Raw genomic sequence first — 288,358 nt, forward strand, 5'->3', positions numbered from 1 at the left:
TTGAAGCTATGAACCAGCAGCAGTCCCTTTTGACGGAGCTGCGGCGAGGCTTCTCCATTGTCTCAGTCCCCATGGTCTGACCCACAACCAGCGCAGGAGGACATGTACACCCAGGAATTAATCTTCCCGCCCGAGGACGGGGAATCAAATATCTTGGCTCCCACAGTAAGTCCCTCCCTGTCGGAGGAGCTCACCTACCTTATCAGACGTGCTGCCACGGCCCTGTAGAAGATGAGCCCAAACACTTTGCAGCTTTGGGTCTGGCCCCTGAGCGTAGACACTTGAGCTCTCTCGGATTATCTGACAAAGTCATTGAGACTCTTCAGAATGCCAGAGCAGCGTGTACATGCTCCCAGTGTTGTTATAAGTAGGGTGTATTCCAGACGTGGTGTCAGGTGCGTGGATTGGACCCCACGACTTGGCCCATGTCAGATATACAGCAATTTTTGCAGGACCTTTCTGATGAAGGGAAATCTCCCTCCATGCTTAAGGTCTACATGGCAGCTATCTCAGCTTGCCAGATTAAAATTGACTCAGTCTCCCCAGGAGCACACTTCCTGGCGGGGCAGTTTTTGAAGGGTGCTTGGAGGTTAAGACTCCCTAGAAAGAATCTTGTCCCTCCCTGGTGGCTCAATGTAGTGCTGAATACACTTACAATACCACCATTCGAGAATCTGCATTCAGCAGAGCTGAAATTCCTATCCTTATTTGGTCCTGGCCAGAATGCTGAAGACTATCTTCCTTTTTAGCACATCTGCCGGTGCTGCAAGTCCTTCACTTGCGACAACTTGGGTAATGTTTAAATGCATGAATTCGCTTCATTGTTTTTTATGATTATGATGTTAGAATAATAAATATATAAGCTAACAGCAGATATTTGGTGAGTGCTTGACTTTTTACGACATTCTGTATATAGCACACCGTCAATATAAGAACATTGCTCTTTTAGCGTTATCCTATTTTTTTTCAAGTTATTATCATAACCCTGGTTTCCTGAAATAGAAACGTAACAATTACCCTTCAAGGTCGCTGCATTCACTCCAACAAACAGGCCTGAAAGAAAATGGCGCTGAGCCTCATGCGTCACTCGTATTTATCTCTTGGGGCTGTGTAGGTGTAGTTGTGTAGAAAAATGCACATCTTCTCTTGTTAATTGTGTTTCAACAGAGTAGTTTTTATTCAGTAGAAATCTTCATAGCAGCACAATACCACTGCATTCAACGGATTGGGTAGCCCTCTACAGAAAACTACAAGGCCCACCTTGTACAGTTTTGAGGAGGCACTGCCTCATCTAAGGAGCCTTCACTGCTACTGGTGAACCAAATTTTACAAACGCAATTCCAATCTGCCAAAGACATGAAAATAAGCAATTTCTTTAGAATACTAAATAAAATGTGAATATACTTCGGTATTACTAAAGTGGCCTCTCAGAAACCCCCAAAACTTATTTTAAAAAAGAGTCGACCAACCGTTTGAACCCACGACCCTGAGATTAAGAGTCTCAGTGTACCGGATGAGCTATCTAACGCAAGTTTCTTTATCGCTTGTGCAGCAGAAGCTCCATTGTTCAATTCCCATTGCTTCTATTTTACAGTTTAACAAAAATGCTTGTAATCAAGGTACTTGCCGTCACAACAGCTGAAATCTGTACGGTTTTGGTTAAAGAAATGCAACTAAAGATCTTATTGCCACTTACTGGTGGGATTTTAGTATCATTCAGGTTTTATCTCAAATTGTCTAGAATCATTAGACTCTGTAAGCACTTTGTACCAATCGTTACGTTAACCGACAACAAAACAGTGTTCAAGCCCCCCTATCACCTAGTGGTTGCTGTTGATCTTTCACACACACACACACACACACAATAGTACACCCACGCCTCGTTATATAGGCACATAGAATTACTATTCGTTTTATTTCGTACTGCACATCACAAACAATATACAAAACAATTCAAAACAAAGCATGAATATCGTACTGTTATCATACACACGTATTGCACAGTAACACAAAGCAAATTAAATATCTACTTGCTGAAGCGGTTTTTATTTTAGCCAAAGAGGTGTTCATGTGTGGCAGCAATGCACCAGCAAAAGCCACAAGGCAGTGACGTCAGCTCCCTAGCAACAAGCCTCCTATGTTGTTGTTGAGAATGGATTATTTCAATGCAGTGGGTTTGTGCATTTGAGAAAGGAGAGGAAGACTCATGAAATTGGAGACTGAAGTTGATGAGAAGCAATTACCCTCTGCAGTACAAATTAAAACGGTGTGCTGCTTTTTATACGAAAAAAGAGAAAAAGCAGGTTGCGTAGAGCAGGGGTTCCCAAACTTTTTTACCTGAGGCCCACCTGTTCAGCTGCATTAGCCACTGCGTCCCACTATTAGCACTCCTTGGGAAAATGGCAAATTAAAAACATTGTATATGTTTAAACCTGTAACATTATAAATAAACTTAATCTAAACTGTGCTTTATTCATTTGAATAAATATTGTGAAAGACGGAAATCACATAGAATATGCACAGAGTGAATAATATATATATATATATATATATATATATATATATATATATATATATATATATATATATATATAATATATATATATTAAACACTAATTGTAATAAATAAAATAAATTGCAAAAACTAAACAGACGTTTATCAAACCTTTAAATTAGGTACCTTTATATAATTGAAAATTTTAGAAATGCAGTTATTTTTCTTGGTTATCAAACAAGAAAGAAGTGCCTGTCTCTTATTATTCCCATTCATAAATACCTCAACAGGAATCACTTTGAGTAAAACCAGTAGAACGTGCACAAAAACATAGCTCTTGAATCCTAATTCCTGAACACTGTGTAACTAAAAAGTCCAGCCGTTACCTCATACGCTGAACTGTCATGCGCACAATACAGAAGGAAACGAGAGCCTTGCATTATTTACTTTTTCTGCCACTACCCTGTACAACCAAATACAACTTGCAAAATCACATTCAGTTGGCTTGCAACATCTACCACCACCAAAAAAAAAGGAAAAAAAAAAAAAAAAATCGGAGCATAGCTGCGCCACTTAACCAAAAACAAAAACTTACGAAAATAAATCCATCTGCAGCGAAATTTGAATCCGTCAAAAAAATGTTTTTTTTTATTTTTATTTTATTTATTACTTCCAACAAACATATTCTAGCGTTAAGACGAATGTGAATCAACAGCCAGTAATCAATAAAATAGCAGTATATCCAAACGTTTTAATAAATCAATTACCGGTATGTAACAAGATTTCTCAGTTTGATTAATAACTTGATTTAATTAAGATTGAAAACATACAACAAAGTACTCAACAATTTCAATGTTAATAGCTACTTTGTGACAATGTATTCATCATAGGCATCAATTGAATTTTTAAATGAATGTTACCAAGTACAAAAGTTAGTATGAAAACGTTTCTACAAAAGAAAAAAAACAAACATTCCAGCACCTCAAAACTGAGCCCACGGTACAAATGCATGCAAACTCCTGTAGCTGCCTTTTTTATTCTTTATACTTTGCAAAACGTATTCTTTGGTAGTGGATTCGTCATATTGTAATTTCATTAATACTGAACACTGTTTACATCTGACAGCAGAGCAATCACATGACCTTTACACTGCCCTATTGTTAGAGCTCTCGCTCTACATCCCGCCTACAGGTAGGCAATCTCTTAGCTCTGATTTGTGAATTTCTGCTTTGATTGACAGTCCACCAATACTTCCTTGCTACACTTTATTTTTCTACAGTTACAGCTGTTGCCGGCGCCTGCTTTTCACTATGAATAGAGAAAAATACATAGAATGTCATTTCTCCCGCAGCCCAAAGGATCACAGTTTGGGAACCCCTGGTGTATTTATATTGGATACCGACACACCCAATAAAAAGAGGGAGTTGTTCTACTCTATTTATTTGTTAGCCTATTTGTTTTTCTGTGGGTCTCTCGCTATATCGCGTCCCTTGATACATAGCAGATTTGTATTGGACCCCGACACCTATGCTATATCGAGTGGGTGGTGTATTTGTAATTATTTATTGTAACATGCACAATTGGTCAAATTATTTCGATGGAAGCATTTTATAGCTAATGAGAATGTATCTAACTTATGCCGCTACCTAATAATCACTTGCTATATTACTATGCTACAAATGTCAAATTTAATTTATTACAAGGTTAACGGCTGTCAGGCTCCCACAACTCTAAACAAACAGACTCAAAATTAAACAAATAAGCCCTACATTCAGAAAATAGAAAGCTGATTTGAGCATCTAAAACATTTATTTTCTTAAGAAAAAAAAAATAGAACCACAAATTTTAAAAAATAAACTAAAAATAAAACAGGTTCGCCAGCATTTCAAAAAACACATTTATCACAAACATTGTCAGGCAAAAATGTTTTAAAAACAAAGAGCTGTAACATTTTCTCTTATGGACTACCATTATACACTCCGAAGCTGCTTTTCTGCTCCAGTGTTAGAATAGACTTTAGAAAAGATGCATTCACCAAAGCGTTTCTATATTACCACATTAGTTTAAAAGGAGCGATAACTAATGCCTATACATTTATTTTCTATATTTCCAATAGCACGCTATTGATAACCTGTTGTATCCTGGTACCACTGATCACATGGCCTAATTGATATTAGACCTTTTGAGTGAGTTTAAACTACAATAAGGGATTAGCTATCTGGATGCATTTTCCAAATTCAAGTATAAAATACAAGCAAAGAACCAAGGGGTCTTCGAGAAGAAAAGGGTAAAGAAGCCATCAATTGTTAAGAATATTTTCAAATCTTGGGTAGCATCCCTAACATTCTCACATGTCCTTTTTATTTTGCAGTTAATTATATTTTTGGACTGTTTTAAAGCCTACAATTAAACTGGTAGAGAACACAAATGTGGCTCTAACTCAACTCATTAGACTTTCAAAGTTTATTTAAAAAAAAAAAAAAAAAATGCAAACGTTTTTATTTTACCAGGGGAATAGGCTCAGCTTCTAGTGGCAGAGAGACTTATTAAAAACAAAATGAACACTTTACATTAAATCAATAACTAGCAAACACACTTCTTACTTTTATAGCACTCTCAGTACTACCTGCTACTTAAACACACACATTTATACTAATGGCTTGGATTATTCCACTGCCCTGAATTCAAACAAACAATCTATTGAAAACAACTGTATATTACAGCAGTGAAAAATATAAAACCCACTCATTTTCAAATGAGGTGGAAGCGAGTGAAAAAGTGTGTAGACTCAGTACATGGCATACACACTATTTTTTTTATTTTTTTATTAAGTGTTTTGCAGGTTGTACACAGAAGGCAGCAACAACTTCCAAGGCATGAGAATATTTAAGAATTGTTTTTTTTCTCTCAATGCTTTCACTGCCTAAAGAAAATACACAGCAGCTATACAATTAATTAAATTAACAATGGGGGGCTGATTAACCTGCTTTGGCTTCCATTTCAATTGTGGTTGCAATATAATTCCAGTTGTGATGATGGCTGGGGATAATGGATCATTTGCGTCCTTTCGATTACTTGAGTTAATTTGAGGACGGGGGGGCACGGGGGAAATACATTAGCACTACTCATTTACGCAGAACAAAAAAAAGAAAAAAGAAGAAAGAAAACATCAGAAATGAGCAGATGGCATGTCCTGGACGCGTGAGAGCGCGGTGGCAAAATCTGCCTCTTCTAATCTTCACTAAAAAAATCACTGTGACACCCTCTGGGATAATTAGAAGGATTCGCCGTGGAGAGGGTTGGGGCTGGGACATGAGATTTGAACTGTCCTGGCTCCCGTCTCACCAGCAGCTGTGGGAGTGTCCAGTGGAGGGTGCTGACAAGGCTCTAGCGGGAGGAGTTGGAGCTGGAGCGGCTGCGGTGGCGTCGACGGCCCGGGGATCTGGAGCGAGAGCGCCGGCGTACAGGAGATCTGCGGCGCGGGGAGCGAGACCTGCAACACATAGGACAACGTCAGGGATTAGGGGGGACTTTTCAACATGGTTAAATCTTTAAAACGTTCAGGAAATTAAACTCCAACATTATAAGGGCAGACAAGGCTGACACTGACCTTCTCCTCATGCGTGGTGGAGTGCGGCGCCACATGGGCGGCGGGGGAGGCATCCTGCGCTGGGGGGTCAGTCTGCGAGGGGGTGGCCGAGGCCGGGGGGTCAACACTGCCGACGCTGTGATCTCCTGACCATCTATCTGACCTAAAACAAACAAATCAGGTCCAGATCACAGCAAGATTCAAAAGCCAGAGAAATGAAGAACACATGAGCACTTCACACAATAGCAGCCACAGTGTGTACATGGACGTACAGATGCCTGGACTGAAAGCAGCCTCCATTATACCTCCCAGATCCTGATGCTTTCAATAACTTGAAACTTGTACTGAAGACAAGTTTCATCACTACAGTGTAAGCGGTTACCTATATATAGAAGTGTATCAAATATAGGCACTCCCCAGTATATCTCTCCTCCAAGTCAACAGGCATATATGCCCTCTGGGAGATAATTACTGGTTATTGTACAAGACGGTGAATATCATGAATATCAAGGTATACAAGCATGTATTGCATTTAGCCCTGCTAAAACTATACTGTCTTTAAATGCTTCCTGGTGTAATCAAGTACTATCCAGCATGTGGGAAGAGGAAGGAGAAGGAGACATCAAGAACAGGAAGGTACCTCCATCCATGTGTTTGAGTGCTTTCTCTGCTTCATCTGCAGTCTCAAACTCAACGTAGGCATAACCCTTTGACAGGTTGGGATGGAGTCTATCAACAGGCATGTCGATCATCTTTATCTTCCCATAAGTGGCAAAAATCTCCATGATGTGCTCCTGCAATAATACAAGACAATATTTACCAAATGCTGATTATATTAATTCGCTCAGGACGTAATACACAACTGAGGCACAAGCTGAAGACAGTGTTATCGTATCATTAATACTCTTATTAAACAATCACACAAGACAAGCCCACGGTAATAACTGCACAAAAAGGTTGAGCGGGTTATGCTAAAAACTAGCACCTTTTACATAACTTTTAGTAGCAATCACAGAATTCTCTCTCAGACTCGTGGATGTTTTCAATAGCACCTCCCTTGCCTGACTCACCTTGGTGACGTTTCTTGTAAGCCGGCCGATGTGAACCTTGGAGGGCCTGGGGCTTGGACTCCTCCTCTTCCTCTCTTTCTCATCTCTCTTCAAGGATTTGGACCTGTAGAAACACAAGCGTTGTATTCAGGGAGTTGTACAGTGTGCACTTCTCCCTCAAAAAAGCTTTTACAGGTACCTTAGAGCAACTGAAATACATATTATCCATTTGTGCTTACTTGGAGCGGGAGCGGCGGCGGTTGTCGTGGCGCCGGCGGCTGGGGGAGGCCGAGGTGCTGCTGGAGCTGGAGCTGTGTGAACTGCTGGAGGAGCCGGAGCGGCTTGATGCAGACGAGGAGCTTGAACCACTGGAGGAGCCAGAGCTGGAACCTGAACTGGAGCTGGAGCTGGAGCTGGAGCGAGACCTGGGGAACAGAGAAACAGGCTGGGTTTAGACAGGTCTATAGGGGCACATACCTTTATGGAAATGCATGACATGCCCCAGATCTTACAATACAATTTTTGTCTATTAAAATATGTACACAAATAATACATACAAGGTCAGTGCAGTAATGTAAAAAAAACCTCAAAATGTTTATTATAAATTTGCTTTCAGACTAAATTGAAATCCTAAATGCAGGATTTTTAAAATATGGACATTATTTTCAGGTATTATCATTACTTAATTTTGTAGGTGACTTCAGCCAATTTTGTGTTGTATTAGCATATGTGGAAGCGTGTCATGACCGCTGCCTATGTGCACTCAGGCAAAGATATTCTATATACCAAGATACTCGACTCCGTCTTCACTTTCGTCACGCTGCGCTAAGGGTTATGGGATATAGTGAGCACTCGGGAGAAATGTTTCTGTGCCATATTTCGCTGTTAAAAATTCAAACGTTTTAAGTAAATTTCACTTTTGCCCAAGGTCTCTTAGAGACCACAATGTTGTTAAAATCACAGTACATAATTACGAACATTGCTATTTTGTGAGCACAGGTCCGTATTGTAGTGCATGTGCAGAAAGAGAGACAGCACAGCCAGCCAGCACATATTCTGCTTTTGCGAAAAATGACGGATTGGCAGGAACACGTTTCGGTGACTGACGGTGGTCAGTCACCGTTTCCCTGAGTGGCGAACCGGGATAAAAATAATAATTGGGCATTCCAAATTGGGGAGAAAACCAGGGTAAAAACAAAAATTAAACATTATCCGAATTAAACATTTTAACTAACAGACCTTGCACAGAAAAATAATTTAGTTACCATAATTTCTCATTAGTGGCAGCAACGGTAATGTATTATTTGTTTATTTAGCAGACACCTTTATCCAAGGCGACTCACAAAGACTAGGGTGTGTGAACTATGCATCAGCTGCAGAGTCACTTACAACAACATCTCAACTGAAAGATGGAGCACAAGGAGGTTAAGTGACTTGCTCAGGATCACACAATGAGTCAGTGGCTGAGGTGGGATTTGAACCGGGGGCCTCCTGGTTACAAGCCCTTTTCTTTAACCACTGGACAGTCCCCCACTTTTTAATCAACTGCCTATTTACAGTAAATACTGCCCATGCTGTATATAAAAATACAATAAATATATATTTACACTGCCCTACTATTGTGGGACTGTCATAATAATTAAACATACAGCAATTTACCCATTAAAAAAAATGTTAGGATTTGTATTTCAATCCCATTGCACTGAAGCAGTATACAACAAGCTTGGGGTTTCTCAGTATTTAAACACTAAGCAAAGCAGATTCATTCATTCGAAACCAAAACAGCATTTGCTCCAGTGCAAAGTTTGCACCACTAGAAATAAAACTAATAATTATCATACTAATACAAAATACAAGCAAACAAGCCCTATTTTTCACAGAAGCAATAAACAGCTAATGCTTAACGATGGTATCTTTCGACTCCCATTCCAGCCAACAGTTGCAAAATCTGCACATCATTATTTTGTCACCGTCAGCTGCATACATCCCCTCAAGCTCAAATTATTTACAGCGTTGTTTAATTGATATGCACGGTTTAGGCATTTTAGAAACAAACATCTCCTCTTCCATCACAATCTGAATTCCCAAATCGCTCCAAATTATACATCTGCGCAAGTGCTAGTCAGAGCTTCCGTTTTCCTTCAGACCGTGTCTATGGTAACGGCTGAGCCTTGACAACTACGATTGCAAGTATTTATTTAAAGTATTTTCTGTATAAACCTCACAATTTAAAAATGTCACTCTACGTTTGTTTTATAATGATTTTTTGTGTTATTTCTTTTTATATTTGCATATTGTTTTATATGTCACATTTCGTATGTGGCTCTAAATTTGTAATATATGCATAAAATAGCTTTTCCCTCCAGCATTTATTTCGGTGCTTGTGTTTAAAACTTACGAAACTGCAGCAAAACATAGTGTAACTGTAGTATGCAAGACATCATAGACTATTGTTGTTACAGCTGCAGTCACTTACAACAACATCTCACCTGAGAGCACAAGGAGGTCAAGTGTCTTGCTCAAGGTCACTCAGTGAGTGAGCCGGGATTTGAACCAGGGATTTCCTGGTTACAAGCTCTTTTATTTAACCACCGGACCACAGAGCCTCCACATTAACTCTACAGTTCAGGGATTGGTGCCAAATTATAGATAAAGGACTTTTTTTTTTTTTTTTTTTTTTTAAACAAATGATTTGCATAAAAGCGTACTGGGAAATTAAAGCCCATACATAATTTATTTACACTTATGCATTCTCTGAATTAATATTGGGAAAAAAACGTCCTTTTAATATCCTGTTATACGTATTCACAGGGATGCAAGGGCTAGCGTTCTGTTTATTAGGGATGTCTGGTTTTTACTGCCATCAGTAACTCCATCCACAGTAATTCTGTTTGTTTTCATTGAAGCATTGAACTTGCGTTTTTGCTGTACAGCAATTTTGTTTGGCATAATTATCATACCACGGTTCTCTCGTCCGGTTCCTCAAAATAATTCCAAACGTAGCTTTGCCTCGTTCCTTTGTTTAGAGATGCAATTTCATTAAACATATAACAACCGCCAGAAAAAATGCTGTCATTAACTTTACCACGTGGACTGGATACCGTACCACGCCTACTACAGCATGAACACAGAGTAAAACAATGAAACGCCAGATCGTCCGAGAATAAAACCTGCACCAGTGTCAATCTTTCTGCTGCACCAACTAGAAAAACTACTGGGAGGCAACTGCCAAACCCCTTCCTTTTTATAATATCCTCCCTTACTCTGGCTCCACATATTCAACATTTAACCACTTATTAAGTTTATACGTTTAAAACTCCCATCCCTAGTCACTACATTACCATTTCAGTGAGGACGAATATTCAAATAGTGTGTCTGTCCTGAGATTAATGCTTCAGTCAGAGGTGTGAATATGGGCACAACCAGTTATTAACTAGTCAAAATGAGAGTACACAATAAGAGTATTGTCTTTGTGTGCGGTCAGAGGAACATCTACCTGCTGCTGCTCCCAGTTGAAGCACTCCGCCGCTTGCGTCCTTTCTCTCTGCCACGGTCCTTCTCCCCTCCCTCCTTCACCCCCACCTTCTCCTTCCCCCGCTCCTTCACCTTGTCGTCAGAGCGATCCTTTCGTTTTGTGGGTGATGGTGCCCTGTGCAAAAAAGAGAAAAGGGCAAAGTTATGGTGATGGTATAGAGGCTTACCTGAACATACAAGTGTTGAGTCAAATAATAAAGACTACAAAAGGTTTGAGGGAATGCACTGGGGTTGTAAACTATTACAGAAAACTACTGCAAGCATTCTGTTACAGCTAGTTACTTGGGTAAACAAATGATTAAGGCAGCAGAGACAACTGAGACGTATAATTTTGCATCTGGTAATCAGAATATTCTGAATAGCTGGATAACTAAGTTAGCAGGCAGCTTACTAGTTGAGAAACTACTACAATTTGGGCTTGTGGAAATAATGCAGAATCCAAATTAAGGGTTACTGGGACAATTCATTAAAACCTGTGATATCTACTGGAAGTTATTTACTTTTTTTTTTTTTTAAATACTGTGAAGCTCAACTTCTTCCAAGTAACCCCTACAAAACACTACTTTTGTAATGAACTGTTAACCTATTACTCCGAGACTTAGTATTGGGCCCTGACTATAATGAAATGAGACGTATGTTTTATTTTTATGAAGTTGCTTTTTCCATGAAAACCGAGACATTGCAAAATAAATACGCAAGTCCAGATAATTCCGGGCGCATATCAATATTAACTTTACTATATAGCGCCTTTCATACAAAAAGTATATCAAAGCGCTGCACAGGACAAAAGAGAAGATAATCTAAATACAATTCGTGTGTATAGAAATGAAAGAAAAACGGAGTTTAGAATTCAGTTAAAAAAAAAGCTAATAAAACATACGAAAATACAAAGATCTGCAGGTTGCGATACTTCCTAAAAGAAAAATGCAATCCATAAAAACGTACGTAACAATTAGCCAAATAATCAAACTGTAGCCTACTACATCTGAGAAAAAACAAACGCACTAATCAAACAAACAAAAAAATACATTATTGGTATCAAAAAAAGAGTACTTAGCACCTCGGTTAATAATCGTAACACCAAGCCCTGTACTACTATTATTGTTTTCATTCATCAAAAGGGCTTCGACTAACCAAACAGAAACCAGACCCCCTGTAACTACCAGGTCCCTTTTTACTTGTACAGACCACCGGCGTTTTATTTTACCACTGTAACACAAAGGATGGACACAGATTGTATTTCACTTAGAATAAAAACAAACTTACATCTTCACTCAACTGATCAAACGTCTTTCCAACCTCAGCAGACGCTGACTGATGATGACATACAAGCTTCTGGCGACAGAATTAATGGATCGGAGGATAATTTCTTTAGCTATATCACAGCGACCTCTGGCGCCGCCGCCCAGATTAATATTTAGATTGTAATATATTAGTTTTATTCAAATTTTCTAGTAAAATATAACCAATTAATGCACAAATGTAGAGTAACGGATTATGATTAAGTATACCAAAAAATACTGATAATATACTAATTCTAACTAAAGCTAAATGATCACTTACATTAATTTCACTACATAAATATTTGGTATTTTGTTGAAACCATACTCCAAATTAAATGACCGTAAATTGTATTTTTACAAGAGAATTGACATACTGTTTACGCTGTACTGCATGGTAAATTCATTTTACATTTTATACATGTCATTTCAGTTTTAAATTGGTGCCACGGCTCTCTGCATACTATATGCACTATTGGCTTGCTCTTGAATACAGACAAGTCTGTCTCTGTCTCTCTGTCTGTCTGTCTGTCTGTCTCTCTCTCTCTCTCTCTGTCTGTCTGTCTGTCTGTCTGTCTCTCTCTCTCTTCAATTTCAAGTGCTTATTGGCATGACTGATTATTACAAGTGTTGCCAAAGCAATGATGGGTAAATTCCTTTAACATTAAAAACATATGTAAATGTTACATTAAGTAAATACAACAAAAAAAACTCTCTATCACACAGTATTTCCAACTAGGAGAACAAAAGGGTTAACGACAGCCTTCTTTCCGCATCCTTCGTGTTGTTGTCTTTCGTTCCCAGAAGCACTTGCTGCCACGATAACACAAGAAGACAAGGAAGGTACAGACAGTACTGAAATAGAAATGTTTATTTATGTGGGTTATTTTAAACTTATTACGTGTCATGTATGATGGCCAACATTTAACGTAGCCCCATCTGTCATCCTAACAACATGCCGTGTTCTGTAATAATGCGCCGTCGATGTGAAATGTTTATTATTATTTATTTCTTAGCAGACGCCCTTATCCAGGGCGACTTACAATCTATAGTTTATACTGTTAGTCGTTAGAAAGAGTCAATGCGCTGCCGGTGTACAAGTTATATTTTGCCCCTCACCCCCAAGGGAACATAAAGCAGGCCACCTGCGCATTTTACGTGGATTAAATAATTAGATATAATTTCAGTTTGCAATCGACAATTCACCAGTTTTACCAGTAATCCATGCTGTTGTGTATAGCATGTTCTTGTTTTAATATACCAAATTGTATGAAAATAGATTACAATTAAATCTACTGTTTATCTTGTTATTATTATTAAATGTTAGTCAGAGACAAGCAATGTATACTGTAGACAGAAAAATTCGATATTGTACCTACCCAGCAACGATTATTTTACGCAAGCTAGGTTACGTTACATTTTGTTGTTTAATTTAGCTTGGTTTGTTTTTCCTCCCTAGATAGTCTGGAGACAGTGCAGTCAACCTGGGGAATGTGAAGTAGCCTACAGCGTTAAATCAAGTTAATCTCTGGGACTGATGCCCCTTTGAGAGGAAGGTAGCAGCTGTAGTGTGCTTGGGCCTGACAACCCACAACTAAACTGCAGGGTCATGGGGCGCCTGGACGAGCCAGCCAAGAAGAGGATCGTGGAGCTGCGGCGAGCAGGGCTGAGTTTCCGCAGAATCAAGACCGTCCTGGAACTGGACAACATCAAGGTGTCTGCACAGACCATCTATCTGTTCCTCAAGAAGAATAAGAAGATCAAGCTAGAGCAGGAGGAGCGGGGTCTGGGGGCCGCCCCCGCTCAGAGTGGGGTGGCAGTGAGAGGCAGCGGCTGGGCAGACCAGCAGTTATGGAGCCTCATGCAGGACAGGTCCACTGCGGGGTACCCCAGGACCACTGGACAGCAGGGTCCAAGCCAGGCCCGGGGACAAGGCTCTGTGCTGGGGACCGGCCCCACTGGGACCCCCTGTGATTCTGGAAGCCCCAGGACAGCTGAAGACAGCGGTGGCAGCAGCAGGAAGGGGGTAGCACAGGAGAGGAAGGAGGAGGGAATCAAGATTGTGAGTGTGACCTCGCTGTCTGAGACCTCGGGGCGCCTCGGATTCCAGAAGAGAGAGGGAGTGTCTGGGGCCATGAACAAAGGGAGCTTTCCTCTCAATCCAGGTAGGGACGTGGTTCATTTTTGTAGTTAGTTTCCTTATACTTAAAACAATTTAAATAGGTAAATAACAAAAATTAAAGGATCAATCAGTCGAGCTGTATTATTTTCACAGTGAAAAAATGGCTTATTTCACGGTCTAAAAATAGGTATTTAATGATTAAACATAATATGCATTAAAGCAGAAAAAAATAGCATTGTCACATTTAAAATAATTTTGTCTACAGTTATTCAACAACAAATGTTTAAATACTTACCTGAAAAACAGTAAATGCTAAATTGCAGAATATTTCGTTTAAGCTGTGGAACACAAAGCCACTTTGTGGCTTGGAACTTGGTTTCAAGAGACTAGGTTCAGGTCACTGCATGGCACACCAAGGGTCACAGGGTTTGATACAGCAAAGTTGCCTCAAACTAGGTCTCCTGGATTCCTGGAACCACGTTTCAAGCCACTGTTCCTGAAAAAGTGGCTTTGTGTTCCATGAAAATAAAATCTTATCAACATACTCTGTGACGTACTCATCCTGCCCTCTCCTGTTTTTATCTGGCTATCTGAGTAAATTTAGGAAAACTTACATTTCACTGCTTTCTGACAACATCTCACCTGGTTTCTGACTGCATCTTAGTTTAAGATGCAGTCGCTACAATGACAAAAAAATGTTGCCTGTGAAAGTGTTAACTGTATAAAAAAGAAACCACACCACAATAACCGAACTGCGCCCCCTGCACAAACTTGTTTCTTGTTAGGTTTATACAGCTTTTTGCATTTTTCCCCCCTCTGAAAATGTACCTTTGCTCTTGCTTTTTTTGTAAAAAAATCACATTCCTAACGGCTACCTTCTTATAAAGAAGTCCTGTTTTGTTTGATAAGAGATAAGAGAACTATTTTTGGTGGATGTTATTCTTTTTGGAGGTTCTGTATCCATAGCCTGGATGAGTGCTGATTGTGCAGAGTTTGCTAAGGGCTACAGTAGAATCACCAAGGAGCAGCCGGATTTTACAGAAACCTGGGTTTATGCTTTTCTTTGTGTCTCCTATTTATTGGATTTTAAGTTATTACATTTTTAATGTGTTTTTCCCATTGTTTTCTAATTTTAAATGACTCATCCAACTGGCTCCTGAACATCTTCCAGGTTTGATATCTGAGTATACACCAACACCCAGTGGTCTATTCAGGTGATCTAATTGTTGGTGAATCTAAATGCCACCAACTTTTAAATGACTCAACAGGAACTTTCTGCCATGTTACATATTTGTACCTGTTTTACATTGCTTTTGCTTAAAACAGGTGTGTACTACACAACATATGCTCATTGTATTGTGTTGTGTTGTAGTGCATGACTCACTCTATGTATGTGTTCAGCTCCACAGAGAGGCCCTCAGGCTACTTGCAGTGTTCCACATCTCCAGGGATCCAACCCAGGGAGTGCCCTGCCTGCCAACTCCATTTCCAAAGCACTCCTGGCAGCCACCAACCGGAGACGAGTCCCCTTCACCCAGCCCAGGAACCCCACCCTCATTGCCCGCAAGAGGCTGGTCGAGAAGGCCATCCTTCACAAAATGAAGGTAGAATGACATATTTTGCACAACTACTGTGGGGGAAAAAAAATTACTATATTGATAAGCTACCCATTTAAGGATTTACTCCAAAAAGTTTACTCCGTACCAATCTGAAAAAGCTTTCTTTATGAACTCCAATAAATCAATTGTTGTCTTTCACCAGTCAAATTGTAGTGTGCCTAAGTGAAGTTTTGAGTCAACACAAATTTTCTTTTTTTGTCAGTTGTATCTCCTTTAGCAGCCACATCTATCCCAAATATAATGGATTCAGGTATTGTTTACCGTCAGGAGTGTGACAACGATTTAATTGCACAGCAGCTTTCCTAGTTAGATGATGAGCTGTAAATGTAGTGTGAGTTTTGTACTAAAGCAGGGCCAGCAGTTGCAGGGAAAAGGGAGTTTATTTTTCAAACTGACCATTTGAAGAACGGTGAAGAAAGCATCGAAATACTTGGGACTGTAATTAGGAAGTGTACGCCTAACCTGACACTGCAGTAGCCAGAGTAATGTGCTACATTTAGGGAATTCAAAATGAAATTGAGTGCAAGTTAGTTGATTGCAGTAGAAAACCTGCATGTCACTGCTAATGAAAAAGAATGGTTTGGAAATATCTAAAGTCTAGACAATGTGCTTGCAAAATATCTAAAAATGTAAACATACTGTTTTCATTGTAGTCATCAGCTGCATAATTAACCATTCAGCAGAATAAGGTAATAAAGAAGTGAGTACAAACTAAGTTGCTGTTTTAGTATCACTTTAGTGTCATAACAAGTTGTTGTTGACTCCTAAAGTAAAACGTTTGTCTGGATCCCTGCTGATATTAATGTTTCTTTTATGCAAAAAAATAAGATGGCTTAAATAACGCTATGTGAAAAGCCATTCAGATTAAATCTGCTGTTTGCGTTGTCCTGGTTCACCAGCCCTGCATGTCCACAGTCAGAACCCTGTGGTCTCGTGTTGCAGGTGAAGGAGACCGGCAGTCAGAACAGCCAGCAGATGGGTCAGCCTTCTAGGAGGGGGCAGTGTTACATTGAGAGTGCTCCCCCCAACACCATGACAGGATTCTCTGTCTCTTCAGGGAGCTTCAGCTCAGCGGTAGGTAACAGCCCCCAGGGCACGCACCCACAAGATCAACTAGAAGAAATAAATACAAAGCAGACATGTTTTGATTTGGTATTTTTCAAAATTATGATTTTATTTTTTTAAAGCCTGAAGAGAGTGTACTGGTGGCAATATTATCTCGTCTTGTTCCAAGATCAAACTGAGGTTACTGACCACGATTTCCACCTGCTGTTTACAATCCAGTCTGCAATCTGCAAAGTTAAAGATTGCCTCTACATATCATCTTTAAAATAATTGCTATTTTATTCATTTCTTCATCTATCTCCAGTATTTCCAGGCCCACGAGAGCCTTCCGTCTGGCCCGTTGGATGTCAGCTGCAGTGCTGCCAGTTTTTCGCAAAATTAGGCTGTTTTTAATTACGTTTAGCAGGAGAAAATGATGCTAAGTGGGTTGTCTATTTGTGGGCGGTTTTAGCAAAATGCTGTGAGTTTTGTTTTTTTTTAACATGAAATCTGCCATGATTGACACAACATGATTAATAACAAATCCAATCAGATTCAGAGTAACACACACACACAGCCCCCGGCCACACCCCCTGCCCTGTCAAGTGTCCACCAATAGGATTGTTGCTGTTTTTCCGGGGAAAAATAGACAGTTATTTTTAAGTGATGAACAGAAACCCCTCGGATCCCACAAAGTAAAGATGCCGAAGTCGTGAGCAAAATATATTCCAAAAAACAAATCCTTCCTGGGAACGAGAAGCAGTTTTTAAGGGTGAGTCTATTGTTGGAGCTTGACCACACACATTCAATAGCTCTGACAAGAGCAGTTGGCCATTTATCGGCTACTACCTTAATACTGTACTAACACATGCCAGTTGCATCCTGGCTTAATGTATCTCATTACAATACAACAACAAAAAACTATACTTCAAAAGAGATTTGTTTGAACCTTATTTAAAATGTTAGTATCAGAAGATACGGCCAGTTTATCATTTTGGTCCTTTTGACAACGCTGTCTATATATGTGAGACTGCAGTGTGCACTGTCTATAATATGCAAGACTTGCAGTGTGTTAATTTGCTGTTGTTACCTACATTTTGTATAGGCAAACCTAACTAGCAATATTGTATTTATTACATACCGTAAAAGTGCCTTTAACTTTGTTTCAATACATGTTAGCAGATATATTATGAGCACTGTTATAAGATGTTAGTGAGACCAGACCGTCATATAAAATGTATATTGTAATAATAATAGTAAAATCACTTTAATTTACAGGGTTTTCATGTGAAACAACCAAATATGCTTTTAAATCATCCATCTTTACTTTCTCGTTAAATGCAGAATGATGAACGGTAAAACGAGAGCTCAACATTTTAATAAGTGACTTGTCTTTATTAATGTTATACAATTACGAATAGCGATTGTAGTAAAGTGTATTCTGCATTTATTGTTTTTTAAATTATAGATTAAATTGCTTATTAAATTGTTGCACCCAAAAAAACAGCAACCCTAAATATAGGGTCTTTTTTTAGGGTGGCTAATTGCTGATCCACAAGACATAGCCAAAGGCTTCTGCAAATCTCAATAAGATGGAAAAACAACAAAACATATTAACAATGCTACTCCACATTCTGCCTTGAATAAAATAACAAACAGCTTCCAAGTAGCACCCATGTTGGAGGTTTGTGACAAAAAGAGAAGGGCAGAATTGAAACTAGCATTTCTAGTGGCAAAACACACTGCCATTTCCACTATGGATTGCTTGTGTGAGATCGTCAAAGACATTGTAAATGACACAAACCGATCTCAAAAGACATCCAGCTGCACAGAACTTTGTTCACAGCAGTGATACATTCAGTCGTGGGCCCATGTTTTTTCAGGAAAAAGTAGGCAGGTTTTTGTAACAGTAGTTGTCCTTCATTACAAATGCTAGTTACAGATACGCACGGTTGAAAGGTCATCGCTATCTACAGGGTATTTGCGTCCCCTAACAAGCGATATTTATTGATAACACACCATAATACAGGAACAAATGATCACTGCACTTTATCTGGCAATAACCCTTCTCCTACCTTGTTTACAACTCACTCTGTATGTAAGCTGCCCTCAATCAATAAACCTTAGTCACACACTCTGTATGCACATTTATTCCCATTTGCGTCAGTGCACTCCATAACCATAACAATTTTTTTACAATTTACTATTATTATTTAACTTATTCAAATAATTACTCCTCTCCTGTAAATGAAGGCTTGTTTAAATGTTTGCTGTTCACCCTGGTCCACTCTGTTATTGAAAATGATTTGAATATTGAAGGATGCCCACACAAAGTGGGGTGTAGCCCCCTACTGATTGATGTGCTTTCATTACTTGACTTGCATGCTTGTTGCACAGTCATTTTTAGAAAACAAAGACGGTGCGAGTGGGTGTCAAATTGAGACAAAAAGAAAGGGAATTAGATGCCCATTTTAATCCATTTTAATAGTTTTAATACAGTTATGATTATAAATATTTTTGCTTTGTATTTGTATTATTAAATGGCAATCATTAATCGTATCATTGTAAATGGTTTTTGTGTGCTGAGGGGATTTCCCCCCTATGCTGCAGCCAATTGGGGGAATGCCAAAAAGAAAAGGCACTTTTGCATATAAAAAACTATATATATATATTTTGCTGCATCATCATTCACACTGGTGTTGCTTTAAAATAAGCTGCTTTCAGGAGACCTAACAGCTGTTCATCACTGTGAGACAGAGCACTCTCCATTACTTTTGCCATTGCCTGACGTGAAGTTTTTGCAGCAGAAGAAAAAGGTGCTTTTCTTCTTAACCAGCGCGCCATTTCTTTTTTTAGCTCTTTACACTCAGCCCTATTTCTGCCTGTTTTTCACTGTTTTCATTTATGCATGTTTAACTACTGGATAGTTTGTACTGCAAAATGAAACCTAAGCTCTGAACTCTCACATGATCAGAGGCTTCAGGCGATCATAGTTCCAGCTAGCAGTACCGCATACACACACTGAATACGTCTTTGGAAAGCCCCGAGTATGTATTTTTAAACAAGCCAGGTAGGTGGCTTTTATGGTGCCTTAGTAATTTGTGCGGAACCTTTGGTGCGCTGGCGCCCCAAAATGAAAGGGGCTGAACTTTAAGAGTTAAAGCGAAAGTCACCGCTTGCAAAACAGCACCCAGATAGCCTTAATATCTTCTTTTTTTTTTTTTAAACTGTTTACTTACTGCAGTGTACTGAGTTTCTATAATGCTTAAAGGTAGCGGCCGAGAATCATGTACGAGAGAATAAAGTCTCACGGCACTTAAAATATCCAGCACTACTTTTATTTATTTATTTATTTTAAGCCGAACTACTCAGAATGCAGCTCATAGTGCTTTATTCACTGACACCCACTTCCTTAGAGATTGTTGTAGCGTGTCAGGCATTCTCAATTGGGTGGAAAATACAGTAGCTTGGTGTCTTAAAATACCCTTGCGTGATCCCACGCTGAAATTCAAGCCCTGATGATTAATAAATGAATTTTGAAAAGGTAAATGACATCAATATTATATATATGCACACACATTCATTTTCATATACAAGAACACCAGGCATTTTATTGTGACTTTTTTTATTAGTATTACTATTATTTTTATAATGCATTGTATGTTTTTTTTTCTTAACATCATTTTTGGCCTTCCCACCCTCCCAGGTAACCGTGACAGGAGTGCAAAACAGCCCTCTTGTTTACAGCACCCCCCGGCAGCGTCTCCAGGGGGCTGTTACTTCCAGTGTCAGCCGTGGCCCCACTGTGAGCACCACATCACCTGCCTCCATGATGAGAGGAGCCAGCGCCCAGAGCAGCACAGGTCCAGGCCAGGCCCAGAGCAGCAGTGCACTTCTCACTTCCAGTGGCAACCCCAGCACAGACTCCAGCCACCCTGCCAAACGGACTACTGCTCTCCCTGCCAGCACAAGAGTCAGCCTCACCCCCTGCATGGGCACCAGCCCAGGGCCTTGTGGTGGCAGTGCGGTCCTGGAGCAACTGGGGAATCTTAACACCCAGCTGAGGACACTAAGCAGCGTTGTCCTGCTACTGACTGAGCAACAGGGCCGGCTGGAGAGAGAACAAGCGCAACAAACCCAGGTGCAGAGGCAGATCCTGAGCACCCTGCAGGGACTGGCTACCAGCCTCAGACCAGCACCTCCCAGCCCTGCCCCCTGCACAGAGAGCCCTGCTCCTGGACAGGCACCGTATACGCCCACTACTCCAGACCCCTCTCACACCAAGCCAGTCAGTGCCCCTTCAGGGTACTACAACATCACCGACCCTGCCTCCAGACAATATGAGCCAATCAGCTGCAGCTCCACCCCACCTGGCCACCTTCAATACAAACCAATGAGCTTAAACTCCGCCCCTCACGAGCATAACCACTACCAGAGCTCCGACTCCACTTCTCTCAGCCAAATATGCTTCCCCCCAATCAGTATGGACTTGTCCCCTCCAGACCACACACACTTCTCTCCCACCAGCCCGGACCCCGCTCCCCCCACAGACCCCGACACTCAGTTTAACATCTTTAAAGTTGAGCTGTTTTGATGGAACCTGTGGGAATCAATGTATTTAGGTTTTGTATTGTTTAATTAAACACTAGAGCCATGATGTACCACTCGTCAGTGGCACTGAAGTCGTCCAATCTGTCAGTAAAGGATTCAGGCTTTTAGCTGGCTCTTTGATTGGAAGTGACCACAGTGTCTTAGAAACATTGGGCTGGAAATCCTTTTCGTGATATTTCAATATGCTGTACTAAAAAAAAAAAACAACAAAAAAAAAAAAACATCTCAGACTATAAAAAATGTAGCCTACCTTTCGTTGTCATTAAATCAGCATCCTCAGTGATGCCTTGTTTTCCGATTAGTCTTTGCCTCATTGAATCCTGTTGATTCTGCTGCAGCACTGCATGTGCTCTTCCTGTGTTTCAGGACCCTGACCTGCAAATTCACCTGTGCCAATAATGCGAAACACATTGACATAGTGGACTTGTCTTGGAAAAGTTTGGCTATTTTTAACACTGCAGTTTATTATGTAAAACATTGAGGAACTTGTGAGGAGATGTGAAAAGTATCGGTTATTACTATATACACATACAGTACTAGTTTAGTTTCTTGCTACTTTTGTATCATCAGTAGTTCATTTTTTTCCCCGTTAAAAAAGTTTGCACTGGAGAAAATGCCCAGACGAAATTGAGCACATGTTTTGTCAAGTCTGGGTAAAGCAGGCCTGGTGGTTCTCAATAAACCTCAGTCATCTGGGAAACCCAAGCAAGTTTTTATTTCAACCAGGACCTTAACGTTCATTATCCCCCTGTTGTTAGACTTCAAACAACAGTACAGTAGTATGTACTGTAATCATGTGCTGTAAAGCAAATGCTAGGATTCTTCCATGTCTGGACTGAAAAGGCTAACCGTGTTTGTGAGTCTGTCATTCACATTATCCAGGTGTTGAGTTTCTTTTTTTATTTTTTTAAATGTGTTTGTTAAATGAGAGTTGACTGTATCACAATATTTAGTTGCATCTTGAGAAGTGTTCATCCAGTTCTGATGTAAGGGCATTACCTAGAAAAGGTTCTTAAAGGCATCTAGGTTATGGTAAAGCACTCATGGAAGAGTTATATGATTGGATAGCCTGATGAACGTCAAAAAGGACTTTTACAACTGGAAAATCCTCAGCTAAAAGGCTTAGAAATAAAATTTAAAAAAAAACTAGCTCTAAAGTTGCAAGTAAGTTGGGCTCCCTAGTGGCGCATCCAGTAAAAGCACTCGCTAGAGTGCAGGATGCGCTCTATAGCCTGGACGTCGCGAGTTCGAGTCCAGGCTATTCCACAGCCGACCGTGGACGGGAGCTCCCAGGAGGCGGCGCTCAATTGGCCGAGCGTCGCCCGGGGGGAGGGAGGGTTAGGTCGGCCAGGGTGTCCTCGGCTCACCGCGCACCAGCGACCCCTGTAGTCTGGCCGGGCGCCTGCGGGCTTGCCTGTAAGCTGCCCAGAGCTGCGTTGTCCTCCAACACTGTAGCTCTGAGGCGGCTGCACGGTGAGTTCACAGTGTGTAAAGAAGCGGGCGGCTGACGTTGCAAGTAAGTCAGTTAGTTCCCTGTTTTGGTATATATTTTTTTTTGTTGTACCGTAATGACTGATGACTAATACAAAGAAACAAAATGCAATCATTTGTTTTGTTGGAGTGGAAAAAAAAGTGTTTGTTTTTTTTTTTTTTTTTTTTACTTATACAACCCATTTTTTAAAGTAACAATACAATTTTTTCCATACAATTACAATAAAAAAATTACTTTTACTCCAATGCACACAAACTCAAGCTGAATGGAAAAAATAGAAGCCTGTACTAATTACACTTTTGTGTTGTTCACTGGTCCTGCGGAGTACATGAGTTAATTTAAATCAACCTAATTACATTTTTTAAAACGGTAAAAACTGAATTCACAAAATTCTAACATAGTGCCCTAACTGTTATTTATGAACCTGTTTTTGCTTTAATTCACTGTCAATGTTGATTTGTGATGTTAAAGCTGAAAACCATGTTAGAAATCACGTTAGATATCCCTACTTCTGTAATGCTAATAATACTGAATACTAAAAAAAATACTTTGTTTAAATGTTCAATATTATTGCAAATGTCATCCCTTTACAAGAGATTAATGATGACCTTAGAATGCTATGGGTAAGACAAAAAAAAAAAAAGATACATTGCACATTCTTTGAAAAAAAGTTTTAAAATCTCCCCACCCCTCCACCCCTCCCGTACTTGTACCTCCCCTGACTCGGAGGTAACCAGCCACCATTGGCGCTCACATAACATCACCGTAGCCCACAGGTCCCCTTGGTGTACTGATGAACTGAGAGCGTTAAAACCTGAAGGGCGCTGGCTTGAGCGTCAGCATAGGGACTCTCATCTTAATATCCATTATGACATCTGGAAGCAGCATATTGCCCACTCCCATTGAGCTCTTCCTACAGAAAGGACTTACTACATCTCAAATATAATTAGAAGTGGGAAAAACCATCCAGCAACTTAGTAAGAACCCCGGTACTCACTCAATTCTTGTCCCCTCTCCCAAATTATGTCTGAATTTATGTCATTTTTTAGTAATAAAATAACTACAATTTGCACCGCACTACCCCCTGCTAGACCTTATCACATTAGTCCAATTGTTCCTGCATCTATTGGTTCTCCATTAACTGCCTTTTGTCTCCCTACTTTGTCTTTAGTAGTGGGGGAAATAAAGAAGATGCGCCCTACTACTTGCTGTTTGGACCCATGGCTCAAATGGCTTTTAAAAACTGCCTTGAATCCTTGGACCCAATGATACATAATATAGTATGTGTCTCGTTATTTACTGGATGCAGGCCAGTCCAATTAAAAAGTGCATTACTCACTCCACTACTAAAAAAGCCTTTGCTTCCTCAAGATGACCTAGCCAACTTTCGTCCTATATCCAATCTCCCATTTGTTTCCAAGGTTATCGAAAGGATAATTGCCGGCCAACTCCGTTGTCATCTTTATAACAATAACCTCTTCGAAGTCTTTCAATCTGGCTTCAGAAAGGGTCGCAGCACAGAAACTGCCCTTCTGAGAGTCACAAATGATCTCGGAATGAGCACTGATCGAGGTGCCTTGTCCATACTCATTCTGTTAAATCTGTCAGCAGCCTTCGATACCATCGATCATTGGAAAACTAAAATTCTCTCTCTTGCGGTGTTAGCGACTGCACCTTGAAGAAACTTCAACTGCTTCAAACCTCTGCAGCTAGAGTTCTTACAAGGACAAAATTAACTAAGCACATGACCCCTGCCCTTAAGTCTCTACACTGGCTCCCTGTGAAGTCCCGCATTGACTATAATATTATTCTACTGGTATATACAGTGCCGTGAAAAAGTATTTACACCGTCTGATTTTCTGAATTTTTGCATATTTTTGACACTGAATGTTATCAGATCTTCAACCAAAACCTAATATTAGATAAAAGGGACCCTGAGTGAACAAATAACACAAAAATTTGATAAATATTTCATTTATTTATTAAAGAAAGTTATGCAACACCCAATGCCCCAGTGTGAAAAAGTAATCGCCCCCTTAGACCCAATAACTGGTTACGCCACCTTTAGCAGCAATAACTGCAACCAAACTTTTCCTGTATTTATTGATTAGTCTCTCACAGCGCCGTGGTTGAATTTTGGCCCACTCCTCCTGGCAGAACTGCTTCAACTCAGTGACATTTGTGGGTATTTGAGCATGAACTGCTCGTTTCAGGTCCTGCCACAACATCTCAATGGAGTTTAGGTCTGGACTTTGACTAGGCTATTCCAAAACTTTAAATTTCTTGTTCTTCAGCCATTCTGATGTAGACTTGCTTGTGTGTTTCGGATCATTGTCTTGCTGCATGACCCAGCTGCGCTTCAGCTTCAGCTCACGGACAGATGGCCTGACATTTTCCTGTAGAATTCTCTGATACAGAGTAGAATTCATGGTTCCTTCAATGATGGCAAGGCGTCCAGGTCCTGATGCAGCAAAGCATCCCCAAACCATGACACTACCACCACCATGCTTGATCGTTGGTATGAGGTTCTTACTGTGGAATGCAGTGTTTGGTTTTCGCCAGACGTAACGGGGCACATGTCAGCCAAAAAGTTCCACTTTTGACTCATCTGTCCATAGAACATTGTTCCAGAACTCTTGAGGATCATCCAGGTGCTTTTTGGCAAACTTGAGACGAGCATTCATGTTCTTCTTAGTGAGCAATGGTTTCCGCCTTGCTACTCTGCCATGAATCCCATTTTTGCCCAGTGTCTTTCTGATGGTGGAGTCATGAACACTGACCTTAGCCGAGGTGAGAGAGGCCTGCAGATCCCTGGATGTTGTTCAAGGGTTCTTTGTGACTTCCTGGACGAGTTTACGCCTTGCTCTTGGAAAGATTTTGGCAGGACGGCCACTCCTGGCAAGATTCACTACTGTCCCAAACTTTCTCCATTTGGACAATATGGCTCTGACTGTGGTTCGGTGGAGCCCCAGAGCCTTAGGAATGGCTTTGTAACCCTTTCCAGACTGATAGGCATCAACAACTTTTTTCCGGAGGTCTTCAGGAATTTCTTTTGTTTGTGGCATGATGTGCCTCTAGAACCTGTGTTCTGACAACTTCACTCTGATGGTAAGGGCCAAAGTTAGTCATATTTATATTGGGCAAGGCTGGCCCAAAACAGGCCTGGTTGTTAACCAAAGTACTGAAACAGATGACCCTAATTATCCCATTAATTGGGTTGAGTTAACTAGGGGGGGGCAATAACTTTTTCACACCTGAAGATTGCATGTTTGATTACCTTGCACACCAAACAAATGAAAGAAGCACAAAACTTTGGTGTAATTTTTTCTCTCAGACCTCCTCTATATACTACTACAACCCACAAAAAAATCTGACCAAATAAAATGTGCAAAAATGCAGAAAATCAGACGGGGCAAATACTTTTTCAGGGCACTGTAAATCATTGCATGATCTGACCCCAACCTATCTGTCCGACCTAATTGTCCCTCCTACTCCAAAGCACACTTTGCAGTCGTCTAGTGCAGGAATGCTGCAGATCCCTTGAGCTAATCTCAAAACATCCGGCTCGAGAGCTTTCTGCTGTTGTGCCCCAAAATCCTGCAATGCCCTCCCAGTCGAAATCCGGCATGCAGACTTTCTTTTGGTCGGCTACTGAAAACCCATCTGTTCAGAGCTGCCTTTAACTGGTAGAACTGTCCCTTGTTCCTTTTATGTGAAGTGCTTTGTGATGTGAACACATGAAGGGCGCTATATAAATGTGCTATATAAAGGGCGCTATATAGATCTGATTCTAAAACCCAGCAGGCTAGAGTGTAACACCTACTGCTTCAAGACAGCACAATGAACTGCAGGGCAGTTGTGGGTCTTGGACTCTTCTTTTCTATATACATTTTGGACTGTGACCTGTGACGGATTTGTGTTATGTTTTCTTCTGGCATCCTTTCAGTTTTGTACAAATAAATTCCAGAAGCAATACATTTGCATTTCTCTGTTTCTATTTCTAAAGTCCAAAACATGTAGCTTATATTACACACAGACTATTTTATATAATTGTCAGTATTTCCATTTTAGGATGCTATCTCAGGGATCAGTGTCCTAAATATGCCAAATTTCCATTCTATATTATTTAAAAAGAACAAAGTTAAAAACAGCAATGTTTCGGCCAAACAGCTTTCATCAAGCTGTAGTGAATAGACACAGCACTCACCATTACATACATTAACACATGACCGAAATTTGTTAATTTGTGATTCAATTATTCAAAATTAACAATTCAAATAGTCATCATGATGTTTGCAAACAATACTATTAAGTTACAATAGATGTATATTTTACTTTATAATGATACATTTCAATATTTCATTATTCAACAGCATTACAAAACTATTTTTTATGTGTATATATATAAGTACATGTAGAAAGTAAAGTATTTAGTTTATCAAGGAATGTTCGTTTCTTTTGTTTAAAAAAAGTAATTGAATGCTTTGTAGCTAAATGGCGTTTCAATTTTGCAGGTTTAATTTGACAAAACCTCCTGACAAATAACGCACTGGGGTGGCTGTCCTCGGATCCAGTAAATGTACCAGTGCTGGTCCCCACAACTGTTATCTTGTGTAGTGTTATATATTGACCAGGCTTGAACACTGATGAGGTGAGTGGGAAGCAATTTGAAAAATAAAAACGTTATTGGAGTGTAGCATTTTGGTTAAATATGACGGCGTCAAGAACAGACTGTAACCAGGAGGTCCCTGGTTCAAATCCTGGGTCACTCACTGACCTGTGTGACCTTGAGGTAGTCACTTAACCTTGTTGTGCTCTGTCTTTCAGTGAGATGTTGTTGTAAGTGACTCTGCAGCTGATGCACAGTTCACACATTCTAGTCCAGTGGCAATCAACTCTGGCCCTCAAGAGCTATTCCAGTCCTGGTCTTTATCCAACCAGTTAATTAGTTAATTGCCACTTAAGAAAATTTCATTTTGGCATATTGTCTTGTGAGATATCAAACCTGGCTGAATAAACCACTATAATAACATGGAGCTGAAATCGATCATTCTTTTATAATTTTTTTTCCCTGAACAGTGAACACAAGCAGTAGAAAGAGCACAGGTGCATTTACATGAATACAGCAGTGTGGAGTAGTGGTTAGGGCTCTGCACAAGAGGGTCGTGGGTTCAGTCCCATGTGGGGGACACTGCTACTGTACCCTTGAGCAAGGTATTTTACCTAGATTGCTCCAGTGAAAACCCAACTGTATAAATGGGTAATTGTATGTAAAAATAATGTGTAAAAAAGTAATGTAATTGTATGTAAAAATAATGTGATTACGTGTAACAATTGTAAGTCGCCCTGGCTAAGGGTGTCTGCTAAGAAATAAATAATAATAATGCTAGATGTAGATTTTTGTTTTTTAAATAATGCAGGCTAAAATAATAAGTCTGTAATTTTGACAAGACAGATGTGCCTTCATAATGTGTAAGTTATTTAGTTTGTATTTGTTTCACATTAGAAAGCTGTTTCAGTTAATGGCAGCTTTGATGGCGATGCATGGTTTTGCATCAAAGGGAGCTGTAATATATATTAATTTATAAACACACCCGTAATAAAAGAAAACAGATAAAAAGGGAAAATGCAGACTACATACATATCATTATAATAATATATCACGTGGTTAAAGCTGTCTGTTGTGTTGCTTAGTTTTTGCAAAAACTAACCGAATATTGGGAGTTGTTTGCGGTGCACCTGGAGTTTACTCGCGGACCACGGGTTGGGAAGCACTGCTCTAAATGCTCTGAAAATATAGCTTTTGGTTTGTGAATGACCTTTGCGTCATATGTCACCATTGACTTGCAGTTTAGAACAATTAGGTGGAATTGTTTTTGACAGACCTGCACTTTTCAACTGAATTGTATATCAATTAAAAAATTGAAAGGTGTCATGGTTTTATCATGTGGTTCTTTTTATTGTACATTAAAACACAAGACAACAGCCCCTCCCTGTGGTTGAATCAAGGCAAGACTGTTAGTAACAATTTGATCTGTAATAAAGTAATATCATACTGTGGATCAGCCCTATTAAAGTAACAGATAAGTGCCACCTAGCTAGAAAACATATTCTTTCTGGTGACTCAACACACAGAAGTGGTGTATGACTGATGCCCTGTTAATTTCTGTAGCACAGTGATCCGTCTCATATAGGAATATTTGGTTATTTGAGGTCTCTATTACAACAACATGGTCAAAGACTATACAGGCCCATGTTGCCTCCGCAATGCCAATATTGGGACCAGAAGGAGACCATTGTTTCTTTCTTTCATTTTTATAATTTATTAGAAAGTCAAAACTGTAACAGTATTTTAAACGTAAAACATATTCTGAACATCAGATAAAAGAAAGGTAATGCATGCAATATTGGAATATACAATATTTTATTTTTAATAACACTTTTCATAAAGTATGCCTCATAAACGTGGCTTCTAATGAAATTCAATATATACAGGTGTAATTGTACGAGCTACTGTCATTTAGGATCCAGTCTCTGTTGAGTTCTGGCTGTTTTCATCCAGCAGGTCTTTAAACCCTAATTTTTGCAGCGGTTCCTTGGTCATCAACTGCCTAGGAAGAAAAAAAAAGTTAGATCTGTGTCTAAGGAAGTACTAGCTGATTGTAATATATTTCTATCTACAGAAGTACCAACAGATTTTCATCCTATACATAAAAAATGAAGAAACACAAACCTGTCCATTCTGCACTCCAGGTATTGTTTTGACTGCTCCCGACACAAACTATTTTCATAACTGTTTTCTCTGAGACATTTCATGTACTTGTCTTTGAAGTTCTTACATTCTCCTGCGATAAATACATAAATCAGATTTTATAAAATAAAATGTTCTTATGCAACATTACAAACACATGTTTATTTTGGTAGTTGTGAGTTTATTTTGGTAGTTTGCATTGTGACACAGCGTACAGGTACAGACTGTCACAATACAACCACCTGTACTTGTTGACACGGGCTGTGATAAGAATCACAAAGTTAATTAAAAATGTTGAATTAAACATAGCCTTTTAACCATTCTGCTACCATGTGTGTTCAGGTAGCAGTGAGATATGCAGCACTGGCTGGGTTTCCACGCATCGTCATGATTCATGGGACATAAACGCACATACCACGCACATTCCACACACTGAAGAAAGTGTCTCAAACATTCTACCACTTTAAATGGTTGGTAAACTGCCTTCTCATGATAGCATTTAGGCGCTCTGGTGCTAAACTTTCAAAACAGTTTAGCACCAATTTTCTAAATGATTTGCACCCCTGACGCTGTAGCTGCAGCTCATGTCAGCCCCTCGCAGGTATAAGTCCTGTGAAAATGCTGCAGCACATGCATGAAAACAGAGGAGCCGACAGATCATTCCAGTGACGGATGCTTCTGGTGAGCACAGCTTTGCCAGGCTAAAATTGATCAAGACATATTTGCGCTCAACGTGGACTCAAAAAAGATTGTCAAATTTGGCCATACTGTCAAATGACAGCGAAGTTGCCAAGAATTTAGAAAAGAACAGATTTGATAAAGGAATTTGCTGCCGCTAAAGTTAAGAAAATGTCTTTGTAATTTATGTTATTATGTAATTTAAAATGTAAAATGAAAAAAAAGGATTTGATAATGCCAAGGGGTTCATTTGTGAACATGTTTTTGTAAAAAGTGGCATTGCACACAGTGTCAAGTGTCAAAGAGGGATTTTTTTTTTTTGTTATTATTTATTTATTTATTGCTGCCTGGTTATTCTCGCCGCCGCCCTGTCAGGACTCACTTATGGTCGGGCATTACAATATTTTTCAATAGGCCTACTGGGGCATGGTCATTTTAGAAAAAGTTAATATGTGATATGTTTTAAGTAGACTGGAATTCTGAGTGCTTTGAAGTTGTGAATTATATTAAATGATAAAGTCTAACAAACGGAAACAAGTACTATTCATTAACATTTTAATATTGTTAATATTATTTACCGTATCTTAACGTTAGTATATGTAGGTGCACATGATTCCATGATTCCATACTTAATCATCGCTGCCTAGGGCCCTGCACAGCCTAAGGCTGGCCCTGTGTACATGTATAATAGTTTTATAATACAAAATAAATATATATATATATATATATATATATATATATATATATATATATATATATATATATAGTGTGTGTGTGTGTGTGTGTGTTTATATATATATATGCAGTCGAAAAATGTTAAGCAAATAACACAAGGATAGTGCAGAGCGCTTTGCGCTTTCTTATGGAATGCGTTTTTGTATTTGTGTAACACTTTCCTGTAGTTTTTTTATTAAACCTTTTTGGTGGGCAGATAGGGCAGGCTGCACTTGCAGTGCTGCAATACAACATAAAAAGTTAGTGGAAACCCAGTTTAAGAAAGCTGTACAAATATCAATTTTTGCACAAGAACACATTTGAACTCAGATAGAAATAATTAAATATACCCTCCTGTATTTTAAATTAATTAGGTTATTTGCATTTGGAAGGAGAATGTATCTGGCAAAAAGAAAACTACATGGAAACACACACAACCCGTACTACAAAAGTAGTGACAAAAACTTATTTGTCTTTTTCCATTGAAATTGCCCCATTGTGTACAGTGCCTTCTTCACGGTATTAACGATTTATAATACGCTGCTATTACACTCATTACGTTACAGCTCAATGCACTCTGTAATCAGCTCATTTCTCCAAAGGGGAAAAGAAAAACAGAAAATAATTATGGGAGAGAACTGCTATTTTATGTAATGTAAATTTAAAATCCCGACAAATACAGTTAATCACCATTTCTTGATAACGACAATCTATTTTATCTGGTTTTTAAAAATCCACGATCCCCGCTTCTGAATTTCATTTCCCGATTTCTAAGTCCTAACTTCCACGCGGTCAACGACTACGACAAGCATTGTGTGTCTCTAAACAAGCCCGCCTGTCCTGCCTGCAGTGTATTCTGGACAACCTTGTACGTTATATACCTAAACTGTAGCAATCGGCGGAAGCGGTGTGTGGTGATGCTGTTTGCTACCAAACTAAATCTCTTGCCACTGAACTCACCAAAGTGATCTAAAGGAAAAGATCCTTTGTCAGGAGCCCGTGGTTTAAATGCTTTGTTTCCAAAATTCATCGCAGTCGACATGGTTGCGAAATGATTATCGATAATAATGAAATGAAGAAAGAAGGATAGTGTGTTCCGGATATTTCTGTCCTGACCTCTACGCACCAGGCTTTGCAATAGATTACTGATAACACCGATTCGTGCGTTTTGCTCTACAATCGACTGGCTCTTAAAGGAACGGCACCACTAACAAAAACTCATACCCCCTTCGGTCAATACTCCTAGTACAATGTGACATTTCCTAGCTATGCTGTAATATTTTTTTTAAAAACATAAGTCTAGTTTAGACATTTCTAAAAACCTGGTATGGCTTAAAATCACAGGTTAATAAGAGTGGGCAACCTTGACTCTTAAATCTTAAATTGCAAACCATTGAAGGACCAAGTAATTATTTCCCTGTTTAATTGATCAAGCTGAAATTCAAATATGTAAATAAGGAACTATCTAAGACAAGTGTTGCAATGGCATGGACGGGGATCTACCCCTGTGAAACTAAACTGCAAAATAATGTATTCTAATCCATGTACATTTCACACAGCTATATACATATATTTCCAAGACCCAAAATATATTTTCTTATTACTTGATTATATATATATATATATATATATATATATATATATATATATATATATATATATATATATATATATATAATATAACATTTTATCAACCTGATTTTTATAAGGGTGCATTGTATATAATTTATTTTGCGAGAGAACAATCCTTATTTGAAAGCAAGAAACAACTTACAAATATATGAAAAACAAAAAGCTTGTTAAAAAATAACTTTCGAATATTCAGGAAAATCCATAAGCACCTTACTAACCTTGCATTGTAGTGTAATTCCAGTAAGAAAGGTGCATTATCACATTTAAAATCAGTGTAAAGTAGGAAGAACACTGTGGAAACCCCGTTTTTTATGGTTATTGTGCTTATGAAACATATCACCATTGTGAGGAATAACTTGTTTCCATGCAGAGTTACATCAAATGTATACGGCTTCCAAGATATAGCTTTCAATAGCGCTGTCATAAAGCATGAGTACATTACCAGTACTGTATATCCTAATTGTTAAAATCCGGCGCAGCACTACAATAATACAACCAGACATGGTCATTGGTGGAATTTCCGACAGCGTCGCTTGGAATGCACTACTTTATTTTTGTCAATTGAGACATTTTTGAGAAACAATGATACAGTGAAAAAGTATGTCCACTGGGTGTCTCGCTTTCGCCGGTGTGAAGCAACAGGGAAAAGGTACAGTCTTTCAGCATTGAGCGTGACAGAACGGACAGTGCAATTGCACCACTAACACGTTTCACAGATAACGCCGACTTCAGGATGACATTACATTGCAGATCTTAGTCACATTTACTGGCGGACGCGTTTCTTTTTCGCAAAGAGACCAACCGACACAAAGTGTGGAATTTATTTTAAAGAGCCCACTGGCACACCCGTATACTACCGTATATTATACTATTACCATGGCCTTGGACAAGGAAATAAACAAGCGGGCTTTGCAAGATCTGCTACGTAAACCTGGCAACAGTAATTGTGTGGACTGCGGGGCTTCAGGTAAGAAGTTTGTAAAACAATGGGATCACCGTTTTTAAAAATCTCGTCGCTTTACCGTGCTGGTTGATCAATGCAGGCACAGTGAAGCTGGGCGATGCTCTGTATTATGTGTGCACCTGCCACTATCGGGCTGCAGGTTTCTATGCTGTATAGTAAGTAGTCTGTATTGCTATGTTGTCAGACTTGCTTTCGTTATTGAAACAAGTTACCAATATTGCTTCCTAATTGTACCTAATAGATATCCTAATATATTTGTATTTAAACAAAATAGTGATTTTTATGACAATAATACGAGAAGTGCCATGACATATACGTGTAACTCGTAAAAAAAAGAAAAAAAAGAAAAAAAAATCCTCGGAGATCAACTTCGTTTCCTAGGGAGTATTGGATTAGTTTTTACAAACAACCACCTACCAACAACATTTATATACAGTACATACCCACAGAGTTTTTTTTTTTAGTTTTTTTTTTACTGCATTATTATGAAATATATTGTGAAATATGTATATTATACAAATAATTAATACTTTTCATGTGTGGATTGTTTTTTATATTTTAAATAGGCCTAACAACACCTTTGTTTGGTATTTATGTATTAATATTTTGCAATAATTGTGGTAATCTACAGTATACTGTATATATATAAGTACCCATATTACAATATATATTTCAATGTTGATATTTATGCAATTTAGCCACAGCTAATTCTCCTAAAAAAAATGTCATTTAAACCAAAAGAGTTTAAGTATTGCTGCTTGTATTTCGGTAAGTCCTTCGTTTCTTTGATTGATTCTCCTTGCGACTGTTTCTGCTTTGTGTTAATTCACTGTTGTGTGTAACGTCGTGGTTTGTAAGCAGAGCTGTGGTACAGTTAATAGTTTCTGTGCTGGTTAGACATGGACAGTCTTTGCTTAATATTTTTTTAATTTAATATATATATTTAAAATGTAATTTTCCATCTAGATTTCTGTAACCCTTGCTATCCCCACTGGGGTTGCATATTGCTGGGGGATATAGTGTAGATGGGCATCACTGCTTAAATAAGCACATATCTAAATGTGATGAGACTTGACGGACCCATAGGGTGGGACAATCTGTTCACTAGACAGCCTGTATGTTACATTATTATCTATATCATGTATATTTATTTTTATTTACCCTACTGAATAACAGAGGCTTCTATTAAAAGGGCTGCGCGCAAACACCCCTCATAACAAAATAATAGGTACAAAGAAAGCCAAATTTCTTGACTTTGACGTATACAGTAATTGATTTTTTAAAGAAGTTATAGATCAATATGATATGCTTGATGTTATAACAGGTTTTGTTTGTGATGCGTCTGCCAAAATAAAAATAATAACAAATAACTTGTGATTGGCTGATTGATCCATAACAATTAGTTAATATATCCCTGTGATTTACAACTTCGGAGAGGTTATTGACAGCATGAGTAAATAATATGCAACATTAAACTGTAAGGTTCTTCTAGTACCAGTAGAATTGTTTGGGCCCCACGCTGCTCCACTGGTAAAGGCATAGAGGGAGTTGTACAGTGGCTGTGTGAAGGCGCTTGTCTTCCCTGGGATTACAGAGGGGGTGTTGCATTGGGTAGGCAGGCAGACCCATCACGGACTGTTTCTCCTCATTAGCCACAGTGACTCCTACTAGCCAGCAGCCAGTAGTAAACCTGCAACCATGGGTAATTCTGTTTTAGTTGATTTATTGTTTAATGTATCAATGTATCATTTTTTATGTCAAAAAATGATTTAAAGGAATTGGCTTAATTATTCTCACTCACATTCTCCTGGAAGGGTTATAAACATCTCTAAGCATTTTGTACTATAGTGGAGAGTATCATGGAAGCATGACATGAAATTCCCATTTTCATTGGCATAGAGAACGACAGGATAGTATAGCAGGGGTGAGCAATCTAAGGGTCACACTTGCAGCATAAGTCACATTTTTTTAATATCACTTCAAAGGGACAAAGTGGAAATTACTTTATCTGGAATCAAAATAAGCATTACAACTGATATGCCTGTTTTGCGGTGGAGCACTAAAACAAGCTACATTTAGTGTTCAAGAATAGTATTTCTTTCACTCAGTCCAGTCTACTAGATGTACATTGTATTCATTTCAAACAATAGAAGGCATTATGCATTCAGTGTTCTTTATGCTACATTGTGCAACATCAGTATTGTTTGAATAGGGTGTGTTTGGTGTAAATCAGTTGCATGCCTGATAAACTACTGAGTGTCGTGTGATAATAACCAAAGCATAATGTCCCCATTGACTCCTATTATTTATTTTGGTGATAATTAGCATATGGTGACATTAACAGGAGTGATAAAATGAGGGTTTGACTGTATCCTTCCCCCAAGTTTTACAGTGATGTCAGTCTGTGTCTGTTTCAGTGTCAGGCACAGCCTGGTGAGACAGAATGGAGTCATTCTCTGCCAGGAAACAACAAGGTTTCTTTAGGACACTGGAGAAAGACTCTTACTGTTCCTGAGAACACAATACTGCATCTACTGTTTAAAACAAGGGGTAAGACTTTTGCAAATACAATCAGGCACGGAAGCACATAGATAAAGCCTTAATAATAGAACCAGGTGTGCAGGCTTTGTATTTCACTGCTGTAGAGGCTATATCTACTCAAGGACGGGGCTGCCCAACTGATAGCTCATAGACAATGTTTTGATTCAGGGGTGAAGGGTCATCCTATTTAATAGTTGGAGCAACAAAACCAGCATGCGAGTGACATAAATCCATACAGCTGGTATTCCCAATAACTTATGTTAAGTAATGTTAATAATAGGGCCAAATCAGGGTTGACCATGTTAATAGTTCATGACTACTCCAAGATTTTTTTTTTTAACATGATATAAATAGAGGACAAAACACTGCACATGCAAGACACTGCCCATGACAGTACCACTGTAGGCCATGGTTTTTCATGGCGTATCTTGTATATGCCACAAATGTTCACATTTGCAATAAATAAGATACCAATATAAATATACTTGTAATTACCATAACTCATTTGAAGGTACTGTATGGTAATGTATTACTTTTTACCAGGGGTGAAATTCTCAACAAAAAAGTAGAGGTACTCACATGCACAGCCGGGTGTAAACATTTAAAAATGGAGGCAATTTGAGTGCCAATGAATAAATACTTTTAAAATGTATGCATATTGGTACACGATACATTTACAAATACAAAATAAGCCTTAAAAAATAACTGATCAATTATAACCAATTCACCATAAACAAAGAAGCTGAAAATACTGAAAGCTTTGTAGCCTCTGCATGTATCACTCAGTCATGTACTGTAATATCACACAAGTTAAAATGACAAGCATTAAGAAATATTACACTATGCAGTAACTGCTGTAGAGGGGGTTTTGTTTCAAGATATCTTATAAAAGGGAGGAGGTTATAAAAAATGGTATAAAAAAACAACTGTGCTATGAAAAAATGATACAAAAAGGTCTAAGTCAAACAATGCACAATAGGAGCTAAAATACCCCTCAAATTTATTGTGTAACAGGCACTATTACTATTAATGATGTACTTGGCCATTTTAATCTCCATAGTATTCTCTGAAATCATCCCCATTCTTTCCAGACCCTGGGTACTCACCTACAACAGGACCTGGCCATGCTACAATAATAGCCTTGGATTAGAACATATATCCCTGTTTCTTTTATTTATTTTGTACTTATTATTTATCTTACAATAATATGTTATGTGTGCTTCTCTGTTGTGTTTCTGTGTAGATCAATTACCATGATCTATTCCAGAAAAAGATTTTTCAGGCAGAAACAGTATAAAAGTAGACCTTTTTTATCCTTGGTATTGTAGTTTCTGCACAAGAAACAAAGTGGCAAAAGACACATTTTCATAAAGTAATATCATTACTGTGGTTTACTCCTGCCTTTTTATTTTAGATGTACACGTAAGTGAAAACTCCCATTTAACTTAAACTATTCAAAATGTTTTAGAAAAGGGGACATTGTATAAAGAAAAAAACACCTCACCGTTTTGGTTTTCGTTTATTACCGTCCTCATAACAGAACATACTAGGATCACAACGAAACATAACGTTGATCACTGTGCTTAACATGTGCCTTGCAAGGGCCAGTGTTTGAAAGCGTGAAGCACACCTGCATCTGTATCCCGATTCTGACTCGCTCGCTAAATCTGAAGCGGGACTTTGTTGATCCTGTCTTTTTAATGTTAATCCCTACTGTCCCACACATCACTTGCCATTTTAGAAACTTTCACGCAAATTCTGGCAATGTGGTAAATCAGTGCGAGGCAAAACACATTATGATAATTATTTCTAATATTTATCAACTATATTATTTATGGCGAACAGTGACGTGGATTTTTGCCTTCAAATTCATGTGCAGCAATGGTCGTTCGAATATTCAGATAGTTTCTCTGCTGCACTAAAGAAAATAACAATTACTTCATAATAATGATAATTACTCCACACCTCTGTTTTCACGTTGCACTGCTAAGGTCTTCTCTCGCTGATCAACGAATGAGCACTGACACAAAGCGAAAGGGGCGGAGATTTGTGACGCATGCCAAAATTAAATTTGATCAGAATGAAAGTTTGGCCAATCAAAATGCAGTGATTATAGTGACGTTAATGGTGGCTAACAGAAACAGAAGCAGTATGAGGAAACAGAATATAAGCATCATGAACTGGGCTGAATGAAAGCACATTTGAGAAACGTAGTTTTCTGACAGAAAAGAATATGTTTTGTCTTATTATATTTTGATATTGAGATTATGTTTTATGTTTTTGTAAAGTAAATGCCCAGTATTCTCAGGAGGGGATTGTGTTGTCACATATTTCCATGTGAAAGTCCCAAAGTTATTACTTAATTATGGGAGCTGACATGAGCAGCAGATCTAAATGTGAGAGACTGGCTTTGTCACAAAGTGGTCCTGGTGGACTGGTGAAATTTACCAAGCTGCTCCAGTGCAATGTTTGAATCAGTTTTGAATGGCAACACAAACTGTTATTGTTTATCAAATAAAGGCCCCAACTACTAAATTCATGCTGACATTTATACATGAATGGAAAATCAAACTGATAATGTAAACACAGAACACAGAACTTACAAACAACTTTGAGTTCTTAAAATAACCTTGTAAGTGTCTGGTTGCTGCTTTTGTAAAATGAACAGTTTCTTTCCGTACACCACAGTACCAGGCTTGTTTTATAGTCCCTCATTAACAATGACTGGTTGTGGTTTACGACCACGTTCTGTAGCTCCATGGTCTGATAATGCAAATGTCTATAAGTTCAGGGTTTAACCATGGGCAAAAGCATTGTGTGACATGATTTAAATATGTTTTACAACAACAACCAAAAAGCTCCACAACTGAATCAATGCACTCACAATTATGTTAATTTGGATCATTGGATAACAAAAAAACAGGTGGTTTTATCTCTCTACTGCGGCACCGCCTGTGAGTTGTTTAAAAAAGCAAGTAGCTGTTTTGTTAGTTCTATTCCGTGGAATAATTTTGGAGTTGTATATACAGAAAAGTGAAAAGTACTTGAAAAAAAACGATCGTCAGTTCAACCTCAGATGAATATATAGTTATAGGCGTTCCTGCATAAATTCACAAAAAGGGGGTGGAGAAAATCAGGGTTCTCAGATATTCTAATGAGATGTACGAAAGCTGCAGACAATTGCGACACTTACAACAAGCTGCAGACAATTGCGACACTTGCATCTATTTGTTCAGGACTTTTGAAAGCATGTTTTAAACAGTCACAGCTGTTGCTGGCATTTGCCAGTCCTCCTTTTCTCGTGCATTGCCAGTTGTGCTCAACAGCGAAATACCTATTTGTCCCTAAAACCAGGGAGCAATAGACTGCACACATGTGCCGCTAACCCCTCCAGCTCATTCTGAACATCTGTATAGGAATAGGAAACACACCTATTCTAGTAAAAATGGACAGTATACATTTGGCTTATAGGCTACTCATGATAAAATTTGTTGCTAGTACCTTGAAATTCGTATTAACGAAAATTGACTGTTCTCCTGTAAGTATCAGAATTTGTCAATGCGACACCATGATCTATTTTGTGTTAATTTTCTAGGCTGCCAAGTTAATAATAATGATAATAATTATTAAAAAAAAAACACTAAAATCATTTAGTTTCAATTTTATTTGCATTACACCAATGTGTGCAATGTAGCAGCATGATTTATTTTGTTTTACCATATCGGTAGCCTACAGACGAAAGTAAAAAAAAAAAAGTGTGCTAGGTGTTCATTTGATTTTACTAATGTACTGTATACTGTATAGGCATACTGTACAGATTTATATATTTTTCATACTAGAGCCCTATGCGTTCATTTTACAATTTTATAGCGTTAGGTATAGTTCTGACAGTTCAAGATATCTTGATTTAATCAGATTAGTTTTACAGGAGATTAGCATAAAAAAAAATAATAATCTGTTAAAAATACAGAATTAGGATGCACAATAATGTGGTCATACTTTCCCCACTTATATTCACCATTAAAAGTCCACGGTTTCTGCTTTGTTTTTGTCTTTCTATTTTAGTGAATTTGATTCCTTGATCTATTTATAAGCACATTTTGCCACTGTATAAAGACCCATTTCTCTGTGCTCAGTTGTGCTGGATGTTTAGTAATGAATGATACCACAAAACAAAGAACATATCTAAATATTTTCTCACTTCTCAACACTGACACTGCCTTATAGTTTTGTTTCAGATACATTAACCAAATGAAAGGAAATTTGGTGGCATTTAATTTCATGTTGGGGTATTACTTTAAGGTTTTAACACATAGGAGACTGTCACAAAGACGGCCGGAGTGGGTGGCGTCAGACCAGAAACAGGAACACAAACGACAGAGAGATGGGGTTTTGGTGAGGCTGAACGCGTGATCGCGTTCAGCATTTAATAAACAGACAGAAAATAAAAGGTTTGAAACAACAAAAACACAGGACACGGCACTTGTAGCCAAAATAAAAGGACAAACAAAAACGGACTAGACAGACAAAACACGGTAACTATTACTATTACTATTATTATTATTATCTTTACCTCCGTCTCCAATCCCGTTCTCCACTCACCGAACACCTAACCCTGAGTGCAAGAAATGTGCGTCTATATATACTATTGTGCTGGGATTCAATTACTAATTAATTATTCACTTGAATCCCAGCACGTGAATTAATTCTGTGCAACCCCGTGCTCACATATTACATTTTAAATGCACGTGCGTGATGTGCAATCCCGTGCCTAAATACAAATATACACTTTTTAAATATACGTGAAACACAGACCCGTTTATATCCCGTGTACCAATCTATACACCAACATTAACATACGCACGCATACATACACAAAACACACAAATGCACACAGGGTAGGGGCACTTTGCCACATATACCCCCCCTTGTGCGCAGCACACATGGCCTCAACGGCCACCTCCCCCCTTAAATACCCAGCAGTCCAGGCCAAAGTCTCGGGCTGGGAAGGGAGGCTTCAGTGGGCCCATGGCTGGAAATGCTGTCAGCACCCCTGCCGGTAGTGGCACGGCTGACAGCCTGTTGGTCACGTCCTGCAGCGAAAAAGCTGCGGGGGCAGGTGGTCCCCCGACCTCCCCCTTCTTCGTAGCCGGCAGCTCCCTCCTGTGGGGCTCCGGCCACAAGAACTCCTGCAGCGAAACTGCTGCTGGGGAAAGTGGTCTCCAGACCTCCTCCCCCTTCTTCGTGGCCGGCAGCTCCCCTTTCTGGGGCTCCGGCCACCGTACTCCCTGCGGAGGTACGGGCAGCAGAGGCAGCTCCTGCTCCTCTGCTCCGGGCGGAGGCAGAGGCAGCTCCAGCTCCTCTGCTCCTGGCGGTGGTGGAGGCAGAGGTAGCTCCAGCTCCTCTGCTCCTGGCGGTGGTGGAGGCAGAGGCAGCTCCAGCTCCTCTGCTCCTGGCGGTGGTGGAGGCAGAGGCAGCTCCAGCTCCTCTGCTCCTGGTGGTGGTGGAGGCAGAGGTAGCTCCAGCTCCTCTGCTCCTGGCGGTGGTGGAGGCAGAGGCAGCTCCAGCTCCTCTGCTCCTGGCGGTGGTGGAGGCAGAGGCAGCTCCTGCTCCTCTGCTCCTGGCGGTGGTGGAGGCAGAGGCAGCTCCAGCTCCTCTGCTCCTGGTGGTGGTGGAGGCAGAGGCAGCTCCAGCTCCTCTGCTCCTGGTGGTGGTGGAGGCAGAGGCAGCTCCTGCTCCTCTGCTCCTGGAGGTGGTGGAGGCAGAGGCAGCTCCTGCTCCTCTGCTCCTGGAGGTGGTGGAGGCAGAGGCAGCTCCTGCTCCTCTGCTCCTGGAGGTGGTGGTGGCGGAGGCAGAGGCAGCTCCTGCTCCTCTGCTCCTGGAGGTGGTGGAGGCAGAGGCAGCTCCTGCTCCTCTGCTCCTGGAGGTGGTGGAGGCAGAGGCAGCTCCAGCTCCTCTGCTCCTGGCGGTGCTGGCTCCCTCTGCTGTGGCGGCTGGGCATGTGCGCACCGTGCTGCCTTCAGCAGCATAGCGAGAGGCTGCTGGGGGACACCAGCATCCTGCCCTTCTCCCCCCCAAAAATTTTCAGGGGGTTGAGCCTGTAACCCCTCCCCTTCCGGCTCTTGGGGCTGAACCAGCAGGCATTTTCCCTCTGCTGGTGGCTTGGGTCCCAGGGCTGTGGAAGCCCCGACTTGCCTCCCTTTGGGCTGTGGACGCACCGACTCCTCCCTTTTGGGCTGTGGACGCACCGACTCCTCCCTTTTGGGCTGTGGACGCACCGACTCCCCCCTCTTGGGCTGTGGACGTTCGGGCTCCTCCCACTCAGGCGTAGGACGTTCGGGCTCCTCCCACTCAGGCGTAGGACGTTCGGGCTCCTCCCACTCAGGCGTAGGACGTTCGGGCTCCTCCCACTCAGGCGTAGGACGTTCGGGCTCCTCCCACTCAGGCGTAGGACGTTCGGGCTCCTCCCACTCAGGCGTAGGACGTTCGGGCTCCTCCCACTCAGGCGTAGGACGTTCGGGCTCCTCCCACTCAGGCGTAGGACGTTCGGGCTCCTCCCATTTGGGCTGTGAAGGCAAAACCAGCAGGCATTCACCCTCTGCTGGTGGAGATGGGGACAGCAGGTACTCACCCTCTGCTGGTGGAGATGGGGACAGCAGGTACTCACCCTCTGCTGGTGGAGATGGGGACAGCAGGTACTCCTCTGCTGGTGGTCCTGCTACCTGGGCTGCTGTTCCATTTATGGTTGCCTCCAGGTAGCTGAGGACAAACTCCACACCTTCCTCCAAGGTGTTTGGGGTGTGTTCCTCCTGATAGGCCTCCCATCTCTCACTGTCCATCATCCACAGGGCCTGGACGACTATGGGCAGAGACTGGGCCTCCAGCCCAGCATTCTCCAGCATCCAGTCCCGCACTTTGATGGCGTCTTCTGCCATTTTTTTTTTTTTTTTTTTTTTTTTTTTTAAACAAAACCCCTCCTGGTCTGACGCTTGGAGGCGCGGCTATCCCACGATGACACCACGTGTCACAAAGACGGCCGGAGTGGGTGGCGTCAGACCAGAAACAGGAACACAAACGACAGAGAGATGGGGTTTTGGTGAGGCTGAACGCGTGATCGCGTTCAGCATTTAATAAACAGACAGAAAATAAAAGGTTTGAAACAACAAAAACACAGGACACGGCACTTGTAGCCAAAATAAAAGGACAAACAAAAACGGACTAGACAGACAAAACACGGTAACTATTACTATTACTATTATTATTATTATCTTTACCTCCGTCTCCAATCCCGTTCTCCACTCACCGAACACCTAACCCTGAGTGCAAGAAATGTGCGTCTATATATACTATTGTGCTGGGATTCAATTACTAATTAATTATTCACTTGAATCCCAGCACGTGAATTAATTCTGTGCAACCCCGTGCTCACATATTACATTTTAAATGCACGTGCGTGATGTGCAATCCCGTGCCTAAATACAAATATACACTTTTTAAATATACGTGAAACACAGACCCGTTTATATCCCGTGTACCAATCTATACACCAACATTAACATACGCACGCATACATACACAAAACACACAAATGCACACAGGGGCGGGGCACTTTGCCACAGAGACAAATAGAAAAATAAAGAAACTGAGGCAAAATTGTATATAATAATTCAGTTTTATATAATTCACAACATAGAATCTGTACTACATATCTCTCCTCTTAGTTTAAGCTGAGCTATGGAGTGTCTTTTTCCATTAAATGTCAAGTAGACATTTTTAAGTAACTGATACTGTTTCACAAAAGCACAAAACATAAATAAAAAGGTGTCTGTTAGAGTCCTAATGGCATAACAAAACATAATACTGTACTGAAAAAAGTACAAAAACAATATAGTGTATGTTAAAATATAAGAATTGACTGGAAAGAAAGAAAAAAAATGTTTTAAGCCTTAGTTAAAGTCTTTAACTAAGACTTTAAACATAAACCTGTAGTTTCACAGACCCTGATGAACACTGACTTTGGACTACCTAATATTAGTTTAGGTAAACTTCCAAATGTTTGTAGTTTTTATTAGTTTGCATTAGCTTAAGAAATGTGTACTGTAAACAATGTTTTATTCAGGGAAATTTAAAAATAGCTACAAAGCACCAACTCCCTTGAGAGATATTGTACAGCATTACTAAGATAACTCCATATGACTGGTAGGGTAATGAGGATGCCAGGACATTTACTGTGTCCACATCATACATACATATATACATATATACATACATTAAATAAAGAGAATAGTGAGCCCCAAATACTTCCCAAATTATTTACTTTTCAAGCTTTCACTAGGCAACATTTTACTTATTAGAAACGTTTTCTATACATTCATTACCTTTATTTGTGTGCTAACCTAACCTGAAATATAACTCCTAATCAGTGCTTTTCCTGTCGTGTTGTTTAATTTGCCCTGACATTATTTATTATAGTGTGTGAACTATGCATCAGCTTCAGAGTCACTTACAACTACGTCTCACCCGAAAGACGGAGCACAAGGAGGTTAAGTGACTTGCTCAGGGTCACACAATGAGTCAGTGGCTGAGGGGGGATTTGAACCGGGGACCTCCTGGTTACAAGCCCTTTTCTTTAACCACTGGACCACACAGCCTCATAAAGATGACTGCGTGTGTTAGAGAGGGGCTGCATGTATTGAAAATGAAATGTTTGTTATTGATTTTATCATAAAGACAATAACTCAAGACTTTTTTGCGCAGGGAGTCGAGTCGAGTCACGTCTTTGAGCAGGGAGTCGAGTCGAGTCACGTCTTTTGAGCAGGGAGTCGAGTTGAGTCATTTGAGCAGGGAGTCGAGTCGAGTCTTTTGAGCAGGGAGTCGAGTCGAGTCTTTTGAGCAGGGAGTCGAGTCGAGTCATTTGAGCAAGGAGTCGAGTCGAGTCGAGTCATTGACTCGAGTCATTACAACTCTGGGTTCGGGTTTTTCAGTATAATATTACAATTAATAACCGAGTTATGTGTAAATGCGTAAACATACAAACATGCATAACTATGGTTTAATTATGATCATTTTTATATAGATAGATTTTAATTGTAAATAAGCGCTGCCTCTCGTGCAACTTCACTTGCTAGCTACCGTTATCGCTTGGGGGAAAACGACTACCTATAAGTAATGACTACTGCAGAATGTAGGGTCTAGTTGCTGCATTTTGTCTCGAAAGTTCTCAGGAAGATAATACCAAGTGCCTTTTTATTAATTATTAATGAAAACATTACATCTATTTTTATATAGTTCAGCTTGTGTTGAAAAGAAAAACTTCTAAAAAAGCCTACATTTTGATTTTTTTTTTTTTAATTTACAATGTTCCCCAATTTGTTTCTATTACATTGTGCCAATTTGTACCCTTTTTTTCTGAGAGCACTTTGATTAAAACCGTTTAGAAAGGGTTTTTATGGTCATATTTTTTCATGCATTTCTAGCTTCATCATTGCTGTCAATGTATCAAACACTTGTGCTTATAAAAAACAAACTAACTAACAAAATTACAGATTTTTAAAACTGAAAAATCCGAAATCAGGAAAAAATAAATCAGAAAATTCAAAATAATAAAATGGATTTCATAGGGCCCTACATTTTAAATTGGGAATCCAAGGCCGTTACAAAAGCCATTTTAAAAAGGTAATTGTTGTAACCTGCCACTAACTCGGGGTATTTACGGTTGCCGTACGCCAGGGGGTGCTCTCCTGGTTTCTGCTTAATGGAAGTAAATCACATCATAATGTCATCTCCCTGCATCCCTAGCAACCCAGCTACCTCCTGCATTAATTGGTGACGTGTGGATCCCCCCGGATGTGTGTACGGTGTGAGATTAATGGCATTCTTGTGGTCTGTGCTCAGACAGGCGGTTATTGTAGCACACCAGTTGTTCTTATTTAAATCTGGCCTGCTATGGCGTACTGCCTCCACGCGCTCTGCCCAGCTCCACCAATCAGTGGTGTAATCCGCTGGCCGTACTTCCTTTACCAGGTGTAGACTTTTCTTTTAAGGTCAGCGGCACATGCTGTGCAGTACCTCCTGTCCTATTACCCATTGCATTCATGGTAACTGTTTGGTGCATGGATGCATGGGGGGTGGCCTGGTATGGATCAAACTCATTAACTCCCTTTGAGAGTCTTTTTTTGTTTAAATATTTTATTTATGTTGGTTTGTTAATAAAAACGGCAAACGCCACCTTTAACTGCAGTGCTCCTTGGTGTCAGTTTCCCTTCCTGCTTCTGCCTGGCTGGGCTGTAGCCTTCACTGTTCCTGTAATCTTTTTCCAACTCGTTTTAAACTCTCTCGTTCCTCTCCACTCTCGCTCTCCGCTCCTAAAACCCCCACCCCGAGCTGCAGAGCTGCAGGCTTTTTATAACAGGTGACCATCTCCCGATTAGTAACAAATTAAATCACCTAATTAATTCGGGAGATGGCCACCTTCTGCACGAGTTTACTAATTACCGTGTGGATGGGGCTTCCCATCCACGCTACTAAATAATAAACAAACGGCTACGCCGTCATTTAAAATACAAAACAACCGGCGCTTCGCCGTCATAAATATAATACAATAAAAATAAATTAACAATACAAAATAAACACAGGGGCGGAGGGGGACCCCGCTCTAAAATAAAATAAACAAAACAATGTACAGGGCACCTCGCCCTGTTACACTCCCAAATATATCCTTCCTCACAACCCCCCTCCTCCTCCTCCTCAAATGAGCCCCAGTCTATTTAGTTCCCTCCCCCAGTTGCACTCACTATCACATTGCACATGCCTAGTTTACATTTACAACTCTGTTGCCTTTTTACACTCAAATGTGGTCAGCCTTGGGATTGTTCCCCTGCTGGTGCAACACTCTAATGGCCCCCTGGCTGTCTGCCAACTTCTGTTCTGTTTGAAAAAGGCGTCGGCACAGATCCTGTGTCTCTGCTTCCAGCATATTAATGACCCCTGCTCGGGCAGCTGCAGTAATTGCACTAATTCTTAATACATTTACTGTATCAGACTGCCTGGCTTTCTTTCTAGTTGCTTCCTCATTTCTATTTGTCCAGCAACTTTTTTCTTGCACGATGCTATAACCTCATTATATATATATATATATGCAAGTATTAATAGTACCAAAAAGAGATTACATTCAAATACACTCCTTCAAACAATTACAAGGTATTCTGAGCCATGTATATGAAGCATTATACATCTGAAAATCCAGTGTTGAAATAATGCCTAACACACTCAATGGTAAATAGGTATCAGTTAAGGTGTCAGATAATGATAATATTCAAATATCCAACATTACCACTCTCTGCTGGGAAATGGGGTCATGGTGCCATCATCCTGGAATGATGAGGAAAATTCTCTGTGATCTTGCTCTGTATTTGGTGACTGGTTGATTTCTCATATGGGATTTGAAATAGGCAATCTGTGTACTGGAAATGGAAATAATTACATTTTGTGTAATCTGGCTGAATACAGGAAGGCTGCGTTTAAATATGGATGACTGAGGCAATGTAAGGTTTACTGCTTCTGTGTTTATCCACAGTATAATCATATCTGGAGAATAACATAAATCATTGCAGAACTTCCATGTAAGCTAATTCTTTAATCCTGACCTGCGTTTGTGTTTTGGAAAAAAGCTGTAGTAGATCTGGTTTTATTCAAGGTGACAGGCACACAGCCATGAGCGCAATGTGAGGTGGGACAGAGGAGCAGGTAGCTTGCATTACTCCAAGCAATTCTAACAGAAGAACAGAAGAATTTGGCCAGACATCTTTAAGCCTTAGAACAACCCTTAGAACCTTTAATCATTTCAGCGCCTGTGAGGAGGTGTCTCAACATTTTACAGTCTCTACTAATGCGCCTGTGACAGGAGGTCACACATTGCCTCAATCTGATCACGTTGGAAATTTGAAATCTCATGAGATGTCGTAGGAAACCGGTTTTAATGGTGGTTTAAAATACAGATGTGCAGCCAGGGCAGTATCATCTGGATTACTTTACAGTGAGCCTCTTCCAAAATACCTAAAATAGTTATACTGTACTGCAGAACATCTTGACACTGTTCTCTCGTTGTTTTCTATTGAAGTCAGACATTCTGTTGTGTTAGTAATAACACGCGACAGACTCTAAATTTGTACGGTAATATACAGACTCCTCAAGTGGGGTGTGTCCCGAGGTGACGCCAAGTTCCTTCAAACACCCGAGAAGTCTATATTACAGTACAAATGTACAGACTGAAGTTTATTATTACGCTTATAAAATGGCTTTGCTTTCGAAATTGTAAAACAAATTGAGAAACACTTTACATTTTCTTATAGATATGCAAATGTATAGATTATTGTCTTCAGATTGATGTGTACATTTGATGTTTGAAATGTACATTTGATGTTTGAGAGAGAGAGAGAGCGAGAGAGAGAGAGAGAGAGAGAGAGAGAGACTTTTTGGATTTTTAAAAGCTCTTTATTATATCAATACAAGAATTAACCAAACATCTAATGCTTACAGAAAAAAAAAATTAAAAAAAAAAAAACATCCAGTTTTTCCCCCTATTTTGTTGACATCACATTCCTTTTTTTGTTATTTAAAATAACAACCTTCACCCACCTCACATAACGCACTATTAAAGCACCACTTTGTTTTGAACCCCCCAAATCACCAGTCACTTTTTAAAAAGAAAATTCAAATTTAAGTCTGGTGACAACCAGTACTCTAAAAACACCAACTACATTATCCCCTCTCAGTCCCCCACTCTTTGCCTTATGGGATTTTAAAATGGCCAGTTTAGCTTGACCAACAATAAAATTAGCCATAGAGCACACTTCTCTTTTTTTGGCATAATAGTGAACACCTAAAATAAAGACTTCCTTTGTGAAAGCAATCCCCAGTGCAGCCATTACATCCCTCAACAGGTGGAACAGTGGGGTCAGCCTTGAGCAGTCACAAAAAGAGTGGAACATTGTATCTGCCTCAGTACAGAATGGACACTGCTCCACAACATCAGGGTTAAATCTGCTAACACATTTATTTCCATTCAGTATCCTCCACTGCAAGTCCCCTGAGCATTTGGGAATGGGGTGGGGGGGGTGGGGGGGGTTTGTACAGTGCGCCCTAGCATGGGGAAACAGACTCAGACAGAGACAGATGTGTTCTCCATTTGGTGTCAGCCAAACTCCTTAGCTGTTTAAAATTGAGGACTTTCACACACATATTATACAGCAGTTTTTTCTCCAGAGTCTTAAAGGGAATGTTGCTGCAGCACTTAAAAGGTGAGCAGCTGCCAGAGCTGGGGACACAGGCTGCTCCTCAAGCACCTGCTGCCGTTCCAAGGACAGGTTCAAGGAGAATAAAACCCCTGGTGGCAAACAGGCTCTAAACTGGGACAGAACACGCTCCATGAACCGAACCGAGTGGACCCCCACCTGTGTGACTTTATCCTGGCCATATCTCCACTGAAAATGTTGTAAATCTAACAGGTGAGAGAGTTTGGTCACCCCTGTCTGTGTGAAAGCAACATACAGGGGATTAGAAAGAAAAACCTGGCAGGGAAAAGCAGGGTTAAAAAACAACGGTTCTTCCAAGAGAAAAGTCCAAGGTTCTTCCGGCTGCGCCACTCTAAAAATGTTCCAGGTGTTAAAGAGATTCTCATAAAAAGATGGCAAGTTAAAACCGCTCAGTATGTTCTTGTCTATCATGAATAGATTCCAGTCCAGCCCAAGTCTCCCTGCTATTCAGAGGATGGAGAAAGCAAAGTGTCTCCAATTCCCACAATCTGGAGAATAAAGCAGTTTCTGTACTGCCTGCAGCCGGAAATCCGCCACCCTGCTGACCAAGTGAATCAGTCCCTGTCCCCCTTCACTGAGGGGCAAGTACAAAACAGCAGGCCTTAACCAGTGAAAACCATCCCAAAAAAAGTCAATTTAACACTTTTGGATAGTGTCCAACAGCCCTTTAGGAGGAACCGGCACTGCCACCCTGTGCCACAGAATGGAGGCTATCAAGCTGATAATGACCAAAGCCCTCCCCCTGAAGGACAGCTATGTCAGTAACCATTGCCACTTTAGCAGTCTACTTTTTAACTTTTCCACAATCCCCTCCCAATTCCTCTGCATGAAATCTTCCCCCCCAAAGTAGACCCCCAGAGCCCTGATCCCCTCCCTGTTCCACTGCAGCTGTTGTGGTAACAACGCAGACCCAGCACCCTGCCAAGCCCCCACCTGCAAGGTGTCACATTTTTCCCCAGTTGATTCAGGCAGAAGATGCTTTCTCAAGCTTGAGCAGATATGTAGATAGGGCCAGTGCATCATTGCTATCTCTTATGAACACTATGATGTCATCAGCATACACCGTGAGTTTTACTGGTGGAGAGTCAGGAATCCCAGGCACCCTGAGCCCACTCAGGTGTTTCCTCAACTGATGTAGGAATGGCACTATAGCCAGTGAGTACAATGATCCAGACAGAGCACATCCTTGGCGAATGCCTCTATGCACTGGGAAAGGTCTGCTAAGCACATTATTAATTTTTAAACACTGCACATTGTTATATAAAAGTTTTACAGAAGAAATAAAAACAGGCCTCATTCCAAAAGACTGCAATGTGTTAAACAGGTACTCACGATCAACTCTATCAAAAGCTTTCTCTTGATCAAGAGAAAGAAAACCCACATCCACACTGAAAAGCTTTGTAGCAGTCAACACATCCCTGATTAAAAACAAATTATCAAAAATAGATCTGTCAGGGATGCAGTAGGTTTGATCTGGATGAATTAAAGTGTCCATGTGCCTCTTTAAACGATTTGTTAGTGCTTTAGAAAAGATCTTATAGTCTGAACAGAGCAATGCTACCGGGCGCCAGTTCTTCAATAGGCACAGGTCTCCTTTTTTAGGTAGCAGGGTTATCACAGCCCTGCGACAGCTCAAAGGGATTTCTTTCTCTACGGTGAATTCTACCATCACAGAAAAAAAAATCCTCCCCAATCAAAGTCCAGAAACACTTATAAAATTCGGCTGGTAGCCCATCAAAGCCGGGGCTCTTTACCATTATTCCGTTGCTGTACAGCAGCTGTGAGTTCTTGCAGAGTCAGAGGAGAGTCCAGGCTGAGCCTACCGCTGTCAGGCAGGCTGGGCAGGTCCTGGTGCAGCTCCTCCACTGCGCCCCTTTCACAGAGCTCAGCCTGGAACAGTTCACTGTAGAAAGACACTGCAGCTGTGCAGATCTCCTCCTCTAACTTCTCTTCCACACGGCCGCTTTAGACACTGAAAACGCTTATACTCAGCAGTTTTCTTCTCCAGAATAAAGAAGCAGCTGTTGGATGTGTCCGTGTCCTTAATCTGTGTGAACCTGGCCCTGACCAGCGCACCCTGCTCCCTGTCCTCCAGCAGGCTGCCCAGGCAGTGTTTCTTCTTCCTCAGGGTTTTCCCCAGTGCAGCCCCGCTCTCCCCATCCACACTGCTGGAGCTGTAAAATCTCCTCTTCCAACTCTCTCATGGCCTCTTTTAATCCCCTGGTGCTGTTTTCTGTATATTGTTGGTACAAAATCTTGATCTGAACTTTTCCAGTGTCCCAACATTGTCTTAGGGACTCATACATTTTTTTCTCTCTCTTCTCCAACTCTCCCAGAAATAAATAAAGCTCTGTTTAAAATTATTATCTTGAAGCAATTTACAGGCAAACTGCCAAAAGGAATTGTGTGGGTCGCGACAGGGAAACATTAACAGAAATATAGTGGTGATCAGATAAATTGTTAGGATGAATATTACTCTTAACAACCGTGAGATATAAAAACGGTCTAATCTTGCACCGATTTTCAGAATAACTTTTCTGTGGGATATAATACTCTCGACACATCAACTAAGTTAAACAAATTAAACACAGTTTTTAACTCTTTCCCTGACTGAGGGTGTGGTTCCTCATGGTTTCTGTTTGCCACGTGATGCAAGGTGCTTTTAAAATCCCCAGCCAGTAAAATCACATTTTCAGGATCACATTTAGAAAGGACTTCAGAGAGTGTTTTAAAAAAAAAAACAAGCATTCACGTCCCAAATTTTTTTTTTATGAATGTAAAAAGGACATTTCCTATTTTAACATCACCCCCTCAAAAGCCAACCCTGAATTACTTGTACAGCAACTTCCTGAGCCCCAAGCCCTGGAGAAAACAAAACAGCAACCCCAGCACTCACATTTGAGCTATGGCTTAAAAAAAACCTCACCCTTCCAAATCCCTACACCAGTAAACTTGGGTTTCTACATCTGAATGAGTTTCTTGTAAGAACATCACACTAGCACCCTTCTGCTCTATAAATTAAAAAAGTAAAGATTTTTTTTTTCATCTCTACAACCATTAACATTAGGGGATCCTACCGGAAAAGATTGCATTTAGACTAAAAATAGATTTAAAACACAGCAATCTAACAACAGCTGAATTTAAAAAAGCACTAAAATAAAACTTAGCCAATATTAAAATGTTAGCTTTTTTCCACCCTTGCAACACATTTCTAACATTTCTAACTTCTTTAAATGAAAACGCTTTCTCTGATCAAACTTGTCTAGCGTTGATTCTTCCCCTTAGTTTTATCCAAAAAATCACTGATTTGCTTTAGAGTATAACGTTTTTTCCTAACCTGTTGACTGGCCGAGATGTCAGAGAACAGCAAAATGTTGGAAAGAGCCCCGTCCTCTTCATCGATTTCTTCTGAAAATTCATATTCATCCAATGTCTTCCACTGCTGCCGTCTCTCCCTGTAGCTGTGAGCCAGCCAAGGAGGCAGCATCAGCGGTTGACTGAGAGCTGGTCTTGCCTGTCTCTCCACTCTCCGCACAGAGAGTCTCATCAGAGTCAGGGCGAGGTCCTGTTCCATCAACACTCCCCTCCGCTGATTCCTGGTCCCTCACAGCTTGCAGCGGAGCCGTCGTACTCTGGTTCTCAGTGCTCCGACTCACCGCAGTACCTAGCTGAGATTCCACACTGCCACGAGGCAGTGTTTAAGCGAGTCTTTATAACCTGTCTCTTTCTTTTAACAACTGTTGTGAACAGGTCACATTCTCTGTGTCAACAACAGGTTGTACTGAATCAGGTGACTCGGCCTGCAGCGGCTGTGTCTCAGTCAGACTGCCCAGCCTTTTCCCCTGTGGCGCTGGCTCAGGTCTCTGCTGCCTCACCTCCCCCACTTGCGTTCTCTGAACACTCTCGACCCCGCTATCTTTGTCCGTAGCGTCAGCAGGTCCATTACTCTTTGGACAAGCCATTTTTTGGTGCCCATACTCTCCACAATGAAAACACTTCATATTTTCAGAGCTTATGTAAATCATATCTTTGTTATCCACATGATCTTTTTAGAAGGGGTCGATAAAGGGAGCACAGAAACAAAGGATTCCCTAACCCATAGCCCACTTTGCATTATTCTGTTAACAAATCGCTCCTCACTCAGAAAAACACTTGGCCCTGTCTCCTTTCCAACTGCAAGCAAGCAGTCCTCCACAGACACAGTACTTTCAGCTATACATTTGAAGTAGGGTTGCCAACTGTCCGGTTTTGGACTGGAAATACAGTTTTAAGGGAAATTTGTATAGTGTCCGGTCAGAATCAGTGAGCGGACAGCAAAAGTCTGGTTCTTGCAAATCTTGCTTACTCACTGTTCATTGCCATTTGCCTTTTTTTTCCGATGACACTATTTGGCATAACACCGGTAGCCTGTAGGCCAAAGTAAAAAGAAAGTGCGCTAGATATTAATTTGATTTGATGCTCCGGCCAAAGCTTCCGCTGTGTTGTATCCTGCAAGGGTTGGATCCTTATGGGATCGACCGCCCCCCAAGACCTGCCCCCAACTAATCAAAGAGGTCGACGTGACACACCCTCGCTCCACTATTTTGTGTCATCGCTATGATTGGCGGGCGGGTCAAAAAGATTCCACCCCCCCCTTGCAGGATCACGAATGCTCCCGATAGCCAGCACAGATCTCCCCTGTCACACCACACAAATACAAATGTTATCACTGCAGTGGTTTCTCTTAAATTATATTAACAATTTGATGTTCAGTGTTTGTAAAAGGCTTGAACAAAGGCTCTGGAGCATTCTGCCTATTGAACGCACCCTAGATTTGCAGTCTGAAACTTCATATAGCTTTACATTTTACCAGTAGCACAGTACAAACACAAGCATTCTGTTTGTGCAACACTATTATTTGTTTATTTAGCAGATGCCTTTATCCAAGGCGACTTACAGAGACTAGGGTGTGTGAACTATGCATCAGCTGCAGAGTCTCACCCGAAAGACGGAGCACAAGGAGATTAAGTGACTTGCTCAGAATCAAACAATGAGTCAGTGGTTGAGGTGGGATTTGAACCGGGGACCTCCTGGTTACAAGCCCTTTTCTTTAAGCACTGGACCACAAAGCCTCCTAAAAAGGTTTAAATAATTATGTATGAAGAATATAAGTATGAAGAATGTCCAATTGAAGTTTAATGATTATCTATAAAGAGAACAGCCACGCAAATAACATTTGTGAGCTTTTTTTTTTTTTTTTGAGGATAATCATCCAAACTAAATTTAAGTTAGAAACATTTTCAAATCGAAATTACATCCATTTCGACTACATATATGATCAATCCAGTATTTAATGTTTTTATTCTACTGTATATACAAATCAGCATGATGGAAGGCTACCACAGACCACATCAACAGATACGAAAACACTCATTCTTTACGTAGCTATATGCCAAACACAGTAAAAAAAAAAAGCCATAGAGTTAGTTTAAGAATACAGATGACTCAGTGTTAGATGAGTCAGCCCAGTACAGCAGGAGTAGTCCTGTAATTCGAAACCAAGCACAGCACTTAAATGTGACTATACTTGAATGGTGTCTTCCATTATTTTATCACAAAAGAACCACACCCTACTTGCAAGAAAATACAAACTGTACAGAAAGACTTTGCAGACATTTAAACAATTAAACAATCAACAAATCGACAGGACCCGGGAAAATCCATCACATTTCTTAGACACATTTTGCTCTTACTTGTCCGGCATTTTCCCTAGAATTGGGTGAGAATGTTTTTGCAGAACACAGGATGGACTGTCCAGCAGCAAACATATACTGCATCTGTAGCTATACTGTTTAATGGACTGACCTCTCGTTGATTTTCCTCTTTCTCCAGTGCATTGCATAGTCATGTAATGCGCTGCTGTAATCTGATTACATTTTTCAGTAACTTGTAACTGTAAGGATTCAGTTTTCAGACAGGTAACTACATTTTATGTGAAAAAAAACCAAAAAGGACTAAGACTAATGAATGTGGAAATTAGAAAGTGCTTCAACAGTGCAATTGAAACTTTGCTTGTCACATGAGCGCGCTTTTTATACCATCCTGCTAGAAAAGGGCTTCAGAGGAGGAATGGGTTGGTTCGGTGGCTGGGTCTTCAAAGGAGATCTGGAGCTGCAGCCTGAGCAAACCAAACAAAAAAAAATATGTAAACTGTACCTGGAAGTAACTATTTGTTACAGTAATTTGTTACAATTTTGTTAACGCATGGAGCAGTAAATTGGGTTAACAAAGTTTGTACATGTAGTTATTAAAAAACACACCAACTATCTGAACCTGGAGACAGTTCTGCCTATTTGAACAAGTAAACCAGTTGCGTCATGTATATGACTGCTGTGGAACCAGAGTAAGGGTGGATGTTATAAAAAGGAAGGGGTTTGGCAATTGCCTCCCAGTAGCTTTTCTATTTGGTGCAATAGAAAGATTGACTGGGGCGGGTTTTATTGTTGGTCGATCTGTTTTTCATGCTGTAGTGGGCGTGGTATGGTATCAACTCCATGGTGTAGTAAAGTTAATGACAAGCGTTTTTTTCTGAAGTTTGTTACATATTTTGAGTAAAATGGCATCTCTAAACAAAGGAACGAAGCGAAGCCACGTTTCAAACTATTTTGAGGAACCAGATGAGAAAACCATGGTATGTAAATAATTATGCCAAACAAAATTGCTGTACCACAAAATCACATTCAATGCTTCACCATTTGAAATGAAAACATTCAGAAATTACTGTGGATGGAGTTACTGATGGCATTAAAAAGCAAACCTCCATAATAAACAGAACGCTCCACATGGCGACTGACATTTATTTAGCCCTTACATCCCTGTGAATACATATAACACGATTCTAATTCAATATTAATTCAGAAATTATGTATAGGCTTTAATTTTCCAGTGCACTTTTATGCAAACCGTTTGTTTAAAAAAAAAAAACCTGTCACCCATTAGAAGCCATGCTATCCATGTAGTGGTCAAACTATTGTTCACCCTGCATTATTTTGCCTCTGGGTCCTTTCAGGTGACTGTGACAGCTGTTGCTGGCATTTCCCAGTCCGCTTTATCTCGTGCGTTGCCAGTTGTGCTCAATGTCTTTTTGAGGCGAACACCCAAATACCTATTTTTCCATAAAAGCAGGGTGTACTTACAAGCCCTTGAAAATTTCTATGACATCTCAGGTTTCCCCAACGTGTTGGGAGCAACAACAGACTGCACACATGTGCCACTAACCCCTCCAGCTCATTCTGAGCATCTGTATAGGAATAGGAAACACACCTATTCTATTAATGTGTAGGTGGTTTGTGATTCACAGTTACTAATCACAAATGTAGTAGCCAAGTATCCAAAACACTTGCTGGAAAAAACACCAAAGGTTGAGATCCGCAGGATTACCATTAAGACACGAAATGAAAAAGGTGGACATTGCTAAGCATCAACGAGAGGACACTACACTAACAAGTCTGTACAAGGGTCTGTATGATGGTGATGTTGAAAATGTTAAATTCCCTTTTTACACGGTACAACATGAGATATTGTATAGAAATTGTGAACATCCCGAAACTGGGAAAAGGGTAAAACAGCTGTTGGTCCCAAAGCCTTTTAGAAAGGACATTTTGAAGGTTGCCCACCAAATTCCCCTAGCTGGTCACATGCGGAGAGACAAAACACTGGCAAAAATTTTACAAAGATTCTTTTGGCCAAACGTCCATCAGGATGTGGCAGAGTATTGTCAGTCCTGTCCAGAATGTCAATTGGTTGCACCTGATCTGCTCAGAAACAGACACAAATTGATCTCCATTCCAGTGGTAGACACCCCTTTTGAGAGGATTGCTATGGATAGTGTGGGTCCATTAACCCTTTGCGGTCCATTTATTAATTGCGTGTCAGGCACGCCAGGTCTAATTAATTTTCACACGCGCAGTTAATTTTAGACGCGCTGTTTAAAAGTATTTTTTTTCACAGTCAAACGGGTTTAAATGGCCCTGCATATCAACAAAGCACTCACTAGGCCCCGCCCCACCCTTTCGTTTGCTATAGCGTTCACCTATGTAAGAAATAAATAATAATAATAATAATAATAATAGTCGTACATACCGATCGATCATCTCCGGATCACTCGTTTTATCACCAAACTCCTCAATAATGCGATCCAAGTCATTATTTTATTACTATAACATCTCAAAAAAGCTCTGCAAATGTCCGTGTTTTCTGTGCGCTGATTCAGTCAGCCAACTTGTTTACTTCAGACCGCCCCCATTATCTGATACCTGATACCATGTATGACTATTCATGAGATACACCTTTTTTTTTTTTTTCGACTTGTCTCGGCTCTTGTCGCTCCCACATGGCAATTGAATGGTTTTCTCGGCTTTTTCCGGAGAAAAAACGACTAGATACCCGTTTATTGTGTTGCTATAATGATGTCGGACCCAGTCCGACAAAGGACCTGTGAGGAATAATTGCAATGTCGGACCCAGCCCGACAATGGACCGCAAAGGGTTAATATGCAGCTCCAAGGGTAACAAGTATATTTTGGTAATAAGCGATTACATGACCAGGTATCCAGAAGCAGTACCTCTAAGAAGTGCTACAGCTAAAAGAATTGCAGACAAGTTAGTCAAATTGTTTAGTCGTGTGGGAATACCCAAAGAAATACTGACTGATCAGGGCACTAATTTTAAATCTTCTTTGTTAAAGAAGTATGGCAATGTGCCCCGCCCCTGTGTGCATTTGTGTGTTATATGTTGTATGTTGCGTGTGTTAATGTTGGTGTATAGAGATGGCTGCATGGGATATAAATGGGTGTGTGCAGCACGAGTTATTTAAGATGTAGAATTGTATTTAGGCGCGAGGATGGCACTTCACTTCACGTGCATTTAAAGTATTTAATATGTGAGCACGAGGTTGCACAATTAATTCGCGTGCTGGGATTCAAGTGAATAATTAATTGGTAATTGAATCCAGGCACAACAGTATATATAGATGCACGTTTTACTCACTCGGGGTTGTGTGTTCGGTGAGTGGAGAACGAGTGTGGAGAAGGAAGTAAAATAAACGATAACAAAAAGAATAATAATAATAACTATTTGACTCACCGTGACCATCAATCCTCAAAAGTGTGTTTTGGGCAGCTCTGAGACAAAGTATCTGGGATACATAGTGGGGAATGGACAAGTGAAGCCAGAGGTGTCAAAGGTGGAAGCAGTAGCAGAGGCAGCCATACCGACCACAAAGAAAGAAGTCAGATCTTTCCTTGGGTTAGCTGGCTACTACCATAGATTTATCCCAAAGTTTTCACAAATTGCAGCACCTTTGACTGAGTTAATCAAGAAGTCCAAAAAGAACCAGGTAAATTGGACAGATGAATGTCAAGTAAGGTTTGAGACACTGAAAAAGGCATTATGTTCTGAACCTGTGTTAACTAGCCCTAATTTTACCAAACCCTTCATTGTGCAAACAGATGCATTGGAGGTGGGTTTAGGAGCAGTACTATGTCAAGGAACTGGAGGGGAAACGCGATACAGTACAATTGAGAAGGAGTGCCTGGCAATCAAATGGGCCTTGGAGACTTTAAGGTACTACCTCTTAGGCAGTACATTCACATTGGTTACTAATCACCATCCAGTCACTTGGATCAATAGGATGAAAGACAAAAATGCCCGCATAGTTAGGTGGTATCTAGCATTACAACCATATCACTTCCAGGTGAACCACAGAGCGGGAAGTAAGCATCAGAATGCAGACCACCTCTCAAGGTATGGATTTGAGGTGGGTCAGGAAAAAAGAAATGTCGGAAACTAATTTAATTTATTTTTGTACCTCAAGAACCTTTCCTACTTCCCTTCATGTATGAATGTGTGTGTGCTTGTGATAGGCATGATTAATGAATTCTGACATACCATTTCCCCCATTTCCCCCAAATCACTGCAGTGTATCCCGTTCTTGGAGAACAACACAAGCAAAGAGAAAATATAATTAAAAAACCAAAGTTTGTATTATTCATACCTGTGTATAAAAATCCTTGTTGCCGGTAGTAGCTGATCAACAGTGTATAAAAGATGGCTGCCAGTGACACCTCAGCATATAAAGATGGCTGATAGTGCCACATCAGCAGAAACAAAATGGTTGCTGACTTTAGAGGTTAAAGGTCATAGCTAATATTTAAAAGTGCACTTTTCTTTATGTTGTTGTCTTATATATGTGTATGGTTAACCTTATGTGTGTGAATCTGGCCAAAATATTTTTTGATGATTCTAATGAAGCATTTTTGCATCTGTATTTATTTATTTATTTTTTTTGAGAGCTGTATCTTTTAATGAGAGTTGCCTTATGGGAAATTCATTCTATATATAAGGGCCTTGGAATGCTCAGGGGGGAGCTCTAACCTTGAAGGTGGATGCTGGAGAGACTCATGGCATATTACTTTCTCTTGTTTTTTGTTTTGTATAAATAAATTGGGTTTTTTTGCAATTTAATTCTGGTGTTTTTATCATCCTTTTTGGCAAGCCAAACCCAGTCACTCACACAAACAGGCTTGCCTCGTCTGAGGAAAGAAACCTCTCTGGGTTCCAGAATTGCTGTTAATATAGAAATGCTGACTGTAGGGTTTAGGTTATTTATTTATTTTAAATTCTTTATTTAGGAAGACCATATGAGCGTCAGGTAGCTAATTTACAAAAGCGTCCTAGGAAGAACAGCAGCAGGTTACAGGTTTAAAAAAATAAAAATAATAAAAACACAATGACAATACACAAAGTACACATTAAATTTACACAGCACATACACAAGGCCTATTTAAGTAGTGGAACATTTTTTTTTTTTGTAATTACTACAGGAGATGTCAGATCTAAGTCCTGCGGGTAACAGGTTCCAGTCTGTAGCAGCAGAAAAAACAAAAGATTTTCTTCCTGCAGCACTTTTTACAGATGGTATATTAACGTATTTTGTGCCACAGGCATTACATAGACTGTATTTACAGGTAAACTCATGAAACAAGCTGTTTAAATAAGCTGGTAATGTGTTATGTGCCCCTTTAAAAAGAATCAGGTGATAGCAGGTGATAGCAGATTTAATCTAGGATACAAACTGCAGTGAGGCTCTAGTGGAGTACACTGAAGTACAAATGTTGATGCGGCACTGCCTCCGTTGCCTCTGCTAAAGAGCTTCCACTTCTTCTTAGGTAACCCTGATAAGCATTAACCTTGTGTAATATTTGCGTGGAGTTTCCATTTGTATAGTTAGCATCTTCTGTGGTAAAGCAATAAGAACTTCTTCAGCCAGCAAGACTGGGTTCCTCCTCCGAATTTGAAGGACATGGTACCACTCTAATAGCTTGGAAGCCAATTTTGAAGACCAGGATCAGTGGTCCAACAACTCAGTAACTTTGCAGTCATTTTGAAGGAAAAAAAATTAATTGCTAAGGGATTTTGAAACAAAGGAGGCCAGAGAGAGTTTCTGGTAGGCTGGGAATATCACAGTTCACACTTCCTTTGAAACAAAGGTGTTAGGCACTGTCTCCTGTGTCAGATAGATTCTGAGTAAATTACCTTGATTAACAGCTGGAAAAGTAAATTAGTGTCTCTGAATTCACAGTCTTAAACTACTTGCTCAGAATACTCATCTCTCTGTATTGTTAAAATAAGCCAATATGACCTACAGTTCTGTAGCAACTCCAGCTCCTTAACAAAGAAGACTAAGCAAAGGCCTTGTCGATTTTAAGAAAGCCTTTAGCATTAGATATAATCATTTAAACAGTCTCACAAATACAGGCAGGCCACAAAGACCATTATGGTCAGAGTTTGTGAAACACATCAGCAGTTTGTCTGCTTATGTAAATACAGTTGAACATATTCAGTCAGTCAAGGTAAGTTTCAATATTTTGTAATTTAATTGTGTAATAATCCCTGTGTGTACTAGTCACTGGGAAGGAATGATACCTTTACTGGTTGATAAAGCTGTTTTATAATGTATTTGTTTTTATTATACACTGGTATGAAAATTAATAAAATATATCATTAGATATTTTATAGTGTTTATATTTTCTTAGAACACCTCAAGATTTGCCATTTATATCCTTTATATACCTGCATGCATGAAAACCTGGGTTTGAGAATTTCAATTTACGGTCAGTAAATCAGTGATATAGAAACAACAGGCACTTGTGTGAAAATGTTAGACCACTTTGTGGTTTAATTTGGCCTCTTAAACAACTTCTAAAAAGTCTCGTGCATTTTTACATTTGTGGCTATGTGTACATTTTTTAAAACCCTGTGAGGTTGGCTGAATGATGACATTGCCAGACCAGGAAGCCGACACAGAGGTAGACAGGTACTTGCGGGTGAAAGCGCTGGTGCACACGCATTTATTTGTACAGGTTGTACAAACACAACGCTCACGGAGCAAAATAAAAAGGTGTAACAAAATGAAATCTCGCAACACAAAACAAACATACCTCCACCAAACAACTACCATGCTGGTCCTTCCAGCACGCACAGCATTTGTTTCCATTTACTTTTGTTTTAGTTTCTTTCTCCTGTCTCTCACACACACATTCCTGCTATTGAACTATACGACAATATTCCCTCCGTAAATAATCCCAAACAATACATACAATAATAATAACAAACTACCACCTTCAAATCACACAATACATCTTTACAAACCATTAATTAAATACACCCATAAATACACCCGTTCTAAAACCAAAACAATACATTTATTTACAAGCAGGGCCTTGCCCTGCCCCCTATTTACGTGCAGGGCTCTGCTCTACCCTACCACAAGCCCTTTGTTATTACCCTTTTAAAACCCTGTGACAGCACAACGAGATAAGCGCTGCTGAGCTAGTCCAACATTTACTCAGATACTTGACTGGGAAAGACACATTTTTTAAAGAGTTTTTAATTCGGTTATCTGAATAATTTAGTTATCCTAACACCCCGTTAAACTGCTGCATCTGTCTCTGGGTCTGCTTCCTGATATTTACCAGCCTTGGCTGTGACGTTATCCTTTCACACACCAATGGAATAAAATGACAGATAAACATGCCAATAAAATGATTACATTATTTGAATTTGGCCCATGGCCTTGCCCATTGGATTACGTTAGCTGCCCCTATGCTGGCAAAACTATGATAAATGAAGTATATGAATAATATGAATCTCTAATGCCAGTGGGCAGGACAAGTGGCACTTGAGGCCACCTTCCCCCTAGACAAGGCACGCAACAAGGTGGAGGCAGGGGAGGAGGGTGGCCAAACAAACGAATGATAAAAGGCGTAGATGAAAGGGGGTATATATATGGTTTTATAATTATGTATTTGATTAAAGGGCGGATTCTCCTTTAAGAAATACAACCAAGTTTTCAAAGATTCAGGGTTTTCTTTTTTAAATACAGCGGTATTTACATTTTAGATGTTAATGCTTCCTAAACTACCTAACAAGAAACCAAACATTATTCTACTGTTTTATTATCATTGGAGACTGATATAGTGGAGGCGCACCTATTTAGGTGCAGTGCATCACACTTTACATTTTGCCATATATCTGGAAAACTGCTTATCTAATTGTGATGGAAATTTATATTACATTTTCCATTCTGGGAATATATGGTGGCGTCTGCCTGTACATTGTCTGTTTGCTACACTTGCATTTGTACATTTTATTCCACATATATTTGACCCTGATACTAACCCCTCATTTGCTTACCTAATGACATCTACATCTTTGGCCAAAAATTTTGCACCACCTAGAATTTTAGGATTGAGACAATTATATTAAAAAAAAAACAAAAAACAAAAAAAAAAAAACACACACACACAACACAACTATATGAACATAATTTAGATATTTTGATATTGCAAAAGTGCACCAGAAGCCATAATAGTAGTACAGTATTTCATGATAGTTTTTGAAATGTTACATTTTCCAATTTGTCAGTTTAAGTATATGGAAAACTGTATGTAATTCAATCTGTTAACGTAACATTATTCAGCAGGATTCATTGAACTATATGAAGCAAAATTAGTTAATTCTATAGGGTGATGCAAAACTTTTGGCCATAGCTGTATAGGATGGGGTTGGGGTCCTGTACATTAGATTTTATGTATAGATTTGAAGGTTAATTATTCTCCATCATTTATTAGACTTATTAGAGCAGGGATTCTCAAACTGTGGAGCGTAACACTTTAACAGGGGGGTGCGAGGGACAAATCCTCTCAAAGCGGTATTAAAAATCAATCAATAGGACAAATTTACAGATTGCTGGCGCAGCTTACTCACCCTGTTCTACTGGTCAGTTAATACATTTGTCTTATGAAGAAGGGCGCTTATTGGTCAACTAATCTACCCATAATCCCCACTCCAGTTTTATTGGTCAATTTAGAGAAAGACCTCCCATCCCCCAGGAAAAAGCATTGTGCGCCACCTGATTTTAATTTTAATGCAATGAGAAAGGTTGTTAGGCGCCTGGCACTTAGGATTCTCCAGACAAACTCAAAGCCTGGTACAGGCAGAATTAGAGAAAAATCATAATAACTTGATATGAGAGCAACAGAACCACTGAGAATGATTGAAGCAAACACCTTCGCATAGTAAAGTGACATGTTAGATAACAATTAAAAGCTGTAGGTCTATAATACCACGAGTCCAATTTTCATTAAACTATGCATTGCTATTTCTTATTGTTTACTAGTCTGTAATTGGTTTGTTGGTTGTCTTGTTCCAGATCCGGACTGGGCCTCCTTCACGCTGGGAGTTTTCATCTGTCTAAACTGCTCTGCGATTCACAGAAACATCCCCCAGATTAGCAAGGTCAAGTCTGTCTCTATCGATGCCTGGGAAACTGCTGAAGTGGAGGTAACAGCAGGATAAATGCTTGTTTTTCATTCCTCAAAGTTGTGCAGCCCTGCACTTCATCTTGGCCTCATTAACTGTAAGAGATCTGTGGGTGCAGTCTGAAAGGAGAACCCATCAATCAGTACGTTTACATGACAGCAGTGTCTGGAATATGCAAGGATTCAGAATATTAATTCCTTGATTTCATATCAGTGGAACTAGAGGATACACAACAGGCCTAAAGGGGTGTCGTAAAAAATAATCCCTGATTGAAATTCCAAAATAGATCCACCCTGGTGTATTCTGGTCAGGGCTGGTGGTTTGCTGTTCTTCAGATGATCTTTTTGGTTCAGGAGACTTGGTGCTGGTTGAGGAGCTGGTTAAGCTAGTAAATTGGTTAAATATTTTTCAAATCTGTTGGGGGCCCAGTAAGAGACCAGTAAATATTTGTTCCAGTTCCCCACGTAGCTGCTCACCAGCAGTTGCTGGAAGTTTCAACAGGGATGAAGTCAGACCCTCAGAAGCATGGCCACTTGTGTACTCGCTGGATATCTATATCTGTTGCACACAGTTCAACCATGAACTTTTAACATGGTCTCCCATGATCTGGCCACTCTATACCTTGGTTAACCCTTGTCAGACTGCTTGGTATATGGCACCACAGCCTCGTACATATTATAAAATAAGAAGTCGAATTAAATGCTATCCAGTGCCGTGAGAAAAAAAAGGTAATTGCAGTCCGGTAGTTGTATTATTATTATTATTATTATTATTATTATTATTATTATTATTTCTTCTGTCAAAAACCCAAAGCAAATTTAAAAACTTCATCTTGCGAGGCTCCCGAGCGGCACATCCGCCCTATATCCTGGACGTTGCTGGTTCGAGTCCAGGCTATTCCATTGCCGACCGTGGACGGGAGTTCCCAGGGGGCGGGGCACAATTGGCCGAGCGTCGCCCGGGGGGAGGGAGGGTTTAGGTCGGCCTCGGCTCACCGCACACCAGCGACCCCTGTAGTCTGGCCTGGCGCCTGCGGGCTTGCCTGTAAGCTGCCCAGAGCTGTGTTGTCCTCCGACACTAGCTCTTGGGTGGCTGCATGGTGGGCCTGCAGTGTGTAAACGTAGTCGGCTGACAGCACACGCTTCGGAGGACAGCGTGTGTTTGTCTTTGCCCTCCCGAGTGCAGGGGTGGTAGCGGTGAGCTGAGCTTTAATAATAATTGGATATTCTAAAATTGGGAGAAAATAATAAAAAATAATTGGCGACTACTAAATAAATAAAAATAAAAAAATCATCTTGATGCTTCTGAGATGACAGTTAGGCTGCCATTATAGGTATTACATAATTTTGTTATCTACACAGATTTATACATTTCGAGGGGACAGCTTGGCATGCTGACACGGTATAGCCAAAATAAAATTTGTGCTCCCTTGTACTGGAACGATGGGCTTGTTCTTACATGCCGAGAATTTGGGCTTCATGTAATGTTTCTGTGTAGGCCTACATGTTGAAGTACTTTACGAGAGGAACCAAATGTTAAAAACTAAAAGCTTTTTATAATGCACATATAATGAAACAAAAATGTAACATTCCATGAATTAACCAGGCATAAAGCTATATTTTTTACAAAAAACATACCAAAAAAAAAGGTAACATTCCCACTAGTGGATCATTTAATTAGCAGTTTTTAAACTATAAATAGCCTGGCTAAATGGCAGTCGGGAGTTCAGTTCGAAGCGACAGACAAGCAAACCAAGAGTGAGAAGGACAGCGGGTCGGATGGGAAGAGGGAATGGGCTCTCCTCAGGTTCGGCTGACGGAGCAGGGCTGAAGTGAAAGTGAAGCGTCTCGTCTCCCGGAGAAAGCCGCAGCTCCTCTCTCAGCAAAAAAGTAAATGCATTAGGAAAGATAACCACGTAATAGGCCTAATATTTATTTAGTTATACCTCAATAGCTCCTGTTCCTCATATTGCCGTTATTCGGACACCAGTAAGTTCTTCTCAATATCATCGTGCACTCATTCCATCTCTTTTTTATTTGACAGTTCATGGACTCTACAGGAAACAATGCTGCTAAAGCTGAATATGAACAGAAGGTGCCACCGTTTTACTACACACCAACATTTGCTGACTGCCAGTAAGTGAAAAGCTGTTAAGTTACATTTCCATGGAGTTATTCTTGAACATCTTTTGATATTGGGGTCTATTTTAATGATCTTTTCTGTGGGGGAAACCCTAAATGTTATGAACTTGCTTTTTCTAACTTCTTTTTACTTTTTATTGTATGTTGTTGGGGTAGAATAACAAGGAATTGGAGTTGAAAAGTGGTGTTAAAAATAGTTGACTAGTCGCCACTAATGTCTGGTCCTGTATTTGTGAACGTACTGTTTTGTAACACTTTGCTGTTTGTGCACTATATATTGAAATTGCGGTTTTGTTCTACCCCTGGTATGTAATAATGTTAACAATTTGTAGTTATTAAGGGAATTTAAACTACAACTAAGTACAGAAATTTAGATTTAGAAACTGAAAATATTTTTCAGGACGCATAGATATGGGAAGACAAAATCGAGCAAATTGTATACACTATAATCCACAGTCTATATTGTGACCTAATTTACGTCAGCAATGAGGTAGGAGTCTATTGTAGTAAACGACAGTTTATATGGCAGTGCAGTGGTTACTTTAGGGTTACAGAGCAGCAGTATTTAGATCTGACACTGTTCAGATCATTACAACAGACTCCTTTGTGTTGAATTCCTGCATTTTCCTGCTAAACCCTGGACTAAAAACACCAGTTCCACCACCTCAGATACTAGCAAAATAACACTTGCTAATCCCTGCCATCCTCCGGAGTCTTGGTAGTCAGTGGCCAGCCGGTCGCTGGTTAGGGGTTACATTTTATAGGTCTCACGCTTTCCTGTATAAAAGACTATGGAAGTTATTTATTTGCAGAAATTAACATGTCTATTCCCACATTGTTATTGTTTCCATTTGTATTGAATCCTACAGCAGTGTGCACATTTATTAGAACACCCCATTATTTCTGTAGTTTTCATATTAAATTGTCAAAATAGGCATTTAAGTTTTGCTTTTGTGAAACAAATCTTGCGCTATGAATTAGATTTAAGAGATCTGTACTCTGTACACAGGCACTCAAGCCTGGTGCTGGGGTCGGTAGTCCACATCAATAATACAGGAGGCCACTGGAACCAATTCACAGCTATGCTTATTTTATACATTTTGGGGTACAAACTTAACTTTTTTTTGTTCTTAGTAGGCTAGTGTAACATGAATTGCACCTTACCTTACTGCTAAGGGACTGAAAAGTCTAAGCTTAAAGCAATCAGATATCCGATCACCAACCATGAAAGTAGCAAACGTGTAAAAGATAATTATGTTTCTATGCTTTGCAAAGGTCTTCGTTAAAACAGGTAGGATTTATGAAATTATTTTGTTTCAGACAATCCTTGGTAGTATCAAAAGGATATTCTTAATGTTAAAACAATGATGACTTTGTGAGGACTGTGGATGCAGGTCATAGTGATCTACCTTCATGTGTATATGTTTTTATGTTACTGATATATTTAATCTACAGCAAGATGCATTACAAACACACTTGTTGGTATTAGTGGAGAGCATCTAGAACTATATCTCTTTAGATGTAATGGACAAATGATTGATTGCATCAGTTTATTCACAAACTTATTCACAAAGATAAAATGTGCCAAGTCTGAATTGAACAGTGATAATGCTAATATACTGTAGTCTCGATGAGGAGAGTGAACACTTTGTGCATCAATGGTGCAGTTTCATATAGACATTTAAGGCTCTTTAGTCATTGAGGTCAAGGCATCTTAGAAGTCCTTATGAGTCGATGGGTGTAACTTGTATATCTGCTCAACAGCTAATGGGTGCTAAGACTCAATTGTGTGATGCTGAGATATTGCAGGTTGAAGTTGGGCAAAGCTGTAACAGCTTATGGAGTCTGGTTGCTCTTTGTTGGTCTCTCTCCAGGGTCATAATGTCCCTTTGAGGCTGTGATGACCAGAATTGGTCTCACCAGTGCATTTTACATAACCATAATTGAAAAAGCTCCATCCCTTATTGTTACTGGTGACCACATTTAGAGTACCGGTACTGTATCCAATTCTGGTCACCACAGTACCAAAAGGACATGGTGGCCGGGGAGTCCAAAGAAGAGGCATAATACCAAGGCATAAATGACTGAGCTACGAGGAAAGGCTTAAAGAACTTCATCTATTTAGCCTGGAACAAAGACAACTTGAAATCTTTACAATCTTTAAAAAGGAGTTGACATAGTTAACCCTAACCAATACCATAAACACAGTACAAAAACAAGGACCAGAGGACACAGCTGGAAATTAAGTGGAGAGTTAAGAATGAGGGAAGGAGACACCTCTTTACACAGAGAGTGGTGAGGGTATATAATGGGTTACCTAGTCAGGCAGGATCCTTTAAGATCAATCATAAAAAAGTAGTATACTAATAATATTATGTTATTAGCATGGTATTAGTACACTATTTTAACCCTAGTACACGTTCAATATAGTCGTTTTTTATAGGAACAGGGTGAGCTTACAGTAGATGGGCTGAATGGCCTCCTCTCGTTCATACATTTTCTTATATCCTATGTTCTTATACACTTGACGGTTAAGTGCTTATCTGCAAAAATATTAACCATATTATCTTGCCTTTGATCTTCAATTCAGTCAGAGGAAACGACTTGCCTTTTGAGCTGTGCTAATTTACTTCAGAGGACATTTTAGAAGAAAAGCAAATCGAACTGCTAGACCATAGACTGCTGTAATTGAAATAGTTTATGTTTGAAGTTCGTAAAAACGAAAACAAATGATAACATAACAGCAGAACAGGCCTCGTATAAATGAAACAGTAACTCGAGCCCTGCTTAAAGCCTGGCGATGAAAAAAGCCAGCTTGAGGTTTGATTTATCATTGGTGACAGTGGTTAATAATTGAAACAGACTGTACAAGTGGCATAAATAGGGCATTCGGATGCCTAGAATAGTTGAAACCCTTGTTAGTACCAGTGGGGACTCTTAACATGCAGTTGCCCTCCACTTTTACAGTACTGGTTACACAACTTTTAATAGGGACACTGGGAGTTACAGTACAGCATTGCAGCCTCTGTTAACTGCAGTAGAGGCTGGAGCCTATGAGCTTTCTCAAGCCCTGGCCCATGTTTGTGAAGTATTTCATGAACACAGTGCTGACCGTTGATATACCGTACAGTTTCAGTTTCAGTTCTCAGCCATTCTTGAGAATGATTGAAGTGTAACATGGTAACCCTGTACAGGAGACTACAGTAGCAAACGTTGCTAGTCTGAATTGACCTATAACCCAAACCTCCCTATCATAATGAAATGCATGCAGGTAGCAGCTGTAGAAATGTCATTTCCGAGGTGAATTTAAATAAGCAGTCAACTGAACAAGAAATTAACATTAAATAATTTTAAATTAACATTAAAAAGAAGCATATTAAAAGTTCCAGAACATGTCAGCTCTGTCTGTTCTGTATACTTACTGATTTTGTATAAAATGCACACTGGCTGGCCACTTTTTTAAGACCTGTTTACCCAATTGGATTTTGCATTGCTACAATAGTTCTCTACGTATGTCATGGCTCCTTTTAATGTAATACAGAATACTGTAGTTTACATAAGCATTGTGGATCAAACTGCCTAACAATGCTGCACTTGTAGCCTGATCACCATCACAGTCTTCTGCCTACCTCTCTGCTAGGTAGGCAGTGTATGTTTCCCATAGTAAAAGCAAAGTGTAATGAATGATGGTAAAGCATATGTGTGTATTAAGTCCAGATAGTAAAGCATATAAAAAAAAATGTTAATGCAAAATATAGCCAGTGGAAGACAATTAGCCTGAACATTTGCAGTGGTAAACGTTTATAAGGGTCTACAGCATTCGTAAAGTGCAGCACTTGGAGTAATTTGTCATATTACACAAAAATAAAATTACAGTTAATAGGTGTTTAAATGAACTTAATACCAGCACTGTCTAGAAACTGCAGTGCATGAGAATTACATTGCGATTGTTCAGAATAGAAATAAACACATAATAATTTGAGGTTTTTGCTTTTAAATGACCACAGTGATTCTGTTTTCATCTGTGAATATATTTCTTATTGTTTTTTTTTGTGCTGAATCCACCTGCTGTACAATGCAATGCCTGGAAGCAAATGTCCTCACTCCCCCACTATATCGTATGCACATTCCTCATATTTGATAGCCTGCCAACTATTCTTGAATCATTTATAAGTTAAAGCACCAGAGGGAAAAAGTGAATAACGCAATAGCAGTAAGTAAGGATTGCTATTCACATGAGAGTGTAATATATCTGTATTAATTAGGAATGATCTATAAATACATGCATTTCTTGGTGTAGCTGCTCTGCCTCCCTGCGATTGTTATGTGTGCTGAAACTGGTTTGGTGTCTTTCTAGAACCCCCTATTTTCATTTTGATGGTTTCTATTTGTATTGTAAGGGTCTCGATCAGACTTAAAATGTTTGAAGTGAATTATATATTGAATTACATATTTATAAATAGTGAATTACATATTTATAAACTTTTCAGTTTTGAATATGTATTACCTGTTTCTTTTTAATACATACAGCACTTCTTAAACTGAAATGAAGTCAAATTAGATCTGCTTAAGCAGCAAAATGTACTTTTATTGTGCCGAACCCTGTGACGGGCCCAATTGAGGCTATATTTTGCTACGATGGGCCCCACGGGTTATATTGAGCTATGACAGGCCCCACGGGTTATACTGAGCTATGACAGGCCCCACGGGTTATACTGAGCTATGACAGGCCCCACGGGTTATACTGAGCTATGACAGGCACCACGGGTTATAGTGAGCTATGACAGGCCCCACGGGTTATATTGAGCTATGACAGGCACCACGGGTTATAGTGAGCTATGACAGGCCCCACGGTTTATATTGAGCTATGACAGGCCCCACGGTTTATATTGAGCTATGACAGGCCCCAAGGGTTATACTGAGCTGTGACAGGCCCCACGGGTTATATTGAGCTATGACAGGCCCCACGGGTTATACTGAGCTATGACAGGCCCCACGGGTTATACTGAGCTATGACAGGCCCCACGGGTTATACTGAGCTATGACAGGCACCACGGGTTATAGTGAGCTATGACAGGCCCCACGGGTTATATTGAGCTATGACAGGCACCACGGGTTATAGTGAGCTATGACAGGCCCCACGGTTTATATTGAGCTATGACAGGCCCCACGGTTTATATTGAGCTATGACAGGCCCCAAGGGTTATACTGAGCTGTGACAGGCCCCACGGGTTATATTGAGCTATGACAGGCCCCACGGGTTATATTGAACTATGACAGGCCCCACGGGTTATATTGAGCTATGACAGGCCCTACGGGTTATATTGAGCTATGACAGGCACCACGGGTTATAGTGAGCTATGACAGGCCCCAAGGGTTATATTGAACTATGACAGGCCCCACGGGTTATATTGAGCTATGACAGGCCCCACGGGTTATATTGAGCTATGACAGGCCCCACGGGTTATATTGAGCTATGACAGGCACCACGGGTTATATTGAGCTATGACAGGCCCCACGGGTTATATTGAACTATGACAGGCCCCACGGGTTATACTGAGCTATGACAGGCCCCACGGGTTATATTGAGCTTGTAGTTGTGGAGGTTGTAGTGAGCTATGACAAGCCCAACTTCAAGATAACCGGTTATATTGAAGTTGGGCACATCATAAGCACAATTAATATGATTTATCTATGAAAACGTATTCTTACATGGGTTGTATACTGAGCTGTGACAGGCCCGACGGGTTATATTGAGCTATGACGGGCACCTAACTTTGTTTAAAAGTGGGGAGTCGAAAGGTAAAAGAACTGCAGAGTGAAATTGGTGAAATTTATTTATTTATTTATTTTTGCTAAGAAGCTCTGGTAACCTTATTTTTACTGTTCAAGCTTTTTCAAGTTACTGTTTTTGTAATAGTAAACCCACAAATTTGGGCCGGTGTTTCGGCATTCACAGGACAGGAGCATGGACTGCGTGGGTGAAGAACCTCGAGAATTGAGAATAGAAGTACTTTGTGAGTACATAGTTTTCCATTTGGCTAGCGGAGAGCCGCCCCCCTGAATCACGGATATGGCTGCAATTCACGGGATATGAGGGCAAGGGCTTTGTGATTAGTACATGGCTTTCCCCTTGGCTCACGGAGAGCTGCCCTCATGATGTGAGACCAAACCAATTGGCCCCCAAGGCTGGGAAGCAACCGATACTTCGCTCCCAAGGTGAACCTAGAGGTGAGAGAATGAGAAAATGAAAGAAAAGAATGATAGATTTTGCCCAGAGTCCCCTGGTGGAGGATGAGGCCAGCACGACTGGGCGTCTAAAGTTGGAAAGTGAGCTTCACTTAACCCCAAAAGAGGACCCCTGGCTCCCAGCAACTGCACCACCAATGCAAGGAAATAGAGGCTAATTATTATATACAGTGCCTTGCATAAGTATTCACCCCCCTTGGACTTTTCCACATTTTGTAGTGTTACAACCTGGAATTAAAATGGATTTAATTAGGATTTTTTGTCACTGATCTACACAAAATAGTCCATAATGTCGAAGTGGGGAAGAAAATCTACATACTTTTCAAAATTATTTACAAATAAAAAACGGAAAAGTCTTGATTGCATAAGTATTCACCCCCTTTGCTGTTACACCCCTAAATAAGCTCTGGTGCAACCAATTGCCTTCAGAAGTCACATAATTAGTTGAATGGAGTCCACCTGTGTGCAATTAAAGTGTCACAAGATCTCAGATTAAATACACCTGTTTCTGGAAGGCCCCAGAGTTTGTTAGAGAGCATATCTAAAGAAACAGCATCATGAAGACCAAGGAGCTATCAAAACAAGTCCTGAATAAAGTTCTGGAGAAGCACCAATCAGGGTTGGGTTATAAAAAAATATCCCAAACTTTGAACATCCCCCGGATCACCGTTAAATCCATTATTAAAAAATGGAAAGAATATGGCACAACCGCGACTCTGCCTAGAGAAGGCCGTCCACCAAAACTCAGTGACCAGGTAAGGAGGGCATTAGTCAGAGAAGCAACCAAGAGGCCAATGGTAATTCTGAAGGAGTTGGAGAGATCCACAGCTGAGTTGGGAGAAACCGTCCATGGGACAACTATAACCCGGACGCTCCACAAAGCTGGGCTTTATGGAAGAGTGGCGAGAAGAAGGCCATTGCTGAAAAAAACCCATATCAAATCCCGTTTGGATTTTGCCAAAAGGCATGTGGGAGACACAGCAAACATGTGGAAAAAGGTTCTCTGGTCTGATGAGACCAAAACTGAACTTTTTGGCCTTAGCGCAAAACGCTATGTGTGGCGCAAAGCCAACACTGCTCATCACCCTGAGAACACCATCCCCATGGTGAAGCATGGTGGTGGCAACATCATGTTATGGGGATGCTTTTCATCGGCAGGGACTGGGAAACTGGTCAGGATTGAGGGCAAGATGGATGGAGCCAAATACAGGGAATTTCTAGAGGAAAACCTGTTTCAGTCTGCAAGAGACCTGGTGGGGCGGAGGTTCACCTTCCAGCAGGACAATGACCCTAAACACACAGCCAAAGCTACACTGGAGTGGTTTAAAAACCTGAATGTCTTAGAATGGCCCAGTCAAAGCCCAGACCTCAATCTGATTGAGAATCTGTGGCAAGACTTGAAAATTGCTGTTCACCAACGGTCCCCATCCAACTTGACAGAGCTTGAGCAATTTTGCCAAGAAGAATGGGCAAAAATTGCAGGATCCAGATGTGCAAAGCTGGTAGAGACTTACCCAAAAAGACTCACATCTATAATTGCTGCCAAAGGTGCTTCTACCAAGTATTGACTCAGGGGGGTGAATACTTATGCAACCAACAAATGTCTTTTTTTTTGTTTAATTAACTTTTGTGTCACAATAAAAAATATTTTGCACCTTCAAAGTGTTAAGTATGTTGTGTAAATCAAATGGTAAAAATCCCAATTAAATCCATTTTAATTCCAGGTTGTAACACTACAAAATGTGGAAAAGTCCAAGGGAGGTGAATACTTATGCAAGGCACTGTATATATATTGGCACTGCTTTTTCCATCCAGCTGAAGGACTTAGTCCGAAACGTCCTGATATCGATTTTTTATCAATTATTCACATTTGTGTACCAACATAACCTTTTTTTTTTTACATTTTGCACCTTATGGTACACAGCAGTTTTCCTTTTTAAAATGTAATTATTTTATATACACACACTCATATTAGGGGTTTTAATCTTGGCATTTTCTTTTAATCGATTAATCACCTCATCTGGATGATTAATTAATCAATTAATCACATCCGTCTGCTATAATAAACAAAAAAAAGTAACACTTGGTATAATGCTATTATCTGCAAACATTATGGGTAGACTAGATTAATCGATCAATGATTTTTTAAAAACCCTAATGTGTGTGTGTATATATGTCCCAAACCTTTAGTTAAGAAAAGCTGTGTTTAGTCTAGGCCAAGTGGAGATAGGCGTTTGTCTGTTTGTTTTGTTTCTTTCTGTATATAATAAAAAGTGCATGAAAATGTTATAGAAAGTACTGTTCTGTGTCTGCTAATTTAAAGAGCACAAAAGAACCTGAGCTGTAAGGCTGTGTTACATTATATACCCATTTTTTATTTATTTTTTGGATGGGGGAATTAAAGACTAATCTCATTGCTCGAGAGGAAAACACCCCGTCATTGGGAGGAAACCTCTGGTAGTCCCTCCGGAGAGATGGGCATAGTAGCAATACTCTGTTGGACAAAGATATATCATGGAGAAGAATGAACACAAGATTCCACTGCAGTGGAAGACCTGTTGACATTGGCTTTGGCTGCTGCATCTATACGGAAGGAATACATATTATGTTTTGTCGTGAAAATCTTGAAATACCTGCTTTAAACCGTGAAACAATACACAGCCATAACTATGTCACTTTTGATTAAGTGCTAGTTAACATTACTTTTGGCTGCAGAGGTTGCTGCCTTAATACGGAATGAATATGGGGGTATAAGATATGAAGTCAGTTTTGAACAGATTAAGGCCGTTTAAGTACAGCAGGGGGAAGACCAAATCCTGATGTCTTTCCGGGCTTCTAAACTGTGGTAGAGGGAGCGAGGAGACGAGAGATGAAAGTCTGCCTTGAAGAATAATATGAATGGCGAAATTGAAATGTCCCAGGAACAAAAGAAGGTTCCATTTTGAACTGATGCAGCTAGTCTGGAAAAATTGAATGAGGGAGCAAACGCATTCCAGTTTATCAGCGTGTTTCGAAGCGGACAGCGTCCAAAGATATTCTGAGAAATTCGTGAGAGTGGACAAGACCTAGGGGAACGCTGACTCTATTTTTGGGTTTCGGGAGTATTCACCCAGACACAGTGAAAAGAATGAAAAGTTTTAGACATTAACAAGAAACAAGAGGAATTAACCCTTTGCGGTCCATTTATTCAGCACGTCTCAGGCGCATCAGGTCCAATTTATTTTCACACCTGCAGTTTATTTTAGACACACTGTTTAAAAGTATTTTTTTGCAGTAAAACAGGTTTAAAAGGCACTGCATATCAACAGGACACTCAGTACTGCATCTCCAGCCCTGCCCCACCCCTTGTTCGCTGTATTTTTCACATACCTCTTCATAGTTGTGCATACTGATAAATCATCTCCTGATCACTCATTTTATCACAACTCCTCAATAATGCGATCCAAGTCATTATGTCATTACTATAACATCTCAAAAAGCTCTGCATATGTCTGTGATATTCTTTGAGCGTTGGATGCGGAAGCAGCTATCTTGTTTGTTTATGGCCGTGTTATCTCTGTGGTGCCGGGGCTATGGGTATTGCTCAGATCCGCCCCTTTTTTTATTCCGGCTTCTCTCGGCTCCTATCGGTCTCACTCGGCCATTGAATGGTTTTCTTGGCTTTTTCCGGAGGAAAAACGACTAGAGACCTGTGTTTTACGTCTTTTTGACTGGAAAGGGAAAATTGAAAAGGCGGACCTGGTCCGACGTTGGACCACAACGGGTTAAGGGAGGAGAAAGTCATCCAGCAAGTGCTTGTGTTGAAAAGTGAAGGGGAGATCTGATTTTTTTGGTGGTGAAGGCAGACCAGCCTGTTGCATAGGAGGAGCGGGTGGATGGAGCGAGGGAAGCAGCCATGTAATCTTCAGCGGACGTGGGGAGATTGCAAAGGGATGAGTTGTCGATTTATCAAATCGCTAAATTGTGTAAATTATCTTTTGCGTGTACAAGGAAAGACAGAATGAAATCCTGGTTCAAGGGTGCAGGGAAGATGCAATCTTGCTTGCAGAAGGTTGTGAAGGCACACCAGCCAAATGTGTAGGAATAGCGAGAATGCAGGAAGAGAGCTGAGAATTGAATAAACATGGATCCTGGAGCTTCAGTTATGTTACAGCGGAGGAAAGCGGCAGAGTGTAGACCGGTTCTTGAAGCTGAACCAAAATGGAGGAGACTGTTCTACAGGAGGGGGGGGGGGGGAGGAGAGAAGAAAAGCAGGTTCCAACAATAAGTGCATAGAGAATCCAAGAAGCCATTTGCGGTGGAGAAGCAAATGCAGAGGGGATGAATATCAGCTAAACCCCCCCCCCGCCTCAAGGTGAAGAGGGGCTGACTTGATGAACTGATTTAGCCAATAATAATATGAATGAGTAGTTAGTAAAGACACAACATTTTGTGTTCAATTTATCCTGTACAGTTTGTTATATCCTGGGCAGCTACAAGACAGCTTGCATAGAGAAATGTCGGACGGAAAGTGCTTGTACAGCGAGAGGGTGGGACTTCGGGTGGCTGGTTTCTGCATTGTGTGGAGGAGGAGAGACAGTGGCGCCGATGAAGTGGATTGAGATGGTGAAGGAATTGAAACGGCAGAGTTGAGAGGCTGAATGAGTTGCCACAATACCTTAAAAATATGAAGACATATACAGTATCTAGACTGCATATATCCGTGTCCTGAAACAATGGAAACAGTTTATCAAATATTATGTCTGTTTACGGATCAGCAAGCAGCAGCTTGCTGTTTAAAGAGCGCAGAGCTGGAAAAGTGCCCCTGGGGCAAAGGTGTTTAGAGTGCAGAGAGAAGAACAGCTTCAGAAGCCTGGATGACCGGACAGCGGGGGCGGGCTGCAGGATCGGTGGAGATTGAGGCAGCAGGATTTCTTTGAAAATGTTTTGCTTGGATTGTCCAGGAAGAGAAATGCAGTCACCTTTTGAGAATTCGATTCTGAAGAGAAAGAAAAGTGCACCGGGTGAGTAGCCATTTTATATCTAAATTGATACTCTTATATTTAAATGATTAAGACGGATTATGCAGGGCTGTGTAGTGATACACGAAAGAAAACAGACAGTGGCATATCAGCACAATGCTATACAGTAACTATAATTCCAACATGCGGCTTATTAAAAGGATGTGCTAAATAAACTCAAAGAATAAAACGTACAAAATGTTATAATATGGCTTGTTTATTGATGTATATATTGACATATGTATGTCAACAGTTAAAATTTTGCATGCTCGGTTTTGTTTTAAATGTAGTGCTGGATGCTACAGCTGCTACGAGACTTTCGGAAAGTAAATCCTCTATCGCAGGGCAATGCTTGGTGCTGATAGGCTGAAACAGTAAGCACCCGCCCTCGCGTGGCCATGCTTAGTGCTAATTGGTTGAAACACTAAATGGCAGCACCAACATGGCAATGCTAATTGGTTGAAACAGATGATTCATGACAATAGTATAGGCAGTGCAGATCAACCATGCTCACTGCTCATAAGTTAGCAAGAGAACAGTTGTTTGGCCGCACTACCAACACTCCCACTTCCTGCATCTTTGGGCACCAAAATAAATAGATAAAAACGAATGTCCCACTGGGATGGGTTAGTGTGTGAAATGTACACACCCCAAACCCATTGGTAATTAAAGACAAAGTATATATTATATATATAAATGGGCGTAAAAAGTGGAGGGGCAAAATAAAAAGGGCACATATCCCTTCTGCCCCATGGGTTAGGCGCCAATGGTTGTATAAATATATATTCTCACTAAAAGCCAGGCTAAAATTATACATTTTAGATTTCATAAATGGTGGACGGAATTTATTTTAAGTATATATGTTTCTTTTTAGCTGGGGATGAATATCGATAGCAACAAGGATATGATGGAGGTGCCTGCCTGTACATCTGATTATATATCACAATTATATTTATTTTACATCTAGAGAACCACGTATCCAATAGTGTTACTTGGTCAGCAAAGTATTTAGCACAAGTATCCGAATCTGGAAATTTAAGAAGATACAAATCTGTCTGTCTTTACGTGCATCCATCTGTATGTTCAAATTTTTTATCCATTATTATTGGTAATACCCATTAATAATTTCAATAATATTCATCCAATGATTTTTATTAAATATTTAAGACTGGGGTGAAAACATCAAAGTTCTTGGTCTATAGCTTTATCTGGTGAAAAAAAGACAACGGAAACAGTTAAACTGATCTGTTTTGTGGTGTGATCCGTTAGCACTCAGCAGAGGAAAATGTTGTTTCTGAAGTGGTCTATAAAAGCATTAAAGTAATTGTAGCTAACAAAATAGTTCCATACATTTTTCCACTATGCACATCTATTAATTTTATAGGTCTCAAATGTGCAGTTTTGAAAGAAACACACACTATAGCACACATGTATTTTCATTTCCAAACATCTGGTACTACACTAGGTTAAAGAAAACTCTGTTTGGAAGCCATGCTTTAAGACTGTCTTGTACTTCCTGGGTCATTTCACCTGGAGAGTGAAATTGTCCTCACCATGCTCCCTTTTGACTGACAGTCAGCCAGTAACATGCTCTGACCCAGAAGACACTGCTGAGGTGAAATACCCAGGAGGTACAAGTGCAAACAGAGAACCCAAGAATAAGGCATAGAAACAGAGTTTCCTTTAACCCAAAGTAGTACCAGGTATAGTGTTTTACAATGAAAACGCGTTGAATGCGTTGTGGTGGGGTACACCCTGCCCCTGTGTGTATTTTGTGTTATTTTGTATTGTATTTGTTGTATTATGATTTAAATTTATAAACTTGTGCACAATGTGGCCACATTTGTAAAAGTGAAGCAGCCACTCCTGGGTGGTTGATGAGAGTTTGTAGAAAAGAGACACAGAGACAGTAGGAGTTTTTAAACTAAAAACAATTGCTACTCATGCTAGCTTTACACCAGCATGATACTTGTTTTAATTATTGTCTTTTGTTTTATTATTTGTTTATTTAGCAGACGCCTTTATCCAAGGCGACTTACAGAGACTAGGGTGTGTGAACTATGCATCAGCTGCAGAGTCACCTACAACTACGTCTCACCCGAAAGACGGAGCACAAGGAGGTTAAGTGACTTGCTCAGGGTCACACAATGAGTCAGTGGCTGAGGTGGGATTTGAACCAGGGACCTTCTGGTTACAAGCCCTTTTCTTTAACCACTGGACCACACAGCCTCCTTGTTCCACTAAAATATAATCCTTCAACAGGTTTAGCCATCTGCATGCACTGTACTATAGCAAACCTTAAAATAAATGGGTTTTCTCAGGCAACTGCATGCAGCAGTAGGTGGTTATAGTGAATAAGCACTATAATTCCAACATGCAGCTTATTAAAAGGATGTGCTTTTGGCCAACTTGCCGCTTTCTTTGTGCATCAGTGTTTTGTGTTTTAAACCTTTTATTTAATAAATAAACGTGCATCAGCACTTCAACCCACAGTATCAGTGTTTCTCTTCCTGGTCTGACATCACTACCAAGCTTATCCATGACACTTGTTTGTCTTAAAACTGCACGTTTAAGACATCTAATAAAAGTGCAAAACATGTAACATTTATTAAATTAATTTGTTAACAACAATTACTTATTAAATTAATTCATAATTCCATAGATTCTAGGGTAAAACTTATAAGATACAAAGTAGGCAAACATTTTGGCCATGCAACAGTGATGAAGGCACCAAAACACTTGTCGACTGGACCTTTAAGTTCATAGGTTTTACCTTAAAACTCATTCATTGCTGGAACTAAATGTTTTACTATTGACATCCAGTTCTATAAAAAAAAAAAAGTTTTTTTATTTGATTTACTCAAATGTCACTTCTCTGTTGTTGTACAAACCTTATTTGACTTGCAAGTGACTCCAAGCTTTCAACTTGCATGCAAGATTCTTGTCTTGTAGTATTGCAGAGTATTCTTCATGTATAAGGTGACCATATGGATCCGTGGGACAGTTCAGGCTTTTCAACTCACAGCTCAATGCATTCTGTTAAGCGTAGTCCTGCTTCTCTATGCATTGGGTTGTGAGTTGAAAAGCCTCAACTGTCCCAAACTGTCCCGCTGAACACAGAGCCATATGGTCACATTATTTATATGCAGTAAAACCTGTGACAATTTCAGTTTTACACTGAAATAGATTCCTGGGTGAATGTTTATCAGAAACCAGACAATGTTGGCTTGCCAGTTAGTTTACATTACCTACAGTTGTTTTAGCTGGTTGCTGACCATTAGCTTGACACAATTAAAGTGATAGCTAACAAAAGAATTCTGTAAATCTTACCCATTTTGTATTTCCATTTGCCAACACAAGTCTCAAATGTGCAGTTTTGAAAGAATCATGGATGTTTATTTTAAAACATGATATCTGTTACTATTTTCACTTACTTTCCTGTGTCTTTTTAACAGGAAATATGTCATACTTCACTTCCTGGGTCATTTCACTTCAGCAGTGTCTTCTGGGTCATAGCATGTTACTGGTTGAAAGCCTATCAGTCAATTGAGGAAGCCGCTTATTGATTATGGACAGGAAGGAAGCCAGTGAAGGGGTGGGGACAATTTCACCCTCCAGATGAAATGACCCAGGAACTGCAACCTCATCTCAAAGCATTGCTGTCAAACAGAGGTTTCTTGAAGAAAGAGTAACACCAGATAACATGTCTGAAGAGAAAAACCTAGTTTTTACAAAAACAAGTCTTTCTTTCAAAACTGGACTTTAAAGACATAAGCGAATGGAAGTAAACAACAGGTAAGATTTCTGAATATATTTGGTTAGCTACAGTCTCAGGTGTTTTTGCCAGAGTATTGAGGTGCAGCCTTGTGTTGTGTGGTGTCTTTAGGTCACGTTGTATACTAACATGCCTTGTTTGTGTTTGCAGACTACTGCGAGAACAGTGGATCCGCGCCAGATATGAGAGAAAGGAGTTTGTTCACATTGATAAACAAGAGCCCTATTCTGCAGGTAGGATGCACGCAATTTATTTGGAGTTTCTGCAGAGCTGACATTTGCACATATTTAATAACAATAGTTTTGAATAATGTTATTAAATACAATGTTGTTTCATTAGTATATCGCCAAGGTAACAGGGCGGAGACTGGGCGACGTGACAACCACGAAGAGCCGGGCTCGTCTGCATTCGTGTTTATAGAGCTTTTAACCTCCTCTCACAGACGGGGGACAGAATCTGTGATGGCAAATAGAATTCATAATATTTTGGCCTATTTCTGTATATGTTTCAGAGATACCATTTACATTTTTCATCTTCCCTGCTTAAGTGTTATTTTAAAGGTAAAACAGTTTTAAACGCCATAGTATTTTGTATTCTGAGAATTCATTTTTATTTATTTTTGCAAAGTGCTAAATCATTTATAGTAGACTTAAACATTGCAAACCACTGCCATTTAATACAGTATGTGGAAATTAATATAAAATATAAAAGTAAAAGATAAATATGACCATCAGTATAAGCAAGCCTATTTTTTGAGGAAATGTATGTGACATATAAACATCAGTTTACATAAATGGTTTAAACGTTTAGCACTGGATTGACAGAACCTGGTTTGTACTAGTACCTTAACAAAGGCAACACTAAGTGCCCTTATAAAATATTGAAAGCATGGTAAAGCATAGGTAAGCATTGCAGCTTATGGTAAAGCATATTAAAAAAAACAGGGCAAACCATGTGTAACAGGGGTGTTCTGTTACTGTGTGGTCATATGCAGATAGACACAGAGGTTGACGTTGAATTGCCGTCCAGCTTTTATTAACAATTACACAGGCAGGTGGCCACCACTAGAGTACCAGCAATGATAGCCCTGGTGCGGGAGGGCATACACCCAAGTGTACATGACGATTATGAATACAAAAAGGCAAACAAAACACAGTGGGATAAAACACAGCTAAAAATAAAAGTTTGCCAAACAATGGCTCAGCGCTGCTCCCCCTGTAAGGGAGGTCCCGCTCCGGAACCTTCTCCCTGACACACACTGAACAATCCCCTAAACTAATCCCTTTTCTAAATACCAATTAACCCCGGTGAAACACACAGTGGTCATGTATTTGATTCACTCACCCTGGATCTACACGCAGTCATCAGGTGGTCAGCTGGTAAACAAAGCACAGAACAAAGCCCCTTTTGGCATGTGGTTAGGGTTAACTGATAATCAATTAGTTAATCAACACCTAGCCACGTGCTGCACATGGATTTCAATTAGGCAGGGAGGGAATTCCAACCTCCTAGCCCTACCATATCTAGCACATACTTTATTTTCAAATTTTACAAATTTTGTTTACGAACAAAACAAAAAACACACTATTTATACGTGCAGAGCCTCAGCCCTGCCACATCATGATAAATGAATATTATAAAACTGCAACTTTTATAAAAGTAGTCCAGGAATAGATCTTATCAGTTTCTGTGAAACCATTTATATATCTATTAAACATAGATTTACAGCCTTACATGTAAAATCTAATCCTGTGCACTCTGGGTTTGAGATTAAATGATCTATTCGGGGATACAGATATTTAATGAGACATGGGCCGTTTCATTGTCTACTTGACTTAGGGGTTGATTTAACAAACCAAACACTGATGTGTCACAGATGGATTATTTAGTGTAATTTACAGTACTGAGGAATGTTCCTTAATTGCATCAAACACTTTTTTAGGGGTAGATATGCCTAGAACATAAAAACGTAAGAGCATAAGAAATTCAAGAAAGAGAAAAGGCCATTCGGCCCACATATGCTCATCGCTTTGATCCCGGCATTATCCGTTAGCACTCAGGAGAGGAAAAACAAAACACCCTAACCAGGTTAGTAGGGGAAATAAAACCTGAGAGAATCTGTGGCTAGACGGACCACCTTTCCTCCAGGTAACTATCTGAAGCTGTTATTGTGGTCATAGAGAGGATTATACAATAATGTTTATGACAGCATCCAGGCTATTCTTGAAGGATCCGAGAGTCTCTGCTTTAACCACTCTGTCCGGCAGCCTGTTCCAATGGTTCACCACCCTTTCTGTGAAAAAGCTCCTTCTCCCCTCGGTTCTGAATATGCCCTTTTTCAGCTTCCACCCGTGGCCCCTGGTTCTGTTATCTGTGACCTGTGAAAAATATATTTGATGTGACGAAGTTGTTAAGTGTAATTTACAGCCTATTTGAACGCAAGTGGTGGCTATCTTTGGCTTGTACTGTGAAACCTCCCGAATGAATTTAAAACAATCTGTGTGTAACTTTCGTTTTCTTTTCGATGAGGATTGATAATAGAAAAGGTTTACCTTTGATTAGTAGCTGTTTTATCGAGCTTTGAAGTAACATCTGACTATTTGTCTACGTCTTGTTTTGTTGATGGTAGAGGAAGATGCTTCCTGCTCCTGACTCTGATCACGACACCATTGTAGTGTATCGAATGTGTGAGAGGTACTGTAGTTGCAACCTTTTTTTTGTGCAGTGGCCTAAACTCAGCGATCAGAAGGAAAAAATAAAGATTGAACCACATGTTTTTTGTATGTAGTTACTGTGTGTGAAACCTTGTATCTCAGACTTGTGTCTGGTTTAGTTGGTTGGAGAGAAATTGTTAGGCTAGTCAGTTTGAGCATAGGATTGATCTATTTTACATACTGTATCTTATTTTTGTAATCCCTGTATTCATCTTTCTTACTTTATAATTTTAGATTAGATCTAATTTAAACTTTCTACCATCCCCCAAAAAACTTTTATTCATCATTGTATATTTCATCTGATTTTTTTTCCTGTTCATTTGATTTCTGAAATAACAATATTGATTGTAATTTATTACATTATATTTTATTTTTTTAGGATAATAAATGTAATAAATTACAATCAATATCGTTATTTAAAAAGAAAAGAAAAGAGATGAAAAGAAAGAAATCAAATGAACAGGAAAAAAAATCAGATGAAATATACAATGATGAATAAACATCGATTTGTTTTTTTGGGGGGTGGTTTTTCAATTTATACTATAAATGCTTTTTTCCCCTCTCCTTTCCCCATGTCCTAAAAACAATTTGATTGGAGTTGTTGGTTTGAATTTATTTTCCTTTTGCTCCATTTAAAGAAAAATTAAATATATTGTTTTGCAATTGTGAAAACAACTTGGCTTTGACATTTCTTTTGTTTTTTTTGTTTTGTTTTTATTAAATTATCTCCTTTCCCCTCACAATACATATAATTGTATTGGATATGTTTTTTCACCTCTCCCCATTTCTCTCTAGGATTTCACAGTCATTATTAGGGGTTTATCGGGGGTGGTTTTTCAGTTTATTCTGTATAGCTCTAAAAATAAAAAATAAAATTTCCTGACATCCCAAAAACAATTTGTTACAGTTATTGGAACCTACCAGCCCTGCTACTGCCTTCCCCCGTGCACGCTGCAATATATATTGAAATTGTGATAAATGACTTGGCTTTAAAATGTATTTGTGTTTTTTATTGAATTATCCTCTCACAACACGCATTGCATTTGTATAAGGTATAATTTTATTATTGCATTTTTTTTATTTATAATTTTATTTGTACTGGGCAGTGGAGGTTTTATTTTGGTTAGTAAAATGGCAAGGCGGTGGCTCAGTGCAGAGGCTGTTGCTGACCTCCTAATGGAGTCTGACTCAGAGGGTGATTTTGTGCCAGATGACTCTGGTAGTGTCCTCCAGTGAGGCATCGAGCAGTGGTGAGGAAGAGGAGCCGATAGACATTGAGTCTGAGCCCCTAGCAGAACAGGGTACAGCAGGTGGGCCTGAACCAACGGGTGGTAGATTTCAGCCTCTCTACTACTGGACTCCCCCTAACAACATCCAGCCTCAAATCCTCCTTTTTCTGGCACAACAGGTACCAGGGTGAACACAACTGGATTTACCCCAATTAACTTAACAGTTGTTCATCACTGATGACCTTTTTGAGTATTTGGTTACCCAAACCAATTTGTATTCCCAACAATACATTCTACATTCTAGGATGCACAAGTGGGTCCCCACTAATGCAATAGAAATTAAAAAGTTCTGGGGTTTATCCCTTCAGATGGGACTGGGGGATAAACCTAGATTAGATTTATATTGGTCCACCAACCCAATCCATGCTTGCCCAATTTTCCCCTCTACCATGAGCCGGGACAGATTCCAATTAATTTTAAAATTTCTACCTTACAATGATAATTCTAAGGCTCTCCCGAGGGACCATACCCAATGTGACAGGCTTTTCAAATTACGGCCACTTATCGATCTACAGAATAAATTTGAAGAAACGTATACACCTGGCCAAAGTCCCTCCTTCTGTTCAAGGGGAAGCTAATTTTTAAACAGTATATGCCCATGAAACATGGCTGTTAAGGAATTAAACTATATAGACTCTGTGAGAGCTCCACTGGATACACTCATCGGTTCAGAGTGTACACAGGGAAGGACTGTCAGATTGAGCCACCTGGCTGCCCCCCATGGTTCCAGACCACTGAGAGAATTGTGTGGGGGTTTTTCCCCCTCCTAAACCTGGGCTACTATTTGTACGTAGATAATTTCTGCACAGGAATCCCTCTGTTTATGGCCTTGTACACATCCCAAACAATGGCTTGTGGCACAATAAGACCAAACAGGAAGGGATTTCCTCGTCAATTGCTAGCCAAGAACAGAGGCGTGGCGAAACTGCTGGCAATGAAATATACAGATAAAAAAGATGTGTACCTCCTCACCACCATCCACGATGAGGCATATACAATACAATAACAATAACAATAGCAGTTCCTGTGTGAGGTACGGGCACGCACGTAAACAAGCCCAAGTGTGTTGTGGACTACAATAAAAACACAGGAGGCGTGGATAAGTCGGACCAGATTCTGGAGACGTACAATGCTACTAGGAAAACCGTGGCATGGTACAAAAAACTTGGCATGTACACGTTCCAGATTTCTTCGTACAACAGCCACGTAGTGTACAGTACTGTCCTTTTAACAGTGGAACAAACGCTGCCAGATTCACAGGTCCAAATATAAGGAAAAACAAACAACTTTTGCTATGTACAGTGGCATTACCTCAAATTGCAGAAGGATTATGGGTAACACACCATTGACATGCAAGGTCATGTTAATCCTTATTTTGTGCAGTTTTAAAAAATGTATACTTATGTCAGGGTATCTCATTCTTTAGCGGAGTACTGGGCACATGAAATTGGGGTGAGTGCTATGGGCCGTGGGCTGCATTTTTCGAAGTGGAAAAGTTTAAGTTGCCCGGTCTCTGTCTAGAGCAAGTAAACCCCCCAAAACCAACGAAAAGATGTACACATAGGCACAGGCACAACCAGCATCTTAAAAGATGTACACATAGGCACAGGCACATCCAGCAGCTTAAAAGATGTACACATAGGCACAGGCACATCCAGCAGCTTAAAAGATGTACACATAGGCACAGGCACATCCAGCATCTTAAAAGATGTACACATAGGCACAGGCACATCCAGCAGCTTAAAAGATGTACACATAGGCACAGGCACATCCAGCAGCTTAAAAGTTTCTACATTCTTACACCAAACATTAGCATTTTAGGGACTAAATGTGATGCAGGTATAATACATTTTATGAAAAGTAGCGTTTTGTTTACAATAATGTAATTTTGTGGTCACATGACCAAGTAAACCACACGTAAACTTGGCACCAATAGAAACTTCAGAGTCTGGCAAAAAAAAACAATATATAGTTTGCCAGGGGTATCTAAAAAGGAACATATAGTGATTTTGATGTAAAACAGGCAAGTCCGAAAATCACAAAATGCCTGTAGCACAGTGCGTCACCAGGGCCTCACAAGGGAAGGGGTTAAGTTGCCTCTGGCTCTCCTTCTTTCTAGGCTCTTTCAGTCTATCTTCATATGACATAGCCTTCAATCCTGGAATTAATCATGTTGCTTTCCTCTGTACTTTTTCCAAGGCCTCTATGTCTTTTTTATGATATGGGGACCAAAACTGTACAAAGTATTCTAGCTGTGGTCCCAGTGCATTATATCATTTTAATATATCTTCTCTTGATTTGAATTCATCTGTCTTGGCTATATAACCTAACATTCTATTTGCCTTTTGTATAGCTTCTCCGCACTGTCTAGTTGACTTTAGAGATGCATCTACTACTACCCCCAAGTCCTTTTCATACATGGCTTTGTCTATTTTGTTACTGTTCATGTTGTACTTGCCTCTAATGTTTTTGCGCCCTATCTGCAAGACTTTGGTAATCATATGCAATCCAGGGTGATTTCTTATTGTGTTTATGCCTTTAAAATCCAGCTTTGACTTATTCTAGCAGGGTTTAGGTTGATCAAATCAACTACTAGAAGCTTTTACCTCATCTTTTTTGATCGAGTGCTATAGTAAACATCAACAACGTTTGTCTGAGAATCCTATGACTACGAGTGTTACAAAATATATAGCTGTGAACCCGAAAGCTCTTTTGAAATCCCCTATCTAGATAAAATGACAGTGGATGACTGAAGCATGAAAGTGAAGATTAGACTTTAAAGATAGAAAGTCCCTGAATCCATAGTGACATCATTGCCAGTTTCTTTATCAGCAGAGGAAGTGAAACACAAAGCTGACATCTGCAGGGGCCCCTCCAGGCTTCCTAGGGATGAATAGGCCTTGCTGTAATTCACTTAGGATTCCAGGCCAACCTCTTGATTAAGACGCTTTGCTCCTGTCTATTAAAGTAATGCCAGTTCCCCTTTTTTTCTTACTGTGGTACACATATAAAATAATACCAATTGGCATGTTTTGTACAGTTTTATTGATGGTCATCCTAAGGAACAAAAGTTGGACTTCAAACACCTTTGTAATGCCTTTAATAAAGGGTCCTGTCATTGTCTGTCCATATGTGCAAATGCCTAGAGGTCTCGTCATAAATATAGTGTTATGAAAATATATTGTAAGACTGTAGCTGTAAAAATGTAAAATTGCGTATTACTGATCGTCTCAGCCTCTCTGAAATCTAACATTACCTTAAAATCAGGTGTGATTAGTGTGACATTAATTCTCAATGCACCATGCGAGAGGCACCAGTGTTCTATTTGAGTCAGGTTAAACTGTAAGTATTTTTGTCATTTGTGTGTAGAAGGTGCCAGCTACAGCAGAACGTCTTCCCATCCCACACTTCACTTCTCCAGCCACTGCAAGTTTTCTACAAAAAGCTTTTTCAGTAAACCAGGAGAGGAGAACCGCAGGGAGTGTAGCCTTCTGTTATTTAAAAACAGATAAAAAAAATAAATAAAAAACAGTGCAGCGGCTGTTATTAATGTAATATGGCTGCAGAATCCAAAAATAAAACTGCCATCAATGTCTGAAACCACAGTAAAAGTAACCATAGTAACCAGCAGCAGAAAAACCCACATGCAATTAACCTAGTATTGTTTCTGCAAAATAATTCATATGTATAACTGACAGGCTCATGTTTCATCTGCATTGAACAATGCAGTGTTTATTTGTTGTAATTTTAGTTACTCATTTAGCAGATGCTTTTATCTAAAGCAACTTACAGAGACTAGGGGGTGAATTATGCATCACAACTACTGTTTCAGAGTCACTTACAATAGGATCTCGGTTTTACATCTCATCTGAAGAACAGAGCACAAGGAGGTGAAGTGACTTACTTGTATGTCAGTGGCTGAGCTGGGATTGAACCCAGCAACCTCCTGGCAACAAGCTCCTTTCTTAACCACTGGACCACAAAGCCTCCTGTAAGCATTGTTTTCATTGTTTACAGTAAATGCGTTATAATGCAAAGCGTTAATATTGATTTTTTAAATACTACTATGTTGCTTAAAACACTGTAACAAAGACTACAGAACACTGTATAACTGTGCAGAATCATTCAGAATCACTTTGAAAACGACATGCATGTAAATATTTGTAACATGGCTCCATCATTCAGAATCATTTTGAAAACAATATGCATGTAAGTAACTGTAACATGGTTTCATCGTTCAGAATCACTTTGAAAACAATCGATGGTCTGGCTATATTAACCAGGAAAAAAGCTGCATGTTTAAATGAAAATGCGCAATTGAATTAACTACAAAAATAATAAACAAAACATAGGAGAAAATTAACAGGCACGGTGGCCAAAATAAACATTCCAACAAAACACTATATATATATATATATGTTTAGGTCGGCCAGGGTGTCCTCTGCTCACCGTGCACCAGCAACCCCTGTAGACTGGCCGGGCGTCTGCGGGCTTGCCTTTAAGCTGCCCAGAGCTGCGTTGTCCTCTGACGCTGTAGCTCTGGGCTGGCTGCATGGCGGGCCTGCAGAGTGAAAAGAAGCGGTCGGCCGACAGCACGCGCTTCGGAGGACAGCGTGTGTTCATTTTCGCCACTCCCGAGTCAGCGCAGGTGTGGTAGTGGTGAGCTGAGCCTAAATACAATTGGACAATTCAAATTGGAAGAAAACGGTGTAAAATTAATTGCCGACTAAAAAAAAAAAAAATAAGATTCAGTGTTTCAAGTGCATTTATGTGACTGTTAGCATTGATGAAGGTGTAATGAAATGAAAGCTACACAGCGTTTTTTTTCTTATTCGTGTTTTCGTTCTTGTGAAACAAATCTTGCCCTATGAATTACCGGTAGTTTTAAGAGATTTTACTTCAACTCTATACATGGTTGCTCAAACCTGGTGCTGGGGTCGGTAGCCTGCATCAATAATTCAGTAGACCACTGGAACAAATTCCCAGCTATGCTAATTGAATACATTCTGGGGTACAAACGTGATGTTTTATTTTGTTTCTTACTAGGTACCCATGACAGATGCTGCTTTGGCTAGTGTAACATGAATTGCATCTTATCTTACTGCTAAAGGACAGAAAAGGCTAAGCTTAAAAATCAGATATCTGATCACCAACCATGAAAGTAGTAAAAGTGTAAAGGATAAAAAAAAAAAAAACTTTCCATGCTTTGCAAAGGGCTCTATTATTATTATTATTATTATTATTATTATTATTATTATTATTATTATTATTATTATTATTATTATTAGTAGTAGTAGTATTATTATTTCAATTTGGTCAAAGAAGCCTGCCAGGGCTACTTTCAGCCGATCTCAGTTGGCAATAAAGAATTGCTTGGTACGGTCTTTAGTTTTAGTAGAAAGTTGCGTGAGGTAACGTCACAAACGGGATCTTCACTGCTGAAGTCTTGTGAACATATGGTACAGCATTTGGACTTCCTTAGTCTTAAGTCAATCTGCGCTGCTTTTTAGTGTGACAAGGTGATTTCCCGCCCTTTTTAGCCGTACCATTTTCTGACTGCTAACACTTCCTAAAGCGTGAGGAATGTGCGTGATGTCTGTGTGCTACGTGTCATGTGTAAAGGGAAGTGATGTAAGGAGACTTATTAATTTATGGAATTCTCTGTGTGAAGGAGCACACACAACAAGGATTTTAAGCAGAATTTAACGGGTTCCCTTTATTGATCCCAATAATTAGTCACACTTATGCTGAATCATTATCATTAGACACAGTAACAAGGCCACTAGTTATTAACAGAAACTAAGCAATGATATCAGTTATCAATTTCTGGAAGAAGCATCGGACACAGCGCTGGAGGATCTTTATGCTTCTCGAATGCATCTCCAAGTGCTGCTGTTTTGTACAGTTTTTACACCCCTTTGCGTGCAAAACTTAGTTGCTGCCTTATCTCTTAGTGTCAACAACATACCTTATCTCTTAGTGTCAACAACATTTTGATAAGAAAACTCCTGCTTGCACCAGGCCGCTTGAGGTCAGTTTTATTGATACTTTCTCAGTGTTCCGTCTTTCCCTGATAGCAGCCTGGCTGTTTTGCATAGTGGTTAAGACCACTCCCTGGCAGTGTGCTTGGTCAGCAGTTCACACCCATATTACTTAAAGAACAACTTGACATGGGCCTGTTATAGCACAATTATCTTTACTATTATATTCTTCTTGTTATTTAGAATCACTTTGTATTTCATTTTGTTTCAGCCAACACATCACAGTGACTTTTTAACATGTCTTCTCTCTACAGCTGGTATACATGAGTGTTACCATTAACCTGCCCCCTGTGCCTTGCAGGAATATATCAGTAAGAATCAACTGTACTTTAGGAGAAGACATGTTTGAGAGCAGTTTTGAGGTCATCGGGGTGTTTTGAGCTTTTAAAAAGTCGCCAGGGTCTAATGTCTGAAGCAGAAAAGGGTGCATTCGTAAAGAGGACTTTGATCATTTAGACCCATATCAAGTTAAAAATAGTACAGTAAGATAGCTTTACCACAGAAATAATTTATTCATGATTCTGTCATTATGGCTAAACAGCTGGGTTCACATACCACATGTACTATGCAGTGATGATGTCCTAATATTTATAAGGCCTATTGTACAGTGGATGGAGTAGTTACTATGGAAACCGGGCCTATTGCTACCTTACATTCTGGAGCCCCACTGTCTCTGTACTCTCCATGCCGTGTTCTTAAGATCCTCAGATGAAAAATATGCATGCAATAAAAATCTTCTGAATTTACAACAGTGTAAAGAACAAGGAACAGCATTCAGGGGTGTAGGCTACAGACTGAAATAGTGACAGTTTATACAACAATTTAGTAGAAGCACAACTTCACTTAAACTCATTTAGATGGAAACCAAGTTGTAGATTGCCGCTTACGTCATTTAAATAGGCTCCATAAAGCAGCGGTGCTCCTTACAACATCAGCCTATGGATTAAGGCAAAGTGGGCTGTGAGGCTAAAGTTCAAGTCAGCACAAGAATCAGATCTGATTCTTACTGAACATAGCTCACGTACCGGACAGCCTCCACAATGCAAAGGAATTTTGACAGGGCTTTGTGTCACAGGAATAAATGCAGTCCTTCTGTGTTTCCATTTTATTCTTTTTTTTTTTTTTCTCCTGGTTTTTAAATGTTCATGTGGGGACTGAGGATTTTAACAGGCCTCGGGCTGTCATCAGTCTGTTGGTAAATTTGACATTTCTTAGCTGTGCCGTGTCCTTTGGAGCCACTGGTATCATAATGTCAATTTCTGAAGGTTCCTTTCACTTTCTTTAAAGTGAGTGCTTATATGCTCAGACTACCCAAGTGACCTGCATTTCGCGGGTCAGACCCACAAATGGACATTAAAACATGCAGACCCATGAAAGCCATTGTACAACCCGCAAAATAAAACTGTATGTAAGATCACTGTTTGGGTTCTGTAAAAAAACTGAAGTTTGTCATTATCAAGATATGCTTCAGGTGTGTGCAATTTTTGAAAAAAAAAAAAATAAAATAATTCTTGTCCAAGGGACGAAATGCTAGAAAAATCTACTTGTCCTTAAAACTCTACTTGCCCCCTCACCATCCCACAAAACACACACAAATAGAATATAACTTTTAGGATTTTGCTTTTATTAAACAATGAACACAATCAATTAGTGATTTAATAATATTTTTTTTCTTCATGAAATTAAATAAAGAAAACATAATTCAGTCCAAACATACTTGCCAAAACTGAGCCCATCAAATTTTTATGCATGACACATGGCAAAACAATAATAAATAATTAAAATAAAAAGATTCTAAGTACATCTGACTTCACGCACCAGGGCTTTTATTATGAGGTGCAGCATTTCATTATCTTAGATTTCGGTTTCAATTAATGTATATACCATGATTTTAAAGCGCAGCATTACCGGAGAGCATACTAAATTGCTTTAGATAACCAAGAATGCTTACTGACCCGAAAGAACCTAATACACTACACAAACCCTATCTATACTGTTTGAGATCAACTTACCCTAAAATGACTTACTTCTGGGCTACTGGAGTCCCGTTGTCGTAGGGAATTAGTAGACCAGGGAAAAAGTGGACCTTGTAAGTGCTGTCTGGCAAAAGGAAGGCGCAGCAGCAGTTTGATTAAAGGGGAGGTTAACTACATGAATCAACATTTTCTATCTGGTCATTTTATTTGCCAGATCGTATGGTAATGTATTCACACACCACTTTATTTATTTATTTTTGGTCTGTAAAATACGTGTGTGATGCAAAGTATTCAGTTACTGTAACTTACTTCTCTCTTTATATACATACAGTGGTTTGCAGAAGTATTCACCCCCCTGCAAAGTTTTCATCCCCCTGCAAAGTACAGGCGAATCCTTGAGGAAAACCTGTTTGAGTCAGCCAAGACTGAAACTGGGGAGGAAATTCACATTTCAGCAGGACAATGATCCAAAACACAAAGCCAAAACCACACTGGAGTGGTTGAACAAGAAGAGAATTAATGTTCTTGAGTGGCCCAGTCAAAGTCCTGACTTGAATCCAATCGAAAATTTATGGTGAGACTTGAAGATTGCAGTCCATCGACGATCCCCAACAAACTTATCAGAACTGGAGCAATTTTCCCGTGAAGAATGGGCACAAATTTCACCATCCTACTGTGCAAAGCTAGTAGAGACCTATCCAAAAAGACTCATAACAGTAATTGCTGCAAAAGGTGCTTCTACCAAGTACTGACTTAAGGGGTTGAATACTTATGCAACCAGTTCACGGGGCGGAGCTATGCCACCTGATAGTGTTAATTGACAGAGTTAGTAAACATATACACATGGAGAGAGGGGTTCCGCCTCTTCAAGGCCCAACATTTACTTCATCGATAGACACGATAAACAGGAGGGGGGCCACCGTCTCTGAGGTTACCCGACATACGAAGAGGCTCGCGAACCGAAAAGAAAAACATGAATTAGTATTGTTAACGCAAAAGAGGTTCCGGCTCTTCCTGACCCAACATATACAGTAGGGGGGTTCCGTCGCTGAGGAGACCCGACAAACAGGAGGGGGGCCACCGTCTTTGAGGTGACCCGACATACCAAGAGGGGCACCGTCTCTGAGGTTACCCGACATACGAAGAGGCTCGCAAACCGGAAAGAAAACATAAAGTTAGTATTTGTTAAAACATATAATGCGTGGTGTTCCGCCTCTTCAAAGCCCAAACATAATAGAAGGGGGGTTCCTTCGCTGAGGAGACCCGACAAACAGGAGAGGGGCCACCGTCTTTGAGGAGACCCGACAAATACGAGGGATGCCACCGCTTGGGGACCCTCACATAGAGGCATCAGACCTGAAAGAAGAATCCCAAAAGAAACATACATGCAGATGGAAGGGTTTGGCCGAGGGTCCCCTCTGACTCATGGAGAACCCTCCTCTATGAGGTAAATGAAGCGGAGCTTAACAAAGGGTTGGAGAAAGTGGAATCACTAACCCCCCAGAGGAGACCGATGCAAAGGCGGTTAAGATGCTAGAGGAGGAGGAGGAGGAGGAGGGAGGAGGAGGAAACAAAAAACACAAGACAGCTAGGTAGAGGTGACTAATGTTTAAATAAGGTAGATTTAATTGATGACAGCAGATGATAGGTTGTTGGTGCCTAGCTCCGCCCCCTGAACCTCACATATAGGTTAACATTAAATTTCATTTTGTACATTTTCTTTGCAAGTTTTACTGACATTTAACCTCCTCCTCATAGAACAGTGTTCAGTTTAACCACTACAGCTTTGAATACAAAAAAGTTTGTATTAAAAACTGCATACATTATTTGTAATTCAACAAAATGTGAAAACTTTGCAGGGGGTGAATACTTTTGCAAACCACTGTATATGTAAGTCAGGATTTGAACCCTAACTAAAGTGATATCTGAAACAAAAACACATTTGAAATGTGAAAAAACGCCAAGTTATCAAAAGTGCCCAGACATTTAAAGTGGAGAAATCAAAAACACAAGCCAAGTTTCAAGAAACCACTGGGGCAGCCTTGCCCAGCACAAAGCAAATAGGCACAACTGTAAAACCGATGGGGGCCAAGGCTGCCCCAATTGTTTCTACTAACATGGCTTGTGTTTTTCAGGCACAATGAAGCGGATCAAAATTGCATAAAAAACACAAGCCAAGTTTGTAGAAACAATTGGGGCAACCTTGACTTTTTTTTTTTTGGTGTGCTTTGAACTGTTTTGAGAGTTGCCAGATCTTCAAATTTCTTGTGTACCTTCTCTCTTCCGGTTAGTGAATGTCCCTTTAGTTTGAACCAGCCTTTCGAAAGTTTATTCAGTAATACTCATATCACTATGTTTATTCTTCCTAATTTACTGTCCAGTCTGTGGTTTTATTAGATCAGATATGATAGTAGCCAAAAGAATGGTTTGGCTTTTCAGAGAGATGTCACTGAGGCCATGGAAATCCACTAAAGGGATATCAGCCTACATTTCATTATACCGTGGTTCGGCTAATAGGGCACTTTGGGGTAACAGTAAGTCTCAAATTACTGTGTATTTACATAGTAGTTCCTTAGTAAGTACATGTGTACTTAAACATAATTACAAGGTTATTATGCATAGTTACAATGTACTTATGTGTACATCTGTTTGCACAACATATGCAAGTACACAATTCTATAAGAAAAGGCTAGAGTTAAGGCCAGGGAGGTTTGGTTACATGAACCAAATGAACCAAACTGAAAAAATGCAGTCAAATGAAGCCGTGACGAAATTGGATTGTCCATATACTGTAAACACTTAATCATAAATTCTGCTAATACTTTTAGGAAGTAAACCAAGGATTATATTTAGCATAGCGGCTTTTTAAAAAATACAAAATAATACAAACTATATTAATTATTTAATCCTAACGAATAAAATCACAGTTGCTGTTTATTGTGTTATTAGGTTCATTTAAAAGCTACAGATGGAATATCTGGCTAATGAAACTTTCAGCCGATGCCTTCAACACAGATGAGTGTCAGCAAATCATAGACCCCCTGTTTAAAAGCCCCCTGCCCACTTCTGCCTCCCTAATTCTGCAGTACTGTCTGTCAGCAGTATCTCCCCCAGCATTCTTCGATGAGCTGAATCTGCCTTTGCGTGTAATACTGGTCCCATTTATAGAACAGTAAGGAAGATTGCTGTGTCATGATATTCCTCCCAGACTGCGTTTCTAGAGAACCAGCATAGGGAAGTCTGCATGGCTTCTCCTTTCTTACAGTTCAAATCCCGGCTCAATCGCTGACTCACTGTGTGTCCCTGAGCAAGTCACTTAACCTCTTTCTGTCTTTTGGGTGAGACGTTGTTGTAAGTGACTCTGAAGCTGATGCATAGTTCATACAGTACATATTTTGACAGAAAAAAATGCCCAAAGTAACCAAAAACAGTAATTTCATACAGAAAAGCAAAAGCCCCGAAAAAAACGATTTACATAAAACTTGAAAATAGCTAAAAATAAGCACTGAAAAATGAAATTAATAAAAAAACAAAAAAAACAGAAGCTAAACATTACTTATTTTTAAACTAATATCAATGACATGATCGAAATTCACACCAGGAAATATCTCTAATAATAATAATAATAATAATAATAATAATAATAATAATAATAATAATAATATTACATTTGCAAAACAAAGGTGTACTTAAAGTTACCTTTTTTATCTTTTGGTTTTCTATAAATAAATTTGTTTGTTAACACCAGCTGTGTATTTAATATAAAACTAATTATTACATGTGGCGTAAAATGTAACTTTACAAAACACGTACTTTCTCATCCAAACAAATAGGTAGCAGTTTTTAATGAGCGTCCTCGGGCTTAAGAAAACAAAATCTGGGCATGCGCAGTGCTGGGTGAAAACAGACTGGGCATGCACAGTACGCAAAGTAGGAACATTTGATAGGGAGCATAAATTGACGTGACACTGGAACCATTTTTTTGGTGGATTACACCATTAAATGCTCATTATTTATTCATTTAAAGCGCCTAAGAACCCAAGAAAATGATGCCTGAAATGCGGTCTGCCGGCGGGTGAAACAGAGGATCACTTCAGAAAATAGGAGGATATTATTTAACTGAGTAGCAGGTGAAAAAATTCAGCGGATTTTGCAGTTTCCACTGAAAATGAAACCCCTTTAAAAAATCAGGCGCATGATGTTTATTCAAATATGGCACATACTCTGACGTTATCTTTTACACTTCTTTACATAAAGTGACCCAGTTGTAATTTCGTATGTACAGCCGTAGTGGGGAATGTATCTTACTAATAAGAGCTGATAAAGCTCCTATTAACACGACTGTATTCCTGGATAGTGACAGGAAGTGTTGCTTATATGGGCAGGAAATGGGCTCCCTCCATATCTGAAGACTGACTGTCTGGGAATGGGTGTTTAATATTCATAAAGCTATGAAGTAATTGATAGTCCTGTTTTCTTCTCTACAGCAACATGTTAACATGAGATCACTGTTTCACTAATGGAGCATGGGATGGCACTTTAATTAGCTCATTTAAGCCTGGAGAACTAAACATCATAAATCATATACCATGGAACCAGTTCTTGTTCTTGTTTTTTTTTTTTTATCGGTATATAAGTCACCATGTTCTTTACGGAGGTGATACATTAATCTGTCAACAGCTTAAAAAGATTTTTTTAGGGCATGTGGCATAATTATGCAGTCTGTAGCAAGTCTAGGTAAAGAGCAGCTTCAAATGTCATTATAGTTCTCTTACCGTTTCATGGTGTTTGCAATTATTCTGAGTGAATCGGGTTCTGGTTGCTCTAATATTTAATTATTACTACTGACAGCTTTCTTCATTCCATTGAAATCATATGACCAAGTAACGTTTGAAGTCAGCTGCACCTACTCGCTCTGTATATACGGGGCTAGTTGATTTGAATAGAATGAGGAAGGCTGTTCAGTCCTGGCTGTTAGGATTCCCCAGACAAGCTCAAAGCCAGATAAAGGCAGATTTAGATAAAAAGTGATAATAACCTAATGCGGGAGCAAGAGAACCCAGAACCACTCAGAATGATTTCAGACACCACAGTAAAGGACACTGGAATGACATTTGAGCTTCTTTAAGTATTATTCATTTGTTACTGGCAGTGCTACTTTTACATGCCCGTGTCCTCTAACAACTGTAGCGCAAATGAAAACTCTACAGCACATCCCCAGCCAAACCGGCCACTCCTTGCATTCACATTCAAAGACCTTGCAGGTTTTTTATGAATGTATTATGGGCTTGGCTGCCAGCCATCATGTTGTCAAAGGCAATGCGCATACAGGGCCCTCTTTCTATATAATCCTGCAGAACAAACAGCACAGTGGAGGGCGAGGTGGTGCAGCGGATCCTTTACTAGCCTGTCCTCTGGGAGCCTGGGTTCAGTTCCAGTTCAGGTCTGCTGTAAAGAGTTTGTTGCTGTCAAGAAACATTCATTCATTCTCAGTCTCTTCTGGAGATAGCTCCAATAATAAATGAATTGAGGCTGGCACCTGCCAGTATAGTATATTGTTCTTCTACCACTCTAGAGTGCATACAAGCCTTAGACAGCAGCCCCATTCAATTAGAGGGATGGTTCCCTTATGTTTAGCATTTCTAGTTTTTCTCTGTACCAAAATATGACTCTATTGGGTTAGAGAAATGCTTGAACAAAGAATAATACAATGAAATAGTTCTCCTGCCACGTCTTTAGGTTATTAAGATGTGCAGTGGGAGTGTTTGGGGAGTGCAGGAAACAGGATTGATTTCAGAATTGATTTCCCATCTAGGAGGATATTGATCGGTGAGGTAATCCTGAGTGAATTATTCATTCTTACAGAAGTGGTCTTTCTCTGCCAAGTGCACAGTAGGGCACTCATTTTAAAAGGGTGCTCTAATGAATTGCCTAATATGCTGTACAGCTCTTTAATTTCCTGAATTGCATTGTTGATACTGAACTCATGGCGGTGATTGACAATAATAATAACAATAGAAGTTAAGGGTAGAGCGACTACTAGTCAAGGTAAAAATTGTTGACTAGGCCAACTTTATATTAATATATGATGTATTTGATAATGTCTGGTGCTGTATTTGTGAATGTATAGTTTTGTAACACGTACATATGTTCATGAATTACAACTAGGCCTGCAGCGAAGGGTACATTTTGACCTTTGAAGGTTCGGAACACATTTGTTTATATTTGATTGAAAATCCAATTATTTTACAGATAATCCATATAAATGGAATAAAACATTCACATGTAGTTTAAAAATACATTGTATAGAACAGTAATCATGTTTTTATAATTTAAATAAAAATGCATGTTGTTTATTTTTGACATATACAGTAAGCTTGCACTGCAGCAGCACCAACTGCAGCTGACTTAGGCAAAACAAAGCTTTATTTAAATCACTATTCCAAGCAGGTTATCAGTCACAGTCACATTTTACTACTACTAAAAATCTTAATAATAATACTAATAGTAATATAAACTTACGCTTGTCAAGTGACTCCGGAGCGTGTCTCCATGATACATCAACAGACGCTTGCACAGTTTGCATGCAACTTTTTTTTTTGGTCATTTGGGCATTTAACAAAAGAAAAATATCCCAAACAGCAGCGGGGTTTCGAGACATTTCTTTCAGTACAGCTTATGTTATACAATGCTTTGCTGCCGAGGTGGCGAATGAAGAAATTAAAGGTTTGGCTCTGCATAACACGAGCTGGAGGGGGGAGGGGCGGACGGTGCTCAGTTTTCAAAATTATTACTGTTGGAGTATATTTAGTATGTTTCAAACATATTCATAGCACTTATCTTACACTGTCTTGTACACTAGGTATTCAGTACAAATTTTACTGAAGCAGTACAACCGCTATAGGTACCCTCCAGTGCTTTGGCATATACCCTGCTCCATACACGCAGCAGCGGCGCCTTATAGAGTTGCTATGTATAATGATTTGGTAGTGGTCTAGATCATCGCTGCAAATACGCCTGTCTTAAAAGTTGTGAATAGAGAATAAGGCAAGCAGCTGAATATATATATTTTTTGTAATTAGTTTACTCGCTTGATATTGATGAATCCTGAGTGATGTCATTTGTAGAACAACTCTGCCTGTCTGTCTTTCCAGCCAAATGGTCGATAACAGCATCACGTCAGCAAGGATTTATTTCAATCCCCTTTTCCATCGTGATAAATGCAAGCAAGGGAAATAGTGTATGAAGTAAAAAATCTACAACGTTTTTGCCGTCACTGAATAAAATATGTAACAACTAGCATGCTGCAGTGCACATGTGACCCATACAGAGCCTAGGAACAGACACATCAAGATGAAGTAATTATGAGTGGTGGAGGCAAGCCTCAAAATGGGTTATACTTATATCATGTTAGCCAATAGAAATACAGTAAAACTTGAAAAAGGGTGATTGAAGGTTATAGAAGTGCGTGGAATAACTACAGAATCACAGCCCATTTTGAGGCTACAAAAAACTAGACTCAAAATAGGTGGGATTCTGACATGTTAGCCAATAGCAGCACAGTAGAACTTTCTTTCAGTTTCTTTTAGTATTTCTCAAATCTGTACTGTTGAGTGTTCATTTCTAATGGATGCACCCTAAATTAGCTGTGTGAAAGTACAAGGGCATAAACAAGGGGGTGGGGCTGGAGGATCTCTCATATACTAGACCACAATGTATTAATATCACAAATTATTTTTTTTATTTATGTATACTTAGCAATTGATTTATGTGAGTTTATGTATGTGTGTGTCAGTGTGAGTGTGTGTGTGTGTATGTCTCAGTGTGAGTATCTGTGTGTGTATGTCTCAGTATGTGTGTGTATGTCTCAGTGTGTGTGTGTGTATGTGTATGTCTCAGTGTGTGTGTGTATGTCTCAGTGTGTGTGTGTGTCTGTATGTCTCAGTATGTGTGTGTATGTCTCAGTGTGTGTGTGTGTATGTGTATGGCTCAGTGTGTGTGTGTGTGGGTGTGTGTGTAGAATATGGTATAGCGTGCTGTACAATAGAAGCTGAAATCGTCCTCCGCTGTGACTTCAGTGAAAATCATCTTGTCTTACACAGCGTCCTGTACTATATTTTTAAATATATAGTTGAAGAATAGTTGAACAGTAAGCTTATTTTAACGTGACGGCATTCACATCTGATACAAAGAAATTTCAGATGGCTGTATCACTAATAACAGTCTACTGTATTTTGTATATATAGAATATTGTTTTAATCGAACAGTATTGTGAAATATACTGTATGGCTCAATATAAAGATGCTGTAGTTCTCACTTTTCATTTATGGGGAATGCTAGCATTAAGTCGCTTGGTATGTATATCTACACTGTATGGTGATACAGTGTGTGTGTGTGAGAACGCAGCATTAATAAAAGCTTTTAACCACCATGTTTGCGGACCAATAATTTGGTTCATCAGCTGAAAACGGATTTGATTATTTGCTGATTGACCCAAATCCAGGGACTAAGGCACTTAGTCACTGGCTATTACTGCACACATTTTTCATAGGGTTGTCATGGTTCTCTGGCTACAAATTATTTTAGACCAATAGGGATAATCAGCAGTTTGGGGGAAGATATGAATGTTTTTTACTTATTGAATTGTGACTAATACTGTGGGTCAAATTCCCTTTATTAGCCTATAGCAGGTCCGTCTAGTCACGGTCCTGGAGGTCATTCCATTCCGGGTTTGACACGTAAAATGTATAGAATTAACTGCTTTAGATCTGGATGGAGGTTTAATTGGTTCAACCAGTTGTGCAAAGGCTAACTTTGGCCACCCTGGCCCTGGCTTATAGCAATGGATTCCTTTTCCAATGTCTAGAGGGATCTGCTATTATTTCTTGTATATTGTTTACAGTAATGGTGCGGTCATGTTGTTTTTCAATTGCAGGCTACAGAGAAGGGTTACTATGGAAACGAGGCCGGGACAACGGGCAGTTCTTAAGCAGGAAGTTCATTCTATCCGAACGAGAGGGGGCCCTGAAGTACTTTAACAAGCATGATGTAAGTACAGTACGGTACAGCACTACAATGATACCTTTTAGACACACTGATTGGGGTCACAGCAAGCTGACAATTGCAATGAAAATGATACGAACATTCAGTAACACAAGAGGATGTTTGATTATGGTGGCGCCATCTGCCTCTGGAACTGACTTGAAAGCATCAAAGTTCGGAAATACAGGCTAACTTCACTATAACGAACCCCCCTGGGACCTGGAGAAATGTTTGTTATATCAGGGTGTTCACTATAATAGGGTTTGGCATTTTTCTGTATCAGAATAATGACAAAATGGCAAATTTGAATTGAACATCAATATATAGTACTTTTAATACATTTTTCTGCTTTAATAAATATTATGTTTAATCGTGCGGTATCTTGAAATATCTGATTTTAGGCCATGAAATGCCCTAGAACAGCCCTAACTATAGGCCGTCACAATAAGCTTCATGATGAACACTCCAGTGTAGCTTCATGATAAACACTCCAGTGAGCTTCATGATGAACACTCCAGTGTAGCTTCATGATAAACACTCCAGTGAGCTTCATGATGAACACTCCAGTGTAGCTTCATGATAAACACTCCAGTGTGCTTCATGATGAACACTCCAGTGTAGCTTCATGATGAACACTCCAGTGTAGCTTCATGATGAACACTCCAGTGAGCTTCATGATGAACACTCCAGTGAGCTTCATGATGAACACTCCAGTGTAGCTTCATGATGAACACTCCAGTGTAGCTTCATGATGAACACTAGAGGTGTAGCTTCATGATGAACACCCCAGTGAGCTTCATGATGAACACTCCAGTGTAGCTTCATGATGAACACTCCAGTGTAGCTTCGTGATGAACATTCCAGTGTAGCTTCATGATGAACACTCCAGTGAGCTTCAGGATGAACACTCCAGTGAGCTTCATGATGAACATTCCAGTGTAGCTTCATGATGAACACTCCAGGTTCACCCCCTCAATCTATCACAACTCTTCCCTGATGTAGTCACCCAGCTCAAGTCGGCTTTGCTTTGCCTCCCCTATTCGACATGTAGGCGAGAGAACCCAAAGCCATCATGAAGATAGAAAGTCTGAACGCCACGTTCCAGCCGTCAAAAATAGGGAATCCTAACGGACTGCAGATCACTTACCTGAAGGATAACAGCACAAGGAATATATTTGTGCATCATGAAGATGGGAAGGTAAGGCCAGGTTGCAGCACCTCATTTCAGCTTAGGTGGACGACATGATTGTAGCTAACGAAATAATTACAGGTTGTGCACTTCCATTCATTACATAGGTCTCAAATGACACATGTTAGATTAAACTTGTATTTCTATTTTAAAACATGATATCTGGTCCTACTTTAGGCTTAACAAAAACCTCTGTTTGCAAGCCCTGCTCTCAGTTGCTTCAGTATTGTACTTGCTTAGTCTTTCACCTGGAGGGTGAAATTGTCTCCACCCCTTCAAAGGCTTCTTTCATGTCATAATTCAGCCATTGGCTTCCCCTATTGACTGACATGCTTTCAGCCAATAACATGACCCAGAATACACTGCTGACATGACCCAGGAAGTATAAGTTCAAACTGATAACCCCAAAATAAGGCATAGAAACTGAGCGCCTGTTTTAAAGTTGTACCAGATATCACGTTTTAAAATTCATTTCCACGTGTGCTATAATGTGTTTCTTTCAAAACTGCACAATTGAGACATATTTAGCTAGTACAGGTGAACATTTGGTGAGATGTATGAAATTATTTTGTTAGCTACAATTTATTTGTTTTTTTTGTTGGAAAGCCTTGAAAGCATGTTTTTAAAATGAAATACCTCACAGTGTTGGTCCACTTCAGGTTTCACAGAAATATAAAGCTGTGTGTCATCATCATGCCTGTGAAAATGTACACTATGTTTACGAAATATCTCCCCCAGCGGTAACATGTATAAAGAAAATAATATGGGACCAAGAATGGAACCCTGGGAAACGCCACAGGTAATTAGATAATCCTGATGCTAAATCTCCCAAGGAAACAAAATTCTGTCTATCAGTAAGATATTATTTAAACCAGTTTAGTACAGTTCTAGACAACCCTATCCAGTTTTAAGGCGATCCATTAAAATGGTATGATCAACAGTATGCTGCACTTAGGTCTAATAAAACCAGAAATGAAATATACCCCGAGCCTGCATTTACTAATACGTCATTTACAACTCTAACCAGTGCACCCTCTGTACTTTGAGCAGGTCGAGGAGGGCATTAGTTACAGAGAGGAGAGAGTTAGTTACAGAGAGGAGAGAGTTAGTTACAGAGAGGAGAGAGTTAGTTACAGAGAGGAGAGAGTTAGTTACAGAGAGGAGAGGGTTAGTTACAGAAAGGAGAGAGTTAGTTACAGAGAGGAGAGGGTTAGTTACAGAGAGGAGGGCATTAGTTACAGAGAGGAGAGAGTTAGTTACAGAACGGAACCCGGATTGAATTGAGGAATCCAGCTTGTCATAATGCAGTCTTGGGAACTTGGGCACTTCTGCTGTCTTGTCCATTGTAACTGAAAGTTGGCATGCAGCAGTGAGTTGCAGGGCTATGCAGCAGGGATTTACAGGGCTCTATTGAACTGATCTAAATACTGCCTGTCTTCCATGAGAGGGCCAATCCATGTTTCCAATTTTTAGTCCACACCCAGTACTGTATATAACCTAACACATGGTTTCACAACAGGTTCCTTTGATGGAAGCGCCAATAAATGACACTCTACACCTGTTAATAATAATCATGTTCTGTCTTGAATAAAATGTATTTCAAAGTGTTACAATAGTCTGCCCACAGTTAAACGCATATGTACTGTAGTTTGACTTTCATGTCTTATGTTGGGCTTTTTATGTTCAGCCACTGAAAACAAGCTTTAAGGAAAGATATATGAGGCTATTCAAGGACAGTGCAAACCAGATACAGTACAGGCCACCACTCCGTAAGGAAATGGATGAAGAATATTAACCTTTAACTTCAGTAGAGCGCTCATCAAACTAAGAGTAAAAGGTGTAGCTATTTAGTTGATTTAGTAAGCAGATGGCATCATCTGCTGGGCATCTGGTGTATTAGCACATTGGTAACCACACGCTAGATTTTCTCTGCTTATGTATTACATAAATATATTTCAGGATGTTTGGTTTTGAGCATATAAAGTAGATTTAGAAACGGTAATAATAAAGACTAATAAGGCACACACCATCAGGAGCTGAGGAACATAAGAAAATGTACGAACAGGACAAGCCTATTGAGCCCATCAGTGCTTGGCCAGTTCCCAGTAGCTTACTGAACCCAAAGTTTTGTCAAGCCAGGTCTTAAAGGATCACAATGTTTCAGCATCAACAACATGGCTTAGTAACCCATTCCATACCCTCACCACTGTGTCAACTTCTCTTAAGATTGTAAAGACTTGAATCAAGACTTCTTAGTTCTGGACTGAAATAGATTCAGTTTTCACAGTTTTATATAACTCATTCCTTTATGCCCTGTAAATAAGAACAATATATATTTAACCCATCATTTGTAAAACAAATGAATTTCTAATCTTACAAAACCAGTAAGAACTATTTTATGTAGGTGACCTTAAATTGGCATTCTGAGTTGTTAATTTTCTAATTTACAGTTCAGCTCCCTTCCAAATGACTTGTTTTAAAATAAACAGGCTCCTCTTTGACATATCTCATAGTTTTCAAAGCTTTGGTTGTGGGGCCTTTATGGAAGCGTTATGAATGCTACATAGCGCCCAATACACATTAAATGTTACCGTGATATATTAAGCACCAGTATACTGTTTGTATGTATTCTGCAATTTATGAAATCTGCAAACTGTGTCGATTTCCTTTTTCCAGCTTTTAAAATCATTCACAATCCAGTAATACTGCAATACCTTTGAAATGCCAGCAGAGTGTGCTAATGCACTATTTTTTATAACCACTGATTTAGTTTTTTACCCTTTGAGCAAACAGATGATTATAATTGCCAAACGTGTGGAATACAAGTCTACAGGAGTTCTGCTAGGACTATATAAGGCTCTAGTTAGACCACACCTAGAATACTGTGCGCTAAAGGTATAGAGAAGGACAAATGGGCTGATCTCTGGAAGCTGGGCAGGTTTAGAGCATTCTGTTAGAGTGTGCCTAAGGTTCTGTAGGAAGCCTAAAACACAAGCAACATAAAAATATTTAAAAAAATTATATTCTTAAAAGGGACGAAGCATGATAGACTTATATTTGTTCTGATAATGTTTTATAACATAACATTCTTGTGATATGTGAGTAAATGCTTCAGTTTTAGTTTGATACATGTTGATTCGTAACTATCTTGGTTTGTGTCAGCCTTTTTCAATTACAGTGGTCACAGCTAACTAGGTTCCAGTAATTACATCATTTATCTAGCAGGTGCATTGTGCATTGTAGTTTATATGTTTCTTGTTTAATAGGAAATAGTTGACTGGTTCAACGCTATCAGAGCAGCAAGGTTTCACTACCTACAAGTAGCATTTCCAGGAGCCAGCGATGCAGATGTAAGTACTTTGATCATTTACATTCCTAATTTCACTTTTTAGCATTGTATACAGAGTATTATCACAAACCTGTATTGTACTGCAACAACTAAGATTTAAACTTTTATCCAAAATGAAAGTTTGTAGCTTACAAAATAACATCAAAATCTTACCTGCCCTTTCATTCACTAGGTTTCAGATATTATAGTGAACATGTGCTTTTAATTTCAAACATGATACCTGGTACTCTGTGGTAAGATCCATTTGCAGGCCATGCTTTCATATAGTCACGTCCTTAGTCATTTCACCTGGACAGTGAAATTGTCCCCACAGCTTCTTTCCTGTCACTACCAACCAAACCAGCTGCTTCCCATATTGACTGACATGCTTTCAGCCAGTAACATGATTTGACCTTGAAGACACTGCTGAGGTGAAATGACCAGGGAAGTGCAGGTGTGAAAGATTTCCTGAGAGTAAGGCGTGGAATCTGAACAATTTCCATAATTTTCTTTGAAGAGAGTACCTTCTAAAGTCTATGTGTGATCCTTCTTTTTCTAGTTGGTTCCAAAACTTACCAGGAATTACCTTAAAGAAGGTTACATGGAGAAGACAGGTCCAAAGGTTTGTTAATAGTTCCATTTTGGTTGTGTATACCTTGGTGTGTACTATGTGTGTGCTACACTATATAATGCATGTATGTTTTTTTCAAAGTCTTGGCAGGGCAACTTCTTGTACCCCATATATTATGTGACAACATCTTTTGTTTTCTTATACTAGAATAACAACAAACACTAATACAGGTGCACTCCACTTATAATGGATCCTGTTAGAATGGGGTTCCGTTTACAACGTATTGAGGAGGTGTGTCCCTGACAAACAACATGAAAGTTTGCCTGTTCCACAGGCAGGTCTTTTGTGTTTAATACGTACAGTACCATTTAATACGTCCATTTTTCCTGTTCCACAAGTAGATATGTTACGTAAATAAGTTACGTCCGGGACAGTACGGGACAGTACGGGACAGTCCGGGACAGTACAGGACAGTCATGGTGGCATTTGCTACATCAAGCAGGAAAAGCAGTTGCTGTTTATTCGTCTATGTTTTTGTTGGCCCAGCCGTTGTACAGTTTAAACGTATGTATACAATTTTAATTACATTTAACTAAAATATAAATTTGTAAAATGGTACTACTTATTTCATTGTACGGCCCACAGGCCTGTTTTATTTAAATAATAAACTCTCATTCTTTGGCAGCTAAGCTTTCTTGTATTGTTTATATTTAAGGTACTTATGTTTGCAGTTACATACAGCATTTCAAATTGTGTTTACTACCACTTCGTACTGATTTTCATTACCCCTTTGAGTCCGTTATAAGTGGATTGCACTTGTGTAATAACCATGAAAAACATGGTACTCTAATATCATTTCTTATTTTAAAATCAATTCTCACAAGATTATTCTGTAAAGCAGTACTAGCAATAATATGAAATGAATTCCTTTTTTATTTCTGCTTTTAAGAACCAACACACCAAACCTGCACAATATTTACTGTTCATTTATTTTTCATAGTAAAATGATCAGCTGAGGTAATGAGACATTTTCTAGATAGCGAGCAGTGGAATAGATTAGTTACAGAATAATGGCTTTAGGAAGAAATGATTTTATAATTTTTTAAACAATATATCTTATACATATGTTAAACACAATATACTAGGTCATATTTACATTATTGTCATTAAAGACCGTAAGAAAAATGTGACTGGGCTGCCATTTTCTTAGAATGTGTGCTCATAATAGTATGCCTGTATTAATGCAGTCCAGATGAACTAATAATAGTTCATCTTTTGCAGCATACAGAAGGTTTTAAGAAGAGATGGTTCACCATGGATGACAGGAGACTGATGTATTTTAAAGATCCTCTGGTAAGATATTTTGCAGTTGCCTTGCACCTTGCTACGATATAGAGCTAAGCCGCAAAATTCACCCTCAAAAAAAAGATTATGCTAACTAATAATGGTGTTTCATAATCCGTATGGATATAGAATTGCTTATGCCAGCCACTGTTTCATGACTTCATTGACCTTGCAGAAGCTTGCTTCAATCAATCAATCAATCAATCAATCATTTTAATGTTATATCGAGCCTTTCAAGGTAACGCCATCCCAAAGCAGAGCAGTGCCCATTACTGCAGGCTGAGTGCTTTATTGTCACTGAACCGTTTTTCTCTGCAGTCATTATCTGTTTTTTTAAACTCTTACTCAATTATTCATCCAGAGAAATCTGTGATGCTGTTGCTGGTCCACGTGTTTGTTTATTGTGGGGTGGCATTGACTATTGACTGTCTTTTGGGCAACTGTGACCCTGTGACCCTGCATATGACAGGTGGGATGCCAGTTTCAACCTAAGGGTTTAATAAAATATTTTATGAACTTACTCTGGAGGGAAGGGGGAAGTTATTAGCTGTTAATTGATTGCGTCTCATTTTTGATTTAGTACAACAGAATTGTATTTTTTAAAATATTAAATTCATTTAAAAAAATAGTTCTATTTGGCACAGTTTTGCATAATACCAATGTACTAATCTATAGTAAATTACAAACTGCAGGTCAGCTGGTTGGTAATTGTAATTTGTGTTGTAGGATGCCTATGCCCGTGGCGAAGTGTTTATTGGAAGTGAAAAAAACAGTTATGTTGTAAAGCCAGGTCTTCCACCAAGTACCCAGGGCTACCACTGGCAGCATGGAATCACCATCGTCACCCCAGACAGGAAGTTCCTGTTTGCCTGCGAGACTGAGCAGGATCAAGTTGCCTGGATTGCTGCGTTTCAGAAGGTTATAAACAGGCCAATGCTGCCACAGGAGTATGCAGGTAGGTGCACTGCTGAAATTATCGGGCACACTTTTTGAAATGATTCCCTTTTTTGTCAAGATTTTTACTCATCGTTGCAATTGGTATAAACTGATTGCTACTTATTACTCGGTATAAACTACATGCTATCTAAGAAAACATTATTCTCTTAGTAATCTTCAGACTGCTGTTTAGAAAGGTATAATATGGTATTCTTTCGTGGGTATTTGCCCTGATACAAAAAGCCGAAAGTCAAGCTATGTCAGTCAGACTTCAAACAGGTTTTCACCGTAGCAGAAGGGTTAAAAGAGAATTTTTTGACCCAGGATGTGCCATAAAAAAATTCTAAAGAGTCTGCAATATGGTTAAAAGGTAACATAATGTGTTTCTTGTTGTTCTGTGACACTTCAATGCCTAAAGTAATAACCTCTGTGTTGTCATTCCAGTGGAGGCTCACTTTAAGCACAAGCCATGATGTCAAACTGCAAGGAAACAGCTGGATTAGAACACCTGTACTTTGATTCAAAAGGAGAGGTCAGTCCACCATTTGAACCTGGAGGTGTCATTGAATACCTCTGTGGAGGGCTCCATTCATTCAGATATTCTTAAGAGACAATACATGAGCTGCAAGCAGTCAACCTGCACAAAGCCAAGCTGATTTCCCACCCCCTCCATGCAGCCAAACCATACTAGTGTGTGTCAACATGTGAACATCAAATGTACCTCCATTGTCAATGTTGTTAAATGTAGATTTTAATGTATGTTGTCTAATGAAGTTTAATATTAGTAAAAAGCTATTCAATTTAAATCTATCAAAAAGGGAAGTTTAACACTGGAGAGCTTGCAGCACACAGGGTTTCACTGGGTTATGTTTCTACATTGGTTTTGATTCCCAACAATACAGTACTTTACAGTGGAGGGTTCTAACCTGCCTTCTCTTCTGCCCTCTCGTCTGTGTATTTCACAGTTAAAATGAATAATACAACAGGCGTTTTCCCTGAGCTGAGGTGGTCATTTTTTTAATTGTTGGGGGATGCAGTAAAACTAAATGCTTCAGTATCAGATTTGGGCCCATTTTCACTACAGAGATTAAGAAGCAGGGAGGTCAAGTTAAAATGTGCCAGGCTTCCTAAACATTTGAACTAAACTCAGAGATAAGCAGTCACTAAATGTATTCAAAGTGTTATTTATATGCTTTGTTTGTCCTTAAACAGTGTACAAATATTGACTGGAGTTTATAATAGAAAACTGTTTCTCAACGATTGTGGGCAGCTTTATTTGTCACTGCTCCGCCATCTTGTTTATTTTGGGGAGGCATCAGAGAGCACCGTTGACTAAACAGTAGACACGTTTTTGGGCAACAACACACAATATTTTTGGTCCTTTGATTCTACATTAGCCAATTGGAATGTGGTTTTCAAACTAAGGGTTTAGTCATGTATTTGAGTACATGAGCATTGTTTAAGCAATGTTAAGTTACACAATTCTGAAGCTGGTTCCAAGATTGTGCTTCATCTTTGTAGATTTGCCACAATCAGAACATGCCTAACTATAGTTAATAACATCTGTTAATATTATAAAATATTGTGGAAACAAGAAATCTAATTGTTATTGAATGCAATTTAAATATGTACACAGTGTATGGTCACAGTTTATACAATAAATAGAGGAATACCTTTACAAAAAAACCAAAAAAAACAGTTATTTTCTTCCTGGGGCCAGACCCTGCTTGGTATATGGCACCACAGCCCATTCCATCCTGTCACCTCTCAACAACAGGACTAGGCAGCCCATTCCATCCTGTCACCTCTCAACAGGACTAGGCAGCCCATTCCATCCCCTCACCTCTCAACAACAGGACTAGGCAGCCCATTCCATACCCTCACCTCTCAACAACAGGACTAGGCAGCCCATTCCATACCCTCACTTCTCAACAGGACTAGGCAGCCCATTCCATACCCTCATTTCTCAACAACAGGACTAGGCAGCCCATTCCATACCCTCACCTCTCATTGGTATACTGTGGTACTGAATGTCTAGATTCATGTACATTTTCTATATATGTAATGTTTGTCAACATGTTTTAGCTTCAATTTCAGTTTGTTAATTATTTTGTCTTAACATAAATGTTTAATCTTTCATTATTAACAAACATAACAAGTAAAACAAATTCCCTTTTCAAGAATGAAATGTAACCATTACCTAATGGGTGTTTACCTCCCGAAACCTGAAGATATATCATAGCTGCTCCACTGAGCAGTCATGCCGAGCAGTCCATCTTTGATGAGCCTGCTGCCTCTCCTGGGGCCCCCCAATGCACCAGGATTTTCTTTTGAAATCCAGTCGTACTGGAGTCACCCGGCTACAGTGCCGGCTGTTTCCCGGTCAACAGATCCGTTATACAGCGTGCACGACGCGGAGAAGCAGGGTTTGGCACAATTCCCACCTGTAGAGTATTGGCGTCAGTGCACCATGGGCATCTGGGTGCTTACTACCGTTCACACTGGCTACTCTCTGCAGCTCAAGCACAGTCCCCCTACCTTTCAGGGCATGACTCCAATGTTAGTCACGGACCCGCAAGACGCTGTGGTAGTGTCTCAAGAGGTGGCAGCTGCTGCAAAAATTGGTTATTTGCACGATACACCCTCTCCACTTGAAGGAAGGGTTCTACTCCAGGTACTTCCTGGTGCCCAAGGGGGATGGTGGCCTCAGACCAATCTTCGACCTCAGACAGGTCCATCTGTATCTGAGTTTTTGCAGGAGGTTCAAGGGAGACATGTGCTTGTCCGTATGGACACACTACAGTGGTGGCTTACATAAACAACCAGGGCAGCCCCAGACCTCCCAGTCTCAATCGTGCAATTTTTAGAAGGATATTGTTCCTAGCTGGGGGCTTAACATGGCACTTGAAGCACTCATAAAGCCTCCATTTGAGCCCTTGCATTCAGCTGAGCAGAAATTCTTATTGCTCAAAGCGGCTTTCTTGCTTGCAATCACCTCCGCAAAGCAGGTGTTTGAGATGCAGGCATTCTTAATTGCGAAAGCTTTCTTAATTTTTGTAGAAGCCAGGACTGAAGGTTACGCTTCATACCAATCCTGCTTTTTTGCCGAAGATTATCTCGGCATTTCATGTCAGCAGTCCTGTGGAACTGGAGGCTTTCCATCCACCTCCTTTCCAGTCTGATAGAGTGGCAGCTCCATATGTTTTGTCCTGTGCGGGCATTAGCTTATTATGTTGACAGGATGAGAAGTTTGAGGCAGTCCAAACAGTTTTTTGTCTGCTGTGGGGCGAAGTCCCATGGTCAAGCCCTGTCTAAGAGAGGCTGTCCGAATGGATAACAGACACAATCAGTACTGCCTATGAGCAAGCCAACTTGCAATGCAGCAGTGTGGGATACTCCCCATACCTTTACTAGGTTCTACAGACTAAATGTCGTGGATCCACAAAACCCTGGCTTTGGAGCTAGAGTATTAAGGTTGGCTACCGGGTGGACCCTTACAACATAGACATAGAGATGAGTTTCTACCTCAATTTTTTAGCCCTAACTTCTTGTTACTAAGGTTCCTAATGGTGATGCACAAGGTAGCCTCTTGGCTTATAGCATTCCAGTTGTTCTGCAGTATTGCCCTTGCGACGGCTTGGGTATACTCACCCATTAGGTAATGGTTACATTACCAGTCACAGATTTCTTTACCTACTCTACCTCTATTACTTCCCAGTTAATTAAATGAATTGGCCATCTTGCATGAGGTGCTTTTGGGTAGCTTCCTCCATGGAAGTTGGGAGAGAGTAATTTCCACCTCCCAGGGAGTGCCATTGCAATCTGGTTTGATCTCACTCTTGTCAATGGAAAGAAACGGGACATTTCAAATCGCTTTCAACTTCAGTGGTAGATGAAAACAGGGCTTAAGTTGAACCAATGTAATTTTGTCATTAAAGTGATTGTAGCTAGCAAAATAATTCCATAAGTCATATCTATTGTGCACTTCCATTCGTTATAAAGGATAAGGATTTGTTGGCAGTTTTGAAAGACACGCATTCAGAAGCACGGCAGACTGGTTTGCAAAGTAGGTTTATAAAGCTTATAGATTGTTAGATGATAAGAACTTGTTAGCAATTCGGTTGTAACTTGACCAATGAACCAATGCTACGTACTAGCGGTCATATCACAGAATGAGTTCAATGAGTAATGTCGATTTACTGCCTGAAACCTCGCTACACTATACATTCCTGTTATTGACCAATCAGCTGCTTCCCCTATTGACTGACATGCTTTCAGTCAGTAACAGGACCCAGAAGACACTGCTGTGGTAAAATGACCCAAGAAGTGTAACTGTAACAGATGACCTGAACTAAGGCTGGCGTGGGGAGCTTCTTTTAACCTAAAGTGATACCAGATATCATGTTTTAAACAGAAAATACATGTGTGCTATACTTGAGATGAAAGTAACAAATGAATGTGCAAACACAATTACGGAATTATTAGCTCAAATAAGTGTGTCAACCCTAACCAGTGTGCTGCTAATACTCAACGTATGTATATAAACGAATGCCTAATGCTAGTAGTGGCATGTAAGATTGAAACAGTATGACAAAACAAACTTAAAATACCATGTTGACTTATTTAAATGGATTCTTGTATGTGTCCTGGGGGGCTGTTCACAGCAATACACTGTTAAGTGGCATGTACATAAAGTTTCCTGTGTATTATTTTGAATGGATGCTGTTTTTGAAGCTGTATTTATATCCAAATGTGTTCATAATTATTGAATTTAGGAAATTAAACTTCATTTAACAAATGTTGCTAATGTTTTGTGTGTTGATATTTCTGAACAGACTTGAAAGGGACCTATATGCACACACAAGGGGGCACACATTAAAAGTGAACCACTGTTATATATAATTAAGTCTCACCTACAAAAATTTCTCAAACTTTTACTCACTTTATCATTTTCCCTGTTTCATCACTGTTTTTCTCACTAATATTGCCTCGGGGGGGGGGGGGGGGGGCTACGAATTACTGTAGGTATTTAGCAGGATCCAGGACAGGTTCTAGTGAGGAAATATGCTCCAAATAATGATACATTACCACTGTCAATCCACACAGCTTAACAACTGCCACCAGAAGTCGGCACAAGAATCTGACTTCTGAACCTACAGTACTCTGCTTCATGATCACTTACAAAATGTATTAGTTGACAAAAATTAAAAAACATTCATGTCCAAGAACTGATACAGGAATGTATTAACTCAAGTGGTTATAGCTAGAAGTGATAAACAAAGTGGCAGTTTACAAAAAAATAACAAAAATTGTAGCCAAAAATAAATATTTGGGTTTAAAATGCAAAAAAAAGGCCTGAGACAGAAAGATGGTTTAACAGGTGTTGATATATCAATGTAAATGTAATCGGCTACTTGATACATTTTATAATACAGGATTATCACAAAGTGAAGGAGGCTGAGCGTGTGCTGGCGTAAGGTTCAGTTAATGGCTACTTTTTATGCTGTCATATACATATTATATTCAGTGTGTGCTGCAATCGGGTAAGGACATCAGGAAAGGACACTGGCAGTTTTGGGGCTGTTCTGGGATGTTGCTGAGTTGTGCTGTTAGTTAGTTAGTTAGTTGTGTATTTTTTAAATGTTTATAATCCTTCATTTGCTTTTATATGTCTGCAATGTCTTTTCATCTGCTGTGTCTCTCCTTATCCTTATTTTTCATTTTCTATTTTATTTTTCCTTCTTATTCAATAAAGATGGCCGTCGTAGTAGCAGTGTGTGCATGTGAATGTTAGTTTAATTTAAGTTAATATATGTTTTAATTTGAATATTTTTAAATATACATGGGAGAAGATGTATTTAATTTGATCTAAATATATATTTTTTGTATAGTATATAGTCATTATAGAATTGTGGAGGTGTGGATGTTTCTGATACGGGATTGGGTGTGTGATGAGATTGTCTTTTGGAGTGATGTTGTTTTTGAGGATGTGAGGTTGCTGCTGTCTTGGGTTGTTTATCTGATGCTCGATCATATTCCCTTCTGTAAATGTTACTTTATTTGTATGGTTTTTGTTTTTCCTTTTTTGTGTTTGTCCAGGGACTGCCAATGAAAATGAGCTCATAGCTAAATCTGGGTGCAATGCATGTCATAACTGTTCAAAATGGTACATTGTCCCTGTCAAATAAATACATAAATAAATAAAAATAAAAAAAATTCTGTATTTGTGTTGGTTTTTTATATGAAAGTTCTATGTTTTTGTTATGTATTCCTCTGCACCCCTTTCTGCCTTCAGTGTACAACATTTTTTTTCAGCTGGCGAAGGGTTAAACTTTAAATGGTTTCGGACAATCACAATTTTGTTACATACCTTTCCCAACCATTTAAAATATTCTAGTACATTCCAATGGTTCTTACTGCCTGGGCGACTGAAGAGGAATCTTCTCTATCTTCAGGAAGGCTTTCACACAATTGTATACTTCGTTTAAACGTTAACACATCATCTATATATAATTTAACATATCTGAAATGCACTGGTTGCAAATCTTTTAGAAATATTTTTTGAAAATAATTTACATTCAGAATAGTGTTTAGATGAACTAATAATCCACTAAATATAAATAGCTGAATATTCTATATAAAAATAAGAATATTTTTTCTAATATTCAGAATACTCATTCATAAGGTGTCCATTTAAGGACATCCTCAGTCGTCACCCCTCCTCGAGTCAATCGTCAAACATCAGTCCTCAAGTTTTTTTTTCAGGGAGAGTGAGGTGTTGGATGGAGTCGTCTGAATCACCCAATCCAACAAGAGCAAAAAAACTTTTGGTGCTTCCATTGGATGAAACAGATGTAGCTGCTGATTGGTGCATGCGATTTTGATCTTTCTGCAGCATTTAATATGTCAGACTGACACAGCGCTCTCGTTCTATCCACATAACCTCTCAATGCCCAAACCAGGCAAAGGGAATTCAATCTCTTATCTGTCTCCTCCGCAAAGGAAGGGGGATGGAAAGCCTCTAGTTCCACTGACTGATTGAACTGAAAAGCTGTAATCACCTTAAGGAGGAAAGCAGGGTTTTAGTGCAACGATACCCTGTTTCCATTGTCCCAAATACGCATATTTCCCCGAAGCGTTCCCAAATGCGCTGCACCATCTTTTTTTTCTTTTTTTTTTAATGCATATTTTATTGATTTTTCAGTAGTTTTTTTTTTTTTTAACAATCACAAGCAGGATCCAGAAATAATATACACGATACACAAAGACACATAAAAACTGAAACTAAAAGACACATTAGAAACTAAATAAATATATTACATTATACATAATAGTGAAATTAAATTAACAACAAAAAAAAAAAAAAACTGTAAAAATAATTAATGTAAAAAAAAAGGGGTAAGTGTAATACGCCATTAAAGCTGAGGGAGGAAAACTCTGCCACAAGAGAACCCGGCCCATGATAGAGATCCACCCCACCCCTGATATCATAAGAAAGGAACCTTAGTATGCTTAATGTGTTTTGGATGCCCACTGAAGAAAGGGGCCCCACACATAATCAAATATGGGTATTTTATTTAACAGAGAATAGGTTATTTTTTCGAAACTGGAAAGTTGGGACATATTAAGAACCCACTCCTCAAGTGTAGGTGCTGAATCACTCTTCCAACGTCTCAGAAGTATACGTTTTGCTGTGGTAATTGCCAAAGTGATCCACCTCACCTGGAAATGTGTAAGCTCAAATAAGTCAACTGTTGACCCCAACATTATTGGGGAAAGAAGGAACTGTTTTCCTGCAACTTCAAACATGATCTGCGAGATACGTTGCCACCAATTAGTCAAAATAGGACAGGACCATATTATATGTGTTATTGAACCTACCTCCCCATTACATCTCCAGCATTTATCATCTGGTGAAATATTAAGCCTATACATTTTTTGGGGGGTCCAGTGCCATCTGTGTAGTATCTTAGCCAGTATGAACCTATTCCCCATTTCTCGGTAGGCTGTATTCAGATTTTCTATACATGAGTTCCATTCTTCCTGTGAGATCTCTGTTTCTAATTCTAATTCCCATTGATGTTTCACTTTGCTCAGGGGGTCTGAGGTTTGATCTAATAAAATATGGTAGATTTTGGGAGCCAATCCTTTCCTACCAAGCTGTCTACTTAGAAGTTGTTCCACAGGGTTAGCAGTTGGGCATATAAGGGGTCGCCCCAGCCACTTTGTAAGAGCACTCTCTATTTGAAGGTGTGTAAAAAATTGCGATTTCGGTAGACCATATTTCTCTGATACCTGCGCAAAACTCAAAAAACATTTTGTGTGCTCATCAAAAAGATGAGTTACATGTTTAATACCCGCCATACTCCATTGTTCCCAAAAAATAGTTTTGCCACCAATTTGAATATCCCTATTATCCCAGATTGGGGCCTGTGGCAATTTACGAAGTTCCCAGTGGCTTGCTCCAAGTAGTTTAAACCAAGCCTCTCGGGTGACAGTAATTGTTGGGTGGTCCTGTACATTGGGTCGCAGGGCCTGGAAATTCCAAGACCAAGGGGGAACCCCACCTCCCACCTCTACCTCCATATCATACCAATCAGGCCTCGGCCCACCCCTCCATCCAGGTCTCCATATGTTAATCTGTTTCACATGAAATGCCCAGTAATACCATTTAAAGTTGGGTAAGCCAAATCCCCCTCTAGAGCGAGAAGCTTGTAGTTTTTTAAGTCCCAAGCGAGGCCTTGAATTGCCCCACAAAAAGTCCAAAATACACTTATCAATTTCTTTAAAATAGGGGTCAGGAATCTTCAATGGAAGATGCGCTAATGTATAAAACAAAATAGGTGCTATCATCATTTTGATCAAATTTATCTTACCCCTAATTAAAGATACATTTTTGACCATCTTGAAAAATCATTTTTTATCTTAGTCAAAAGAGGCCTAAAATTTTCTGAAACAGCATCTTTGTAGTTAGGAGTAATCAAAATACCCAAATATCGAATGCCCTTAGGAGACCATCTAAAATTCCATTTAGAAAACAAGGAGGAGGGACAGTAACCAGACAACGGAAGGGCCTCAGACTTCCCCCAGTTTATCCGATAACCTGAAAAAGCAGAGAATATGTCAATAATCTGCAACAATTTAGGGATAGTAACCTCAGGTTGCGATAGGAATAAAAGCATGTCATCAGCATACAGCATCAGTTTATGCTGTTTGTCCCCTATCTGAATGCCATGAATTTGTGGATCCTCCCTAAGTTTTTGGGCAAGGGGTTCTAATGCCAGGGTAAACAGTAATATCGATAAGGGACACCCCTGCCTCGTACCTCTCTGTAGCTCAAAGGGTTCAGATAAAAGACCATTTGTGAGGACAGAGGCGGAGGGAGAGTTGTATTATGTAGTGATCCATTTAATGAAGCCCTCACCGAAGCCAAAATTAGTTAAGGCAACCTGTAAGTATCTCCATTCAACACAGTCAAATGCTTTCTCCGCATCAAGTGACAAAGCAATAACTGGAAAAGTTGAATCATGCACCACCCACTGTAGATTTATTAAACGCCTAAGATTATCGGTGCTAAAGCGATGAGGGATGAAACCAGTTTGGTCTGAATGAATAATGCTCCTGATTACCTGTGCCAAGCGGTTACCAAGAATTTTTGCCAGAATTTTTTCGTCCACATTGAGAAGCGAAATTGGCCTATAGCTGCCAGGGTTAAGAGGGTCTTTGCCTTTTTTATGAATCAAAGAAATAATTGCTGCACGCATGGAAGAGGGTAATATACCCAAACTATATGCATCGTTGTATATATCAAGCAGTATAGGATTAAGCCTGGCTGAAAACGTTTTATAAAATTCAGCAGACAGGCCATCGGCTCTGGGTGCTTTATGAGTAGGCATTGCAAGGACAGCCCCTCCAATCTCCTCCAGTTTAAGAGGCTCCTCTAGCAGTGCCCTGTCACTATCTGAAAGCCTAGGGAGGTTCAAACCATCAAAAAAGCTATTTATATTTTGTGTATTTAGCTTGCCTTGAGAAGTATATAATTTTTTATAAAAGTGTCTGAACTCTTTGTTAATTTGTGCAGTTAAGTTTGTGATTCCTCCCTTTTGTGTATTGATAGCGGATATAAAGTTCCCACAGTTTTGTTGTTTTAATCTGTAGGCTAATAAGCGACCTGGTTTTTCGCCCGATTCCCAGTATGATTGTTTGATACGGAATAAAGCATACTCAGCCTTTCCATGATAAATCCTATTCAGTTCATATTTAACAGTAACTATTTTATTCAATACAACTCGGTCCCTCTGCTGGGCATATTGCAATTCCAAAAACTTTAATTCCTTCTCCAGCTCAGCTGTTTTCTTATTGGCCATTTTTTTCTTAAATGTGGCGTGAGAGATAATTCTACCTCTAAGATATGCCTTGAGTGCATCCCACCAGACAGCAAGAGAGGTGTCCTCCCTGTTATTTGTTTCCACAAAGAACGCAATCTCTCTCTCTATTAGTTTAATGCATTCCGGGTCTTTCAATAAGGAGATATTTAAACGCCATCGGCGGCTTTTTGGGACAGCCGATAGAGGAGCGAGGCACAAAAATACTGGAGCATGGTCAGAAACAACTATATTGCAAATTTGGGAGGCGAGGGCCAAATCAATCAGAGATTGTGAAATTAGAAAGTAATCAATCCTTGTATAAATATTGTGTGGAGGGGAGAAGAAAGAATAATCTCTACTGTCTGGATGCATCAGTCTCCAAATATCCTTTAAACCTAAGTCCATGGCCAACTGGTAAACTGCAGCTGCTGACCTACTCTCCGCACCTGCACGTGGCCTAGACCTATCCAGATCCCGATCCATAATCTGGTTAAAATCTCCCCCCAAAATAATTGGAGCATCACCCAAATCTAATAAAGTTTGCGACAGCCCATGAAAGAAATCAGGGCAATCTGCATTAGGAGCATAAATGTTGCAAAATATAATAGGAACTCCCATAAGCAATCCCATTACTATATTATAGCGACCTTCAAAATCAGTTAAAACCTTGGTATCAAAAAAACTTAAGGTTTTATTTATTAAAATGGACACACCCCTACTCTTGGAGGTACCTGGGCTTGAATATGCTCTGCCTACCCAAGATTTTTTAAGTTTTTCAGATTCTTTTTTATTTAAATGTGTTTCCTGCAGAAAAGCTATATCTGCCTTGGATGACTTTAAATAAGTAAGTACTTTTTTTCTCTTTATAGGGTGATTAAGGCCATTTACATTCCATGTAATTGTCTTCCATGGACCAGGCCCACTATTCCCGTCAGTCATACAGTAATTTGCAGAATTTTAAATGGCAGAGTCCTCCCCCAATAGTACAGTAACAGAAATATCTAGAATACAAATAAAAAACAAAGTAGACAAGACAAATAAAGATAAAGCAAGCCATTTTTCCATGCATTATCTTCAAGGAGAATAGAAACATAGGCATGCCTTCAATTCCCAGCAAACCCGTAACAGCTGGGATCAGAACAGCAACAAAAAACACTAACATTGTGCTGAGTAAACTTCCTACTCAGAGTCACCTGGGCTCGTTCCACAATAGCTGGCACCAGCAAACCCGGCACAATAGATATTATATAAACTAACCTCAACATACAACCCGCAAGTCCGTGTAAGCAGCAGCACCGCAAAAATAATAATTAGGAAATAGGGGTGAAAAATCTTAAAACAGAAATATACAACGCTATGAAATACCTAGTCAAAATGTATCCTTATAAAACATTAATTATCTATCCTATTGTTGGCTCCGTAAGGAGAGGTGAGCTGTATAATCAAGCTGATTTAACACTACAACCTGTAGCACATTTTGATTAATAAAGGTCATAAATAAATAATTTGAAATAATAATTACACTACGAAACCCTATTTACGTGTGCCACTGCCTACAGTTCCATAATGTGGTAGAAGCAACAGTAATTATTCACTTTAATATTTCTCAAAACAACAATAAAGGAAGAGAAGGCAGATGGCAAAGAGAAAATAAATAAATAAATAAATAAATAACAATTACTCTGTACATCACAATCAGATAACAACATCCAACTATAACCAGTCTGCCAATGTCCACTTTAGTAACATCCAAAAAAATAAAGAAAGAAAAACTGCCATGATGTTTATGTTGTTGGAGGACATTTTAGGGTGTCAGCCCGATATAGTTTTACTTATCTGAAATTCTTCAGCTAAACTCAGTTCGCTCCGGGGTTGATATCAGTCATTAGGATTGCTCTGAGTCCCTGCCTTCCGTGTTCTCCGTTTAACAAAATCTGAAGCTTCTTCAGGAGTGGCGAAGGAGTGTGAGGCTCCATTGAGATATATCACCAAAACAGCTGGGTAGCGCAAACTGAATTTAATCCCTTGCGTATGCAGATCCTTCTTGACTGAAGCAAAAGCTCTTCTTTTATCCACTAGAATTTTCGAGTAATCCGGGAATATCATGATGCTTGATTCATGCCATGCCAGGTACCGCATCTCCCTTGCTCTGCGTAGAATTTCCTCTTTTATCTGAAACCTCAACAGCTTCAGTATGATCGCTCTCGGTCGCTAGCCCTCTCTTGGTTTGGGTGCTAATGCTCTATGAGCCCTCTCAATTTCTAATGGCACCTCAAAAGCATGTTTAAGCATTTTAGGGATCTCATTTTGCAGGAATTGGATCATATTATTCCCTTCTGCGTCTTCAGGAATACCCAAGATTCTCAAGTTGTTACGCCGGCCTCTGTTATCTAGGTCCTCCACCCGCTCCTTCACCGCCTCCAACTGCCTCAGCGTGGTCTGTAAGGTCTCGGCAAACGAGTCTGTCCGTTCCTCCATTTTAACAATCCTTCCCTTTGCTTCTCCAACTCGGTCTGTAAGAACGGTGATTGCAGATTGCACTTCGCCAACCGATTTTTTAATCGCGCTTGTATCACCGGCGATGTTTTGCATAAACACTCTCATAGACCGCATTTCTTTAGCAAGAAAGTTCAGGGACGGCTCCGGCTCAATGTCAGGGCCCTCAGCGTCTTCAGCTATAGTCGTAGATATGAAATTTGGTTTGTCCGAGCGCCCTCTGCGACCCTCTCTCTGAGACATTGTTTTGTATAAAATTGTACTTGACCCAGATTTAGATATGTCGAGAACAGTTTTAGGATTTAAAATAAATAAATAGTGCCACGGTTTGCGGAGCGGTGCAACTATGCAGCCATTACAGTCGGACACCCACGTGGTCCCTTCGCGCTGCACCATCTGAGGGTGCAGTCGCCATTCTGACGGGTGAGGACCCTCCCTGGAGAGAAGATCCGCTGCCCAGTTCACCACTCCCAGGAGATGTACAGCCCGGAGGGACAGGAAGTATCTCTGTGCCCAGATCAGCAGCCGAAAGGCTGTGCGTTGTAACCCCAGGGACCGAAGCCCTCCCTGGCGACTCACGTACACAACTACTGAGTCTCCCAGTGGTACTGATGGATCCAGCCACCTGCTGTACTTCCGGGGCCAGGCAGACACAATCCAGGAGGATCTCCCTGTGGATGCTCTCTAGGTACTTCTCCACTCTGTCTCGGCCACTGGGGGGTTCTGCGGTCCAACAGCCATGCCTCAGATATCTCCATCTCAGCTATCAGATAAGAGTATCTGCTGACAGATAGAGGTCTCCACCCAGTCATAACCAATTTCTCACCCTGCTTCCCACAGCACCCGTGAGGGTTCTCCAGACATTCTTCCACTGGTTGCGAATACAAAAATAACAAAGCAACTAGCTTCTCAGCTCCTCTTTTATAGCATATGGCCTGAGTCAATTAACACCTGGCCACCTTCCACACCGGTCTCATTGTACAGGGTTTCTACCTCCCACATGCCTTATCTAGCACGAACTTGCATGTAAATAAAAATACCCAATTTCTATGTGCAGGGTTATTGTGAACAACTGGCACTAGCTGCCTGTACTTAATGAAATGCAGAGCAGAGAAAAAGAACACACTAGCACAGTCAGACGCTCCAGCATTTTATACCCCTTCTCCACTGGCACATCCGACCGTGAGGGCTCGGTTTGTTACGGGTACGGGTGGTTCTCCACTGGCTATTTGTTGAGCCGAGCGAGAACCAAACGGTGAAACTCCGGCCTCATAAGACATCTGACTCCGGCGTCTATCCATTTTTGAATACCATTTGTTTGTGCATCTTTTGGTAAACTGAGTTAATTAATAACAACTGTCTTTCATCAGTAGCACGGCTTGGCTCTGCATTGGAAAAACAACCCAGACTCTCCTTAACCGCACCGTGAGGGCTCGGTACATGCCCGGTGCAGCTCAGTTGTACAGTGGAAAAGAGGCATTATTCTACTATTGTGTGTGTGTGGTTTTTTTAAGCAATGGCTTTGGTATTCATGTCACAGTGACTGTGTGCAGCCTTTCTCCAACTTCAGTGCTTATTTTAATGGAACCCAGAAGCACTATTATAATTAATTTCCTATTGAGTCAAATCTTATTAAATAAACTAGCTAATGTACTGTAGCGTTTCACAGGAGGCAGAAAACAAGAGAACACATGCTTTGTTCTCAGTTCCAGTAATCTTTTATTTTGGACGCTATCTCACACTCACCAGAGACAACTGCTCTGTCCACTTCACAGCATACACCTTTTGGTTATACAGGAACACAACAAACCATAGCAACCAGAACAGCAACAACAATAATGCCGACGCAGAGCCTTTTTATATGCCTTTATGCTAATAGGGTACCGGAGCTTACACACATCCCATTGGTCCTCAGTCACACACTAGGACCAATGGGCATAGACAAACAACAGCCAATAAGGACAGACAAACAACCAATCACAGGGGAGATACAAAAGGAACCACGCGCAGGCTTGGAATTACACAGACACAGGCAAAGGCAAAGGCAAACACACCAGCGGCAGGAAATACAGAGCGGGAAGGGAACACAATTACAGCGGGAATTACAGTACACAAACACAGTGGAAGTACAGCACAAAAAACGCATGGAATGTTGGATTTCAAACCCATATGGTATCTCTGCTGAAGTAAGAAGGCCATTGCACACTGCATAGCATGTTCTCTGGGGGGAGATCCATCATTACTCATCCCCGATTTCCCCCCTGGATGCATGGATTTGATAAGATAATCAGTCTTTTTAATTATTCCAATCCAAATTGTATCTGCAGAAGGGCCAGAAAAAAAAAAAAAAACTCCCTGTCCTATATGAAATAATGTCTTCTTCCTCAGCTTTGGGTTCATCCGAGCCATCCTAGGAGATTCTCACAGTTTTTCATGCATTAGAGAGAGACAGGAGACTTGAACCTGGGTGTGGGAATTTTGGATGAATCTGTGCAAAGTGATTGTAGTTAACAAAATGTTGACATAATTCATATGTGTTTTGATTTTTCATTAGTTACCTAGGTCTCAAATGTTCAATTCTGAAAAAAAAAAAAAAAAAAACTGCTGCCATTGCAAATATGTATGTGTTTCTTTCAAAATTGCACATTTGAGATCTACAGTATATAAGAAATGGAAGATAAATGTCAAACAAGGGTAAAGCACTGAAAGGTTGTCATTTTGTATTTGACCACAAGAGTGCGCCCAAGCAGCACTGTGTTTCCATAGAGATGCTTCAGTGCTTTAGGTTACACATTTAGTTATTGGTTTGGGTGTGTGTGTGTCATTTATTCCAACACCAGTGGGTTGGAAACCATCTTTGATAATTTGAAGGTTGCCAGTTATGTGCAAATACTCTTTTTCTTGTTTGTCTTTATTAAAAGTTACATGCCGTTTCTCAAATTATCTAAGAAGTACACAATAAATTTCTGTCTAAACCAATCACTATACTTTCAGTCTTAAACTGAAATGGCAAATGGGTTGTTTTAAATATAATACTTATAGTGCAGAAATAATGAGTACCCTAAAACAGTTGTTCATATCCAAACATACTCCAAAAAGAATAAAAACAAGATGTTCATCCCATAAGCACGCCACTTAGTATTGCCCCACTTGAAACAATGCAGAACTAGGACTGGAACAATTTTCAATTTTCCTATCTCAGATCAAGGCTGTGCTGCTTTAAGCCCTTAAGCCCTGAATGTATGCTGGAGGTTTTTGTGTTTCCAGGGTTCTACTTTGAGAAACATTTTGTCTTTAACCAATCAGGAGAGACTCTGTGAGCAGGAGTCATCAACCATGTGACTATGCAAGATGGCGACTTTAACAGAAGATGACATGGTTTGGAATCCTGCTACAATCCATTGTTTTATTGATATGTACGCAGACACATTGTAATCATTTCAGTGCAGCACCACTAAGTGCAATATGGCTTTCCTCCATTTTGGGACGTGCAGCAGGAATGATCACGTGCTGCTTAAAAAAGTTTCCCTTACAATTTTTGAAGAAACATGTTTCCTCGTGTATTTTGGTCTTAACAATACAGCAGCAGAAAACAACCATTTTGTTATCTGATTGAGCTAGCAGGCGGTGACAACCAGGAGTGGGGTCAATGGTGTTGACTGAGCTTATGCACGGTTTCAATTGAAACAAGTGAAGAAACAACTGCCTAGATTGGTTCAAATTACTGCTCTCTACAAAGGCTAAGAGAAGCTGTCAGCTTTGTGAAGACCAGCAGGCTGCACAAATTGAAGATGCTGTTTCTTCAGTTTCAATTGGAATGGCGATAGCCCAATCAACACCAAGGACCCTCACCCAGGTTTCATCAGCTGCTTGATATTGGGAGCTCACTACGAACAATCTGTTTGTGCAGCGATATCATTGTCAACGAAACAAAAAGCAATTGACCAAGATAATTGGTGGATCCCTTTATTCAGAACTTAAAGATACATTATTAAGCAGATTTACAACAAACAAATTGACTCCATTTACAATCTTTCTAAGAAATACATTTAAAAAAGTACCCTCCATTACTACAAAGATTTCATATGTAGAATAAAATAATGTAAGCAGCAAAACAATTTTTTTTTTTAATCAAGGACTAAAAACCGCATGGCTAAGCCAAAGCAAAATATCAAATCATTTTGTTTGTTTTTTTGTATTACGTTTCTGTGCAACACTGTTACAATGTACGAAGGACGAAGGAATCATAGTTTTGAAGGTATAAGCACTTCTCTGACGTGGTTATCCAGCTCATGTTAACTGTTGAGCAACAGAACAGACCAAAAGCAAAATATAGTGTTGCAATTTACTGTATATTAGTAATGTATTCAGGTTGAAAAAATGTGTTGCAAATAACACCTCCAGAAAGGCTACATATGTTCAAAATCGTTCAGAATTCTTCAGAACCGACCCATAATGATCAATAACATTTATCAAATGTGTTGTCTTTACATTTTTTTTAACTATAATAATACTACAAAATACATAACAGAGCTCAATTACAATACAAGTGTTCATTGCTAAGAGACAATTCAGTATTTTCAATTGCAATACATTTGACATGGAACAATTTTACTTGTAAGCATCATGTGCAGGTTTTCAAAGGGATCCAGAATGTTTATACAGTGTTATGTAACATTTATGAGGGCAGAGATGCCAGGGTCAGACCATCCAATGAGAATAATTGGAGCGAGATCTGGGAATACGTTTCCCAGATTAAAACGCATTACTGTTTCCTCTCTTTACGGAGTGAGAATGCTGAAATTGACTTCAAAAAAGTTCCTCCAATGATGAAGGACTTCACTTGTCTGTGAAGGTGCTATGAATGCTACATTGCACCCAATTCAAAGTCAATTTTTCCTACTTTAAAATAAATTGCTCAGAAGGAGATGATTCTGTAAAACATGCAATGCGTGTGAGAACATTTCTACATCCCTGTTTAAAAGCACAATGTCACTATTGGCACAGAATGAGCTAGTTGTCTAATATAAATGCAAAGAGTGTAGGTTGGTGATCACTAAAGCTGGCTCTCTGGCTTGTGATGCCTCAAGGTTAACCATGTGTGGTGGGGGGTGGGAGGTAGTATTCAAGGAAAATGTAATTAGGGTGGTTGGCAGCCTCTTAGCTTTAAAACTATAGTTTTGACGTCCTTAAAGACATATCTTAAATATTGTCCACGGTACAGACACACGGTACGGACATGCACAGACATTCCACTGAGAGAACATCTTTATAACATTGAAAGAATCTAAACGGTTCCGCCCGGGCGTGTTTCCCCTCTCTCAGTGTCTGGCTGGGCTTGCAAACACATCAGCAGTGAGAGCTAAAGGATTAAGACTTGCAGCAGCCAGAACTCTTCATCTCCTTATTCACATACTCATGCAGTTTGAATCCGGCCTCGTTTGGCATCTTCATTGATCTGTGTTTCAGCTCCCTGCAACAGCCAGTTAAAACACACTGTATTAATATATATGTGCATCATATTATATTGTATATCATGTCTATTAAGATATTAAATCAACTTACAGATTTTATATCAACAATGTTCCACTTATGCTCAAACCTTTCTTTAAGATTTTTCTGATGACTTAATCATACTTACATTTATTGTACACTGTAACTGCAGTAAACTACACTGTCTTTTTGCCCAATGAATTCTCTGAGTAAAAATAAGTTGTGCTTGAAAGTGGAAAGTGCTGGCTTTCACGGTGATGCTGCTAGATTTGCAAAGGTAAGCAGTAGGAGGTGACCGTACACATGAAGACAGGGAGATTAGAAAGCCAGTTCAGGGCTTAAAGTTTAACACAGAAATAACTGCTTGCACCAAATGTAGGGTTTAATCCATTGTACAAAACAACTAAAGTGCACTTACTTTGCGATGGCCATGAACGCCAACTCAACGTTCATGCCAGTCTTGGCACTTGTCTCCATAAACGGCACTCCAAACTCCTATGGGAAGAATTCAGATTTGGTCATACATGTGCATCTGCTATCAGTTAAAGAACTTCCAAACTAATTCATATTATAATGTCCACCATCTACCACTTCTGAATACAGCATCACATCCTCAAGTTTCTTATTTCAATTAAACAAGATTGCCTGGGCTAACACAACTTAATGGATACACATCCATAGGATGATAACATTGAGATCCAACAGTAATTTCTGTTCCTTATTTTACCATTACAACAAATGTATTCATTAGCTAGTTGAATGTTTCTATGTTCTTCTTTTAATGGTTATGTGAATCTGAGGATGTTGCTAAACAGTTTACAAAGATTGGACATCTGGTGTACGTTATATTAAATAATAAAACAAAATCAACCCAATAGCTTTTGTTTAAGTCGAGGATCCAATACATTTATATTGTGATGTGTTTATTCTGAGTTTTGAAATCGCTTTCCTTGTATTGGAAAGGACTTTAAATGGCAGGCACTAGTACTGCTGTTCTTTTCAGGCATACAGAGCTAATTACCTACCTACCTAATTACCTAATTACCTACCGCTTTCTGGCAAACTGTACTGCTGAGCACCGTAACTAGTAAAAAATAAATAAATAAATAAATAAATAAATAATAACAAAAAAAGCATTCCAGTTAAACTGTTAAGAAAAGTAGCGAACGCAAAAATATACAGGAGTGTGCAAATGTCATTTATATCCTTTATATACCTACCTGCATGAAAACCTCTGGTTGTGAGAATTTCAATTTCGGTCAGTAATCAGTTATCAGAAACAATAGGCACTCGTGTGAAAATGTTAGACCACTTTGTGCTTTAATTAGGCATCTTAAACAACTTCTAAAAAGTCTCCTGCATTTTTTACCATTTGTGGATATATGTTGCTTTTCTCTTACTATTTTCAATTAATTGCATGCGTGGCCTATTAAAGTCATTAATTAAATTAGATAATCACTAATTTGCATATTTTGACAATTTTACAATAATTTCAGTTACAGTGGTTTGATTTCATATGCATAACAAATCAAAACTACAGAAGCAATGGGGTGTTCTAATACATGTGCACACTACTGTATCCTGCAATGCAATTTAGCAAACGCTGTCTGCAACGGACGGTACTGGAAGAATGACAATTACAGACATCTCCTGACAAGCATCTGATTTGCTTTAACCTACTTGTGGTAATTGTCTCAGTATAAAAGGCACATGAAACATCAGTTTGGTATACCTCTTGAAGGCAGTGAGCACAAACCTACCTTGGCTAGCTTTTCTCCTTCCTCTCTCTTCACAACCCTCTCGTGGGTGGCATCGGCCTGGAAATGATAAGAAACAGCAATTCAGTCAGCCTGTGGCATAACGTCTGTCAGTGTGTGGAGGACTGAGAAACGCAGAACAATACAGTGAAACGTCATGAAAAGCTGATTTACTTGACATGCTGTGTGACTCATCCTGCTCTCCCAGCGGCAGCGCTTTAACTGGATGAGCCACTCGGGGAGCCCTTGTTTTAGTTTTTAGCCTACAGGCTTGACTTAAAGCGCATCTGTAGCAGGGCTGGGGGCATGCACATAAGGAAGGGGCTTCTGTGATTGTTTATTGTAAATAAGAGTGTAGTATTTGTATAAATAAGAATCGATTGGTTTTAATGAGGAACCTTACACTCTGTGTGTAGCAGCCTGCCCGCTCGGTTTAGTTGTGGGAACGAGCAGTGTGCCTAATCAGCAGGTGGGCATGGTGCAGCAAGCGCCAGGAATAAAAGGGTCCCAATTACACAGATCGAGGCTGCTGTAAAGCCATAGGGGTCAGAGCGCTGCTGATGCTTCAGCATCGGTCGGTCTGTGCTGCTGAACGACTGGAAACGAAGCAAATACCTCTAACGGCAATCGTGTGTACTGTGGTCCAGATAAGCTGCGTACCTTCCATTTTTACGCATTAAATAATCCGAAATACACACTACATTTCAATTTAATGTGTAAAAATACCCATAGAAATTTTGCTCCCACCTCCACGGTCGGCAGTGGAATAGCCTAGACTCGAACCGGAGATCTCCAGGCTATAGGGCGCATCCTGCACTCCACACGGAGCGGCTTTACTGGATGTGCCATTCGGGAGCCCCGTATATTGAAGTTTTAAGATGTTTAAGAATTTAATGATAAAATATAAATAACGTAATCAATTTGCAATCAGTGTGATACCTCAAAAAAAAAAAATGTCAGTATTAAAATTAGAGGGTAAGTTACTCTCAGACCCAGAACCTTATCTGGAGCACTGTTTATGTATATTCAGAGGTCGGGGGTTTGTTCTGGGAGAAGGAAGATGCAACGCACCAACGAGTTAACTGCCCGATGGACAGGTAGTTAGTTTTGGGTAGTCGATCCGACCCAGTATAGCAGACATATGTGGAAGCGGGACCTCAATTTGATAGCGGAGTACCGCGAGCCGTTTTCACAGCACCTTTTATTTGATAGTTTTTAGTACAGTGTTTATTTTGCCTTTTGTATGGCAGGCCGTATGTCCCACGTGAGCTGCCATTGCTTGTAGTGTCACGTGGGGTTCCTGTATGTAAATAAACCTGCGCTCCTGCGGGATGTGTCAATCCCAACCTTCTATCTCCGTCTCCTGTCAATCAAGCAGCGAACACGCATCTACGTCCTCCAGAGAACTAACCCTTTGTGGTCCTATGTCGGACCAGGTCCGACGCTACAATTTTCCCTTTCCGGTCCAATGTCGGACTCTGTCCGATATCATCAAAAATACACAAAAAAACAGGTCTCTAGTTGTTTTTTCTCCGGAAAAAGCAGAGAAAACCATTCAATGGCCAAGTGAGAGCAATAGGAGCCGAAAAAAAAGGGCCGGATCTGAGCAATACACATAGCCCCGGTACCAAAGAGATAACACGGACATAAACAAACAATATAGCTGCTTCTGCATCCAGCGCTCAATATCACAGACATTTGCAGAGCTTTTTGAGATGTAATAATAGTATAGTAATAAAAGAATGACTTGGATCGCATTATTGAGGAGTTTGGTGATAAAATGAGTGATCAGGAGATGATTTATCGGTATGCACGACTATGAAGAGTATGTGAAAAATACAGCGAACAAGGGGTGGGGCGGGGCTGGAGATGCAGTACTGAGTGTCCTGTTGATATGCAGTGCCTTTTAAACCTGTTTTACTGTGAAAAAAATATGCTTTTAAACAGTGCATCTAAAATAAACTGCGCATGTGAAAATAAACTGGACCTGACGCACCTGAGATGCGCTGAATAAATGGACCGCAAAGGGTTAACTCATACAAATCACATCTGCTATTATAACCTGTAGTGAGACCCCTGTTACAGCATCACAATCATTTTCAAAACTTTAATGCCAGATCTTACAGAAATGAAGGTGTTTCCACCTTCATTTCATAGCAAAGGTATCTGATAACTAAATTATGTTATAGAACTATTGTCATACAATGCTGTTATTATTGAATTGTAATTGTGTTGGAAAATATTGAATTCAATTTTAAATGGAAAGAGTGTACAATTTTTCTATCAGACCATCCAAGTGACCTGCATTTTGGAGGTCAGACCTGCAAATTTAGATTATAACCTGCAGACCCACGACAGTCATTGTACAACCTGCAGAATAAAACTTAAGATTACTGTTCGGGTGATGTAAAAAACTGAAGTTTGTCATTATCAACATATGATTGTATGTACACTCATCTGCAGCAGATAGTCTGGACCAGCATTCCTGTCAATGAAACTTGGGACCTAAGTCTATATAACTGCAATCTATAAATTAATGAAAGTTAATGACTCCAGGGTAATATGTAGAAGGCCTGTGTCTATGGATAACCATATCACAGAGTTCCAGAAATGTAACTTCCCAGGCTCCTCTTTGATAGGTGTTTTGTAGTGTCTTTTTAAGTAGGGTGATAATAAAGCTACCTAAACCTAGTGTGTTTTGTTATTTCATATACAATTTGCAACTGATGCAATTAAAAGGCGTCACCAAAAAAATCTTTGTTCCTATAACTTCAAACCTTCAATCGAGAGATAAAGCTTGATTAATGGCTCTGTATTATAAAGGTTATTTGCCACCTGAAAGTGACATATGGGGCAAGTCTTCCAAGATGCCTTTCTTGCTTGGTCCTGCCTTGAGCAATACTGACTAATTAAGAAAAGTTTGGGAATGAGAAAAGGCCATTCGACCCATCTAGGCTTGTCCCTTGTTAGCACACCATTCTCCCGTACCCGGGAGAACTAACTTAAAAGCACAGAATTTAGTCTTTTTTTAAATGTTCTCAGTGTTTTAGATGCCACTACTTCACCATTGATAACTCTTTGTAAAAAAGTGCTTTTGACCTTTTATGCCCTCTTGTGCTTCTCTCTGTGCTAAATTTGTAGTGTTGGGTTAACTTGATCTATACCATTAAAGATTTAAAGACTTCAATGAAGTCCCCCACTCTTTCCCTTCTTTTTTCTAGGCTGAGGATACTTAATTATTTCAACCTGTCTTCATAGCTCATGTCCTGGGATCAGCCTAGTTGCCCTTCTCTGTACCTTCTCGAGTGCAATGATGTCTTTTGTTTTTGTACTGAGGTGACCAAAACGGCACACCAGGTGGTGTTTAACTGGGCCATTGCATCATCTTAGCATAACCTCTCTAGACTTGTATTCCACATGTTTTGTAATATAGCCTTACATTCTATTTGCCTTTTTAATGGCCTCATCACATTGGCGAGATACTTTTAATGATGACTCCACTATAACTCCGAGATCCTTTTCAATGCTCTCATCCCCTATTTCCATCCCGTTCACTTTATACTTATAACCTGGATTATTGTGCCCAATATGCACCACTTGAATTGCTCAACTAGGAGTTATCTGGAAGTGCTATGGAACAAAACATCCCAGTGCACTTTACAAAAAAAAAAAAAAGGCTCCAAACTGCTCACAAGTAAAAGACCAAATCAAATTTGGAAATTAGTTCCATAGTGAAGAAGCTCAATCTAAAAGCCCTTGAACCATAGGGTTTGAATCAAGTTCTTGGAATAACCAAGAGGCCATAATTTGCCAATCTTAAAGTATGAGCCAGTTTATAAGGAAAAAGTAACTCACGGCAAGGCCAGAACCACAAATAGCCTTGTAAGTGAGCAGCAGTGTTTTGAAATCAATGTGCTGCTTCACGAGAAGCCAATGTAGTGACCTTAAAACTGGGTAAATATAGCACATAGTGTGTGTAATTATTATTGCTGCTGCATTTTGAATCAGCTGCAACTGTTCAACGAGGCATCAGGGACACCAGCGAACAAGGAATTACATTCCATCAAACATAGAGCTTACAAAAGGGTGAATCAGCGTCTCAGCATCAGCCTGGGACAGCAGCACAGGCCTCAACCCAGCTATACTTCTCAAGTGCCAAAAACAAATCTTAGTAACTGAATTGAAATGTTCCTCAAAAGTCACTGCAGGGTCCAAAATATTCCCAGATTCCTGGCATTTAAAACAGGAACCAAAAGCCTACCAAGGAAAGGAATAGCAAGGAAGGAGTCATGCCAAGGGTACGGTGTGGACCGGAAAGTAAAACCTCAGGTCTGCTTGAATTTAATACAAGATAATTCTGAGATCCAGGTCTGCACCTCAGAAAGACAACAGGACAGCACTGAGAAGCTGCTTCAGTGTCGGGTAAGACTGAGAGATAAATCAGAGTGTCATCTGCATAAAAATGAAAATTCAGATTATAATTACAAAAAATAGAGCCTAGCGGCAGTATAGAGAGACGGAAGAGCATGGGACCCAGACTGGAGCTCTGGGACAGCCCTAGGGCCACCACAGCACCCCTCCGTACAACTGGGGCAGCCCTGGGGCACACCACAATAAAACAGGGTGTGTTTCAAATTACCATCATTTTCCTGGAACATTATTAAGACGTAGAGAAAAAACTAGATTATCAACAAGCCTTATCTGAAAGCTGTATTTGGTTGGCAATAACAAGCAATGCTAGCTTATCTAAAGAAAATTAAATTATGGGTTTTCCAGGAAAACTACCCCTTCTGTTATTTATGCAGTCCTGGAGATGAAACCTGGAGAGCCAATCAGCACCTCCATGGAAGTGACTGATCTGCACTCATGTCGATTGCATGGAATCTGATGCCCTTTTATTTATTGCATTATAATTAACCTCTTTTTTCGCTAAGAGTGTCACGCAGTATTTATATTGAAACACATTCTAGATAAAACATGTTCCTCCATTCCCATGTGTGTTTAAAGTTATAATGATGCATTTAACCTTAAGTGATTGTGACTTATAATATCTTGAGAGGTGCAGTAGGACAACCTCTTATAAGACTGTCAACTCTTTCACGTTGTTTGTGATCAAACCATCTCTGCTCCCCACCGTCTCGCAGGTTGTGTCACGAGCAGAACAACCGCACATATAAACCTATAGAATACCTCTTGAGGAGGTCAGTCCCATCTGTAAAGTGTGTGCTACATTGTGCAGGGTTTTTTGTAAGTACAAGCGCCTCTTGCTATATTCGTCACACACAGAGGATAGTAACTCTTCTGAGCACAACACGCTTTACCAGACTCCTTTTGTTTAAGTGAAACAGATTAAGGTTGGGAATACTCATTACTGTTACAAATAGACTCATGACACTGTTACCACTTACCTTATTACCCAGTAGCATGAGCACCACATCCTGCTGTGCATATTCATAGATTTCTGTCAGCCATGCCTTAGGGGGACACAGAACAGAACAGAACTGAATGAGTTGTCAATGGCACTTCAGAGATTGAAGACTACATCAGGAGGAGCACAGACTATTTAGATGTTATAGTCCTTCCTTCTCTTACTCTCAAAAGTCACTAAGGGAATGATAGTCACAGCTTTAAAGCCATTTTCTAGTATTTGTTGTTTGTTTCTTATTATAACAGAAATCATTTTGCACATAAAAAAACGCCTACACACAACATATTAACTTTTCCACTGGAAGTTCTGAATTGGCATAATGGGTTTTAGGCTTTTTTTTTTTTTATAAAAATGAAATCTCAATGCTTCTTTATTAATAAGGAATATATTGAGACACCCATATGTACGTAAGTCAAAGTTGTAAATGTGTAGTACACACTGGGTGTACCTCTGCTTACTTTTCCATGATACACATGGAGCTATTTTGTATTGCAGCAGTGGCAGGGGCTGTTTGTTACTTGTTGGGCGAAGTGGGTTTTTAGTAACACAGGTTGTGTGATTTTGCGGGTCTATAGACAACATGAACAAAACCAATAAGTCACCTTGAGTATGACAGATGAATCATCATGTAGGGGCTGATAAAATGTCAAGTAAGCATACAGTCATACATAGTGTAGACTTGATACAAGCAGTTGGGACTAGACCCTGTTCAGAGTGATCTATCGTTACAAAAAAATGCATTGTCTAGTTTTTGATCCTTAAATTTAATCCAAAACAATTATTATTATTTTATTTAGCAGACACCTATATCCAAGTCAACTTACAGAGACTAGGGTGTGTGAACTATGCATCAACTGCAGAGTCAGATACAACAACATCTCACCCGAAAGATAGAGCACAAGGAGGGTAAGAGACTTGCTCAGGGTCACACAATGAGTCAGTGGCTGAGGTGGGATTTGAACCGGGTACCTCCTGGTTACAAGCCTGGTTCTTTAACTACTGGACCACACAGCCTCCTATGTGTTTTGGTCCCAATCTGACAGTTGGAAATATTTTTAACACCAACGTTAAGGTGGGCAAACCAGTGGTCTGGCGATTCTGCCTATGGAGAGTTCTGCTGTGCTGCTCATGAACTTTGCAGTTTTCAACTCGTCGTATAATTGAATACTAATCACTGAAGCACAATCTTTCTTCATTTTTTTTAGAAGTATAAACACTCCAGTAAACAGAAATAATAATCAGAATACTCATACTTTCAGAGTTTTTTGTTTTATTTCCCTTTAAAAAACGCCATTTTAGAAAATAACATAATCCTGTCAACAAACACAAAAAACTATGTTTTATCTGACATTAAGCGCTGACAATTCCAAAAAAAGACATGAAATTATCAGCTAAGGCCGCCACTGCTCCATTACCTGACCCATGTTCTGACAAGGCTTTCCAGCACACACTGCTTAACTGGTACAGTAGGTGGGTTCACTTCAGACAACATGTGCAGTCACCACTGGTCAGGTCAGGTGATGTCTAAAACTAGAACAACCATGGTTGTTTTCATGTTGCCATAGAATTATATGTGAGTTGGAAAAGCTAATTAGAATAATTGTTTGTGACAATTTATTATGTGATTTCTGTATTCGTAAACAAACCCTCAAACATTTGGTAATATTAATTATCATGCACATTATATTGGTATTACGAATACATATCTTTTATGCTTATGTTTTAACATGTACAGTACTGTGCAAAGGTTTTAGGCAGGTGTGAAAAAATGCTGTAAAGTAAGAATGCTTTAAAAAATAGACATGATAATAGATTATATTTATCAATTAACTAAATGCAAAGTGAGTGAACAGAAGAAAAATCTAAATGAAATCCATATTTGGTGTGACCACCCTTTGCCTTCAAAACAGCATCAATTCTTCTAGGTACACTTGCACAAAGTCAGGGATTTTGTAGGCATATAGTCAGGTGTATGATTAAACAATTATACCAAACAGGTGCTAATGATCATCAGTTCAATATGTAGGTTGAAACACAATCATTAACTGAAACAGAAACAGCTGTGTAGGAGGAATAAAACTGGGTGGGGAACAGCCAAACTCAGCTAACAAGGTGAGGTTGCTGAAGACAGTTTACTGTCAGAAGTCATACACCATGGCAAGACTGAGCACAGCAACAAGACACAAGGTATTTATACTGCATCAGCAAGGTCTCTCCCAGGCAGAAATTTCAAGGCAGACAGGGGTTTCCAGATGTGCTGTCCAAGCTCTTTTGAAGAAGCACAAAGAAAGGGGCAACGTTGAGGACCGTAGACGCAGTGGTCGGCCAAGGAAACTTACTGCAGCAGATGAAAGATACATCATGCTTACTTCCCTTCGCAATCGGAAGGTGTCCAGCAGTGCCATCAGCTCAGAATTGGCAGAAAACAGTGGGACCCTGGTACACCCATCTACTGTCCGGAGAAGTCTGGTCAGAAGTGGCCTTCATGGAAGACTTGCGGCCAAAAAGCCATACCTCCGACGTGGAAACAAGGCCAAGCGACTCAACTATGCACGAAAACACAGGAACTGGGGTGCAGAAAAATGGCAGCAGGTGCTCTGGACTGATGAGTCCAAATTTGAAATATTTGGCTGTAGCAGAAGGCAGTTTGTTCGCCAAAGGGCTGGAGAGCGGTACACGAATGAGTGTCTGCAGGCAACAGTGAAGCATGGTGGAGGTTCCTTGCAAGTTTGGGGCTGCATTTCTGCAAATGGAGTTGGGGATTTGGTCAGAATTAATGGTCTCCTCAATGCTGAGAAGTACAGGCAGATACTTATCCATCATGCAATACCATCAAGGAGGCATCTGATTGGCCCCAAATTTATTCTGCAGCATGACAACGACCCCAAACATACAGTGAACGTCATTAAGAACTATCGTCAGCGTAAAGAAGAACAAGGGGTCCTGGAAGTGATGGTATGGCCCCCACAGAGCCCTGATCTCAACATCATCGAGTCTGTCTGGGATTACATGAAGAGAGAGAAGCAACTGAGGCTGCCTAAATCCACAGAAGAACTGTGGTTAGTTCTCCAAGATGTTTGGGCCAACCTACCTGCCGAGTTCCTTCAAAAACTGTGTGCAAGTGTACCTAGAAGAATTGATGCTGTTTTGAAGGCAAAGGGTGGTCACACCAAATATTGATTTGATGTAGATTTTTCTTCTGTTCACTCACGTTGCATTTTGTTAATTGATAAATATAAACTATTAACATGTCTATTTTTGAAAGCATTCTTACTTTACAGCATTTTTTCACACCTGCCTAAAACTTTTGCACAGTACTGTATATAATGCATAAAAACTAAATATATACTGACTAATATCTTATATTTAAAAGAGGTACAATTTCATTCGTTGCTACATCAACTTGTTGAGTCCCCATTGGAGATAGCACTGTCAATCACGGTACTGCATCCTAGTCAATGAGTACTATGCACCTCCAGATATGGTGTTTAAACATACAACCGTTTTGAGTTATTTTAGCGCAAAATAAGAACCTCCGACTAATTAGTCAAAACAAATTTTTTCACGATTCTGTAACTTAAATATAAAACAGTGAGTAAATATAGTTTTTTTTTTTTCATTGTACAATGCCCCCCTTTTCACATTTATTTTATCTGAAGTGTTTATTCAAGTTAAAAACTAATGTTATTACTTTATGAAAACACTTCGTTTATTGCAAAGACACAACAATGGCTGGGATTATTTAAAAAAATGCCTTGTCTACTTTGTTTTAGATTTAACTACTGTATTGCTTCTGTTTTGTAGTTAATTCCACTTTAATACAGTGTTACATATAGTGGCTTTGATGACATTTTGAAAATGAACAAATATCTGAACATGAAAATTCCACGTTCGTCCCATCACTACCTTAAATGGTTGGATATTTCCCTATAGTGTTGTGTTCTTCTGTAGAATAGTTGTTAAGCAAGACAAAGCTAATTTGCAATATCAAAGGAACATTAATGCTTTGCCAAAACATTAATTTTCAACCATTACATTTCGTTTTATATTACAGTTTAAAATGAGGATGCTATATCAAAACAGAAAGCGTGTTATATACGAGCACACAGAGTGATTGCACAATAGAAGCTGAATCGAAAACCTGTTGATTTTAAAAACTAACAAAATTATCATTATCTGACTGATATAAGGGTGCTATACTAGGCTTGCCTAGAGTGGCAAGTTGCCTAGCACCAGCCCTAATTATCAAAATAGTGTATCACAGTTTGTGTTATAAACTCACCCATTGTGATATATATATTGCATTTATTTTGTATTTGTTGCAGACTGAGCAAACTTTAAATTTCATACTGGAGCACTTTAGTTTCAAAACATCCCTTATTATAGCTCTACTCAATACCAATGAAATTTATGATTGCACTACTCTGTCCTTATGAGTAAAACAAACAAACAAAAATAAATCACCTTGATTTTCACCTACTTGAAGAAGGCAGGATAACAAGAAGTTTTAAATGAAACTACTGGTGCTATTTTAATCAAATCTAGGAGACAAAGTTTCCTCTGGAATACAATTTTATATCAGGAAAAGTCTTAATGTAAGGTAACCCTGGTTCCCTGAAATAGAAATGTAACCATTACTGTGTGGGTGTTTACCTCCTAAAGACACCAAACCTGAATATTAATATACCAAAGCTGCACGTCAGTGCCTGTGATGCAGTCATGCCCGCCCCCCGAGGGCATATGAAGACAGCACACCCAGATACCAGCATCATTTTTCCTTCCAACATGCTGCAATCATAGACACAGCAACTCATCTCTGTGTCTATGTTGTAAGGGTTGACCCGGAAGCCACCTTTAATACTCCAGTTCCAAAGCCAGGGTTTTGTGGATCCACGACCTGTAGAACCTAGTAAAGGAATGGGGAGTAGCCCACACTGCTGAATTGCAAATGTCCTTGACAGATGCACCCTGGAATGAAGCCCACAAATTCCATGCCCCTGACGGAATGGGCAGTGAGCTTTCTGGAGGGGGCAAGTTGGCCAGCTCCTAGGCAGTGGTGCATGTGTCTGCTATCCATTTGGACCTCCTTTGCTTAGACAGGCCTTGACCATGGGACTTTGTCCCAGATCAGACAACACATTGTCCGGACTGCCTCCAACTTTTTGTCCTGTCAACATAGCACGCCAGGGCCCGTACTGGGCAGAGCGTATGGAGCTGTAGCTCCCTGTCAGACTGGAAGGAGGTAGAAGGAAGCCTCCAATTCCACAGACTGGTTGAATGCCGAGATAGTGTTCGGCAAAAGGCAGGATTGGTACAGAGCGTAAACCTTGTCCTGGCCTCTGTAAAAATTAAGCAGGCTCTCACTAAGGAGAAACCCTGATGAAAAACAGGTGGCTATTCTCTAGACTCTGTCGTCTGAGAGAGTGGACAGCATGTACCTGGAGTCCCATTGCACTCCCAGACAGGAGGCTGTCTGCAACAGTGTGAGCTAGCTCTTTGCACAATTCACCTGTGCTGGAGACTGGGCACAAATGAGCTAGTCGTCCAGGTATTTGAGCACTCTGATGTCTCAGAGTCTCAATGGGGCCAGAATAGCTTCCATGCAATTCAAAAATGCACGGTGAGCTAGAGAGAGGCCAAATGGCAGGACATGGAACTCGTATGCTGTTCCTTGAAAAGCGAACCGCAGGTACCTCCTCTGCCTTGGTCTTAGGGGATGTGGAAATACGCGTCCTTGAGGTCCACTGTGGTGAATCAGTCACCTGGCCTAATTTACTGCAACAGCTGCTGCATGGTCAACATTTTGAACCTCCGTCGACTCAGATACAGGTTGACCTGTCTGAGGTTGAGGATTAGTCTGAGGCCACCATCCTGCTTGGGCACCAGGAAGTATGGAGAGGGTGTATTGTGCAAATAGCCCGCTTTTGCAGCAGAGCTGTCACCTCCTGAGACAGTACCGCAGCATCTCGTGGGTCCGTGACTAACGTTGTACTGCATTAGAATAAGCCCAGCAGATGTACTTTCTCACAGAAAACAGTAATCGCACAATTACAGTTCAAATAATAATAAAATAGTTTACAAAAACAAAACTTTTGTTTTTAATTCCTGATGGAGCTAAGCAGCCTGTGAGGAGAGCACAAAGTCAGCCGACTCAAGTTGCTTGGTCCTTGAGAAGGGGCAACAAGATCTGCCGGCTTCACATGGGGCACAAGGCCGCTGTGGGATGGAACAAACAGCAGGCTATGTGCAAAAAATTACGTGTAATTAGTAAAACTACAACAACGTAAATAATGATTGCATTAATCAATGTAAGGTTCAGTCCTGCGAAAGGAAAAATGATGCTGGTGTCTGTGCGTGCAGTCTTCTTATGCCCTCGGGGGCGGGCATGACTGCATCACAGGCACTGGTGAGCAGCTTTGATATACCTATTCAGGTTCGGGGTCTTTAGGAAGTAAACACCCATACGATAATGGTTACATTTCGTAATTGATAGAGAAGTCTTAGAAATATATAGTGCTACATTTTGAACACATATTGTAAGCAAAACCTATTTTGGTGTACAAAACACAGTATCTTCCGGTGTTTTATACGAGGTAATAATAATTTGAATTCAGTTACATAGCAATGTGACCGTAGTCACAAGTTTGACACAATCTTTAAATTATTCTAATGTACATTTTTAAAATAAAGCTAACCTCCAGTTTAAAACATGCATTCAGTAAAGATGAAGTGCTAAAAAGATGAAGTGCAAAAAAACAAAACACAATTACAGGCTTAACAATACTGAACCTTACCCCAGGGGTAAAGATCATTATATACCAGACATATTGTCTTTTCTGTCATTGTGCAACATTAGTGCACATTTAAACCAGCATTGGATAATAGGAATATCGCTCTTACTTGGATGTTGTCGAAAGAAGTTTTGTTGGTTACATCGTAGAACAGCAGCAGTGCTGTGAAGAAACAAATAGAAGGGAAACATTATAACACTGTCAAATTTAAATTTCATTTGCAGGTTTATGTTTATACAGTAACGTCACTGCCATTAATGGCCAATGAATGACAGATCTTATGAAAAACAGGTAATAGTACAAAATACCGGAGACATTCAAGTGAAACATGCCCTTGGTGGTATATTGGTACGGTGGTCAAACAAAATCTTAGATTCAACAAACAAAATCCAAAATAGATTTGAAATCAAAATGCCCAGAAAATGTGTTTTAAATTATGTAAAATGTAGTTTTAGCGCACCAAAATTTAGCTATTTTGTTCTTGGATTTGAGTTATGCTCTCTACTTACTTTGAGCCTTCATAATTTAAAAAAATAAAATATGTATACAAAAATAATTCTCAGCTAGATGGCGGTTTTAAATTAAAAGGCCAAAGCTTTAAGCGTAAAAGTAAGCCTCCCAAAAACACACCTCTCACTGTGGGCAGACTGGCAAGGGTGGCAAGGCATAGGCACAGTCCGTACTGCTGATAAATGTGTATGTGTCACTTTTAAAGGCATGGGTTTTGTGTACTATATACTATAAAAAGAAAGAAACGACAAGTACATGTTAGTAAAGAGATGTGTTGAGACTAGGAGAGGGAAGGATCCAAAATAACACCTGGGTTTCTTGTAGAAGGAGAAGGAGAAAGATTGATAGCATCAAGGGAGACAGATGAGTTGAAAACTGCAAAGTTCATGAGCAACACAGCAGAACTCTCAATAGGCAGAATCGCCAGACCACTGGTTTGCCCACCCTAATATTGGTGTTAAAAATATTCACAACTGCCAGAATGGACCAAAACACAGACTGCACTTCCAAACTTTCTATTTAGAACAATACATTAGTGTACTTGCAGTCACACGTTATTTTTTTATTTATTAATTTTTTTAAAAATAACTTAGTCGTTGCCAATTAGTTTTTATTATTTTCTCCCCAATTTGAAATGCCCAATTATTTTTTAGGCTCAGCTCACCGCTACCACCCCTGCGCTGACTCGGGAGGGGCGAAGATGAACACACGCTGTCCTCCGAAGCGTGTGCCGTCAGCCACCTGCTTCTTTACACACTGCGAACTCACCATGCAGCCGCCTCAGAGCTACAGCGTCGGAGGACAACGCAGCTCTGGGCAGCTTACAGGCAAGCCCGCAGGCGCCCGGCCAGACTACAGGGGTCGCTGGTGCGCGGTTAGCCGAGGACACCCTGGCCGACCTAACCCTCCCTCCCCCCGGACGACGCTCGGCCAATTGAGCGCCGCCTCCTGGAAGCTCCCGTCCACGGTCGGCTGTGGAATAGCCTGGACTCAAACTCGCGACGTCCAGGTTATAGAGCGCATCCTGCACTCTAGTGAGTGCTTTTACTGGATGCGCCACTCGGGAGCCCAGTTACACGTTATTTTAACACATTCTATCGATCATGTTTTCAATACACCAGGGCAGGGGTGAAATTCTGCCAGTACTCCATACAGGGACTTATTTTAATGCCTGTACTGGGTACTGGGACTTATTTCATCTGCCTTTCAACCAACACGCATGCATTCCGTCCACTCACACAGTCCACTAATGCAGCGTTTCTCAAATGTGCTTTCAATCAGCACAGTGTATGCTGCTTGCATTTTGTTTCCTCATTCTGCTTCTCTGTCTATTAGCTGCTATTGGCCACCATTAACATTAGTAAAATCACTGCATGTTGACTGGCCAAGCTTTCATTCTGATCAGATTTCATTTTGGCGTGCGTCACAAATCTCTGTCCATTTTGCTGTATCACTGCTCATTGGTTGATCAACGAGAAAGAACTTTAGCAGTGCGATGTGAAAACTTCAGCATGGAGTAATATTTTTTTAAGTGCAGAGAAACTATCTGCTGCACATGAATTTGAACGCAAAAATCCAAGTAATATTATAAATAATTATCACAGAGGGTTTTGCCTTGCCCCGATTTCCTTGCCAGAATTTGCGTGAAAGTTTCTAAAATGGCAAGTGATGTGTGGGACAGTAGGGATTAACATTAAAAAGACAGGCTCAACAAAGTCCTGCTTCAGATTTAGCGAGCGAGTCAGAATCGGCATACAGATGCAGGTGTGCTTCATGCTTTCCAAACACTGGCCCAACTTGCAAGGTCAATGTTAAGTATAGTGATCAAAGTTTTGTTTTTGATCCTAGTATTTTCTGTTTTGAGCACTGTAAACAAATAGGGAAACACACAGAATATATTACTGTAGGATAAGTAATAAGTACAAAACAATAACAGGGATGTATGTTCTTATCCAAGGCTATTATTGTAGCATGACCAGGTCCTGTTGTAGATGAGTACCCAGGGTCTGAAAAGTAAGGCCTGGTACATAAAAAATTTGAGGGGTATTTTAGCCTCTATTGTATCATTTTTTTTTTTTTTTTTTTTTATAAAAATGTTTTATAACATCATCATTTAAGGTTTAACTTAAGTGTTATATTTCAGTACATGACAGTGATACATGCAGAGGGTACAAAGCTTTCAATATTTTCAGCTTCTTTGTTTATGGTGTTAATTGTTAAGGCGTATTTTGTATCATAAATGTATTGTGTGTACACCAATACATTTAAAAAATACTTATTCATTATTTACACCCAGCTGCGCATATGAGTACCTGTACTTTTGTGTTGAGAACTTCACCCCTGCACCAGGGCATACAGCATAAAATGTAGTATGTGAGTGAAACCCCCAGTTTCCACACAGATGCAAATTCTCATTTATGTTAGAAGAGTGTAAATATACATATTTTTTGTCACTTAAAAATAAATACAGCAAACTCTTTATCTTATTGACGCACTACCTGTTACACTGCATTAGGAACCTGGCAGCCAGCTTAGTTTGCTTCCGGCAAATTATTGAACACACTGCATAGAGCTGCATGATTTCTTTCAAATGTCTTCAACAAAAAAGACACCAGCTGCATTGAAGATTGGAAATATTTCTGCTAAAGATCGCTCTGTCCAGTACAAGAAGGGGACATTTCATGTCTGTTGCTTTTACATTTATTTATGTTTTTTTTTTTTTTTTTATAATTCACAGATGGTGAAAATAGAATGTCTTTAAAAGGTGGACATAAAAATCGAAATATTCTACAATTTGTATAACTTCTGCATGTCGTCTTTTTGTTGCTAAACGTGCAAAATCTGGAATTCATGTCCAAGAAATATTACAAATGCTGAAACCTCCTTTAAGTCTCTGGGAAATATCTATTTCTTATCAAAACCATTCTCTGCCAAGTTAGTGTCTGTGGTTATTGTTCGTGATTCAAATCCATATTGCTTTTACTAGGCCTACTGTTATCAACTAAAAATAGATAGCAATTTAAATTTAACTTACACATTTTAATTTTTCCATTTTTGTAACTGCATTATATTGCTGCTCTACCAGGGCTGGCTGTACAGCAGCGAGAATGCAAGAACAGTAATGCATTATCTCTGTTTCAACATATAGTACAACATGCATTTCCTGTTCTAACGGAAAAGATGACTACATAAACACAGACAAATCATGAAACTCATCTGCCTCTGGCTTGTTGGTCATTACAAAGCAGTGGCTAGTTTGCCCCAGTGTTTTAATTTGATTTAAAACAGATATTGAAAACACTGTGCTTGTGTTGCCTGTAGCACTATTGTTATTCTTGACGTTGATTCATGGCTCCTGCAGCGTGCTGTACACAGTAAAGATTGCTCCAGCATTTGGTGGCTTATGGCTTGCTGTGTAAGAAATCAGCATTCAAACAAAAAGCATCTGTCATGTAGAAGAACTGTTGCGTGTATATTAGTCTGTGTTAGTTTAGAAATGCCTACGGCTTCACTTACAAGCTAACATTTAAACAAGCCATCAGTCACTAAAGTACAGTTATGTTATGGCATTTTTTTGTTTCTGTAGTAGCCTATTTTCTATTACAGATGTCTAAACACATTAAAACCAGTGTACACAACTGCAACACTCTTTAAACCCATTTAACAAGATTTATTTTCAGACTATAATGCACACCGATTTACAGAAGCACTGCTGAGCGCTGTACACAGGATGTGCATTATATATGAGCCACACGGTATACTTGAGAATCAGATGTCATTTAAATGAAACCATTTGCTCTCCCATCATCAAACTGAGTTTCCCCAACTAATGTAATATTCTTTAAACAGCTGTCGTAATTGAGCACAGTGAATGCTGCTCTATTATTGAAATTCCCAGACTAGGAGCTAAAGAATCACTGATCACGTAAATTAAAGAAGCTTGTGCATTGTTTCCAAACAGTTTGCATTCAAAACCTTGTGATTGAAGTTCTGTCAGCCCCCTAAGTGCATACTCAATGACTTTTAAAACAAACTGGTGCTTGAATACACAATGGGGTTTCATCAATATTGCAACAACCTGATTTTTCATGCCAGTCATAAAGAGTTTTGTTCAATGTATTTGTAAATTTAAAATTAAGTCACCCTATGCAAAGTTCCAAGAAGACTACCTTTTCAAGTAACTGTTTTTATATGACGGCTGCTTTAGTGAGACTTGGTGGGTCCTTGTGACAGAAATACAATGATTCTTGGTTGTAAATCTCCCTTCTGACCTGTGAGGGTGCTAAGCAGTGAGAACAGAGTTCCCTGGACGGGGTGGCCTGACAGTTCCTTCCCAGGGTTCAAGGGAAGTCGGCCAGCTAAAAAGGGGGTGGGACTCCGTTGCATTAACGCATTGACCCGGAAGGGAAACGACGTGGCAGCCGCAGATTGGAGAGACGGTTGCACTCGTTTACCAAGGGGTCATGTGTGACAGCATAAAAGGGGGCGGAGAATCACAATCTGTTCCTTCGCTTGGTTTATGCACTGATCCTAGAAGGAATGCACGAGACCCCAGCTGTACAACTATAAACGTACCGTGAGTGTTTTTTTGTTTGTCTGTAATTGTCTTGTCTTGTGAATTAATAGACGGCTAACACGATTCCAGAGCTGTCCTTGAGGGCCAGAACAAAGCCAGAACAGCACTTCACCATTGTCACAAATAAACTTGTGTCACCCACCACGAGCACTACTGCACACACCCAGGACTGGTGACCATGTATGTATTATTGTGGGGCGGATATTGTTTATTATTTGGGACTGCATTCCCCTTGTTATTTACCCAGTGCAGTACATTTTGGTGTGTATTGCTGGGGGATTATTGTTTGGTCACCAGACCTGGAATATAAAATAAAGCCCTTTTCCAAACGGATTACAAATCTCTCTGTCTGTTTCATTTACGCACTCGTGCAGGTGCAGGAGTGATGAAGTGCGAATTAAACAGACAGAGCCTTGTAATCCAGTTTGGAACAGAGAACTTTATTTTATATTCCAGGTCTGGTGACCTAAACAATAATCCCCCAGCAATACACAACAATGTGTACTGCACGGGGTAAACAATAACGGGATTGCAGTCCCAACTAAGAAACACAATAGCTGACAGTAGTGCTCGTGGTGGGGAGATACAGTTTATTTAGTGAACGGCAGTGTCTAGGTAGTTCAATTCCCTGATCCCTTTCAGCCCCATGCACTGAAAAGCGAAGCGAAGATATTTCCTGTACACAGGATGAATAGGGACGTGAAAATACGCATCCTTTAAGTCCACAGTGGTAAACCAGTCGCCCGGCCGGACAGACTGGAGGATGTGATGATATGTTACCATCTGGAACCTCTCCCTCAAGAACCCGTTGACGTGTCTTATGTCTAGGATGGGGCGAAGGCTGGTGTCCTTTTTTGTCACTAGAAAATACCTCGAGTAGAACTCTTCTTTTTGGGTTCTATGAGACAAATAGCTTTTTTCAGAAGTAATATATTTAATTGTTGCCTGAGGGCCAAGACCTGGAGAGGGTCGTTCACGGATGTGACCATGATCCCTCGAAAAGGAGGAGGTCCAGAGCAGAACTGTAGTGTGTAGCTGGTGTGTACTTTGGCGAGTACCCAGGTGTTTGAGGTACAGGTGCACCAATATTGTAGCTGGTGTTGTGTGAAAGGGTGGTTCTGAAGCCGCAAACCTTCAGGGGCCCTGCTGGGGCTGCTGAGTCTGGGGTGGAGCCTGCTTTGGAGGCTGTTTAGGGCGGCGTTGGAACTGCCTCCCATAGTGCTACTGCGCTAGGGCCCCACGTCCGGCGATGCCTTAGGTCCCCACATGGCGCAGTGGGGACTGGAACCGTCCTTCCAAGGCGGCCAGCGGGGCTGTGTGTTTCAAGATGCTTGGGGCCAACACTGATCAATCCCAAGAGGATCGTACCTCCTCCAGAAAGTCCGGGAATACCGGAAAAAGCTGGGGTTAGCAGTCTGCGCCTTTCTGAAAACAGAATGGCACTGTTCAGGTGCTGCTGTACAGGGAACCTGGAGGAAGTTGGAGGCTCGCTCCATAAGCGCCCGAACTGAACTGGACGGAAAGGTGACATCAGTCTCCGAGATAACCTTGAAATTGGAGACCCTCCGTCTCCTCTTGTAGAGAGGACTCGCCATCCCAGGAAGCCGCAATTGAGAGCGCATTCTGATCCTCTCCGTTCATCACCAGCTCTGAGACGTCTGGAACAACCACTGGTGGGGCAGGGGTCGGCTCCGGGGCAGGTGCCAGAGATGGGGCTGGGGCCTGAGCAGGGGAAGAAGCCTGCTGTTTGGCCAGATATTCTAAAACCTGGGCCATCTGGCTCTTCAGTTCAGAGATATCTCTTGTTTGCCTCGAATGTCTCGCTCGCTTACTGCTCCTCGAAGGAAATCGTGAACGGCTGCGAGACCGTTGTCATTCCTTATTCATCTTTTTTTTTTCATTGTATTGAATGGGCATTCCTTTCTCTATTGTAGTCAATGTGCATTCCATTTTGTCATTCATTTTAGTCTGTCCTGTTTCTGGGACACTGTACAGGTGCATGCCTGTACAGTGTCACCTGACCTGTGACAGGCATACCCCAAAAGTATGGTTGTTGGTCGTCTTCTTTCAGGGAACCGGGGTTACATCCGTAACCTTTCATTTATGTTCTGGCAACTTCTCAGCTGTGGACTGTATGGTTATTTGTTGCCAATGTACGAAGTGGTACCACAGGGCTTGCATTTCAACACACACCACAAAACTTCCCAAAGACTTCATTTGTAAGACATGCTTGTAAATCAATATATTTGCGTTCGGGATAATAAAATATGAGCTGTTATTTCTTAGTTATCTGTAGTTTTACTAGTTTTTTTTTGCTATTCCAAGCCTCATTCCGAGGATTCCACATTTCATTCCACTTTTATTTTGTACATTACTTTATTTGTGAGAAACCGTATTACAGGTTTTAAAGTTTATGTTAGGGATTTTAAGATCCAAGCTGTCATTCCTTATTTATCTATAATTTTACTGTTTTTCCGGTATTCCCGGCCTATCATTCCATGGAAAACCGTTGTCATTAGAGTAATTAGTACCATGCAGAACGGGAGATAGAGATTAGAGATTACTAAACATAGAGAATAATTAAAGTATGTTCTTGCTGATCTTGGTGATTGATTGCTTAGAATCAATTGCTTCCCCCAGCAGGAAGACACAGACTGGTAATTTATTAAAACCATGTGTTTGTGCTGATAATTGGAAATGACATGTGCTCATGGGTCAGTGTTAATTTGATTTCTTTAAGTCAGACCCTTGCAAATTAATGATGACATTGTACACAAGCACCAGGGTGATACATTAATATGATTAATATGTCTTCGACTCCCAGCACGAATTATATCCTTTCCTGTTTCAGCCATGCCATCGCTCACCCAGCCTGCCATGTAAACCTATATATTGGACATGCAGTCAATGTACAAGAACAAAAAGAACTTCTGTCAATCTACGTACTGTCCCTAATTTCTGGATCCAAATTGTTTTGCACAATAAAATGTTGTCTGGCTTTATAAGCTTGTTGCATGTTAAAAGATGACTGTGTGTAATTTTGGGATGTGCTAAATAAACATGCATCCATTAAAGGGGGCAGGTTGAGATTTTTTTTTTTTTTCAATCAATATTTTGGCAGAATGTTCAACAGAAGATGTAAATAACTGATTTTATGCTGTTTCCCCTAGACAGGATTATCTCTGTTCAACTCCCAAATCTGTGAGATCAGCACTTTGTAGATATTGTACGATATGAAAGATACACACATATTGGTTTGAACAATCGCTCCGCCCCAACTTTTAGCTGAAAGTCAGATTGTCACCATTAATTTCCGGTTTTTAATAACCATGTGCAAATAATGCCTGAGAGGAAATATCACGGCTCACTATCAGAAGTAGTTGCTCTGTGCATTGAATGATTCAGGGTTAGGATTATCTTCGGTTCGGAAAACGAAGACGCAGAGTTCAGCGGTTTCGGATCCGATGATACAGACTCCGCAGTCTGATTGATTACGCTTTCCTGTTACGCTACAATCCATATTTTGTATTTATTATTATTGTGTCTCAGGAACCATTTTTTTGTTTTTAACATTTTAATGCTATAGTGCTACTTTGGATGTTAATTTATTATTTCGTGTTGTTTTCACACTGCAGTTTCTTACTTGCAGAGATTATGTAAACCCCTTTATTTTAGCAGACCAAATATTTCACACGTTTATATATTTTTTAAATGTAGCGACTTTTATTTTAGCATTTTTCACGTACAAGTGGTTTTTCATGATGTGGTTTTGCACTGGACACTGCAGCTTTAAAGTTTAATGTTTGTTTTCTGAATAGATTTGAAATGACAAAACAGTGGACATACTGCAGCAGCTTTGAATTGTATTTCACCAGTCAATAAATATGTTAACTGCACTTCTTGATTCTTTATCATGACTGTGCTCTACCTTTGAATTTTAAGCATGCCTAATTGTAAACGTAATCTAATGTTAAATACTCCCTCGGCAATAATGCCTGTAGTTTTGCCCCTGCCTGAGTCAAAGTCCCCCGTCCCCCTCCCCCATCCCACCACCACACACTTTTTCCTTAATGACAACTTTACATCTTGGCAGAATCCGGTATACACTTTTTAGTGATTAGTAAAAAATGGAGAACACCTTTTTGCGTTTGTCAGTGCTGCACTTCCATGGAACGCAGATAGATATGAGTTGCTTCTGGAAGCTGGGGGTCTTTCAAAGTATGTTTTTGACGGCGTTCCTTTACGTGATATGGTACTGCACAGAAGAATCTGCACCTCACAATCAATCATTTTTCTTCACTAGTGGTTTTGAAAAGATACCATTAAACAATCTAGTTCAGCCATAACGTCTGTGTTTTTCATGCAGGACAATTTGAGATATAGGAAATGGTACTACTGCAATTATTTTAGCATCTCAATAAACTGTAGGTTAACTATTCTGGTTTGAGACCTGCAACTTGAAAATGAATTCAATTTTAAGAGAAAAAAGGAAAATATGAAATGGGTTTAACAGACAAGGATAGCATAATGTGTTGACCTTTCTAAATTAAGTCTTAAGTTTTACCATTACAGCACAGAGGGGAAATCGGCATTCCTCTGCAAAACCTACTTTTCCTACAACAAATCTCTTTGCACTTTGTAGTATAACCAAAGAGCAAACATCACAGATCACTGCACCGGTACATGTTTCTCTACAGATCAAAGGGAAGTTAAGAAGGAGCACAATCGGCATGCTCTACTTAGCAAAATTGAATCAAAGTGGAACCCCAAAAGATTTCAGAACTGCAAAACAAGGTTACAGTAATTTACTATGCAATGCAAATGGGATACATTGCATTGTGTATCAAACAAGCTTATGGAATACTGTGCCAATGGGCAGCTTTCTGATAACGTCTCAACTACTGCTGCTCATTTAATCTAAATTCCTGAAGATTAACCTTTTCCGTCTGTGGGGTCTCGTTATTTTACTGTTGTTCCTGATGTGCAAGATGACAAAATGTCTTGATGTAAATATATTGTTTCAAACTGTGGTCTTTTCAAATTGTTGTGTAATGTGTCACCAAATCAATTAAAGTGTTGACATAACCCTACAAATGCATGAAACATCTTTCTTACAATACAATTTGTCATTTACTTCTTTGTAAGTATTTTGAGATTTTAAGAGCTGTTTCTAAAACTGAAGATACATCACAGACAGAAGTAATGAAAAATTCTCTGGCTGCTGCTGAAATCCTGTGAACGGGAGAGAAGGAATCTGAGCTGCAAATCTACCTTCTGACTAGGAAGGGCGCTAGGTAATGTTGATGGTACGCCTTCACAGGGATGGGCCGACTCGATGGTAGGATGGAACAGGAAGTCATCCATCTTGGTGAAAGGGCGTAGCTGTAAGACTGCTAAACAACTCTATTATGATCAGCTGGGTGGTGCATGGTGATTGGACAGAGTGTGGCTCCTTGCTGATCATAGGGAGGAGGAGACGCAGCTACCGGAGTAAGCTGAAATCTAACTATCCGGAGTTGTTTTGTTTTGTTGTTGTGTTTTGGCAGATGGAGACTTGGACAGGAGCCGAAGCCGCGGAGCCAGCACGAATACCTGGAGCACCTGCAGTGCCATACTACCAAGCACTTACCCATCACCAGCACTGGATTACAACCGGTTTATTTCTAAAACTTGTTTTGTTTGGGGACTGTAAACCTGCCGTGGCAACCCCTACCGTTATTGGTATAGGGAGTAATTTTTGTTTATTAAAAACGGACTTGTTTGCAACCTACCTGTTTGTTTGGAGATTCCCTCACTTCTACACCACTCACATCCTGACAAATCCCATCTGCAATCTATATTTTATCACTCAAGTGTTTTTCTCTTAGATGATAAAAAAATGTAGTGTTTGTTTGCATTTGAAATTCTTGGACAAAGATTAACAGAACAATGTCAAATGGCCATTTTTTACACACAGCAAGAACACTGTAGGAACAATTTAATAATTGATAATCTAATGTTTATCTGGGTTGATTAGTTCTCTTACTAACAATATTTAACGTGTTACAAAGATCGAGGATTTACTATGAACACACATTCACGCGCAAACACAAGGAATGTTCAATCAATAGTATTATTTTATTAAGCACACAAATAATAAACAGAAATCAGAAAAGTCAGAAAGTAAATATCTTAGTTTAAGCAAAAAACACAATTCAAAAAGTGTGCAAACTAAATAATTAACAATCCAATTCTATGAGAATGTGTTACAATTAATTAATTTTGTTCCATGAAAGGCAAAAGCAACTGGAATTATACTAAACAGTTCCTTGAAGCTTACACTTTTGGTCCGCTGGTTTGGAAACTCAATCTGTTGAAGTGTCCAGTACAAAAAGCTCTCCTCTCACAACAAAGTCTTCAATCCCACTTCGGATCAAATTCGGACACAAAGCTTTCAATTCTCGATAGAATCAACAAACAGCTGCAACAAAGTCTTCAGTCTTCAGTATAGGATCCACAACAGCGCCCGTCCACTCTGTCCTCTTCACTGAATCTTTTAGCTATGCAGGTAGCAGGGCACAGTTTATTTTGGATACTGTGGTTTTAGGTGTACAACAGACCCAGACTGGTTTGTCTGATAAGTCGCTGTAAGTTTTACGGCAGTCCTCCGGCCGGGCCTTAGTCTTGTTGCTTGTGGTCGTTGACTCGCTAGCAGCTGGCTTCCTCATCTTGGGCCCGTTTTTAGACTGTCCGCTCAGCCTAATCCACTTCAGGCACCGGTCCTCTAATCAGTAGGTCACATAGTTCAGTATGTCTGCCAGGAACCAAGGGAGCAGTTTGCTCTTTTTCCTAAGACACAGCAGTTTGCTTGTTTCCTGAGACACAGCAGTTTCATTAATTAGTCCAGTTATATCACTAATACACGTTCATGTATTATCATATTCAGGGAATATGTCCCAGAGCACTAACATTGTATTTGTGTGCCTGTCAAACTTTATATGGATTTATCAACAAAAAACATGAAATAGAAAACAAATCATAATACAAAAGAAAACCAACTATCAACAAAGTTCTATCTAAAACTAACAATGATGCTGAAACAACTGAGAATGAAAATGAATCTTCCAGCAAAGAAGAACATCATACACTATATGCAATGTAAACTACCCTAAACAACCATTAACCATAATCAACACACAAGAAATACCAGTGAAGACTATGATAGCTTCCGGATCCAGTGTGAACCTACTTGATGAAACTGCATACTGAAACTTGAAACATATGATGAAGCTAAGGAAAGCAATCATCAAAATAACACCATATGGATCCACAACAGCGTTAGAGCTGAAAGGCAAGCTAAACACAATTGCAGAAAACTCACATCTGCAACATTCTCTGTAGTGAAAGGAAACAATGGATCACTACTCAGCTACCACACAGCATCAGAACTAGGACTGATTAACATAATCAATTATATACCAACGACAACACTGAAGAAATGTATGTCAATGGAGCATCCTCTAATTGCAGCACACTCAGACTTATTCAACGGAATAGGTAAACTAAAAGACTTTCAAGTCAAACTACACATAGACACATCTGCACAACCAGTAGTACAGCCACACAGAAGAATCCCTTTCCACATCAGAAAGAAAGTGGAACAAGAACTGGATCACAACAACTGGGAATCAAGGAAAGAGTCACTGGCCCAACACCATGGGTTTCACCAATCGTGGCAGCACCAAAACCCAAGAAGCCTGAAGAGGTAAGGGTATATGTTGACATGTGTCTTCCCAATGCAGCAATATTAAGGGAACGTCATATCTCTCCCACAGTGGATGACATAATACATGATTTGAATGGAGTTACTGTTTTCTCCAAGCTGGATCTCAACGCAAGACACCATCAACTGGAACTTGCACCAGAATCCAGATATATATACTTTCTCCACACATGTAGGACTCAGACGCTACAAACGTCTACATTTTGGCACGTCATCAGCTGCAGAAGTGTTTCAAAACACAATACAGGTTGTCTTACAAGGCATGTGAATTTAACAAAAGCTCATTGGAACTGTATGGTTCCGTTGTTTTTTTTAAAAAATGGAGAAACTCCAGATCCGAAGAAAATAGATTCCATCAACAACCTCAGCGCACCAAGCAATCCTAGTGAAATGCAAAGTCTCTTGGGCATGGCAAACTACTGCACCGGGTTTGTTCCAAACTTTGCAACCATCACTGACCCTCTTCAAGGGCTCACAAAGAAAGACACAACATGGACCTCATCTCGTTTCTTATTTTACAATAATCGCATTTCACCCTCTGATGACTTGGAGGTGGCATTCTAATAACAGAAATGGAAATTTGACCAAAATAAAAAGAAATGTAACAAAATAGCAAAAAGCTTGTATTACCACCGATGCAGTACGTGTATTATTGCGTTCACGTGTTGTTTGCAGGTACTCAGCATGCAGGGTAAAAAAATACATCCTGCACGATAATTAAAGTGAAAAACCAAATCCTTCATCGCACATTGTGCAGCCCTGGTTTATACGTTTACAAAAAAATGACCTTTCTACAGATTATTTAAACATCCTGCAAAACCTAAAAAGACACAGTACTCTGAATTCACTATTCCCATACCATTTTGCAGACACAAGTCAAGTTACTAATCGCTTAAATCACTTAAAGATGAAGTCACCTATGGAATGGCCGTTTCTCCTTTAAATATTGATGCCATTTTGTAAACAAACTGCATTAATGCGTTCCTTCCATCTTACAATGGTCTGGGAATGCTGCCATGGAATCAAAGTTTTTGTATATAGTAAAACTTTGAGAGAGGCCTCAAATAATGTCTTAATCAGCAACACAGTTCACAGGTTCAGGTCTCACTGCTGCAGTTTTTTAATTATTATTATTTGCAATAAGAATGTGATAGAAAAATAATTGGTAGCACTAGTGAAATTTTAATGAAAGAAATCCAGAAAACAATGAGCTGTGAAACAAACCCTACAAACTGTCATTTAACACAAAGCCACGACCTCACACTTGCACAAAGTAAAAAAAAAAAAAAACACCTGTGTAATTGTAATTGTACAATGTAAGTGATTAATTACAGTTCAGTTATGCATTTATTTGTCATAGAATCATTATTCTTGTATTTTCACTTTGTGACCCCATTTGTTTGGAAAAATAAGTGATATTGTATGTTTCTGTATTTCTGTATACTGCAGCATAATTGTAACACAATAACATTGTAATTGTAATTTGCAATTTCAGCAAATAATTCTGCTGTAGTTTTAATTATAATTGACCTCAGGTCTGTCTGACTTACTGACAAAACATACCCATATATTTCTTAAGACAAAAATCAATCCCTTTGCCTGTATGTGAGACTCTTCGATTATGGCGAATGGCTGCTAGCCAGTCTGTGCTTAAGACAGAGGTGTGTTTTGTGGCTGGCAGCCATCTTGGGCTCATGTTAAAATGTTTAATTGTTTAACCCCTTCTTGCTGAGGCCTTTCTGATACTCTGTGCTTCAGGAATGTTGTGATTTTGGAGTCCGCTGTTTTACATCAAAATTACCATATGTTCCGTTTCAGATACCCCAGGCAAACTATATATTGTTATTTTTGTCAGACTCTGAAGTGTTCATTGGTACCAAGTTGGGTGTGGTTTTTGTGGTCATGTGACCACAAAATACAGCTATTATTGGAAGAAATGCTACTTTTTCAGAAAATCTATTATACCTACATCACATTTAGTCCCTAAAATCCTAATGTTTGATGTAAGGCTGTAGACCCTTTTAAGCTGCTGGATGCTCCTACCTCTATGTGTAAATCTTTTCATTGGTTTTGGGGGTTTTATATGCTTTAACATTAGAACCGCCGAGATTTCTGACTACATACAACCGCCGCACCATTTTAAAACGGCTTCGATATGAAAATGAAAAACAAACAACCAGATACAACTTTAACATCATACATAACATTTTCAGAGCAAAAACACCGTATTTACATTGAAAACAAAACTTTTTTTCTTATTTTTTTCAAAAACAGCACATATACATAAACATGAAAAACTGTAATAAACTTCTGTGTAAACAGGTATAGAAAGCTGTATGCACATATAAATTTATAAAACATAAATAACAAGTTTTAAAAATAGCATCAAACTAAAATATAACATAACTTATGCAACGTGAAAGCACTTTGTCTATCTGTCTGTCTGTCTGTTCAGAGTTCTACTACAGCTTTCTAAGTACAATCTATGCAGAAAACACGCTTTTCAACTGTACCAGTGCATTTGCCACAGACTTCCTTTTCACAACGGGCGCAGACATCAAAAGTTCTGTTTTTATTGCATTTAGCAACCTGGCATTGTCTTTTATCCCATGTGCCAGTGGGCACAGTGCTGGCTGAAGGTTGAGGGGCATTTGCCAGCTGGCTTTCGTGTCTCTTATCAAAATGTTTCTGCCGTAGCTCCAGGGCGAGCTGCAAAATGAAGTCCCTCCGAGTGACTGTGTTGCCGGTGCACTCCTTGTACAAAACCAAAGCGTTGATGTCTGCCAGGTCCAAAACATTATAAAAAACAGCCACACCTGTAAGTAGCATAGCTATATCACACTGTATTGTGCGTCAATGTGTATATTTTGTGACAACTGCTAATAAAATAAATAATAGTAATAATAATAATAATATATTATGTGTAGAATGACTTTCATTAGTGTTTCAGCACTTGACAGGCGCATATAATACATTCTTTCACAATGACTTTGATTTTATTACAAAGCCCAGACTAACTTGTCGGCTATATTGTATTGATTTCAATATGCCGCATAAACTGCGGGTCTGACGGTTGAAGAAGCAAGTGCTTATAACTTATTCATTTTTACGATTCTGCAGCTGAAACACCGTATGGGTAATTACTTCAAATATTTAGTAACACTTAAGAACGGACATGCACAAGATATTCACATATGCAGAGATATTTAAACCAGACTGGGAGGAAGTTTGCTTTCACAAAAACAGTGGTAAACCTGTCTCATCTGCAACAAATTGTTTACACACTGTAGCCTGTAGCCTACTACAAGGCGAGCAACCTCAAACGTCATTACGAAACAAATCACAACACATTTTCATCTGAATATCCTCCTGGATCAGACTTAAGGCAGATGCTGCTTTCAGCGTTCAGTAAAGAAGCTGATTTAACAACTCAAGCAAGTTTTGTATGACAAGCATGGAATGTGGCAAATGTCCTTATTCAGATGAATTAATCTTTTTATACAATTGGAGTGTTGGTGCTAGACTAAAAAAAAAGCATGTTTAAATGTTATATTGTAGGTCTAAAATTATTATATTTATATCTTACGTCTTGTCATGAGCAGGCACAGCATCCCTTTCAAAATAAATACAGTGCATTTGGCATCCACAAAGTTCAACAGTTTAATACACGCAGCAGTCATAAAAAAAAATACAAAGAAACTTGTCAAAAAGAATCCTTACAAAAATGTTATGTGGTGTTTTTGCTGAAATCCGGTCAGTTATTGTATTTTGCTTTATAATAATTGAATATATTTTATTTAAAAGTGCGTAATACATACAGTATAAACAGAAATAATGGAAAAACACCAGAGTTACATTTAAAGTTTAGGCTAATACACTGTAGATCTACAGTACAATACAAATGACACAAACTGTAGGCAATGTTCTATCCCTTGTTCTTGTGTAGGTTGCTGTAATCAAGAGCTAGCATAATAGCTACTGTACTGCACAACAATACTAGTATTTAAAATGTTTTGCTCGCAAACATTTCATGTTTTACAGTGTGTGTCTTGCGGCTCTCGACCATATGGAAATGTTGGTATGTGGCTCGTAGGGTCAGGAAATTTGGCCACCCCTGCTCTAGACTGACACCAGGCCACTTTGACTTTTCCACTACGAAATATACAGCCCATGGTTTATATCACCCCAATTTCATGTGCCCAGTACACCACCAAAGAATGAGATACCCTTCGCATAAGTATACCAGAAAGTATGGTTTGTTACCCATAATCCTGCTGAAATCTGAGGCAATGTCACTGTATGTAGTAAAAGTCACTTTTTTTCACAGTATTTGGAACTGTGAATCTGACAGCTTTAGATCCATTATTAAAAAGACAGGGGTTTTTAATTGCTCAGAGTGTCCTGAGTTCACAAAATACCAAATATGTGCACTTTTATATAACTTTTCAGGCGTTTACATGCCATAGACTGACACCAGTCCATTTTGACTTTTCTACTTTGTATTTTGTAGCCCATGGCCTATAGCACCCACCCCAATTATGCCAATTATGTGCCCAGTATGCCACCAAAAGAATGAGATACCCTGGCATAAATATACTTTAATATACTGCACAAAATAAGGATTTTAGAAATGTGTAACATAACATCGCCCTTCAACCGTTTGTTACCCACAATTCCTCTGGAGCCCAAGGTAATGTTGAAAACAGAAACAGAAACCTGACAGAGAGGGACAGCGTGGACAGTAGTACCTTTTTTTTGTAGCTTGGCTTTTCTCCCAGACTGTGGCAGTGTTCGAATAAAATGATGTTCACTAAGCCATGCTACTGTATCCAGTATTTCAGTCTCTGGTATTTCTTGAGTATCAAACACAAGGCTGGAGATCACAGAGGTCTGAAAGTCCAGAAATACGAGCCAATTCTCTGGTGTCATACTTAGGTACACTACATAGACATAGTACAAAGAAATCTGGACCATGTACATGGCAAGCTTCTTATACCATGCCATGGTCTTCCTTGCAGTATTGTATGGCTCCACTATCTGGTCTGACCTATCCACGCCTCCCATGTATTTATTGTACTCCATGACACACTTGGGCTTATTTGCGCGTTTGTCCTGACCTCGCACAGGAACTGCTACAGTAGCCTCATTGTGGATGGTGGTGAGAAGGTACACATCTTTATCAGTGTATTTAACTGACAGCGGTGTTGTGGAAATCCCTTCCTGTTGGGTCTTATTGTACACAAGGCCATATTGTGCACAAGGCCATAAACAGAGGAATCCCTGTGTAAAAGTTATCTACATACAAATGGTAGCCAAGATTTAGGAGAACAAAAACAATATCCAGTGGTCTGGAAGCATGGGGGGCAGCCAGGCGGCTCAATCTGAGAGTCCTTCCCTGTGTTCACTCTGAACCCATGAGCGTACCCAGTGGAGCTCTCACTGTGTTTGTGCAGTTTAGTCTCATCTGCAGCACAACATTGTGTAAATGTACTATTATTTATTTTAGTAGACGCTTTTATCCAAGGCAACTTACAGAGACTAGGGTGTGTGAACTATGCATCAGCTGCAGAGTCACTTACAACAACGTCTCACCCGACATACGGAGCACAAGGAGGCTAAGTGACTAGCTTAAGGTCACACAGTGAGGCACTGAGTGAGTCGGGATTTGAACTGGGGACCTCCTGATTACAAGCCCTTTTCTTTAACCACCGGACCACACAGCCTCTCCCTTGCATGGCTGAATAATGTGTCATGCAAATAGCATCCCTGGGATAATGCTGCACAAACTGATTATTCAAAATCAGGTGCTGTCAATCAGGAGAGGATTATTGGTGCTGATCTGGCTAATTTACCATTCAAAGTGAAATAAGTGAAGTAACAGCTGCTTGGATTTGTGAGGACTGCTGCTTTTCTTAGATGCTGTGGAGAACAGCAATCCACACAAATCCAAGCAGCTGTATCTTCACTTGTTCACTTTGAATGGTAAATTAGCCCAATCAACACCAAAGCTCCTCGTCTGTGTAGAGCTCAATCCAAATAATTGGTTCATGCAGCTGTACCCAGGGATTACTTTTTATGTATTTATTTTAACCCCCAATGTTCTCCCTAAGTTCAGAATGTCTAATTTTGCTCCCTCACAGCAATTCAAAACAGCTCAGGAGAACTGAAGGTCAGTGAACATCTTCCAATCCCACCACCATTCCAATCACCACTATGTTCCTTCCTGGTGCAGGTGTTTTGTCCAAACTCACTTCAGTGAGGAGTCTTCAGACCATGTGACCACAGTTAAGGGGCAGTAGTTTATATCTATAGCGTTGTGCCTAAAAGGGGATCAGTAAGAATGTTATAAAGCAAAGAGGTGAGAAATGGATGTCCAAGCACTGGTTAGTACTCTTAAATACAAAGCCACAGACCACACTACGATTTGAAGTGTGTGTTACTATTAAAAAAATGTAAAGCTGCCTTTTTAAATTTTTTGTTTTTGAATAGCCCAGATAATTCTAATTAGAAAGACACACACACATCATTCACACAACTAGTTTAATTAAAATACAGCTGTTGGGAATAAGCATTCATAGAAACAATCCTTGAAAACAAAAAGACTAGAAAAGGTCATGTAACAGTGTGAGACAACAGCGTTATTCCAGCTCTATTAAGGACCTAAACCTACCCTTTCAAAAGCTTTCAAAAGCTAGCCAGATTGGCAGGCTGAATTAATTGGCAGGAACTTAGAGTACTTAGCTAATACAAATTACTCAGTTACAGTCATTTTAACAAGAACCTCTCATCTACTGTCACTCAAAATCTAGAACAGCTGGGGGTCTGATCACTGGCAATTACTGTAGTGCCATGTTTTCCCCCATTCTGGTATAACTCTCCATTGGTTGAAACTTACTGAACTACACAAGAAGCCAACCACTCCATTCCTACTGGTGCCATGGTGCTCATGGTATTTAAATGACTTGTTGTGGTTTATGACCATGTTCTGAATCTCAGATGAAACCAGAGGAATAAGGTTTTGGTCTGGTTGACCATGGTAAAATCAGGGCTGACCAATTTATTTTTTTACTGGTAATTCATGATTGACATGCCTCAACACCTGCATCAGTGTACATTTATTAGTCAGAAAAAGAACCGCTTAAAAAAAAAAAACATGCTCAGCTTTATTTATTTATTTTTTATTTAAGTGAAATGTTCTGCCCTATGATGAAAAACACTTTGAAAAAATGTCATTTGCATAGTTTTCATAGATCCTTTTAGTTCCTAATGTACCAAACCAGGCAGCCACAGGAGAATGCCTTTCATTAAATCTACAATAACTTTAAAACTCAAGTAGGGCTATATTTGATGATGGCATTACCCAAACCTTTCCTACTGTATATGTGTTTAAAATATGAAACAGCTGCTCCTGTAAAACTAGTGAAGTTTTGGCTAATGCCTGGTATAGTTTTACCTCTTTCAACACTGCAGAATTGTGTAGAAGTCCAGGACATAACTACTCATTTAAGCGTACCCTGTTTGCAGTCTAAAAGACTTCCAGTAAAGAGTTGATTTTAAAACTTTACTCCTCACTTACAAATCTGTGGTTTTGGAGAAGTTGGAAATTAAGTGGATAGACTTAAGGAAGGGCAGACAGACTTAGGGAATTAAGAGGGGAAGCAGATACTTCACACGGAGAGTGGTGAGGGTATGGAATGGGTTACCTAGCCCTGTTGTTGAATCACTGGGATCCTTTAAGACCAAACTTGACAAAAGTTTTGAGATCAATCAGCTACAAGGTACCGGATGAGCTTAGATTGACCCTGTTTGAACGATCGCCCCACCTCAACTTTTAGCTGAAAGTCAAATTTTCACCATTAATTTCCGGTTTTTAATAACCATGCGCAAATAATGCCTAAGGGGAAATAGAATAGAAAAACGTGCCTAGAAGTAGTTGCTCTGTACATTGAATGATTCAAGTGATTTGCTTGCATCATTGATGATGAAGCTTCAGATAACGAAGACGTGGAGTTTGGCGATTCTGGCTCGGATGATACCGAGTGCAGTTTGATTGATTACGCTTTCCTGTTAAGCTACAATCCATATTTTGTATATTATATATATATTTTTTAGACACTGCAACAGCTTGTAACCCAGGCATTTTTTGTATTGAACATTTTAATGCGATAGTGCTACTTTGAATGCTATATTAATTTATTATTTCATGTTGTGTTTTCACACTGAACACTCCAATTTCTTACTTACAGAGATTATGTAAAGCCATTTATTTTAGTGGACCGAAACATTTCACGTGTTGTGACAGGCTGACTGAGTGGTCTGACGTCAGGCAGATGCAGGAAGGAAACTGACACCAAGGAGTACTGCAGGTAAGGTGGCGTTTGCCGTTTTTATTAAGCAAATCACAAAAATAAATCAAAAGTTTAAACAAAAAGAACACATGCTCACAGAGCAAAATAAATAGTTTAAACAAAAACAAATCTTGAACACAGAAATAAATAATAATACAGCACAGGTCAGGCTGGGCAGATTGCCTTCACTGTTCCTATGTTATTTAAGTTTCGATTCTCTTTTCAATCGCCGTCTCTCTGCTCTCGTTCCTCCTCTGAACTCCCACCCCGAGCTGGAGAGCTGCAGGCTTTTTATATTCAGGTGACCATCTCCCGATTATTCACTTCCAAAATTAATCACTTAATTAATTCGGGAGATGGCCACCTTCTGCACGAGTTTTTAAATACTGTGTGGATGGGGCTTCCCATCCACGCTACTAAATAATAAACAAACATTCGGCTACGCCGTCATCTAACATAATAATAAATACAAAAACAAAACCTGCGGAGCCTCGCCGTCATATAAAATACAATACTAAATCATAATACAAAATAAATACAACATCCACTGAACACGGGCGGAGGGGGACTCCGTTCTAAAAATAAATAAACAAATCAAATGTACAGGGCACCTCGCCCTGTTACACGTGTTTATATATTTTTGTTACAAATTTGTGCTTTTGCACTGGACACTGCAGCTTTAAAGTGTAATGTTTATTTTTACCAAATTTGTATTTTCTAGAATGTAGGCAGTTTTTCCCAGTAGAGTTTCTAATAACCTACTCAACTATAAACCAAGTTCATGTTTCAATAATGAAGTTCTCCATTTCTCATTAACCCCAACACTTGTGGCCCACGTGGCATGAAAAGACTGGAGGAATGGTGGCTTTGTATTTCTCCCAGTTCAGAGACCGTCATCTGCTGGCGAGAGTTCATTACACTAGGTGTCCAGACACAATGAGAGGTGCAAGTCCTGAAATTGACACAGACCTGAAGTATCCAACCTCTCCTTTTATTATTACAATCACAGAATGTGTCAAGCACTTTATTTTTCAAAGAAGTGTGACTCATAAAGTACTTGTACTTCTGGCTTAATTTGCAATTATGTTACACATTTATGTTACATGATTCAAAAGAGCCACAGTATAGCTCTAGAATTCCTGCACTGGTCTCCTATTGGAATCTGAACTTTTATACCAGAATAGAGAACAACAATGTGACAGATTGTATTGCTAGTTTTTTTTTTGTTGTTGATTTCTATCCTCTTCTAACTAGATTAAAAAATATACAGAGTGCATAAATTCATAATCTTTATAACATAGGCCTTCAGGCCCTCTACATATTCTGTATCACAGAATTCAAGTGTGTTCAAAGGTTTTATAGCTATTTACTGCTGTTTTTATATTGGAGTTTTTCTTTGAAGTAATCCTTGAAGATGTACTGTAATATTCTGCTGTGGGGAATTTGAAAATGAATCAATACAAATAAACAAGATCCCGAACAGAGCCATTGTGGCAGGGTAGAAGCCCTGCTGCTGTAAATAGTGTGTGTGTGGGAATGTAAGGTTGGCAGAGATGGGGTTAAATCTGTCCCTGCCAGTAAGCACAGATGTGGCCATTCCCCAGTTAGGTAACTGATGCTAATTGGGGAGGGGCCATGTGTATAAAAGGAAGCAAAATCCTTTGTTTGCTGGAAGAGTGTTGTGCTGAGTGTAGGGAGATGTTGTAGTGAAGGCTAATGCCCAGCTTACAAGTGTTTTGTTATTTTGTTTGAACCTTTTATTTTGCCCCTCGTGTCATGTTTATTTTGTTCTTGCTTTTGTCTTTGTTTTGTTAAATAACTATGCACATACACACTTAAACTGCAGCTTTCTGTCTCTGGGTCTATTTACAGACAGTAACCATCCTGAGCCGTGACGAGCTACAGACGTTCCCACCTACTGGCCAGCTAATGAGTTCTGAAGCACAAGGATTACTGCAGTAGATTATTTAATGCTCAATGGGAATATGTCTATAATTACCTTGGTACCCAACCCAATCCCTTTCATTATAACTGGGATCTACAATATCCCCAGTTGTTCAGGAATATTATTCACAGTCATGCTTCTACACTGGTTGAACTGTCTTTTAAAAAGATGCATGCTCAAGACAGAAAACATGTTAAATATTTAACCAAACACCATAACATTTCACTACAAATAAAAACAAGTTGGCCAATTTCACTAGACAGACATTCCCGACCACAGCCTTAAATAAAAACTGGACATGAAAAAGTCACTGTTAACTACACCCACCTTATGCCTTGTGACAGTCTGGCTCGCAGTGGTGTGGTGGATGACGTCACGGACCAGGAAGTAACTGACTCCAAAACAGTGGATGGGCGGGTGAAACCGAGTGCCAAAGCACTCAGCGTATTTAATAATAAATAAACAAAAGATTTAAACAAAATACAAACAAAAGGGCACGAGGGCCAAACGAATAAATAAACAAACAAGTAAGTGCCGTGCTGGATAATCCAGCACGTATTAGCAATTGTTTTTTAAATGTTATTCCTTCTCTCCGCTCCCCGTACTCTCTACTCCAACACCCCAACCTCAAGTGCAGAGAGCTGCAGGTTTATATACTCTGGCCGAGGGATTAACTAGTTGTTAATTATCTTATTATCCCTCGGCCAGAGTCTGCACGCGTTTGGTAAGGATGCATGACTGTCAGCTAGTTAAATAATCAGTAGCTGATCAGCCATGCATCCTCACGGGGTTTTTAAATAATAATAAAAAGACGCGGCGCTTTTACCCGCGCCGCAAGCAAAAATACAAATAATAATAAATAGGGGCGGGACACTCCGCCACACATGCCCCCCCTTGTGCGCAGCACACATGGCCCCAACGGCCACCTCCCCCCTCAGTCTTAAAGTCCCGGAAGAGGGGGAAGCAAGTTACTTCTGGGGGGTGGCCATGGTGGAATCTCTGGCACCCCCCCATTCTTCGTGGCCGGCAGCTCCCTCTTCCGGGGCTCCCGCCACACTCTATCCTGCCGCGAAAGTGCGGCTGGGGGAGCTGGTCTCCTGACCTCTCCCCCCTTCTTCATGGCCGGCAGTTCCCCTCCGTGGGGCTCCGACCACATGATCTCCAGCCGCGAAAGTGCGGCTGGGGGAGCTGGTCTCCTGACCTCCCCCCCTTTCTTCATTTCTGGCAGCTCCCTTTCATGGAGCTCCGGCCATCGTGTAGTGACCCCAGGCGAAGCAGGATCCCTGGCGACCCCAGGTGAAACCGGACCCTCGACGACCCCAGGCGAAGCAGGATCCCTGGCGACCCCAGGCAAAGCAGGATCCCCGGCGACCCTAGGCGAAGCCGGACCCTCGACGACCCCAGGCGACGGCAGCAGCAGCGGACCCTCGGAAGGCGACGGCAGCAGCAGCGGACCCTCGGAAGGCGACGGCAGCAGCAGCGGACCCTCGGAAGGCGACGGCAGCAGCAGCGGACCCTCGGGAGGCGACGGCAGCCGCAGCGGACCCTCGGGAGGCGACGGCAGCCGCAGCGGACCCTCGGGAGGCGACGGCAGCCGCATCGGACCCCCGGGAGGCGAACTCGGGAGGGGAGCCCCTGGCCATGGAGGCGGCAGCGGGAGCTCCACTTCTCCCTCGTACCCTGTGTCCTGTGGAGAACAAAAGGCAGCCCCTGGCGATGCAGAACAGCCATCCCCAGGCAATGGCGATGGTGGGAGGGGAGCCCCTAGCCATGAAGGCAACAGCAGGAGCTCCACTTCTCCCAATGGTGGTGGTGGTGGAGGCAGCTCCTGCTCCTCTCCTCTTGCTGGTAAAGGCGGCAGGGGCTCCTCCTCTTCTGGCAGCCAAGGCGGCAGGGACTCCTCCGCTTCTGGCGGCCAAGGCGGCAGGGCTTCCTCCCCTTCAGGCTGCCAAGGCCGCAGGGCTTCCTCCCCTTCAGGCTGCCAAGGCCGCAGGGCTTCCTCCCCTTCAGGCTGCCAAGGCCGCAGGGCTTCCTCCCCTTCAGGCTGCAGTGGGGAAACCAGCAGGCATGCTCCCTCTGCTGGTGGTGGCGAGGGAGGCGGAACCAGCAGGCATATTCCCTCTGCTGGCGGAGGCGGGAGCAACACATAGTCCTCCCACGGGGGTGGAAGTGGCACCAGCAGGAACTCACCCTCTGCTGGCGGAGGCGGGAGCAACACGTCGTCCTCCCACGGCGGTGGAGGCAGAACCAGCAGGAATTCGCCCTCTGCTGGCGGAGATGGGGACAGCAGGCATTCTCCCTCTGCTGGCAGCTTGGGTCCTAAGGCTGTGGAAGCGCAGACTTCCCCCTCTTGGGCTATGGACGCACCGACTCCCCCCTCTTTGGGCTGTGGACGCACCGACTCCTCCCTCTTGGGCTGTGGACGCACCGACTCCTCCCTCTTGGGCTGTGGACGCACCGACTCCCCCCTCTTGGGCTGTGGACGTTCGGGCTCCCCCCACTCGGGCGTAGGACGTTCGGGCTCCTCCCACTCGGGCGTAGGACGTTCGGGCTCCTCCCACTCGGGCGTAGGACGTTCGGGCTCCTCCCACTCGGGCGTAGGAGGCGAAACCAGCAGGCATTCTCCCTCTGCTGGTGGAGACGGTAGCGATGGCTCCTCTCCCTCTGATGCTGGAGACGGCAGCGATGGCTCCTCTCCCTCTGATGCTGGAGACGGCAGCGATGGCTCCTCTCCCTCTGATGCTGGAGACGGTAGCGATGGCTCCTCTCCCTCTGATGCTGGAGACGGTAGCGATGGCTCCTCTCCCTCTGGCGCTGGAGACGGCAGCGATGGCTCCTCTCCCTCTGGCGCTGGAGACGGCAGCGATGGCTCCTCTCCCTCTGATGCTGGAGACGGCAGCGATGGCTCCTCTCCCTCTGGCGCTGGAGACGGTAGCGATGGCTCCTCTCCCTCTGATGCTGGAGACGGCAGCGATGGCTCCTCTCCCTCTGATGCTGGAGACGGCAGCGATGGCTCCTCTCCCTCTGCTGGTGGAGACGGTAGCGATGGCTCCTCTCCCTCTGATGCTGGAGACGGTAGCGATGGCTCCTCTCCCTCTGATGCTGGAGACGGCAGCGATGGCTCCTCTCCCTCTGATGCTGGAGACGGTAGCGATGGCTCCTCTCCCTCTGGCGCTGGAGACGGCAGCGATGGCTCCTCTCCCTCTGGCGCTGGAGACGGCAGCGATGGCTCCTCTCCCTCTGGCGCTGGAGACGGCAGCGATGGCTCCTCTCCCTCTGGCGCTGGAGACGGCAGCGATGGCTCCTCTCCCTCTGGCGCTGGAGACGGCAGCGATGGCTCCTCTCCCTCTGGCGCTGGAGACGGTAGCAGCAGGGTCTCTCCCATATCCGCAGCCAGGTAGTTGAGCACCATGGCTGCGATGTCTGGGAGGGATGCTGGGTGGTGTTGCTGTTCCCAGGCCTCCCAGCGCTCCCCATCTCTTGCCCACAGGAGGTTGATCACTGCAGGGAGGGCTTCCTCATAATCCCTCCCCGGCTCCACCAGCCAGTCCCAGACTCCCTCAGAGGAGAGTGCATTCGTCCTCTTTGGAGGATGCAGGTCCTCCCTCACTGGACGCTCTGGCTCCTCTTTCTCCTGCCATGGAGGGGGTTGGTCGGGTGCTATGTGACCCACCTCCCCAACAGCGAAGCACCACTCCTCACCTTTCAAGCAGGTGGGGCAGACGTCCAGCATGGTTGAGCTACAGTGGGACCTGCGACCGGCCCCACGCTGCTGTAGCTGCTGCTTCCTCCGTCCGCTTCTTCCCATATTTTTTTTTTTTTTTTCCCCCCAAAAAACACACAAAAAACACTTTGAAAAAAAAACGAACAAAAAAACGAGCTTTTCTTTCCTGGTCCGGCTATTGGAGGCGTTTGTTTTGTCCCACGCAGGACACCATATGTGACAGTCTGGCTCGCAGTGGTGTGGTGGATGACGTCACGGACCAGGAAGTAACTGACTCCAAAACAGTGGATGGGCGGGTGAAACCGAGTGCCAAAGCACTCAGCGTATTTAATAATAAATAAACAAAAGATTTAAACAAAATACAAACAAAAGGGCACGAGGGCCAAACGAATAAATAAACAAACAAGTAAGTGCCGTGCTGGATAATCCAGCACGTATTAGCAATTGTTTTTTAAATGTTATTCCTTCTCTCCGCTCCCCGTACTCTCTACTCCAACACCCCAACCTCAAGTGCAGAGAGCTGCAGGTTTATATACTCTGGCCGAGGGATTAACTAGTTGTTAATTATCTTATTATCCCTCGGCCAGAGTCTGCACGCGTTTGGTAAGGATGCATGACTGTCAGCTAGTTAAATAATCAGTAGCTGATCAGCCATGCATCCTCACGGGGTTTTTAAATAATAATAAAAAGACGCGGCGCTTTTACCCGCGCCGCAAGCAAAAATACAAATAATGATAAATAGGGGCGGGACACTCCGCCACATGCCTCCATTTACCCATTGTTTATACTCTAAATAAGTATGTCCTTAGAACGTTTCATCACAATTGGACAAGAGATCGTTAGGTTATTATAACCCAGGTTCCCTGAAATAGAAATGCAACCATTAACTAATAATTTCCTAATGGGTATTTATCCTAAAGACCCTGATAACCCAAAAAAGATATATCAAAGCTGCACATCAGAGCCTGTGATGCAGTCGTGCCCGCCCCCGAGGGTATAAGTGTGTAGCAGTGGTTAGGGCTCTGGACTCTTGACCGGAGGGTTGTGGGTTCATTCCCAGGTGGGGGACACTGCTTCTCTACCCTTGAGCAAAGTACTTTACCTAGATTGCTCCAGTAAAAAAAAAACTGTATAAATGGGTAATTGTATGTAAAAATAATGTGATATCTTGTAACAATTGTACGTCGCCCTGGATAAGGGCGTCTGCTAAGAAATAAATAATAATAATAATAATAATAATAATAATAAATAATAAGTGCACTGCAGACATAGACATTGTCATCAATTTTCCTTCAAGACTGCTGCAATCATGAATGCAGTGACCTTGAAGGTTAATGGTTACATTTCTATTTCAGGGAACCTATCAAGTTCCCTCTCAAGTACGAAATGTAATCATTACCTAATGGGTATGAATACCAAAGCTGTCACAAGGCAATATTGCAGACCAACTGGAATGCTATAAGGCTAAACCAAAGGCCACCTTGCGCGTTACCATTAGGATTCCCAGTAACAAGTAGCTGGAGCTAAAAAACTCACCTTTATGTCTGTTTGTAAGGGTTGAACCGGAAGCCTGGAATAAAGCAAACAAAGTTGCCATGCCCCTGAAGGAATGGGCAGTGAGCTTTCTGGAGGGGGCAAGTTGGTCCAGCTCATAGGCAGTCCTGCATGTGTCTGCTATCCATTTGGACAGCCTCTGCCTAGACAGGGCCTGACCATGGGACTTAGTCCCAGAGCAGACAACACATCATCCCGACTGGTTCACATGAAATGCCGAGATAGTGTTTGGTAAAATGCAGGATCGGTATGGAGTGTAACCCTAGTTCTGGCCTCTGTAAAAATTAAGCAGGATCTCACTAAGGAGAAACCCTGCATCTCGCTCACCCACTTTGCAAAGGTGATAGCAAGCAAACAGTCACTTGAGTGATAACATTTCATGGGCTCAAATGGAGGCTTCAAGAGTGCATTGAGCATCACGTTTAACCTCCAGCGAGGAACAAAGTCCTTCATAGGCAGCCGAAGCTGCCGAACCACTTTCAAAATGCCCCCCTCCCCCCCAGGAAGCTGAGCTCCTGGGGAGATCGAGTCAATTTTAGATGACAAGCTGAATAGCTGCCAGATAGACCTTTAATGTAGAGAAGAATTTCTTTCACAAACAGGTCTTGCAAAACTGCCATGGGACAAGTCGTGGGGTCAAACCCATGAGGCAGACACCGCGTTTGTAAGATGCTCCACTTGTACTCGTATTGGAAATGTGTGGACATTGCTGTGACATTTTGCAAGGTGTCAATAACCCTATTTGACAGACCCAGATGGCTCAATGCTGGTGTTCAGGGGCCAGACCCAGAGCTACAGGCTCAATGGGTTGGAATGCCATAAGGTCCCCCATGCCTGACTGAGCATGCTTGGGCAGTCTCCATGGCTGGCTGCTCAGGAGCTTCATCATGGTTTAGTCCAGAGTCTCCTTGGCAATAAGGGGCTACTAGGTGCCTGATTTTCTCCACACACACAGATGAGCAAGATGAATGGTGGGAAGGCATATAACAGTTGTTCTGGCCACAGGTGTGCCAATGCATCTACCACCAGTGGGTCCCCGTCTCCTATTATGGAGAGCCAGAGGGGACAGTGGGTTGATTCCTGGGAGGCAAGAGATATATCTCTGCTCTCCCAAACCTCTCCCAAATGAGGCTATCCCCTCGGGGTTCGCCTCCACTCTGAGGCGCTGGGACCCTCCTTGAGAGGTCAGTCAGCCAGTTGTTGTCACCCTGGGCAGATGTACTGCGAGTCTGTGACTGATGCTGCAGTCACGCCTCAGAAGGGGACCATGCTTGAACTGCAGTGGAGTAGCCGGTCTGAACGGTAGTAAGCACCCAGATGTCTGTGGTACACTGGCGCCAATAATCCAGATGGCTCCCTGAGAAGGGGCCCTGGGCCTGTGGCAGCAAATCCCTAGGGCCCCTGCTCACCTTGTGGCTTGGCCTTGCCTCTGCGCCAGGCGGTCCCTGAGGCTGCTGGCACAGGGATAAAGACAGTAACTGGACTGTCAACAAGGTCTGCTTGGTATTAGACAGGCAGGCTGGCCTTCACAGGGATAAACCCCAGGCATCATGCAAATAGCAAGCAATGTACAGTAAGAATGTTAAAGACAGCAACTGGACTGTCAACAAGACCTGCTTGCTACTGCGTATGTAACACCGGTTGGTAGCAGGTAGGAACCTGGAAGGTACCGCAATGGTACCGGTTCGGTGCGTTTAGCACTGGGTAGGTACGTTAGTGTGCAATGGGGGTTACACATCCCCTGCGCCCCCCCCCCGCCATTCTACGCAATGTTGTCTCAGACAGCGCAAGCAGCAACTCCACTGTACAGTATGTTACAGGCAGAAGTACTGTAAAAAAGATTAAAACAGACTTGAACCATGTCCACTGGTACTGGAACAGAGGTGGTACCACTGCTTAAACCAAGCAGATGCCTTTAGAACCGAGTCTGAACGGTGATGAACCGACGTTGAACAGAGCAGACGAACCGATTGGCACGGTACACATGGTACAGTACACTCTGTACAGTGCCCACGGCACGGTACACTTGTACTGGTCCGGTAACCTTGCTTGCTTTAAGAGAGTATCTATAAAATAATTTTTACTGTGACAGACAGCGCCCCCATTACCGCAGATTGTATAAGCAGTTCTCTAGATATATGTGTGTTGTAGAGATGACAGGTAGAAACTCAATAGTGTAGGAATGTTTTAGTAGTTTATATATTACATTGAATTATTCTTTAAATGTTATTGTCTACAACGGAGAATCTGAGTGGGTTACTTTAGTTCAGGAATGCAAGAGAGCCTCTCGTGAAGAAGGTGGGTTTATGGGTGCATGCACTGATAAGGAATGTCTACTCCTTAAAAGCTGTTGCTGTGCAGAGAATATTAAAACGTACACTCCAAATGCGCCACTACTAGGGTGTGTGCGGAGGCATTTATAAAAACTGAAAGGAGTGTTGTGCTGCTTGCTCAGTCTGATCTTGCTGCAGCCCGCAGCCTACAACTCAGTCAATTTAAAAGTGATTATTTTCAGAGCTATATTAATAAACATATATTTCAACTGAATAATATTGTTTCTCAGTTTTATTTGCCTACAATAGGTACGGTTGATTGTCATGAATGGAAAACTGGAACTGATTAGCTGAAATCTCCTCCCCAGTCTATAAAAAGAGAATAATTGCAGACGACACAAAAATAGGAGGAGTGGCAAACACTGTTGCAGCAGCAAAGGTCATTCAAAATGATCTAGACAGCATTGAGAACTGGGCAGACACATGGCAAATGACATTTAATAGAGAAAAGTGTAAAGTATTGCATGTAGGCAATAAAAATGTGCATTATAAATATCATATAGGAGATACTGGAATTGAAGAAGCGAACTATGAAAAAGACCTAGGAGTTTATGTTGACTCAGAAATGTCTTCATCTAGACAATGTGGGGAAGCTATAAAAAAGGCCAACAAGCTGCTCGGATATATTGTGAGAAGTGTTGAATTTAAATCAAGGGAAGTAATGTTAAAACTTTACAATGCATTAGTAAGACCTCACCTAGAATATTGTGTTCAGTTCTGGTCACCTCGTTACAAAAATGATGCTCTAGAAAGAGTGCAAAGAAGAGCAACCAGAATTAAAAGGCATGTCGTATGCAGACAGGCTAAAAGAAATGAATCTATTCAGTCTTGGACAAAAGAAGACTATGCGGGGATCTGATTCAAACATTAAAAATCTTAAAAGGTATAGACAATGTCGACCCAGGAGACTTTTTTGACCTGAAAAAAGAAACAAGGACCAGGGGTCACAAATGGAGATTAGATAAAGGGGCATTCAGAACAGAAAATAGGAGGCACTTTTTTACACAAAGAATTGTGAGGGTCTGGAACCAACTCCCCAGTAATGTTGTTGAAGCTGACACCCTGGGATCCTTCAAGAAGCTGCTTGATGAGATTCTGGGATCAATAAGCTACTAACAACCAAACAAGCAAGATGGGCTGAATGGCCTCCTCTCGTTTGTAAACTTTCTTATGTTTTTATGTTCTTAATAATGTAAGGGTTAGTGTGTGATATGAAAATGTAATGCCCACCCGAGCGATTTTTATTCAAGCATCTCCACACTTCCCCAATGCAGTATTTTTATAATCTCTGGTCATGGGTGAAAGTGTTCCGTTTGTAGACGGAATGCCATCAAAATGGCCTCTCCCAGGTCCATTCCAAAATGGATACTACTAATTGAAAAACAAAAGTCCCATATACTGTAGACATTTTGTTAACTGCCTGTCCATTTTTTACATGAAGATTATCTTCAGAGAGGCACTAACAAAGAACAGGAACCAGCCAGTATACAGGGTAAAGTGCACACATAAGATGTGTCTGACAGACTAGATGTAGTGCCATTAATGGGCAAATCAAAAGCCATTGTGAGACTGCTAACATGTTTCAATGGAAAGTGTAGTCAATTTATAATAGTTCTGAGTCAGTGATGACTCAAACTCAGACAGTGTCAGCTGCTGAAGATAAAAGGCACAGCACACTGTATCTCAATTTCACCAAGTGCTTTGTGCAAAAGTGATGGATTGATTACAGTAATGTCAATGAACACAGAACAGAATACTAAGCATAAAGGACTGCTAGCCAATGTTTTAAATCAGTTTTCTTACTAATCCCTTTGTTATAGATTCTGACCTCTGACGGTGTGATGAGTATTAAAAGCTCTATACCCATAAATGCAGATGTGCCTCGCTCTTTTGCATAGTGGTTAAAACGCTCACTTTGCATCCTGCCTCCGTCCTTAAAACGATATAGATAAAAAGCAGTAAATAAATAAGAATATACACTGGTACATAAGAATGGTGCTGTAGGTCATAAGATCTGAATGCAGCTGGACTATCCGGAGGAGCTTGACCTACAGCACAGGAAGTGACGCATGCCTTATAAGATAATGTTGTAGTTGATTATTAAGACAGTAAACAGGTAAGTAGTTAATTACTATGAAAATTATATAATGCATCCTTTTAACCAGGACACAGCTTTCTGCTGAAAAGAAATTAATAAATGGAGACTCATCTAGAACTGCAATCCTCTACTGCCCCAGAAAAAACAGTAGTGGTTAGGGCTCTGGACTCTTGACTGGAGGGTTGTGGGTTCAATCCCAGGTGGGGGACACTGCTGCTGTACCCTTGAGCAAGGTACTTTACCTAGATTGCTCCAGTAAAAACCCAAGTAAAAACCCAACTGCATAAATGGGTAATTTTATGTAAAAATAATGAGATATCTTGTAACAATTGTAAGTCGCCTGGCTAAGGGCACCTGCTAAGAAATAAATAATAATAATAATAAAATATTACTACTACAAATAATAATAAATTTAAAAAATCAACAACTGGCCTCTTTTGAGCAGAAAGAAATGTGGCACAGTGCACAGCACCTTTAAACAGATGAGTTCTCCATGGCATTCATTTTCTATCCATTACCTGTCAGAAGGGACTGTATATCATTCATGGCACAGGCTGTCTAAAAAACAAATGCTACTCCAGCTCTTATAAATGCTGTCCAGTTTAGAGGTGCACATGTTGTGGGAGGCACTTGTTTTCTCTCTTGTATTGTTCTTGATATTTATCTGGATTGTAATGCCCATGTTTCCTAGGGGCTACTTTATCTCTGCTTGCTGCTGTGCCATGAGTTGCGTTAGCGCAGCCCGACATGAACGATAACAAAGGCTGAGTGGCAGCTGCCTGTTTACAATAATAGCAAACAAAAGCTGCAGAGCTATTAACATAAAATGTTATGCCGCCTTCATTTTGTATTCAAAGGTACAAAGATTATAAATTCCAAATGACAATTCTATTTTTTGTTTATTTATTTAATGCCTGATTCAAACAAGGGCTTCTGTCTGAAAATTATTTTTAAACACACATTCACTGCATTTGCATGGCTTAAATTGAAGCAATTATGCATTAATGTACAATGTAAAAATAATGTGATATCTTGTAACAATTGTAAGTCGCCCTGGATAAGGGCGTCTGCTAAGAAATAAATAATAATAATAATAATAATAATAATAATAATAATAATAATAATAATACAATTACTGCGTTATCAAGTCCATATACACAAAACTGTGGCTACATTATTTATTGTAAAATCTGCACAGCTCATTATATTGGTGAAATAAAAAAGCAGCCAGTAGAGTTGCACTACATAGATGCAGTATTATTGCTAGAACTGGGAGACACAACCACGGTTTCAGCCTGCATATATATGGCTTAGATATGACAGAGAAAAATAAATCCTGGTTATAAATCTCCCTCCCGACCTGTGAGGGTTGTGTAAAGGGAACAGTGTACCCCAGACTGGATGGTCTGACAGTTCATTCCAAGGAAAGGTGGAGGTTGGCCATTTAGAAAGGTGGCGGGGCCACAGTACGCCAAGTCATCAAGGTTTCACTGTGCAGTACACATTGCTGTGCACATTGCTGTGCACATTGCTGTGTATTGCCAGGGATTATTATTTACAGTTACCAAACAACCCAGATTATAAAACAAAGGATTGTTTGGACCGTGAACTTTGTTGTTTGTCATCTGTTTAAGCATTGCATCACATCTACACCTGCACACTGCAAACCACTTTGCCACAGGCCTATATACTGTACTATCAAAATCCTGCAAGGAAGAAAGACAAGGGAGCAAAACTAATAACAGTGCATTCAGAATTAACAAAAAACACCATTACAGCAGAAAATATTCCCCACTTAAGGAACCACCAAATATATAATTCTCTCCTGTTTTATCTTATATAATCTAAAATGTCCATAATGACTTTTTCCTTGCCTACATGACCTGCTTTACCTACAGTAGTTATTCACACCTCTGTACTTTTTCCTCCTAACAGGACCATTAAGAGATCCTCCATACTAACACTTTGTGGTGGAGTTCACAACACCCAATGATAGAAGTACTGTATATGAATCAGAACACTTAGTCTAAATGTTTGTCACTGAATTCATTAAAAAAAAAAAAAAAAGTGTAATTTAAATTTAGCCTATTGAGAGTTTTATAGTTATGGATGGATTACATGAACAGAAAACTTTGATGTAACATTTTCATTTTCAAAATAATACCTCCGACAGTAAAGCAATTGGGAGCAGCTTGAAATAGTTTAACATATACAGACGTGCTCAAATTTGTTGGTACCCTTACAGCTCATTGAAATACTGCTTCATTCCTCCTGAAAAGTGATAAAATTAAAAGCTATTTTATCATGTATATTCTAAAATGGCCTGGACACATTTGTTGGTACCCCTTAGAAAAGATAATAAATAATTGGATTATAGTGATATTTCAAACTAATTAGTTTCTTTAATTAGTATCACCCATGTCTCCAATCTTGTAATCAGTCATTCAGCCTATTTAAATGGAGAAAAGTAGTCACTGTGCTGTTTGGTATCATTGTGTGCACCACACTGAACATGGACCAGAGAAAGCAAAGGAGAGAGTTGTCTGAGGAGATCAGAAAGAAAATAATAGACAGGCATGGTAAAGGTAAAGGCTACAAGACCATCTCCAAGCAGCTTGATGTTCCTGTGACAACAGTTGCAAATATTATTAAGAAGTTTGAGGTCCATGGAACTGTAGCCAACCTCCCTAGGTGCGGCCGCAAGAGGAAAATCGACCCCAGATTGAACAGAAGGATAGTGTGAATGGTAGAAAAAGAACCAAGGATAACTGCCAAAGAGATACAAGCTGAACTCCAAGGTGAAGGTACGTCAGTTTCTGATCGCACCATCCGTCGCTTTTTGAGCGAAAGTGGGCTCCATGGAAGAAGACCCAGGAGGACTCAACTTTTGAAAGAAAAACATAAAAAAGCCAGACTGGAATTTGCTAAAATGCATACTGACAAGCCACAATCCTTCTGGGAGAATGTCCTTTGGACAGATGAGTCAAAACTGGAGCTTTTTGGCAAGTCACATCAGCTCTATGTTCACAGACGAAAAAATGAAGCTTTCAAAGAAAAGAACACCATACCTACAGTGAAACATGGAGGAGGCTCGGTTATGTTTTGGGGCTGCTTTGCTGCGCCTGGCACAGGGTGCCTTGAATCTGTGCAGGGCACAATGAAATCTCAAGACTATCAAGGCATTCTGGAGCGAAACGTACTGCCCAGTGTCAGAAAGCTCTGTCTCAGTCGCAGGTCATGGGTTCTCCAACAGGATAATGACCCAAAACACACAGCTAAAAGCACCCAAGAATGGATAAGAACAAAACATTGGACTATTCTGAAGTGGCCTTCTATGAGTCCTGATCTGAATGCTATCGAACATCTATGGAAAGAGCTGAAACTTGCAGTCTGGAGAAGGCACCCATCAAACCTGAGACAGCTGGAGCAGTTTACTCAGGAAGAGTGGGCCAGACTACCTGTTAACAGGTGCAGAAGTCTCATTGAGAGCTACAGAAAATGTTTGATTGCAGTGATTGCCTCTAAAGGTTGTGCAACAAAATATTAGGTTAGCGGTCCCATCATTTTTGTCCATGCCATTTTCATTTTATTATTTACAATATTATGTTGAATAAAAAATCAAAAGCAAAAGTCTGATTTCTATTAAATATGGAATAAACAATGGTGGATGCCAATTACTTTTGTCAGTTTCAAGTTATTTCAGAGAAAATTGTGCATTCTTTGTTTTTTGTGGAGGGGTACCAACAAATTTGAGCACGTCTGTATATATATTTGCATTTTTAAACAAATCCACCTTAATGGAATAATGTCCTGGATATTCTTTTAGTGGACATTCCTGCAAACAAACAAACATACCATATGTAGACTGCAAGCTTTAACATAATACATTTGTATCATAGGTGAAATGAACATGAGGGTTTTTTAAGTAGTAAGTATAGCAGTATGCAGCGCTCCAGATAAGGGTTTGTGTCACTGAGTAAATTTACTCTCCAATTTATTCATTATGGGGTAGGTGTACTAAAAGTGTTGCGCCTGTCACAATAGTCGCAAACCAGTCTGAAGTCTTGGGTGAAATGTATTAAACAAGCATAATGCTATTTGCGGCTTTTTCGGGAAAGCTTTGCGGCAGCAGTTTCTGTTTGCGGTTCAAGCGTAGATGAATGTGTAATTATGGGCGTTTCTGTATAAATTCACAAAAAGGGGGCGGAGATAGTGCGCATGACGGGTTCTCAAATATTATAATGAGATGTACGAAAGCTGCATGCAATTGCGACACTTACAATTGCATCAACTTGTTAAGAACTTTTGAAAGCATGTTTTAAACAGTCGCAATTGTTGCTGGAATTTCCAAGTCCGCTTTTTCTCGTGTGTTGCCAGTTGTGCTAAATGCATTTTTGAGACGAACAGCCAAATACCTATTTTTCCTTAAAAGCAGGATGTACTTACAAGCTGTGAAAACACATTTCTGTGACATTTCTGGTTTCCCCAACGTGTTGGGAGCAATAGACTGCAAACATGTGCCGCTAACCCCTCCAGCTCATGAACATCTGTATAGGAAATTCTTGCAATTCCCTGGTATTCTGCAATTAGCTGTCCTGACATTTCTATGATCCATTCTCTAGCTGCCGCATGCAGTATATTCACAATTGACCAGGAAACAACGAAAGATTGATAACATGTGAACTCAAACTATGTAGCAAAATTGCTATGTATATTCCTTAGGCATTCAATTTAAATATCATATGTAATTTTTTTTTTTTTTAATGCTTAAAACACCCAGTTCACAGCTTATCTGGAACAATGTTTGATTGTTATTAAACACCCAGAAACCTACAGTGAAAATGATCTGCCATTTTCTTATCTGTTTTTGTAGTTTCAGGTTACCTATGTTTTTAGGGTCCTACATTGAAAATATGGGTCCTTATGCAGTCAGTCTGTCACGATAAATTCCGAAGAGCTGCTAAGTGAAATGCTAACGATAAGAAGAGCGCTTGTGTTCATGCATATTTAAACGAGTCCGTACCTGCACCATCCCTACAAATTATAACAATTGTAGGTTTCAATTTAACATAAAAGTTCATGTTATGACCAACAACACAATTACAATCTGTTCCAATACAAACTGTGCTGTTGTCACTGCTATGAAAACTGCCATTGAAAACTCATCACATACATGCACCGCCACAGCTATACATATAGAGCTATCAGCAGGGGCGGAGCTAGCTTTTCATGTCAAGGTGGGCGAGTCTTACTCTAGGGGCCCATTGTTCAAGTAGTTGTCTTATAATTTACTGGTTTCGTGATTGTATATCGAAGCAGATGTAACAGAAGTGCTGAATTACTGTATAGCGGAATGCTGATGTGCATAAAGTAGACTTTTAAGACCATAAAAGTGCTAAAAGTCAATAAACTTCCAAAAGCTGTAAAGAATACCATTCATGTAAACAGTGAAGGGTTTATTGATGAAAAATACAAGGGCACTGAAAAGAAATTGGTTTTCCTCACATTTCAGATAGACTTTACACTCCAACTCCCCTGCTGGGACAATTAAAATACGGTATTCAAACTGTCTTTGACTTTATGTCAGACACCCTGCAATGCAGTGGTGGAGCTAGCTTTTCATGCCAGGGGGGGGCAAATCTTACTCTAGGGGCCCCATTGATAAGAGTTATTTAATTTGCTGGTTTACATGGAGGGAAATCCACAATAACTGAATTTATGTATAGTTAAATACCGATGTGCATAATATTGTGCCATTATGGTAGCAAACTAAAACCCAAAGTGTCACACGTTGTCATGGTATTTCTCTTACAACAAAGATGAGAGTAACAGTAAAATGAACAAATGACTCACCACGCCTTTTGGTTGACGTTTTCCAGCTCTTCAGTTCTCAACTCCCCTCTCTGACATATTGTAGGCACGCGAAATGAGTTCAGTTTATTGTCCACAAATAAATTATCCATAGAGAAAAATATTCACAAAAAAATGCTGAATAATATTTAAAAAAGAAAATACAAGTCTGTATGTCAACAACTAAAGGGCCTTTTTTCGTTGTTTCATACAAGCGAATTTGTTTATGACATTCCCATAGTCAAGGTTTTCAGCTGTTGCTCTCTCAATGTACAAAAGTGCTAAAGCAGAAAGTCTGTCTTCATGCATTGAAGAGCGCAAGTAGTTCTTAATGAGTTTGAGTCGATTAAAGCTTCTTTCTGCTTGAGCGGTGCTTACAGGTATAGTTAAATAAATCTGATACAAAATGCACAAGTTGGGAAATGCACGTTGCATGTCATTAGCATTTAGGAAAGGAAGAACCTCATTAGTTGAAAGGCCCGCATCACCCTGATCTGCAAAGAGATCCTTATAAATCCCTATAAAAGACGAGTATTCATCAGCCACGTCATTCGCCACTAAATCCTCACTGTAAAAATGTGCCAAATTATTAACGCTTTCTACTGAGTTGATGTAAAAAAAATGGTTTTGGATTGAGCACCAGGAATTCCTTTGTGGTCGCTCTGAAGTCTGAAAACCTTTCTTCAAACTGATTTGAAATGATGTCTAGCGCACAGTAAAACGTATCGACTTTGAAACGTTGTCTGTTGTCCGTAATAGATTCTCCTGAAGCCAGTTCATCAAAATGTTTTCTCTTTTTACGTGCTCTTTGCTCTTTGTACAGTGTGGTTGTGTTACACTCTGTAGCCAAGTCTTTCGCAGATATCTCCAACTCATCGAAGGCTTTTTCTGAGCGTATGTTTTTTTATCACTGTAGCACAGGTATTAATAAGCTCAAGGGCTGTATTCAGGTCAATTGATTCTTGTTGAAGGTAATTTGGTAGGGCAAATGTTTTTTTCATGATAATGTTCCAAAAAGTTAACATCAACTTGAATTCAAAAGTATCCAATGTTGTCAATAAACCCTGAGCCTCAGCAGCTACTTTTGGTGCAGGCCCTTTGAGGTCTCCACTCACAATTCTGTGAAGAGCTTCAGTAATTGCGGGCATACTTTGCAGCACTGCCTCAGTAGCACGTTTTCTTGATGCCCACCTTGTATCAGACAGCCTTTTTAGCGTAAGAACGGTACCGTTCAACATTTTATCTTGTTCTTCTTCGAAAATTCTACATCTTGGAAGATTTGATGTCAGAAATGAGTAAAGCGTTTCTAGAGTCCCGAAAAAAGTTTAGCGCTGGTGGAAGCGGAGACTGCATCAATTAAAATCAAATTCAAGTTGTGTGCACAGCAGTGAACGTACATTGCCTTTGAGCTGCAACCTTCCTTTACTCTTGCTTGGAGTCCTGAAATGTGTCCAGACATTGTGCTAGCTCCATCGTATCCTTGCCCACGCATGAAGTTAACATTAAGCCCAAGTTCGTGAGTTAGTATGTTTACCAGTAAGTTATAAAAAGCCTCAGCACAGCTGCTGGTAAGCTCGTCGAATTTTATGAAGTGTTCACTGCTGTGTCCAGTTTTAGTAACACACCTCAACGATAAAGAAAATTGGTCCACTCTGGCAATATCAACAGTAGAATCCACAATTACTGAAAAAAAACGTGCAAGTTTGACCTCTTCAGTTATTACTTTTAAAGTTTCCTGTGCAAGACACGGTATTAACTCATTCGGTGGCTTAGATACGTTAGGTTTCGGTTGGAAACCTTTAAATGCTGGTCCAAGAGAGAGTCGTATTTCAACAGCAGTTTTAAAAGTTCAAGAAAATTGCCCTAGATAGTATCCGGAGCCCCCAATCCAGCATATTCTCTGTGGCCTCTAAATGCCAAACCCTGCTTGGCTAAGAATAGCGTAGCATCCACAAGCCTTTTTAGTATCTGATGATTCTTCGATATATGCTCTCTTTCGGCTTTCACCAGTCCTGCAATTACAGTGTTGTCGTTTTTAATCCGATACTTGGTCATGAGAAACGTTTTTTCAGCTTTGTGATGGATTAAAGATTGTTCATGCTTTTCTATCTTTTCTGTACCCTTTCGAAATTTTGAAAATCCAAGATTAGGATCTGCCCAGTTATCAGAATAGTGTACACTTTTTCTGTCGGCAAAAAGCCAGCAACAGAAGCAATTTAGGCGGCCTTACTTTGTCGAGTAAATGAGCCAGTGCCTGTCTACGTTGCAAGTGCCATTCGCCTGACGCTTGTACCAAGAAACAGTAAATCGTCGATGATCACTGTCATAAGGAAAGTCTGAATAGCTGTCTTTAAGGCCAGGCTGGCATGGGCCAAATTCGATAAGAGCACGCACTGTGGCAGGCGTCAGAGGCTGATCTTTGAAAAGGTAGGGATCTGTCGGATACGGTTCCGTGCAAGTGCAATGTGTCCTCACAGTCAGTATCAGAGTTATCTGAATCACTTACAGGAGCAGGCGTATCTGATTCTGAGGATGAGGCTCGTTCAGAAACCACTGCAGCAGATCCACTCGTTGAAGCCTGGGCCTCGTTTGGAAACATATTGCTGACATCGAGCCCATCATCATCAGCCGGTGGTGTCTTTGATTTTTTCACAAAAAAGCTTGTGAGTGGAGTACACGAGGAGGCTGTAGAAATTTTTTGCTTCTTTCTCTCGGCGCTTTTCGGCACCGGATTTACACCTTTTAAGCTGGTTCATTTTTAATGGTTGTAGTCATGCGGTCTCCTGACATACGTAGAGGAAGTGCGACAATAGGGTTCCACAGTGGGCGGTGCACGTGATACATAATGTAAACAACAAGTTTGTTTCAAGCAAGGACGATGTTGTAAAGTGACAGATGAAGGAGTGATTGTAGTGTAGTTTCACAATAAACTTGAATTTTGTACAGTAAGTCAGCAAGCGTTTATCTTTATTCTTGTTTAAGTTTGTTTACAACCTTTATTAATAAAAACATAATTGAAATGTACGAGTATGTGCTGAGCCCTGCTCGAAGGGCCCACCAACCTTCATATTTGGGGCCAGGGGTGGCGACCGCCCCCTCTGCCCCCCCTTTGGCTCTGCTACTGGCTATCAGTATGCATTACCTACGGCAACAGGATGTCTACATCCACTATATTTCTATGGCAGCAGGATACTGTATAAAAGTGCTTACCATGCGCATCCCTGTAGTAGGCATGGGTAACGCTTCGAAATCTTTCCTGTCCAGCAGTATCCCATATCTGCAAGACAAGAAAAAGAACCGATTTACAAAACAGCAGCAAGCAATCAGGAACCCATACAAGAGAATCGGAACAAAAACATTAACCCTGACAACTTAAACTGAGCAGCCTGTCCCCGGATGGTAACCAGCCCGAGACACATGGATCTGTTATAGTTTATGGAATTGAAAGTGTTGTACTTCAAAGTTATTATGGTCCCTACAATATTACATATGCATGTGTTATAGTTAAAGTAAAAAAAAAAAAAAAATGTATTACTGTCCCCTTACCTTGTATGATATCTGTCATCATTCTGAGTGGTTTTAATATACTGATGAGTCTGTGCTTAAGGAGAGTTCACTGCTCTTCAGTACTAGTTGCCTGTCAAATCCATATCTATATTTAACATATACTAGATGTTTAAAAGTAAGAGCCATCTAGTGTTCTGCCACTCTGGAAACACGTTTCCTTTAGTTGGGCTGGCACACCGCTGTGCACCAGATTGTGCTGGTGCTTACTAATATAAAAGACACATTCAAACCCAACTTGACAAAGTTCTGAGATCAATCAACTACTAGAAACCGGACACGCTTAGATGGGCCGAATAACTGTGTGGTCCAGTGGTTAAAGAAAAGGGCTTGTAACCAGTAGGTCCCCGGTTCAAATCCCACCTCAGCCACTTACTCATTGTGTGACCCTGAGCAAGTCATTTAACCTCCTTGTGCTCCGTCTTTCGGGTGAGACGTAGTTGTAAGTGACTCTGCAGCTGATGCATAGTTCACACACCCTAGTCTCAGTAAGTCGCCTTGGATAAAGGCGTCTGCTAAATAAACAATTAATAATAACAAATAATAATGTTCTTTAGTTGATCTAGCCTGGGTTACATATGTCTATGTCAAGCAACCAAACTAGAAAAAGAAAAAAAAAATAACTGTGTTTGAGTAATTCCAATGAGAACCATTAAGAATGATTGATTGTGGCAGTAAAATAAGCACATGTAATTTAAAGCTACAGTTCTTACTCTTAAAGTCTATGAGAAGTCATTTTAACCAGTATTGCCGCAGAAATTCAAAAGATGAAAATTCAGCACAATTTTCTGTTAAACAGTTCAAACTTGATAACCAGCTAGGTTGTCTGGGACAGGTTTAGATACTTCTGTAACAGGTGGGTACCCATACCTACATTATTTATCCTTCGTTTAGAAGATCAGGTAATCTACAGGCCTGTATAAGAATGAAAAAAAGCCATTCGGCCTATCAAGGCTTTGTTTTTAATTATTACAAAAATGTAACATGTCTACTGGTAACAGAGGGAAAATGCAAAAATGGAAAATGAATGGAACAGAGATTCGAGAAATACAGAGGTGGTCTGGGGAAGACAATTACAAAGACACTGGTCGGGGCAGCCGTTAAACGTGTATTAAAGGGGTGAGCACTCAATGTGCAGTGCAAGAGATTGTCATGGAAACCGGGGAACAGATATATAAAAGAGAGTGGGCAGTTCAAAATTTACAGTTCGGCCGTAAGCAAGCCAATGACCCTACTTTAATCACTTTAAGAAAAGCTGTAGCAGAAGTAAATGGTGTTCCTGTTGAAGATAAAAGTAAAGGTATGGGGGAGTATCATATAATGAAAAATGATTTGTTGTACCAGGTTAGTCAACATGAAACCGAGCAATTACTGCTGCCTCAGACACATAGGCTCACAGTACTGCAGCTCACTCATAGTAATTTGTTTGGGGCATATTTAGGGGTAGAAAAAAGCACACAAGCATATTGAAAAGATTACATTTGGCTAGGAGTATACAAACAGGTGGAACGTTACTGTATATCCTGCCTAGTCAGTAAACAAGGCCCCACACTGAATTTAGAGCTCCATTAGTTCCTCTAATTGATGTCCTGTTTGACAGAATTAAAATGAACTTAGTAGGTCCATTAACAAGGTCAGCCCGTGGTCATGAGTATATTTTGGTTATTTACCTTGCAGTTATTCTCTTAAGGAATACTGCTTCTAAAACAATTGCTAAAGAGTTGGTACAGGTCTTTTCTAGAGTCGGAATTCCAAAAGAAATATTAACCATGGATGTCAAGTCTCAAGGTTTAACCGTGAAACTCAGTTTTTCACAATTTTGAGTCTCACAGCCGTGCAATGGATTCTCATGTTTGTGCATAAGTTTGTTATTTGTGATACAGCGGTAAATCCAATACAACTGTCCAAGTGTATTATTTCATTTTGGGGGGGGGGGGGGGGGGGGGGGGGGGGGGGGGGGGGGTCGCCATGAAGAGGTGTACATTACCATTCTATATTCCTGTAGCTGCTACGCAAACTCCCCCCTTACTCCAAAGATACAATTGCCTTGTTGTCTCAAACTGATGGTTTGTCTGCGCAAGCCTTCTATGTTTCTGTATAAAATACATCATTACTTGGACAGAGTTGAAGGAGAGGCTGTCAGACTGTCACTGTCTTATCCGTGAAGAAATAACCACAGCAATAAAAGAGAAATGGATATCAAAGAGAATTTAATTATTAAAGCTGAAAAATATAATGTTCTTTATGATACCAGTGGCAGTTTATGATACCAGTGGCAGTGTTATAAAGACAATAAAAAAAGAAAGATGCCATATGGTAAGAAACAACAGAACAATTGGAAATTGATGGAATGTCTCTCTCTCTTTATTTCACCTTAATTTTAGTCAAACTGATGTGGAGCACCACACACTGGTTTCGTATTTCTGTAAAATTACGCTTCTTTGTTAATGTTGACCAATAACAATCACATTCACACACTAACTGAAGATTTTATTAAAATCAATAAAAAAAATATATTAAACTAATTCTCAGTATTTACAAAGAAATATGTGTAGATGTATTCTTTTTACACGTTAAACCAGATCACATATAAATGTTTGCTGTTAAATGTCATTTTTTTAGTCTGTGGTGTACCCAGACTTTCTTTGTTTTAGTTATTTTACTTCGTCTCCACAAAAGGAGAAAAGCAGATGGTATTTTCTTTTCATGACTAACTACAGTTATTTATGTACTCGTGCTGTAAGGGCAGAGAAGGTTTTGGCAGCGCGGAGATATACATATTTTACAACATTTATAAATATCAAGAAATTAATGGATATAAGCAGTTACTATTTGGTAGTAACTAAAGTAATGAATAAGTCTAGTTTCTATTCACTAAGTCTCGCTAACATAGTTTCACAATCTTTTCCACGGCTTCAATAAATTTATGTGGTAGATCTACTCTTTTTTTCTGCTGTCCAGCTGGCACACTTTATAATTTACAGGCCCTGTAGCCTCAATTACTTCATAGGGCCCCTGCCGCTTGGCAAACACCTGAGCCCTAGGTTGGAATCCTCAAAGTTGTGCTTTCTTATAATAGTTACCAACCTGTTCCAACTGAGCCCTCTCCATGTGTTCTCTTATCATGGGGGTCACTTTCCTAATTCTCTCCCCCATCTCCATTGTTAGTTTTACCTTCAACCGGCACCCTATTTATCTCCACAACAGATTTCCTTGTATGCACCAATGTGAGATAATTTAACTGTTCCCTTCCAAACTGTAAAATTGACACTGCCCCAGTAACTCCTGGTTTCGACTTTCTACCTGTTGTGTAACAGGTGTACTCTCCCCAAGTAACATTTCATATACCCTTTCCTCTATGGGGCCCTTACGCTTTTCCACTCTTCTAACCCTTCTTGTCTTTCAAACTCGTTGGGCTTTACAAACAATGTTGAGTCCGGAAACTGGGCCAATTTTGCCTGACATGAAATTTCCAGCAGGGGGAGCCAATTCCCCTTCTATAACCAGCGCATCAAACCATGGATAATCTCTTCCTAGAATTACTCCGGACGACAACTTAGGCATGACCCCCAACTCTCATTTTGCACATGGAATCTTGATATTCAAGGTTAACCATACTGGTCGCATACAAATGTACATCCCCATGCATGCAAGTAATTCCAGTTTTAAGATTATGGTCCAATTGGTTTGTTTCAACAAAATTCATAAAGACCAAAGTAACTGCACTACCCGAATCTGCGAGTGCAAGAGCACCCTTCCCGTTAACTTTTAAAGACCGGGGACGTATTGCTAAAATGATATACCATTGTTTGCACCCAGTGTAATGTTACTACCAAGAAATTATCAATGCAATTGTAGACTATTTGAATTATGCATATGTAAATTTTATATGACAGCTGACCTCTACTGTAGAGTTTATTTGAATTATACAACTGAAATCTTGGTATAGAAAACATCATATCAGTTATTACAATAAAGTTTCCTTACAGGTGATTGTAGATTTGCAATGCGTCTTTGGCTTTCAACACCTGTGTCTAATCCACACAAGAACAAAGAACAGGCTTACAAAGACACACAGCGATGCACAAGGAATGTGATCAAGATCATTGGTATGGATTTTACCTATATTTGTAATGTTGTCAGACTCTTCCCCCCACCCCCCCACACTTTATGTATAATGTACATGTGGCAGAGCAGGGCTCTGCCCTTGGAAATACTGGCAGGGATGGAGTTAAATTCTCCTCCCTGCCCAGGCTGATTGCGTCAGGTGGGAGCAATCAATCAATTAATTATTCAATTATTACTCAGCCACCTGGCATAAAAGGAGGCCCCCCAGTAGGGGGAGAGGTCTAGAAGGAGAGGAAGCAAGAGTGTTTTTCTGTGTGTGCTGTTTTTTCGTTTTTGCAAACCAGTGAAGGCAATGCCCAGCCTGGAAGCCGTATTTTTTGTAAGTTTTGTTTTGTGTTTATTGTTTGTGTTCTGAAACCTTTTTGTTTGGCCCTCGTGCCGGTTTATTTTGTATCTTTTGGTATAGTAAAAGCTAATTTTTGAACTTTTCACACTGTCTCTGAGTCTCAACCTCTGTCATCCTGTCACAGTACTCTCTCACCTTCACATGTTTGTATGCATAATAAATGTTCTTATAATATTGTAAGTGTTCGTGGCTAATTATGTTGAGTTTATTTATCACGGAGGCGAGCAAAGAGTAACAGAGAAAATGCACGATTAGAGGAATGCACTGAACAATTAATTATAAACAGATTGTGTATTGGATTACCAAGTTCTATCGTAATGTTAAAAGCTTAATAAATATATAATGAAGTGTTACATACATGGTATACATGTATAGCTAACAACTACAAACACAAATGGCACTTCAAATGTATTTATTTATGGCCTAAAATCGTACAGACTAAAATACATACAAAAGTCAACATAAGAAAATAAATTCCAACCAATGTACATTATTATTATTATTATTATTATTATTTATTTCTCAGCAGATGCCCTTATCCAGGGCGACATAACGGCATAAATGACTTACTCCCGCCCCATCCAGAAAAAATAAAAAGTATTTTTAACCAAAAAAAAAGATAGCAAAATGCAAATAAAAATAGTTGTATATAGTAAGCTGTGGCAAAATATCCCCCCAAATGATATCCCCCCAGAATGAGGGGAAATGACTAGTGGGGTTTAAATTTAATCCATGCTGTCCGATTTTTACTCACACATATAATCGTAAATCAGCATTTTATATATAAAGTGTTCGAAATAAATGTACATTCTGCATAACAAAATGCATAATTTTAAATGACGTTTACAAATTATACACAAAATAGATATTCCCATTATTTATTTCCATTAGGCTGCTGCTCGGTGGCAGGAGAGTCGTCTCCCTGTACAGCGAATTATACTTCCATTCATTTTTTTGATCTCGTTAACATGCATTTTGATTACCGATTTCCACTTATTTAGTCGTTGAGAAAGGAAGTGATGTTCGTGACTTGCGACAATTAAGCTTTTTAACTAGAAATGCGTTAATTCACGACCTCATCGAATTTCAAAGCATTAACAGATTGATTTAATTAATACATTTAGTTTGAAAATCACTTGCTACTAAAGCTCTTGTTACTATACCAGAAGTTCGATACAATAACACTGTTTTTTTTTAAATCCTGCCCTTCATTTCTTGTCTGCTCTCTTTGACACTGGTTCACTTCTTGCTGAGCAGCGGCGGCTTGCAACAAGGTTCTTACATTTATTTTTTTAATTCTTTTATTTAATTTTTTAATTTTTATTATTTATTTTTACTGTATGCAGAGGGTGACTACAATCCCACCACTGCCACCATATGTGGAACGTGACTGGCGGTCAAGGCTGGCCAGCAACAGAACTAGCAAAACACCCAGAGACCGTACTGCAGTTCAGCGCCTTGGCGCACTTTTATTAACACAAAATACACAAAACAGATATGTCAATCAATTTACACACTGTTTACATTTTTTATTTTTGAATTACGGTTTTTAAAATAGATAACACCTTTAAATACTGTAGATATATTTATTAGCTGGTTTAACAAACTCTTATTAGCACTTGACATTTGGTAGTCCAAGATTAGTGCTTATCTGGGACTGTGAAACCAGGATCCAAATGCCATCACGGTTTGATGTTTACTACCTTGGGCCCTTTATTAATTATTTAAACATCCAACAGAGCAGTTTATTAAACGCCTATTTTTACATATGAAAAAAATCAAGCTGATTAATATTTCAATGATTTTACATGAAATGGTGTATAAAACAATAAAGGAAGCCCCCAGATACAAGATATTACAATTTAACAAGCTACAAAAGAAAGCAGTACTTAAACCATTTTTTTTTGTAACTGGTTTTGCTTGTCTTGTATTCTTCCCTGGTTTTGCCTGCCTTTTTGATTCCCCCTGCATTCTTCATTGATTTTGCTTCCTAACCTCTAAACGCCAGTGTCTTTGCAATGCTCCCTGTGAAATTCCCAGTAAAGAACACAAACCTGTGCTCCCTTGACTGAATGACTCAGTTATTGTATTTCTCGTGCCCCTCGATAAAGCAAAAACAATATTTGTAAAATATTTAAACCTATAACTGGATAAAATTAAAAGACACACTATACACAAACGGATTCATGATGATTAAATGAACATCACATACATACAATCACTAAGAACTATGGATTTACTGTACACACAGCTAATGATATATCAAGCACCAATATAAACCTCCTATACATAAATTACTTCTCGTCCCACAGACTAAGAAATTGACCAAAGATCAATACTTCAGGCCTGATGTAAATCAAGGGCTGCTCATCACAGTAATGGTTTTATTGATAAAAGGTTAGGTTGGATTAAAGGCTTTTTAATGTAACCTTGGATAGAAACTAACTGTTAACAGTCAATAGTGACAATGCAGCTGATGCATAGTTCACACACCCTAGTCTCTGTAAGTCACCTTGGATAAAGGCGTCTGCTAAATAAACAATAAGGCAACTTACAGAGACTAGGGTGTGTGAACTATGCATCAGCTGCAGAATCACTTACAATTACGTCTCGCCCGAAAGACGGAGCACAAGGATGTTAAGTGACTTGCTCAAGGTCACACAATGAGTCAGTGGCTGAGGTGGGATTTGAACCGGGGACCTCCTGGTTACAAGCCCTTTTCTTTAACCACTGGACCATGTTTAATATGAGACTTAAATGATACAAATGACCCCCAAATTCCTCCTTTCCAGTTTTAGATTTGATGAAAAACTGCTGAACCCTAACTCATGTCAGTCAATTATTTTTTCTCACTTTTCTCCCCAATTTGGAAAGCCCAATTATTATTTTTTTTATTTCAACCTGGCTCACCACTGCCACCCCCGCGCTGACTCGGGAGAGACGAAGACGGACACACGCGTCCTCCAAAATGTGTGCCATCAGCCGTCTACTTCTTTTCACTCTGCAGGCCCGCCATGCAGCCACCTCAGAGCTACAGCGTCAGAGGACCATGCAGCTCTGGGCAACTTACAGGCAGGTCCGCAGGCGCCAATCTACAGGGGTCGCTGGTGTGTGGTGAGCCGAGCACACCCTGGCCGACCTAAGCCCTCCCCACCCGGGCTCGACCAATTATGCGCCGCTCGCTGGGAACCCCCGTCCACAGTCGGCAGTGGAATAGCCTGGACTCGATCTGCGATCTCCAGGCTATAGAGTGCATCCTGCACTCCACATGGAGTGCCTTTACCAGATGCGCCATTTGGGAGCTCCTGTCAGTCAATATTTTTTTTATTTGGTTCTGACAGCCCACAAGCATAACCTCCGTTTTGTTTGAATTCAGCATAAAAAAAAATTGAGACATCCAGCACTTTATGTCAGCAAGGCATACAACTAATAGCGCCCCAGTAGAGGGGTTGCCTGGATTTACAGACAAGTACAGTTGTGTGTCATCGGTGTAACAATGAAAACTAACTCCATGTCTGCGAATGTCGCCTAATGGTAATATTTATATATAAAGAAAACAACAAGGGGCCTAAAACAGAACCCTGAGGAACACCGCAGATAACTTCTGATAATACCAATGTATTTTTCCCAATGGAGACATACTGGAATCTGTTGGAAAAATAGAACCTAAACCATGAGAAACCTACCAAGCTTCCAAGACGATTCAATAAAATTGAGTGGTCAACAGTAGTAAAAACAGTACTTAGATCAACGATAATTAAAATGGAGGGAAAGCCAGAGTCAGAGCTTATCAACAGAACATTTAAAACTGTCTTGTGCAACTCAAAATCCAGACTGGAATTTCTCATAAATGCTGTTGGTAGCTAAAAAACTACTTGCTTTATCACTGCTAAAAAAGTACTTGCTTTATCACTGCTACCTTGAGCGCTAAAGGAACTATGCCAAAGGCAAGTGATTCATTTATAATTTATTTTTGTATTGAGAACACAAAGTACTTCTATTAATAATTTAGAAAGGATGGGATCAAGAGAGCATGTTGTGGGTCTCATGGGAACTAGCTCGGTCATGTCCTTTAAATAAATCACTGAAAAAGACTCCTAGCCTTAACCAGTCTAGATGAATTGGTTAAGCAAGGTTCATCCATTATAGGATGATGAGTCTATGTGATTTTATTTCTAATATCTAGAATTTTATTTTGAAAAAACATTAAAAAGTCATCACAGCTATGGGGAGAGCGAGTGGTAAGGGTTGAAGTATTAGGGGGTGGTTTTACTAGTTTATCTATGGAAGCAAAAATAAATCTAGGATTGTTTTTGTTCGTTTCTATTAAATTGGAATAGTATGAAGATCTAGCTCTGGCCAGAGCCTTCCTATATATCAACTGATAGCTTTTCCAAGCCAAATAATGAACACACAGTCTAGAATCCTTCCATCTACGTTCCAATTTACGTCCCTCACATTTCAATTTCTGAGTGGTAACATTAAACTATGGTGAGCTTATTTTAACAAACACACTCCGGATTTTAAATGGTGCTACAAAATCAGAAATACTAGTCAAGGAGGGATTATGTGTTGACCAACTCATCCAGTGATACTGACTCAGTAGATGGAGATATTGTGAAAAACTAAACCACAAGAAAGTATTAAATCTAAAAGTGTGGCCATGGTTATGAGTAGGACCTTCACATGCTGGACAAAATCTAAAGAATCCAGTAGCCTAAAAAATTCTGAACCTTAAATATATGGTTTAAGAATGATATTTGATAACCTCTCATTTTTTGGTTATAAAGAGTGTATTAGGGATTTGCTTAAACCTCCTTGCCATTGCTTTTTTTTTTAGTCCACATTACTGCTCCTTTGTTTATTTGTTGTTACTGTCGAAGGCTGGACCACAACAATTTTTAATTGTGTTGTTTTATGTATGATTGTGTCTGTATGACAGGACCCCCTTGTAAATGAGACCTCGGTCTCAAAGGGTTAATTTCCTGTATAAATAAATAAATAAATAAATAAATAAATAAATAAATATGGAAATTAAAATCACCCAATATAAGAATCCTATCGTAGATGTGGTAATCAAGTTTGGCTTAGGCGGACGATATATAATTACAAGATGAAGAGGTAATTTGTTATTCAAGGTTAAAGTTAACAATTCAAAAGATGAATATCCCTCAAAAATGTCCTGGCTCATTTTACTTCCACCCCCTCCCACCCAAAAGAGCGTGCTTTCTGAAAAAAAGAATAACTTGGAGGAGAAGCCTCAAATCAAAGAAACATCATAATCAGCTCCGAGCCAAGTTTCAATTATGGAGAGAATGTCTAGATTATAATCCTTAATAAAATCATGGATTAGCAGTGCTTTATTAGACAGAGATCTAGCATTAAACAAAGCCATGAATTGTACAAGCAGGAGCATGCAGTGGGGCAGAGGTAGTGGGGATACAGAGAAGATTACTAAAACAAACACCACTGGGTCTTTTAAAAGGCAATAAATGTTGTGAATGGTGTGATATTTTAACTTTAGTTTGTTTGCCATTCAACTCAGGCCACACCACCTTAATGGGATGCATACATTGTAAGATGTGATTGCATGGTTGAGATTTTAGGGGCAGTCTTGGTAATATAGTAAGTCTGTTAATTTTCTGTTAATCTAATTGAGCCTCTCATTTAAGTGGAGACCGTCTTTTCTAAAGAATCCAGGTCTCTCCCAGAAACTATCCCAGTTATTGATGAAGCCCAGATTCTCAGAAGCACACCATTTAGCTAGCCAGTGATTAAGAGACGAGAGTATGCTAAAAGCTTCACATCCCCTTCTAACAGCTAAAGGACCAGAGATAATTATATTGTCACATAATTGTTTTACCTTTCTACAAAGTGATTTGAAGTTATTTTGGAGAATCTCAGATTCTCTAAATCTAATGTCATTAGTGCCCGCATGGACAATTAATGTAGATTCTTGACCCTGGTTTGTAACCTTCCAATTTGGAAGGAATATCAAGAACTCTGGCACCAGGACTACATTCAAGAGACATTTTCTGTGTTTTTTTGAGTGCTGGGCTGACATTCCTAACAATAGAGTCTCCCACTAAGATCACCTTGCTAGAAGTGGTTTTGTGTTCATCGTGACGGATGAGAGGATTAAATCTATTGCTAATCTCAGTATTCCGGAATACTGGTGCAGAATTCCTGGTCTTTGATCCCCCTCCGATAGACACCCAATGGTCTTTATTCACTGGTTGTGATGAACAAGCAGCTTGTTCATGCCATCCCCTCTATTTCGTAGATATAAAAAGAGAACTCTGGCGTTTTGGCCAGCTTCAAATACTCCAATTACAAGGAATTTTTTATATATAACAAAATAACACAGAAATACTTTCCTTGAAGCAGACTTTTTATAACTAGGCCAGATGTTTTACATACAGGGGTATCTTAGAACTGCTTTAAAAATGTGAGCAAGGAATGTATAAATGAAACACTGTTGTGGAAGCTGATTTACACGGTTACTGCAAGAAATGGCTTGATGAGGTTCTTGCTTGGATCAATAAACAACCAAATGAGCAAGATGGGCCAAATTGACCTCCTCTTGTTTGTAACACTTCTTAATGTTCTTAAAAAGTCATAATACCTCCATGAATCTATGCTGTTCAAATCTTTTAGAAAGTAAAACAAGTAAACAGAGTATAAATGCTAAACTATACTAGCCTGATTGATTCATGTACACTGTAATTTTTTTTTTAATGAACACAGTAATGTGTTACATTAGGGAATACACACAAACAAATATAATATTTTTAGTGGATGAGGAATGGGGACAAAATGTAAATCAGTTTATGAATATTCAAAAGAAGACAAATGTTTCGAAGTATACAAAAAGCAAAAATAGCAGAAGTGGGTCAGATGAGGCAGAGGATGCATAGGGCTGCAAATACTGCTGCATTGAGGTACATGTTCGCGCTGACAATAAAAGAACATACTGTAAAATAAGCGACACATTAAACTAAAACAATAAAGTGAACTGAGAGACAAGCAACCATTTATGCGGCTTTTACACAAACTTTAGTAAAAAGAGAGAGCAGAATGACTGTGTTAATGAGTTTGTCAGAGCCGCGCTGTGCTTTGCTGGACAGCCACTATTTATTGCAGACAGGTATGTATCGGTGACTTTGTGCGACAGTACTGTCCATCAGCTAAAACACTGCCTAACACCGACAATCTTAATTGTAAATATTTGACAGAAAATGGTGATGATTTAGTTGGTAAACTTATATGGAATGCATTGATGTAAATGTCCAGTGTGATTTTTGATGCGTCTCCCGATGGCTTGCACCACCCAGTTCTGTCAATCTTATTATATTTTTATGATTTCAAGGCGAATAAACCTAGCTTGTTTTGTGCTGATGTCATATTCATACCTTCTGTAGAAAATGTTTCTGTCAGCATAGCGATCGACCAAACATTTGCAAAGTACCAGTTATATATAATGTGTGTATCTTACTGTACATTGTTGGGTTCAATAAATGCAGGGGGAAAAGTGTGGAATAGCCTTCCCAAACTAAAGACTCACGCGCCACCTATGACAACAGAACACATCCATATAAACTGCTCTAGATAGTCCTTCTGTCTGACAACAGAACATGTCATGCAGGGTTATCTCTCTTGACAACCACACATTACATTTTCTCACAGTATTCTCTATAATGGGATGAAAGTTGAACCTACTTCTTTCTTTTCAGTTTTTGCAAATACTAATTCCAAGATATGTAATTACACCCTTTACTGGAACATGACACCTTTCTTTTAATTCACATTATTTTAATGCAAATAATTCACATTTTAATATTCAAGGTTAATCCAGATACAGAGGAAAATGTATTTATACTCTCAATAGCTTTTGCAACTTCCCATTTGTTTTTCAAAAAGATGGTGGTGTCACCTGCCAGCTGACATCTCTTCAGTTTTTTACCAAACATATTTATACCTGGGAATGTATCTGTATTATACATAGGGCTATGGTTTGTGTGGCTAATAGAAAGGAAAGGGGAAATAGGGCAGCCCTGTCAAATTCCTCTACCAATCTGAAATCTTGTGGAGGTTCCTTTTGACAATTTAACTGATCTGTTGCATCCATTATACAGGTTTTTTTTTTTTTTTTTTTTTTTATAAATTTAGTCGTTGCCAATTATTTTTATTATTTTCTCCCAATTTAGAATGGTGTGACAGGATGGCTCGCAGTGGTGAGGTGTGGTGACGTCACGGACCAGGAAGTAACTGAAACCAAAACAGCGGATGGGCGGGTGAAGCTGAATGCAACTGCATTCAGCGTGGATTTATTAACAAACAAACAAAACAAAAGATTTAAACAAAAACAACAAAACAGAAACCAAAGTGCACGAGGGCCAAACGAATAAACAAACAAACAAACAAGTAAGTGTCGTGCTGGATACTCCAGCACGTTTTAGCAATTGTTTTTAAATGTCGTTCTTTCTCTCCGCTCCCCGTACTCTCCTCTCTACACTCAACCCCTGCAGAACAGACAGTTGCCGCTTCTTATACTCTGGCCGAGGGGTTAACTAGTTGTTAATTATCTTATTACCCCTCGGCCAGAGTCTGCACGCGTTTGGTAAGGATGCATGACTGTCAGCTACTTAAATAATCAGTAGCTGATCAGTTATGCATCCTCACGGGGTTGGGGTTTTTAAATATAATAATAAAAGACGCGGCGCTTTTATCCGCGCCGCAAAAAATAATACAAATAATAATAGGGGCGGGACACTCCGCCACAAATGGCCAATTATTTTTTAAGCTCAGCTCACCGCTACCACCCCTGCGCTGACTCGGGAGGGCGAAGACGAACACACACTGTCCTCCGAAGCGTGTGCCGTCAGCCGACCACTTTTTTCACACTGCAGACTCACCATGCAGCCACCCAAGAGCTACAGTGTTGGAGGACTACGCAGCTCTCGGGCAGCTTACAGGCAAGCCCGCAGGCGCCCGGCCAGACTACAGGGGTCCCTTGTGCGCGGTGAGTGAGGACACCCTGGCCAACCTAACCCTCCCTCCCCCCGGGCGACGCTCGGCCAGTTGTGCACCACCCCCTGGGAGCTCCCGTCCACGGTCGGCTGTGGAATAGCCTGGACTCAAACTCGCGATGTCCAGACTATAGGGCGCATCCTGCACTCCACGTGGAGCGCCTTTACTGGATGCGCCACTCGGGAGCCCCCCCATTATACAGGGTTTTGATTACCTTTTGAAAATATAAACAAAAATCAAATATTATAGTTTCAAAATAAAACTGTATCAATGCTTTGTAAAAATCTACAGATAAGATCAAGCTATCTTCATTTATAATATCACTATAATCTATCAAGTCCAGTATCAGACAAATGTTATTACACATATATAAAACCAGACTGTGATTCATCAATAATTGAATCCATTCCCTTTTGTAGCAAATATTAAGCCAGTAATTTTGCATTCTCAATGTTATTGGCCTACAGTTATCTAGTAGACGTTCTTATTTGGTTCAGGTATAAGAGAGCTGAAGCCTTGTTTAAAGGATGGAGGTACTTCTTCTCTCTCAAGGGCTTCATTAAACACAGATAATTAGGCCATCATTACCAGGAGATTTGTTGTCTTTAAGCTTGTTAATATTTGCCTTCGTTTCCTCAATATCAAAGTTCTTATTACATACACTCTTAAATTATTCACTAGTGGTTTTTGCATTTGCCTTGATTGAATTTAAAAATGTATCCCTATCAGAGTTCTGTTGAGATGATGTACATGATATCTGGTAAAATGGAGAGAAATCGCTTTTGTATTTTGTGTAACATTAATATCCGAAGCGTGTGCCGTCAGCCGACCACTTTCTTTCACACTGCGGACTCGCCATGCAGCCACCCAAGAGCTAGTGTCGGAGGACAATACAGCTCTCGGGCAGCTTACAGGCAAGCCCGCAGGCGCCCGGCCAGACTACAGGGGTCGCTGGTGCGCGGTGAGCCGAGGACACCCTGGCCAACCTAGAGGCTAGTTCTGAGTTTCTTTTTTAAGTTATACAAATATTAGTATTTTTCCCCTTGTTCCATCCAGCTCTTACAAATGCACCTTTGGCTTCTTTCTCATAAATGTTGTCTAATTCTAACTGTAATACTAATAGTTTAACTGCGACTCTTTAATTTATGCTCTGCTTTTCAGTCAGATCTATGATTTCTTTTATAATGTCATTTTCTTTTAGCCTTTTAAATCTAGCTATCCCCTTTCCTCTCTTCATAGCCGTGGATCTTACCTTAAATTCATAAACTCCCAATACTTACCAAACATATTCATTGACTTTGCTTGGTTTCAATAATAATTAATAATATGTTTGTTGTTATTATTTATTTCTTAGCAGACGCCCTTATCCAGGGCGACTTACAATTGTTACAAGATATCACATTATACATTATTTCATATTATACAGATATCACATTATTTTTACATACAATTACCTATTTATACAGTTGGGTTTTTACTGGAGCAATCTAGTTAAAGTACCTTGCTCAAGGGTACAGCAGCAGTGTCCTCCACCTGGGATTGAACCCACAACCCCCCGGTCAAGAGTCCAGAGCTCTAACCACTACTCCACACTGCTGCTACAATGCAAAGAAAAACTTAGAACACGGTTCAGAATACTGCCGATAGAATTCTGACTAAAACCAGGAAATGTTAACATTTTACCCGTTACCCCTTACACTGGCTCCCTGTGCAGTATAGAATTGATTTTAAGATTTTGCTGTTAACTTACAAGGCCCTGAATGGTTTAGCGCCTAGTTATTTGCAGGAGTTACTGACCCCGTATCTTCCAAACCGCACTCTGAGATTTTTCTTGTAGAGCTCCGAAATTATGGAATGCTCTGCATTCATTTGTCAGGGAAGCTGGGACCATTACAGTTTTCAAGTCAAGATTAAAAACACACTTTTACAAAATCAATCAATCAATCTTTATTTCATATACCGCCTTTCATAGTGGAGCACCATCACAAAGTGCTTTACAAGATGCAGTAACAACAAGAAAATCCATAATACTTTAAAATACAGAGAAATGCATAATACCCCCATTGGTTTCTCCAAAAATCTATGTGAATGTGTTTCTTGAATAAAATAAAAATCTGTATTATATTTTTTACAATGCAAAAATATTTTCTTTCATTTTACTAAATGACGAATACCCCTAACAAACAGATAGAACAGATATGAACACCCCTGACAAACAGATAGAACAGATACGAATACCCCTGACAAATAGAACAGATACGAATACCCCAGATAAATACACTAACACATTCAGAAAAGCCTTTCAAATACAGAAATGTATCAATATATTTGGGTTTGTTCTATAAGAAGTCGGTTAATTAACTGGTTGCTAAGTGTATCATATCCTAATTATGTCTATCATATTTAACTCATTGCGGTTTAAGTTCTGAGTTATGTTCAAGAGATCATGTCCACGTGAATTTCCTTGCCATCTACATATGATTTTACACTAACAAAATTATGCTTTTTTCCCTTCTTTGCAAGCATTCTCCACCATTGACCATAACTGATTCTGGACTGGTCTGATGAAGTCTTCTCTAAATCTCAGTTTGCTGTCATTTAAAAACTGTTTCCTTTAGCTGCCTTCCATACCAGTTCCCTCACTGTTCTCATGGTAAACTGAATAATTACTGCTCTTGGTTTAAGGTTTTTGTTCTGTTTGAATATCCCCAAACCTTGGACAACATGGATTGCATTTTCCATTTTTACATCAGACTCGGGTACCACAGACTGACAAATATCATAATCTCCTTGTTTAACTGCTCAGGAATTCCATATAGTCTCAGGCTCTTTCTTCCTTTATATCTCTCTGCCTCAGCTACTTTCTGTTCAATGTAAATTATTTCTTTCCTGTTCTGTACTGTTGTTACTTTATTTTTCATGTCTGGCACCTCTTTGAATAGGAAGTCCAACAACTTCTTGAAAGCCTCAATACTTGAATTGTCAGCTTTTTCATTGATTTTCACAGTGAGAATCTCGATAATATTAGTTTGCCTGTTGGCTCATGCTTCCCTCTTTTAGGAGCTGGTGTCTCAGGAGCTGAGTTACAAATTTCTGAAGTCACACATTCGATGGATGCCAAAGCAGGACTTTGTGGACATGCATAAGCATGAATTTCAGCAATATTTTCCTCTCCTTTGGCTATTGTATTCTCCGAGCTTTCATTGACTATTTTACTTTTGCTGTCTGAGTTATACATTAGAGCCTGACAAATCATACCCTTTTCCATTTTTGGTGTGATTTGTTTACTTTTTCGCTAGGCTGAGTTCACCATCATTTTGTAGATCTGTGCGATCCGGACCGTTGGTTAAGCTGGGCCTTTCCATAGAAAGTTTCTTTTATTTTTATTTCAGATTTCTCCTTATGGTGGATACGATACGTTAATTTGTTATTTCTTGTTTATTATTACAACGTTAATCCGCAACTACAGTTTCAACCAGATTAATCCAGTGCATGAGTCATTTTAGTTCGAAAAAATAGCAGTCCTCCCTATCTGCTATTAACCACAGTACTAGCAGTAGCAGATCACGTGAGCACGGGTTTTAATTGGAGGAGCCCAGAGAGTTTTGTCTCAGAGAAGACAAGCCTCCGTTATAAACTCATGGCAAATGACGTGGTGTGATCCCTGGTATTAATTGGAGGAGCAACTCAAACCCTCCTGCCCCCTGCTGAAGCCCTGCATCTGAGTGTGCTCGATTATGAGTGAAGGGTTGAATAATTTAAATTGCATCACTCAGTTTCACATTCAATTTTCGGAATATTAAAAAAAAAATAACGGTAGGAAGACGATGCCAGCATGTTGCTGACAAACATGGATGATGGGAGTTGTAGTTTTTCTCTGCATTTATGCTGAATGGAAACACCTTTTAGCATGTACCAGATAAACTACTATTCCCAGAAGACACTGGGCACCCAAATGCCTATTGTACTCTGACACGCTAGTATCATTATTTAAGAGAGATATATTTTCAGTTTCATATTATGATAACATTTCCTTTCTCTGGGAACAAATCTAGTTGTTGGTGTTTTTTTTTCTCTGTTAGTGCTTTTTGGAAGTTGTAGTTATTATTTTAGCCCTTCCCCAGCAGTGTTTGTTTCCCCCCACCCCACCCCCAACGCAGGTAAATTCTTTCACTTTCTTTTCGCCTGTACATTATTGATTATTCTGTTGGTCATATATTTCAGTTTAGCAAATGAAATAAATAGTATAGGATGCGCTTGAATTTTGTCTGCCTTCCTCATGCCATAACAACTTTGTTTAGAAAATATTTTATGCAAAGTATGTTAGTGACGTGGTCATAAAATCAAATGCTGTATCAATGTTATACAGTGCCTTTTTAAACATACGCTGGCAGTGTTTAACAGTTAAGTATATTAGAATAAGCTATGATGGGCTAGTGGAGAAAATGTGTTTAACAGCCGAACTGGAGTACACCTGTTTAGACTGCACTTGTAGATCTCTTGATCTACCCCTCCTACTATGCACTGGACTTGCCTGATTTAAGCACCACATTACTGGACCCTCAGCTGATGCACTATCCTTGCACCATTGCACTACTATTATGTCACTGTAGATATAACTTGTTGTAATCCTAACTTGTTGCATCCTATTTAATATTGTCTTTTAGTAGTATTATTTGCACTTACTGTAAACTACACTATTTCAATATGAATCTTGCATTGTAACCCTGTCCATTACTGCCATGTAACACCTTTGAGTCACCTTGGATAAAGGAATCTGCCAAATAAATAAATAAATAAATAAATAAATAATAAACCCCAAGTCCTCTGCCTTTTTTTTGCCCACCAGCCACCATTGACAGTCAGCACTCGGATTTGCGTTACCCAGATACATGCTAGTTGCGTTTTACCGGCCTTGTATTAAGAATAAAATCAATCCCAATTATATATATATATATATATATATATATATATGTAACAAATGAATGCACTTACCCGTCACACACGATTTCCGACTCCATCATCAGTTTTCTGATACAAAGCCCATCTCTTCAATGTTACAATTTATCTGAATATCCATCATAGCCCACGTGTTTTTATTGTGCAGTACACAGCACTTCCTCCAGTTACACATGACGGTAATGTAACAGTTAATCATTAAACAGTTTTAGATACTGTGATGTATTTTGTTATGTGATCTTTAGCTGTTTTTGTGCATTTTCATTTGCAAGTGAACTGTGACATTAGGGCCTTATCGAGCACTATATTCTGCAATTTGACTTGGGATACTCTTAATTCTGGAATTTTTTTTTTTTTTATCTTTTACTAAATTGCATTATCTTTTACATTGTACGCAGTTCTGTGCATGGGTAACATTTTGATTTCATGTTGCTGTTGGGTCGTTACTGGGGAATTTTACTGCTACAATAGATTTAAAAGCATGTACTGTATTACAGTCTAATACAGTACATACAGTATGCGTCTCTTTTGGCAAGTGATATTTTCAGAATCATATCGTTCTGAATTAAAATACTTCTTCTTTTGAAAATATAGTACTGTACCAACAAAACCAATATAGTACATTTAAATGGAAGCCTACTTATTTTAAAACACAGTCCTTTCAGCTATGTATTTTTGATATTGTATCATTTTCGTGTTCCCTGAAATACAGACAAGGGTTGGAACAGGCCGAAATGAAAAAATCAGATATGCGTCACACGCGTTTAACCGTCACTGAAGTCCAAATTTTATAGGGTTGGATATGCGAGTACTGACTGTATACATGTATCCTGAGAACATATTTTTTAAATAAACAGATATTCCAAATCGTTGGTATTGATCACTCCCACTGCCACTGCAGTGAGCAGAATCTAATTACTGTATTTAAATGTTTTGCACTTTCTTACCTGCAGCTTGACTTTCACTCCATCCACGTTCAATACTTTATTCTGAAAAACAAAACAAGCCATGTTAAATCTCTCAAGTTTACACGTTTTGATTAAAGCTGGTACAGACTGCCCTCTTTCTGCAGCCTGGCATAACTGATAAACCTATTATACATGTTATTATTATTATTATTATTATTATCATTAAGTCAGTTAGCAGACGCTTTTATCCAAAGTGACTAGGGGTGACCTATGTACCTGCTGCTGCAGAGTCACATGTCTCATCCGAAAGAGATAGATACACAAATGTACATATATACATGTACAAGTTTTCCTACTGAACTGTAGCTTCAGCAAATCTGATCTGTCTACTAACAGAGCTAAAATACCAGCACTCTAGGTTAATGATATAAAAATTATCCAGTCAAAATGTTTAGTAGTGAATTTAAACATTGGTAGTAAATCAGGCTACCCTACTTGCTGCGTTCCCCACTACAAACTATTGTTATAATAATAATAATAATAATAATAATAATAATAATAATAATAATAATAATAATAATAATAATAATAACAACAACAACAACAAATACCTAAATCCAAATCCCGCAGTGACAGTGCAAGGCTCTCGCCAGTAGAATGTGGTTATAATATAATCTATTTTGTTCTTGTTGTTATTGATGAGCCAGTATTTCGGTAGTCCACGAGTTCAACACATTTCTCAGTGCTGTCCAGCGGGGCTTCTGGAACTTCATTATGTAGTAGTCTTGCACCAAGCTGCTTTTAAGAACTGTATTTGTCTATGTGGAACCAGTTTCTTTTTTTTTCATGTTCAGCGATGTTCATTTAACACATATTTTGGTGCAAACATGACTTTTTAGGTACCCATAATAGATGGTATTTAAACTAGTGTAATGAACTGCATCTTAATGCTAAGGGGGGCAGAACAATCTAGACTAAAATAATCAGCTATCCGATGGTAACAAAAGGATGTGTAAAGAAGTGCTTGGTTATTTATTTATGTATTTTCTTATTTTTATTTATTTAAATTTATGTATGCGGCCACATACCTGAGGCTTAAAAACCTTTATGAACTGGTAAGAAAACTAACTATGCTAAATGAGTTATTTTTAAATAACAGATATGTAAATTGGTAGTTTAAGTTGAGGGAGATAGCACAGAGGATTAAGAAGAAGTCTCTTATTTACCATAATTGCATTGCAAATGAGTGGAAAACCTGGATTTATTTGTTACGTGATTTTGGCAATTTCCAGGGAAGCTACAATTACCTGTACCATGCAGTATATTCACAATTGACACTTGAGATGCTGGGAACCAATGAAGGAAAAGAAGCTTGATAACATGTGAACTCGATTCATTTTTCATTACAATCTGAGAACCTCACCATAACACCAAACCAGTCCCCTGTGCATCTTTATCAAGTGAAGTATCACCTCCTGTGAGCAAATCTGAAATCTATGAGCTTGCTGTGCACATACAACAGTCTTCTTCTGAGCTGCACTAGAACACAATTTAATGTGAATATCACCAATTTACAGGTTCTGATGCAATGATGTATTGGTAAAGCTTTATGCCATCAATATATGCTTTTAAACAATAGATGTACTAGGCTTCAAAAGCTGGGAAAGCTATCAATTTATCTTACTTAGATAACTGATCTCAAACTCAAATGGGCATCACATCTGTCAATCTTTAGACATATAATCAATATAAAAATGAAGGCTGCTCCTGTATTCGAAACATATGAGAACATATCAGAACTGCTGTTCTATTAATCATCTTGTTTGGGTTTCAGTAGGTGAAGAATCATGAAAGCACAGCCTTCCCATGTTCAAACTTTCATGGACTATACAATTTCAGATTGAGGACCTGTGAGTTTAATGATCCCTGACTCTTGTCAAACCTTGCTTTCTGCTATAGTGGGCCATACAACTGGAACAGATTGCCCCGTGGTGTTAAAGAGTCTCAGAGGTTTTAAAAACAGCAACCATGTAACTGTATTGCACAGTAAATATAAGATCTGCAACAATGTTCACTTAACCTGTATAAAATGTGCTTGCATCCTACAGTACAACTTTGTAAATGAGACTGGGAATGAAACTCGCACTAGCTCTGCACCCAGACGTGGGTTTCAGAACTACCTTCACTTAAGCACATTATTTTAATGATCAGGAGACAAGAGTTTTAAGTTAGAGAAGTTGTTCCTTCTTTATAGCTACATGAACAACTATTAGTAAACTACAGACTCAAGTGTGATTTAATCATGACTGAGTATATAATATATCTAAATAATAGAGGTTCTGAGAGTAAGGCTATAGCAAGTTTCAAACCCTGATGAGATGTTACATCTGTACAGTTATATCCCAGTAAAGAAGCTTCATAAATAAGTAAATACCCTAATGAAAATAATACAACCATAAAGAAAAGATAACTTATTGCGCTAAACTCTACCATATTATTTCTTTTTTCAAAACAGTACAATACAGAGCATTCAAATGTGTAGTACAGTAATTTTAAGTACTCGCCTTTACTATTTTTAAAACTCAAGTCTATTGTCAGCATAAAACCAAAGAAAAAAACAGTGTTTAGAATAAAATAAAAATTGATCCGAAGGCTGCATATTTGTGGTGGTCTTATAAGAAGACTGTATGAAAATAGGGCTGTTCAGATGTAATCCAGCAACACAGCTAATCTGCCTCATCCTTCTGTTGCTCCAGGTGTGGTAAACCTTGTGGATTAGCTTGTAAAAAACAAACATGCAGGGGGCTCCAGTAAAGGCACTCCACATGGAGTGCAGGATGCGCCCTATAGCCTGGAGGTCGCATGTTCCATTCAGATCTGTGTTGTTCTCTGGCACTATAGGTGTACAGACTGTGTTTCAGCCTCCGTTTCCCGAGTCGCCGGGGGGTTGCAGCGGTGAACCAGGATAAAAATAATAATTGGGCATTCCAAATTGGGGAGAAAACTAAAAACTAAAAAACCTCAAAAACATGTATATCTGTAACATACTCTATATATCACTAATAAATAACAAAGTATATTACTACTATAGTCAGCGTTCCAAATAAAGTTTTGGGTCATTGAGTAATGTACAATTTAGACACTGTGACCCATATGCATAAAAGACGGCGGTAATTTCCAGCCATTACATTTTTTTTTTTTTTTAAATCAGGCAGTATTTAACACGCAATTTATAAACCACTGTCTGGTTATTTTACTGGCCAGTAATGGGTTTAGGTGTGATTTACCGTCATGGATTGTTACCAAGAGATTGTAACTAACCAATTGTCAGAGGTATGCAAATGAGCTGTGTCCCTACTTACACAGCCATGTTATGGCTACGGGACATGTCTGGAGGCAGACAGGTTGTCCGAAATATCGAGATGTCAGGTTTAAAAAAAAAAAAATTATAAATTGCACAAACAGGTGATGGACACAAGTGAGAGGTTAGGGTATGTGCAGCATATGCTTTTTGATTAAAAAAAATTATGATATTTTTTACATAACTTATATGCACATGCCCGCTACATATTTTATGTTTTGTATTATGTGTTATTTGTTTGGGGGCACGAGTGTTTTAGGTTGGCAGGGAAGGATTGATTGCCTTCCCTGCCAAAGCAGTTCATGTGCAGAATGTGCCTGGGCTCAAATGAATGATTAACAAGCAAATCGAGCCCAGGCACAGCTGTATAAAAGAGTGGATCAGCCACTCATCAGGGCTGGCTTCAAACCAGCATGATACTTGTTTGCTGTACTATTTGTTCATTGTTTTGGCCAACGTGCCGTTTGTTTTTCTAAAGTGTTTTGGTTTTGTGTTTAAATCTTTTATTTATAATTTAATAAACACACGCTTCACCCACAGTATTGTTGTCAATCTCTTCCTGGTCCGATGTCATCACAAAGCTATACGTGACACCACCAGAAAATATATTTTTGTCACAGTTCATAATATTTGACTTTTGGTTGAGAAAAAAAAAAATCTCTCTAATGTTAGCACACACTTTCCAGCACACAAGTATAGAAGCACTGGAGCATCAACAAGCTCTGGTTATTTTTCTATTTATTTTTTGAAATTCTTTTTATTGCATTTACTTTTTACAAGAACACAGCAGAGAAGAAACAATAAACAAATACAAACAAAAAGTAAATCAAACAGAGTAAACAACCTGAGTGGGTAAGTATGACAAGAAACAGCAGCTGATTCCAAATTTAATTCTCTCCACTCTCTCAACCAAGGTAGCAGGGAAACAGGTGTATGCAGTGGTGTAGTCGAGGGTATACGAAGGTAAACGGCATTTACCCACTTTTAATTTGGGCAATATAGCGTTTACCCACTTCTCATATAAGGGATACAGAGATTACCCACTTCTAGTTTCCTGAGATATGCAAATCCTGGGTTAAAGACAAGATATTTTAACGGTGTCTGTGTTGTGTTGCTGCGTGCGAGACTGACAGCTCTCAGTCAGAACTCCAGTGTGAGCAGGGGGCGTGGCATCTTGACTGTGTGTTCTGTTTGTGTTTGTGTGTTCTGTGATTGGTTGTTAATGTTCTGTTTAGGGCTGTCAATTAAATTGCAGTTAACTTTGCTCTCAGTCTTGACCCTCTCAGCATACTATAATTAATTCCTGTCATTAATTCCCTGCAGCACTATTTTAATTCAACGCAATAAGTGCAGTCGTCGTTTGAATAGAAAGTTAGTCACAGAACCGCATTATTGAGCAAAGCACTAAATGAAGGACTTATGAATGTGAATTTTGTTTTTGACTTTCTGACAGTTCACTGTATAGAAAGACTATTACTTGTATCTATTAGTTCCAGTATCACAGAATGCATCTAGTCTGCTGTACAACCTGCATGCTGTAAACACGTCTTCATATCGCAAAATACACTTTCTAGCAGCTACAGTATTCTGCTACAGGCAGCAACAACAGAACAACAAATGAAACCCGTCAGTTTCGACAGAGCACTTTATTTTAAATTCAGGATCTCTGCAAGCCTGTGCATCAAGCTACATCATGTCAGTAGGATAAAGTGTGTCCCACTTGTAAGTAGCCCGTAAGTATTTCAGTTAGATGTTGGCATTCAGTCCATGTTGGGAGGATTCTTGTACACGTCTGTGTCTGCTCCATCATGTGATTATTGATTTATTTGTTCGTTGTAATATTTACTGGGCTACTTTCAGTGGTACACCCTGTATTACCAAAGCTGTTGCAAAGTGGATAGCTACTGACTTTTAAATGTATTTCAAGATTAAAGAGTCTGCAGTACATATTTAAAATGACTGAGTCAAAATAATGAGAGGCAAGGTTGGATAGTAAATATGACTTAATATACTGTAATGCCATAAATATTTGCTTTTGGTTGTAAATATTTGTGGCTTAACAGTATTTTATTTAAATATAACTGACACAGCATAAGTAAATAACTAAACAACATAAATAAATAACAGAAAATGTTTTTGACTTTCATACCGCAAGTTTTTGTAGTATGTTTTGTAATTAATTTTGTGTAACAGATTCACCGTTCAGCAGTTTTTTCAATCAGCCATTGTATCTTGTTTTTGGAGTAGAGGTGTAGGGCATTCCTTTGAAAAGGGTCGGGACTGACAGTGATGTGAACCAATCACATGACAGATGGAGACCACTGTCCGGTGGTGTAAGGATGTTAGGGCAATACTTCAATCTATTTTTCCTCCTATGATGATGTTTTAACCAATCACAGGCCAGAATTTTCAACCACTGACTATATATATTAGTACAGTTACTGAGGGGAAATATATAAGCTTAAGACTATCTAGGCCTATTTTTCCTGACAGGGGGTTTTAAAACTGTAATTACAATTGAGGGTTCACTGTTTGATTAAATTAGGTGGGTTTAACAAGGTAACTGTCTTTAATTAGAGGTAATAACTGTATGATTGTTCAGTTGAAATTACCTAATTACCCAACTGTATAAAGAGGCCTGTTTGTTTCAACTCGAGTTGGAGTGTAAGGAGAGGTGAACAAACAGTATTTGCTTGTGGAAAAACTGTGTCAAAAGAAAAGGATACCTGTGTGCAACAAATAATCATGGTACTATTGTTTTGTGTTTTGTTTTTTTGTCAGGGAAACCACTTACCTGTCCTGACCTTAGTTAGTGGAACAACGTGTGGATAATTAGGAGTTGAGGAGTTAGGTTTTTGTTAGTCTTTTTGTTTCTGTTTTAAAAAAAGTTATAAATAAACGCAACTGTGTTGTTGGAACAGAAAAGTCTCTGAATTAGCCAACTGCTCTGTTCCTATCCTGCCATGACTCAGCAGGACCAGTGACTTCCCTCTTCTGACACCATGTGTCACAGGACGATGTTACATACGTGTGTCGTCACTGAATAAAACTGAATCAGACATGGTGTTGACACGCCGCACAGGTCCTGATACTAGGATACCAACAATGGTAATTCTAGCGCCGGATTTAATAGAGAAAACAAAACAAAACAAAGCTAAAAATAAAAGTTTGCCACACATGGCGAGACGCCTCACTATGAAACCTCTCTATACTTGTTTGGGATCAAAACCCTTAAACTGACCTAGTGAAGTCCCGGCATCCTCCTGGCGAGTCCAACCTCTTTCTGACTGCCTTGGCTGGGCAATGCCTTCACGAACACCGTCTTGGAGTGGAAGGGTTTTGTGTAGTAGTTCTCTCCTTGGAGCGGATGCTCTCCTCCTCGATGTAAACACAGCAATCTTTCGCTCAGCACCTGTCTGAATGGCTATGGCCATGGCCATGCAGTAGCCTCGAGACACCTGTACACACTCTCTGGGGATGCCCCCGAGCCAATCCGGTCCTCACCGTTCAGCTCAGTGCCGGGCAAACCTAACTGCTCAATTGGTTACCTAGCAATGCGTCTCCTGTTACGCTTCCCAGATACCACCCACCCCCAAGAATGGCACCACCAGTACATTCAATTGTCTTCAGCTGGTTCCTCTTTCCTCTTCAATGGGTGGTCCAGACATGACAGTGGGATGTCTGGACGCCCGGGCAGAGACAGCTGACCCATAGACGTCGGACTGGAGCGCAGGCTTCTATTATAGACCCGAAGGTAGTGGAAAAACGGGACATGCGGGAAAAAAAGCTTTGGCGAAAGCTGTCAAAATACAGATTGGAGAGGGAAATAATACCTTTGTTATTCCAGATACGAAAGGTCAGTCTCCTAACGATGGTGGAAACAAATGGTTAGCATCTACTGGGAAAAAAATAGAGGATGCTTGTAAACCACAGGTCTGTCTGAACTGTGTCCATATTCTGAGGGAGAGTCTCATTACAGGGTTGTAGCTATATTTGGAGATGGATAAAGGTAGAGAGGAGCATAATAAAGCTGGTAGAGATGTTAAACGACAGGAAAGAGCCTCCACATGTAACCAGGTTGGAGTGTTGTGCAGCGAGTGAGAAAGCATCCAATATGACATAGTACGGATATCAGCTGAACAATAGTAATATTAGAAGTTGGGGAGTGCCAAATCCCCTGATGGTTTTGAACATTGGAGGAAGGCCTTTCAAATAAGAGGCTGTTTATTATTCCAGATAAAGCTTCAGATAATTTGGTCTAATGTACTGAAGAAGGATTTTTTTTATCAAAATTGGGATGCACTGTAAAAGATATAGGTACTTGGGAAGTATATTTCATTTTAACAGAGTTAATGCGACACACAAGTGAGAGGGGGAGTGAGGTCCAGCAGATAAGGTCTTGTTTAGTGTGCTCTAACAGTGGAGTAAAATTAGATTGGAAGAGATTAATGTAATCATGGGTAACTGAAATTCCTAAGTAAGTACATTTGTTAGTGACAAGTTTAAAGGATAGATCCGCGATGGGCTTTTGTAATGCTATTGGGTTTATAGGGAATAGCTCACTTTTGAGCAAGTTTGTAACCAGATAATTTGCCAGATTGTTCTAAAATAGAGAAAGCTTGGGGTAAGGAAGAGACTGGATCGGTAATAAACAATAGGAGGGGATCAGCATATAGAGAGACCTTTTCTTCCTGCCCATGCCTAACCACTCTCCAAATGACCTTGCCACTACACAATGAGATAGCAAGAGGTTCAATAGCAATGGCAAACAGGAGAGGGGAGAGAGGACGACCCTGTCTGGTACCGCTGTAGAGAGAGAAATATTGAGAGAAAGTATTGTTAATCTGAACAGATGCAAGTGGAAAAGAGTATAATACTTCAATCCATGAAATAAAGTTGGGACCAAAGCCAAATCTCTGTAGGGTATAAAAAAAGATAGTCCCACTTGACACGGTCAAAGGCTTTTTCTGCGTCAAACGAAACCAAGACTTCAGGAAGAGCCGAGAATGACGTAGCATATAGGATGCTAAACAGACACAGAAGATTAAAGAGTGCCTCTTTTGGATGAATCCAGTTTGGTCTGGGGAGATTATAGAATGTACAACAGACTCAAGACGGTGCGTCAGAGCTTTTGCGAGCAATTTTACGTCTGTGTTGAGAAGAGAGATAGGTCGATACGAGACGCAATCGTGGGGGTCCTCATTCTTTAATAGCAGAGAGACTGATGCTTGGCGTACAGTTTGGGGTAGGGATGAATATTTCTGATTAACTGAATAGCTGCAGAATTACCGGAGCTGATGGGAAAGGATCCGACTGGCCTTGTTGCCATGTTTGTATAGAGCGTGGTGTGATTTAAGGAGCAGCTGCTCTGTCTGTTTTGTAGACAGCAGATCAAATTTTGTTTGTAATGACAGCCGTTCCTGGTAAAGATCAGGGGATGGTAAGCTAACATAGTGTTGATTTAGGTTTGAAATGAGGCCTGTCAACTCTGACAGCCTTCCCAGGTGGCGTTTGCTGACTTGAGCGGAATATAAGATAATTTGGCCACGTAAATATGCTTTCATTTTTTCCCCATAGAGTACCGAAAGAAACCTCCGGAGTAGAGTTGGTATCTAAAAAGAGAGATATTTGAGAGGACATAAATAAAATGTTCATCTGTGAGTAGCAAGGGATTAAAACGCCAGGGGCCATGAGACTGGGCCTGGTCAGGGAAGTCAAGCTCTAAAACCAGAGAAGCATGGTCGAAGATTACTATGCCATGATAAGTACAGAAGCGGATAGAAGTAATTAACTTATTGGTCGAGGAAAAAGTAGTTTATGCGGGAATATGACTTAGAGAGAGAAGAAAGAAAAAAACGGCACAGGTCTGAAAAGGCATAGGAATTTAGGAAGGACTGAATGGTTTTGGCACATTTTGAGGGGGATGTAGTTTTTAAAGAAGAGCAGTATAGGCTGGGATTTAATGAACAGTTGAAGTCCACTCCTAGAATTAAATGGTGAGAATGTAGGTCTGGTAGGGAAGACAAGTTTGAAATTGGTTATCATCCCAGTTGGGGGCTAAACATTGGCCAGGATCAGTGGGGTATTATAAAGCTGACCTGTGACTATAATCTAGCGACATTTAGGGTCATCTGATACCTGTGAAGCAATAAAAGGAGTGCACTTGTGTATAGGAATTGCTCCCCCACCCAATTTAATTTGTCAATTCATCCATCAATTCCTAAATTAATTCGGCAATTGATCAATTAATTCATCAACTCGTGCAGCAATTCATAAATTAATTTGTCGAAAGGCTTGATGGGCTTCTGGGTGAATCGATTGCTCCAGGATTGACCTGTGAATTAATGAATTTGTAATGAACTGCTATACCTTGCACTGAAATGTATTTCTAGTTTGTTTAGTCACTCCCCTAGGGAGTTCCGCCCCTTGTAGCCAGTCTCAGTAAAGGACAGTGAAAGGAGAAGGGAATATGGTGGATAACTACTGGTAACGGAGCATGTGAGCTCTTGTTATTTTACTTTACTACAGATTACTAAATCTGTTTGAAACTTTCAACTATGTTGCTAGTTATACTTATGCTTGTATGTATATTCGTTATGATAAGTACTCAGAAGACAGCAACTAGAAAGAAGCTATGTAAGCTGCTGTAAATCAGTGTGTAGAGTGAAATCAGAGGGGTGGATCAGTGTGTAGAGTAAGATCAGAGGGGTAGGTCAGTGTGTAGAGTGAGATCAGAGGGGTAGATCTGTGTGTAGAGTGAGATCAGTGTGTAGAGTGAGATCAGAGGGGTAAATCGGTGTGTGGAGTGAAATCAGAGGGGCAGATCAGTGTGTAGTGAGATCAGAGGGGTAGATCGGTGTGTAGAGTGAAATCAGAGGGGCAGATCAGTGTGTAGTGAGATCAGAGGGGTAGATCGGTGTGTAGAGTGAGATCAGAGGGGTAAATCGGTGTGTGGAGTGAAATCAGAGGGACAGATCAGTGTGTAGTGAGATCAGAGGGGTAGATCGGTGTGTAGAGTGAGATCAGAGGGGTAGATCGGTGTGTAGATTGAGATCAGAGGGGTAGATCAGTGTGTAGAGTGCAATCAGTGTGTAGAGTGAGATCAGAGGGGTAAATCAGTGTGTAGAGTGAAATCAGAGGGGCAGATCAGTGTGTAGAGTGAGATCAGTGTGTAGAGTGAGATCAGAGGGGTAGATCGGTGTATAGACTGAGATCAGAGGGGTAGATCGGTGTGTAGAGTGATATCAGAGGGGTAAATCAGTGTGTAGAGTGAGATCAGAGGGGTAGATCGTTTTTGGGCTCCGTGTATTTACGATCGGACATACCATTCCAGACTTTAAATGACAGACACATAAACTACGATAACGATTCTACAAAGCTGTTAATTGCCAAGACTTTATATCTACCAGTATTCATGGGTCATCCATAAATAACACAATACATAGGCCTAAACTGATGTGTGTCAAGAGAAAACCCAAACAAAAGTATTTTAAATCGGGACTCTATTAAATTAAATATTAGTGTCACTATGATATAAGCAGACAAAATTACCCAAAATCTCATTCATGAACAAAAATGTTTAACTTTGTTTTGCACTGTTCTACGGAAGCCCATATGTATTCCTCAATTATAATCAATATCGTGAATATAACACCATATGTTACTCTATTGAAAAAAAATATATATCTATTTACCCTATGCAGTTAACATCTTTGTAGAATCATTATCGTAGTTTTTTGTCTGCGGTTTAAGGCAGCAGTTGCAGCTGTTCTGTGTGTACGAGATGGATTCTGTGTTTGGTTTTTCATCTGCGGTTCAGGGCTTCAGTATAAACCATTGAAGTAAAAATTATTAATCACACGATGGAGCAGCACAGACATGTACAGGAATCCTCGTTATTACAAACGAATAATCCAATGATGGAGCAGCATAGACATGTGCAGGAATCCTCGTTATTACAAACGAATAATCCAATGATGGAGCAGCATATACATGTGCAGGAATCCTCGTTATTACAAACTCGGTTATTACATGTACAGGGAATTAATTACGGTATGTTGAGAGGATCAAGACAGAGGGCGGTTAACGTGGGTTAAAAAAACCCAAAAAAATCAGTTAACTGCGATTAATTGACAGCCCTAGTTTGAACCTTTATTTTGACCCTTGTGCTGTGCTTATTTTGTTCCTGTTTTTGTCTTTGTTTTGTTAAATAAACGTGTGCATATGCACTTAAGCTGCCACTTTCTGTCTCTGGGTCTCTTTGCTGTCGGTAACCAGCCTGGGCTACCCTGTCACAGTCAATTAACAGCACAGTACAGATTTATGAATCAGACGAATAATATGTTAATGAGAAAATTGGTCTCTGAGGGCACGTTATTCTAACATCGCGATGAGTGATGTTTTTTGACGGTAAATGGTGTTTATGCATCACCCTTTGAAATACTGTCATGTTAAACGCTAGTACTGGCATGATAAAGGAGACGGTAAGTGTTATGAATGTGGGCGTAAGAGTTTTGCTCTGTTCTGCCCTTGGTTAATACACCTTTAACACTAATATTAGAGCATTAATGGCATATTTTATTTAATAATCAAAAACAGCTCAAATCAGGCTCCCAATCAATTACTGGGAGCAACAAGAAACATAAGTGACAAGTCAAAGGGAAGTGCACAGTGATTAATGACAAGGCTTTGGTGTGTGAAGCATCAGGGAGACGCTGAATTCACAAACATGTCACCCTGACAACCTGACAAAAAAACAACTCCTCTCAGAAAGAATCGCAAACGAGAAGAAATAAATCATTAATTCATTCTCAATCTGGATACGGTCCCCTGTTACATATCTTTAAAAGAATAGAAGATGAAATACATTTCTGGAATAAAAAAGGAAATAAAACAAAGGAAATAAATAACTGTCAAATAAATAAAATAAAATAATGCAGTTAGAAAGTTTTGTGCAGCAGAATATGACTGCAGTTGGCATTGATGGATTGTATTTCACCCTTTATCAAATGGATTTACAAACAAAAGACACAGATCTGATTTACAGAATTGTTTCTGTTATCATAAGCAATCTGTCACAGTGGTGGCTTCTGAGTTTTAATTGTCCTGTACATATCAGCTGCTGAATTGAAGTTCAATATCAGATGGCTGAATTGTGTAGGTTATCTTATGTGTGAACAAGGAAAGACAGAATGACATCCTGGTTGAAGGCTGCAGCATTGGTATAACCTTGCTTGCACAAGGTTATGAAGGCACACCAGCTATGGTGGCATTAATTTTGTAGTACGGAACAGTATAGCCTACTGATGATAACAGTGTGTTACTGCCAGATTTAGATTTTCCTTAAAAATACTTTTGTACTGTACAATATAATGTAACTGTATACATTAGAGTCCCAAGCCAAAAGACAACATTCTGCTGTGCTAGTATTGTTGCTGATTAGTTGTTTGTAAAGGCTTAATACCATAGGCACTGGGTTTGTAACAACGTTGGTGTTGCATGGGAGTCAAGGAGCAAATTCCCCTATACTTGGGGTTGGGAGAAAAAAATGAAAATAATCTCTTTAAAGCCTTGTTTTTAAAACAACTTCTTTTCTTTATGTCGTGGGCAGCTACAAGCATGATAGACAGCCAAGAGTGATGGACAGCTTGCACAGATGAATGCCAGATGGAGTGTGCTTGTACTGCTATAGATATATAATACAGTAACTGACTTACCAGAACAGATACACTGACAGAATGAGCTTAGGGAGTCACCTATCTGCTTCAGTCTATTTTTTCCTCAAATAATGCGACTTTTACAGAAAATAAACTATGATGTTACAGCCAATGCAAACCGGAGTGAATGAATGAATGAATGAATAAATAAATAAATAAATAAATAAATAAATAAACAGACGGATTGATTTAAAAGAACTAATGCACACCATAGGTGAAGCGAACAGCGCTAAACCTTCATTCTGTATAGGCCTATAAGCTTCCATTTTTTCATTCAGGTCATGTCCAGTCTGCATTGGCTCTTCAGTGTGTATTACTCACACCATTCTCACGCTTCACCTAATTGAATAGGTAAGTTCATTGTTGTGCATTTGAATAAACAACCAACCAAATTGAATCATAATGTGTTTCAAAAATACAAAAATCTGAAAGAATCACCTCGCCTACTGAACAAATGCCAGCAGTAGATTTTTTTTCATGTATAGCCACTGGCGACAAGCCATGTATTGTATACCTCACACGATGCTTGTCCTTTCTTGTATAATACTGATAGTTTAGCATTTAGCAGAAACATCAATACTATTAAGTACAAACCAGTTTTCCCACAGGTATCCTCTGTATGATTTAACCCCCTTTCTTCTATATGAAAACATGACGGGATGTCAAGTGAAAAACAGTCTGTGAAGCTAAATGGTTCTTAAATCATTTTTGCCATTCATTTAACTAAAAACCTCCTATACTGTACAGAAATGCTATTGTGTTTATGTAGTGATTTTACTAGTCCTGCCACAGAAGAGACACCGTTTCTGGGTAGGGATGGGCATGTGTACTTGTTTATTCGAAAAATTGATTAGAAAAATGTTAAATCACTTAGAAAATTACTAATCGTATAATCCATCTTGTATTGCAACAAATATGAATGCTCTGAAAACGCCCATTAATCTGGGCTTTACGTTTAGATTTTTAACTACTGGCCCCTTGGGCCGCTGAGCTAGTGTTTTTACTGGCTCGGATGCAATTTTATCTGGCCCAATATAGTTATATATTTTTTCATGATGGTTTTTATTTTCAGTATGTTTCTAACTGTGTATGGTAACCAAAGAGAGCCCGTGTCTCAAAAGAAAGTGGCTGAACAAAGCCTTTCAATATATGTTACTGTATGTGTACAAATACTAATTTTTTCACAAGCAAACCTGCAAATCAAGCTGTTACCATGGTCACAGCAATGCTAAAACTGAATTATAATAAATTAGGGATGGGTCAGTGTAGACAAATACACGATTACATGAAAATTAAAAAAAAGTACACAAAAAAACCTTATACATTAGCTACTAGTAGAAGCAAACATGTCTTTCTTTTATTTTATTTTTTTAATGCTGAAGCTTAAGTGTTATGTCAGTCTTAAACCCGTTGTTATTTGTACAGACGTGCTCAAATTTGTTGGTACCCCTCCACAAAAAACGAAGAATGCACAATTTTCTTTGAAATAACTTGAAACTGACAAAAGTAATTGGCATCCACCATTGTTTATTCCATATTTAATAGAAATCAGACTTTGCTTTTGATTTTTTATTCAACATAATATTGTAAATAATAAAACAAATGAAAATGGCATGGACAAAAATGATGGGACCGCTAACCTAATATTTTGTTGCACAACCTTTAGAGGTAATCACTGCAATCAAACGTTTTCTGTAGCTCTCAATGAGACTTCTGAGACAGAGCTTTCTGACACTGGGCAGTACGTTTCGCTCCAGAATGCCTTGATAGTCTTGAGATTTCATTGTGCCCTGCACAGATTCAAGGCACCCTGTGCCAGGCGCAGCAAAGCAGCCCCAAAACATAACCGAGCCTCCTCCATGTTTCACTGTAGGTATGGTGTTCTTTTCTTTGAAAGCTTCATTTTTTCGTCTGTGAACATAGAGCTGATGTGACTTGCCAAAAAGCTCCAGTTTTGACTCATCTGTCCAAAGGACATTCTCCCAGAAGGATTGTGGCTTATCAATATGCATTTTAGCAAATTCCAGTCTGGCTTTTTTATGTTTTTCTTTCAAAAGTCCTCCTGGGTCTTCTTCCATGGAGCCCACTTTCGCTCAAAAAGCGACGGATGGTGCGATCAGAAACTGACGTACCTTCACCTTGGAGTTCAGCTTGTATCTCTTTGGCAGTTATCCTTGGTTCTTTTTCTACCATTCGCACTATCCTTCTGTTCAATCTGGGGTCGATTTTCCTCTTGCGGCTGCGCCCAGGGAGGTTGGCTACAGTTCCATGGACCTTAAACTTCTTAATAATATTTGCAACTGTTGTCACAGGATAGCCTTTACCTTTACCATGCTTGTCTATTATTTTCTTTCTGATCTCCTCAGACAACTCTCTCCTTTGCTTTCTCTGGTCCATGTTCAGTGTGGTGCACACAATGATACCAAACAGCACAGTGACTACTTTTCTCCATTTAAATAGGCTGAATGACTGATTACAAGATTGGAGACATGTGTGATACCAATTAAAGAAACTAATTAGTTTGAAATATCACTATAATCCAATTATTTATTATCTTTTCTAAGGGGTACCAACAAATGTGTCCAGGCCATTTTAGAATATCTTTGTAGAATAAGCAATAATTCATCTCTTTTCACAGCTTCTTTGCTTTATTCTATGACATACCAAAGGCATGCAAGTATACATGATAAAATAGCTTTTAATTTCATCACTTTTCAGGAGGAATGAAGCATTATTTTAATGAGCTGTAAGGGTACCAACAAATTTGAGCACGTCTGTATATTAAAGGTAAGGATCCTAATTAATTATGCAATGCTTGTAATAGCAACATTCTACAGTAATCATATTCTGTTTGAAAGTGTTGCCAATTTTATTGCCTTGTTTTTAGCTAATGTTAACAGATCCCTGCTTGAGTTCCTCTGTAATGACTGTACACAGCAGCTTCTGCAGCTGTTGCTAGCCAGTCGTGAAACAGCTTCCGGGAGCATGGCACCAGCAAACTTTGAATGTGTGAACTGAAATAAAATAAAGTGCTAAAAGAAGTAATCCAAACTTGGGTAACATTGAAATTAGAAAGGTAATTTAACATTATGATGAATATAAACACACACTAAATGTTAAGCAGAACAACACAGTGACTAATAAGAAAAGACAAGATACTTGGAGTTGGAAAGAAGTTCTTTTTTCACTCTGGACTGCAGTTCAATATAAAACATCTACTGTTGACTTTCTGTGAATGGATGGAGTAACATCAACATTTGCAATGACCATTAAAAGCACAACCAGGTATCCTTGTTTTGAATTATTTACAGGTTATTGGATAAACAAAGTAACTTGACTTAGATGTCAGTACTTGATGGGTAGTTGTAATTAGTAATATTAAACTATTATAAATGTTGGAATGTATTTTCTATTGTTTTGGCCAGGTTACAATATTTACAATATTAAGATTATTTTATAAATATTATTTGTGAGAATTAAACAGATGTAGAATATTTAGGTTATATGATAGGTGTTTTATTCTGAATACACTACAGCAAAAATTATTATTTGGTGGTTTGCGCAATATTATGCTACTGTTGCTTTAATTGGAAGAGATACGCGCTGTGACGTTGCTGCTTATTGAGTTCTGTATTTTAATTCAGTAAACAAAAGGAAAAACTTGTGCCTAAGGAAATAGGGTATTGAACGAAGAAATCTCATCTTGGACATTGTTTGCACACTTCATGAACCTGGCTAAACTACCGGCTTATACACACGCATTTGCCTTTTATTCTTGGGAGCGTAAGGGACCAGAGTTTGAGTAGTCGAATACACAAAAATGTTTCACCCTGTGTATTCAAATCGGAAACTATTTGAAATTCCCATCCCTAATCGTAATAATAAACACAATTAAAACAATATTCATAATACAAAATAATAACAATCCTTCTCAGAGCGTTGTCGCTTGTGTAGCCTCTCCCAAGTCAGCACCAATCTTGCTGAGTGATACCAGTCTTTGAAAGATTGGGAATGGCATTTTTGACCTGAACACATCGGAACCCAAATCAAAAAAGTTAGACAATTCGATCACGTATCTGGGTATCCATCGGGACATCTTACTGTGAGACTGGATATGATGTAGACGAAATGCTGAATTCACATCATATAAAGCTGCTGTTTTACCTGCAAGTCTGGTAAACTGATGCCAAACAAGGCAGAAAGTTACTTTTTCATAGTGTCATAATGAAGCCAGATGAAACCTCCACTCTAAATGCTCGTCTTCACTTTTTTTAAAAAAATTAATTACTTTATGATTTATTGATTTCAGCGCTTTCCTTTTGGCTTATTGGTTGCTTAGTTGTAGACAACCCAATTTGTAAAAGATTTGCCATGTCGCGGGAACGAGAACCAACACAGCACTTCGGAACACAGTCTCAGATTCTGACTGTACAACAAATATGACATGCGGCGGGAAAGTTAGGATTAGTTCATAGTTAGCTCTAACATTTTTTAAGTAACTTGAACTCTGAAACTGTCTAGGCGGATAATAATAAGCAAATTATCAGTTCAATTAAGGGTCTAGTTAAGTAATTGAGAGCTCAGTTGGAATGAAAACCAGCAGACACAGGGGGTCCCCAGGACCAGGGTTGGGAACCACTGCTCTAGATGATACCTACAATGGAAAAGATTGCAAAGCACTGTCCTATATCCACAACATGCAGACTAGCATCTCATAACAAACTGGGCAAGCAGCTCATAAAATGCACCAAATAATACAATAAGGTGTAGCCTAGCCTTCAATCGATTCACAAACAATTTATAAAAATGTATTCCGCATGCTGGCTGTTCTCAGGACTTGTGGCTTACATAGACAGATATTGAGCCAACAGTAACTGGCAACACTGGCTTTAATCTAATATGTATTGACTTTGTAAATTGAGTTCAGTGAGCCTAGTCTTGCGCTAAACTTAACACAACTTGTCCAGCAAATGTGATGTGCAGTAGGGTTATGTCCTCAAATCCTGTGGTATTCAAACATGCATGCAGAGAGTTTATTTCTTCCAAGCATGAAACATGAATGTAAAGCATGCTGCTATCAAAACCACCAGAGAAATACAACACATATTACAGTATTTTGAAACAGGTTTAAAACGGAATACAACATGATATTTCGAAATTGCGAATTCAATAATTCAGTTGCAGAACAGTCAGTTCCAGGTATTATTATTAGGGACCTACCTAATTCGCGATTTCGCGGAAATCGTGAAATTGAGGGGTCACCGCGAAATTCACCTCTTAGGGGCCAATGCATACAAACAAGTACGGAGAGGAAAAAAAAAAAAAAAACTTGTTTAAATGAACTACTGCACAACGCGAGTGACGCAAACTACGTATCTTCCTTCTGTAGATAGCCCATTTTTATTTCTTCGCCGTCCTGTGTGCACTGCACTTAAGCAAAAAACAAACAAAAAATGTCCACAAGTAACATTTACAAAATAAATTCTCCAAAGCAGTTAACGTTCTTGTTTACTATTCAAATGACAACGTTTCAATCAGCCTATCAGTGCGTCTTTACTGCTTTTATGTGACCTGTACTGTGCAGGAGGGGGCGGGACAAAGTTGGTGCTGCATTGTTTTCATTTAGGTTGCTAAAATCTAGTTTTCAGCATTGGAGGTAAAATAGTAGAAATGGACGACAAAGAAAGCAAACTATATTTCGGCTGATGATCGTTTCAAGATATTTCCCAAATAAACTACATGCAGACTGAGGTAATTGTTTTCCATATCTTAATGTGTCTTTGGAGAAAATACGATCGATCACTATTTAGCTTCAGAATTACACATTAAACAAAAGGCTACTACAGAGGCTACTGAACAGAACGTAAAATAAACAGCTTTCAGAAACCAAACTGGAAAGTCAGCCCAGACAAGAAGTATTCCTGTCTGCAAGTTAAATCAGTACTAAAACGATCCAGCACAGCCACCTCGCTTCAACCTGCTGTTACAGTTGGAATTTTAGACCCGAATAGCCACGTCTTCTTTGTTTTGACTCGGTACTAATAAAATAAATTATTGGATGGGATAAATAACATGACAACGAACGTGCTGCATACATTGACTTCATTAAAGTATGCCAGATGCCCTTGTGTAACCGAGTTTTTGGGCTGTTTCTAATCGATTTCCACATCTGTATAACTTGGCAAAGCTTTGCCTTAACTTCCAACCAATTCAGTGGATGCAGACGTGCAGTCTCAATGTATGGGCAAGTCAACTGCAAGGGGATGCTGCATACTTGCCTTTCACAACTGACAGCACTGTGTTTTAGTAAGGAAGCAAGTACCACTATTTTTAGGCTTTATAGTGTTCTGAAATACTGTCTACTTAGTTTTATTTATTATTTAAACATGTCTGCGAAATCCTAATTTTATTCTGCAACATACCCGTGAAAAATACGTAAGTTTACCGCGATTTAAGTAGACCCCTAATTATTATATCCAAATACAGCAACAACATGTAGTATTTGCGGACTGGTTTATTTCTGTTTGAAACAAATAGGGGGGAAAAAAGAGGAAGGAAACAAAATTATTTATTGATGTATTTCTCTGTGTGAAGGAGTGCACACAACAAGGATTTATGCAGAGTTTCCTTTTATTGATCCCAATAATCAATAATACTTACGCTTAATCATTATCATTAGACACAGTAACGAGGCCACTAGTTATTAACAGAAATTAAGCAATGATATCAGTTTTCAATTTCTGGAAGAAGCATCGGACACAGCGCTGGAGGATCTTTATGCTTCTCGAATGCATCTCCAAGTGCTGCTGTTTTGTACAGTTTTTACATCCCTTTGCATGCAAAGCTTAAGTTGCTATCTCATCTCTGTGTCAGCAACATTTTGACCAGACAGCTCCTGTTGGCACCAGGTCAGGTGAAGTCAGTTTTATTGACACTTTCTGAGGCAATAACAATCTTTACCTGATATCAGCCATATAACAGCATACTTTGCACAGCTGCACTCAGATTCATAGCTTTGTACTTGTAATCTTTCATTAACTTGTTACACCAGTGGACACACAACAGCAACACATACTGTAGGTATGTGTGTGAATAGGGAAAGAAAAACAAACATTGTCTGCACTGAAACTGCAACATTGATTTTTTTGTGAAAGCACCAGTGCTGGTATGTGTCTGTCATTTTCTATTGGGCTTCATATTATCATTGATTCACTTTACATTTGGATATCTATGTACTATACAATGCCGGTCCAACCCAAAACAAAAAATATATATTTTTGCTATAAAACTTACAATGCCAAAACATGAATTGCGTCTCTAGGTGTTTGTGACAGAGAGCGAATGAATCAGTCAGCAATCTCCCTCCCGACCTGTGAGGGCGCTGTATAACAGGAACAGGTGCCCCGGACTGGATGGTTTGACAGTTCATTCCAGGGTCAGTCAGAAGTCGGCCATCAGTACTAGAAGTCAGCGCCTTACTGCGGTAGGCGATGTGTCAGTCATGGATTGGTGGAGACGTGATTGCACTCGCTACCAAAGGGGGCATGACTGAAGGTATATCAGGGGATGTGGCCGAGCGATCTGTTCCTCTGTTATGGTTACGGAATGACCGAGAGGAGTAAAAGAAACCGTGAGTGTTTACTGCTGTATTGTCTGTCTCATTAACTGTTATTTGTCATTGTAGACGGCTAAATATCCGGGAGCTGTGGCTGTTAAGCCAGCATCAAACCCGGACTGCACTGCACCACTGTTATCACTATTAACGTGTATTCACAACACCACTTGCACCCGGAGCACTCACTATTGGACTGGTGACCGTGTAGGTGTTTTAATGTGTGTGTTTGTTGTTGTTGTTTTGTGACTGAGCCCTGTGGTTTTGACTGGCTGTACACATCATTGTGTATAGTCAGTCTTATTAGTTAAAAGCAATTAATAAAGCTTCATTTTCACCACTGGAACTGTTGTTTGACTGTTGTTATTCAGCACTGCATCATCTCTACACCTGTGCACTACTAACCTCTTTGCCACAGTGTTATATTGATATTAATAATTATTACAGTAAAAAACAATAATGTCTGTTTAACTGTAGCCTTTAATAAGCTTTGCAGTTTGATATCATTGAGTTTTCCATTCATTTTAGTTTCTGCTTGTTTTTCACTGCTGAACACAGTTTTAGCAGTGTTGGCACTTGGCAGTTAATTCACATTCATGTTTTGGAAACAGTAGTTCCAGGTTCTAGCAGGTTTTCATAGCAAACCTCATTTTTAAAGTAATTCTTTAGCATTTTTAAAATGAAATTCAAAAGCAATACGTAATAATAATTCACAAAGCAGTGTCATCCTTTATGCTATAAATAGGGGGGTTTCATTACATCATGGCCCATCTGAATTCCTAATACGACCCACTAATGAGTTCTTCACTGCCTCCTCAAAGGCTGTTCCCAGGAAACAGGCTGGTAATTATTCAGCAGACAGAAACAGCACATAGCTCTCCATTGTACCCATTTCAGAAACATGTCCACATTCAGCAGCACCATTCTTCTTCAATGAACTTACAGCCCAATAGATGTATTATGCAAGTAAATGGACATTATATATAGAATAATAGATGGGGTTCAGTGAGTTACAGGTAAATAATTACATCTAGGGTTTGTGTGGCGTCATAAACTACAAGACTGTTAGGTTGAGGTTGAGTTTATAAACGGTCACAGAAACCCTAGATGGAATTATTTACCTTTAACTCACTGAAGCCCATCTATTATTTTTTATAATACATGGATATTAGTATCTGTAATAAAAAAAGACAATAAACGGGTGTTAAAGCTCAAATTGCAAGTGAATTTAATGAATAATAATAACGTACATTGTCAATATTAAAGCATCTTAAATATAATTTTCTTTTTGATAATTCAGGAACGGTGAATTAAACTGGGTAGACAATGTGTTTTAATGTTTTTTTTTTATATTTTATTATTAGTCGCTGTCAGAGTCTAAGATTGGTGCTCGCTTGGTTTGTGCTCCCGTTGGTGAAGGATGATTGTACATCTTCACAGAGACAGATTTGTTAAAAGTGCCTAAAAAACACGAATTGTGGGTGTTGTCGAGTGATTTCATTTTTGAAATTCATTGACAGGAATGTCTTTAATTTCCTGTTCCTCTCCAGTTTCTCTGAGATACGAATGTACCAGCTTTACATTATTATTATTGTTTTAATGTATTCTCATTTTGTTGCTCATTAATGAACATTTCTATACTGTGGGTGCTGTCGCATGATTGAAAACGAGACATTTTGTGTTTGAATTGAAAGTGGTCTCGAGGAGTCGAATGGGTCATGTATATTTTCCTCTAGAGGAATTATGACTTTTTTGACAATTCCTCTAGATGAATTATGACAATTATGTCACTACTGTGCTATAATGTCATTTTTTTTCTAATGGCTCAGGATGCAACTATAGCCTTCATCTATTATTATATTATAATTGTTCACTTTTGAAATTTTGAGGAGTGCCTCCCTTGCCTCTTCTAAGGAGCTGTCACAAAGACGGCCGGAGTGGGTGGCGTCAGACCAGAGCCAGGAAATAAATAAACAGAGATGTGGTTTGGTGAAGCTGGGCGCGTGATTGCGCTCAGCATTTAATAATTAAACAGAACAGAACAGAAAATAAAAGGTTTGAAACAACAAAACACAGCACACGGCACTTGAGGCCAAAATAAATAGACGAACAAAACGGACTAGACAGACAAACAAACACGGTGAGCAGATAACAATATTTACGTTCTTTTATATTTACTTTACTCCTTCTCTCTCTCCCGTTCTCCACTCACCGAACACCCAACCCCGACTGAATGAAATGTGCATCTATATATACTGTTGTGCTGGGATTCAATTACTAATTAATTATTCACTTGAATCCCAGCACGTGAATTAATTCTGTGCAACCCCGTGCTTACATATTACATTTAACCAGCACGTGAAGTGATTTGTGCCCTCCTCGTGCATAAATACAAATCTACATTTTTAAATACACGTGAAACACAGACCCGTTTATATCCCGTGTACCAATGACTATACACCAACATTAACACACGCACCATACAACACATAACACACAAATGCACACAGGGGCGGGGCGCATTGCCACAGGAGCCTACACTGGTTTCATGATATTTTTTTAGAACCCGATTTATTATCAGTGATGCTAATAATAACAATTTATCACAGTGACATAATACTATAAATACATACAGCTCTACAAATACCTTTGTTAAACTGGACAACTTCCATCCTTCTGCAAAACTTCAAACACTCAAATTGTGAGCCAAAACCAGAAGAAACACAGTCATGTAGACAAAGCAGTGATGAAGGCAGACATTTAGTATTACAGTAGTACAATAAATATAGCTAGTAAATGGCTGAAAACAACTACAATTTAGCACATTTTCTCATCGAATATTCTAGTCTGATTTCACACTGCTGGTGCATCGCATCCATGATGCAACATATCCCTCTGTGTTTCAATTTCTTTTTATATCAGCTACAAATGTACAACTGTGTATACGATTTCTTCAACAGCGCTGGCCTTGGGAACAGCATACTGTTTCAATCACACTGGAACATCATCTCAATTCAGTGTAACGAGCCACATCATAAATTCCAGTCAGCCCTTAGCTGAATGCCTATTATGTAGTATTGCTGCCCCCTCAATTGACGTGTGAGCCCAGAGGTATGGGAGCTCTATATAGCTGGCAGAAAATGGATCTGCACCATGAGTCCTGACCACAACATGCTGGGGGTTTGGTACCTTTGCGTTTCATTTGAAAAGCACCATGTTTGTGAATGTCTGCTAAGAAGACGCAACAAATATTTCAATTAGTATATTGTGGCTTTTAACATTTTCTCAGTACATATGACAAAATGTTTAATTTGCTAACTGTCGCAACAAAAATGCAAATTGCGGTATGTTTGCGCTGTGACTGGCCCATCTTAGTACACCTACCCCATCGAATTAAACTTGAACATGTTGGGATTTTTTGTACCATTAGAACTGTTACTGTGAATGAATCTGCATGTGTGCATTTGTATATATGGAAAACTGTACACATCCTAGTGTATAAACGCTACAGCTGACCTATATATTTGACATGCATATCCTTGAGAATTTTAAAAATGTTTAGGTAATGTTTTGTAACCTTGGTGTGTGGTTCAGGGGATTGGAGCTAAGGTTGTCTATCCTTGTCAATCTGTCAATCTCTTATGTAAGCCCCAGCTCATTTCAGTGAGAGCCCTAGCTCACCCCGGTCAAACATCCGCAAACTTATAGCATGCTTTCCATTTTCTCGTTTTCTCGACAGAGCGAGGCCGGTTCCCTGTTGGCTTTCTTCCTTTTTCCTTCTCATTTCCAATTCCTCCTCAGGGGATGGAAAGTTATTTTCTAATATTTATTGATCAGCAGCTCCAGGCCCATTTACTCCCAATAAGTTCAAGCACCCAGCCCTAACCCTCACCCTGCACCCTAACCCTAACCCTAACCCTAACCCTACCCCCTCACCCCAACCCACTCCTTTTCTTCTCCATTTCATACATGCAGCCTTTACTCCTGTTCTCTTAACTAAAAGTTGAACACTTGGAAAGTTTTCAAACATTTAAACTCTAAACTGTTAACATCGCTGCCATTCATCTTTCCATTTCCAGTCTAGTATCTTTCAGTTAAACACAAAACTCCACAACTTGTTATTTTCTAACCTGTTTCATTTATCTTCCTGAAGTGGAAAAAATGTGGCTCAGTACAGACAACTGTCTTTATAATTGGCTTAATCAAAACTCAGAGTAGAGCACTTCGTTTTATTCGGTGGTAGAATTAAAGGTTATAAGTTCCCTCGGCCATACTCAATTTGTACATTGCAGTAGTTCACTGTTTATCCTTTCCATTGTGAATTAATTTTTTTAACACTGTACACAAGCAAATTCGGTTAACTCAGTTAATCAAACTTGCTAAATGTGTTTAACAACCAACAGCATGCCCCATAACCCAGCTGCTGTGTCTCAAGTGGTCTTGTGAGGTGTAATTGCTCCCAAGGTGTAACTGCTGATGATGTCACTTACCCTGAAGTCTATTCCAACTGTGGAAATAAAGCTCCCAGCAAGAAAAGCTCCATCTTTAAAACGCACCAGCAAGCAGGTCTTCCCAACTCCAGAATCTCCAACCAGCATCACCTATATAACATGGAAAGCATCAGCATGGTGTAAAACGTGACAGGGTTATAGCATGGCTCCATCGTCACAGTATCAGCACAGTGTAAAACGTGACAGGGTTATAGCATGGCTCCATCGTCACAGTATCAGCACAGTGTAAAACGTGACAGGGTTATAGCATGGCTCCATCGTCACAGTATCAGCACAGTGTAAAACGTGACAGGGTTATAGCATGGCTCCATCGTCACAGTATCAGCACAGTGTAAAACGTGACAGGGTTATAGCATGGCTCCATCGTCACAGTATCAGCACAGTGTAAAACGTGACAGGGTTATAGCATGGCTCCATCGTCACAGTATCAGCACAGTGTAAAACGTGACAGGGTTATAGCATGGCTCCATCGTCACAGTATCAGCACAGTGTAAAACGTGACAGGGTTATAGCATGGCTCCATCGTCACAGTATCAGCACAGTGTAAAACGTGACAGGGTTATAGCATGGCTCCATCGTCACAGTATCAGCACAGTGTAAAACGTGACAGGGTTATAGCATGGCTCCATCGTCACAGTATCAGCACAGTGTAAAACGTGACAGGGTTATAGCATGGCTCCATCGTCACAGTATCAGCACAGTGCAAAACGTGACAGGGTTATAGCATGGCTCCATCGTCACAGTATCAGCACAGTGTAAAACGTGACAGGGTTATAGCATGGCTCCATCGTCACAGTATCAGCACAGTGTAAAACGTGACAGGGTTATAGCATGGCTCCATCGTCACAGTATCAGCACAGTGTAAAACGTGACAGGGTTATAGCATGGCTCCATCGTCACAGTATCAGCACAATGCAAAACGTGACAGGGTTATAGCATGGCTCCATCATCACAGTATCAGCACAGTGTAAAACGTGACAGGGTTATAGCATGGCTCCATCGTCACAGTATCAGCACAGTGTAAAACGTGACAGGGTTATAGCATGGCTCCATCGTCACAGTATCAGCACAGTGTAAAACGTGACAGGGTTATAGCATGGCTCCATCGTCACAGTATCAGCACAGTGTAAAACGTGACAGGGTTATAGCATGGCTCCATCGTCACAGTATCAGCACAGTGTAAAACGTGACAGGGTTATAGCATGGCTCCATCGTCACAGTATCAGCACAGTGTAATGTAATGTAATGTCCTCAAAAAACCCCCTCCTCAAAAAACCTACCCTCGACCCCACCTCCCTCCAGAGCTACCGTCCTGTCTCCCTCCTACCCTTCCTCTCCAAAACCCTCGAGCGGACTGTTCACCGCCAGCTCTCTGCTTTCCTGTCCAACCACTCTCTGCTTGACCCTCTCCAATCTGGCTTCCGCTCTGCTCACTCCACTGAAACCGCCCTCCTGTCTGTCACCAACTCACTTAAATGTGCCCGAGCTGCCTCTCTCTCCTCTGTCCTAATTCTCCTCGACCTCTCTGCTGCCTTTGACACTGTTGATCACTCTATTCTACTATCATCTCTTGCTGACCTGGGGATCTCTGGCACTGCTCTGGCCTGGTTCTCCTCCTACCTCTCCAACCGCACTTACCAGGTAACCTGGCGTGGAGCAACCTCCACACCTCACCCTCTCTTAACTGGAGTCCCCCAAGGGTCAGTCTTGGGTCCTCTCCTGTTCTCTCTCTACACCCGCTCCCTGGGCCCCCTCATCGCATCCTATGGTTTCTCATACCATTTCTATGCTGATGATGCTCAGATTTTCCTCTCCTTCCCCACCTCTGACTCCACCATCTCCTCCCGTATCTCTACCTGTCTGTCTGCTATTTCCTCCTGGATGCACTCGCATCACCTCAAACTCAACCTCTATAAATCTGACCTCCTTTTCTTTCCCTCCTCCTCCCCCTCCTCTGATCTCTCTATCTCTGTTCCTCTGGAATCTACCACACTCTCTCCCTCTTCCTCAGCTAAGAACCTTGGAGTCACCCTGGACCCCTGCCTCTCTTATTCCCAGCACATCTCCACTCTGGCACGCACTTGCAGATTCTTCCTGAGCAACATCCGAAGAATCCGACCCTTCCTCACCAACTATGCTACCCAGCTCCTGGTCCAGGCCCTGGTACTCTCCCGCCTAGACTACTGCAACTCCCTCCTGGCTGGCCTCCCTGCGTCCGCCACCCGTCCACTCCAGCTCATCCAGAACTCTGCTGCTCGCCTGGTGTTCTCTCTACCTCGCTTCGCCCACGCTACTCCACTACTCCGCTCGCTCCACTGGCTCCCGATCACCGCTCGCATCCAGTTCAAGACTCTTGTACTAGCCTACAGATGCCTTGATCAGACTGCACCCAGCTACCTCCAGACCCTCATCTCTCCCTACACCCCCACTCGACCTCTCCGCTCCGCCTGCACTAGAAGACTGGCTCTACCTCCGCTACGCTCCCCTGCCTCCCGAGCCCGCTCCTTCTCCACCCTTGCTCCGCAGTGGTGGAACGACCTTCCTACAGATGTCAGGACTGCCCAGTCCCTGACCACATTCCGGCGCCTCCTTAAGACTCACCTCTTCAAACAGCACCTGTAGAACTCCTCTGTTGTATCCTGGGACACTATCACCCTTCATTTAAATATGCTTTATTTTGCTCTTATCTGCCCCCTATTTTACTGCATTTAATCCTGTACCTCAGAATATTGTAATCTGCCAAATGTTTAACCTGTAGTATTTTGTACTTAATCATATCCTGATGTAACTATCACTATTTAATCATATCCTGATGTAACTTTCACTATTATCTGCTGTATTATTGAATTGTGGTTTGTCACACTTGAGAATTATTGTATTTCTTGTTCTTATTGTTTGTATGACTTATATTGTAACACTTTAATGTATTTGTATTTGCTTGCGATTGTAAGTCGCCCTGGATAAGGGCGTCTGCTAAGAAATAAATAATAATAATAATAATAATAATAATGTACATGGTTCAACATGTCAGCCTGCATTACTGTGTTTTTCCTGTGTAGCAAAAACCTATTTGTTATAAATTTGGAGGGGTTAATACATCCTCTAGCAGCTATTGACTTGTATTATTAACTTGGCACTTATTATTTGAGTTTGACGTCACTGAAAATCAAATATGTTCTCTAAAGAAATACATATACAAAAATATACATATCTCAATTATAGGAGATAAAGGGGATCAATTTGCTTAAAATCCTGGCTCAATCAATGACTCATTGTGTGACCTTGAGTAAGTCACTTAAAAAAGCGCTATTTGGTTTGCAAAGAAAAGCCATGTCAGAGAAATATAGTCGATTCGTGACGGCAGAAGACAGTACCAGATTGTCTTTTAAAGTTGAATTGCCACTGTGCTTTATTGGGAATGAAGAAAAATGTTTTAGCTAGTAGTGGATTCACAGGTTTGAAGTAGGGGTGCTAGATTCCGTATATACTTTAAACACTTAAACGTTAAAATAAAAACATTTTGAAAAGACTTTGTGTATGGGGGGTAGTGTGCATCCCCTTCGATGTGCGGTCTCGACAGCAGAGAAAACTGGAAGTCGCCTCTTGGGGGTAGTGTGTTAGCTGCAAGGGCTCTGAGCATTTTAAAATAAATAGCTTTCTATAAATTACCACATTTTTGTCTAGAAATAGGCCTTTTAGTTGGCTTTTCTACTCTCCTTAAATGCAATTGATTAGGGCTGTCAGTTAAGCCTCAAAATAGCAATCGATTAATTGGACACACAAAATATAATCGTTCGAGTAAATATCGATGATTGCACCATACATTTTTGGTGCATTCCTCTTCCCGCGACGTTATTATTTTAATATTATTGCAGTTCAGTAAAAGCTTGTGCACAGCAATTGAATGCGAGCGGTAATTACGCCTTGGTAGCGTCAGGAGAAAAAAACAAACAAACAAAAAAAACATTTGCAACAAGCCTAAAGCAAGTTTAACATACTACAGGAGTGTTACTAAAATATTTATTCCAAACAGATTATAGTACTTTGGAATTTAATCTATATAAACTAGACACAAGTTTATGAAAAACTTTCAAGTACAGTATCACGTGAATTCAAATAATCAATATTCTGTTTAAAAAAAAAAAAAAAAAATAGCAATAGTTTGTACTTATCTAACTGGCAGCCGATGAACACAGCCTTCTGTAATCTGGCTCAACAAAACACATTAAAGATGTATCCAGTATCCTCCACAATTGAAATTGGTTGCATGTTATTTGCGATCGTCTCAATAATCAACAGTGTTATGTTTTCAGCCCGAATTTTATCGCATTTCCTAACATTTCACTTGCATGTCTGGGCCCCACCTCCTCCACGCTAGATCCAGCTTCAAATAGAAGCAGACTAGTCACGTGACCAAAAGCATGCCACAGGTAGGAAGTAATACAAAAAAAACCCAAAAACTGAGTGGCCCTTAATTTGCAGACACCCGCCTCTTAATATTTGACCTGCACATTTTTGACAAAGTTTCAAAAATTAAACAAAATTAAAAACGTTTGACACTTTACTAACGTTTAAACTCTAAACGATTTACACCCCTAGTTTGAAGTGTGCTGTAATACCATACCTGACACATAGCCTGAGCTCCTTGAAAAACTTTTACCGTCAAAATTGGGAGGATGTGCCTTTAGCTATTGGAACAGGCTGCTCCACGCAGAAAGGGGAATTATGACAAAACTAAAACATGACTGATACCTGTATTTAACCAGAATCAGTTTTTAAATACATTTCAAACATATGTACATGCTAGACCAAAATTACCAAATGAACAACTGGAGGTTTATGCAGCAGAGATTGCTAGATTGGTTAAACTGGCCCTCCCTGAATATGGAGAAGCAATAAAATGGAAATCTCTACGGAGGTTCATAGCAGGATTAGACACCAGTTTGCAAGCTAAAATATACTTGGATCACAAACTATGGAAGATGCTCTTATTAAGTGACAAATCACTGGGAAACAGCCCAGTTGGGCCAACGTTGGACTGACCGTGGGCCAACGTTGGACTGACCGAGGGCCAACGTCATTTTGTTCATTGGGCCAACGTTGACATTTAGTCATTATCCTCAAGTAATAAAAATGAATTAACAACGTTTAAACCCTATAGTAGTGTTGACACTAGCAGCATTTCTGCTGCCACTATTGCCCCGGCTGGAGGAGCCAGCCTTTCCTCTGACAGCATTACCGCTGCCAGCTTCGCCACTGGCAGCATTTCCGCTGACAGCATTCACACCGCGGCGGCCTGTAGACCCATTAGGAGCCAGGACCAGGACCCAGAACGATACTTTTGGGCCTTTAAGGCGGAGGTGTCCTTTGAGTCCATGTGTGCTGCGCACAAGGGGGGAGATATGTGACGGGGTACACCCCGCCCGTGCTTATTGTGTTTATTTCGTGTTATGTGTTGTTATTATTTAAAATGTATGTATTTGGGCACTATTGTTTTAGGTTGACAAGGTAGGGTTAATTACCTTCCCTGCCACATCACTTAACGTGCAGAATGTGCCTGGGCTCAATTGAATTATTAACAAGCATGGTTGGGTTGTTCAGAGGCGGAACTTAAGGTAAAGAGAGCTAAAGAGAAATACAGTATAAACAATTGCTACTCATGCTGGCCTTAACCCTTTGCGGTCCATTTATTCAGCGCATGTCAGGCGAGTCAGGCGCGTCAGGTCCAATTTATTTTCACACGCGCAGTTTATTTTAGACAAGCTGTTTAAAGGTATTTTTTTCACAGTAAAACAGGTTTAAAAGGCACTGCATATCAACAGGACACTCAGTACTGCATCTCCAGCCCCGCCCCACCCCTTGTTCGCTATAGAAAGGAAAAATTACGATGTCAGACCAGGTCCGACATAGGACCGCAAAGGGTTAAACCAGCATGATACATTGTTTGTTCAGTGTTTGTTCAGTGTTTTGTGTTTCATCTGTTTGTTTGGCCATCGTGCCTTTTGTTTTGAAATGTGTTTTATTGTATTTGTTCAAGTATTTAATTTACTTAATAAACACAACAACAGCGCTTCATACAGCATCTCATCCTGGTCTGTCACCACAAGCCATCCTTGTGACAAAGCCGTAAAAGTTTATTTTGTTATTTATTTTTTTATTAATAATAGCTGGGTTTGTGTGAAATGTGTTAATGAGGGTTAAGTTTGAAATTAATGACTAAGTTTGAAGCATATGTGATTTTGACACAATTTGTACTTAAACACAAACTTAAGCATGGCTAGAGCTATTTGGAATTGTGAAACATACATGGCATTACGTCTTCTACAGTTTCAACTGCTTGAGGAAAGACAGAGAAGGGGAAGGAGAAGGAGGAGATACCCTGCAATAGAGTACATAGGACCAGAGTGACTTCTCATGACCAGTCAGATGAACATGTCTTACAGAGATACCGGCTTTATAACAGGCTATAGCAGATCTGTGTTCAGAGTTAAAGGACAATCTACAGAGTGCTACTGCCAGGAGCTGTATCATACAAGTGCACATCAAGGTTACTGCTGCCTTAACCTTTTACACAGCCGGCTCATTCCCAATACCAGCTGGTGATGTTTCTGGTATCGGACAGTCTTAAATGTCTAAATGCATCAGCCAGGCAACGGCTGCTTTGGTTAAGAGAGCAAATAAATACATGGTTTTTCCTATGTTCCCTGCAAGCAACACTGCCAGCTGGGGTTTGGCTGAAGTGCCAGTGAAACCTGTAGATGTTCCTGGCTGCGGAACATTTAGACTCCACTTCACTGAGTCTTAAAATAGCATGGCCATGACTCCCTGGATCAGATGTGGATTAATAGTTACAGACACAGCTCTGGTTAATTGTATGTTTGTGGGAGGCCCCCCTCCAGTGCCTCTCATAATATTTTTTGTTGATGCTAATTTGTCTTTAGCATGGGCTTTAACATCATAATACCTTTTTCAGATGTCTGCAATATTTCTTGAAGCCTACGACACAGCATTAACTTTATTAACTATTGCATGCCTTGCCTTCTTTTTTCTGCTTTCTGTTTTGTACTTGGGCCTTTCCCAAATAAAGCCGATTCATGCTGAATAAGTCTTCAAAAATGATATGCGCCTCTTCTTTTGCTTTTTTTTTTTTTAGGGCAACACGTTTGAGCTGTTGTTTGTCTTTTAAACTTTTCCAGCGCAAACTTCGGCAAGTTGTACTTACTGAGGCCATTTAAATACTAATTTCCTGTGCAGAGTCCCAGGCTTACGACTTTAAATTTTCCTATTGAAAATTGCATTTTTAGAACTGGTCATAAGTCAGTCGCAGTGCAGGCTGCAATGGTCACTCTACCAGACCATTGTCTACTCTTACAGTTAACTCCTGTCATTACCAACTGCACCAGGCACCTTGAATAAACAGCCCTAACGTAAGGTCCCTTTGGTGGCTGGTTAATTCAGGTTTTGTTGCATTTACCTTGGGTGTATCATTTGAATGATCCCATGACAACATGCATGTCATCTTTCTATTGTAATCAGTTTTGGAATGCTGTATGACTTTGGAAAGCTTTGAATGAATTAGTATTGGATACATATGAACATGTAAATAGAAACTTACAAGGCTACTGCATTCAAGAGGTGCTCTAAACGTTTGACCAGCAAGTATCTGCATAAAAGTTAATCATTCAAATGTTTTATATCGGCATGCCTTTGTATTCTTGGGAAACAATTGTTTCAGACAGTTACAAATGCAACTGCACAGCTTTTTGTCAATTGTTGTGTGATCTTAAAAAATACAAAAATGTACCCCTTTTTGTTCAACTGCATAGGCAAATAAATAACTAAATAAATAAAGCACCCCACAGTATTTAAACTACAGTATTGTTTATGGATTGGAAAATGTAGGTAAAGACATTCAGATGTTGTGCAAATTGAAATGTAGTATTTGTAAATCTTAAATCGTCCACAAGTGTGCATGCATTACAGTTAAACATCAATCTAAGTGTAGCAAATGCTGTGTATTTGTTAATGTGCAGAGGACTGTTATACACACTATAGAGTCGACAGAACATGCTGTTATTGTACATAAACAAACAATATCGAGTAGCTTCGGCTACAGTTTATTTAGTACGCAAATAATGGTATGATTCTGAGCGGGTGGAAAACACTCACCTTAAATGCAATGTCATAAAACTCGCTGCTGTTGCTCAGAGAGGGTCTGCTCGGATGCACCACACTGTTTAGTGGCATCTCAGACCCCGTACCCTTTCCAGACGTCCCATTCTCTTTACAATGCAAAGTAGCTGTTGGGGTGGTGTTATTTTTGCTTTTGACTGTCTTTTTCCTGGACATTTTCTTACATAAAAAATGCTTTGATGTGTTGTACTGTGTTGTCTCAGCGGCAGCTCACGGGATGTAAACGAAAAATAAATAAATAAAATACAAAAGAAAGTATGGTATATACAATCTTATACCCACTCCAGAAATAACTGCACGGTTTTAGATTAAGGTATATAAAAAACAAGTTGTATTCATCTTAATGTGGCATCATGACTGTCGATGCTGTTGTTATCATCTTTTTATCCCCTACCACTTTTTTTTTTCTGTATCCTTTGGTCACCTCGCTCTCCCTCTCGCTCTCTCTGTTGATAATGAAAAGTGGGTGGGGTTGTCTTTGTATGGACAGCACGGTCGGATTTTTTTTTTTTTTTTTTTTTTTTTATCAAACGGTATCTTCCACTCGAGAAGGCTGCACCTCAGCTATCCAATCATTACACGGCAATAAGGGAACAGATTTATGGAAATAACGTTAACACAAAACAAAGCTGCTGCACCTTGCAGCACTTAAAGCAGGCCCCTGCAAATATACAGGGTCGCAGGTTGAACTAGAAAGTAATCAGAAATAATATGATCGTTATTGTTTAAAATGTGAATGCGATGGCAGAGCATGAAACCTGAAACTCCAGATAGGATGGCCCTGGATATCAAAATTGTCTTCTGACAGTCAGCTGTCTCCGTATGTTTTAACCCGACTTACCGGAAGGTAAAGTTAGAGAGCTCATTTTAATTTTAATGTATGTTCTGTATTAATTAAATGATAGTTTCATGTACCCGGTTATGGCTGATATTTTATGCCAAAATAAAAAAAAAAAGAAAGACAAATGAATATGCTACATAAGTAAATATAAAAATACATAAACATATAGACTATTTATTCGTGTACTTATTTATTTTTATTTATTCATTTTGGCATAAAATATCCTCCATACCCGGTTGAACTTTATGAAAATGAATAACACGTGAGTACAAACAACCATGGCAAAGAAAGACAGGCATACTGGCAAAGCAAGAGCCCTCAGGGTGACTCTAAATCCTCTTTAAGTTCATCACATAAATACAATGTTGTAGCTTTATCCATTCGATATCTCAATAGCACTTGCTCTTATCTTCTGTAAGGTCCAAACAGGTGGCTCTTTGACAGTAGCGATTTTAAGTAATAACATAAGAACATAAGAAAGTTTACAAACAAGAGGAGGCCATTTGGCCCATCTTGCTCATTTGGCTGTTAGTAGCTTATTGATCCCAGAATCTCATTAAGCAGCTTCTTGAAGGATCCCAGGGTGTCAGCTTCAACAACATTTGTCAGCTTCAACAACAGTATATAAATCACCTCAAGTGTGCAACAGAATGAATGACTTATTAGCCATTTTACCGTTCTTTTTAAACACAACCACAAGCCATAAACAGAAAACAACGCAACATGTTGGTGTTTAAAGTCATGTTACATAAAACAAAAAGACTGGATGCTAATCTCTCCTGTAATACTAAACAACAAGTCCAGCTAAAAATATATATGAACTAGCTCCAACCCATAATTGGGTTTTGAAAGGGGGATTTAAAACCCTGGAAGAAAAATAACAGATCAGGGAGTCCCTGTAGGATCATGGATGCTGCTGCTAGAGTAGCAGGCTGTCGAAGTTGAAGCAGAAACATGGCGAGTAGGAAGTTTGGCTTATGTATAAAAAAAATAAATAAAAAAAAATAGCAGGGGGATTCAGAACCTTGCAGAACAGCTTGAATTAGGTCAAACTGGCAAGTGGGCTTGGAAGTTCAGGACCTTGGTCAGTAGCATAGGCATTATATACCTCAAGCATGAAGGTTCAGCTAGTAGAAGTCTGACAAGCAGCTCTGGTGCAGTAGCAGAAAAACGTATGTTATTTCCCAGCACCTCTTGGGGGAATCCTCGCGAGGTGGTGTTAGGATTGGGCAACTAACAAACACACTAAAATAAATAATAATAGGCCACACTACGTTTTAAAGAGAGAAAAACCTGGGGTTTCCTGATGGTCCTAGTGCTGGTTAGATAGTGGCAAATAGTCAGGAAGCCTGCTCGTGCAAACTTGCCCCATTGCAAAGTCCCAAATAGCTTCTCACTAAACTGACTAGTAAACGGATTCACTAATACTATGCAGGTTCAATCCATATTTTCTTTCATTCACGTGTGCTGTTGTCTTAGAAAACACAAAGTTTCAGATTTAAGCACTGAATGTGGTACCAATCTTTGCCGTGCTCTCCACAACAACAACAAAAAATTGCTTGCTTCTGATGGTCTTGTACACCTATCCCCCATGAAACACAAATACCTGCTGCCAACAAACAGATCCTGCTGGTGCATGTCAGCAATAAATATCTGTAGCAAGCCTAAAGAATTAGCATCTGCACCATGTAAGGAGTATAGAATGCGTTTCCATTTGAAAGCAACTATGATCAGCACCCAATGATTCCCACGGATATTGGTTGGAATTAGCCAAATATCATAAGAAGATTCTGCTTTGCTACATATTTGCGTATACTTTGTGTTATTCCCAGAGCTTTTAGTGCTGGAAACAAATCAGTGGTCAGGCATACCACTGAAACATCATATCCTTTTTTTCTGGAAGGTTTTCACATGCTGTTATAAACCCTTCCAAAACAACATATTGAAGCCAGTTCTGTCCTTTCAAAGTTAGCAGCTCAAATTTTCTCAACTCAACACCTTTAATCTTCTTCACCACTGTAACTAATTGCTATCATTTGTGGCAAACCTACTGTTACAACCAAATCAGGCACCAACACATAATCCCGTATGAAGTCACCTGTGTACGCTGTCATTTCATAAGTTACATGGAGCTCATCATGACTAAATCTAGTTTTGGCTCATACAGCTTTTGTTTTGTTGCAAACCTGTTCCAGGTCATGGGGCATTGTGACTGGCACTGGTAATCAGTTCCTTTATCAAGTCTTGATAGATGGCTACAGGTGGCTTTATTTTCTGGTCTGCAATTTTTTCCAACACTCCAGGGCATGTTCTGATATATTTTCTTTCAATGTTCTTCTTCTGATTTCCATGTGGCTTAGGCACATAGGCATCTTCATCACACTGACATGACAATATATGGGGCAGGATGATCATACAGCTTATCAGCATGTTGACTAAATTCCTTGTTTTCACCACAAAGTACATCTTCTTTGACTGGTGCTGAGCGAGGGAAGTTACAAGTTCCTTGGTTTAACCAAGTGCTCTGGTCTGATCGACAGTCATTCCTTTTCTTTTTGTGATCTGCGTGTGAGTACACATAAACTTCATCATGTCTTGGGTTAATGGGAGGTAAATGCGTGACTTTGGTTGTGTCCACATTTGTCAGTATGGTGAACACTTCACTCAGTGTTAATAAATCTTCCTGAAACAGATATACTGGGCAATGGCCGACTGTTGGTACTTTCGGGTCACTCAATTCAACTATAGGATTATTATTTATCTTGACATGGTATTCAGCATCATTAGCATTTACTGATTCCTCTTTTAGAGTGCTCACCTTGACGTTTTGAACGCCGCCATAGGTCATACAAAAAGCAACTCTTTTTCTGTGTGTTTGAAGTCCACATTTTTCCACAATCCGAGCCCAGAGACCTCCAGGACATCTATAACTCTCTACAGAAAGTGCATCTTCGTCTGTGTCGAAAGCTCTTAATCTTGGTGTATCTCTTCTAAACAGGACGACTTTGACAGCCTTTAAGCTTTATTAACTTACTAGAAAATTATTATTATTATTATTTATATACGAATAAATCACATTTCTAGATGTAAGGCACACAAAATAAAACCAAATGTATGTAAGCAGCAGAAAAGTAAATAAAAAACAACTGTTATATTGGTCTTAAAATAATAGGCTAACAACTTTATGCCACTTCCTTATCTTATCTAAATGCTGTTATTTGAACATCTCCCCCCTCTAGTGGTTATTTTAAGTAACACAACCCAAATCCTAGAGAAAAATCTAAGAAAAACATCAACATTCTCCAGGATTTGATATTTAAAGTCACTGTTCAAATTATACAGTACTTAAAAGATTGAGGAATAACAATACTTTTTTTTAACCATTTGGACCCCATATGATGATTAACAACCTTGTGGCTCGTTAGTATAATGACTAGTGCAATTATGGTCATCATCAGTGACAGCAGATTTAATACTCTGACAGTAATACACTGCACACAATTAAAGTATAGCATAAAAAAATTAAAATAATAATAATTTAAAAAAAAGCCTTGGAATACTAACATCTATTGTCAATGGACAAAATTAACATATAGGGGAGGTACTTTGATTGGCATTTCCTATTTTTAGGAATTATTCCCCAGGACAAAACTACTGCAGTTAAATAGGGGACACTTAGTCCTATCATTGTTTTGGGGTCTTGATTTTATATGGTGGGACAAAAGCCTCTGAACACTTGTGTGTAATGCAATAGACTAATAATAAGACTCATAATATAAAAATAAAGTATGAAGACACGATTTTGTTGTTTAATAAAAATACAAACTTTTATTCTGAGTTCCGCTGTTCCAGGTTTTACCCAGTCCCATAGAAAGGCAGCCTTAATTCACTAATATATACAGGTGCGGGGAGGCATTTTCATGTTGGATGCAGGTGTGTAAAACACATTAACATAAAACATTCTTTATTTTTTATAGAACAAATGTGAAATTACCTTGGGGCAATACCTTCTCACTTTTAATGACACACTATTGACACCTATGGTGACATTATTATAATACTTAGAAGTAATAGAAATAATACTAATAATAATAGAAATAAATTTGCATTGCTCATGGGAACCTTCAGTTCTCCTGAGCTGTGTGGGGGAATTGTTGTGGCGAGGGGATAAAAATTACTAGACATTCCAAATTGGGGAGAAAATCTGGGGTAGAATAATTGTGCACACTAAATAAAAGTAAAATGTGTAAGAGTTTTTTTGTTTGTTTGTTTTGTTTGTAAACAACCAGCTTGTTCCACTAGTAATGAGACCTTACTGAAATGTGTAGTGCAGGCGCCCTCTACAGGTAATTATAGTATATCACACCCTAGCACTAATACATGGAACATTCTGAAATCTCCAGTGGCAGAGCAACATTTTCCTCTAATCCTTGAATGGATAATTAACACATACCAGCTGCTTCAGACCTAATTTACAGCAAAACTGAAGGACACAGAAAGGGCAACTCAGTACAAGGTCTCTTTACTGAAAGCAATCATTCCAGCAGTGCAGATAGCAATCTAAACACAGGAGCGTGGCAGTCTGCAAGAAAACAAATATGTTGAGCATTTCTTAAAATGTAAACCATAGAATCATTTTGTATGAAAAAATAGTATCCTAATACTAGTACTGGCAATAATACAACAGCTCAGTATGCATGCTACCTTGTAATAGGGTAACTACCGCATAGTATTTCTGTGCACTGTTTTATATTTGGATGTTCAGTTGTCAGTTTACTAGGAATGCATTCTTTAATGGGAAACCTTAAATACAGCTATTCCAGTTGTTGGACAGTCACTACACTAGTACAGACTAAATACATTGGCTCTGAATATCAAAAGTGCTCTGTCTGTTTTAACCTGACTCTTATCCCAAACGTTGTTTCCATCAACAAATGAAAACCTTTTCTGATGTTTTCTGACAGGTGGAATGGGTGAAATTTACATAAAAGAAACCTATATATTAAATTTTTACATTTCAGGATTTCAATCAATGGGCAGGTGGGATTAAAATGTAGTAAAGGTGGAGAAAACAAAACAGACGTGTGTTTCAGGAAATATGGAGAAAGAAGAGTAGATGCATTTAATAGAACATAATAATATAGGAAGTACCTGGTTGCACTTAGTAAAAACTTAGTAACACCAGTGTATAATAGGATATCATGCAAACTTAGTAACACCAGTGTATAACAGGATATCATGCAAACTTAGTAACACCAGTGTATAACAGGATATCATGCAAACTTAGTAACACCAGTGTATAATAGGATATCATGCAAACTTAGTAACACCAGTGTATAATAGGATATCATGCAAACTTAGTAACACCAGTGTATAATAGGATATCATGCATCTTATTTCATATTGTACTGCAGTAGTTTCATTTGCACTTACTGTAAACTGTACTGTATTTAAATATTGACCTTGCATTGTAACCATGTACTGCCCTAACACCTGTAAGTCACCTTGGATAAAGGTGTCTGCCAAATAATTATATAATAATAATAATAATAATAATAATAATAATAATACAAACAACTGGTGGCAAAGAATGACAAGGCTGTGACTGATACTGGCAATGGATGACCCCTCAGGGTGCTTGACTCTAAATCCTCTTTAAGATCATCACATAAATGTCATAGCTTTATACATTCGATATATTCGTAGCACTTGATCTTCTGTAAGTTCCAAACACGTGATCCTTTGATGATACACTCCATCTACATCAGACCATTTTTATTTTAGTATGAGGCCTGTTTAAAATGGGTTCCCCTCCATTAGGACACTTTGAAACAAGCGGAACCACTTAGACCAAAAATATAGCACTTTGCACTATATTTTAAAACTGCCTGGAATTTTTCAAAACTGTTCTTTAATTTTCTAAAATGTCATTTCTATGTACCCGAAACTGCACTTGCATCCATCTGAAACCGTGCTCGTCACAGTTCATTTCTGTTTCAATTCAAACAGCTGAAGACAATTTAAATATTAACATTGCCAGTCTGCTACTTTTATACACTTTAAACACACTAAAACATTACTATGTTGCTGCGAAATTGAAGCGGACTACCAGTTTCTGAAGTCTACTGTCACTATTTGACTATTATTCAGTGCTACCCCAAATGTGAAATGGTTTTGTTGAGATATCATAATGTTTGAACCCGTGTCTCTAGGAGAGTGTTAAAGATCGCTAGACCATGCTGACTAACCCAGTTCTTTTTATTTTTTTTCAATCTAGCTTGAATGAATTTGTGGGATCTTGTCACCCCATAACCCACACATGACCATGGTGCAAACTAAATATTCAATTAAAAACATGAAAAGAAAATATTTCAAACTTCCTCTCTATCCCAATCTCTACAAATATGTTTACTTTAATAAAGACACGTCTTTTTAATATATGTTTCCACAAGATTAATATTTATCCCAATGACAGTCAACACACAAAAGAAAACATATAGGTAAGATCACTTTTTCAGTGATGTAAAAAGAAGCGTGTTATTATTAACACATGATTGTATGTACACGTCATTCATTGATGGGTTCTTAATTCAAGTTGCAAATTATATAATTTAAAATTAACCAAAAATTGAACTTCTCATAGTTCTCTTTCAAGTATGAAATGTAACCATTACCGTATGGGTATTTACCTCTTAAAGACCCAAAACCTGGGCATAAAAGTACTGCGCTCACAGATCTCAGCGCCATTTTTCCTTTCAAGACCTGACAAGAGAGCCTGGCTCAGATAAGTACTTGTTACTTTTTGTGCTATATATTTTGCCTTTATTGTGTTTTTACACAATATGTGGTATTAAAATAATCACTGTATTAGTTTTTACTAATTATGCATATTTTGTGCACTACAGCCTGTTGTTTGTTCCTTCCCAGGGATTCAGTAACCTGGAGGTCCCCGGTTCAAATCCCACCTCAGCCACTGACTCATTGTGTGACCCTGAGCAAGTCACTTAACCTCCTTGTGCTCCGTCTTTCGGGTGAGACGTAGTTGTAGGTGACTCTGCAGCTGATGCATAGTTCACACACCCTAGTCTCTGTAAGTCGCCTTGGATAAAGGTGTCTGCTAAATAAACTAATAATAATAATAATAACATGTCAGCTGATTTTGTGCTCTCCCCCCAGTCTGCATAGCTCCGGCTGGAGTTATTTTATTTCTCATTTGAAAATGCGAGATTTTTATATTATTAACTGTAATTGATTAATTACTGTTTTTTGGGGGGAGAAATATTTCTCTTGAGTATTTTTCTGTGGGTTTTTGACAGAAATATGCAGAATACAGCAGGCTTGCGCAGGACCAAGATAAGGCTTCGGTTGAAATTGCTTGCAATCTCATCCACAGTATCTTGCTGCTATTTTGGTGATAGCTTTTTGCACCAAACCAGTATCGCACCGTCCCTGTACCATCCTGGTTCCAACCCGGTACCATACTGTACTGACCCAGTGCTAAAGTCACCGAACCGACCCAGTGTCAACCCAGTCTTACATGGCCTGCTACCAACTGGTGCTGATGTCCCCGATCTGATACCAAACCGGTCTTGTTTGGCCCTCACCAAGGAGGCACTGGCGAACCGCAGTTTCTGTGAGTTTTGTGCACCTTTTTCAAAGCGCACGCTTGAGAAACATCTCTCCCGCAGCTCTACAGAGCACTCTGCGTCCCTCACTCCTGCACAGTGCTCTTCCCCATCACCCTCTGTTGGAGAGGTGGCTGCATCCTCACCCCATGGCTCTGTGCCAAGGAAGGCCGGACGACGCACCCAGGAAAGTAGCCCACGCAGGAAACCGAGGAAGAAGAAGAGTCGCTGTTCTAAACGATCGGTGGACTCAGAGCAGATGGAAAAGCTCTGGGCAGCTGTTTCCCACCAAGGAACGGTTCTCGCAGAATTACTGCATGAACGTTCTGCGCCGCCTGCCCCACCTGCCCCTCCTGTCCTGCCTGTCCCCTTGGGGCAATCGCAGATTGGCCACAGGAGGACATACTGTCCATCGGCACCTCTGATGAGGTGGGCAAACAGGAGCTGGCGTTCCCATGGACAAGGGCTCACCTTCGGTTCTTGTTTTATTTGTTTTAAGTGCAGCTTTTGACACCACTGATCACTCTGTTTTAATTGATTGCCTTAAAAATATGGTGGGACTGTCCTGTCCTGGTTCCGGTCCTATCTCTCTAACAGGTTTTAGTTTGTTAAAATTGAGGAGACCTTTTTTTTATCAAAGGTTACATGTGTGGTCCCCCAGGGTTCTTGGCCCAGTTCTGTTTTGAATACAAGTCTTGCTGACATCAAAAACTGGATGTTTAAAAACTTCCTAATGGTAAATTTAGACAAAACCTGAAGTGATGATGTTGGGACCTCAGAAACAGTAATATACACTCGTCTGATTTTGTACTTGACGGTCATTAAAATGTTACAAACATTTATTTTTTTCATTTAAGAAACATTGCCAGATTGAGAGGTATTTTTTCCAGACAGGATGCTGAGAGATTGATCCATGCTTTTATATCATCAAGAATTGATTATTGTAATGGCATTTTAATTGGTATTGGTAGCAATGTGATATCTCATCTACAACTTGTACAAAAAAAGAGTTTTAACTAGGACTAAGAGACAAGATCACATCACTCCTGTGCTGGGATCCCTACACTGACTTCCTGTCTGATTTAGGATAGATTTTAAGGTGTTGTTATTAACCTCTAAAGGTCTAAATGGCCTTACTCCACCTTACCTTAAAGATGTTTTAACACCATACCTCCCCAATCGGTCACTCTGATCTGAGGATGCAGGGTACTTTCTATACCCATTATTCAGAAGATTAAGTCTGGCGTAGCCAGTTATCTAAAATGATATTCTCTCATCTCTATGTGGCATATTTTACTATTTTTCACTATTTAGCATTATTTTACTGTTTTATTTATTTTAAATACTTTTAACTATTTCATGGGTATTGTTCTTGTTATCATTACCATTACTGTTATTACTTTATTTATATATATTGTAACACGATTGCCACTCACTCGGGTTCGTGCCCCTTTAAAAATACGACCCAGCACACAGAAATGGATTTTCTTGCGCGGTTGCGCTAATTTTTTAATAAACACAAAAATAAAACAAATACACAAAATAAACACCTAGCTCTGTACGAGCACTAACTAACACACGGGAACACCCTTCCTAACACGGGACAGCTGAGCTGTTTTCCCGACTTTTCAAAAATCACAAACTTAAACACCCAGATTTGACACCGCACTTACTTTTCTTCTCTGGCTACTCGGAGACAGAGCACCTCTTCTGCCTCCTTCTACGCAGCAGCCCCGAGCAGACTGCCTGCTCTCCTTTTAAATCCCGCACCTGGACCTAATTTTTAATAACGTCCAGGTGCGGATGATAATTAACAATAAAACAATTAAACTAAACAATAAGCAAATTAAATGAAACAATAAAGCAATCCATCAAAACAATTAACAAAAAGGTGCATTTCTCTCGCAGGGAGGTTTTAACCCCCTCCCTGCTGTCTCTCACAACCCGCTATCTTACAATATATATATATATATATATATATGTGTGTGTGTGTGTGTGTATATATATATATATATATATATATATATATATATATATATATATATATATATATTTATTACTATTTTTTAAAATAAGCACTAAAGGACAAGGGTCTATAAGATGGGAATTATGCTTTGAAATGACAGCCACAACTGTTATATTTATAAGGTATATTTGCAGAAATTAACTAATCTATTGCCACTTTCTTAATGCTTCGGTGTGTACTGAATCCTATGTGGGCCCACTTGTGCAGTTTTGCTAATTTTCAGGTAATTTTTCCTACATTTTTTTTAATGTGAGCGCCAATAATATAATCTTTTAATATTTATCACATCTCAAAATGCTAAACAACATACAAAGACTGTAATTATGTATTCACCCTTTTGTGTGCTCTGCACATAGTTCGGTTGGCTACACTACTCCAGGAATTCAACACTGCAATATTAATTCAGCAGCATTTGATTTCATAATGGTGTGGTGCAATAACACAAAGAATAAAATGACAAACACTTGTTTGAATGGGCAACCGTGATGACGGAAATATTCTGAAGCCTGCTCACAGCCCGCCACTTTTAACAACAGGTGAAACTGACAGAACTCTACAATCCAACTTGCAGAACATATGTCTTCGAAGGCCAGTGTAGCATGACAAACATAATTCCTGTTTGGATGTAGATAAGGATTCCATCTGTTGGAACGGAAGTGGGAGGCATATGTAGGGCGTGTGTAACAGATACTATGCGAGGGTTCTGAACTCATTATTAGAAACCCCATTGGTATTCTTTTTTTTTATTTTTTTCCTTCAGGGGGGCTTACAGCTGTTGTTATGGAGTAAAGCCCAGGTTAAGTCAACAGCTGCAAGAGGCTAGGAAAGTGAAAGTGTTTACTTATCTCCAGTGGTCCATGTTTTTGCAAACTTATTGTTCTCAGATAAAGAATAAATGTTACCAATGGCAATAAAGTTGTCAAGTTCCCATATAACACAAAGTTACAGAATATTAGTTAAAACTCATAGCGGGGTCTATAGATTTATTGTACAGTTGTAGGGAATTTAAAGCTGCAGACTAACCATCCCACAGCTCAGTTTTACTCTGGAATATAAATTCCTTGGTGTCTTTTTACTACATACTAGCTCAGTCTTCTGTGCACTAATCAGCAACTTTGTTGACAGTCCAGTTTGTGTGAGCCAAGCAGGCACAATCATGCTTCTACATGCAGTAATAGGTGGTTATAAATTACTAGGGGTCTACTTAAATTGCGGTAAATTTACGTATTTTTCACGGGTATGTTACGGAATAAAATTAGGATTTCGCGGACCTGTTTAAACATTAAATAAACCAAAGTAGACAGTATTTCAGAACACTGTAAAGCCTAAAAATAGTGGTACTTGCTTCCTTACTAAAACACAGTGCTGTCATTTGTTAAAGGCAGGCATGCAGCATCCCCCTGCAGTTGACTTGCCCATACATTGAGACTGCACGTCTGCATCCACTGAATTGGTTGGAAGTTAAGGCAAAGCTTTGCCAAGTTATACAGATGTGGAAATCGATTAGAAACAGCCCAAAAACTAGGTTACACAAGGGCATCTGGTATACTTTAATAATGTATGCAGCACGTTCGTTGTCATGTTATTTGTCCCATCCAATAATTTATTTTATTAGTACCGAGTCAAAACATAGAGAACGTGGCTATTCGGGTCTAAAATTCCAACTAGCAGCAGGTTGAAGCGAGGTGGCTGTGCTGGATCGTTTTAGTACTGATTTAACTTGCAGACAGGAATACTTCTTGTCTGGGCTGTCTTTCCAGTTTGGTTTCTGAAAGCTGTTTATCTTACGTTCTGTTCAGCAGCCTCTAAAGTAGCCTTTTGTTTAATGTGTGATTCTGAAGCTAAATAGCGATCGATCGTATTTTCTCCAAATACACATTAAGATATGGAAAACAAATACCTCAGTCTGCATGTAGTTTCTTTGGGAAATATCTTAAAACGATCATCAGCCGAAATATACTTTGCTTTTTTTGCCGTCCATTTCTACGATTTTCCTCCAATGCTGAAAACGTAGTTTGCGTCACTCGCGTTGTGCAGTAGTTCATTTAAACAAGTTTTTTTTTTTTTTCTTCCTCTCCGTACTTGTTTGTATGCATTGGCCCCTAAGAGGTGAATTTCGCGGTGACCCCTCAATTTAACGATTTCCGCGAAATCGCGATTTAGTTAGGTCCCTATAAATTACATCTTCAGTTTAGCTTTCAAACTTTTCTTTTGCGCTAAATGTGAATGTAATTGCAAATGGCTGCATGTGGTTACACATCAGTTGTGAAAAATAGGTAATTATCTTATGAATTGATAGATGGGAACAAAAACAAAGCATTTCCAGGGTCATAATCAAAGGGGAATGTCATAGCAGAGCACACAGTTTGTAAACATAAAGGAAAATGTACACATGAAAGAAATCAGTATCACTGATTTATGTTCAGAGGTTAAAAGAATGCATCAGTTAAATGGTTCATTTTTACTGGACAACACATGAAACTGAACAAAATCTTATAATACAGCTGTGTACCAAATATTAAGAGAATAACTCAGAGAACCATCTCTATATACAGCAGCAACTTACAAAGTCACAATTCCCCAATATGGCAGCTATATTAAGTCAGAGGTCAATGTCTTGGTAAAAAACGACAAATCATTTTTTAAAAAATGAGCCTGTTAGTACTCACACTGAACATAACATAAGAAAGTTTACAAATGAGAGGAGGCCATTCAGCCCATCTTGCTCGTTTGATTGTTAGTAGCTTATTGATCCCAGAATCCCATCAAGCAGCTTCTTGAAGGATCCCATGTGTGTTAGTGTGACAGAAATACAATGAGTTCTGGTGATAAATCTTCCTCCCGACCTGTGAGGGCGTTAAAGAACGGGAGGAGAAGTATCTGGAAGGGCTGGCCTGACAGTTCGTTTCCGGGACCGGGAAGTGGGTCAGCCTGGAAGGAAGCGAGACTCTGTTGTAAGACCGTATTGATTTGACAGGTAAACGAGAGGCAGCTGCAACCGTTTACCTAGATATCATGCAGGATTACATATAGGGGCCAGGGTAACGCTGTTCTTTTCCTTCGTTTGGGTTAAGCCAAGGACCGAGAAGGACGGTAGTAATAAAAACTGTATCACTCTATAGAGAGTTGCGTGTGTGTGTGTTTGTGTTTGTTTCTCACTGTACAATAACTGTCTGTGTTTTTTGAAACCACCAGAAAGCTAAAAGCACATCCGGAGCTGTCGCCTTGGGCCAGCACGAGCCGGATCACCACTGCACGAACTGTCACGGAAATAAAAAGTATATTCACTCACCACCAGCACGACTGCACGCACCCGAGACGGGTGAACGTGTTTTTGTTTTCTTTTTCCAGGACTGTAAACCTGTGTTTTCATCCCCGCGCTCCACACATCGTTGTGTATTGCCTGGGCTTATTATTTATGGTCAGTAGACCAGGAATTAAAATAAAGTAAAGTTTTTCCACTGGATTATCGTTGTCTGCCTGTCACTCCTGCACCGCATCACCGCTACACCTGTTCCCCTTACTAACCACTTTGCCACACGTGGTGTCAGAGCACGGGACTATGGACCGCAACGCACTGGCGGAGCTGCTGCAGGCGCTGGAGAGCAGGCGCGACGCAGAGGAGAGAAGGAGGGAGGAGCGCTACACGGCGCTCATTGAACGGGTAGGGTTGGCCGTTGCTGCAGCGACGACCCCTACCACAACACCGCTGATGTCGCCCCCGAAGGCATGGGCAATGAAGATGTCGGCGGAGGATGACCCGGAGGCGTATTTGGTGGCGTTCGAGCGGCTGGCTACCGCGGCGGCTTGGCCGCGGGAGTTCTGGGCCAGCCAGTTGGGACCCTGCCTGATTGGGGAGGCTCAGGCAGCCTACCAAGCCATGAGCGACCATCACGCCACCGATTATGACCTGGTCAAGCAGGCTATCCTCCGCCGTCTGAACATCACTACGGAGACCCACCGGGCGTGGTTTAGGGAGTACCGGAGAGCCCCGGAGACACGCCCCAGGGTGGTTGCAGAGCGGTTGTGCGACCACATGGTGCATTAGCTGACCCCCGGGAAGAAGACCGCCCAGCAGATGGGGGAAGCCATTGTGGTAGAGCAATTCTGCCATGTGGTCGGCGCCGAGACCCAGGCGTGGATACGGCGCCACAACCCCGACACCCTGGAGGAGGTGGTCAAATTGGCTGAAGATTTCGAGGACTCCCTGACTTCTGCCCGGATCGGGATCCTGTCGGCCCCTGCCCTTCGGAGCAGCCGACCTCTCCCTCCCTCTCCTCCAACACCACCACCACCACCCCCCGCGTTCCAGGGACCCAGACCTCCTAGAGCACCGACCCCATTGGACCCCCTTGCCTCCCCCCTATGGAGACCAAGGTTGGCCCCCAGCTGGGGTAGAGGTGCTGCCCCTGCCCCGTTGCCATACCAGCAGCGGGACAGATTTCTGACCTATGCCCCCTCTGTCCCTCCTATCTGTTTTAGGTGCCACCAGCCGGGACATCTGGCCAGGTCATGCCCCGCTGCCATGGAGTGTGACGTGGCCGCGTGCAATTGGGCACCTGAAACTGGTAAGCGTGGGGAAAATGGTCGGGAGGGGCCTTGTTTGATTAATGTTGTGTTAGGGAATGTGAAAACCCACGCATTAGTGGACACAGGGTGTGAGCAGACTTTGATTAGGACAGCTCTCCTGGGCGGTGTGTCGTGGCGGCCACGAGGTCAGGTGGCCATCTCCTGTATCCATGGAGATACGGCGGCATACCCCACATTAAAAGTATATTTATCGGTAGGACCGATAAAACGTCACCTTGTAGTCGGGGTGGCGGAAAGGTTGCCACACCCAGTTATTCTGGGTCGAGACTGGCCAAAATTCAAAGAATTAATGCAAATAATGGCAGTCTCAGCCACACACGTAAACGTGGCAGAAAAAAAAGGAACGAATTGGTGATGTGTTTCCTTTTCACACTGAAATGTTTTCCCCTCTTTTCCATCCTAGAAAAACAAATAAGAAAGTTTACAAATGAGAGGAGGCCATTCAGCCCATCTTGCTCGTTTGATTGTTAGTAGCTTATTGATCCCAGAATCCCATCAAGCAGCTTCTTGAAGGATCCCATGTGTGTTAGTGTGACAGAAATACAATGAGTTCTGGTGATAAATCTTCCTCCCGACCTGTGAGGGCGTTAAAGAACGGGAGGAGAAGTATCTGGAAGGGCTGGCCTGACAGTTCGTTTCCGGGACCGGGAAGTGGGTCAGCCTGGAAGGAAGCGAGACTCTGTTGTAAGACCGTATTGATTTGACAGGTAAACGAGAGGCAGCTGCAACCGTTTACCTAGATATCATGCAGGATTACATATAGGGGCCAGGGTAACGCTGTTCTTTTCCTTCGTTTGGGTTAAGCCAAGGACCGAGAAGGACGGTAGTAATAAAAACTGTATCACTCTATAGAGAGTTGCGTGTGTGTGTGTTTGTGTTTGTTTCTCACTGTACAATAACTGTCTGTGTTTTTTGAAACCACCAGAAAGCTAAAAGCACATCCGGAGCTGTCGCCTTGGGCCAGCACGAGCCGGATCACCACTGCACGAACTGTCACGGAAATAAAAAGTATATTCACTCACCACCAGCACGACTGCACGCACCCGAGACGGGTGAACGTGTTTTTGTTTTCTTTTTCCAGGACTGTAAACCTGTGTTTTCATCCCCGCGCTCCACACATCGTTGTGTATTGCCTGGGCTTATTATTTATGGTCAGTAGACCAGGAATTAAAATAAAGTAAAGTTTTTCCACTGGATTATCGTTGTCTGCCTGTCACTCCTGCACCGCATCACCGCTACACCTGTTCCCCTTACTAACCACTTTGCCACACGTGGTGTCAGAGCACGGGACTATGGACCGCAACGCACTGGCGGAGCTGCTGCAGGCGCTGGAGAGCAGGCGCGACGCAGAGGAGAGAAGGAGGGAGGAGCGCTACACGGCGCTCATTGAACGGGTAGGGTTGGCCGTTGCTGCAGCGACGACCCCTACCACAACACCGCTGATGTCGCCCCCGAAGGCATGGGCAATGAAGATGTCGGCGGAGGATGACCCGGAGGCGTATTTGGTGGCGTTCGAGCGGCTGGCTACCGCGGCGGCTTGGCCGCGGGAGTTCTGGGCCAGCCAGTTGGGACCCTGCCTGATTGGGGAGGCTCAGGCAGCCTACCAAGCCATGAGCGACCATCACGCCACCGATTATGACCTGGTCAAGCAGGCTATCCTCCGCCGTCTGAACATCACTACGGAGACCCACCGGGCGCGGTTTAGGGAGTACCGGAGAGCCCCGGAGACACGCCCCAGGGTGGTTGCAGAGCGGTTGTGCGACCACATGGTGCATTAGCTGACCCCCGGGAAGAAGACCGCCCAGCAGATGGGGGAAGCCATTGTGGTAGAGCAATTCTGCCATGTGGTCGGCGCCGAGACCCAGGCGTGGATACGGCGCCACAACCCCGACACCCTGGAGGAGGTGGTCAAATTGGCTGAAGATTTCGAGGACTCCCTGACTTCTGCCCGGATCGGGATCCTGTCGGCCCCTGCCCTTCGGAGCAGCCGACCTCTCCCTCCCTCTCCTCCAACACCACCACCACCACCCCCCGCGTTCCAGGGACCCAGACCTCCTAGAGCACCGACCCCATTGGGCCCCCTTGCCTCCCCCCTATGGAGACCAAGGTTGGCCCCCAGCTGGGGTAGAGGTGCTGCCCCTGCCCCGTTGCCATACCAGCAGCGGGACAGATTTCTGACCTATGCCCCCTCTGTCCCTCCTATCTGTTTTAGGTGCCACCAGCCGGGACATCTGGCCAGGTCATGCCCCGCTGCCATGGAGTGTGACGTGGCCGCGTGCAATTGGGCACCTGAAACTGGTAAGCGTGGGGAAAATGGTCGGGAGGGGCCTTGTTTGATTAATGTTGTGTTAGGGAATGTGAAAACCCACGCATTAGTGGACACAGGGTGTGAGCAGACTTTGATTAGGACAGCTCTCCTGGGCGGTGTGTCGTGGCGGCCACGAGGTCAGGTGGCCATCTCCTGTATCCATGGAGATACGGCGGCATACCCCACATTAAAAGTATATTTATCGGTAGGACCGATAAAACGTCACCTTGTAGTCGGGGTGGCGGAAAGGTTGCCACACCCAGTTATTCTGGGTCGAGACTGGCCAAAATTCAAAGAATTAATGCAAATAATGGCAGTCTCAGCCACACACGTAAACGTGGCAGAAAAAAAAGGAACGAATTGGTGATGTGTTTCCTTTTCACACTGAAATGTTTTCCCCTCTTTTCCATCCTAGAAAAACAAATAAGGAGAGACGGACCACGAAATGGGAGGGAGCATTTGTGAGACAAGGCTGGGGTCTGGTGGGAGAGTGCTGCAATGGTAACAAACGCCAGTCGAAGGGAGTGGGAACGCAGTGTGACCGAGAGAGCGAGGTTACTGGACCGACTAGAGCAGAGGTTATTCCAGCCCCTCTCAATGTACCGGACCCGTGGTACTCAAGCACGGACCTAGTGTGGGGCCAACATAATGACCCGTCACTGGTGCACGCTTGGGGGCAGGTCCGGTCCATTGAAGGTAAGGATGTTGACGGCGCTGGGGCGCTAGTATATCCACATTTCAGTATCAAGGGGCAATTACTATATAGGGTAAACCTAGCCGCGGGCACAGGACAGCTTGTAACACAATTGTTGGTTCCCCCGTCTTGTCGGACCGAGGTCATGAGGCTGGCGCATGATATCCCTTTTGCGGGGCACCTCGGAGCCGAGAAGACGAGGGAACGGATATTGGCTCGATTCTATTGGGTAGGTCTTCATACTGATGTGTCGAGATATGTAGCCACATGCCCAGACTGCCAGCGAGTAGCGCCGGGTCGAGTGCGCCCCGCCCCTTTGGTCCCACTGCCGATTATTTCCACTCCTTTTGAACGCATTGCAATGGACATAGTGGGCCCTTTGCTACCTTCTGACTCCGGGTATACGCATATATTAGTGGTGGTGGATTATGCAACGCGATACCCGGAGGCAGTTCCATTGAGGTCCACTAGTGCCGCTGCAATAGCCACCGAGTTAGCGCAGATTATGGCTAGAGTAGGGATCCCCAAGGAGATTTTGACCGATCACGGGACCAATTTTCTGTCCAATACGTTACAGCAGGTGTACAAAATATTGAAAATACGTCCCACCAGGACGTCCGTTTATCATCCACAATCGGACGGTCTGGTTGAACGTTTTAATCAGACCTTAAAGTCGATGCTGAGGCGATTTGTAACACAAGAGCAGAAACATTGGGCATCGCTTCTTCCCTACTTCCTTTTTGCGGTGAGAGAAGTGCCGCAGAGTTCAACGGGGTTCTCCCCCTTTGAGCTCCTGTACGGCCGGCAGCCTCGCGGCATTCTCGACCTGCTGAGAGAGGGGTGGGAGGAGCACAAAGGCTCGTCTAAAAATGTAGTGAAGTATGTGCTCCTACTAAGAGATCGCCTGGATTTGGTCGGTCGTTTGGCCCGAGACAACCTCAGATCGGCTCAGCACCGACAGCAGCAGCATTACAACAAAAATGCACGGATTCGAACCTTTCGACCAGGGGACAAGGTAATGCTGCTACTTCCCTCATCAGAATCAAAACTGTGTGCTAAATGGCAGGGGCCGTATGAGGTGATTCGGGCTATAGGGAAAGTAAATTATGAAATTAGACAGCTCCGGAATGAACGCGAAATTTACCATGTTAATTTGTTAAAGCCCTGGCAGGCAAGGGAGGTCTTATTTATAGCCCCAGGCAATATGGAGGATGATTTCGGCCCCTGTCCAGAGACCCCAAGAGCACAAGAGCACAAGAGCGATTTCAATGGGGGAACAGTTGGTTCCGGATCATCCGGATCAGTTGGTGCCGGTTATTACTGCCGCTTCATCCCCGAGTACGCCACAGTGGTTAACCCGTTAGTCGACCTCACCAAAAAGAGTGCGCCAAATTTAATTAAATGGTCAGCTGAGTGTCAGGGGGCGTTTGATACGATTAAGCGTAAACTTTGCCAGGCCCCCACTCTTATTACCCCAGATTTCACCAAGAGATTCATCCTCCACACCGACGCCTCGGATGTAGGTTTGGGTGCAGTCTTGTCCCAAAAAGTAGCTGGAGTAGAACACCCGATATTGTACCTGAGCAAAAAAATGTTACCTCGGGAACGTAACTACTCCGTAGTCGAAAAAGAGTGTTTGGCCATTAAATGGGCTACTCACTCTTTACGATACTACCTGCTGGGACACTCATTTGATCTTGTCACAGACCACGCCCCACTCAAGTGGTTAAGCACAATGAAGGACAGCAATGCCCGGATAACTCGGTGGTATCTGGCATTGCAGCCCTTCATGTACCATATGGTACACCGTGCGGGGAAAGACCACCAAAATGCGGATTATTTTTCCCGGGAGGGGGGAGCAATGGGAAAGGTAGATTTAGCCGAGTGTTCCTTCGGCTCCACTCTGAGCGGTGGGATATGTGACAGAAATACAATGAGTTCTGGTGATAAATCTTCCTCCCGACCTGTGAGGGCGCTAAAGAACGGGAGGAGAAGTATCTGGAAGGGCTGGCCTGACAGTTCGTTTCCGGGACCGGGAAGTGGGTCAGCCTGGAAGGAAGCGAGACTCTGTTGTAAGACCGTATTGATTTGACAGGTAAACGAGAGGCAGCTGCAACCGTTTACCTAGATATCATGCGGGATTACATATAGGGGCCAGGGTAACGCTGTTCTTTTCCTTCGTTTGGGTTAAGCCAAGGACCGAGAAGGACGGTAGTAATAAAAACTGTATCACTCTATAGAGAGTTGCGTGTGTGTGTGTTTGTGTTTGTTTCTCACTGTACAATAACTGTCTGTGTTTTTTGAAACCACCAGACAGCTAAAAGCACATCCGGAGCTGTCGCCTTGGGCCAGCACGAGCCGGATCACCACTGCACGAACTGTCACGGAAATAAAAAGTATATTCACTCACCACCAGCACGACTGCACGCACCCGAGACGGGTGAACGTGTTTTTGTTTTCTTTTTCCAGGACTGTAAACCTGTGTTTTCATCCCCGCGCTCTACACACCGGGTGAGCTTACGATTTCTTTTACGGCATGGATTAAAGTATTCGAAAACTACGTCCTGGCAATTGCTGATAGGGACCTTTCAGAGGCCCGAAAATGTGCTCTACTAATACACTGCCTCGGTGCAGAAGGCCAGCGTATATTCTACACCCTTCCTTTGGCGGATGATAATTACGATACTGCTCTTACGGCATTAAATAATTTTTTCGTGCCTAAAATAAATGTGGTAGCAAAACGCTACAAATTTCGCCAGCGTGAACAGAAACAGGGCGAATCAACAGAACAGTACATTGCTTCTTTACAGGAGTTAATTGTAAGATGTGAATTTGGAGACATGGCGGATGAAATGATCCGAGATCAGCTTGTGGAGAAAACTACTTCTACTCGCACCAGGGAACGCTTGCTGCTGGAATCAGACCTGACATTACAGAAGGCCATAATGTTAGCCTCCCAGATCGAGTCAGCCGTGGCAGAAGCCAAAACTATGGGCCAAGGCACTGCAACTGCTGTGCAAGCCGTACACCATGTGCAGACACGGGAAAAACCAAGACACTGTAAGAAGCACTACAAAAGCAACGCAAATGAGAAATACACTCAACGAACTCAAAACAAACACAGACAATCCTGCTACAGATGTGGATCTCCACAGCACACTGGAAACTACACCGGATGCCCAGCAAAAGATGCTCAATGCAACGACTGCAGAAAGAAAGGACATTTTGCTAAGGTATGTCGGAGTGCTCAGCACAAACAAGTACATGAAGTGTCTGTGCCTGACGTTACTGTTTTGAGCGTGGACAATAATAATTACGAATGCATCGTTGATAAAATAATGTGTACAGTTAATGTTTCTGTTACATCTGGAGTACAGCCACAGGCTATTGAATTAATGTTGGACACTGGCTCAGCAGTCTCCATACTGCCCGAATCTACCTACTTCCTATACTTCAGAAATGTACCACTTCCTGAACCGAAACTACGTCTTGTGAGTTACTTGAGGAACCAAATACCTGTGCTTGGTTGCTTACACGCAAATGCGACTTTTGACAAATGCTGCGTATTTGCTGAATTCTACATTGTGCATAGCGGCTCGCCTATCCTAGGTAGAGACTTGTTTGCAGCATTAAAAATGCGATCGAAGTGATCGAAGGTCGCATTTTAACTACACCGTGCATTACTGCCATGCAGGTGCCAGTTTCAGCAATTGCTAAAGACCATACAAAGGACACATTGGGCTGTGCTAAGGGATTTATACATAAAATTAAAATTCGGCCTAATGTGACACCAATACAGCAGAAATTGCGACGCCTACCGTTCTCAGTGAGAGATACAGTCTCACGGGAACTTAAAAAGCTGGTACAGAATGATGTGATTGAACACATTGAATCCTCTGAATGGGTTTCACCGATTGTGGTAACGATGAAGAAAACCGGAGGTATTCGCTTATGCGTGGACTTAAGAGAGCCCAATAAAGCAGTGGTGATTGACAGCCATCCACTTCCACACATGGAAGAAGTGTTTGCCGAACTTCACGGAGTAAAAATTGTTTTCTACACTGGATTCACTAAGTGGGTACCACCAAGTGATGCTACACGAGGACAGCAGGGACCTCACGGCATTTATTACTCATGATGGACTGTTCCGTTTTAAACGTGTGCCATACGGACTTGCATCAGCACCCAGCTGTTTTCAAAGAATCATGTCAACCATTCTAAACAACCAGCCGGAGTACAATGCTATCTAGATGACGTCATTGTGTTCGGAGATACCCCAGAAGCACACGAAAAATACCTACAGGCCGTACTACATCGCATCAACAAGGCAGGGCTGAAACTGAACTTTGCGAAATGTCACTTCAGACAAACAGAACTGTCTTTCCTGGGACATGTCATTTCACGGATGGGACTGAAACCTGATCCAGAACATGTCGTTGCTGTTACACAGGCACCCCCGCCTAAAGACAAGCACACTCTACGTTCGTTCTTGGGACTTACCTCCTGGTATGCAAAGTTTATACCAAACTATGCTTCAGTAGTGGAACCTCTGAGAGCACTGCTACGGGGAACCTCGAGCCTGTCCTGGTCAGCTGCTGCTCAACACAGTTTCGACACTGTGAAAAACCTGATCGTAAATAGCCCAGCACTTACCTTGTTTAACCTTGAACTACCTACTGTTTTAACTACTGATGTCTCAGACTATGGACTGGGAGCTGTACTTACCCAATACCACACTGACAACATTGAAAAGACGGTTGCATTTGCTTCACGTACACTTACTGAAACTGAAAAGAAGCACTTGCTTGCGTGTGGGCAGCTGAGAAATGGAGAACTTATCTTTGGGGAAGAAAGTTTACACTACGCATGGACGGGGCATACAAAAGGGGGCATGGCCTGGGGTTCTGTTCCTTCTGGCCAGGTACTGTGTGTGTGTGAGAGATAGCGAGAGAGAGAGAAACAAACTAGCAGAGAAACAGGGGAAGGGAATTGGAATATGGATCGTCTGTGTGCGGGAATTTATTCTGCTAACCCATCTCCTCTTTTCTGTGTTGTAGAGCACTAACGGGACGCTCCGGGATTACGCCGGAGGAGCGACAACCCGGAAGTGCTGGGGTTTATTACCCCCCGTGTTTTCCTGTTCCTGGAGTACAAGAGGAAGACGGACGTTTTTGTTGTTGTTTGTTTATTTGGGACTGCAACCTTTTTCCCTTTGATTGGGTCGGGTTACACATTGTTATGTATCCCAGCATTATTATTATTATTATTATTATTATTATTATTATTATTATTATTATTATTATTATTTAATCAGGTTACACATTGCTGTGTATCCCGGTATTATTATTTGTTGGTTTTTTGCCGTGTGAGAAATTAAAGCCGGGGGTTTTTTTACCAACAAACCTGGACTGGTCTGACGATCATTTACACCACACGCTCAGCTATCCTGTCACACTGCCATACTTCAGAATTCAAACTGAACTGTCTTTGCAAGCTGGATGTGTGATTCGCGGTACACACTGTCTTATTGTTCCAGCTGAACTGCAACCTAAACTCATTCACCTTGCGCACGATACCCACCAGGGGATTGTCAGGACGAAACAAAGACTGCGTGACCTGTACTGGTGGCCCGGGATGGATGCTCAAGTCGAAGCAGCTATCAAATCCTGTGTTACTTGCCAGTTACATGACAAGACAGCGGTGACACATGTGCCGCCATTACAACCAGTGCCCTTCCCTAATACAGCGTGGGATAAACTGGCTATCGACATTGTAGGACCATTTGAAGGTGCTCCACTGGACTGTTGTTTTGCCATTACTTTGATCGACTACTACAGCAAATGGCCAGAAGTTGCTTTTACTTCACAAATCACTTCTGCTACAGTGATTACATTCTTGTCTACTGTCTTCAGCAGAGAAGGAAACCCGAGGGAACTCGTATCCGACATCGGATCACAATTCACTTCACTGGAATTTGAAACTTTCCTACAAGAGAGAAATATCACACACAGAAAGTCTTCAGTTTACTATCCTTGAGCGAACGGGGAGATCGAACGCTTCAACAGAAGTCTGAAAGAGAGTCTCAAGTTAGAAGGTAAAGCTTGGAAAACGTTCACTATAGCGTTCCTGCAAAACTACAGAGCTATTCGCCATGCCACAACACAGAGATCGCCTGCTGAACTACTGCATGGGAGAGAAATGCATACAAAGCTACATATTGCCGGTTTACAAATTCAGAAGTCTAACGCACCGTCTTCGCTGGATATAGCAAATACTGTCCAACAGAAACAGCAAAAATATAAAGAGTACACAGACAAACGCAGAGGAGCCAAGGACCGGACCTTTGAATGTGGATCGTTTGTGGATCGTTTGTGGAATTCTGCATAGAGGAGATTCAAAGTTTACAACGCCTCTCAAGATCATTGAGAAAAAGGGACCGTACACCTACAAACTGTCGGATGGATGAATTTGGAATGCTACCTACCTTTCACCTGCTTGTCAAGGGAGAAACAGAGACATAGCAGATCACCTACCTGTTACAGATGCTTTTACCTTACCATCGCCTGTGCGAGAGACACCAGTTGAGATTGCGCCTGGCATACGTGCTGCCAGAATCAGACACAAGCCTGCATGGACTGAAGACTATATAATGTGAAAAAATACTTGAATGATAATTACTTGTTTACTTATTTACAAATTATGTAATGCTAACGTGATATAATTTGGTTTGCTTCATATTTCTACTGTGAAACGAGTAATGCTTTTATTTTTTAAAAAAAGGGGAATATGTGGTGTTCTACCTTAAAAGTGTCAATAGATTCCGCTGTGACTAGGCTTGTGCTGCAGTGATATAAGCAGGGGATGTAGTGGAAAAGCGGGAAGATATACACAGTACAGAGTAAGAGCAGGTACCGCTAGTGTTATCGACTTGTTGAATAAATCAGTTATACTTTACCAACGTGTCTTAATGGTCTACAACACAACAAATACCTTTTAGAATTTTGAATGCTTGAATCAGATCGCCATGTAGTCTTCTTTGTTCAAGACTGAATAGATTCAATTCTTTAAGTCTGTCTGCATATGACATCACATAATTCTGGCCGCTCTTCTTTGCACTCTTTCTAGAGCAGCAATATCCTTTTTGTAGTGAGGTGACCAGAACTGAACACAATATTCTAGATGAGGTCTTACTAATGCATTGTAAAGTTTTAACATTACTTTCCTTGATTTAAATTCAACACTTTTCACCATACATCTGAGCATCCTGTTGGCCTTTTTTATAGCTTCCCCACATTGTCTAGATGAAGACATTTCTAAGCCTAAACTCCTAGGTCTTTTTCATAGATTCCTTCTTCAATTTCAGTATCTCCAATATGATATTTATAATGTACATTTTTATTGCCTGCGTGCAGTACCTTACACTTTTCTCTATTAAATGTCATTTCCCATGTGTCTGCCCAGTTCTGAATGCTGTCTAGATCACTTTGAATGACCTTTGCTACTGCAACGGTGTTTGCCACTCCTCCTATTTTTGTGTCGTCTGCAAATTTAACAAGTTTGCTTACTATACCAGAATCTAAATCATTAATGTAGATTAGGAATAGCAGAGGACCTAATACTGATCCCTGTGGTACACCACTGGTTACCTCACTCCATTTTGAGGTTTCTCCTCTAATCAGTACTTTCTGTTTTCTACATGTTAACCACTCCCTAATCCATATGCATGCATTTCCTTGAATCCCTACTGCGTTCAGTTTGAGAATTAATCTTTTATGCGGGACTTTGTCAAAAGCTTTCTGGAAATCTAAATAAACCATGTCATATGCTTTGCAGTTATCCATTGTTGATGTTACATCCTCAAAAAAATCAAGCAGGTTAGTTAGACACGATCTCCCTTTCCTAAAACCATGCTGACTGTCTCCCAGGATACTGTTACCATATAGGTAATTTTTCATTTTGGATCTTATTATAGTTTCCATAAGTTTCCATATAATAAGTCAGGCTTATTGGTCTGTAGTTACCTGGTTTGATTTTGTCTCCTTTTTGTGGATCGGTATTATGTTTGCAATTCTCCAGTCTGTCGGTACAACCCCTGTGTCAAGAGACTGTTGCATGATCTTGGTTAGCGGTTTGTAAATAACTTGTTTATTTTAAGAGCTCCTAGTCCCTTTAACACTTCTGCCTCTGTTATGCTAAAGTTATTTAAAACTGGATAGGAACAGGTCGACATGTGGGCCATGTTGCCTGTATCCTCCTTTGTAAAAACTTGTGAAAAGTAATAATTTAATATATTTGTTATTTTTTTTCTCTTCATCTATGATTTTGCCATTTGTATCTCTTAGACATTTAACCTCCTCTTTGAATGTTCTTTTGCTGTTATAATATTGGAAAAACTTTTTGGAATTGTTTTTTGCCCCCTAGCAATGCTCATTTCTATCTCTCTCTTGGCCTTTCTAACTTCCTTTTTGACTTGTGTTTGCAGTTCCAAGTACTCTTTCTGTGTACTTTGTTCTTGGTCCATTTTAAAGGCTCTGTAAAGTGCATTTTTTCTCTGAACATTTTTTATTTTATTTGATCTATAAACCATTTTGGCAATGTTGTTTTAGATTTAGATGTGCCTCCTTTTTAAAAAAAAAAAAACAAAAAAAAAAAACAGCCATCCTTTTTCTGTGGATGTTTTCTCTATTTTACTCCAATCTACTTCTGTTAGTCTCTGTTTCATACCTTCATAGTTTGCCTTTCTAAAATTGTAAACCTTATCTTTAGTCATTACTTTTTGGGTTTTAAAAAGCACTTCAAATGAGACCATATTGTGGTCTGAGTTTGCCAATGATTCTCTGACCTCAGTTTTAGTTATTCTGTCTTTGTTATTTGAAAAGACTAAATCAAGGCATGCCTCCCCTCTAGTTGGTGCCTTGAGAAATTGCATTAAGAAGCAGTCATTTGTCATTTCCACCATTTCAATTTTATCTGTCGTGCTCCCCATCAGGTTTTCCCATTTTATATGGGGGAAGTTGAAATCCCCCATTAATATGGCTTCTCCTTTGCTGCACGCATTTCTAATGTCATTGTATAAGAGATTATTTTGCTCTGTGTCTGAATTTGGCGGTCTTTAGCATGCCCCTATTATTATACCCTTTGAATTTCTGTCCATTATTCTGACCCATATTGATTCTGCGTTTTTTTTTCTACTACATTTAACACCTGGGCTTCAAAACTATGTTTGATGTCTAGTGCTACCCCTCCGCCTGTTTTGTCCTGCCTTTCCTATACAGTGTATCCCCACTAATATTATATTCATCTCCATCACTCTCGGATAAACACGTTTCTGTAACACCTATCACATCGTAGTTATTTGTCAGTGCAGTAACTTCAAGTTCTAACATTTTGTTTCGAGACTAGCATTTAGATAAATACATTTAATGCTTACTTGAGTTGTTGCCCTTTTTTTGATGTAGTCTCCCTTCTGATTTTGTTGATTTCTCCCCCATTCCTTTCTAGTTTAAATGCTTCTGAACCTCCTCAAGGATCCTTTTTTATTTACTGTAAGTGCAGTCCGTCCTGCCTATATAGATAGTTCTTTATAGATGAAGTAGCGGTATGGTGCAGTTTGAAGGCTCAGTGTCCCTTCTAAATTTACTTGGTATCCTGAACTGTAGGCCATTCTTGTGAACTGTTCATTTGATTTAATTGCATGTTCTTGGGCAGGCTCGCAACATTTTGCTTAACCCTCTTCTGTAAAAAAAAAAAAAAAAAGTAGTTGACCTTTTTTAAATGTGGTCCTAAGCAAGTTGTGTCCCACCTGTTTAAATGGTACTTAAGACTGAAGTTAGTTAGCTGGATCTTAAACACAGGCTTTCCACTTCCACTGTCATGTTCAACATTAGACGATATTATAATGAGGGCATTCCAAATTGGAAGTTAAAAAGACAGGAGTTGTCCATTTCTTAGCCGTTCATCCAACAGCTTATGAAAAGTAGCTGCCAGTAATGATTTACGCTTTGTGAACCTATGGCTTGCCTACTTATTATAAAGGGGGGTGAGTTTCCAAGATCCTGTCGAGGGAGAATGGAAAACCTGGCAAAGCACTGCAGAGCTGTTCTTGTCAGCTTTGGTCCGGCTGTTCATCGGGGGCAAGATTTGCAGACACAGAGGGACCCCACCCATCTCTCTTCCAGGATGAGGGAGCGGAGACACAGAGGGACCCCACCCACCTCTCTCCCAGCATGAGGGAGCGGAGACGCAGAGGGACCCCACCCATCACTCTTCCAGTATGAGGGAGCGGAGACACAGAGGGACCCCACCCACCTCTCTCCCAGTATGAGGGAGCGGAGACGCAGAGGGACCCCACCCACCTCTCTCCCAGCATGAGGGAGCGGAGACACAGAGGGACCCCACCCATCTCTCTTCCAGTATGAGGGAGCGGAGACACAGAGGGACCCCACCCATCTCTCTCCCAGCATGAGGGAGCGGAGACACAGAGGGACCCCACCCACCTCTCTCCCAGCATGAGGGAGCGGAGACACAGAGGGACCCCACCCATCTCTCTTCCAGTATGAGGGAGCGGAGACACAGAGGGACCCCACCCATCTCTCTTCCAGTATGAGGGAGCGGAGACACAGAGGGACCCCACCCATCTCTCTCCCAGCATGAGGGAGCGGAGACACAGAGGGACCCCACCCATCTCTCTTCCAGTATGAGGGAGCGGAGACACAGAGGGACCCCACCCATCTCTCTCCCAGCATGAGGGAGCGGAGACACAGAGGGACCCCACCCATCTCTCTCCCAGCATGAGGGAGCGGAGACACAGAGGGACCCCACCCACCTCTCTCCCAGCATGAGGGAGCGGAGACACAGAGGGACCCCACCCACCATTCTGCCGGTATTTTGTACCAGGACTTATTTTAATGCTGGTGCATTTCATTCACTCACACAGTCCACTAGCACTGCGTTTCTCAAATGCGCTTTCATTCTGCACAGTTCATGATGCTTATATTCTGTTTCCTCATACTGCTTCTGTTTCTGTTAGCTGCTATTGGCCACCATTAACGTTAGTATAATCACTTCATTTTGATTGGCCGAGCTTTCATTCTGGTCACAAATCTCAACCCATTTCACTTTGTGTCAGTGCTCATTGGTTGATCAACGACAGAAGACTTTATCAGTGCGATGTGAAAACAACGACATGAAGTAATTATTATTTGCTTAAGTGCGGATAAACTACCTGAATATTCAAATGAATATTGCTGCACATGAATTTGAAGGCAAAAATTCACGTCAGTGTCCGCCATAAATTATATAGTTGATAAATATTAGAAATAATTATCACACGATGATGTGTGGGACAAAGTAGAGTTGTCAGCTGTCTGGTTTTGGACCTGACAGTCTGGTTTTTAAACTTGCTGTCTGGTTTTCTAGTACACTGCGACCAGAGACAACTTGCTGAAACTCTGTTCTGCTGAGGCAACAGACACAGGAACAGTCAGCAACAACTGCAATGCAATGACGGTAGTTGGGAAAGCCAGGCACAGCGATCAGGAAATAATAAACTGTAGAGTAGAGTCCTGCATCGGTTCGGGTGACCCGCTGGGCCCGCAAAAACGTTGAAGATTTGCGGTCTGAATTTGAATCAACAAAAATGTTTTCTGTCCTTTCAGCGTACTCGTCTGTAACCCTTTCCCAAATAACTTACTAGAAGGTAAATGTACCAGTATTTGCTGCACTAAAGCAAGAGGTGATTGGGGAGGAGTCAGCTGACTAAGCAGTGTTCTCGCTTGTTTGATACGTCGCAAGATCTTTTTATCACGTCTGCTTGGTGATCTTAAAAATGTAACAAAAGATAGTGCAGGGTTTATATCATGAAGTGGATAATAGTTTGAGAGGTAAATCAGAAGTGTGGAATTCTTTTGGAATCATAGTTAATGAAAATAATGAACATGTGACTGGATTCGTTGCTTGTAAAACCAATATGTCATTATGTTGTTGTGTATGACAGCCACAAAACTGGTACATCATCTCTGAGAAAGCACAGGTGTAGCTCCCTTTCAACTGGTGGCACGAAAGGAAGAGACAGGTATTTTATAGTAAAGTAAGTAGAGATAGTTAATATGTTACAATGTTAAAATATATACAGACCACTAGAGTGCTACCATGCTGTATAGCCTATTGTGTAAACTCAATCCGTGGAGAATGGTAGAGATATCTGTGTGTGAATGTGAGAGAGTCAGTTGATGCAGGCAGTAGGTAAAGGACAGACATTTGTGGGTTTGGGTTGGCTTGAGGTCTTATTAAAGCGGGTCGGGTAGGGTCATTGTGCTCAGTGAAAACTGTCAGAAGATCCGCAAAAGAGGAGATTGTTTTTAGCTAGCCATCGAATTACTTCTAACAAACAATTTAACACTTGACACCACCTTTCTTTCTCTAATTCCATTTTTTTTAGCATTTCATTGTCAATGGTCACATTTGATTTAACAGCTTTGATTTAACATTTTCAATGTCATCGTCCACTTCCTTCTCGGTTGATATAGGTGCTTCAGTCATCTCCGTCTGACTGGTACATGGCTGCAAAAAATAACTATCTTGATTGCAGTTTTTTTAGATTTAATTTTTTTGTCGTCTTTTCCTTCTGTTTTTGACATCCAGATTTCTTTTTATTTGGAGGTTCCAGAGGTTCGGCAAGCTTCATTTTTGATGGTCTAAAAATCATAAAATGATAAGTCTTGATTGTTGGAAACTATAACGAAAAATCACATTAATTGGTACATTTGTGTAATTTTATGTTGAGGTCAGCCAATAGCTTTCAGCTTTATGAAGAACTGGGGAGGATGGAAGCCAATAGGGAGTGAGAAGAGGCAGGGCTAAGGGAACAGGACGCAAGCAGTACAGAAAATAAAAAAGGGGAGATCTGAAAAGTTTCACTGGATTGCGCACATACAGTTTAGTTTAGTTTAATGAAAACTAAAAATTCCTAGCCCTAAGGCTGCCTGAGTAGGATAGCTGGCACAGAAATAGTACATTTAATCATATTTGCAATTATTTCTGTATGTTTGTGGGTCCCCCTCTGGCATTGGGGCCCCGCGCAGTTGCCCGGGTGCTGACGCCCGCCCTGTGTAGGAACCACAATGCCAGTGATTTAAAAAATAAATCTGCCTGAAATACTCTTCTTTTTCTGGAATAGATCATGTTAATTAATTTACACATAACCACAACAGAGAAGCACACTGCATATATTATTGTAGGATAAGTAATAAGTAAAAAATAACAGGATGTGACTGGGTACACCCCACCCCTGTGAATATTATGTATTATTTTGTATTTTATTATGTATTATGTTTTGAAGGAAGGGCGAAAACTCATCCGCCATTATTTGTTGTTGTTTTTCATACCTTGTGAGAACGCGTGACTGATCAGCTACTGATTATATAATTAGCTGGCAGTCACGCAGAATTATTATACTCGTGCAGACTATCGCTGAGGGGTTAATAAGAAAAATGAATAGACCTGCAGCTTTGGCTTTGGGAGTAAGAACGAGACATGAGTAGTGCTACAAAGAGAAATAACTACAATGGCTATTTGAGCTGCATTTGGACCAGCACGGTGCTTGCTTGTTTCTTGTCTGTTTGTTTTGGCAATCACGCCGTTTTGTTTTGTGTATTGTTAAATCTTTTTATTTATTATTGAATTAGCGCATCAGTGCATTTCATACCCTGCTTTCATAAACTTCAGATATTTCGTTGGGTAACCTTCCGCTGAGGGAAAATAGTCCCTAACATAATTAGAATAGAAAAACGACACACACGTAGAGAACGTTTTTTTTTAATTATTATTTGGCTAACATATTTATTTATTGGGGTCTTTCTTATTATATTTTTTTTCTGGACATTGCCAGATAAATTAACTGTACAATTGTTTAATAGTCTGTGTAGTATAGAGTCGGCCTCGAAACTTGTTGTTGGAGGCGGGCCGTCATTCAAGCTGGCAGGGAGTGGATTGGCTGGTGTGGAAAGAACTGAAACAGAGTTGGCAGTTTGACTGGCTGGTTTTGAGGCAGGGTGTAGTTTGGATCTAGCTGATGACAGAATTGAGGACCAATCGTGTCTTTCCTGTTGATTTGCTGTCCAGTAGCTGCGAATTAAGCCTTCATTACGGTGTCCTGTCACAGACATGATTTCCCTTGTCTCTAGACCAGCATCAGAAAGTATCAATGTTTAAATATAATATTAAATCTTAAGACTTTTCAGCTGAATAAATAATAAGCCACCAATTTACTTTACATACTTTACACAAGTACTGTTACATATTTTTAATTGTAACAATATTGACATGTATATATATGTTATGTTATAGAGTGGTAAAATATTCAACAGAATAAATTCTTGGAAGAAGAATAAATGCTGTTTTTATTTTACAGATTCCCACTCTTCTGAGTGGCATGCAGGACGTTATCCAGAAAGTCATTGTTACAGCTGTACCAAGTCAGAGATCAAAGCCAAACCCTTCTTTCAGCCCAAGTTCACAGTCTACAGATTCAGGACAAGAAATAGCAGGTCAGGTATTATTACTCAAGTAACAGTAGTTAGTAAGTCTAGTAAATAATGATCTAAGCTGAAATAATAGGATTGATAGAAAACATACATTATAGGATATTACACATGTAAGAAATTAAATATTAAGAACATATAGATGTAGTAACCCATTGATATTGTTTGCATTTGTTGGCAGCAGTTTTTAGTATGTGCTGTTTATACAGTAATAAGCCTTGAGGTTTAAAGGACTACAATCAAGTTTTTTTCAGAGTGACGCAAAGTGGAAAGCATTTCTTTAACGTTTACAGGATAAATGTGTCACTAGAAAATTGTCGGTCTTTTTTTTTATTTGTTCTTTTTAATTCCTATAAAATTCACTGAAAATATTGTAATCATAAATTCTAGACATTTACAGCAAAGAAGTTTATGTTCAATCTAATAATGAGTTTAACATCTGGAAAAGATCTGACCCTACTTCACATTTAGGAATATTTCAGACACAGTACTACAGATAGAATAAATCTTAATTTTCAACACATATGTACATATGGTAAATATTAAGAGCTTTTCTTTTTGCAACATGCTCCTTTAATCTTTATTGCCTGATAATGTTTCATTCATAAAGCATTGACATTCATATCAGTAGCTGCTGCTTCTGCAAAGTGTATATGTTTCTAGATATGTTTATCACATTTGCTTATCCAGATCCTGCTATGACAAACCTTAAAGTTAAAAGCAAAACAAAACCTGGCCTTATGGGTAATTTAAAATCCTAGGTTATACCACTCATATGGCTAAAATGAGTTACTTTTGATGTTATGTCATTAAAAGTTAGTGACCAGATCTTTTGTTTTTCATTGTGACATACTGCACCGCAAATACATTCTCTTGCCAAGCAAATTCTCATTTACAAAATGTTGATATTTCACAAAGAAATACAAAACATTTTAAGATGGAAGTAAACTTTGATGTAGATTTTTACTTAAATGACAATATTCTATAGAAGAATTTCAAAAAGACTTTTATATGAAGAATTCAAACTATGAAGAATCCACTTCTCTCCATCCAGCTCCACTGTCCTGCCTACTCCGTACTGTCTTGTAAATTAGCAGTAGATTACTCTACAGTACCTTGAAATGAGTTAGGGTAGATACAGTATTCTTATTGCTAATGTATTTATAGAAAATAAAATATTTGTAGTATAAACAAGATAGGTCATGAAAAACCATGGCCTACGGTATTTTTGTCATGGGCAGTATTTAGTGGAGTGATTTAGTGGAGACTTGCTCAAGGCTTGATGGTTATCGCTGCATGTGCCCATGACATAATTACTGTATGTCATGTTTTTTCATGACCTATCCTCTATTTATACAACTCGTGTTGAGTGTACTACAGTTTTTTTTTTTTTACTGGATATAAATTTGGAATCAATATAGCATTCTAGTTTTTTTCAGTCAATCGGAGCACAGATAGCCTTTCATTTATTACCCAACAACAGCACAAATCTGACCCAAATCATGTAAACATACCCTCGACCAGTTCATTATACTGCTTAACATGCGATTATAGTAGTTAAACCAGTAGTTAAACTACAGCTCTGGAGGGTTTCAGCAATGACTTCAGGATTTTTTTTAAAAGCACAATTTGATTATTCAATCTTTTTCAACTGTTTTAGAGAAGATGTATTTGTTTATTCTCATTTTCTAAATTTTACCTAAGAGAATGTTTTTGAATTCTGTCTTGAAAATAATCAGTTTCCAAAAATACTCCCCAGCAGCGCCAGCAATCCAACTGCCCTCCCCACCTCCAGCACAGCCGACCCCTTGCAGCGTGCATGGCACTGAACACACTATCGCATTAAGTGATGTTAATCATCATTGTGGACAGGACTAGAATCAGATACATGGAACACAGTTAGTTAATGAAGAAATAAACTCGCTTGCAGATGTTTCAGATTTGTTTACTTTTTTCTTGATGGAAAAAAAGAGTTTTTACTCAGCCCTTGGCAGTCAGTCAAACAAAACAATTGTATTATGTAGTTTGCACAAACAGGGCACACAGTAGTTTGACTTATTGTCATTAGAAGAGACAATTGCAGTGTATGCCAGGTACCCTGACTTGTTCTAGAACTTGTCAGAATTGAACACAGCCATATACCTATTCTTGCCAGCTTCTGACATAAACTGCAGCCACAAAACGATTAACCTTTACTGTGCTAATGATGAGAGGTCTCGTCAACAATCTGTTATTAAAAACAGATTGTTGACGCTCCTCCAATCCGCGGCTGCCACATCGTTTCCCTTACAGGTCAATGATTTGGTATACCGGAGCTCCGCCCCCTTTCTAGATGACCAACTTCCACCTAACCCTGGGAATGAATTATCTGGCCATCCAGTCCAGGGTACTCTGTTCCCCTTACACAGCGTCCTCACCGGTCGGGAGGGAGATGTATCACCAAGAATCACTTTGTCTCTGTCACAAGGTTGTACAACCTACAAAAAACATTGTAGTTTCAATCTGGCCAAGAGGGATCCTGTGTTTGTCTCATTGTGAGATGTCCTAGCCAACCGGGTTTAATGGATTCTAGTCACAGTATGGTCCGTGTGTAGTGTGCTGGTAGGCAGTGCGTGTAAACAAAGGCCAGGACAAGATGTAAATTAACTTTCAGTTTATTTAATCAGTATCCAAGAAAGTTAGCGTAGTTGGTAATAGTCACATTCTACAAATCTTCCTCACGGAAAAGACATTTCCAGTGTAGTACAAAACTAGTAATACTATTAGAACTCAAGTGAAAGAAAAGTATGGAGCACCATTTGTGTCAAACAATTAATCAATTAATTCATCAATTCATAAATGAATTAGTCAATTCATTATTTGTCCACCAATTCATAAATGAATTAAGCAATTCATCAATTAATTAATCAATTTCTACATCAATTCATCAATTAATTTGTGAGTTCATCCATGCAAAATAGTAGACGGGCTTCTGGGTGAATCGATTACTCCATGATTGATCTCACTCTACACACTGATCTACCCCTCTGATCTCACTCTACACCCTGATCTACCCCTCTAATCTCACTCTACACACTGATCTACCCCTCTGATCTCACTCTACACACTGATCTACCCCTCTGATCTCACTCTACACACTGATCTCCCCTCTGATCTCACTCTGCACACTGATCTCACTCTACACACTGATCTACCCCTCTGATCTCACTCTACACACTGATCTACCCCTCTGATCTCACTCTACACACTGATCTCACTCTACACACTGATCTACCCCTCAGATCTCACTCTACACACTGATCTACCCCTCTGATCTCACTCTACACACTGATCTACCCCTCTGATCACACTAATCTACCCCTCTGATCTCACTCTACACACTGATCTACCCCTCTGATCTCACTCTACACACTGATCTATCCCTCTGATCTCACTCTGCACACTGATCTACCCCTCAGATCTCACTCTACACACTGATCTACCCCGCTGATCTCACTCTACACACCGATCTACCCATCTGATCTCACTCTACACACTGATCTACCCCTCTGATCTCACTCTACACACCGATCTACCCCTCTGATCTCACTCTACACACCGATCTACCCCTCTGATCTCACTCTACACACTGATCTACCCCTCTGATCTCACTCTACACACTGATCTACCCTTCTGATCTCACTCTACACACTGATCTACCCCTCTGATCTCACTCTACACACTGATCTATCCCTCTGATCTCACTCTACACACTGATCTACCCCTCTGATCTCACTCTACACACCAATCTACCCCTCTGATCTCACTCTACACATTGATCTACCCCTCTGATCTCACTCTACACACTGATTTACAGCAGCCTGGATCCAGCACTGCATCACCAGATATATCCTGCCACCCCACTGGCCTGATAAATTCTGCAAACGTCTTATTATTATAATACTGCTTTTTTATTCATTTATTGTAATTCTACCATATTTGTTTTATTTATTGTATTTGTCTAAAGCCCGGTACATAACGTCTGATGTGATCGTCGCATAACACAATAGCCGATGAGAGGGAATTGCATCGCAAAATATTAAACATGTTTAAACTTTGCAAGCCGACTGAAATCGATCGCCCAATCCTGTAAAATCACAACACAAAGCATAATACACTGCCTGATGTGTACCGGGCTTTACTGCATAGGAAAACTGAAAGTCACTTTAAAGGTGTCTGCTGTATGAATAATAATAATAATAATAATAATAATAATAATAATAATAATAATAATAATAATAATAACACAAAAATAATAATAATATGGAAATCCATTAAGATCTTTCCATAGATATTATCATGAGATAGATTGGGTGGATTTCTTTCCTTTGTGGTTCAGGCCTTTGTATACACCATTGGTTACTGGCTGAAGCAGTTTTACTTGAGACTGGATTCTCATTGGTTTGAATTTCAATAACTGCTCAAATTGGCTAGAAATGGTTACACCTTTTTAGCACAGTGCAAGATTGACAGTTGGCAATTCATCTTTTAATTCATAAATTTGCAGGTCAATTTTGGAGCAATCGGTTCACCCGGAAGCCCATCTTGCCTTTTGTATGGATGAATTGGCGAATTAATTTATGAATTGCTGCACAAATTGATGAATTAACTGATGAATTGGTGAATGAATTTATGAATTGATGGATGAATTGATTAATTTATTGGTTAATTGCTTTGGCACAAATGGCGCTCCATAGAAAAGTGTGATGGGAGCTGGCTGTCTCCCTGGACAGGCCGTAGTCCACGTTTCCTCTTACTGAAGCAACAGCATAGACTGCTGGCCTCCCAGGTGTACCCTTTAATAACCCCCATAAAGAAACACCACCTATCAGACAAGAATGGGTTTGGTCCGCATTGCCCCTGGTAAATAATTAACCCAGTACATACAAGGTAACTCATATTATTATATCCAGAGATGCGCTTAGTTTGATAGTGATGTTTCACACTTTCTGCGTGCTACCTGAATTTATTGAGGTCATTCATTTGATCTAAATTACAACACTGTTTAAATATTAAATTGCCAAACCTGGCAATATACACTAAAGAGACACACACACGTAGTTCTGAAGCCTGTGGGAAGAAGCCACTTTCCTCATCATTATGCACTTATAGAGAGATTATAATTGAGGGGTCTCATGCTGTATTTATGGAAAATGTTGGATAATGACTTCTACCAGGGAGAAGTGATTATAAATGTGAGTCAGCTGTCAGCTACTTAACACTATCATAACCTCTCCCTTGTTTCCTATTCTCGTTATCAAGTAATACCAAGATATTAGGAAGAGTAGTATCTATATTTAGTAGTCTCAAAACTGTACCAAGCACTATAACGCCATATGGGAATGCAGGACTTTATTTTTCCTGTCTGTATGGATCACAGAATGACACTTAATAAATCACCATTCCCATAACAAGATGAACCCTGTGAAGGTGTAAAGTGAAGGAGTGTGCATGATCCTGGCACTGAAGTCTCATCATAAACACAATACAGACCTCTGTACGTGCAATAGGGCAGAGGGTGAGCGCAAACCGGTGACTTTGCACACCACAGGCGAGTTTTTCAACTGTTGTGCAAAAGGTCCGGGCTCATCAGTATTCATGGTTAAAGAGATTTTAATCTCATCTCTTCTCTAGCAAGAGCTGTCATTAATAATTAGGCTTACAGGATCACACTGCTGATTTTCCTGAGAGCAAGACATTGACAGTAAGATCTTTCTTTAACCTAATGTAGACTCAGAAATCATGTTTTAAAATGCAAATACATACTGCATTTCTTTCAAAACTGCACATTTGAGACCTATGTAGCAAATCAGATTTATGGAATTATTTTGTTACCTTCATCAGTTTGAAACTATATAAGCACTCTAATTTCTAATGTTAGATAAATTAATCTGTTTACCAGCTCCTCTCTAACTGAAGCTGTGGAGATGTGTGCATCATTTTATCAAATCCACATCAAAACAGCTGATTGCATCTCTGATTTCCTCCCACATGTGCAGGGAAGAAACCAGCTGTGGAGTATGAGCTGAGTCTGTGGAGGAAATCCTGAGATTTACACAGGCCCCTGTGGATAAGTAGTGAAAGAAAAAAACTGGAAACCGGACAGATAGTGATCATGTAGCAGAGCAGAAACATGCTGTGAAACAGAAGAGATCAAACCCTGCTGTGACAAACTTTGACATCTCAAGTTTTGTTTAAGACCAAGATTTTGATGATGAACTTTATTAAATGAGGTGGTATACTCTTGAGTTCAAATGGACTTCAATGGATAACGTTGTATTTTTTGGGATGTTTTTTTTCCTAAAAACATGGTCAGCCCTGGTTTACCATGGCTAACCATTGCCAGACCATGCTTGGTAATGTGACACCACAGTCAAATCACGTTCAACTCATACAATTGACCAGGGTCTAAAGATCGGAATTTTGCCACCAAGAGACAAAAATGAAATATTTACTATGGAAGTTGTTTTATCTTTAATTACTACTATAAGGTATATTTGCAGAAATAAATCTGACACATTTTTGTCATGTGTATTGAATCCTACAATATGTAGGCCCACCCTTATAAAAGTTTCCCATTGTAAAAGCAAAGGAAAGTATAATAAAGCATAGTGAAAACATGGTACAGCATGGAAAGCATTGTAAAGCATGGAAAGGTTTGATAAAGCATAATAAAAAAAAACATGGCAAACCATGGTATACTATGGTAAATGCATAGGATAGCCATGGAAAAACTGCTAAATTACAATGCAAAATTACTGTGGTAAACATTTAATAGGGCATTGTGCATTTGTGCAAATTTTAAGGCTGTTTTACCTACTTTCCATCCATTTTTTTAAGGTCATATTTTTTAATGTCATCTTGAAACAACTTGTCTTTAGTATCTTGTTTAGCATTAAAAGCGAAGCACATTAAACAAATGATAAGCAAAATTGCATAAGTGGGCCTGCAAAAGATTCAATGCACATGGAAAAAAATAAGAATCTGGCAATAGGCAAGTTCATTGTGCAACCACATTGTCAGACCATGGAGTCATTGCTATAACTTGTCACGAACAAACAATCATAGACCACACCTACAATATGGTTTATCTGCACCCTTGTGCCATATTAGATTCCCTGCACAGATCTGCAATCCTGACCTGAACACCCCCAGCCTGACATTGTCCCAGGCCTCTCTCAAGCAGATACTGACAATCGCTCCAAATTGTGTGGCACTGGGTGGTGTACTAATGATCCAAAGTTCAGATCCCCAAATTCACCCTTTTGAGAGGTGTTTGATTCAGACCTAGGTTGACAGGCTGGCTGTTGTGTGTAAATCATGCTGCACATTGAAAGAAAGTGGGATGATAATTAAAAAAACCCCATTTTGATGACCTTTGACTTCATTTTATTCCATGTGGGGGATGACCTAGACAAATAACGTTATGATTATAAAGCATGGTTCAAGAGCTTTCCATTGATGACTGTAACAGGAGAGGGCTGTAATGGAGATGACCTGGATGCATGTTCACTACTTGATTGACAGGAGACTGAGATTGGAAGGTTGGGATTGACATGCCCTCAGGTTTATTTACATACAGGAACCCCACGTGACGCTACCAGCAATGGTAGCGTCACGTGAGACATACAGCCTAGCATACAAAAGGCTAAATAAACACTGTACAAAAACTATAGACAAAAGGTGCCGTGAAGACGGCTCGCGTTACTCCGCTAACAAGTGGAGGCCCCGCTTATACACCTGTCTGCTATACTGGGTGGGATCTGCTGTCCTGAAATGAACTCCATGTCCCTCAGGCAGTTCATCCAGCTCCAACCTCGGAATATACATACGATCGTTGGTTCGTTGCAGCTTCCTTCTCCCGAGACAAACCCCCGACCATGGAATATACACACAAGCGCCATTAGAGGTGGTCTTTTTGTTTCCTGAACCCAGTCATTCAGCAGCATAGACGGACCCATACTTCAGCAGCAGCTGCAGCGCTTTGAACCCTATGGATTTACAGCAAACGTGATCTGTGTAATTGGGACCCTTTTATTCCTGCTGTTCTGCTGCACCACGCCCACCTGCTGATTAGGAGGTTGCAGCTGGTTAACACACACACACACACACACACACACACACACACACACACACACGCTTCGTTCATGCAACCACACATAGCAGGCAGGCTGCTACACACAGAGCATCGGGTTCCTCATTAAAACCAATCCCACTATATTTTTTCAATCACAACACTAGCATTTACAATAAATAATCAGAGAAGCCCCCTCCTTATGTGCAAGTCTCCAGCCCTGCTACAGTGACACATGTCACTGACAAGAGTATGAGTAATGGTCCACTTGGGCTGGAATTACCCAAATATTGTTTTCTAAAAGAAAGAAACAAATCATCATTTACAATTCTAAAAACTCATAAGAAATAACTACTTCCAAGCCCCTAAATGAAATCTCTTAATAATATTATTTCTGGTTTAGTAACTGTTTTTTGGCAACAATGATTTAGATTTAAACAGCTTCGAGACGCTTGATGACACCTTGAAATGTTAATAATCAACAATATTTAGAATTCCAATGGAGCATGGGTTTATTATTATGTGACAATGTATGGAAAAATAACACTAAGAGGACAGAAGTAGGAGGAATTAAGCAAGAGCAGGTCCCAAAGCAAACCTCTCCAAATGAAAAGGGTTTCAACTTACTGTGTGATCTCTGGAAAAAACTAACATTTTATATCTTTGTGACTCAGTCCCACCCTACTGTAAAACAGAATACAATTTGGAGCCCAGAGGAAACATACTGCCTTCCTGACTATATAATTTCCAATAAAGGAATAATTAAATAAGTCAAGAAATATGTGGAAGGCAACATTAGTTTAGAAACTGGTGGGTACTACAGGACACTAAACTCCTCTTCTTTCCCCAAAACTAGTTTTACGCACTTTTCCCAGTCTCAGAATCTTAACTCAAAACAATCCTTTAGTGTGTGTATATATATATATATATATATATATATATATATATATATATATATATATATATATATGGTATTAATACCTTTAAACAAATTGAACCCCATTTCAATTGTATGATAAGAGCTGAGAATTGGAGCAGAAGTTTTTGCCCTCTTACTGGTCATGACTGGAATATATCGAACGTTAAAAACCTGACTTTGTTATTAGTCTTGATAAGGTAGTGTTAAATAAAAACCTGACTTTGTTATTAGTCTTGATAAGGTAGTGTTAAATAAAAACCTGACTTTGTTATTAGTCTTGATAAGGTAGTGTTAAATAAAAACCTGACTTTGTTATTAGTCTTGATAAGGTAGTGTTAAATAAAAACCTGACTTTGTTATTAGTCTTGATAAGGTAGTGTTAAATAAAAACCTGACTTTGTTATTAGTCTTGATAAGGTAGTGTTAAATAAAAACCTGACTTTGTTATTAGTCTTGATAAGGTAGTGTTAAATAAAAACCTGACTTTGTTATTAGTCTTGATAAGGTAGTGTTAAATAAAAACCTGACTTTGTTATTAGTCTTGATAAGGTAGTGTTAAATAAAAACCTGACTTTGTTATTAGTCTTGATAAGGTAGTGTTAAATAAAAACCTGACTTTGTTATTAGTCTTGATAAGGTAGTGTTAAATAAAAACCTGACTTTGTTATTAGTCTTGATAAGGTAGTGTTAAATAAAAACCTGACTTTGTTATTAGTCTTGATAAGGTAGTGTTAAATAAAAACCTGACTTTGTTATTAGTCTTGATAAGGTAGTGTTAAATAAAAACCTGACTTTGTTATTAGTCTTGATAAGGTAGTGTTAAATAAAAACCTGACTTTGTTATTAGTCTTGATAAGGTAGTGTTAAATAAAAACCTGACTTTGTTATTAGTCTTGATAAGGTAGTGTTAAATAAAAACCTGACTTTGTTATTAGTCTTGATAAGGTAGTGTTAAATAAAAACCTGACTTTGTTATTAGTCTTGATAAGGTAGTGTTAAATAAAAACCTGACTTTGTTATTAGTCTTGATAAGGTAGTGTTAAATAAAAACCTGACTTTGTTATTAGTCTTGATAAGGTAGTGTTAAATAAAAACCTGACTTTGTTATTAGTCTTGATAAGGTAGTGTTAAATAAAAACCTGACTTTGTTATTAGTCTTGATAAGGTAGTGTTAAATAAAAACCTGACTTTGTTATTAGTCTTGATAAGGTAGTGTTAAATAAAAACCTGACTTTGTTATTAGTCTTGATAAGGTAGTGTTAAATAAAAACCTGACTTTGTTATTAGTCTTGATAAGGTAGTGTTAAATAAAAACCTGACTTTGTTATTAGTCTTGATAAGGTAGTGTTAAATAAAAACCTGACTTTGTTATTAGTCTTGATAAGGTAGTGTTAAATAAAAACCTGACTTTGTTATTAGTCTTGATAAGGTAGTGTTAAATAAAAACCTGACTTTGTTATTAGTCTTGATAAGGTAGTGTTAAATAAAAACCTGACTTTGTTATTAGTCTTGATAAGGTAGTGTTAAATAAAAACCTGACTTTGTTATTAGTCTTGATAAGGTAGTGTTAAATAAAAACCTGACTTTGTTATTAGTCTTGATAAGGTAGTGTTAAATAAAAACCTGACTTTGTTATTAGTCTTGATAAGGTAGTGTTAAATAAAAACCTGACTTTGTTATTAGTCTTGATAAGGTAGTGTTAAATAAAAACCTGACTTTGTTATTAGTCTTGATAAGGTAGTGTTAAATAAAAACCTGACTTTGTTATTAGTCTTGATAAGGTAGTGTTAAATAAAAACCTGACTTTGTTATTAGTCTTGATAAGGTAGTGTTAAATAAAAACCTGACTTTGTTATTAGTCTTGATAAGGTAGTGTTAAATAAAAACCTGACTTTGTTATTAGTCTTGATAAGGTAGTGTTAAATAAAAACCTGACTTTGTTATTAGTCTTGATAAGGTAGTGTTAAATAAAAACCTGACTTTGTTATTAGTCTTGATAAGGTAGTGTTAAATAAAAACCTGACTTTGTTATTAGTCTTGATAAGGTAGTGTTAAATAAAAACCTGACTTTGTTATTAGTCTTGATAAGGTAGTGTTAAATAAAAACCTGACTTTGTTATTAGTCTTGATAAGGTAGTGTTAAATAAAAACCTGACTTTGTTATTAGTCTTGATAAGGTAGTGTTAAATAAAAACCTGACTTTGTTATTAGTCTTGATAAGGTAGTGTTAAATAAAAACCTGACTTTGTTATTAGTCTTGATAAGGTAGTGTTAAATAAAAACCTGACTTTGTTATTAGTCTTGATAAGGTAGTGTTAAATAAAAAAGTGCAGTTTAAAATAAAAGTTCTGGCCATGTTTCTTGAAGGAAGCTGATCGTGTAGACTCTGTCCTTCTGCATGCTGCCTCACGTCTAGGGCCTCTCACAGCGGATGTTGATTCATTAGGGCTGATCCCGGCTGCTCACGCAGAGGGTACTGTGGTTCAGTGAGGGCTCTTCCTGTGTGAGACTAGTCCAGTACACGTCAACCCCGGATGGGTTTGGGGAATGCACTTCTCCACCTAGCAGCTAGCAAGAACAGCTGCTCTTCGGAACTGCCCTGGGCGAAGGTTAAAGTCCAAAGCATCCTAAAGCATAAACAACAGCCACACAAAATCATAAACTACAGTAGGGTGCAAGTTCATTAGAATACCCCAGTGCTTTGGAGTTTTGATTTGTTGTGCATAAGAAATCAGACCACTGTAACTGAAAATCTTGGAAAATTGTCAAAATAGGCAAATTAGTGATTGTCTAATTTAATTGATGACTTTAATAGGCCACACGTGCAATACATTTCAAATAGTAAGAGAAACGGAACACATAGCCAAAAATGCATGAGGCCTTTTAGAAGTTGTTTAAGATGCCTAATTAAATCACAAAGGGATAGGTGTACTAAGATGGGCCAGTCGCAGCGCAAACATACCGCAGTTTGCATTTTCGTTGCGACATTTAGCAAAGTAAACATTTTGTCGTATGTACTAAGAGAAAATATGTTAATGAAAAGAGCTGCAGTATACAAATTTAAATATGTGTTGCGTCTTCTTAGTGAGATCTCTAGATAAATAGCGGGAGTTGAGTTGTGGTTTGCTGCAGTAGAGGGTGCCCGAAGGATAACGTCTATACATGCAAGGGTGCAAGAATCAAAATAACATTATTTTTTATATAAATGTCATCTGTACAGTGCATTCTATTCCGTCTTCATTTTACCCTGTTTTAATACTGTTATATATATTGTGAAAGTGTTCACGGTTGGTAGGTAACCGAAGTGTACAGGTGGTTTTGGGGAGGAAGCAGATGGGAAACCAGAGTTTGAAGAAATTAGACATTCTTTTATTAACAAATAAATCAAAGTCCAAACTCATAAACATTAAGGAAGTGCCCTTTAAGTGGGTCGTTGCTTTGTGCACAGTCTTTTGGTCAACACACAACTAAAAGTTCATCAAAATAATAATCCTTCTAACTCTGTTTAATGTTCTTTCAGTAATACACAGTCCCAGGTTGGTTCTTGAAACCGTAATTATCACTCGTTCCACTTTGGGCATTAAACTGGTAAGTATTATTCCATACTTGGCTTTGTCACTGGTTGTTTAATGTCCTTTAAATACTTTCGCCAATCCCAGTCCAGGTTTCATTGTGGTTCTCCACTAGAGGGTGCTAGTAGCGAGGTAAGTATACTGTCCACTGACAGACAGCTGAAGAACTGTAGCTTTGTGTATAATAGAGTTGGTTTGGTTCCAGAATTAGCATTTCCCAGGCTGTCGGTTATATAATGCAACCGCTAAGGCTGATTCATCTTTTAACACGTTTAAACACAAAGCTCTTGTGTAGTACTTGCCAAATAGCTTGTAGTTGAAGCCGACAGCTTCGTCCTCCGATTCTTTGTTTCTTTGCTCCAGGTTACAGCGTCAAGCCTGAGCACGCCTGCTTTCTGATTCACCAACACCCAACTAGTGCAGCGCTGTCTAAATTGAGACAGCTTTTCCCAGCTATCAATTCCTGACTGCACTAGTGTCTCTTAACAAATTGATGTAATTGTAAGTGTCGCAATTGCATGCAGCTTTCGTACATCTCATTATAATATTTGAGAACCCTCATGCGCACTATCTCCGCCCCCTTTTTGTGAATTTATACAGAAACGCCCATAATTACACATTCATCTACGCTTGAACCGCAAACAGAAACTGCTGCCGCAAAGCATTCCCTAGAAAGTCGCAAATAGCATTGCGCTTGTCTAGTACATTTCACCCAAGACTTCCGACTCGTTTGCAACTGGTTTACGACTATTGCGACAGGCGCAACACTTTAGTAAACCTACCCGAAAGTGATCTAACATTTCCACACATGACTGCCTATTGTTTCTATTTCACTGATTGCTGACTGAAAATTGAAATTCTCACACCCTCAGGTTTTCATGCAGGTAGGTATATAAAGGATATAAATGAGAAATCTTAAGGTGTTCTATGTGCACACTACTGTATTTAATAACAGTATGAGAAAGAAGTTTTTTTTTCAAAATGATTATCTAATGGACATGGTTCTATATTTTTTGTGGTCACCAAGAATTAAATATTTACTATTTAAGTTGTTTCACCTTTAATGGAACTACCATAGTATGATGTAAATTTGCATTATTGTCAAATTCTATTTTTTTCCCATGTGTGTCCTGTTTTGCATCCATTTTCTTTATGAGAGCTCCATCTTCAAACAGTATGTTGTTTAGCATTATGCAATGTGATACATTATAAAATTAAATATCTTTATATTTAAAGATGGCACAGGGGGCTCCAGTAAAAGCACTTGTGTAGAGTGCAGGATGCGCCCTATAGTCTGGACGTCGCAAGTTCGAGTCCAGGCTATTCCTTTGCCGATCAAGGACGGGAGCTCCCAGGGGGCGGTGCTCAATTGGCCGAGCACTGCCCGGGGGGAGGGAGGGTTAGGTCGGCCAGGGTGTCCTCGGCTCACCGCGCACCAGCGACCCCTGTAGTCTGGCCGGGTGCCTGCGGGCTTGCCTGTAAGCTGCCCGAGAGCTGTGTTGTCCTCCGACGCTGTAGCTCTTGGGTGGCTGCATGGTGAGTCCGCAGTGTGAAAGAAAGCGGTCAGCTGACGGCACACGCTTCGGAGGACAGCGTGTGTTCGTCTTCGTCCTACCAAGTCAGCGCAGGGGTGGTAGCGGTGAGCTGAGCATAATAAAATAATTGGCCATTCCAAATTGGGAGAAAATAATAAAAATAATTGGCAACGACTAGATTTATGTAAAACAATATAAAATAAAAAAATAAAAATGACACCCACATTAAAAAATTGATACGGTCAAAACAAAAAAGTAAAATGGGCCAATATAGCATTCGACACAACTAAGAATGTAGCAATAGACCTGTTTATTTCTAAAAATATACACTATTGCTTTGGGGTATCCAGTTTTTTTTTTTATCCAGACTGTACTGTTTGGTTTTATCTTGGAAAACAGGATTTGTGATCACAATGAAAGTGAATGTCTGAGATATTCCACTGGTCATAATATGTGATGTGTAACCATAAGGGTCCTTCAGGGTGCTTAGCAACTAGCTTGGCAACATATACTAATATGACAGTCAGTTGGGGTCTTTCAGATACACAAACTGGCATTTTGCAATGCAATTCAGCTGGTACAACAGTAAACTCTAGTTTGCCAATTGGAAATGTCTAGGGCCTCGCTCAGCACTTTGAATTATGTTGCTATGGTGCGATCCTCAGCAGCTATTAAATAAAGTACTAAATTAACAAAACAACAACTGTGAGAAAACAACTGATGATTTTTGGTATTTTATTCAACATTTAATCCTGGTGTCTGAGAGGAGAGGACTGGTGGATTGTCTAGGTTGAGACAGGACTTTTGCTGCTGCAGCAGCCATTGCATCGGCCTGGCTCGTCTCCTTACTGTCAGTGAAACTGGGGACACCTTGGCTTTGGAGTCCCCAGCACAGCAGTGCAGTGAGTTCACAGACCGAGCTCCTTCAGTTCATTGCTTTAGAAATGCCTCACAAGGACATCTAGGGAATCCTCACAATCTTTACTGACGGCTGTTCGACACTGGCACTTAGGATTCTTCAGAGAAGCAAAAAGCCTGGAGAAGGCAGATTCAGAGAAAAATGATCATTTCAAGCATTTCAAGTTTAAGTATTATTTTTTTTAAACAACTTTGTGAAGAAGATCCCAGTTGTTGTGGTAACCTTAAAGTGTGTCAATGTTATTACAAAATGGTAACATAAATTAAGGTGATTTATATTATGCTGATAATATACTTCATTGGAGCTTAATAACGATCTTCAAGTTGTTTCTTTTTTACTTTTATAGTATGCAGGCTGTTGGAACTGTCCTGTTTTTAATGCTGTTTGTAAAACGTAGTACACTGAAAAATGCTTTAAGTAATTGTGGCTAATAAAATAATTCCATAAATCCTGTTTTGCTCTTCCATCAGCTACAAATGTGCAGTTTTAAAGAAACACAAATATATGTTCCAGCAAATGTGATATATGGTGCTATTAAGGTTAAAGGAAGTTTCTATGACTTATTTTCAGGTCATCTGTTACACTTTCACTTCCTGGGTCATTTCATCCTAGCAGTGTCTTATGGGTCATGTTCCTGTCTGAAAGCATGTCAAGCAACAGGGGAAGCAGCTGGTTGGTTTATGACGGGAAAGAAGCCAGTGAAGGGGTGTGGACAATTTCAACCTCCAGGTGCAGCACGATCTGAAAGATTGATATCAAACACAGGTTTCTATAACCAAGTGTAATACCAGATGTCATGTTTAAAAATAAAAATACATGTTTGCAATCACGTGTTTGTTTCCAAACTGGATATTTGAGATATACATAACGAACGGAATTGCACAGCAGTTAAGATTTCTGGAATGATTTTGTTAGCTACAGTATAACCATTTAACAGGGACTAGGGACAGTTCTACGTTACTGAAAATAAACCACCCTAATAGGCAAGCTTAAATACATCATATCCACTATTTTATGATTTCACAATAAAGCAATCGTATGCCATGCTTTTGACATGGACAGCTGCCAGGCTATTCCTTTGGGAAACACCTTTAGTCATTTGAGCAGATTCTGAACACCAAGTGATCTGACAGACTAGTGACATAAGCTTTGCTGTACAAACAGGGCTTGAGTCCCATATGGTTCTGCTTACAAATAACGCATTACAGCAGATTTCCAGGACATGGCAGCTATAAAAGGCTGTTTAACAGCGTGCTCTGCTGAAAGTTTAAAAAACTCCTACTTTAAAACTGGTAATCGTAACTCTCAACTCACATGTGGTCTAACTATCACCTTTTGATATATATCCATGGAAAAAGTGCAATTCCTGCTAACATTTTATAGGGACCAGTACATAGAGAAAAAAAGAAATTTAACAAATGAGCATTGCATTGTTTTTAAGTGGAGGCTTTGGTAGGGGTTTAATCACTGCTGTTTTATTGTGTCCTTTTTTCTAGAGAAACAAAATGTTTTAATGAATAGCTCTTTAATGTACAGGATATGACAGAAATGAAATGGAACAACAGTTAGCTGGCTCAGCAGGATGGAAATTAAAACAAAATGTGGCCGCCAATTTGCAAGCCCCCCCCCCCCCCCCCCCACAGACACACACACACACACACACACACACACAGACACACACACACAAACACACACACACAGACACATCTAAGCCAGGACTCCAGTATCATTGTGTTGTTGTTGATATGTGCAATACAGCATATACTGTGTGGACCTGCATCTAATATCAGGTTGGGGCACCGTTTGCCCTGCTCACAGTCTATAGACTCCATAGTCTCGAGGGAATTCATGGAATAGGTGCAGAAGGATTGTGACGACAAAGGCCTTGTTCAGGTTCATCCCAAACATGATCAATTTGATTGAGTTCCAGGGTGGTGGTCATGGAAGTTGTCTGAAGTCTTTGTCACACTCCTCAAACCCTTTGCCCACAATTCTGGCACAGTGGATGGTGCATTATCCTCTTGATAGTAGCCATTGCTATCAGGGTACAAGTGCAGCATTGTTGGGTAGACCTGATTCTCAACAATGCTTAAGTAAACTATGACTTTATAAGGATTCAGGGATCACATATCACATCACACCCCTAATTTGTATCTCTAATTCAGGCCCAAATCTATGTCCTTATATAGTGGGCAGGCTTCGATATATCAACTGTGTATCAAAATAACTTATTAAAATCCATGTTTGGTGAAGGATAATATATTTAAAGTCAATGTAATGTAGATATGAATTTTAAATGTTCGATGTGTCAGAGCACTATCGTCGATGGCCAGACCTGCTCAGTTTTGTCATAAAAACTTGTGACAGGTACACCCCGGCCCTGTGTGTATTGTATTGTTCTGTATTATTATTATTTGAGTGTATTGTTTAAGTGTGTAAAAACACAATGTTTTGTTATCGTTGTTTGACAAACTTGAATGTGACACTAGAAAGCAAAATACTCCTGTCTGTAGTCAGCAAGTTTGTTGCATGGCCTGTTTTGAAAGAACAAGAAAGAAAAATGTGTGCCACAAGTGTATCTTCAGCTAGTTTTCAGATAGCGCTTAGAGTGACCGACAAGCTAAATTTCTCCAACTTGAAGCTTTCACCCAGTCTGAGGGAGGGATAGACAGGCTGCCAAGAGCCCTTTATTCCCCAGCGTTTCACTGTTCGTGGACCTGAATGTCAGGACTGCAGTGCTGTGAGTAAACAACACTTGGATTTCCAAACGGGACACATAATTAGTTTGCTGACTCAGGGCTTTTGCTGCCACACCGCACCCCAGCTTCACTCTGCCCGCAATGTTGTATTTGTTTACTTTCTTTCTTTATGTATATTAGTCTTACTGGCCAGTACAGTATTTATCACCAGTGCACTGCATGCAGGTACCACATTTTTTTGTTTAGCTATAGTGTCTGGAATAGCCAATAACACATTATTTTAAGGAACACTGCAATGGAATTGTTTTATTTATAGGTTTTCTTTTATTGTCTTATTACTTATTCATTTTGAAATACTTATTTTTCCATTTTAAAGCTCAGTAAATGTATTTGATTTAATACAGGGCTTACGTGTTTCTTTTGGTTGCTGAAGACAGGATATATTGGTACATCTTGACATTTCCCTGTTGTGATTCAGTATTCAGTTACCCCACACCAGCTAGGTGGCAGCATCGCTCACTTTAAATAGTCATGTAGCCCCTGGTATTCTGGAAGATGAGACCTGAAGTTATATTCAACAGATTGGGTCAAGAACTCAGAACTCTCCTCCTGTGGTATAGAAGGTAACCAGTTGTTCATTCACATTTAATTCTGTGCAGTGCAAGGTGGAGATAATGTAAAAAAAAGAAAGATAAAAAGCTAGTATGTAAAATGGAACAATTAAAGAAACATTA

At 40.1% G+C, this 288,358-nt stretch overlaps 5 protein-coding genes across 7 annotated transcripts; 2 read left to right on the forward strand and 3 right to left on the reverse strand.

Moving 5' to 3' along the window:
- Positions 1-4,968: 4,968 nt before the first annotated feature.
- LOC117431597 (RNA-binding protein with serine-rich domain 1-like) lies at positions 4,969-12,199 on the reverse strand. Its single transcript, XM_034052701.3, has 7 exons — positions 11,933-12,199; positions 10,629-10,781; positions 7,372-7,557; positions 7,154-7,256; positions 6,724-6,877; positions 6,105-6,246; positions 4,969-5,987 (listed from the first exon to the last, which is right to left on the reverse strand). Coding segments are annotated over exons 1-7 (846 nt in total). The 5' UTR covers positions 11,935-12,199; the 3' UTR covers positions 4,969-5,881.
- A 430-nt stretch (positions 12,200-12,629) lies between these two features.
- LOC117431595 (mucin-2-like) lies at positions 12,630-23,513 on the forward strand. 2 transcript variants are annotated; one of them, XM_034052697.3, is made up of 5 exons: positions 12,630-12,789; positions 13,406-14,111; positions 15,470-15,672; positions 16,630-16,761; positions 20,438-23,513. In XM_034052697.3, the coding sequence occupies exons 2-5, from the start codon at positions 13,556-13,558 to the stop codon at positions 21,323-21,325; spliced, it is 1,779 nt and encodes a 592-aa protein (XP_033908588.3). In that variant the 5' UTR covers positions 12,630-12,789; positions 13,406-13,555; the 3' UTR covers positions 21,326-23,513. The 2 variants fall into 2 exon arrangements, with proteins under 2 accessions (XP_033908588.3, XP_033908590.3); XM_034052699.3 differs by having other exon boundaries at positions 13,410-14,111.
- A 5,728-nt stretch (positions 23,514-29,241) lies between these two features.
- On the reverse strand, positions 29,242-32,126 carry LOC117431598 (cytochrome c oxidase assembly protein COX19). The gene is made up of 3 exons (XM_034052703.3): positions 31,938-32,126; positions 29,568-29,679; positions 29,242-29,445 (listed from the first exon to the last, which is right to left on the reverse strand). Exons 1-3 carry the CDS (start codon positions 32,017-32,019, stop codon positions 29,355-29,357), a joined length of 285 nt encoding a protein of 94 aa, XP_033908594.1. The 5' UTR covers positions 32,020-32,126; the 3' UTR covers positions 29,242-29,354.
- Positions 32,127-33,242: 1,116 nt separating this feature from the next.
- LOC117431596 (arf-GAP with dual PH domain-containing protein 1) lies at positions 33,243-114,685 on the forward strand. Of its 2 annotated transcripts, XM_034052700.3 has the most exons (11): positions 33,243-33,576; positions 64,179-64,309; positions 66,332-66,423; positions 81,604-81,686; positions 102,409-102,521; positions 103,567-103,713; positions 106,971-107,054; positions 107,592-107,654; positions 108,885-108,956; positions 109,674-109,902; positions 110,328-114,685. In XM_034052700.3, the coding sequence occupies exons 1-11, from the start codon at positions 33,486-33,488 to the stop codon at positions 110,354-110,356; spliced, it is 1,134 nt and encodes a 377-aa protein (XP_033908591.1). In that variant the 5' UTR covers positions 33,243-33,485; the 3' UTR covers positions 110,357-114,685. The 2 variants fall into 2 exon arrangements, with proteins under 2 accessions (XP_033908591.1, XP_058851959.1); XM_058995976.1 differs by lacking the exons at positions 33,243-33,576; positions 64,179-64,309; positions 66,332-66,423 and adding an exon at positions 80,947-81,473.
- Positions 114,686-126,698: 12,013 nt separating this feature from the next.
- LOC117431310 (ras-related protein Rab-26-like) lies at positions 126,699-237,705 on the reverse strand. The gene is made up of 9 exons (XM_034052110.3): positions 237,220-237,705; positions 229,030-229,140; positions 203,890-203,931; positions 184,126-184,192; positions 142,325-142,377; positions 135,405-135,470; positions 130,000-130,056; positions 128,658-128,734; positions 126,699-128,219 (listed from the first exon to the last, which is right to left on the reverse strand). Exons 1-9 carry the CDS (start codon positions 237,397-237,399, stop codon positions 128,117-128,119), a joined length of 756 nt encoding a protein of 251 aa, XP_033908001.1. The 5' UTR covers positions 237,400-237,705; the 3' UTR covers positions 126,699-128,116.
- Positions 237,706-288,358: the final 50,653 nt, after the last annotated feature.

Source organism: Acipenser ruthenus, chromosome 22 (assembly GCF_902713425.1).
Source record: "Acipenser ruthenus chromosome 22, fAciRut3.2 maternal haplotype, whole genome shotgun sequence".
Classification (NCBI taxonomy): Eukaryota; Metazoa; Chordata; class Actinopteri; order Acipenseriformes; family Acipenseridae; genus Acipenser; species Acipenser ruthenus.

What these genes read in the sequence shown, in the direction of transcription:
- LOC117431597 (XM_034052701.3), bottom strand. An exon ending in TTACAAGAAACGTCACCAAG is followed by an intron (nt 6,878 to 7,153) that starts GTGAGTCAGGCA and finishes GTATTATTGCAG; the next exon opens with GAGCACATCATGGAGATTTT. An exon ending in ACTCAAACACATGGATGGAG is followed by an intron (nt 6,247 to 6,723) that starts GTACCTTCCTGT and finishes TGTTTGTTTTAG; the next exon opens with GTCAGATAGATGGTCAGGAG.
- LOC117431595 (XM_034052697.3), top strand. Translation starts at nt 13,556, where the DNA reads ATGGGGCGCCTGGACGAGCCAGCCAAGAAGAGGATCGTGGAGCTGCGG. An exon ending in GAGCTTTCCTCTCAATCCAG is followed by an intron (nt 14,112 to 15,469) that starts GTAGGGACGTGG and finishes GTATGTGTTCAG; the next exon opens with CTCCACAGAGAGGCCCTCAG. An exon ending in CCATCCTTCACAAAATGAAG is followed by an intron (nt 15,673 to 16,629) that starts GTAGAATGACAT and finishes CTCGTGTTGCAG; the next exon opens with GTGAAGGAGACCGGCAGTCA.
- LOC117431598 (XM_034052703.3), bottom strand. Translation starts at nt 32,019, where the DNA reads ATGTCGACTGCGATGAATTTTGGAAACAAAGCATTTAAACCACGGGCT. An exon ending in TTTTCCTTTAGATCACTTTG is followed by an intron (nt 29,680 to 31,937) that starts GTGAGTTCAGTG and finishes TATTTATCGCAG; the next exon opens with GAGAATGTAAGAACTTCAAA. An exon ending in CTGGAGTGCAGAATGGACAG is followed by an intron (nt 29,446 to 29,567) that starts GTTTGTGTTTCT and finishes TTTTCTTCCTAG; the next exon opens with GCAGTTGATGACCAAGGAAC.
- LOC117431596 (XM_034052700.3), top strand. Translation starts at nt 33,486, where the DNA reads ATGGCCTTGGACAAGGAAATAAACAAGCGGGCTTTGCAAGATCTGCTA. An exon ending in TGCATCATGAAGATGGGAAG is followed by an intron (nt 103,714 to 106,970) that starts GTAAGGCCAGGT and finishes CTTGTTTAATAG; the next exon opens with GAAATAGTTGACTGGTTCAA. An exon ending in TGTATTTTAAAGATCCTCTG is followed by an intron (nt 108,957 to 109,673) that starts GTAAGATATTTT and finishes TTTGTGTTGTAG; the next exon opens with GATGCCTATGCCCGTGGCGA.
- LOC117431310 (XM_034052110.3), bottom strand. Translation starts at nt 237,399, where the DNA reads ATGTCCAGGAAAAAGACAGTCAAAAGCAAAAATAACACCACCCCAACA. An exon ending in CTACTACAGGGATGCGCATG is followed by an intron (nt 142,378 to 184,125) that starts GTAAGCACTTTT and finishes GTTTCTTCACAG; the next exon opens with CACTGCTGCTGTTCTACGAT. An exon ending in CTTCTTTCGACAACATCCAA is followed by an intron (nt 135,471 to 142,324) that starts GTAAGAGCGATA and finishes TGTCCCCCTAAG; the next exon opens with GCATGGCTGACAGAAATCTA.